Raw genomic sequence first — 288,358 nt, 5'->3', positions numbered from 1 at the left:
TCAAATTAAGCACTAGTGGGGCTGAGTATCTACAGGGAATGCCTATGGCTAAATGTACTGTTGTATGTGTGTCACAATGACAGCACTGTAAATAAAACCACAGTAAGCCTTGTCCAACCTGTACGCAAATACCACTGAAATGTATATCCTCGTTATGTCTGGCATTAGCCAAGAGCTTCTGATTCTATTAAAGTTATATGTAGGGGGGCTGGTGCTGCCGGACTTCTTGGGTACTACAGGGCCGCTCAACTGCGGGTGTTGACCGAATGGTCCCTCAAAGCCTCTGAGAAAAATTGGCTCCTTATAGATCGGCAGATAACAGGCAGGACCATATGGGACCTTTTGTGAAAACAGAAACGAGACAGGCTGCTTAATGCCTACCTTAGCACCCCCACGACCACCACTCTTCAGGTGTGGGACAACCTCACCAAAACATTGCTTCTGACGACTTTTCCATCCCCCTAGACCCCCATCCACTTCAACCCGGATTTCCCCCCGGCTTTCCAGGAGGGACCTTTTGCTGTTTGGCGGGCAGGAGGCTGCCTCATGATATCCGATCTTTACAAAAGGGGAGAATTACTCACTTTTGCGGAATGTGCACGGATGCTTAAGCTGCTACCTACAGAAGAATATCACTATCTGCAGATTAAACATTGGGTGCTGTAACCTCAGGTGCGGCTGGCTGCAACCAGAGACCTGCTCCCAATCGAGAAATTTGCACAATCAAGTACAACAACTAAGGGGTGCATTTCCTTCCTATATTCCTTCATTCTGGCGGTAAGTCCCCAGTCGGCCCCGCGACACCGAAAATTCTGGGACACTATTTTTACCACCCCCATAGGGAAAAAACGATGGGGATTCCTTTATAAGGACATTGCCAAATATAACCGCTCTATGTTTTTAAGAGAAGCTCATTATTAAATCATGTATGATTGGTATCTCCACCCCCAGAAATTGCATAAAATATTCCCTAACTCTTCAGGCAGATGTTGGAGGGGCTGCGGGCTGCTAGGGGACTTTCGCCACATCTGGTGGGGCTGCCCCGCTATACGACCATTCTGTAAGGAGATATTGTCCCAAATTAAATCGATTCTGGGCTACCCAATCCCGGACACCATGAACCACAACCTCCTGAGGATACGAGACCCAAATCTGAAATATCAAACGCAGGGAGATCGCTCCATTATGTGGCTATGCCTGGGTGCCGCCAAAATGGCAGTAACTGCAGCATGGAAGAAGTCGGAGGCCCCCTCCTTTACTCAATGGCATGCTAGATTGTGGCAGGCACTAGCCCTGGAACGAATGACAGATATAGTGGATGACACAAGGAAGGGGTTTGACTACATCTGGTCTCCATTGGCGGGATATCTGTCAGAGGGGTTGCCCCTGTTTGAGTGTGGTCCCAGATTAAGAGCCCTCCACCTCTTTCAAATATAATAGACCAGGGATCTTCTCCAACTCACTGTGTAATGAGGCCTCCTTAAGCCCTGCATTGTTCCTTCTGACCACTCCCAAGACTTGGCAAGATCTGTAATACAATTACCATGATACGATTGTTTTGTTCATGTATTATCTTATTCTAAAGTTTGTTGTTTGCTGAAGGTGCACGAGCTCTAAACATAATCTTGTCCCAAAACAACGCAAGCTCTGTTTGGGTAGCTTTGCTAAGCCAGGATGAACATAGTAGGGACACTAATGGAAGGAATTAAGTCATACTGAGACCTTGTGAACAAGCTGTATTTTCTTTGTGATTTCTGCAATTCTTGGCCTGCGAATTGTTCTTGGTGCAACTACAGTTATTTTGTGGCTGTTTAAAACCAATAAAAAGGTTTTGAAATTTAAAGATATGTATAAAGTACTTAACTATAAGGCCTTTCGCCCAGCAGCTTCATCCAGTACTGTTGCTGTGTCATTCACACTTTTCTTCTGCCCACTACAGCGTACAGCAAGGGGCAGTGGGTCAGCCCAGTTCAGCCATTGGCTAACTTCACTGTGGGTGGTGGCTTATCATTGTTTCAAAATGGAGCAGATCCACACAAAAGTAATCCTCTTCAGTTTCAGTAACAACTATGACAATGTGTGATTTTTTTAGACAAGATTATTTTTGTTTTTAGACCTGTGTGTTTTCTTAATTGGCAAGGGCCCGGCTGCTCCCCCAACAATAAAGTTTTACAAAAACCATGATAAAATGAAATTGGCATTGACAAAGCCAAACGGCTGTCAGCCAATGACAGACTTGCTAGTTTTGACAATTTTTGTGGCCTATAAATCGTAATTCAACACATTTAGCACTATCTACCTTAAGAATCGTTTTTACCTATTAAAATGTATTAAAATGTATTACAAAAAATATCCACTTCACTGGAAGTGCAGTATAAAACCCTGACCTTAAGAACCCAGTATTTTCCATAAATAAACAGAAAATCCAGGGGTGGCTGGTAGTAATTGGAGTGAGGGGCGTTGCCCTGCCATTTATGTGGGAGCAGGCAGGAGCATAAGGGGCATGCCAGTCAGATGCTCAACACAGAGCTAAATCGTGATGAAAAACAGCGTTCCAGTATTAATTGAAGATCAGGGGTTATATGCACACGTGCTGGGCCGGGCGTATGGTGTGACTCGTCCTCGAGGCAGAAGCCAGCATTATGATGTCAGGGTGGTAGGCGTGGCAATTTTTAGTTTGGCTTCATGTGTTCGCCCTAGGGCGTTGGCTGATATGGCCCAAGGCGTGGTTAGGAACACAGAGTGACAGGCAGTTTGAAAAGGCTGGGCAAAGCAGGCCAGTGATCGAGAGGAGTGGGTGGCATACACTGAACAGGAGCAGACTCCAACTACCAAATGGTTTAGCTGCTGAGAGGGCAGGCTAGGGGAGGAGACCTGCAGCTTTGTCTATGCGAACTCAGCATGTGTGTTAGGCTGGACTGGTCAGAGTGCTCGAGACACTTGTGCATACTATTGTCCTCCCGTTTGCATAAATATGTGCCCTTTATTTGTATTGAGACAGGGCCTTGAAGTCATGCCCTTGCTTCTGAATGGTGTACCCAATCGCTTTACATTGATAGCCCATCCCCAGTCTCTCTCTCCCAATGAACAGGCCGTGGGAAGCGCCAGAAAGTCGGTTCTTCATTGCTTGGAGCTTCTGTCCACCACAAACCCAACGCTCTCAATCCACCCCAAATGCGGATGAATTTTGAAACATTGGGGTGTACGTGTATAGTCTTTGGTAGTGGTTGTGGAACTCACTGACAAATATCTAATGTCTTTTTTATCTCTCCGATTGTGTTTTTAATGAATATTTTGTGTAATTGCTGTGTTTGAAACCTTTTCTTAGATAAAATGCTTTTAACCTTGTAGTACTATTTTAATAAAATCTACAGATCGGTACATCAATTGTAAGTTTCTGTGCCAACACTTAGACCACTGGTATTCTATGGTGACGCCCTTGACTGAATGTGGAAGAATGGTTGGATGTTAATGTTAACATGTTAATGTTAAAAATGTCTTGTAGAGCGCACGTTCACCAAGCGGTTTCATGGCGCTATAGAAAAGGAAGGCATAAGTCGTTACCCAGGAGAACTTCAGTTGTAGGCTTGCTCAAACAACCAGGTTTTAAGGGATTTTCTGAATTTCATAAGATCAGCACAGGCTCAGATTTCCAAGGGAAAGGAGTTTCAAAGTCTGGGGGCGAGGACAGCAAATCTGCAGCCTCCAAGGCACTTCCGCCTAAATGAGGGGGTGAAAAGGAGTGAGAGGTGGGCTGAGCGTAAGTTGCGGGAGGGAATGTGCCTAAGTATCAGGTTATTGATGAATTTTGGGCTTTTGCCGTGCAGAGATTTAAAGATCAGGCATCCGGTTTTAAAGATACAGCGTTGGGGGATGGGGAGCCAGTGTAGTTTCCGTAACAGGGGAGTGGCTGGTAGCCATCTGGGTTGTCGTAGGATCAGTCTGGCCGCATGGTTCTGAACCAACTGTAACCGCTTTTGCAGGTAGAGAGGCATGCCCAGATAGATGGCATTGGCATAGCCCAGGTGTGACAGAATGGTAGCTATCACAACCTGGGTCAGGGCTTCCTGACAGTATGAATGATAGTTGTGTCTGTGATAGAATACTGTGTAATTTAAAAAAACCTTTTTGTAGCATTCCCAGAGGACGCTCATTTTAAGAATTTCTGTTTGAACCCTAGTCCTTTGGGTGTTAAAGGGTCCCTCTGTTTTTCTAAGAAGGCTTCTGCTGCCTGCCATTCTGAGCCCCAGGCCCTGGTGACTTCATTGGAGGCTCCTCCGTTAAGGCAGAGGAACGCTGCCCCACTGCTTTCCGAGTAGTGAATGAAGAAAAATACAATGATAATAAAACATGTAACCATTTTATTTTTCCTTGCTTTGCCCGGTGTGCCAATTCAAGGGTGGGGCAGGCCATCCTGATTAACACTGGGAGTCTGGTAGGGGGAGTGCTACGCACTGCTACAAGTGCGCATGTCTGTTTGGCCTGCTGTCTTAGGCTGGCCAAACAGACATACACACTTATGTTTTTCCAACCCAGCTGTATTGCACAGCCGGGTGGAGAAACAGCACAGACTCCCTGTGCCTGAGCAAGCATCACACCAGTCTGCTTAGGCCAATCTCCACACTGCTCTCATGCTAGGTATACCATGAGAGTAGCGTCTCAATTAGTTGGGGAGTCTGTGATGTGTCTCAGGGACTGCTGGGAGCAGGGAGCAGAGGAGCACTGAGGCGCAAGGCGGCTGGCAGCATCAGGTAAGTCTTTTGTTTAATTATTTTTAACCCCACGCGCTTCCCTCCTGCCCTCCACTTTTTATTTGTATCGGCCGCCACTGGATTACTTACTGGCTGAGCTCAGCCAGCATGCAGAACTGACACTGCAGCAACTTCGACTCCGGAGCGGTGCCTTGGATGTCAGGTGAGAAGTCCCTTTATAATCCTGTGGCACCACCCCTGGCCACAGTTAGAAACGGAGTAGGACTAGACCTAAGGAACTGTTGAAAAAAAAAACTTTTTACTTAGCGAGCGTACATTAAGATTTGTAGCATAAAAGCCAGAGTTAGACTGGCTGCTCATGGATCCCTTGCTCGAAAAGGCTGTTTTACTGGTATATAAAAAGATAATGAACAACTCCCTGGACCCCTTAACGGCTCTTAGGGAGGCCTGGACAAGAAACTTAGAAACGTTAGACGATGATGACTGGACAGAGGCGATACAGAGTCCCAGGAAGGTGGCGATCAGGGCGCGATTCCAGTTGATACAGTTGCGTACTGCATAGATCATACACCTCAAAGGTGCTTCTGCACTGGATTGGGCACAGTGATACTGACCAGTATAGCCGGGACTGTGGGCAAGAGGGCACCTTCTTTCATATACTATGGTCCTGCCCTAAGGTACAACAGTTCTGGAAGGAAGCCATACATGTCATGTCAGAAGTAATTGAGCAAGAAGTTCCATGTGAGGCCAAATGATATATTCTTTGTGTGACGGGCAAGGTAACTTGGCCAAAATACTCCAAGATATGGCTTACGACAGCGAGCAAAGTTGCTAAACGCAACATAGCAAAGGAGTGGGGGCGAGCCAACCACCGAGTGTGATGAAATGGCAGGAAGATCTGGACTGCAGCTGTAACGCCGAAAATGTATTGTTCCAGGGGAGGGGCTACCCAAAGAAATTAGACAAAATATGGGGAGGCTGGATACAATACAGAGGACTTTAACTGTTGGCTAGCAAGCTGTGTGCAGGAGAAACAGGGGAGACTATCAATCAATCAATCATTTGTAAAGTGCACTACATACCCGCGAGGATCTCAAGGCGCTGGGGGGGCCGCCACTGATCAAACAGCCAGGTCTTCAGCATCCTCCTGAAGGTCAGCAGGTCTTGGGTCTGTCGTAGGCTCAATGGGAGGGTATTCCATGTCTTGGCGGTAAGGTGGGAGAAGGATCTCCCGCCGGTGATTGTTCTCCGGATGTGCGGGATGGTGGCGAGTGAGAGGTCGGCGTAGCGTAGCTGGCAGTTGGGGATGTAGAAGGAGAGCTGTCTGTTGAGGTAGGCTGGGCCGGTCTTGTGGAGTGCCTTGTGTGCATGGATGAGGAGCTTGAAAGATGTCCTCTTGCTGACAGGGAGCCAGTGCAGGTCCCTCAGGTAGAGGGTGATGTGGCCGTGGTGTGGTACGTCGAGGATCAGTCGTGCCGAGGCGTTTTGGATGCATTGTAGTCATTTGATGAGCTAGTGGGTGGAGCAGTGTGCGACCATTTTGTTTAGTTATTTAGTGGCTCCCTGAGCCCCGACAGCCGACGGGCTGTAGGTTACGCACCTGCGTTGCTACGAGAGGTACCAGACCTGATATGATTTTAGCAGCCTACACATGCAACCCCACACTCTTCCTACTCCCTGCTGACGAGCGGCAACTACCGCGAAACACGTGTCCAGGGATGGCTAACGCTACTCTGACTTGCACGCACCACTGAGCATAGGCGTACCCGCCGACGCTGACTACAGGGACCACAGTTCTTCGGGGTAACACGCTAGTGGGTGGAGCAGTGTGCGACCATTTTGTTTAGTTATTTAGTGGCTCCCTGAGCCCCGACAGCCGACGGGCTGTAGGTTACGCACCTGCGTTGCTACGAGAGGTACCAGACCTGATATGATTTTAGCAGCCTACACATGCAACCCCACACTCTTCCTACTCCCTGCTGACGAGCGGCAACTACCGCGAAACACGTGTCCAGGGATGGCTAACGCTACTCTGACTTGCACGCACCACTGAGCATAGGCGTACCCGCCGACGCTGACTACAGGGACCACAGTTCTTCGGGGTAACACGCTAGTGGGTGGAGCAGTGTGCGACCATTTTGTTTAGTTATTTAGTGGCTCCCTGAGCCCCGACAGCCGACGGGCTGTAGGTTACGCACCTGCGTTGCTACGAGAGGTACCAGACCTGATATGATTTTAGCAGCCTACACATGCAACCCCACACTCTTCCTACTCCCTGCTGACGAGCGGCAACTACCGCGAAACACGTGTCCAGGGATGGCTAACGCTACTCTGACTTGCACGCACCACTGAGCATAGGCGTACCCGCCGACGCTGACTACAGGGACCACAGTTCTTCGGGGTAACACGCTAGTGGGTGGAGCAGTGTGCGACCATTTTGTTTAGTCATTTGATGAGCTTGGTTGGGGCTCCCGCATAAAGGGCGTTTCCGTAGTCGAGTCTGCTGCTGACGAGGGCTGGGTGACTGTCTTTCTTGTATCTGTCGGGATCCATCTATAGATCTTGCGGAGCATAGGGAGGGTGTTGAAGCAGGAGGAGGAGACGGCGTTGACCTGCTTGGTCATTGAGAGCGTTGAGTCGAGGATGATTCCCAGGTTGCGTGCGTGGTCGGTGGGTGTCAGGGCTGCTCCCAGTGCCGTCGGCCACCAGGAGTCGTCCCAGGCTGAAGGGTTGGAGCCGAGTAGGAGGACCTCCGTCTTGTCCGAGTTCAGCTTCAGATGGCTGGTCTTCATCCAGTCGGCGACGGCCTTCATTCCTTCATGGAGGTTGGCTTTGGCGGTGATAGGGTCCTTGGTGAGGGAGAGGATCAGTTGAGTGTCGTCGGCGTAGGAGAATATGTTGAGGTTGTGCTGTCAGGTGACGTGTGCGTGTACTGTGCCATACTGAAATGTACTAGACTTTGCCTTTGCCATAAAGATCTGGCATTGTATGCAATAAGATGTAACAAAGTGAACTTTGTAATGATACAAATGTACGGAATGTATTTGTTGACTGTCATGCTGCCAGGTTTTGTTTACTTAATAAACAGATTTACAAAAAAAAAGCCAGAGTTGCTGACTTTGGCACTGGGACGCTAGGTTTAAGACTTTGCGACGGCTCAACACCCTGTGATTCTGGGCAAATCACTTAATCTCCCTGTGCCTAAAAACAAAACAAAATTAATGTAACCTGGTACTCATATAAAGCACTCCAATACCTTCGCTGAGCAATACAAAACTGAAAAAAATATATTTTCAAGAGCAGCTGCCCATGCCTAAGTCATTCCCAAGTGTTTAAAACATTTCGATGTTAGATGTAATTATTCAGTCAACTAAACGAACATACTGAAATATAAACTGGATTTGTGACATCTGCAGTACCTTATCAATTGCAGGCTGCTTATCAAGAAGTGCTATGTGTGTTTGGGCTTAGTGTTTCATTGATTTATTAAAATCATGGGCTACAAGTCTCAGAATGCAAAATGCACCAAACTAGGAATGCCTTGCAGAGTAAAGGTGTCTTAGGCTGACCAAACAGACATGCGCAGTTAGGTTTCTGCAACCCAGCTGTATAGCACAGCCAGGTTGGAGAAACAGCACAGACTCCGTGTGCCTGAGCGGAGCGTCAAACCAGCCTGCTCAGGCCAATCCCTGTGCTTCTCTCGTAGCATGAGAGCAGCATGGGGATTGCACAGGGAGTCTTTTATGCTGTCCCAGTGTCTGCTGGGACTAGGAAGAACACCAAGGTGCGACGTGGCCGGCAGCTTCAGGTAAGGCTTGTTTTTTAAAATTATTAAAGCCCCCTGGCTTTATTAATCCTCCCAACGCCCCACACTCACCACTTCTTGTTTGTGTGGGCCGCCACTGAATGGATCTCTGCACTAAATAGACAGATCTGTACTTATCAGATTAGTCCTGTACCGACCAAGTGAGGGCAGGAGCCTCTGCTTTACTGCTCTACGCCGACTATAAATCTGACCTGAACTGGAAAGACTCTGCTAAGCATGGATGGAGCTCTGGATTCATCGAGGTGTCACATGAGTAATGAGGAAATGTGGCTTAACGGCCAGAGTTGACGACTTTGGATCCGTGGAACCTGCTTCTAGTCCTGGCATTGGCCACCATCCTTTGATTCTGGGCAAATCTTTTAATCTCCCAGCTCCCAAACAACATGAATCTGAACTTGTGTGATGTAATCTGGTGCGCTTGTTGAGCACTCTAATGTCCTTGGGCCATTTGTTTGGTATGTAAAACTGCAAAAAAAAGAGTAAGGAGCTGTGGTGTTGAGCAGGATGTCTGCTGAAGTTCAAAGAGCTCTATAATGAGACACGGAAATACTGCATTTTTGCAAACCAAGTAAATTGTTATTATGACAGTGGTATCTTTTGGCTTATTTCTAATGATGAAACTTGTGCTGTAATATGCACAATTTGAACTCCTGTTTTTCAGACTTTTGTAGCAAATTTTCTTGAAATCGTCTGTGCTATAAAAGGTACCATGTGAATCGAATGTTTTATAAGTTCTTGCCGGGGGAGGCCCCACTCGTGAATACTACTCTTTTAATTTGGTTTTCTTGTTGTGCCTGCCGTTTCCTACAACTTGGATCTCAACTTTTGGCCTCGCCACTGCAAGAATCCTTGAGCCAACACTGAGAAAAGTCACAAAAAAATATGAACTTTGCTAACAACATAGCAAAAGTTCGCTAACACTTAAGAAGCATGACGACGGTGTGAGTATTTTGTGTTCCCAAAGTGCAATGTACCCTCTAGTTAATTTTTAGAAGTACAGTAGATAATGCAAATGATACAATGAAAGTGTTTATTTAAAGTTTGTGATGCTCCTTTCGGTACTAAAATCATTCGGCCTCAGACTAAGTTTCCTTGCTAGCTGCTTGTGTCTGCGATGTTTCTAGTAAATGTAAATTGTCATCTGTGGTTAGAAACATTTAAATGTATATATACGCGCATGAAAGGAAAATATGCCTTTTCGTGCATCGCATGCATGCCAACATACGGATTCAGACAGGAGACTCTCGGTTTTTAAAGCCAAAAGGCTTTATTTTAGCTGTCTCCCGCCTAAAATTGCATTTCCTTCATTTTACGTCAATAGGGAAAATGGGGGCTCCTGGGGGTGGCAATCGCAGATTGTCCACCCCCGGGTTGCTTCGGGCAATGGTATGCCCAGACAGGTGGCGCACGCTTCCTGAGTGGATCCGTGGCAGCGCGAGCGTTGTGGTGACGTCATAACCGTCACGCACAGCTGCTGAGGGGCTCTGAGGTAGGAGGTCGCGTTTTGGTCCACCCTCCCTCCCTATGTACACATGAGTTTTTATAATTGTTCTGCATACGTGTATATATATATATATATATGTAAAAAAATAAAATAAAATAAAAAAACCTTTGGGTGGTTGTCGCTTGGCCAGGTGGCAGACTTGGAGGAGAGCAAGACAGAAGGGTTGGGGGCATCAGGAATAGTTTCGGACAGAGGGAAGCAAGGGAGCGAGGTTGGAGGCAAGGGGTAGGCAGGAGAGGTAGTAGATAGGGGTTTGGGGAGGAGGTTTAGGTCGAACAAAGTTAGGGGAAGTTGGTTGTTGGGGAAATTTTGTAGGGGTGGGGGGGGTGATAGTTCGGAATATGTATTTTGTGATATTGTTATTTATTTGCCACCTGTCCAATAAAGCGGCCTTTTACCCCACTTATTGGCTTAGGGTCATTATTATTGCCCGATGAAGTTTTCCGATTATTACTTTTTCAAAATCGTCCACTTCGTAGTTTCAAAATGATAAGTTTAAAAATGTTGGCATATATGTCCATGAGATGCCTCAGAAGTTCCTGGAGAGTCCAGTCCATCCATGGCATGTTGAGGAAGCTTCAATATCAAAGTATGCGGTAAGTAAAGATTTTAAAAAATGGCCCGGAAACATAACACTTTTCCGCTAACATTTGTTATGTTGTGGACGTCACGAGTTCGACGGGGCAACCCTACTTCCGAATCCCATACCGACGAGGTCTATAAATTGAGCACCATTTGTATAGAATAATAGTAATATCTGTTATTTTACGGCGCTTAGAAACTGTTAATGCGCTTCATCTAAAAAATGTTTTTTTTTAAATGGCAAATGCCTGAGATGTTAACTCCAGAATGGCGTTTGGTCCCCTCTGGGTAGCGAACCGCCACGTCTGCCATGTGCTCGTGTGTTGTAAATAACTTTGCGTGCCCGTGGGACGCTGTGCCTGCCAGCTTCGCCTCCCCTGCCCTGGGAGCGCGCGCGGGCCTGATTAGGCGCCATGTGCCTCCTTGTTATCCCGCTCGGTCTGCTCCTCTTCACGCTGAGCGGCGCGTGGAACATGCTCTCCCCACAGATAATACTTATTGTGGCCAAATAGGCTTAGATGGGTCTCCTTGGTAACTGCGAATCGTGCGCCGGGAGGAGGCGAGCTGGGGCTGCACCGGAGGACTAGATTTAGCCTCGCCTCGCCCTGCCTTCGCTGACTAGAGGCCCAAGGGGAGAAGAGGCAACAAGTAAGTGCGCGCTGCTCGTCAGGGCCCTTTTCGCCGGAGAGCTGACTGGGCCCAGCTGGCGGCTCTGTGCCCCGCAGGCGGCGGAGAGGCAGAGGCGCACACGTGTATCCAGCGGAGGCAGGTGCGCCGGTCTCTGACCAAGACACCAACAGCCTCCCTCCCTGCAGCAGGGGGTGTCTGCACAGCCCAGGTGACGGGGAGCGGCTCCGGAACACCAGTAAGTCTTGTAATATTGTCTGCAAAGCGCCACCTTCCTCTCGTTCTCTTCAAAACGCGAAACGAAAACTTTGCTCCTAGTTTTGAGAGGAAACGTTTCGAGGCGGCTGTTGTACATACTTTGATGCGGAATGGCATGCGGGGATTCAAGTCCATACGTGTTTGTTCTTCGTGTCTGTTGCCGGCGCTTTTTCTTACCAGAGTTATAGCTTTATTTTGTCAGTCATGCTGTGGTACACAAAAAGAGCTAAAAGTGACCTCCCATACTGGGTAGAAATTTCAGTTGCTGTTTGAAAATGGTCATTTGTGGCGTATGCGTGTTCTGTCAGAGTATGTATTTGTTGAACACAAAAGGAGAAATTATACCAGTTAAATAAAGATGCATTTGGGCACTGGTCAGCTTCAACTGAAATCAACTGCAATTTTAGGTAGCCAATAAGTCGCATTTCAAGCAATTGAATTCAGTTAAAATTCTTTTAGGTAGTTAAGTGACATTTCCTCACTTCTATCTTTGTTCTCTTATATTCAGGGGTATATTTCGCAACGTTTTGCATGGGCACTCGCAAGGCATAGTGCAATTTCAAAATGTAAATCCTATTCACTACACACTAAATAGGAATTGTTATGTCTGTCGATGTATTTGGACTATGACATGTCTAGGATGTTATAACCCAATTTGAAAGTACCGATGCAGGTTTTTGAAAATTATATGTGACAGGAAACTGAGAAAAAGAAAAGCGCGTGGGAGAGAAGGGCTTGTAGCGCTGTGAAGCCAGCCGCAGACGTGTCTATAGAGTTGCACAAGCACCAATGGGCACTCAGTGCTGAATTTAGAAAACTTAACTTTTCCAACAGTTTGTGCGATGGGCACAGCATCTCTTTTGCACAGAGGTAGTCCATCCCATGTTAAACCACGTCCCACCTTACGTGACCACGCAATCAAAACAGTATATTTATAAAACTCAAAATATGGTTTTTTTTAGACGACTTTAAGTGAGTACTGGAGTGTGTTGATGAACCCTTGTGGCTTGTGGAAACCTAGTGCGGGGACACTCCGAATGGAGTAACCATGCGCCTTATAAAACTCATAACATAACATTTACCTGCATTGAGAAAGTAGATTTAACAGTAGATTCACTGATGAGGGATGTTCAGCAAATAGATCTACTGGTGCAGACTAAATGAAAATACATGATTTTGTCGATGAACCTGATGATCCCACAGATCCACAAGACCAGAGCCGGAGGAAGCTCCTTCTCCCACCCCGCCGCCAATACCTGGAACACCCTTCCTCTCCACTTCAGGTAATCCCCGTCGCTGACTCAATTCAGGTAGGATCTCAAGACCTGGCTCTTCAACTGAACCCCTGCGCCCAAACGGATCAGAAGTCCCCCGTCTCCCCCTCCCAGTTCCTTGACACCTTCATGGATGATGAGTTGCACTATATAAACCCCTGATTGATTGATTGATGCCTCGTCCCCACCTCTGCTTTTTCATTATCTGGTTCCTGTACCAGGACTCTAGACGTCCACCCATCTGCTGCTTGGTCTTTGGCAACTGTTTGTCTTACCTTTGAATCTCGGGACTTATTTACAAGCCTGTGCTTCAGTTTTAATATGGGAAAAAGTGCATACTGGCAGTGCTAGGGGCTTGTAAAGAAGTCCCCTAGGTTTTTGGCAATGTATAAAGGTCATTGCATATTGCCTAGACCTGGATGGTCCTTCCTACACCCTTTTCTTCTACACTGGCGCACTTATGTCCTCAGTCCAGGAGCATGTCTGTGGCCTTCACCTATGAGAACCAAAACTGCATATCTAGGTCACATCACCCCCCCACCCACCATACTAGAGCGGTCGACCTCAAAGCTGGGGTACTGGGTTCGAGAGTCTGCTGGGACGCTCTACATCCTATGATTCTGGGCAAATCACTTAATCTCCCCATGCCTAACACAATTAATGTGCCCAACAGTAATGCAACTGGTGCACATTTAAAGTGCCCTGATACCTTCTGGTCGAGTTCGTGCTGTACAATACTCCCCCCTAACAAAAACAAGCATTTGCAATGCAATAGGTCTCGAATTAACAAGAGTTTAAGCTATTGGCAATGCAATCGCCTAAATTCTCGTAAATGAGAGACATATTGCATTGCAAATATTAGTTTATTTACTAGCGCCCGTGCGGCGCTTTCACATTCAGGAAGGCTGCGCCCTTTTCTTTAGACAAGCTGCGTCTAAAGAAAGGGGCGTGTCTGACATTAAAGTGAAACTGCAGCATGGGGGCTTTGACAAAAAAAAGGATTTGTTTGTCAAGTTGACAAACAGATGGTTTTCATTTGGTAAAAGCACCAATGCTGCACTTTCACTTAAATATCGGCAACTTACCTATAGCGGTTTGTGTAAAGAAAGGCGCGCAGCCTTCATGCATGTGAAAGCGCCGCATGGGCGCTAGTAAACAAAACAAATAGGAAAGCGCGGCTGCTAAATGTGGACTGCGCTGCTAAAATAAATAAATAATAAACCGTGTCCGCTATAGTTAAAGGGGACCGTCATTAGTAAAAATTAAAATAAAAGCGAGCGGCGTGCTGCATGGTAGTGGGTGGAATAGGGGAAGAGCGTTAAATAAAATAGTGCTCACCGACTTATATAGCAGACCATGTAACACCTGCCGTAAAAGGTCCAGTCGTTATGGGAGGTAACAAATGCAGACAAGGTGGTACCAAGGAGGGACTAAAAAGCCTAATAACGACTGGGAGGCCAGCGTTTTGGAAGGACAATGGCACAAGCCAAATAAAAATATGGGCGGAGAGTGGGCGGGGCTTCAAAGCCATACTCTACTACTGCATGCCTCGCAGCAGTGCATGCGTTGCCCAGGCTCGACCTAAAAACATGTGCCATCAGACACACCATGGGGCAATTCACAAAAGCATTTATGAGTGGGAAGCACTTAAACAGGAGCACACTCTTACACACCTTTGTGAATCAGCCCTGAAACGCTTAACTTCTACCAGTAAAAGGGTAAAGCGGGCACAGTTCTTCCTCTTTGCACTAATTATATTTAAATATAACTCCAATATTGTCAGTGTATTCCAATTCTAGATATTTTATGGCCAGTGCACAGAGGCATATAAGCGTATGTAAAAGAGTACTACAGAAATACTCCTTTACATGCTCTTACATGGCTTTGTGAATCGGGTCGGACATTTCTTTCTCGTAGCTCTGAGAACAAGAGCTACTAAAAGTAGGCGCTACACAGTCAGTGTGCGCTTCATTTGATTACACAGTCAGTGTGCGCTTCATTTGATCTGTTCTCATAATACAGGCAATGCACGGCCACCGAGGTGTCTATCTTTGCAAAGGGGAGCCCAGGATTTGTGTCTAATGTCACCAGGGCCTCGTGGTGAAGAGGCGACCGATCATTGGTGGTGAATGGCCCTGAAAAGGCCCTGTCATGGCTAGGCAGTTTCCAGATACATAGGTCGCGTCACCGTCTTCCAGGAACTGAGGAACGTCTGGTAATGGGATTTAGCAAATGATGAAATTAAAGCCAAACAGAAGCGGGCCATTGCACTGTAAGTCACAGAGACACATTTTACAGAGTGCTTGTAATCCTGTTTAAGGCTAAGAGGATTGGAGTGGTCATGTATTTGGCTATTATGGATTAGTACCGTTCTCAGTGTGCTTTGTCTGGGAAACATGCTGTATGTTCACTGCTGTTCCATCCTTCGTCCCGCTAATAATATCCTTGCGCACAGCCATATGTACCTCTTTAATACAAATAGGCGCACATTTACTATTATTTCACGCAACGTGGTGCAGCAAGGGAAAATTTACTTAATTCCCAAAATAGTGTAAACCTAGATAAACAGTTGTGGCTCTCCTGAAAATACCGCTTTATTAAGAAAGAGGCCTGGATGCACTTCAAGTCCATCCAAGGAGCTTTTAGTTTAATTTCCAGCTTTTAGGTCTGGTTTACTAGACTGGACATGTGCTGTCTGCTCTGACAAGCTTTATTAGCTTACAGTGGGCATAGAGCCTGTCTATTGCTTACCACTGGTGGGCTCCATTGTTACTCTAATTTTTTCCTCTTATTCGTTAGTGTGTGTGAGCTTTCCTTCCTTATTTTGTGTTTTACCTCTGGATCACTGATGCATTCTTTGTGTCCTTCCACTCCTCCTTGTTCATGTCCTTTATTTTTCTTACTGTTTAAATACTCTATGTTTTCCTGTTGTCTCCATTTTGTAATTCGTCGTCGCGCTCACTGGTGTTGCTCTTTCACTACCTGTGTGATTAAAAAAAAATACACTGCACCCTGCCCTGTGCCCTTTTTAGGGCCTACCTTCGGAGTGACATATGTTTTAAAAAGCAAGGTTTATGCCTGGCAAAAGGTTTAATTTGCCAGGTCGAATTGGCAGTTTAAAACTGCACACAGGCTGCAATATCAGGCCGGAGACATGTTTAAAAGGACTACTTAATTGGGTGGCACAATGAGTGCTGCATCCCCCCTGTAGCATTTAATTTACAGGTCCTGGGTACATGTAGTACATATACTAGAGACTTATAGGTAAATTAAATAGGCCAATCAGGTCTAAGCCATCGGCACCATGTTTTAAGGAGGGCGCACAAGCTCTTAGTTTTAAAGTGCACAGAGTCCTAATGCCAACAAGCACAGAATTCAGAAAACAGGAGAGGTGAAGGGAAACGTGTGGGGGTGACCCTGCATAGAGAGCCAAGTCCAACAGTAAAGGAAATGGAAGCCTTATCAAAGGGAGGAAGTGCGATCTGGGAAACACCATTCACTCATGTAGCACAAGATTATCCTAATCTCTTATTACAGCACCCACCAAGCTACAGTAGCCCCCACAGGGAGAGCCAACTTGGTTGTGCTGAGTGCCCTACCCTACAGTAGTGATAGAGGGTCAGCATTGAAAAGGTAAATGTACAGTAAATATGTTTAAACATTCATAACTCACCAGCCACCATTGCAAATTATGGGGGTGGGGGACAGCTCCCCAGTTTGCATGTACAACCCCCCAGTTTACCTCTCTTGAATGTTGATCAGTTTGTTTTTTTGCCTGATGTTTCTGTTGCACAAACATCAGGTGTTGTGTTTGCTTTACGAAAAGTTGCCTCAGTGCATAACTGAGGACAATATGTCTTTATTCTCCGCAAGCGGAATGTGAAATAAGGAACCAGTAAAACGTCGTTTTCGCCCTTCTCCCGCCAAGATATTACACACTGAGCTCTCAGAAGCTGGAATACCAATAATTTAAAGAAACAAGCCCTTTATTTAATCCCCATTTTGAAGTATGCTTGGATAGGCAGGGTCACTTGTGATGATTTACCAATTATTTTGGCCAATTCTAGTTTACAATGCTGGCTTCCAAGTGGATCCCTCACTACGGGACATCTGTGTCCTGTTTGAGAAGCACTGCGGCCTGAGAGCTACGGTGGAAGTGATCAGTGGCGAGGTGTGTAAGGTTCTGCTCTGTGCTTCCTCAGTAATGAACTAGTTACCTACCAGTAATTCTCCTTACTCTGAGTCCAAATCTTCCTCTCCACAGTCCTAAAATCCCACCTGGGCCGGAGTGCAAACCAAAAGCACCCTGGCGAAAATGCTCATACTAGCCCTGCTCCGCTACTCCCTACTCTCTCATCTCTCCCTTTTCTCTCTCTCTCTCTCTTTCTCTCTCTTAAATCCCTCCTTCTGTGTTTGTTGTAATTACTAGGAAAAGCTGGAAAAAGTGAAAGAATCACCAGCAGTGGCCCTCTGCCCCATAGCTCCAAAGGATCCACCCCGATGGGGAAATGCCCAGTAGAAACAAGCATTGGCATCGCCAGTAGGTCTCGCCTTTGGGAGCTTATGTGTTTAGCCAGAACGTTTGGCTATGTTGTAGAGCATTGTGGTTGCTGTGCATTATGTTGAAAAGTTATAATAAAAAGTGTTAAGCATTTTTGTTACCTTTATACAAACGAAGACGACATTATATACAACTGAAAAACCTGATTAAAAAAAGATTTTAACATAAAAAATGTCTTCTAGTTTTTTTGCACTTGCACTGCTGGCAACTTCTTCCGGCCTGTTCTCATGCTTGTTTGTTTTATTTTTTTTTGTTATGGGGGAGCCGGACATAAATAGCAGGGTATTGGAGGTTGGAAAACAGAAAATTAATTTGAATACGAGCAGCGGACGGACACTAGGGGATAATCCACAGATGCCAGATTCCAAGGACAGACTGACGTGATGCTTAGGTGGTGCGCTGATGCAAAATGGTGCTGGTGAATGATGTTTGGTGCTCAGGTGGGGACACTATATGGTGTGGATTGGAGGTACGTTGCGGAGTGTGGAGTTGAAATATGTTCTTTAGTGTGTAATTATGTGGTATGTATTGGAAATGTGTGGAGTTGGATTGTGTGGCCTGGAACTGTGGTGTTGAGCGAAATTATGTTTAGTGAAATTGTGTCATGGTGTGAAGTGCATTTATGTTGATTGGTGGTATGTGGTATAGAGTGCATTTATGTGGAGTGTATTTATGTTGCATTGAGTAAAGAGTAATTATGTGGCGTGAAATTATGTGGTACTGAGTGGTATGTGGAGTGTATTTATGTTGCATTGAGTAGAGTGTAATTATGTGGCGTGTAACTATGTCATACTGAGTGGTATTGTGTGGAGTGTATTTATGTTGCTTTGAGTAGGGTGTAATTATGTGGCATCTAATTATGTGCCACAGTGGGATTATGTGAAGTGTATTTATGTTGCATTGAATAGAGTGTAATTATGTGACATGTAACTATGTGGTACTGAGTGGTATTATGTTGAGTCTATTTATGTTGCATTAAGTAGAGTGTGATTATGTGGCTCTGAGTGGTATTCTATGGAGTGTATTTATGTTGCATTGAGTAGAGTGTTATTATGTGGCGTGTAATTATGTGGCACTGAGTGGTAATATGTGGAGCGTATTTATGTTGCATTGAGTAGAGTGTAATTATGTGGCTTGTAATTATGTGGTACTGAGTGGTATGTGGGGTGTATTTGTTACATTGAGTAGAGTGTAATTATGTGGTGTGTAATTATGTGGTACTGAGTGGTATGTGGAATGTATTTATGTTGCATTGAGTAGAGTGTAATTATGTGGCGTGTAACTATGTCACACTGAGTGGTATTATGTGGAGTGTATTTATGTTGCATTGAGTAGAGTGTAATTATGTGGCACTGAGTGGTATTATGGGGAGTGTATGTTGTATTCAGTAGAGTGTAATTATGTGGCACTGAGTGGTATTATTTGGAGTGTATGTTGCATTGAGTGCAGTATAATTATGTAGCATAGAATTATGTGGCACTGAGTGGTATTGTGTGGAGTGTATGTTGCATTCAGTAGAGTGTAATTATGTGGCCTGTAATTATGTGGCACTGAGTGGTATTATTTGGAGTGTATGTTGCATTGAATGCAGTGTAATTATGTAGCATATAATTATGTGGCACTGAGTGGTATTGTGTGGAGTGTATGTTGCATTCAGTAGAGTGTAATTATGTGGCACTGAGTGGTATTTGGAGTGTATGTTGCATTGAGTGCAGTATAATTATGTAGCATATAATTATGTGACACTGTGGTATTATGTGGAGTGTATTTATGTTGCATTGAGTAGACTGTATGTGGCGTGTAATTATATTGCACTGAGTGGTATTATGTGGAGTATATTTATGTTGCATTGAATTGAGTTTAATTATGTGATGTGTAATTATGTGGTACTGAGTGGTATTATGTGGAGTGTATTTATGTTGCATTGAGCAGAGTGTAATTATGTGGCTTGTAATTATGTTGCACTGAGTGGTATTATGGTAAGTGTATGTTGTATTCAGTAGTGTAATTATGTGGCGCGTAATTATGTGGCATTGAGTGGTCTTATGTGGAGTGTATGTTGCATTGAGTGCAGTGTAATTATGTAGCAAATAATTATGTGGCCCTGAGTGGTATTGTGTGGAGTGTATGTTGCATTCAGTAGAGTGTATTTATGTGGCGGGTAATTATGTGGCACTGAGTGGTATTATTTGGAGTGTATGTTGCATTGAGTGCAGTATATTTATGTGGCACTGAGTGGTATTGTGTGGAGTGTATGTTGCATTCAGTAGAGTGTAATTATGTGGTGTGTAATTATGTGGCACTGAGTGGAATTATTTGGAGTGTATGTTGCATTGAGTGTAGTGTAATTATGTAGCCTATAATTATGTCGCACTGAGTGGTATTGTGTGGAGGGTATGTTGCATTCAGTAGAGTGTAATTATGTGGTGTGTAATTATGTGGCACTGAGTGGTATTTGGAGTGTATTTTGCATTGAGTGCAGTGTAATTATGCAGCATATAATTATGTGGCACTGAGGCAGAATGAGGCAGAGTGGGGAATTCTGTTACACAGCTGATCCCGTGTACAGAGCCTGGGGCACAATAAGGTGGAATGAGGCACCGTAAGGAACAGTGAGGCAGAGTGGGGGATGCTGTTACACAGCTGAACCCGGGTACCTGGTCTCTGGGATGTCAGTCTTGCGAGGACGATTGCTCCATATGGACCTAGTCAAAGATGCAACATACCAAAATGTCTCTCATGGTAAAATATAGTCCACATCAATATTTGTGTATACATTATGTAACGTGTAGGCACGCGTGGCCACATTATTTAGTATGCTAAAAAACAAACAAATGCGCTCACATTGTTGCTAATTAGGAGCAGCCTGCTCCTAATGAAAGCGGGCGCCTGCTGTGAAGGAAAAGTAACCGGAGACTGGAATGCAGCCTGCCCTCCATCTGGCACACTGCGCGCCGCCGCTGATAGTTAAAAATAGATGGCACACGGCCGCGCTGCTGCTCACTCCCGAGCACCCTAGGCATAGGAAAGAGAAGGCGGGACATGTACCCGCATTGGCCCAATTGCATGCTGTCTTTCTTAGAAGACGTATGCAAAAGCCAATAGCGGGAGATAAAAAAAAAAAGCACCGGCACGAGCGTGTGTTTCGAGTTTAAAGCCTCGCAGAGCAACGCATGCGCGCTGGCTCAGGCGAGACCTAAAAAGGGGCAATTCGGTACAGGATCTGACAAGAGCTGGGAACGTTTGTTAACATCAGCAAGTGATCATTTGAATAACTCTATCTACTTTTTGGGGGTGTTTCCCAACAAGTTAATGTGAATACTTTGCTGTGTTTGTGATTTTACTTATTTAATAAAAAATCTGTCTGGCACTGGGGTGGAGTACACTTAGCTAGAACTGTGGCAAGACAAAAGACGGGCGAGGAGGCCACGAGTGTCTCTGCCATCCTGAGTTTCCTGCAAGATAAGAGTCCTGGGGCCAGATATACGATCCTTTTCTGCGGTCGCGAACGGGGAATCGGATCGTTTACGACTGCAAAATAGGTCTGCCCCATGTACAAACCATATTTTGCTTGTCGGTAACCTATTACCGACTCGTATAAAATAGGGTTTGCGACTCGCTATTAGGTAGGGGCGTGTAAAGGGCATCCCTTCCTAATAGCGACTCACACTTCAATGTACACTTGTTTTGCGACCGCAATAGCGGACGCAAAACACTCGCAGTTTACCGCCTACTTCAAGTAGGTAGTAAGCCACTCGCTAACGGGAAGAGGTGTCCCCAGTGGACCCCTTCCCCTTTGTGACTGGATGTGAATTTTTTTTTTAAGAGCAGGCAGTGATCCCATATACCACTGCCGGCTCTTAAAAAATGAAACAGAAACGTTTCACTTTTTCTTGCAATTTTTAAAAGCATTCCGTTTTCCTTTAAGGAAAATGGGCTGCATTAAAAAAAAACCTGCTGTATTTAAAAGCAGTCACAGACATGGTGGTCTGCTGACCCCAGCAGGACACCATTATTGGGAGTGCTAGCGATTCTCAGTGGGGTCGCAAATTGCACCTGCCTCATGAATATTAATGAGGCATACAATTTGCGACCCCATTAGGAATAGCAATTACATTTGCGAGTTGCAAAACAACGCAGTATGCGACACGCAAATTGTAAGGGTCATACATCTAGCCCTTGGTGCTGTAGCTTCTGCTCACTGAGATCCTAAGGCCCTGGTGCTCACATTCCAGTTGCACAAACTGCTTGAAGAAAATCATTGGGACATCCACCTCTGCTAACATGGCCTCTGATTGGCTGAAAGAACTGTGAGCAGCAGCAAATTGGCTGTGAGGCTCCTCTCTGTCCAAGGCAGCAATTTCTAGGCTCCCCTGGATCACAGTCTTCGCATGTGGGGCAATTACATGCCTGGTTCTTAAAAGAGGTAGCGAATGGGAAAGTAATTGGCAAATGTAGTAGACTTTTGCCTACATTGGTAGGGTTAACTGATATGAGCAGCAACATTACAAAAGTGTCCTTTTTTAGACACCACTTGGAAAGCTTTTGTATCGAAAGGAGGATCGGATTTTCTTTTCTGCATTTGTTGTACGAACACTGGATCTCCTCTCTTAAAGATGATGTTCTTTGCATATCATCTTTTGTCAATATGCACTTTCATCTTTTGTTTCTTAACCAAGTCCTTCTCATGAGTTGCCACCTCTTCTTTCTTTCTCTGATTGGTTCATTGAGGTAAGTTGTTATTCATTGCTCCCTTGAACATCAAAGTCGCAGGACTTTTACCTGTGGTCGAGTGGGATGTTGAACGATAAGCTTTCAAGGTAGAATTCAGTACAATTTTCAAATTGATCTTCTCAAGAGGGGCACGGTGGACTGTTTTCTTTAGCGTACTCATTAAACGCTTAACAAGTCTGCTGGCTTGTAGCCACAGACGTGTGCTCTTTTGATGCTTTATTTTTAAATGGTCCAAGAAATTACTGAAAAGTCTACTGCCTATTGAAAGGCGGGCCATTGTCAGGCTTCACTATGGCTGGTACACCCCATGGTGCCAAGATGCCATTTAGTCTTTCAATGACTCGTTCTTGAGTTTTAGATGAAAGATCTTCAATTAGTGGAAATCGTGAGTTTTCATCCATAATCATCAATAGATGATGTCCATTGTCAAGTGGACCAAAAAAGTCAATAGCTGTTATCACGCATGCATGCTTCGGGAGTTCTGACATATTCAAGGTGTGGTGAATAGTGTTTGTAGAAAGTCATTTGCGTAAATGACAGGCCTTTAATTCCTTTTTAACCTTATCATCAAGGTAAGGAAACCGAACTCCATCTCGAAGAGCTCGTTTTTTGGCAACAATCCCATGATGTCCTCCATGGGCTACATCAATTATTCTCTTTCTCAGACTCTCCAGAATTAGGATTCTCGACCCTCGTAATATAACTCCTTCCTGAGTTAAGGACAATTTATCCTTTACATTTTTCTACTTTTGATATTCACTATAGCTGGTGAGCGGTCGAGTGTGTTGTTTCCATGACTGATTTGTAATTATGTCCTTCAGCTTTAACATGTCACTGTCATGGCTCGTGGCAGTGATAATTTGGGCTAATGAAATGGCAGCTGGTGTGTTTGATATTACAATGAAGTTGATATAGGCCTCAGCTGTCTTTGATGGAGTACCATGACCATGTGTAGGCACTCTGGAAAAGTAATCAGCAAGGTTCTGATCCTTCCCTGGATGGTGCACAATGGTATAATCATACTCTTGTAACCGTAGTCCCCATAGTTCAATGCAAGGAGGTATTTTGGCCTTTGGATTTTCAAATATAGTCAGTAAAGCGTGAAGATCAGTTACCATCGCAAAAGGTTTTTCGTACAGGAGTACATGGAAATGTTCACAAACTTCTACCACAGCTAAATTTTCTTTCTCGGGTTGTGAGTAAGCACGTTCTGTTTGGGACAAACGTCTACTTGCATATGCCACAAAATACCTACGAGCATTCGGGTGTCTACTGTGCAGTGCAAGAAGGATAGTGCCTAACCCGACTGGGCTAGCATCAACAACAATCTCTTTATAATGCTTCAGATTGAAATATGCCATTTCAGTAGCGTTTTCAAGGGCTTGTTAATTTTCATTAAGCTTTTTTCACCTTCATTTGACATATGAAATGAAACATTCTTCCTCATCAAATCTCTCAACGGAGTGCTTATAGTTTCAAAGTCTTGCATGTATATGAAACAGTAACGGGCCATGCCAAAAAATGAGCTTACCATGGACACATCTTGCGAGGGTCAGCATTTGACTTTAGCAGGATCTGGTGTCATACCCCCATCAGAAAAGATATGGCCAAAGAGTTTTAACTTTGTCTTATGGAACCCACACATGTCTGTATTCAAAGTCAAACCTGCTTCGGCAAGTAAATTGCATACTTTTGTAAGAAATGTATTGTATTCTTTTTGTGTAGCTCTGAAAACCAGTATGTCATGACTTTGATTAAACAAATTCATGACAGGCTGTATGATATGCTGAATGACCTCTGGAAACAGTTCTGCAGCGGCACACTATCGAAAGAGACCAACATGTGTAGAAAAGTTTGTAATGCACCTGCAATATTCTTCAAGTTCTAACTGATGATAACCTTTATTGAATCAAGAAGAGAGAAAACCTTCGCACCATGTAATTGCGTTATAATGTCAGCAATGTGTGGACCTGGACATCGTTCTTGTTCAATTGCCTTGTTAGCTTGCCACATGTCAACGCATATGCGTGCTTCTCCTTCACTTACCTTTTTGGTCACTACTACTATGGGAGAAACCTATGTCGCTGGGCCAGTGGAATGTTCAATAATATGCTTATGTAATGATTTATGTTTTTTTTCAACAGCTTCTTACAAATTACAAGCAATGTGTCTATGTCTGTGAATAGGACAGACATCCTCATTAATATGCAACTTCACTTTCATACTCTTAAGTTTTCCCAAACCAGGAAATAACATGGGGAACTGATTATTTTGTGGTGAGCATTCATACTGTACGTCACTAAAATGTGTCCTATATCAGCAGCTGTGCTAAAACTGAGTAGACAGGAACTGGATGCGTTGCCTTGAAGCACATGGATGGGTGCTGGTACCTTCATTTTCTTGTGTTTAATTGTTGCTACAAATGAACCTTGACTTTTTAAGGGAGTTGAGGTAGCCCATGTATACACTTTGATTTTCTATGTCATAAGTTGCAGTAATGGAAATAATTCATGGTATTTCTCCTCAGGCATAATGTTTATTGATGCAACACGTCGAAGGGTATCTAACAACCATTTACATTCAGTGTAATTTTAGGACAATGCTTGAATGATATGGCACAATCATTTAATTCATTCTCACTTGACATTGATACAGAGGAACTGTTTGACGATGATCTAGATGACGGCTGAGAGGCGCTGTAATGCTTGCTATTTTACATTTTAGGGCAGTGATGCGGATCACCACAGTGAAATGCATCAGTCTAACGCCCGATGCGTGGTACTTGGCAGGGCTGCACTTTCTAATTGTAACGGTATCATGCACTTTGTAGTTATCAGTAACTGCTCTTTGAAAGCCTGATTGTATCTGACTTAAGCGTTCAAGTTCCGGATTACATGTGACAGTATATTGCGTAGCAGTGCGGTACCTTTACATATGAAATGACCAGGAGGTTCTTGGTCATCAATATGAACATTTCTTTGCAATGCTTTAGTAATTTTTAATTTCTTTACCGCGGCTGGAGTGGCTCTGTGACTCCACATGCGTTAAGAGTCGGTTCCTCACTTTGCAACACACGTGGCATGCACAAGCAGTTTGCTTGGACCACGGCAAACACTCTGGGAGAGTACTGTCGATCTTCGGGTTACTTATCACCTAACTCGTCGCCAGTTGTAGCATCCTCCCCAGCTTGGGTACCCACAAAGGACTTTGCCACACACGGAGCTTAGTAATACACGTCTGCATGTAACCACAGACTCAACATTCTAAACCAGCCGTCAGTGCATTCCGCTCTAACATTTATGTCACAGTTCTGCGGAGTCCATCTGGAGCCAAAAGGGTTCCATTATTTCTAATTTGCAAGATGCTACAGTAATTATAAGAAAAGAAGAAACTCACACTTTCACATGCAACAAGACACCTCCCTACCTACCACGAGCAGTAACATCACAACCACACTGAAAAGGATAAATAGAGGAGACAACGAAAGGCGTAAAGAAATCCATGCTACACGACAAGCACAAGAGCAACTAACCAACACCAGCTCCTGTCCAACCCACCCACGGGCAATTCAAAAACATGCAACTCTGTTTCTGGAAAGGGACAGTGTAGAGTAGAGACCCATTCCACCAGCCACATGCACACCACAGAAACACAGCACAGATACCCTTCCAGCTAGGCACTGCACAGCAATGCAAGCCACTAGCAGTAATGTACATGAATCACAACTCCTGCTCTAAATCGTACAGTGACAACTAATTACACATCACCCAACAGCAAACAGAAACTCCTCTTGTAACCAGGCATAGGGAGCCCACAGCAGAACTGCTGTCACGGGGGCTGATGTCTTCGCAGAGGGACATCTTGTGCGTGAGATGCAATACAGTATCGGTTTACTTTTGGTGCTCACCTATGCCTACGCACTTGTATGTGACGTTAACCAAGTCCTAAATACCAGCGTTATGTGCACATATTCACATTTCCGCCCACACACATCACACTTATGCAGGTGCTGAGAGTTTGAGAATCCAAACTTTACATGTATCCGTTTGCAAGGTTTCAGATTTTCTCACTAAATATTGCTTGGGAGGGGAGTGGCCCTCGTCTGTTTCTTTGCTCTATAAAGAAGAAAACAGATCTTCTGAGGTTGTGTAGAGGCAATTAAATTTGACGTCTGTTCTGCTGAAACTTATACCCTTAAGCAAGTGCCTTCACAGAGTTTCTTGTGAGATCTCTGATACAAATGTTATATTTCCCCTGTGTACTGTTGATGATAGTCTTTCGGCATGCACACTATGAACTGAATAGTTGCAAGGTGCATCCAGATAGAAGCATCATTTGAAATGACTGCTTGCTTGTTGCCTTTAAGGTTTTACTGTCGGAAGGATAGTAGTTCTCTTTCTTTTTTAAGTTGACATTAAAATTTGATATCTCTTTCGGCATTGCCGCCTTCTGTGATCAGAATATAAAATTCAGTGCTTGTTGGGTTTGGGTACGTCGAGGGTATGAAAGGTGGGAGGAGTTGAGTGCTCAAAGTTCGTGTAGTGGAACGGGTAGTTTTACATGCTAGGGGAGGAGAGATAAAGGGGCCGATTACGATCCGGGTTGGAAGGGCACCGAACACGATCCAGCCGGAAAAACTACGACCCGTACGTGTGTTTTCCGGCCGACTCGTACAGCTGTACGAGCGAGCAAGTACGATGCGAGCTACGTGAGATTCACCGACCGAGTCGTTTCCGGGTCCGAACCGCTCCGTACGTCTCGGTCAGAAGCTAACCGTGGCGTGCAAGGGATGCGATTTACAACCGAGCCAGTACGATGCACGCGTCAGACAGCCTGTGTGAGCCGTAGTGTCCGGCTCGCAAAAGCTCCCGGAGTCGGAATTCGGGGGTCCCTGTCGGACCCCCTAACACCCGCAGCCCTACGACTCAGACATAGGGGGAGACCTATGGGTCTCCCCAACACAGGCATGAAGGGTGCGGATGGCACCGACGCGTACCCACTGTAGGGGGTGCACTTGTTCGAGACGTACCCATTCAGTCAATGGGAGCGCATGTACGTGTCGTACAACTGGCTCCCATTGACTTCTATGGGAGTCCGACCGAACCGAGTCCGACAGCATACATGCGCATCGTACTGTAGGGGTCCGGCTCGGTCGGAAAACACTCCGGATCCGACTCGGTCGGAGTGGTTTCCGGCCCGGATCGGAATCGGCCCCAGAGTAGTAAGAAAAATCCAAATTCAGCTGCATGTGTAGGAATTCTACGAAGTCTGGTACGTCTATTGTCTTTAAGGCTCACTTTGCGAACCTGCCCGGAAGGAGGCTGCTTAAGGCAAGTATGGGTCCTCATTTGAGCAGGATATTGTCTTTCCGTGCCTCCCAGAGATGTAGATCACTAATTTCATTGACATAGCAGGGTTGGGTGATTATCTGTCTTATTTCTGTAATGATCTACCCTGGTTCAGGTTGTGTCATTCATCTTTAGATGCAGATTCGTCTATGTGGTGGCTCAGAGCGACTATGCATCCCCCAGGAACCAGGTTGTATTTTCCATGGCCTCAGGCTGACTTACAAGTAGCTAAAATGTTATAGTTGCAGACGTCCAGATTCCAGATCAGTAGGTTGTGGTCCAAAATTTAGAAGACCTCCTGGTTTCAAAGTTGACAGCTGAGGGGCTTATGTATGATAGGCTTGCATCGTCGAAGCTGTACTTATTTTGGACACTCTGGTAGTGCAAGTCTTTCAATCATATCTATGAGGATACGCAAAGCCACTCTGCTTGGCTTTGCATGGCCTCATATATATGGAGTAATACAAAGCAGCCCAAGTCGATGCTCTACTTTACTGTGCGCCAGGGAAGTGTTCCATGGGCATTGCAGTGAGTTTTCCCACTCAACACCCATCGATTTTGATGCAGCCCCAGATTGACTTGATCACGTAAACGTGGGGCAGCACCAAAACATTACGCTTCCCCAGAGTAGGCGTAATGAAGAGAAATATCTTTATTTCTCCTGGTTTTTTCCTCATGCTGCAGCAGACATGGAAAGAGGAAAATGCCCCTCAGGATTCTTTTTGTCCAGGAAGGTTTCCCTTCTTGCGCAAATACAATATTGCATGCAACGCAGAAACTCTTGCACCATGGTGCAAGGGTTGGTGAGCAGTCAAATCGACCTACACTAATATCGTAGGGACAGAATATCGATGTCAAGAATATTGACTTTAAGGTAAGTAATATCTTTTTTTTAAATTTTTTTAATTTTTTTTTATTAGCATTTTAATTGTATACAATCTAATACAACCATAACATTTCGGTCACAGTACAACAGCATCCATCATCCATTCTTGCTGTACCATTCCTAATCAGAGGCCCCCCACGCCCACCGCCCCTTAACGCATGTAATAACGAGGTCAATTCACTTGATGCAGTTGCAAATATTGGGTTAGGTACGTCCAGTAGTCTCTTGGTTTCGACCTGGCAGGAAGTTCTTCTTCATAGGTCTTTAGGGTATCTCTACAGTACGTTAAATCTGCAAGCCCCTCTTTAGGTTTCGGGATCTTCCTGTCATTCCAGCAGAGCGAGACCCTCCTTTTGGCCATGAGCAACGCTATCACACAGAATCTACGCTTTAAGGCCCTAACCCCGGGTAGTAGGCCCAGCAAACAGGTTTTGACCTCACAGCACACCTCACCACCCACCATAGCCCCCAGCAGCTGCGTCACTTGTACCCAGTATTCCCGAATTGCCCCGCAGGACCACGCCAGATGAACGAAGTCCGCCCCCTCTGCACCACAGCGGCCACATCTAGAATCCTCCCGCAGCCCATATCTGTGTAGCCTGGCCGGCGTGTAATACGTCTGGTGTAGGTACTTGAAATGAAGGATGCGGAGATTGCCATTGGGCGTTACCATGCCAGTTAATGTACAGGCAGTAGCCCATTCATCCTCTGTTAGTGGTGTATCTAAGCAGCTATTCCACTTCTCCATAGAGGCGTTTGTATTTGCCGCTATGTCAGCTTGAATTTTCGTATACAGGGTAGATACCAAATGTTTGGCCGCGGGTGTGGTGATTAGCCACTGTAGAGCGGTCAATTCCGGTGGTTCCGCCTGATACGTTGGGTACAGCTGTTTCACAGCTTTTTGTAGCCTGTGATAGTTGAATCGGAACAGTACAGTCATATTACTAATGAATGTCAAGTGGCCAAGCGTTTTGAAAGTCCCATCGTCGTACAGATCCCCCAGCGTGTCGATGCCAACCTGGCGCAGCAATTCCAACCCCACCGCCTCCTGAGTGACTGTAATTTCCGGATGCCATTGGAGCCGGAGCGCCAGGGCATATAGCGGTAGTTTATTAGCTTTCCTGCCCATAATATGCCATGCTTTGTTCGTGGCATCTATTGTGTTAATGTCTTTCTTGTGTAAGGGAGGCCTGCGATGAGTTATAACCGCTTCTAGCGGGATTGGCAGAGCGTCCCCTTCTTCGATTGCAGTATGGGTGAGGAATGGGACTTTGTGGTACCAAAAATGCGCATATTGCGCTTGCGCACAAAGGTAGTAGAGTAAAAATTCGGGAACTCCGAACCCTCCCCGGCTGTAAGGCAGTGTAAGCGTCCGCATCTCAACCCTAGCCGTCTTTCCCACCCATATGAGCCGGAGTACCATCGAGGTAATACGTCGAAAAACCTCTGCTGGAGGGTGGATGGGGATGTTATTGAAGAGGTATAGTAGCTTAGGCAACACTACCATTTTGACAATGGCAATGCGATCCGCCAGAGACAGTGGCAATTGAATCCATCTCCTCACTTTCTCCTCCAAGGCATCAATTGCCCTCCCATAGTTAGTCCGGATCACGATTTCTGGGTCTCTGTGGTACCACACACCCAAATATTTTATCGGGTCAGTCTTCCACTCCAGAGGGTAGTCCACGGGGTGCGGCTGCGTGCTGTCCGTCAAAGGAATAATCATGGACTTGGCCCAGTTTATAGTAACACCGGAGTGGCGCGCAAATTTAATATATTCCCTCAATAACGGGTTCAAGTTGTCCCTTGGGTCCCTCACATATAGCAACATATCGTCGGCATACAATGATATGTGCAACGGCCGTTGCGGAAATTGCAGAGCCGAGTAATGATGCCCCTGCCGGATTTTGCACGCTAGTGGCTCTAGCGCCAGTGCGAACAGGAGAGGGGACAGAGGGCACCCCTGCCTGGTCCCCCTCCGAATGTCGATGGACTCTGATATATAGTTATTCACCCGAACCCGCGCCACTGGCGCGTCATATCATAATTGTATCCACTGGAGGAACATGGGTGGAAAGCCCATCCTCCGCAGCACCGTATTCAGATATGTCCACTCCAACGAATCAAAGGCCTTGGCCGCGTCCAAGAAGACCGCCGCAGCCTTTGTCGCGGGTGTTAGATAGTGCGAGAGCGCGAACAGTGTCCGGGTATTATGCGCAGTGGAGCGCGATGGTATGAACCCAGATTGATCGGACAAGATCAGGTTGGGCATTAAAGGGTTCAGTCGGGCAGCAAGCAGTTTGGCCAGGATCTTATTGTCCACGTTTATAAGGGACAAGGGTCTGTACGAATCACAGAGCTCCGGATCTTTTTGCGGTTTGAGCAGCGCCAATAATAATGCTTCCCGTAGGGTTGGTGGCAGGCTCTGCTGCTCGTGGGCATTGCCATACATCTCCACCAGACGAGGGGCTAGCTGGTCCACAAAGGGCTTATAAAATTCGCATGTGAACCCATGGGCCTGGGGCCTTACCATTCGGCAGCGATCTAATCACCTCCGTGACCTCTTCTACCGTGATAGGCAGAGATAGATATTCCCGGTGCGTATCCGACAGCCACGCTATCGCCACATCATCCAAATACTCCACAATTTCGACCGAAGTGGCCGTGGGCCTAGAGGCATACATCGCTCCATATGTGGCCACGAACTCGCTCAATATTGCCTGCTCGCCATACTTCCTCTCTTCCTGCTGATTTCGAATCATCTGAATGTTCTGTGGGGCGCGTCCTTCACATATGCTAGCCGCCAGGTGTCTGCCCGGTCTACCACCCTCCCCATAGGCCCTCGCTACCTGTCTCTTCGCTGTATATTTAATTTCATCTTCCGCGAAGCTTTGGAACTCGGAAAGTGTATTTCTAATATCCCCTAGTATTTGAACGTTTTGTGTTTTCTCATAGTCCCGTTCTAAATTTCGCAGTTTTTCCTCCCTCATCTAGAGCTGTTGCCGTATGTCTTTGAGGATACCAGCGTTTGTGCTAATACAGACGCCGCGAATTGTGGCTTTAAAAGCCTCCCAGAGCACGCCCGGATCTTTTGTAGTAGGCGCATTGTGGTCAAAATACTCCTGCACTGCCTGCCCAATGGTGTCGACATATAAGGGATCTAGTAGTGCTTTAGCGTTAAATCTCCAACTGAAGGGAGGTGACGTATAGTTCGGGAGTTCCAGGGAAAGGAGCACCGGGCTGTGATCCGACAGCGTTCTAGGCAGATGTCGAACCTCCCGTGTCCATAAGGCAATATCCCCAGTCACCAACCAGTAATCTATGCGGGACCAGCTACCATGTGCCGCAGATGCATGCGTGGCTTCTCTTCCCTCTGGATGTCTACGTCTCCAAATATCCGTAAGTCCCCTGTCCACCATTATGTCCTGTAGGACAGTGCGCGTTTGTGAGGTTCCGTTGTCGCTCCAGATCTATCTACGTCATCACAAAGCGCAATATTGAAATCTCCTCCCCAAATCACGTGGGAGGTTTGCAGATCTCGCAGTTTACCCCACAGTGAGTGGTAGAACTGCGGGTCATCCACATTTGGCCCATATACATTCACAACAGCCAGCCTCTGTCCCCGCAGGAGACCTGATAGAATGACAAATGGCCCCATGTCATCTGCCTCAACCGCGTCTATCGCATATTTTAGTCCCTTTCTAACCAGTATCAATACCCCCCGTGCATAGGATGAGTACGAAGAGTGATGTACCGACTCAGCCCACCTCCGTGAGTCTCCTGTATGAGTGCAATGTCGACGTGTAGCCTGTCCAAGTATGCCAGTGTCTGCCTAATTTTCTTGGGGTTACCGAGCCCCCGCACATTCCACGTGAGCAGTCGGAGGCACCCAGCCCCTAACCTTTTCTCAGCCATGTCCCAGTAATGATATTATTGCACTATTCAACCCCGCAGTTAGTGAGCGCGCCCCAGTGATTATCTAGGCATGGAAGGACCCCAGTGTTCCTCCCCAGTAGTACTTGGATTTCAGCGATGCGTCTCATGCACAGTGACCAACATAACTGCTTCCCAACCCCGTCCCACCTCCCCCCACCCACTTCAGCACCCCAACCATGCCAAAGACACACCCCACAGTTGAAAACAAACATAAAATGAACTGAGTTCGGGGATCACCCGCTTCGGGGGACCGCCTAGAGCACACTTCTCCATTCAACTCAATGGATGTGGACGGGGACAGAATATGATTTTGAGCCTAAAAGGCCCCATAGCTGTGCAAGCATCATCACATCCTATACCAGGGCCTGTAGTGACCACATTATCTATCCATGCCGGCCAACCCGCGGCACCACCCTCCCGCTGTTAGATGGACAGTAATCCAACCCCCAGCCAACGAGCATCTATCCCTCCCGGTGCTGTCACTTGTACCAGGGCCCCAGCCTCAGCCATCAGAGCCCAGTCCTCCAACGACCCAGCTAGCCCGTTATCTCCCCTTCCCACGGGCTTCATGTGATCACACAACAGAGAGCATCAATGTTTACCAATAGGTGGGCCCCATCTTGTTATAGCATTACCTCCTCGGCAGTCTGTAATCAAAAAGCTACCTTAGTCCCACCAGGGCTTGAACATCATTAGAGTTACCAGTTATCAGCAGGGTGTGGGCGCGGGCAACCCAGTTCGTGGCGCTCTCACGTACAGTCTCCGACAGTCCAAAGAGGCCACCGCTGTCCGTGCCGACCCATATTGGCCTCCGCGTCGGGTTGCAGAACCGCCTCATGATGGGCAGCGCAGCCACCACCCCCAGAGCAGCTCTCCTCTTCAAGCTACTAGTCGGTGTCAGCAGCCTGGTCGTTTCTCTGCCTCTCTTTGCGCTTGGCTCCAATTTTTTTGACGAGGTCCTGTGCCGCCTGAGGCGTGTGACACAGCGTTGCACGGCCCCCATGCGTTATACGAAGCCTGGCGGGATAGAGCATGGCGTAGTCGATACCGAGGTCGCGCAGTTTCTTCTTGACTGGATTGAACTCCTTCCGCGCTAGCTGGACTGTGACCGTGAAGTCCGGATAGAATTCCAGAGTATTACCCTGGTGTGTGATCTGCCGTTTTTCTCGCGCTAATCTGAGGATGACATCGCGGTCCCTATAGTTTAGGACTCTGGCAACTATAGGACGCGGGGGCGCCCCAGGTTTCGGCCTCGGGGCCAGCGACCGATGCGCTCTTTCAATCAGGAACATCAGGGAGAGGTGCTCCGTGCCAAGAACGCTGCGAAACAGCTCCTCGACGTACGTTTCCATCCGGCCAGTGTTGGTGGACTCCGGAACCCCCGTGATTCTCACGTTATTGCGCCGCGATCGCGCCTCCAAATCCTCCGCCTTGTTTTTTAGCGCCTCCAGCAGTCGCTCGGTCTCCGCACACTTTTTGGCCGTGGCTTGCGAGACATCCTCCACCGCTCCAATGCGGGTCTCCACCTCCGTCAGCCGCTCGCCGTGTCCATCCAGCTTGGCCGCCATGTTGTCGACGCGCAGCGTGATGTTGTCCAGTTTGCCATGGACGTCCTGCAGGCTTTGCTGGATGGCCTTCAGCACTCCCTCCATACCTGGGGGTGTCGTCTCTCCAGCGTCCATGTCAGTGTCCGACAACGCCGCAGCGCCCTTGGTCTGACGTTTGGTTTCAAATGGGAGTTTGGTTTGCGTCTTTTCCGGTTTCCCCATCTCGCGGCCTTCCACCTTCAGTCACCCGGCTTTCAAATCTACCAGGTGGAAGCGGCGCACCCGCAGATGTAGTGAGCCCCAGTCCAGCAGGGTACCAGTCTCAAAGGCCCTCTCAGCTCCCCAGACGATCGCGTCCACACCACCGCACCTCACACTGCCCGCACCCCTCCGATCCCGCCCAGCCTCGATGGCAGCCAGACCACGCAGTGCCTCCCCCGCCTGGTCGGTGATCAATGGAGTCAGGGCGCAAGTGTGCAGCATGGTTCGCAATGTCCGGCAGCCCAGTCGTCCTCCGGCCTCCGCATGCGGCTCGGGGAGGGGGCAAGGAGCAATCCGCTAGGTGCAGGTAGGGGCGGCTGTCATCTCACGTGCCCCAGGCCAACGCGAAGCCCTCCAGGTTCTCCCGTGCAGTGATGGCCGATAAGGCCGGCGGTCCCAGGACAGCACACCCAGCAGTTGCGCTAGGCCGCAGTTGTCTCGTCAGCGCCTCAGCGCGAAGCCAGTGTCATCCGAGCGAGCAATGTCACAGCAGCCACAGGATCAGCTCTCACCCTCATCTCAGGCAGGCGGGCAGCGCGCAGCGGCCTCCAGAGCCGATCCCGCATCGTCCTCGGACTCCATCGCCGTCCCCACAGCGGGGCGCCCTCACCCGGCCGCAGCAGCCACAACGCGTCGCTCCACACTCCGGGTCACACACTACCACAGAGCCCCCAGAGCACCAGCGCGAGTTCAACTTGTGGAGGCAGCAGTCAATGCAGAAGTCTCAATCCCCAGAGGCAGTCCGCATCCGAGGTCATAGCGGCTCCCGACATCAGCGCGCCTCCGTCCTCCTGGGCGCCGCCATCTTGCCAGCCGTTAGTTGCGCCCGCGGCGGGATGCTCAACGCCGCATTGCCGGGGCTACCGGGCCGCTCGAACGATCCCCGCACTTGCCACGGGTGGACGCCGATATCCGATCACTGAGGCATCAATTTCGAGCGGCGGCGCCTCTCGGATCACGCCTGTTGCGCCATTAGTTCTCCCCGTCCGGCGGAGCTGTCTCAGGAGGCAGCCATTCCGCTGTGCGTCCTCTAGCGCCCCCAAGTAATATCTTTTTTTATATTGAAGTAAGTAATATCGAAGTTAGTAATATCGAAGTAAGTAATATCGTTAGCAAAAATATTGTTGTCAATAATATCGATATTTATATTAGTGTTATGTATTTTAGTATGTATTTTATATGTATGTTTAACATTTTTTGTAATGTATTTTTATTATTTTTAATTTAATGTATTAAATGTTAAGGAATTAGTAATTTTTTTAAGTATATTTTGCGTTTTAGTATCAGAGCGGGTTGTGGGTTTATAGGGGAATAGGATGGGAAGTAAATTAATTATAATTAATTAATTAATATGTTTTTATTTATTGTTATTGACTATTAATTTATTGATAATTATTAATTGGTAATTAATTTTTATTAATTTATTAATTGATAATTAAATTAATTATGTAAATGTTTATGTGTAGTGGGTTGTGGGTTTATAGGGGAATAGGCTAGGAAGTGATTTAATTATAATCAATAATTGAATATTTGTTTATTTGCTATTGATAATTATTTTATCGTTAATTATTAATTGGTAATTAATGTTTATTAATTGATTAATTTATAATATTAATTATAAATAATTTATTTTTATTATTTATTGTTATTGTTAATTAATCTATTTTTAATTTATTAATTGGTAATTAATTTGTATTAATTGATTAATTGACAATTACATTGTTTGTATTTTTTATGTGTAGCGTGTTGTGTGTTTATGGTGGAATAGGGTGGGAAGTAATTTAATGTTATTTAAGTAAATATTAATTTTATTGGTATTTATTATTAATTTTTTTGTTAATTAGTTTGTAATATGTTATTTATTTTACCAAAATTATTTAATTAATAAGTATGTTAATTTAACCCTTACGCTATCCAACACTTTCCCTACTGTTGCACTCCCTGGAGTGGGAATCGTAATTTTTACCCCTAGGCTATCCGACACTTTCCCTGCTGTTGCACTCACTGGAGTGGGAATAGTAATTTTAACCCCTACGCTATCCAACACTTTCCCTACTGTTGCACTCACTGGAGTGGGAATAGTAATTTTAACCCTGACGCTATCCAACACGTTCCCTATTGTTGCACTCACTGGAGTGGGAATAGTAACTTTTACCCCTACGCTATCCAACACTTTCCCTACTGTTGCACTCCTTGGAGTGGGAATAGTAATTTTAACCCCTACGCTATCCAACACTTTCCTTACTGTTGCACTCACTGGAGTGGGAATAGTAATTTTTACCCCTACGCTATCCAAAACTTTCCCTACTGTTGCACTCCCTGGAGTGGGAATAGTAATTTTTACCCCTACGTTATCCAACATTTTCCCTACTCTTGCACTGTTTGGAGTTGGCTTAGTAATTTTATTACCTCCGCTATCTAATATTTTTTGTATTATTTTAGTTAATGTAGTATATAATTAATATTAAAAAGCTTAAAAATATATATTTTTTAAATGTGTTATATATATTTATTTAATTTTTATTTATACTATTGTTTTATGTGTATAGATGTATTTATAATCTATATGATATATTTTTTATAAGTTATTACAATAATTATTACAAATTATTAGTACGTATATATTATATATTATATGTATATGTTTAAGGTGCACAAACACCTGCTATACATGTGTGCACTATGCACGCACGCCTCTCTTAAGTTGTATATATCACCACATATATGCCTCACCCTCCCTCATTTCCACTTTTTGACTTTATTCAGTGGTGGTTAGCCCAGCATTTATGCATTTTTATTATTCATTTAGGCTCTGTAGTGGTACTCCGCGCGCAGATCGGCTTTACTGGTTTTCACTGAGATCCTCTGCAAACCCGGTAGCTAACGGGGACTTCTGCATGTCAACACATTAGGCTGATATGAATTAATATCACACGTGTGACTGCATTTCCCTGTCTCGCATAAGCACACCCCTTCAGAACCTGGAACGCACGGCCGTGTTTTAAATGGGTTTAAGGGCGAAGGCTAACTTACCTGCTTGTATATGCGGGTATTCACTCAGTTTGTCTCTCATGAGAAACGCGATTTGTTTTACGTATTTCACGAATGCTGCCAAATCGCAACAGCAGAGAGTACACACAGTTAAGACAGTTCAATTAGCATACAACAAAGTCTGTTTACTATGTCAATACATGAGGACCATGCTGTGATGTCATTTCACCTGTCAGCAGTAAAGCAGCGCTACAGTAAAAGTTACCACATGATGTAAATTGCCTAGTCACTCGAAACAACATAGAAAAAACACTACCACTGTCACATGTATATAATGCGCCATTTCTTATCAGCGCGCTATGTGAACAAGGCCGCATGTCTGGCGGCCGAAACGCGTCATTTGGACCTATGATGTGTGAAAAAAACAACACATTAATATGACTAGGGCTAGGGTTAGGCCTTTAATTGGAAGTAGCGATTAGGGCTTCTGGTGTGATTGGTTGCTGGACTAGGTGTGGGACTAAGAGTAGGGTTAGACTTTCTATTGGAAGTGGGGACTAGGGCTTCCTGTGCCATTGGTTGCTTGGACTAGGGTTGAGACTACTGGTAGGGCTAGGGCCTCTATTGGACATAGAGATCAGGATTTTTTAAACTGATTGGGTGCTTAGACTAGGGCTACGATTGGCTGTAAGGTCCTGGTCTCCTATTGGCTCTAGATTTTAGGGATAGTGTTAGGGTTAGGGTTCCCATTGGCTGAAGGGGTCGACAAGGCTTAGGGCGTCTCAGCCCGAGCGTCTCAGCTAAGGGTGGAGAGGACAAGGGTGAGTGCCTGTTTGAGCCTGTTCGAGCTTTGTTGGGACTAGGGCCAGGAATACCCGCCCTATGTATTTGTCCCTCTGTATATAAGCATTTATTTTCACTATAAATATGTGCCTATCTTTGTTTATTGCTTTGTATAAACATGTACAACAATTATGTTGTTATACAAACAAAAAAAATCATCTTTGGTCTACATGTACTTGCTTGCTTCCATTGTGCATCTATGTACCTCCATGTACTTGGATTTGTGTGTCTGTTACTTTTCTCCTGAAAAAGCATATCCAATGCACTACCCTATTTTTCATCCTGTACCTCTATCAATATCTTTAATCTGCATATACTTACCTCCTTTATGCATCTATATACTTTCAATGTACTTATGGATCTATACATTTACCACTTTCTTCTAATTTAGCATTTCCAATGCACTACCCTATTACTCAGCCCATACTTCTCTCAATATATCTTCTAGCCCAACTTTCTGACTCATCTCAAACTTCTTTCTACTACTCTTTCCAATTTACTACCCTATCTCTCACCCTATACATCTATCAGTATATCCTCTACACCCACTCTCTCATTTATCCCAAACCCCATACCACTACTTTGTTTCCCAAAATAACCCTTTCTTGACTCTTTCCTACTCTATCCCTCCTTGCATCATCTGACACCTCTTTTACTATACCGATCCCCCAAAACAAACCTTTCTAAACTCTTCCCTCTGACTCTTCTCCTCCAAAAACCCGTTTTACTCATCCAAAAGCCTCCTCCTACTGTTATGACCTAAAAAAAGAAATCCTTCACTCTTCTATCCCTCCACTATCCTTTTCAATCAAAATAACAGACTAACATGTTCACTTCTCTAATTCCATATTCCACTATACTAATTCACAACTAATCCTTTGTGGGTTTCCAGAGTAGCGAGCTACTCGTCAAAAAAAGCGCTTCAACACCCCATCAGGGGTTAGAAGCGCTATATAAATACAAGCCTTCTTTCCTCTTCTATCCCTCTGCTATCCTTCCGAATCCAAATAACTGACTGACATATCCACCACTTAAAATGTAATTGCATGTTTCACTATACTAATTCAACACTAATCCTCTATGGGTCCCGGAGTAGCGTGCTACCTGCCGAAAAAGTGCTTTGACGCCTCGTCCGGGGTAGTAAGCACTATACAAATGCAATTACAATACAATACAATGTTGTGTTGAACTAGGACTTAGATAGGTATCACAATAGTCTGGCGATAAGCAATCCTAAAATTGGAAAACATTGAGGGACTCGGGTTAAACTATGGGTTGCAAGATACGTGGAGGATGTGAGGAGGAAAAGGGGGTATACTTTTCATAGTAAAAAATACAGTTGTGACTCGTCGATAGACATTTTTCTGGTGGAGAGTGCACTTACGGGCAAAATAAGTGATGTTAGACATTTGTTGGCTCATTGTTCTGATCACTCAGCTATTCTGATAGTATGGCAGTGTATGGAAGGCCATTTCAATCGGTGATGGATGGTAGATAGGTCTTTACTGCAAGACGAGGAGGTACAGGCGGTATAGTCAGGGCTGGATTAACCATTAAGCAAAATAGGCACCTGCTTAGGGCATCAAGGGAAGGCTGGCACCACAGAAATGTTCAATTGCCAGATTTACCATGGACCGTATGGTGCAAAACTGCAAATGGTGCAGCTGAACCTATAAATAAAGTGTAAGAATACAAAATAAACATTATTTTCCATCTTACTGTAAGTTTTATTTCATTTCGAAAAAAATAAAATTTTATTTTATGGTTGAGTTTGAGTTTGAAAGTATTTTTAGAGCGCACGTATACCAGCGGTTTCTTGGCGCTATAGCTAACGGGGACTGAGGTTATAAGCAGGGAGGGTAGAGGGAGCATTTATTCAAAGGACTTTGTGAATAAGTGGGTTTTTAGGCATTTGCGGAATTGTGAGTAGAGGGAGATGGAGCGAAGTTCAAGGGGAAGGGAATTCCAGAGGGTGGGGGCAAGGATGGCAAATTTGGATCCCCCCAGCTTCTTTCTCCGGAAGCGTGGGATGGTAAGGAGGAACTGGGAGGAGGAACGTAGAGCCCTAGTGGGGACGTATGAAACAATCTCAGAGGAGATGAAGGCTGGCGCCAAACCCGATCGGGCCAGAAAAGTGATAGATGCGAGCTTGAATTGAATTCTAGCTCGCACAGGGAGCCAGTGAAGTGATTTCAGAAGTGGGGTAGAATGGTGAAATTTAGGGAGATTGAAAACCAGGCGAGCCGCCTGGTTTTGTATCTGTTGTAGGCGACGCAGACTGTATGCAGGGATACCGGCATACAGGGCGTTCCCATAGTCCAGGCGGGACACCACCATGGCCAAGATGATAAGTTTGAGGGCAGAGAAAGTGAAGAAGTACGCAGTGAGAGGAAGGAGGAAGATACCACAGAGCTAACCTGGGAGTGAAGGGTGAGTTGAGAATTAAGTTTTATGCCTAAAGTTTTAACTGAGGAAGAGGGAACAGGAGAAGAACCAAGAGAGGGGGGCCAAAAAAGAGGGGACCAGGGACTGGATGAACCACCCGTCAACACCAGCTCGGTTTTATCAGGGTTGAGTTTAAGGTGGTTGTGGTTCATCCAGTCCCTGATATGAAGCATGACAGTTTGGAAATTAAGAACAGCAGAGGGAGAAGAAAGATTGAAGACCAGCTGGAGGTCATCCGCATAGTTAAATACGGCGACCTCCATCTGTTGAAGAGAAAAAATCAGAGGGGCAATGTACAAATTAAACAAGAGGGGAGAGAGAGAGGAACCTTGGGGGACCCTGCACTGAACTTTCCGGATGTCCGCTGTAAAGTCACCCAGGCGGACAGCCTGGGTGCGGTTGCTCAGGAAGGAGGATAACCAGACCAGGGCAGTCCCCCCGATCCCCGGCCGCCCTGACACGGGAAAGTAAGATGTTATAATCCACCGTATCGAAGGCGGCTGAGAGATCGAGGAGCACAAGGGCCTGGTGCTGATTGGTGTCCATGCCCTCCCTGAGGGTGTCTAGAACCGACATGACAACGGACTCCGTAGAGTGTGCGGGGCGGAAGCCAGCTTGGCGGGGGGCAAGGGCTCCGTACTTCACCACAAAGGAACTCAGAGCGCAGGTGACATGGCGCTCGAGCACCTTAGCCAGAAATGGCAGAAGGGAGATGGGGCGGAAATTGGCTGGGACAGAAGGATCTGCCCCAGGTTTTTTCAGAATGGGCACAATTACAGCAGATTTCAGGGAGCTGGGAACTATGCCTTGAGAAAGGGAGTTGTTGAGGAGGTGAAGGGGAGGGTCTGGGCAAGAAACAAAGATGTGACGGAGGATGTGGGCAGGACAGGGGTTGAGCGGGGAGACAGATTTGATCAAAGGCACCAGGGAGGTCAGACTTTCCCGAGTGATAGGAGGAAAGGTGGTCAGTGCGCCTTTGGGGGGAGGACATTGAGGATCAACAAAAGATGGGGAAGGAAGAGGGATGTTGGCCTTGATGGTGGCAATTTTGTGAATGAAATAATTATTGAGAGAAAGGCAGAGATCTTCGGACGGGGCTGGTTTTAGAGTAGTTCTGTCCGAGAACGCCAGGTTATGGACGATGGTAAATATCTCCTTGGACTGGTTCTCTGCTGCTAAAATCTTGGAGGAGAAATAAGATGTTTTAGCCTCCAAGATGCCTTTTTTGTACTGGCTCAGGATGTTGGTGTATTCCAGTTTCAAAGTGGGGCAATAGTTTCTCCTCCAGGCCCGCTCCGCGCGGCGAACTGTTAGTTTGGTGGTTTTAAGCTCTTTATTAAACCACCGATTGGCGTCTTTGTCGCGTTTGGAGGTAATGCGCTTGAGCGGGGCAACGGAGTCGCGGCTATGGGAGAGCCACTGATCTATGGCATCAACCTGGGAGGCGGTGGTAAGGCCCTGAAGAGAGGGAAGAGAGCAGGTGAGGAGGGAGGAGAGATTCTCAAGGTTGACACGGCCCCATGGTCGGACCCAGGTGTTTTTGGGCCGAGGGGGCTTAGCTGGAGGGAGAATAGGAAGGAGAAAGGAAATCAGGTGATGGTCAGACCAAGGGCAAGGGGAAATAGAAAGTGATTCCACAGGGCAGTTCAGGGACCAGATCTGGTCAAGCCGATGACCTTTAATATGAGTAGGGGAGTGAACATGAGATATAAAGTTGAGGGAGTGAAGGGTTTCGGAAAATTCCTTTGATGACGGACATTCGGCGGAATCAGAGGGCCAGAAATTAAAATCGCCAAGGAGCAAGATGGAGGAATTGTTGACTGTAATGGTGGCCAGGACCTCCAAAAAGTCAGGGAGAAACTGTAGGGGGGACTGGGGGGGACGGTAGGTGAGAAAGCAGGTTAGGGGGGGAGAGGTGGAGACTGTGCGGATCACCAGAAATTCGGTGGTGGCAATAGTAGGTAGGGATAGAATTTGAAAGGGGAGATCGGTACGTGCGATGACCGCCACGCCGCCCCCGGCTCTGCCTGAAGAACGATCCGCCCTAAGGGCATAGTGGGAGGCCGGTAAGGTGGATAGGAGGGCAGGGAGGGAGTCGTCGCAGAACCAGGTCTCGGTTAAGAAGAGGAGATCAGGAGCATGAAGGTCCAGCAGGACCGAAAGTTCGTGCGCGTGGGCAACAGCAGACCGGGTATTGAGGTAGAGGGCAGTGAAGTTTTTAGGGATTGGTGAAGGAACTGATTCACAAATCGTGAGAGAAGTATCGACTGTGGGAAAACGGCGAGAAAGGGGGGTGGGGGGAGTTATGCCAAGAGCCGAGATGCGGGAGTTTGTTGTGGCCGAGATGGGCCAGGGGCCCTGGTAGCTACGAAGTAGATCCGGGGTGTAGGTGATAGGTAGGGCAGAGTGAGGCGCCCCTAGTCCCGGCCAGTCGCGGACGGGCGCAGACGGGCTTGCCTTAGGCGCGCCTTTGGCGCGCAATCGACGCGCCCGCTGCGCTTCCTACCGAGACACATGATTTATGGCAGCAGGACAAGAAGTTGGAGGGGGCGTGGCCAACCGAGGGGGCGTGTCTGGTTAACACGCCGCGCCCTCGAGAATGGCTGCCAAAGAAGGGAGTCGTTGCAGCGTGTAGCGCTGTTCAAGAAGCCAGAAAGTGCAGGTAGGAGGGGGGGTAATCAAAACACAGTATCACAAACAAATTTTAAAAGTTTTTAAGAATCAGCGTTTTCCTCGCTCCCGGCTTTCCGCCTCAGGAGTCCTATCGTTAGTGCGACGTCTGCCGTCGGCGCGCACTATTTATGTGATCTGGCGAGGGGGCGTGTCTGGTTAACGCGCCGCGCCCTCGAGAATGGCTGCCAAAGAAGGGAGTCGTTGCAGCGTGTAGCGCTGTTCAAGAAGCCAGAAAGTGCAGGTAGGAGGGGGGGTAATCAAAACACAGTATCACAAACAAATTTTAAAAGTTTTTAAGAATCAGCGTTTTCCTCGCTCCCGGCTTTCCGCCTCAGGAGTCCTATCGTTAGTGCGACGTCTGCCGTCGGCGCGCACTATTTATGTGATCTGGCGAGGGGGCGTGGCCAACCGAGGGGGCGTGTCTGGTTAACGCGCCGCGCCCTCGAGAATGGCTGCCAAAGAAGGGAGTCGTTGCAGCGTGTAGCGCTGTTCAAGATGCCAGAAAGTGCAGGTAGGAGGGGGGGGGTAATCAAAACACAGTATCACAAACAAATTTTAAAAGTTTTTAAGAATCAGCGTTTTCCTCGCTCCCGGCTTTCCGCCTCAGGAGTCCTATCGTTAGTTTGATATTGTTTGTATTTTGAATTAGATATATATGGGTGCTCCAAAATCTTTTACGTGCTTAGGGACTTTAAAGGTCTTAATTCAGGCCTGGGTTTTGGCCAGAGAAACTAAATAAATTTTTGGACTGAATGAGGAATCTGCCAGTATGGAGGTGGTGCGGGATACATACAAGGCGTTTATTAGAGGAGGTTCTTTGAGACCTGGGATGTCATAAAAGTAAAGCAAGAAGAGTAGAAGCTAGCAAGCTAGAGAGGGCTGTCTCGAGCACTGAGAAGAAGTTAAGTGAAACCACACAAGAAATATATCTGGACGTACAGTGGTGGTGGAGAGGCGGGTGCTATGAAAGAGTTATTTGAAAAGAGAGGTAGAGAGCGGTGTTATGCAAGCAATTTAAGACATTTTGAATTTGGAAAGAAGTGTGGAAAGGTACTTGCATGCAAAGCAAGGGCAGACAGGGCAAGGGGTGCTATTGAATAGCTGTATATTAATTATGAGGGAAATGTATGCATTATTGAAAGGAGATAGAAGTGGTCTGTAGTGCATTTCAAATCATATACTTAGAAGAGACACTAGTTGAAACCCACGATTTTAGAGAATGGTTAGCAGAACGGAAACTTTTGAACTTCTCTGATACAGGAATGAGCTGGTTGCAAGGGGAGATCACATATGAAGATTTTCGGTCTCAAATAAATAAGTCTAGTAGTGGGAAGGCAGCTGGGCCAGATGGTATACCCTTTGAGGTTTATAAAATAACAAAGGGGGTGGTAGTTCCGATATGGAGACAGCTGTTTAATGACATTTATTTAGAGTGAGGGACCAAGCCAGTGTCCTAGGATGAGGCAACAATCTCATTAATTCTGAAGCCGAATAAGGATAGAAGGGCAGGGGAGTTATACTGGCCTATTTCCCTTCTTAATAGCCACTATAATGTTTATGCATGGATCTCGTCTTCCAGATTGGGTGCAATAATTAGTTGGGTAATACATTCTGACCTGAAGGGGCTTCATACCAGGCAGGCACGGTGGCGTAACATTAGCCCCCGCAGCCCCGCGGTGTAGGGGGCCCGAGCTCCACACGCCCCCCTCAGCACAGCACACTGGGTCTGGGACGAAAGTGGTAGGTGGTGGGTCAAGGGGGGAGGCACCCAATGTACTTTGCAGGGGATTCCCTTCAAGTTTCGTTACGCCACTGGGTCGACAACTGCATGATTTAACTCACTTACTAATTGCCTCTATAGATCGAGCTACAGCAAATGCTAGCTTGCTTGCAGTCATACTAATTGACGCTGATAAGGTGTTTGACAGAATGAATTGGATATACCTGTGCGAGGTGATGAGAGCTAAGACTTTCACCCAGTTATTTATAAAGGGAATTCAGCAGCTATACAAGGTCCCTTATGCTAGCATTTTGGTGAATAGCAGTCTTACTAAGGGGCATATTATCAAGGACGGCGTTAAAAATTATCGCCGGTTTAGCGGCAGAAAACTGCCGCTAAACCGGCGATAATGAGCTTGATAATATGCCCTATGGAATTCCAATAGAAGCACATGTTCTGGTGTGAACATGGGCTTCTATGGGAATTCTCCAGGGCATATTATCAAGCCCATTATCGCCGGTTAAGCGGCAGTTTTCTGCCGCTAAAGCGGCGATAATGTTAACGCCGTCCTTGATAATATGCCCCTAGGAAAATAGAGAACCACAGGGGTACATGTCATGGGTGCCCATTGTCCCCACTCCTATTTGATATCTACATTGAACCTTTGGCACAGCTATTTCAGGACAATGAGTATGTAGTTCCGTTTATGATCCAAGGTCAGAGAAATAAAATTGCTCTCTGTTCTGATGATATTATTATATATACAAGTGATTTAAACAAGACTCTCCCACGCACTACTCAGCAGAAACCTTTGATATACTATCAAGAAATTAAAAATGGAGATTATGACTGTTTATCCCAACCCCCCCTAGGCACGTCTAAAGGTCAGCTATTTAGGAATCGGGGTGGTCTCCACTCTGGAGGAAATTGCTAAAATTGATCTGGCTAGGATTTCTCAGGAGACAGATGCTCAATTAAATTTAAACAAATGGGAGCATCTACACAAAATGATATATGGTAGGGCCAATCTCGTGAAAGTGGTTATTATGCCTAAATTCATGTGTTTTTTTATTAGTATTCCTCTTTTATTTGTGAGGGATCTACTAGATAAGATCCAGGGGAGGTTAACATCCTTTATTTGGTCTTTGTAGAGCCCTAGATTGGTCTGGAGAAAATTAAGAAGGAGACTGGTGAAGGGAGAATTAGCGTTCCCCAATATACAGTTGTATTACTACGCATTTCACTTTTAGAATAGTAGATTGTTGTTGGCAGATGAGGATGACTCATGGAGACTATACATGTAGTGTTGGTTTAATTGGGAACTTAGGGAGGCAAGGCTGTCTGTATAGATTTGGTCACCCAAAATCTTTCAAAACAGTAAGGCTGACGGTTTTAAGGACTTTCCTAATAGTGTGGTGTAAGATATGGAAGATGAGGGAAATTGATTATTACTCAGATTTTGCGCCCACTTTGAAATTGCCAAGAACTCCTGCACCTTTCCAAGATAAAGTTAGCCTGCCATTGATTAGGGCTGGAGGAAAGAGGTGGGGGCAGCTGAGAGAGGATTCTGCCATTATATCGTGGAATGTAATCAGGGCACTGTCTGAGGGTGAGATATCTGATTTTAAGTACCGGCAGCTGAATTGATGGTGGAAGAGTCAATGCTGGGTAGGGATGGATCAATGGGAATTGCATGATCCAAATCTCCTCCCGAAAGAAGTTTCAGTCTGGTACTGGGAGCTGGTGAATACCAAGAATCTAACAACGGTGATACTGAAGCAAGCTAAAAGGAGAATCTGTCTACATCGGAGTATAATAATCTATGGCAAATATCACTGAACTTTCTTAACAGAATAGTAAGATCTACACCATTGAAAGAAACCACTTCTTCACCCAGCACAGAATCTACTGCACTCCGATCGAGTTTGCCCAAATGACCAAGGAAGGTGCTCCAAGTTGTCAGAAGTGTAGAGTTACCTGTGTTGATGGCATCCATATATTTGTGAGCTGCCTAGGTCTCCATAGTTATTGGAAGGCAGTAAGTGGTGTAATTTCACAGATTCTGGTGCAGTGTGGAGGTAAGACTTTATTTGATAATTTTTTTAACGGATCCTTAGCTTGAGATTGATGTGCCAATGTGTCATCGGCGCTTAGTATTTTATTTAGTGCTCATAGCCAGACGGGAAATCTGTATGTAATGGCTATCGGAGATGCCTCCCAAAGTTTAGAAAGGATTATTAACCGTGGATAAAGTTTGAAAGTTGAACAGAGAAAGCTGTCTCAACAGTAAAAAAACAAGAGACCTGTGGGAAGAGCATCTGAAATTGAGAGAGGAAACGTCCAATGATTAACCCCGGACAAGCAGGCTAATCCCAGGTTAGGTAAGGACCTATTTGGCATCCAGCAGAACTGTATTCAGATGAAATGAGAACCTCAAGACATCTCTTTTTCTGTTGGAGAATGAGGACAAAATAACTAACTAACTAACTAAATTAATAAATCTTGCTCCCCATTGAACCCCTTGCCTCTAGCAATTCTTCAGTTCACAAGACCTATCCCAGCCTTACTACATTATATAACATATTGCTTGCCATGGCAACAGTTCCTGGCTCCTGCAAGAAAGCGATGATTATACCACTTTTAAGAATCTACTACGAAACCTACTTTAATTTCAAACCTATTTCACTGCCCTTGCTGGCCAAGGTCCAAGTGCAGGCAGTGAATATGCAGTTTTCGGCATATCTTGAGAATAACAGTCTTTTGGACAGCTCCGAGTCGGGCTTTAGACCAGCACATGGTGCAGCGTCTGTCTAGCTAGTAGTGAAAGGCGACATTAGAGGCTGGTACCAGGGAGAAGCTTCTGCCCTGTTGTTATTGGACCTCTTGGAGGTGTTTGACATGGTATCCCTTGCAGTCTTACTACCCAGACTCATCAAGATTGGTACAGGAACTCACAAACTCACCATGGTCTGTAACTTGGGTGAAGATACTGTAAGGGTCAGGGCCCTAGGCCCTTAAACAGTATAAGTAATGACACAGACCCATGGTTAAATAGTCTGGAACTAGCCCAGGGCAGTGCGTCCGGCCTCTTTTATTTGCAGGGTCACCTGACCGGTGACACCTGTGATGGATGGGTGTGGGGTGAATGTTGAAGCCAGCACTCTAGAAGTGACTAGTGGAAACACTTAGGGCCTATTTACGGTGTCGGGCAGACTTAAGTCTGCCCAACTCCGTCTCGGTCTTGGGACTGACCTCCGGTAGGTGGTCCCGGCCGCGTAATTAGAATGTGACCTCCTCATTAGGATGTGACCGAACACTGTTCAGTCACATTCCTACATTTACCTATGGGAGTATGCATTACATTACGGCTGTAATGCATGCTCCCATAGGGAAATGAGTGGTGCTGTTCTTCCCTGCACCCCGTGGCAGGCACCAAAAGGTGCCTGTCATGGGGTGTAGGGATCAACAGGAGGGCACCATAGCTGCCGCCTCGGCCCACAACCGGAGGCTGTACACTCAAGGTAGACCCTGCTGGGGGCCCCTAAACACACTTTTAACATGGTTTCCATGTCGGACATGCCAGCATGGAAACCATGCCAGAAACTGCATCGTAATCCCAAGGGAGGAAAGGCCCGCCCTTTGGAATTACGAGCTAGTTCCGACTGGCCAAAGGGCTCCTTGAGCCCGTCGGAACCCAGCCGGAATGACCAGTCTGTTTCAATTCTGGCTGGCTGATTGAAACCGACAATGGAGGCCATCATAATCGGCCCCATAGTGTAGAAACACTAGACCGTGACCAGCCAGTCACTACAGATACCAGCTTCAATTGGTAAGTCAATGCTCTGTGTCTCCCCCTCCAGTCACGTCATCTCCCACTCCAGTTCCCGGCCATCCCAGAGTCAGGCCCTTAATCTCTTCCTTGACAATGCAGTAATTCTTCGATGCGCCATACCTGGGTATTAACCGTGCCTGCCTTCCGGTTTGTCCGGGACCACCTCTTCCTCACTAAAGGATATGCAGATTTAGCATTAAGTAATGCACTTTACGCACCGTTTGCCGTACTTCTTTTCATAGCACTCGCTTTAATGCGCTGTTTCCGTGCCTCTGGCAGATAGTGTTCAAGTGGCGTTTTTATTCCAGTTCTCTGAGATTCAACTCCACTTGAGCTCTGTCGTGCTTCAGCTGCAAAAAGAGCACTGACTTGAAAATAGCACACATTATCACCCTCTCCAGCCGAGAAAGGGGTGTACTGAAATGAAGGGAAAAGGCCATCAATTTTCCATAATTGCAAGGTAGAATGAACTGGGATTCCAGGGCCTTATTTCGGAGGAAGATGTAGCAATGTGTCTGAAATAAGCCTAAAGTAGTTTGCAGCAGTGCGCCTAGGGAGGAGGTGGTAGTATGTGAGTTATAGATAGGGTGCTGTACTCATGCATTGGGTATTACATATAAGGACGGATTATATACCGCCGGATGGTGTAATTTTTATGGTATTCGTCACACTTGGTATGCTGCATACTTTCCGTTGTTTGTGCTACAACGGAATTCCCTTTTTTTTTTTTAAAGAGTCTACTTTTTGCAAAGTATGGATTGCTAATATCTAATTTGCGGAAAGGGTCTTAATTTGGCATTTGTATGGCTATTTTTATGCCAAACACCAATATAACGAATTGTATAACAAAGTACGACCATTTTAACAATTGACACATTAAAGAGCCCCATTGTCAATGTTTTTTGAAGGATTGATGCTGCAGCGCAGATTATGCTCCACATAATCCATCACAAAAGGGAGCAAAACGGTACCCCTGCCGCTTGATTTTTGCAATCTGGCCCCAGTTTTGAGCTTTTTTGAGCTATTCGAAGAGTTTGTGCTTTGGCTTGCACATTTATTTTTTGTCTTGTGACACATTCTTTAGTTGTGCACATATGTATTAGTCTTTCCACCTTGCCTGGTAGTTCAAGCTGGACTGTACCCATTGTCGCAGGGTCAAGACTGATTTGCATATGGCTGGGTCCAAACTGGAATGGCATGGTGAGCAAAAAAACGATGGATTTATGCCCAGATGTCTGTACTGGGTGAACGTATGACATTGTTCTGCATTCTATCCATCAATTGTTCTTTTTGCAATTGTGTTCTTAGAGGTTCACCACCTGCATGCATGCCGAATAGTTTGTCTGAGGTTATTGTGAAGGACAAGGAGAAGAAGCGCAAAATGAATGCAGCCCCAGTGACAGATGAAGTTGGTGTATTTCAGGATATGGGTTGGTCTGAACAGATGGATACTTGCCATCGGAAATTCCTAGATGTTTTTGGTGACAAATTGGGGTGTTTGACTGACTATGCACACAAGATTGTATTGAAGGCTTATGCAACCCCAGTGATAAGTAAGATGCGAGGAGTTCCTTTTTCTACGAGGCAGGCAATGAAAGACGAAATAGATTGAAGAAGGAAGGCATTATTGAGGAAGTGGAAGCTTCGGAATGGGTTAAACCGGTGGTTTTGGTTTGCAAGGCTACTGGTGAGATTGGATTTTGTGTGGATTTGAGAGGATTGAATAAAGCGGTTATTGTGGATAAGTATCCCCTTCCCAACATAACAGGTATGTTGATATACGTGATCCAATAGAGTCTGCCTCTACACAGCCACCATCCATCTCCATTCTTAGAGAACTTACTGAAGCTAACATCGTCCTTTGGCACTGATATCTGGGGAACCCAGGAAAGGTTCCAAGATGGAAATGTCTATGGTCTTTCACATAGACCTTACAGTATTTTTCTGGAAGCTGCTGGTAATTAGAGAGGGGCGACAATGAGAGTCAGACGGCATGAATTGGGCTACTCAGAGAAGAATGACTCTTAATTAATCAAAGATGTAATGTCACATCCGTTAGTGTTTAAAAACGTGCTAACTTTTCTATCAACTCTGGTTAGGGAGTAACATTGGAAGACTGGTCCATGGACAGTTCGATTTAATTTAAGATACTAGTGAAATTGAACATGCAGAAAAGTATTTTTTCTTGGGGTTTGTCCAGCATCTGGTATATTTTCAGTAATGGTGCCTGTAAAAGTTTCTACCATAGGTTGTATTGAATCTCCAAGAGAAATCCAGGCAATGAAGTATTTGTCTCCACTTTGAACTCAGGCATGAATCACTGGAACAATTGATGTTGTTTTGTAATGGAAGTTAGTGGCAAAATCATATAAGGCCTATGGGGCCGATTCACAGAACTAATCTGAGATAAAATCCTAAACTTACTACTTTTGGTATTCACAGAAGGCATTTAGTAGTAGCAAAGTTAGGACTCTTAACTTTACTTCTACTTAACTGAGATAAAATCCTAAACTTACTACTTTTGGTATTCACAGAAGGCATTTAGTAGTAGTAAAGCTAGGACTCCTAACTTTACTACTACTAAACTGAGATAAAATCCTAAACTTACTATTTTTGGTATTTACAGAAGGCATTTAGTAGTAGTAAAGTTAGGACTCCTAACTTTACTACTACTAAACTGAGATAGGAGTTATCTCAGTTATAGGAGTTATCTCAGAATCGGACCCTATGAAATTAACATGTTATTGGTATTACAACTCACTAAGGAATCACAGCCTAAATTTCAGATGACATAGCAGCTATACACTTATCCAAGAAATTGTCAGTCTTTCCAGTCTCTGCTTTGCAGTCTTTGCATAGTAGTATCTGAGAGGCTATAAGAAACACTTCAGTCCAAAGTGTAGGACCAAATGGAAAACCTGCACCATAGAACAGTATATAGGACATAACATGTGCCTGAGTGGCAGAGTTAACCCTGAGGGCAAGATTTAATGGTGACCGCAGATCAAGAGGGTGTGAACTGGCGCTATTGTAGGGTGGGTTTGGCAAAAATTGTGAAACTCTTAAAAGGTCAAAGAAGGCAGTTGGTGTTTCAGGGGCATGGAGTATTAAGTTAAAAATAATAAAAATGTTTTTAGAAAAGAATTGTACAGCGTAACCTCTGAACAGAAGAATTTCTGAGTTTTTAAAAAAGTTTTCTTCAAAGAAGTCTTCCTCCCTAATTCCATCACCATACATTATTGCATTCAGTTTACATTGCACAAAATGGATGAGATTTTATAAACTATAGTATATCTCACAAGTGCACTTGTGAGATATAATTGCTTAGTGAAAAGAATCAAGAGGATCATAATGGAAGGAGTTCCGTTTGCAATTGTCAACAAAATTGAAGTGAATGAATAACTACAGGAGGAACTGTGGTCTTATTATTGCACACCACACTCCTCTACAGGACAACTCTTGAGCTGTCTTCAATTAAATTCCATGTATTTATTGTGTGTAATAAATTAAAATAATTGCATATACGTACTACCTCCCTTTTGTATTTTAACGCATCATCTTAAGTAAGAGTAAATAAACAAATAATTCTTAGGTGATCTGAGTTAACATGATTATTAAAATGTATGTCTTAACTAAAATATTTACTAAAGTTTGCTTACCAAATTGGTATGACAGATACAAGCATTCTTTGTTTTACACATCTGATTGGTTATGTAAGAGTCTTGATCCGTTTATCTTCATGGGACAATCATTTTGTGAATAAACAGTTTAGGACTGTGTTCCAGGGATCATAGCAATTAATTATTGCATGCCTACATGTATGGATGTTCTTCACATTAAAAGAGTTTCATAGTAGTTCCTTCTGACTCTTAATAAGAGGTTGACAGATTAGACCCAATGGATCAAGTCCTCTTTATCAGCCTTCACAACCTACAGGTTGCACTCTCCACTTCCTTTAGCCACAGAATGATCAAGTGAGGTTAGGTTCCTGAACCAAAGATTCATCAACATATTTTTTTTATTGAAAAAGAGTATCCTGCCTTCAGGCATGGTTGTGCTTTTAGAGACTTGTAATTATTTAAAAGCATCCACACGTTTCATTGTTTGGACAGGTTAGCCTCTGTCAGTGAGAGCTTTTTAATGACGGTGTTAAATGCTTTTTGGGAAGAAGCATGTGTGGCAGACATGTATCATAGGGGTCTTATCTGAAGGGAGTCCAGGAATCTTTTCAGGTACCACCTTGCTGGTTATTGTTCTGACCCAGTTACTATTTCAGTCCACAGTACCTGAATTAATGATTTTTAGGTCTCGGCTGGCGTTAGGAAAGCGCATGCGCTCCTCTCGCCATGACGAGGACCTTTTGGAATCGATACGGATTCCAAAACGTGCACGCGGATAGACAGAGACAGTAAATGTGCACGCGGGGATTGGATGCTGTACTGGCGGCGTGACACTCAGGGGACTTTTTTTTTTCGCCGCCAGTAAAGCATCCAGTCCCTCTGAACAGCTACATTCTCCTTTTGAAAAAAAATACTAGCAAACGCATTTGTTGGCAATAGGCTAAAATATTACTATTTTAGCAACCCGTTTTAAGGAAGTATTAATCATGTTCAGGTGAGAAATAGAAGCAAGCAACCTATGTTCTTATTACGCGTTGTGTGCTTATTAATAATTACAATCTTTTTTTATATAGAGGTCGTTGCCTCTGACTGTTTCCCAATATCTCATAATATGAAATCCTTCACTGATGTTATTCACGACTCCATGTTGCTGATTTGACATACTTTCAGAAAATATCCATGCTTTCCTGTATTGTGTATGATGTCCTTACATTCTAAGAAGTGTAAAGCGCTCCAATACCTTCGGGTCGAGTTTACGCTATATAAAATCTGCAAAAAAAAGGCGTGACTTCTGGCAGTCACTGCAACCTATACTACTTTGGGAGAGGGTCTGATGAATTGGAAGGTGACAACTCGCATTGAAGTCTGAGTTGGCCAAGTCAACTTTTAAGTCACTTTACAACATTCACATCCACAGTTCTGTTCACCTTCCAGTAACTGCAAAATGAAGTCAGCACCTTTCAATATCAGCTCAGCAGCAACTGAGTCATAATGACGCTCGCTTCAAGGAAGTCTGAGCACATTTCCCTTTCCGGGGACTCTGTGAGGAAAGAGAAGCACCAGTGTTTCTTCAGTACTCCTAGTCAGAGCGCTACCCCAGGTTCTACCCATCCTCTAATGTGGCACAGCTGCTGTAAAGACTCATCCGGAATGTAAACAAGCATCCGCCATTTTGGTTTTCCATCTCTGTGGCCCAAGCAGTCTCTTCCTTCATCACCGTCTTTACTGCCACGCATAACTGTGGGCAATGTGTGGTTCAGGCAGCAGTGACCTTCCGAGAAGGGCCCTGGCACTTAGTGTTTTACAAATTAAGCACTGGTTGCACTTGAGTGTTTGTGTTGCCGACAAACACCTCTCACCTGTTGTGTGCATTCCAGCTATGCTGCTGTCACCAATTGCTTCTGTAAAATGGTGAAAAGCGTGTATACATGCTGTATGCCCTAACATTGCTTATTTATGTGCTGCCACTATAGGGCTGGCCATTACAAAAATGGGGTGACCCAGTAAATTAAGGACCTGGGTGATATCTTGATACAAAAGACAATGGTCCTGAATTAATGATTCAAACAAAGTGGCAAAGGCACTTACATGAGTTAATTAATCTACTAAGTCATGAGCTGGAAAAAAAAAAAACAGTTATAGAAAGCTCACAGTGTTCAATCTAACATTTGAATATGAACCACAACATCCAAAATTGTAAATCACCAAATCTTTACTTCATTTGGACAATTCAATTACAATTTTTAATACAATGTTAAACTCAAGGTTGCTCCAGAGGGAACGTGCAATAGGTGCAAGTGCTAAGGAGTGAGTATAAGAAGAAAGGAGTAATAGAGCATAGTTGTGAGAGATATTCTTTGAATTCACAGTGGTGAACGGTTCATAATTCACCGTCACTGACAAAACCTGGTCACGTATACAATTTACAGCAATTCATGTTACATGATTATTTTGAGACAACTCAATTGTCTGGCACGAGAAAAATTGGCGTGTCCCAGGTAGGAGGGGGGGGGGGGGCGTCGACGTTTCGACCCGACTAGGGGGCCTGGAGGGAGATTTGAACCTCGCCCGTGCCAGACAATTGAGTTGTCTCAAAATAATCATGTAACATGAATTGCTGTAAATTGTATACGTGACCAGGTTTTGTCAGTGACGGTGAATTATGAACCGTTCACCACTGTGAATTCAAAGAATATCTCTCACAACTATGCTCTATTACTCCTTTCTTCTTATACTCACTCCTTAGCACTTGCACCTATTGCACGTTCCCTCTGGAGCAACCTTGAGTTTAACATTGTATTAAAAATTGTAATTGAATTGTCCAAATGAAGTAAAGATTTGGTGATTTACAATTTTGGATGTTGTGGTTCATATTTAAATGTTAGATTGAACACTGTGAGCTTTCTATAACTGTTTTTTTTTTTCCAGCTCATGACTTAGTAGATTAATTAACTCATGTAAGTGCCTTTGCCACTTTGTTTGAATCATTAATTCAGGACCATTGTCTTTTGCCACTATAGGGCTGACTCTTGTAAAGCTCTTAGAAACCAGGTTGTGTGAAGTTCATGGAATATAAGGGAATGAATGTCTCCAATTTGAACCACCGGCGAGGTAGGCTTTAACCCTGATGGTTTCTCTGGTCTCAAACATGCGCACGCGAAGCCCGTTCCTTGCCACTGCATTCACTTTGCTCCACTGTGTACTTGTAGAACAGGCGTAACCCCTACTTCCACGTCCTACCTACTTGACGTTCGAGTAGTTGTGAGGAGGCTGGTACTCTCAGATGCAGTTCAGTAATCCACCCCGTGCCTGCGGCCAGGCGGACGTTGACTCCACCGACACGATTTCTGTTTTCAGCAGGTGCACCAGAGAAATTAAGAATGCAGGCTTTCTTCTCCGTGTCCCAAAATGCACTTAAAGGAGCTTTGACCTAGATCAAAAAAAGAGGTATTTCATCACAGAAAGCTTTGGAAGGCAGGATACAGAACCTGCAATTGTTATCACTTGCTGCTCTCATTGTGCTTACTTTGGCTGTACCCAACTATTGAGCTAGCCTGAAGGATCTGTGCTTTGTTTGACATTGCACTGAGCTCTGCAGGGGCCCAGCCCCAGTTGGTGACAGCTGACAACTGCTGATAACGCCCCCCCACACCTCTGACGCGCTCTCACCTAGCTGTTTAGAAAGCAGTCTTCTTCACAGCATATCAATAGTGCAGCTTGAGCTTATAATCGATTGTATTGATGGGGGCGATCGATTGTAAACTTATTTACTACATGCAGTCTTCTGGTGGTCCTTGTGTTGTGACGTGGCCGGCTTGTCCAAGGGTGCTTTTTGCATCCTGTGCGTGCACCAGTAGGCATGTTGTGTGTGCCGCCTCCACACCCTCATCTGTGTGCTCGCACAACATGGCATTGTTGTGTTTATCACACATTTGTCTTATTACTGGTATTTGACAGCCGACGTTCATGGATATCCAACTCAATGGTCATTATTTTATCACCTAGAAAGGGTAACAAGCATTAAAAATGCAACAGGTCTCGCCTTTTATTAATTTAAAGCCATTTGCTTTGCTATACAATACCATTAGCAAAGCAAATGGCTTTAACTTAATCAAAGGCGAGACCTATTGCATTTTTAATGCTTGTTCATTGTGGCTTTCAATTTGTAGCCTACTTCAGGTCTCTTCGACCTGACCACTGTGCACTATCACGAATGCTGCTGCAATGTTATCTTTAAAAAATCCACAATATTCAACAAAGCTTTAAACAATAATTTCTGTTTGACAATGACGCTAACGATTTAGGGGCATATCGGCGAGGCGATAGAATTATCGCCGCTTTTGCGGCCGTTTTCGGACGAAAAGCGGCGATAATTTTATCGCCTAGTTAGCAAGCTCACGCTAACGCGTGAAAACTTACGTTAGCGTAGGAATTCCTAACGCCCAGCTTTGCATCTCTAATGAGATGCAAAGTGGGCGTTCCTGACATGACAGGAGAAATGTCGCTAAGCGACATTTCTCCTATCATCAAGCCCCACGCTATGAAGCATAGCGGCAAGAAAAGTAGCGTTAACCCCTGTTATCGCTACTTTAGTTACGCCTGCTTCAGGACTGACTTAGCCATGATATCCTATGGAAGGTGGATATCATGGCTAAGTTTGTGAGTCCCTATCAGCAAGGTAACGCCACACTACGTGAGATTATCGCTGGGTTTCCAGCGATAATCTCACGTTGGGCAGTTAGCATGAGGATTTTTATCGCTTTTGAGATTAGCGTTGCTAATAGCACGCTATCTCAGCGATAAAAATCCACGCTAGCCGGCGATAATTATCCTGGCGCTAAGTGCGCTTAGCGATAATTATCGCCGGTTGTTGCTGATATGCCCCTTACTTCTTTGCACGGATAGTGTTTGATACATCATTCATTTAACTTTTGGGTATTTTTCAGATTGAAGCCCCCGAAGAAGGGCGAATAGCCCGAAATGCATTGGGCAATGTACAAACTACTGAAATATTGATTAGTAATATGTTGTTAGTTCAGTATGAATGTGTAAATATCTGAACATTAAATTAATCATTGAACCATGATTTTGAAATCTTTTGAATAATTTTGTGTTCAAATGAAGTGAAAACATTGTTTAAAGTTTTGTTGAATATTGTGGATTTTTTAAGATAACATTGCAGCAGCATTCGTGATAGTGCACAGTGGTCAGATCGAAGAGACCTGAAGTAGGGTGTATTATTTAGGCGTGTCTAGGCAGCACGTATCCCTCTGTAGCACGCTTAATGATAAAATACAAAAATAAGTTTAGTTAACCAATAGTTAACCACCGATTTAATAGTGTGTTTCAATTTGTAGAAGCATTTTACAAAGGCACCCAGCCTAGCTATTGTTTGTTTGGTTAAACTAAACTCATGGCGTATCTGAGCAGGAGATGCATGTCTTAGCACAGAAAGGTTGGAAATTATGGCATCTAACATTGTTGCATCTCTTCCTCGCACTGCTTCGCTGCCGTATGTTAGAGTTGGAAGCAGTTTTGTGGATATTACTTTCAAAATCAGGGAGATAGCAGGTCCCATTAGAGTTTTAAGTAACATTTGAAATGCTACCACCAGGGAGAGGCCTTTGGCTCTTAGCTGATGTTTCTGCTGTAGAGAGGAGCCTCTTGAATCAATAATCACTCTGAGATACCTGTACTCATTGACGTTCACAATTTCAATTCCTTTGAGATGCCATTTGTGGGTTCTATTTGTTTTATTAGTAACCACCACCACCTCAGTTTTTGCTAGGTTAATATCCATATCATTTTTGATGAGTACTTGGCTAAGCTCTCAATAAACCTTTGCAGACCCGCTTTAATTTGGTTTGCCAAAATAACGTTGTCTGCATAGAGCAAGCTAGATAGTAGACAACCACTGAGTTTTGAGGGTGACCGTTTATGAAATTCAGATTGACAGGCAAATTGGCAACAAAAAAAAAGTGATAAAAAATGTGAGATGCCAAAACACACCCCAGTTTCAGAGTTTCAGGCCTGATTGAGAGTAAATCTTCCTGGAAACATGAGCTTCATTGTCAGTCTTACAGCATGTAGATAGCTCTGTGAAGGGGATATTGTATTTCGCACTACTCCAGTTTCCCTATAACAGTTTGCACCGGACACAGTCAAAGAAATACACAAAGCATAAATGTAGAGGTGTCCGCTTTTTTAGGTGTAGCTCAATCATTAATGAAAGTGCTAAGATGTTAGTTGAGGTGCCTGTACCACTGCAGAATTCGGTTTGGTTTATTGGAATTATTTAGTTTTTGTTTGCCCAGTTTGTTAGATCTTTATTCAGCAAGGAAGCAAACTATTTGACTTTGTTGTCAAGGAGTGCTATGATTCCATAACTTACTGGGGCCGACATATCGTCGCATTTAAAAATTGAGTTAATAATAGAGCACTTCCAATCATCTGAAATCTCCCACTGGAGCGCATTGTCAAAAACATGTGCAAATGTCACCACCCAAAATGAAGGGTAAATAGCCCGTGGGATCCTGTTCGGGCCAGGCAACACATCACAGCGTCCTTTCTCCATAACCTTCATGATTTGAGTAGTTGAATAGGAGATAAATCCTTTATTACGTAAACCTGATCGCTGCGAAGTAGTGTCCACCACATGTGGTGTCAAATCGTCAGATTTGTGTTTGGAACTGTCTCTAGGGTTGACAGACTTTTTGTCTGCTACTGTTGATTTCATTGTTCTTGAGGGCAAGCTGAAATGAACTTTCCGGAACGATACCCAAGTCATTCTTAGTCATGAAATATAAGTACGAATCAATGAATCAAAAATTTCCTGATTGTTTTCGTTCATTAAAACCACAAATATATACATATATATATATCTATTTTTTTAATTAGAAATGCGATCTAAAATAAGATAAGAGTGAAAGTGCAACTGTGCATAGTAACGTGTAGACTCACATTTCTATTATAAGTTACGATTAAAGGAGAAAAAAGATAAAACAGAGTACACATTAAATTAAAAGAAACTATACTCCCACTATCCCCCCTGTCGGTCAATCTTCTAAATTACTGATGTTAATCATTCCACCTCCAGGACTATGACAAGCCATTATGTAGAGGTGCATCAGATGGCAGCCATGGTCAGACTATAACCAGTTTGCAATTAAGTTGTGGGTCGTCAGGTTTGAGGCTCGCTATTATAGCTTCACTGCACTATCAAATTCCTTATCCCTTAAAAGCCTTTTTCAATAATAGATCGAAGAGTATGCAAGTTAGGACAGATGCAGACTAGGTTGATGAAGTCCTCCTTTTTAGCTTTACAAAATCTGCATTCTGTGGGGTGCTGTAGTCCCAAGGTTTTACCAGGGGCAGCTCTTCCGCAATGGCAGAGGAGTGTCGCCCCACTGGTCACAGTCAGTCACAGAAAAATAAAATGATAATATAAACATAATATCTTTTTATTTTTCTTTGACTGGCTCTGGCTGGCATGCCTGTGTAAGGTGGGCTGGGCCATGAAAGGGAGGAGTGATGTGCACTGAGAAGTGTGCATGTAAGATAGGCCGGCCGTCTTTGGCTAGCCAAACAGACATGCACACTTCTGTTTCTCGAACCCAGCTGTGTTCACAGCCGGGTCGGAGAAAAGCTGCAGGCTTCCAGGCACTGTCTTAGCGGCAGACCAGGTCGCTCAGACCAATACTGGCACTGCTCTCATTGCATGAGAGCAGCATCTGGATTGGTTGGGAGCATTTGCTTTCCGGTGACTGTGAGAGAGAAGCAAGGAGGCGGCCGTCGGCGTTGGCAGCAGGAAGAGGTAATTGTTATATTTTTATTATGAATATTTTTTCTCCCATCACCCTCCCCCCACCACCCCACTTGTGTTTTGCAGCAGCCGCTGCTGAGTTTTACAGCTTTGTTTGTCGCCCTCTTAAAAATATCATATGACAGGTTCATGGCCCATAATTCAGTTAAGTCCAGCTGCTTGATGGAATTTTCTAAGTATTTATGATACACTGACTGGGTATGGTAACTTTGCAGGGCCGCCCATAGGGTGCTGTTTAGTGGGGCATCTTTTGTTTATTGTGAATCGACTTGGAAAGAAGAGGGTCAAAATCGTAAGTGAACGATGAAGTTACATACACTTGGACAAATTATAGTACATGAGATGTTGAAAAACAGATTTGATTAGCTGCCTATAATACACTTCACGTTTGAGCAACTTTTTCTGGAGAATTGTGCTGACAAATCCACTGATTTGTCACAGTTGTTTAAATGGTTTCATGATGAAGTGAACCCTAAATTGTGGAGGATACAGCTTACTGGTGTATTAGAAAATCGTTGTAATATTTCAGCAGTGCCTCTCCAGACCTAAGTACAAATTACTGTCAAATTTACCAGGTGTCCCAGCATTTTTCAAACCTTTTTCAGGTGAGGCCCTCCCTGAGCTACATCTACAGAAGTTCAGGTTCAATGGCTTTGCTTGCTCCAATTAAACACAGGTATTTATTCCCCACTACCTTAAAAATCCACCAGGCACCACTCTTCAGAAGGAAGCACAAAATCAAACCTTTCTTGAGCACCCAGGGCAAAAACCAAGAATGCACCATTATCATCTTCTTTAGGTAATGCCACTAGAAAGAAACAATGGAAGGTGGCATGACACTGGAAGAGCTTTCAGTAGTGGAGTAATGGAGAAGTCCTGTTGCCTGAGGACTGCAGTGCTGGTTAATAGAATATCCTAAACATGGAAACCTACACACCACACTACTGCTGCAACAGCACTCCAATTTCATTTGACTCTTCCTAAATAGCATGACTGTTGGAAGTGATCATGATAACAATGCTTGGAAAATAGCATCTTAAGCCATGTGCCGCCTTAAAATCACTCAGACACTGTATTTCTGTGTAGGGTAACAGCGTCATGGAAAACATTGACATGGGTCAACACAGAATATGAAGCCATGATGACTGCCATTAATGGTAGATGACAATAAAGACCTACGAGTCTGCAGAGCCAAGGACAACAGCCACCAAATAACCCACAACAAGGATCAGAATTACACAAGAAAGTTTTGAGAATTTAAAGGGTGAGAACACCATACCAAGGTAATTTTGCATCTACCACAGTGTGTGTGTTTGTATCGGATCTCTACCCTGCTGTCTCGTAAACTGTTCCTTTTTTGCAACCTCGTGCATCATTAGCCTGCTATAATACATGTCAGTGCTTTTTGGTACCTTGTCAAGGCCTGTAGGGGCTGTGTTAGTCTTTTGGGTCTTTCTAGCGCTTACAGGGTAACTGCATAGACCATTGCTAGCTAGGATATTTTGCATCATATAACAATAAATTCAAGGATTGCAAATGAAATAGAGAGACTTAAAAATAACTTTATAAATGAGCATGACACATCTTTCTATTTTTCAAGAAAAAACAAAGTGAGCAATGAAAATATTCTGTTAGGAAGCAGTCATAGGATTTATGACACAAGATCGCAAACAATTTTCAAGATCCCTTGATCCGAGCAACTTTGCAAAGGAAGATAATTTGTCAGATGATCTAACAAAAATGTTGTGATGGAGAAGTCTTTATGAATGGCATAGACGCATAGTTCTCTTTTTCGCAGGTAGAAAATTTCTATAATTTCTATTATGTTTAGTTATTTATGTAAAAGCTTTTATATAGCGTTTACAAGAAAAAGAGCACCACAGATCTATTTACAGCACAACAAAAATATGCAAGTATATGGTATTCTCATTTTGAGCAACTAGTGAAGCACAGAATATGAGTATCATTATCAGATTTTAAGTCCTAACTATATTCACAGATGAGCATGAACCGAAGATTACCACAGACAGAGGCTGATATATTCTATAGCATTAAAGCCCACTACCAAGGGCTATAATTGTTGTTAAAAGCCCTCTTCTTGAGTTATAGGCTCGAGCCACAGAAAATGTCTTATAATAAGAGGGATGCCCTTTAATAACTGGTATAACCTAAGGCAGAAAGGTTATGCGAACATTTAACCCACTAACGATGGAATACTGAGAAAAATAGAAACAGTAGAATGTGTGTGCAGTAGGCTTATACCATTATTAGACCAAAGCCAATTCATTATCTTCACTAGAGCTCCCAACATTCTAATGTTCTAATTAAGCATTATAGCCCCTGCAGAGGGCTATAACAGTTGTTACAGGCCCCAAAGAGCGAGGGTCTTTACCAACCATAATAGCCTGAGGTATAAAGGCTATAGTGCTATTAGAACATTCCAACCAAAGAGGGTAAATTGTTCTAAATTAACCCCTTCGCTGCCAGGCCTTTTCCCCCTCCTGTGCCACGCCCTTTTTTGGCTATTTGGGGTAGTGCGCGCTGAGGCCCCTGTAACTTTTTGACCACATAAGGTATCCACGCCAAATTTGCGTTCTTTTTTTCCAACATCATGGGGCTTCTGAAGGTACTCAGGGTTTGTGGATTCCCCTGGAGGGGTCACAGAAATGAGCCAAAATACAGCAAAATGTAGTTTTTTGGGGGGAAAATGGGAAAAACGGGCTGCAAATGAAAGCTTCTGGGTTTTTCCCTGCAAGTGTTATCAAAAAAAGGTTTGTGGGGCTGAAATCACAATTTTCCCAGCTTTTAGGGGATACCAGACTTTTGTCAGAAACCCAACATTTTTTACACAGTTTTGGCATTTTTCTGGGACATAGCCTATTTTTGCTATTTTTTGTGCTTTCGACCACCTTCCAGTTAATGGTAGAAATGGGTACAAAAGCAATAATGGATCCTGGAAAGCTATACATTTTAGAGAAGTAGACAAAATTCTGAATTCAGCAAGGGGTCATTTGTGTAGATCCATCAGGGTTTTTTTTATAGAAACTAACAGTTAAATATAGGATAAATTGAAAATTTGTTGAATAAAAAAGCCTTTTGTGTCAACGTTTTCACCTGTAACTTCTACTAATTATGACATCTATTTGAAAGTTACATCTGCTGGACATTACTGGTTGTGGGGATATATAGGACTTGTAGGTTCACCAAGAACCCAACGAACCCAGAGCCAAAAACTGAGCAGCAACTTGCAATGGTTTTTTATTATGTACCAGGTATATAGTAATTATTCTGTAAAAATGTGTACATGGAAAAATCGGTATGAAAGACACCTATGTATTTCTGAAATGGGAACAAAATATAGAGTTTAGAAACAGTAGATATTTGCACATTTCCGAAATTGGGAATACTCATACTAGCATGAGAATTATCAGTCATTTTTTAGAATGACTTCTTTTTTACACAATGTCTTTCATTTGGAAGGCAGAAATGCATCGAAAGTCAATAGGTAATAACAGTTCCTTTACAAATCTGAATTACCCTAAGTCTCTCGATAAAAACGGTACCTCACTTGTAGGGGTAGGCATAGTGCCCACGACAGGAAATGGCTCAAAACCCAACGTGAACACACCACATTTTCACAATGCAAAATTACCCTTTTTTAGCAAAGTGCCTAGCTGTAGTTTTTTAACCCTAGCTCTGGCGGCACCTAGGGAAACCTAACAAACCTATACATTTTTGAAAACTAGACACCCAGGGGAATCCAGGATGGGGTGACTTGACTGCCTCCCACCAGGTTCTGTTACCCAGAATCCCTTGCAAACCTAACAAATTGCCCAAAAAACACTTTTTCCCCACATTTATCTGGTGGAAAGTTCTGGAATCTGCGTGGATCCACAAATTTCTACCCACCCCCGCGTTCCCCAAAGTCTTCTGTGAAAAATGGTACCTCACTTGTGTGGGTCAGCCTAGTGCCCGCAACAGGAAACGGCGCAAAACGTAACATGGACACACCTCAATTTCGTAGCAAAAAATGACCCTTTTTTGGCAAAGTGCCTAGCTGTAGTTTTTGAACCATAGCTCTGCCGGCACCTAGGGAAACCTAGCAAATCTATACATTTTTGAAAACTAGACACCCAGGGGAATCCAGGATGGGGTGACTTGACTGCCTCCCACCATGTTCTGTTACCCAGAATCCCTTGCAAACCTCAAAAATTGCCAAAAAAACACATTTTCCCCATATGTCTGTGGTGGAAAGTTCTGTAATCTACTTGGATCCCCAAATTTCCACCCACCCAGTGTTCCCCAAAGTCTTCCGAGAAAAATGGTACCTCACTTGTGTGGGTCGGCCTAGTGCCCGCGACAGGAAACGGCGCAAAAAGCAACGTGGACACACCTCAATTTCACTGTGAAAAATGACCCTTTTTTGGCAAAGTTCCTAGCTGTAGTTTTTGAACCATAGCTCTGCCGGCACCTAGGGAAACCTAGCAAGCCTATACATTTTTGAAAACTAGACACCCAGGGGAATCTATGATGGGGTGACTTGACTGCCTCCCACCAGTTTCTGTTACCCAGAATCCCTTGCAAACCTAAAAGAAAACTAGACACCCGGGGGATTCCAGGGAGGTATGGCTTGCGTGGATCCCCCAACGTTTCCTTACCCAGAATGCCCTGCAAACCTCAAATTTAGCTGAAAAAATCCCCTTTTTCACACAGTTGTTGTGGAAAGTTGTGGCATCACCGGGCTAAAACAAATTTCCTACCACCCTAAAAACAATTGCGCAAAAAAATCCCTGGTGGATAGTGGGCTTTCTGCCCCTCTGGGGGGGGGGGGGGGGGGCAGAAAGGCTGTAATGGTGGCGGGGGGTGGGGGCATTGGCGTGCCCGTTTCGGGCAGCCCCCACCCTAAAAAAAACCTAAAAATGAATCCCTGGTATTTAGTGAGCTTTCTGCCCCACCGAAGGGGCAGATTAGGGGCCATTGCCCCATCTGCCCCCTGGGGGGGGGCAGAAAGACTGTAATAATTGGGGGGTGGGGTGGGGGCATGGGCCTGCCCATTTTGGGCAGCCCCCACCCCTATTTATTTTTTTTTTTTTAATTCCCTGGTGTCTAGTGGGATTTTTGCCCCCTGGGGGGGCAGATTGGGGGCTAATGCCCCCATCTGCCCCCCAGGGGGGCAAAAAGACTAAATTGCGCCAAAATAACCAGGAGGGAGCAAAGGCCCTTGCCCAAGGGGCCGCTCCCCGCTCGCTGGTGTCTAGTGGGTGGATCCCTGCTTGGGGATCGCCCTCCTGTGGCGATCCCCAAGCAGGGATCCACTGGGGAGGGGTACCATTGGAAATGGGAGATTCTGGAGATTCTCCCCTTTACAACGATACCTCTCCCGTCTTTCTACGTGCTCAGGGGGCTGAGATAGCCCCCTGAGCACGTAGAAAGTGAAACTGAAATGTGCGCGCCGATCGTCATTACAGGGGTGGGGGGGGCCTCAGGAGCTGGGGAAGCTCTTCCCCAGCTCCCGAGGCTATTTTTAAATAAAGGGAATCCCTCTGGTGCCCGCACCAGAGGGATTCCCCAGGGAATGCCTCATGACTAGCGCGACTGTGCTCCATGACGAGTCCAGCTCGTCATGGACACTGGAGGGGTTAAAAAGGTAGAAACAGAAAGAGAATCATTGGAATGTTGGCCAGGCGTTACTGACCCTGAGAGACCTCATTGTCTTCGATGGCACTCTCAACATTACATTGTTCTTATACCGAATACTATACAGTCTGGCTGCCCACCTTCACCTATGGGTTATCCTGTTTTGGTAAACACATTGATAACACTTTAATGTTGCTGCATTTAAAGTCCTCTACTTCTATAGACCCCTCCCCCTTTCACCAGTGAGTTGTATCTGGAGAAGCACATGTAATCAGAGGTATTCTGTTGAGCTCGTACGGCATTCCGCCACATCATATATCCCAGTGACACAATTATGCTCTGGTAATCAACTCAAATTTCTGAAACCTCAGGTCCAAAGATGCTAGTTTAGATGCCACTCTTCTGACCCATACCATTCTGTCAGGCACTTTCTAGGGCTTGAGACCTGATTGATACCTCTCTCTTTTTGAAAGAACCTAAAATAGAATTATTTATGAAATAACCCCCAGAACATACGACTGGTGTTAGATATAGTGTCAAATAAAGACAGTTAATAACTATTAAATGGTGAGCGAACGGGGAGAGAATGTGGCCTAACGGCTAGGGCAGTCGTCCTCGGAGCTGGGGAACGTGGTTCCAGTCTCGGCAGGAACGCTTCAACATTCAGTGATTCTGGGCAAATCACTTAATCTCCCCGTGCCTAACAAAACAAGCATTTGCAATGCAATAGGTCTCACAATTGCGAGTTTTTGAGCTATTGGCATTGTAAATCACAATGCCTTTTATTTATGTGTTTAAAAAACAACACATAAAAGGCATTGTCATTTACAATACCAATAGGTAAAAGTTTCTAAAATGCAAGACCTATTGCATAGCAAATGCTTGTTTCCTTATGTGACCTAGTATTCCATCTTCGTTGCGGATGCGTAAGATATGTTGTTTTGGGACACAGTCATTTTTAAGTCATGTTAGCACCACAAACTTTTATCTTATTTGACTTTGAGTGTTTTGCAAAGCGTCCTGTTAACGTTCAAACGACCAGAGAGCAAGATGCCTTCTGGAGACCAATTTGACAGGACGACTTGAATTCTCAACTGCCTAGCACAGGCTATGAGGTCCAGGTGTGGTTTTCATGCTGCCAGAATGGTCGCCGGAAGTTTGGGAGTGCCACAAACCTCAGAATCAGGGCCTCGGAACATCTAACACCCTCAGATATGTTAGACAACCAACCTGATGCGCCTTCCCACTTGAGTGACTCGTGAAAACTGAGGGGACCCATGCAGTGCTTGCCCTCAAACTAGAGTCTGTCCTTCCTTCCATACGTGGTGCATGCTGCTGTTCTGGAAAATAGTGCAATTTTCTAGAGGCACCTCGTTTAGTGCCACGTGGCATAATGTGAGTCAGACCATGTGAGCATGACATCTCTGTGTGAGACTAAGTCCTACCTGTTGCTAGTGATGCTTATTATGTTTATACTATGAGATTGAAGTGAGGAAAATGCACTTTTTACCATCCTGGTTAAATCAGGTTATTTATGGTAGTCTCTGTCTTTGCTGGCAGTGAAGCACATATTGTTGCAGTTTGGAAGAGAAGGGTGTTCCTCCGACTGTCCGAGGGTAATTCTACCACAGCGCTACCTTTCTTTCAATTTGAGGATGTCCAGAACAATACATTCCCACCAAATTAGGGCATTCCTATCAGAATAATATATCTGCATATCATCAGGACTTTTTAATTCAGGCCATGCCTTCCTTTTAATCCAAAGAAGCCAAGATCACAAACAATATTGCCTAGTCGAAAACTAGCATTAGATTGGGACGCTCGCTTCCTGTACAGGAAGAAAGGTTGTCGGGTTACACGCTCGCTATCCCGGACTTTCACGACACTGATTCGTTCCAAGTACACCGCTTGGAGTAACAGGTCTGGAAGGAAACACTTGAACTACTGAATCCAGAACTGGAACAGAGAGATGTCCATCCGGAAATGTTGTGAGCTGGGAGTGGCCCCACAGAGTAGGTACAGCGCCCCCCCCCCCCTCCCACCCCCATTTGGAGAACAGGCATCTGGTTTCACATACAGCAGTGCCACTGCACGCAGGACTCCACATCACACCCAGGGGGCTTAACACTCACGTCTGACTTGTTATAGGCATAATGTTTCTTATATTATATATCTTGAAGCAATGACAGTAGCAGCAAAATACCAGTCGAGCAGCACACTAAGCTAATCACAGCTTTTCACGTAGGTGTTTTTAAGCCACCCGGATAATTACAGTGGCCCCGTCCCTTGGAGAGACCCCACCCCCCCACCCGCCCTGTTTTTTCATCCCTCTTAAAGCCCTGGCTGGAGTATATTTATACTTGTTTTGTGACCTTTAGGGCTGCATTAACTTTAGAAATGTATTTTGTAAACAGCAATGGTGGGTGTGCGTTTCCTATCATTTCCATGGTTCCATCTACAACTACGCTGTATATTCAAGTGAGATAGAAAACGGTGGTCTGCATGGAAGTTCGAGAATAGCGTTTTGTAGTATATAGATAGTAGCACCAGTTCACGTTCTGTGGAATGCAGTCCCTATATTGCCCAAGTGGGAGGCTGGGATTAAAAACTCTCCTGGTTCCACAGTTTACAGCTAGTCCACATAACTGCAAATGTGGTAGCAACGATTCTCGTGGCAAAGCTAGCAATCTGCCCTTTCCAAGGAAAACAAAACTTAAGACTATTTCCTTCCATTTGGCGATCAAAGTTGTTTATTTTGTAAACGAGGCTCTCAAAATTTGCAGTAGTGTGCAGTCAAGACTTTCACCAGAAGACGGTAAAGTAATTAGAACTCGAATACAGCATGAATTATAACCGCAGTGGATAAAGAGAATATCGTGGGCTATTTCGTTTAGATGAAATGACTTAGAGAAGCGAAGGGTTAGGAAAACACACTCCAGAAAATACGCTGCACAACTCAACCCGAGTTTCTGAAGGAAACGCTTTCTGGCATCTCGGCACCCGCAAAGTGTCCTGCGAAGATGAGCAACCTATTCAGAGATGCCCAAGACGCACTGTGCGGCACTGCCCTTGATTGCCATGTGTAAGTCCGCATTGCGGTGACGTTCCACATAAATCACTCTAGTAACTCGGAAATCGCCTGAAGCACGGGTCTGTAGATTTCTGGAAACCTGTGGTGGTCCGAAGACTCTTGCAGGATTTTACTACCCAAAAGCATGTGAACTCTCACTCAGCCTGGCGGGGGGAGGAAATACTACAAGCAGCTGAACGAGCTACAGGCCACCATTCGCACGTGAAACGTAAACATTCGGACAACCATTACCTACGTACTTGAGTCGCACTGGTTCCGGTTCGCGCTCATACAAAAAAAAGCAAAAAACGTGCCTACCCACTAATTAAAGGACACTGGATAACGCCGCAAGTAAAAGATCCAGTCCAGATGGGTCGTCCCAAAAGGAGACAGGGCGGTAACAAAGGAGCCTCATTTTCAGTCCGAGGCTAGCGTTTACCATAAACGATGAGTCAGCCAATGAAAAATAGGGGCGTGGCTTCTACTCCACTTGAGAAATCTCCTGATTAAAATAATCCTCGTAGAGCTCGCAGCGCATGCGCGCTGCAACGCAGGTCTGCGAGACCTAAAAATGAACGTGTCCTTCTGTAATTTAACTAGTGCACATGTATCAGCAACTGACATCCATAACCACAAAGGGCCAACGCCGATCACAATGACCGTTGGCACAAGGAGTGCAGGTTAGAATCCTGTGAACATTCTATGGATGTTCCAAAGGGACGGGGTGAGGGAATAAACCAACTAAGGATACAGAATGAAAGATACAACACATCTCCTTCCCCAGGGGAAAAACAGAGAGGGAAAAACAAGAGTAAGATTAATACATAACATAGTCTCTATGCCATCTAGGTTTAGGGTGAACATTTCTCAAGTACTCTCTAGCGTTGGGAGTGATAATCTTGTTGTTAGCCTTGTTTTCTAAATTACAATTATTATCATGAATACCATCACTGTTATTTCGGACAACCGTGTCAACACCCCAATATTGTCCATCATTCAACTGTACAACATTTTTGAACACTTTGATTACCACCTTCTTGTCTGAGAACTTCGAACTTCCTGACACTACAGATCTAGGTAGTTTTATTCTTACTACATGTCCTTCTTCCCATGTTTTAGTAGGTTTTTGTACTCTACAATTGTACCTCTCCACATATTTCTTTTGATGCGTTTGTATATTCTCCATGACCTTATTCCTGTTAACCTCCTCTCTCCTGTCACCGACAAGCCACAGGGGGCTTAACTTGGTGCCTGGTTCCCTCCCTTTGAGGGACTTGAATGGTGATATTCCAGTGATGGAGTGAGGAGTGACAAGTTAGGACCAGATCTTCTCATCAAGTGCTTTTTCAACGTTGCTTCCACTGCATGCGTTAAGTTGAATGCAGTCCTTAATCATGCAATTGATGCGTTCTACCAAACCATTTGCCTTGGACAATATAAGGCCGTTGGTTGATGGTCAACAGAGAATTGGTGTAAAAATACTTTCAAGTGAAGATAAATTGGACACCATTGTCCGTAACTAAGGTTTGTGGTACACCTTCAGTACGGTAATCCACCAACGCAAGTATGAACCTTCCACTTAGTCCCTTTACATTTAAAGGTCCAATAATATCCATAGCTACCTTGTTTATGTTAGGCAGGGGATGCCTGTCGATCCATATGTTACTGTTTAACTCTCTCAAGTCAATACATAACCTAATATAATTTGTATTAGCCTTGGAAGTAATAACTATGGGTGCAACCCATTCCGCACACTCCACTGGTTCTATAACTCCCTGGTTTAATAATTTGTCTAATTCCTTCTTCAAAGGTTCTTTCATCATTAAGGGAATGTTCCTGCATTTATGTGCTACTGGTTTGGCTCCATCCTTCAACTTAATTTTGTGCTGATACTCCTTTAAACACCCAAGTTTGTCTGTGAAAACTTCAGGGAACTCTTCAAAGACTTCCATTCCACATACAGTTCTCTCTACAAGCATCACCGGAATTTACGCCGTTGGATCAAGTTTCATCCCTAAATCTCTCTGATGGGCCCATCCTAACAAATTTGCACCATTCCTTGCTATATAAACTTTGCCTATGTTACTCCTGTCTTTAAATGTAATCTTCATGGTGGCAACTCCTTCTAGAGGAATAGGATCCTTATGGTATCCTACAGGGACTACATCTGGTCTTTGGAGAGATAACTCCCCCTCCTTGAAATTAGTATGGTAAGTCTCACTATTTATAAACGTAAATGGTGAACATGAGTCAACATACATTTCTAGTTTGTGCCCATCCAACCCAATTTCACATTTAGGTAAGTCAACTTTGTATACATTGCAATTTTCTTTTACATCTACTTGCAACACATATTTGCTTTTGTAGTCTTTGTTGGTCTCTATTGCATTCACAGTTTTACATGACATATCCTTGCGAGCACGTGCAAAATTACCCTTACAATTGCAATTCCTGCACGTGGCTGTTCTCGCTAGACAGTTAACATTGTTAGCTAAATGCAAAATGCTACCACATCTGAAACATCTTAGTCTGTTCTCTGTAAACATTCTCTCCCTGTTGAACTCTTTTGTCGTTTCTTTCCTCTTTGTGCTTTTGACGGCACACACATTCTTTAATTCTTCGCTTACTTCATTTACACTATTATCTCCTGTAGTATTCATTTCTTTCATACATTCTGCAGTGTGTTCCACACTTTTAGCAATGTCCATTGCAGTTTTTAAATCTGGATTTCCGACTAACAATTTCCCTTGGATCTTTTTGTTATTGGTACAACGTACTAATTGATCACGTATCAAAGACTTAGTGAACTCATTAAATTCACATGTATTTGCAAGTCCCCTTAGACTGGCTATGTAATTTCCCACCTTTTTATTTTTCCCTTGAACTCTTCCAAAAAATGTATGTCTTTCTAGTACGACATTCATTTTATCCGCAAATTTGGAGTTCTAATTTCCTTATACTATAATCATACACATCTCCTCCTTCTCCTCCTGCTTCTTCTTCTTCCAAATCTGGAAGGCTGTCAAATATTTTCCTTCCTTCCGCACCCAAATTGTGTAATAAAATATGTTGTCTCCTAATCGCTGAGAAACCACTAACACCAGTGGTAAGATTCAAAGGTTTTCCTCCAATCTTTCCATGGTACTAGTGGCTCCCCTGCCTCGGACAGGAATGGTGTGGTTTGAATCATACTAGCCTCTGCCATACTCTAAAAATAATACTTGTACCAACAATATTCAAAATCTTTTCTCAATAAAGTATAATAGAATCACTGCTACAAATACGCACTTAAACAATAACAATAAAACCGTATTTCATAAATCTTGCGCACAGAAAACACTAATTTTCTATACTTCCACTTATATAACACTGTTTGATAATAGCTAAAATTCTACAACTTTATGGGCTGAATATATCTCCCAAAATAATTTTACACGGAATGCTGGTATCACTATTATGTAAAGTCTTTGAATAACAAGGTTACGTGTTATCTTACGATCTTCACTGGAGCACAAAAGTTCGTACTTCCACTTTAAGACTCCTCACATAACTTGTAGAAAACAGTCTTGAGTTCCGTTACACAGAGGCAGTCTATGTTCTTGTGCTAAAAATAGCTGTATACCTGAAAGAGTCTATTGACTTACTGCTGAATTTGAAAAAATGCGGTGCTACACATCAACTCCTTACACGGTTCTTCACTGCGCTCTCCTCAGTTAGTATTTTTGTCAATAGCTCCACACCACTGCAATTCAGGAAAATAACTATATTTTCACTGTCTCCCCAAACCGGAACAGCATGAGAGCCGGTAAACTTTCCTTCGGATTCTCCACGCATGTGCATAGAATAAACACTCTGTGAAACTTCTCATCACATTCCTTGTGCAGATGCGTTGAACATACATTCCGAACTGGATATGATCATTCCGTCACGGTTTCCTTCAGCTTCTTCATGCAGGTGGCCCGAAAACGCACCAGAAAACTTCTCCTCACATTACCTGCGCATGTGCCTCAGAAACACTCCGCTCTGGAAATGATCGTCCCGTCATGCACGTCCAAGAATGGACTGCAGAGCTCCTTCGCTTTCCTGGAACAACAAATCGACCTGATGCCTGTCCGAAGTGCCCACCCATGAATTGGCGAGATATTCGGCAACAATAAGGTAGGAAACTCTGCCGTTCAGCACAGAAATGTTTCTTGTAATCTTGGCTGGATGTTTAACTTTCTGCCCAGCGATGACCTCACAGCACCCTCTTGTCACTACCAGTACATTATCATTTATCCGTACCTCCTCACAGATAATTTTTTCCATATAAATCCTGTATTCCGTAACTTGTGGTAACTCACGGAGGGGATGTCAATACGTCGTCCTCCGCCCGACACTCGTCGCCAGTGAAATGAAGAAAAAATGCCGTTATGAAGAAACGTTTATTCAACATGTATCAGCAACTGACATCCATAACCACAAAGGGCCAACGTCGATCCCAATGACCGTTGGCACAAGGAGTACAGATTACAATCCTGTGAACATTCTATGGATGTCCTAAAGGGACGGGGTGAGGGAATAAACCAACTAAGGATACAGAATGAAAGATACAACAGTAAACTCTTACAGCACCCCTTGGAACACCAGTACAGCGTGACCTGCAGCAGGAATCATGGCCTCCTCGTGATCGCTGAGGTTGCAGCAACACATTCATAGATTCCAGTTTGTGGCCCGGTTTGCAGTGTGTGTGCTGCTAGTATGTGAAATTTGAGAAACAGGGTTTTAGCAACTGGGCGTATTATTGCTTACATCAGGTATCTGGAGGCAGCACCGTCAGTGTCTGGTTACGGGACTAAATTCTTCCCTTTCCCCATTCCGGCCAAATAGGGCATAGAAAGATATTTCTGCCACCCTCCTTTATTTTGTTGTAACCTCAGGTCCTCCTTGCTTCGGTGTCTGAAGTTAAGGTCCGATAAAGTCAAATGAAACTTCTTTTTGATCCCTTTAGCGTGTGAAGAGCACACACGAACCCCATGCCTTTCACTTCTCATGTAAGTCACCATAATTTCCCAATGGTCTAAGCTAGGGGTCTCTAACAGGTAGATTAGGAGTTGCTGGTAGCTCGCCTGTACCCTGGAGATAGCTCCCTGAAGGGCAGTCCAACATAATATGTACTTCAGGGGGTATAGCCACATTGAAGAAGGCTATGCTACATATCTCCGGTGGGAAACAGTGTTTACAATGCAGTTTTTACAACAAAGTACCATTACAACGTGGTTGTTACAACGACTGCGTTGTTAGTACGCAATACCTTTACATCGCAAGTCATTAGAACGACTTGCTGTTGGGGGCGGTAAAGTATTGGATATGAAATCCAACATCTTCCCTGCTGTTGCGCAAACTGGCGTAGGAATAGTAAATAATACTATTCCTAAGTCCAGCGTGTCCCCTACAGCAAGTCGTTGTAATGACTTGCGATGTAAAGGTATTGCGTACTAACAACGCGGTCGTTGTAACGACCGCGTTGTAATAGTACGCGTTGTAATAGCATGCGATGTAACATGATATATTCATCTCTGGCCTCTGTGAGTGTCAGCCAGCCAAGCCAATGTTAAGGCTGCACGCTTACACAACACAGACTCTGACAGCCTGCGTAACTTTACACATGACCACCGGTGTGCACTCTCAGTTTAGCAAATCAGTTAGCAACCCACATTCTGAGTTAAACAATGTGTGTTACAAAAACATGATGCTCTTGAAGTGTTTTACCCAAAATGAAAGAGCATATTTGATTGAAAGAGGTGTACTTTAAAAAAGTGGAATACTGATGTTTGAAAACCATATGATTGAAAAGCCAAAATATATTTAAGGCTGCTCTTTGATTTCTAATTCATGGTCCGTTTGGGGGATTTATAACAGGGGCGTGTGTAATGTGCGTAATTCCGTATAGCGTAATCATGCAGAATTACTTACGAATTCCACAAAATTGTGCTTCAATTAAGCAAGGAGAGTAATTCTGCATTTAGTGCTATTTCTTAGCGCAAAAATGCCTCCTTATTTAAAATGGAACAGTACAAAAGGGGGTGGTGATGGACGGAGCATCAGAACCAATCAAACACTCACACGCAGTCAACAGATCTGAGTTTGATCCATCACCGTTCTTTAGCCCACTCTGCCACCCCAGTTCAGACATGGCCATATGCAAATCAGTCTGACCCTGTGCCTCATGGGAACAGTCCAGCCCGAACTGCCAAGCCATGCCTTCCCTGGACCGGAAACAAGCTTCCTAGGACCGGTTTCAGAGTGGGCTAAAGAACGGTGATGGATCAAACCCAGATCTGTTGACTGCGTGTGAGTGTTTGATTGGTTCTGATGCTCCGTCCATCACCACCCCCTTTTGTACCGCTTTGTTCGCCATAAGTTGGCAGGGTATGCTCAGACGTGAGTCCCTTGCTCACTTTGCCACTGGATTCAAGCAAGCCTGGCTGAAGACGGCTGAAATGCCAGAAACCGGTCCTCGGAAGTTTGTTTCCGGTCCAGGGAAGGCATGGCTTGGCAGTTCGGGCTGGACTGTTCCCATGAGGCACAGGGTCAGACTGATTTGCATATGGCCATGTCTGAACTGGGGTGGCAGAGTGGGCTAAAGAACGGTGATGGATCAAACCCAGATCTGTTGACTGGGTGTGAGTGTTTGATTGGTTCTGATGCTCCGTCCATCACCACCCCCTTTTGTACCTCCTTATTTAAAATGGGCACGAGGATTCATTATGCGCTACGAAATAGTGCCGAATGCAATAGAATATGAATAGCAAGCACAAGCAACCGCTTGCACTCGCTAAATGTGCGCTTGGGGTAAGATTTTTCCCCATCTTACTACCAGCATTATGCACTATTTCCTTAGCACAAAATGCACATTTGCTTCCAAAATGGGCTTCAGTCTGCCTTTTGGGCTAAGTAACAGCACTAAATGCAGCAGAACACGAATAGTAAGCGGTCATGCTTGCTAAATGTGCTCTTGTGATAAGATTCCCACCCTCAAATTACTCTTAATTACACAAGGAGGAATAATTGCAGAATTATCGGTAATTCCTCAGGAAAAAGTAACACTGAATTGCTAAAATAACTCCCTTTACTCTGGCGTAATTGAAATTCTGTCCAGGCCTAATTTAAAGCTCTTACTATTTTCTTTCCGCCAGTGCGCGCTTGCTGCTGTGGCTATTTCATTAGTCATATGGAGAAATTTTATATTAATCTAGCTTTTTCCTGAAATTGCTATTGATATCTTCATCTGATACATTGAGGTGGTCGGTGATCTATCACAATATCAAGTTTTAAATATTGTCTTGTCAAAATTCTGCATCCGAATATTAACAACCACAACATCATGAAGGTGAATGCAGTTTTATTTACATTCTTAACTTTACATCTATTTGTCTTCAACATAGATCTATATCATAGCTCTGAGCTCACTGCATCCAATCCACACACACATATGCGCCCACAAATATCAATTTCCCAAGTCACCATAACCCCTTAAGCACCCTCAGGTACATCCTACCCAGCACCACATACAAGCCCCAGTCAAAGACTACATAGCACTTTATTCCCACACTTCCCCTCTGCAGTTTGTTTCTGTTATCAGTCAAAGCCTAAATATGCTGTTTATTATTAAAATGATACATTCTCGCCAACTAAAATCACTCAAACAACATTTATGTTTCATCCATTCAAGTAAAATGTACTCACTCTCTCCACAACCATCTAAATTGTGGGCAACGCATTTCTCTTTGCAGATAAGGGTGAATCCTGCTTTGTTGTCTACTTGTCATCAGGCTTGTCACTTATGATCATCAATTCTCATCAATATCCTTTCTGTAAAAGCATGGGTATCACCCAGACCATACGTTTTTGGTTTATGTCCTGCCTCTCATTTCTCTCACAGTCATAAATATCATCGCTTTAAAACCTTAGCAGCTACCACGTGGTTCCAGTATCTCTCCTACAATATTCAGCTTGTTATGGTACCACTTGGAACACACAATTCAATTATCCAAACAATATTCACCAACATGCCAGTGACATATAGCTCGCTCTAAAAGTCTTCAAAGTCAATCAATCAATCAGTTATTTGTTGAGCATGGCAAATCACCTGTGAGGGTCTCGAGGCCTGGGGGCTCTTTGCTGCTGCGTGGAGGTGGTTACTCAAACAGCCAGGTCTTTAGGTCTCATATCAATTTGTTGAAGTGATGGTGCAGTTGTGAGGTGCAGGGGGAGGTTGTTCCAGGCTCTGGCTGCCAGCTGCATGAAGGAGCATCCTCCGCTGTAGATTCGGCAGATGCATGGGGTGTCTGCGATGGAGAGGGAGGCTCATTGGAGGAGTCTGGATGGCTGGTGGAAGGTTAGGCATTTGTTGATGTATGCTGGTCCTTGGTTGTGCAGAGCCTTGTAGGCCTGGGTCAACATCTTGAAATACATCAATCATTCAACGAGTATTCCTTCATGATCCATACATGGATGTAAAACACAAACCTGATACTAACGCCAACCAAGGCGATTATTACTAGCTTGGCTGGATTCAGTGTAAAATGGGGGGATGTGATATTAAAGTAGGCCTGTATCATGAACGTCTGAACAGAGACCAATGCACTGAGTGCTATAAGAACCTGTTAATGTGTACCATAACGTGAACGACTGCAGAAATGATGCTTCATCAGTTTAGTTTCTCACCTTTATCCTGCCTCTTTCTGCTCATTTGTCATCTTTATTTTGCCTTTTTCTGGTAGTTTCTGACCTTTATGCAGCCTCTTTCTGCTCGTTTTGAACCTTTTTTGCATTTCTGCTCATTTCTGACTTTGATTCTGTCTCTTTCTGCTAATTTCTGACCTATATTTTGCCTCTGTCTGCTTGTTTCTGATCTGTTTTGCCTCTTCATGCTCATGCTGACCTTTATTCTGCCTGTTTCTGCTCATTTCTGACCTTTATTCCTCCTATTTCTGCTCATTTCTCTTTTTTAACTTGCCGCTTTCTGATCATTGCTGACCTTTATTCTGCCTTTTTCTGCTCATTCCTGACCTTTAATCTGCCTCTTTCTGCTTGTTTCTCACCTTTATCTTGGCCCTTTCTGCTCATTGCTGAGCTTTATTCTGCTGTTTCTCATTTATCATGCCTGTTTCTGCTCGTTGGTGACCTTAATTCAGCCTCTTTCTGCTTCCTTCTGTCCATTTCCCCAGGACCTCGGGGCGCGCCTTAAGGTTCCAGCAGTCCCGGCTGCCCCCTTTCTCCTCTGGGAGCTGGCATTGCTACTACATGCAGGGAGTTGCTGGAAATGCAGCACCCTCTGTGCAGGAGCAATACTTTCATCTCTTTCCCTCCCCGCATGTCTGCTAGCAGGAAAAGAAATGAAACCTCCACTTAATTTCTTGTATTTGGCCCTGGGGAGGAGGTGGAAACCCCGGGGTTGGGGTTCCCCCTTTTTAATGTTAATTGTAGCCCTGGGGAAGTGATGGTCCTTGGGGGGAGAGGAGGGTGGGGCGGAGGGGTCTGCGCGGACCTAGTGTTTAATGTACCAAAAACCCTGGGGAAGTGGTAGTCCTCATGGCTTGGGGTGGGTCTGCACGCCCCCCTATTAATTTTATATAAAGCTTCAGGTAGTGCGTAGTCCCCGGGGCCCAGGGGAGAGCCCCGCAGCCCCCTCGATTAAATTAAACATAAGTCCTGGGAAGGTGGTGGTTCCCAGGGCATAAAAATACCCATGGAGGACGGGCCACAGGCGCCCCCCCTCCTTTAATTTAATAAACTCGGCATGCCCCCAGTACCTGGCCCACTCGGGGCTTAATTAAAAACAAACTGGGAGACCGCACTTGTTTTTTTTATTTTAATTGTGCTGCGAATTTGAGGTAATATTTTTTCTTTTTTTAATGGGACCATGGCTTAGGGGTCTAAGTATTCCTACCCTGCCTCCTTTATTATTATTTTTTTTTTATTTTGTACTTTTTTGTTTTTGGTTTCTTGGGACTCGACTGAAGCAGAGTCCCAAGATGACTGCCAGCACTTCCTGGTTTAAGTGTTGGCAGCCAATCAGAGCTCTGCAGATCTCTGCACAAGCTTGTTATTATTTGCAAATTAGCAGTGATCGTAGATATACAAATTTGAATTTCCTTTAATATCTCACAAACTACTGAAAAGAGTTACACCAAATAACAAAAAGCATAATCTGCGGACTAAAGCTAGCTTTCTGTCATATTTCGTGTAATTCCGTTCAGCTGTTTGGGCTAAAGAGTCGTTGGGAATTAACAGGGGAAATGCACTTTTTTTGGCCCCCGCTTAACAAATCACCTTGAAACTTTCCATGCACAACTGTAATCACCGGCGCACATTTTTTGGAAAATTTTGCGAAGATTCGTCAAACTGTACCAAAGTTATAGGCAAGTAAAAAAAAGCGCTTTTCCTTTGGACTTTTGCGTCATTTTTAACATGGGAAAAGTGGCGGACAAAGTGGTGCAAGGGGCTTGTAAATCTGCCCCATGGTCCTATGGAAAACCGCCAGTAGGATGGATGGATATAAATATATTATTCCATGTGTGGCAATGGCCATTTTATTTTCCCACCGGCAGCCTAATCCAATATTGATGCATGTCTCAGCATGCAAAAGATTACGGTGTTCTTATGTCTCTATTGCTCTAGGGATCTGCAGAAGATGTCCCTTGCCTCCTGGTTTAGATGGAATGACTCATGGTTTAGATGGAATGACTCACAATGTCGAATTTCTCAGCGGAGCCCAGTGGATATGGTGATGGAGACCCTGATGATGGAACTGAACTGGCAAATTAAACAGGCAGAGAAGCAGCAGCGAGAAAGAGAAAATGAGTACCGCAAGATAAAGACAGGTGTGGACTACAGTTGGTTGGTCAGCTTTCCAAAGCACAGCTATGAGATCAATCCGGGGGAAAGGTTACAGCTGGAAGATATGTGTGCAAAGATTCATCCGTCTTATTGTGGACCTGTTATTCTCAGGTAAGGTGAGTGGTTTGGGGCAAGGTAATATATGCTTGCACTTTACGATTGAATAGCAAGAGGTCAATACTTCACTCTGTGCAAATGACTGACATTGTCTTGAGCAGGTCATCAGAAGGAGACTCAAACTTGGCTGGGAATAAGAATTACATCTTCACTCAAAAAGACCATGGTGGCTTGGAGGCCCTTTGCAGTGATCAAGATCTTTCAGATATACATAGAGTAGATGTAGATGAGTTTCTACTGTGGCCCAACTCGTGCAGTTGTGTCATCCGATACCACTGATTACAGAGAACAGAATACAAGGCTGGGAACGGTGTGCGCCGGACAGTTTTCTAAAACATTAGAACATTAATGATAGATCACCATATTACTGATTGTGTGTGTCAAATTGTTCTCTTAGGTAATTCACCAAAAGATCTCTTGCTAGTTTCCCAGGTCCAAGCTTTCTATTGATACATCAGTTTGTGTTGGTAGTTTTAGTTTATTAGCTTATTCAGCAAAGTAATATTGTTTTGGAACCTCCATGTATGGTCAGTTCTTCTTCAGAACATTCAGTTCAACTTTAAAAACACACCGGCAATGCGGAGGAGGAGGCAAAAGCATTGATGTGTACTACTGCTGAGCACTCGCACAACACGGCCAGAAGAACCCCAAAGGGACGAACCATTTCCCCTTAGGGTACCATCCAGCTCACCTTTTGACAGCTTAGCAGAGCCCAAAGCCTACTCTAAGTGAGCTGTTTTCTAGGGTAGAAATTTCACAATAATTCTAACATCAACATAGTTAAGCGACAAATAACTTGAAAGTGCAAACCAAAGTCTTTGAAAAAGAGTTAAAATATATTATCTAGAAACAATAAACATTAATAAGCTGGAAGGTAAGGGTCAAACGATTAAAAACTAAGCTTTTTTTGTCTCCAATAACGAGTAAAAGGCAGAAGTCTCAGAAAATCAAAGACATCCGAAAGGGACTTAAGACCGGACACAGGGCTCAGGTGGAGTTGACCCCTGAATCAATGTTGTCAGATAAAACCAAGGACCAATGATAGATTTTACCTTCAGATAAAGTCTTTCATCGGCAGCGCTGTTCAGGGGAGCTGAATGGGAATGCAGGCAGTATCCATTCAAAATACACCCACTTAGAATATGTGACGCAGGTGCACTCATTGCATACAGAAATTTTTAAACAAATGTTTTAGGCGAGAAAAAGTGTCTTAACAAGGATGATAGAGTGTGCAGGGTCGTTAGAGGCTTCTGGTGCATTCTTTTGGTTGTTTTCTCGTTGCACTGGACCATATGCCCTTGAAGCAGTCAATGCTGGGAAAAAGTATTTAAGCAACACTTCACAAACTCGCATTTCATTCACAGAAGCTCGAATTAATTATGCTTTTCAGTAATTGAATTCCTTTCAATCGACAGAGCACTTTACAAATTTGGCCAGACAGTATATTTTTCCAGACATGTACCGTTGGTTTAACTTGATTAAAATTATTCCTAAATGTAAAATTATTATCCAGATGCGGTTGAGTAGTAACAAGAGTGCTACACAGATGACTTTCTAGAGCTCTTCAGGACTAGGTCTAAGACAGCCTCTTAGAGATCAACACAGCGTTTAAAACATGTTTAAGCATTTCTAAAGTGCAAGAAATGTCAGGACTGTAGAGACTAAGGGCCTTATTACGAGTTTGCCGGTTGTCTGGACTGCTGTATCGGCAGTGGGGGACCAAGCGCGGTGAGCTTGGAAGTCTGACTGCCATATTACGAGTTGGGCAGATCTGCTTTGTGAAGACTCTCGCTGGACAGCAGAGACCGCCAGCTGACCATCTGGTTCACGTTTGGGGAAAGGCATAGGGGAGTTACACGGCCATTCGTATTACGAGTTGCCTGCTCCACGAGCAGACCGTGGTGGGCGTACTGCCTGCTTCAAGGTGGTGGTGACGAAGGATTTGGGGTGCATACTCACCCCTTTCTTGTTCTTCCAGGCAGATTCCGACGTGAATCCCTTTCTCCAGGTCCCCTCTTCACTACAGGATTTTCATACTGAGTATTACGACCCTGTTTGCGGTGATCTACAGGTGAGTCCTTTTCGTATCATATACCCATTGCCAGGACTGCCCACATATGGGCTGAACCCCGGTAATGAGTATATGGTATTTTTCCACATATATCATGTATATGTGTGCATCCGAATCATCTGTACTCGAAATGCACACACAGGCATCGATACATTTGGGGAAAAGTACTCACCACTGCTGCAAGATGACCGCCTCCACATTGCCGGCTCGTGGTCAACTCATAATGCGGCAGTCTTTGGACCGCCAGCACCAAGCAGGGGGGGCGGATGCGTTCCTACAGCAGTCGGAGTGTCAAACTTGTAATATGGCCCCAATTCTTCTATGTTGCAGATGACTCTGGCGGCACAGAGGTAGGCACTAACGGGCTGGAGTTAAAAGGTGAACCATTATAAACTAATGGTGTAACCCAGAAAACGTCAAGGGGACCTGGGTACAATGTAGTAAGAACTACAATTGGTCCTGATGTCCCTCTATGGAAGAACCACTGAGGACCTAACTCAGGAAATTAATTCACTAATGGGCAGATTTACAATAACTGGCTCATCCCTGCATATCAGCAGGGATGCGCCAGTTATTGTGCGTCACGGCTCCGCCACCATGGATGCGCCGCATTTACAATGCGGCGCACCATGGGGCAAAAACTGACAGATGTGGGACACATCTGTGCCGTAAAGGCAGCGCATTGCTGGAGTTGCATCGCAAGCGCGACGCAGCTCCAGCAAGGCTCTGGGGTGCCCTATCTTTACAATGCTGCGTCAATCCTTACGCCTGCTTCAAGCTGGCGCAGGGTTTTGACGCAGCATGGGCTCAAAAGTGACTGAGTGAAATCTTGTAGATTTCACTCAGCCACTTTTAGGAGGCGTTCCTGCGCCAGAACGCCCCACCCTGCACAGGAACGCCTACTTCTGGCGCAGGGATTTACAACGTGACGCATCTCCCCAGATGCGTCACGTTGTAAATACCTCGCAGCATGGCGCTTGTTTTGCGCCACCGCTGCGTCACAAAAGTGACGCAACGGCAGCGTAAAAGAGGCGCAAGGGGCTTGTAAATCTGCCCCTAAGTACTTAAGTCATTATTAACAATCATTTAAATATGAGAATAGATACTCTTTATGTGTACCCCAGAAAAGGAGACAATACAAATGAAAATCACAGGAAAAAAGTTTCCTTTTCAATTTATTTTACTCATACAAATAACATTCAATAACATATATGGAAAGATATCCATAAGCGGTTGCTCTAGTAAGAAGTGCTTGTGTGTTAAGTGAGTGAAGGAAAGGAAATTCAGACAATTCAGGCCATGTGATGGGAGACGCCTCCCATCACATAGCCTGAATTACACTATATCTTAGATCGGATTGGATGATGCATTTATAAATAGCAGCATCATTCTGACAAGCGGACCATGAATAATAGAAAATATTTGCTTCGTAGTCAGGCCTAAGAACACTGGTTTACTTTTCTCATAACCATGGTAACCAGTACTGTCTGTACAAAATCATGATACTGTGATTTACTAACTATTGTTTGTCTGAATTTCCTTTCCTTTACTCACTTCACACACGAGCACTTCTCCTTGCTCTTCTTACTAGAGCAACCACTTATGGATATCTTTCCATATATTTTAATGAATATGTTATTTGTATAAGTAAAATAAATTGAAGAGGAACCTTTTTTCCCCTGATTTTCATTTGTATTGTCTCCTTTTCTGGTGTATTCATGAAGAGTATCTACTCTCGTATTTAAATGATCGTTCATAAATGACTTATGTACTTAGTGAATTAATTTCATAAGTTAGGTCCTCTGTGGTTCTTCCATAGAGGGGCGTCAGGACCTATTGGAGTTAAAAGGTGGTCACATCCCAGCTGCAGAACCACATAGAAAACAACTGCCTCTGGGACTCCCCCACTAACATGACCAGTTCAATTAAACATGAAACAGAGTCCAAAGTACTCATATTTTATCAATTGCATTCTGAAAACAGCAAACAGAACATATTTAGCATGCTAATGGTTCTGAAGTTGTCTGCCACATTTGACATTGTAGACCATACAAGTCTTCTCCACAGACTACGATTAGTTGGACCTTGTCTTAGCGGAAGCTGTGAGTGGTTCACATGCTTCCTGGGCAACCACAAACAAATAGTAAGACTTGGCAACCTCATCTCTCCAACCAGCCCAATTGACTGTGAGATCCTGCAGGGCTTCCAAGTATCCCTTAATATTCAATATTTATATTCAATGTCTCATGGATATCTTCAGTGACCATCACCCCCACTTCCACTCTTATGCTGATGACACCCAAAGCTACATTAGGGTGTCTTAGCATGTGACACATTTATGGCCATAAACAATGACATTCAGGGAATTAAGAGTAGCCTCAAACTGAATGCTCAAAAAACGAAATTCTCTTTTTTGGTCCCTCAAGTCATCTTCACTCAAAGTGACACTACATGCCCCCTTATTCTTTGAGGAATGTTTCCCGATCAAAAGAACTTTGGGTGTCATCTTGGACATTTCCATCAGCCTCAACTCAAACACTGGAGCAGTAGTAAATGTCATATTTTATAAATGAAACTTCGATACATCATACAGAAAACCAAGCTACTGTGATAGCTAATTAACTTGTGCCTTGACTACTGCAGTGCCCTATATGTGGTCTCTCATCATACCAGATCAACAGACCGCAAAAAGTACCAAATGTGGCTGGTTGACCCTGATTCGGATTAGAAACAATGACAACCAGGGGCATTCCAGCTACAAAGCCTCCACTGGCTCCCTTTACAGAACCAAATCCAAAACAAGATCCTCTGCCTTATCTAGAAGTTATTTGAAGAAGCCGCTCCCATATACGTCCCAGGTAAGATAAACAACACTGACAAAGCCAATAGGCATGACCTTGGCAAGCTGGTGCAATTAGTTTTTTATTTTTATTGTAAAAATATGCTACATCTTACAACCTAAACATGGCAGCCATCAGCTTGCAATAAAAATGATACATTTTAAGTAACAATTAACCATCACACATAAGTTTAATATAACAGCCTAGGTCTTCCTAGCAGGCGGGTGTCGCAAAAAGGTGTTATTGGCTTTGAATTGTTTGAACTACTCTAACCGAACAATGTAGTTTAAATACAAAAAGATGACTAAAAAAGAATTAGAAATAAAAGAAAAACGTATCCGCAAAGAAAAGTATGTGACCCTCTTTTTAGGCGAGCGTGCATACGATCAGACAATCACTCACTGTGCTATAAAACCCAGAGCTGAAGTGGAGTTTAATCAAGCAAACATATCTTTACCGAGCATCATGTGTGTATATATACCAGGTTTATTTCCTCACTTTTTTGACACTAAACTATTAGAATCCACTGCCCCGGAGGGCCGAGTTCATCCTTTTACTGTGGGAAGAAGCAGTTGCAAATACTGACGCTTGAGCGCAAGCGTCCTCCGTCCCGCCCCACCGACCCCACCATTGATCTGGAAGCCATAGGGCATACGCTCTACACTACAATAATTATATACATATATAAGTTTAAATTTTTTACATTTTGCTATTAAAAAATAATTCCCCTTAGTTCTTCCCATTCATCCTCTCTCTGTCTCATCGCAAACCTTTCTGGCTACAATGAACTCCTGAACATCCTTCTCTAACTTTCATCCCTCCTTTTAGCCATGACACCCAACTAACAAGCAAACACAACCACTACTTACAAAAATCTTAGCACTTTCCTTTTTCAATTCCATTACTATCATCCTATCCCTACTCTGTACTCCCCTTTTTAAATCAATTCCTAGCATTCTATCCCTACTCCAAACTCTATTAAAAGCCTAACACAAATAATGCATAAGAAAACACAAAAACAGAAAAAACATTGTACTATCCTACTAACTACTAATATTGGGTTCCGGAGTAGTATGCTCCTTGCCAAAAAAGTACTTCAATGCCTCCTCAGGAGTTGTAAGCTCTACATAAATAAATTTAAAATTACAATTACAATTGCAGATAATTAATAAGGTACCTCCAAGAGTACATAGCAGATAAGGAAGAAGAGGGAATAGATGTTCCTCAGCACTGTAAAGACATACACAGCTACACTTTGCAAGCATGCAAAGAGATTGAAATATTGATTCTAGATTGGCTTCCAAAAGCATATGGAAGGGAAAGGAATATGTTTGGCTGTTGCCAAATCCCAAAGGCAATTTTAAAAGAGTGCAGGTTATTAAGCTTTGTATGCATTTTAAAAATCTTAAAGAAAAATATGTATAGTTTTCGAAGTTCAAAAAATGTTAAAATTTAAAGAAAATGTTCACTATTAAACTATGAACTTGTACGTCTCCAGATTCAGGCACCTGGTTACAGAGTACGACCCTGAAGTGCAGGAGGTCGCACCGCTCTTCCGCTCTGTGCTGCAGGAAGCCTTCGACAAAATGAAAGAGGAGGAAGAATCAAAGAAGCTGGCCAGTCAGTGGAACACAAAACGAACCTTGAGCCTGTCTTTAACAACATTTAAGTCACGGTCCAGGATTTACCCCTTCAGCAGTGACATCAAGACCATTTCTGAAGATGTGGAGCAAGGCTCAGAGCCAACCAGGAGAGTGTGGAGCATGCCGGAGTTCCAAACCCCTAAAGAGGACTGATATACTCTGTGAAGTTTCGCATTTAATTTTTTCACCTTTTTTTGTTTCTCTTTTTTCTATCTGAATTCAACTACTGAGACATTTTTTAACAGTGCAACTTGACTTACTCAAATGTATGACAATTAAAGCTCCTGTTTTTATCTCGGAGACAAACCTCAGCAATATAATATTCTCTAAACTTTATGTGGCCTGTTTTCCAGAGGAATGTTTTGTTACTGTGTAGGGAAAAATGCTTTATTGTGGGGTGTAACAACTTTAAGAGCACTAAAAAAGGAGTTGCAAGGATGTGGTTGTACGTCACTTTTCAAACAATACAAGATTTGAAGTAGTGACTTGTGTGGGCGCTTATGTAGTATTCTATCTTTGTGCTTTCCTTCCAGAGTCCGTAAAATGCGATATAACTTACAACATGCACACCTCAGGAGAAAAAAAAGACCCTGCTAAATCAGTCTTCGAAAAGTACAAGAGAAATTGAGCATCAACAACACTGCCATTCTTTCAAATAAAGTGACTTGATATCTCTTGAAAACCGAGGTCAACAATAGCTGAATAGAACGTTTTTTGTGGTAATCTCAGAAGTGCACTGACAAACTTCTAGATTTTTTTTTTTTAGAATAATGCAAATTGTTTTTTGTTTATCTAAACAGGGTTTGGTTTAGATTAATAATGAGAGCCTCTTAATTCATATCTATCAATTAAGTAATGACCAAAAAGACCTTTGATCTGTTAGGACGTGCAAACCATCAATACCAGCATCCACTGGAAGGGCAGAGGCAGTAGCTAACTAACTGACCTTCCCTTTGTAAGCACCAATTGCCCCTCCTGGTAGTCACCGTATGTAGGAGTTTCAAGAGATATCTGGATGACCACTTCATTGAACTTGATTGTGAACGATGTTTTGGATTTTACTAACTAGTGTCAACTTACAAATGGAAGTTGGAGCAAGGCACATGCATCAGCATTTATGGTCAGTCAATATTTTCATCAGTTGCAAAATGTACTCCGTATAATCATGGTAAAACAAAATAACATTTCCACAACATAACATACAAATATTAAATTAATTAATATATTATGGTGTGAGATACATTGTGAGAATTAAAAAAACAATCTATCCACTGTAGAAACAACAGAAATGCAAATGAAAACCCTTTTGTTTGGGAGGTTCTTAGGTTCAGGGCAAGTAAACTTGGAGTGCCTGGATACCGTTGGGGTTTGATGCTTTACAGATATTTTGACTTTGAACAAATGATTATCCACACACCATTACCTCTCCATCAAACTTGTATTCAGAGTTACAACCCACAGGTGCAAGTATGCACCACAAACGAAAGATTGGAAGTTGTTTTCTTCAATAGCACCACCCAAATTTCAGTGCCATCTCATACTCTATGTGTATGAGTGGTAAACATCTCAATGGAAATCAGTGCTGTGCTATCAATATATTGTGGGCAGGGAGAAGATTTTGTATGGTAGGGAAGGTTACCACATCTTCCCATGAGAATCACTACCCTATACTAAGGACCAAATCTACCAAACAGAAACAAATCTGTAAAGGCATATTTTCACGCCAGTGAGAAGAGGAAAGGTTTTTAAAGGACTTTCACCCACAATTTTCTGTGTGGCATGCTTCATCATAGAGCCCTCCCCTGGAGGAAACCCTGGCGGGCTCACCTCACTCATGGAGGGAAGACTTTGATGGCATTTTTTGGTAGGGATTTGCTGGAATCCTTCCGAAAGTTAAAAGGCTTGCAGGTAATCCCTATTCTGTTGATGGTTTTTAATCCTTAGGGTTACCTGAGGCAGGGCAAAACCAACTGGGTCACAACTGGAGTCAATTATTAACTCCTACATCTAGATGGTCATTATTAACTTGTGAATAAGATGCAGTTCTATTACACTGAACAGGGTAAAAAGGACAAAAAGCAATAGAACACATTTTAAACACTTGAGACCTAAATCACAAATGTATTTTGCTTTATCAGGAAAAACACAGATGTTTCGCATTTGATAAGCCTTCAAACGAATTTGCCATGCATAAAAATTGTTGAATACATGCTAATTACTCTCTATATATGCATCTCCTCTGTGCAATTCCTTAATCACAAAGAGGTGCGTGCTGATACACAGCTCCCACACACTGCCTATTCTATCAGTGTTCGGACCTGCTGCAGGACTGCTGCAGGTAGACATGCAGAAAAGGCACATCACAAGCATTCTCTGCCTGCATTGCATGCCCGCACACCAACGCTTTTACAAACTGGGAGCACTGGTGCACAGGATTGCATTCCCTCTCCTGGTTTAGGATTGAAATGTACAGCGTGTCATGCTGAATGGCTGTTTTGGCCTTTGCTAATGGTGGTGACATGCCAGAACTCTGCATTTCCATGCCCCTGAAGGGAATTCATTTGTTAGACTACGAGTGGAAGAGAAGGAGGCCCCCTGACATTAGCAGGGTCCAGTCTATCCAATCACTCACGTGGCTGCTGGAAGCACAAAAACAGTATGGCAGGGTGGAGATCATGCTGCTTTACATCTATGCAAAACCAAAGGGGATGATGGACGGAGTGTTGAACATTGCAAGCACTCACCCCAGTTAACTGATCTGGGTTTAATCCATCATCATTCTTTAGCTCACTCTGCCACCCCAGTTCCGACATGGCCATATGCAAATCAGTCTGACCCTGTGCCTCATGGCAACAGCCCAGACCGAACTGCCAAACCATGTCTTCCCTTGACCCGAAACAAGCATCCTGGGACCGGTTTCTGGCTAATCAGCCGTCATCAGCCAGCCTAACTTGAATCCAGTGGCAAAGTGAGCAAGGGACCCACGTCTGGGCATACCCTGCCAACTTAGAGCGAACAAAGCAAAACCAAAGGGGATGATGGACGGAGTGTTGAACATTGCAAGCACTCCGCCCCAGTCAACTGATCTGGGTTTAATCCATCATCATTCTTTAGCTCACTCCGCCACCCCAGTTCAGACATGGCCATATGCAAATCAGTCTGACCCTGTGCCTCATGGGAACAGTCCAGCCCGAACTGCCAAACCATGTATTCCCTGGACCGGAAACAAGCCTCCTGGGACTGGTTTCTGGCTAATCAGCCGTCATCAGCCAGGCTAGCTTGAATCCAGTGGCAAAGTGAGCAAGGGACCCACGTCTGGGCATACTCTGCCAACTTAGGGCGAGCAAAGCAAAACCAAAGGGGATGATAGACACAGTGTTGAACATTGCAAGCACTGGCTGAAGAGGGGTGAAACCCCCAAACCGGTCCTAGGATGCTTGTTTCCAGTCCAGGGAGGACCTGGCTTGGCAATTCGGGCTGGACTGTTCCCATGAGGCACAGGGTCAAGACTGATTTGTATATGGCTGGGTTCAAACTGGAATGGCATGGTGAGCAAAAAAGCGATGGATTTAGACCCAGATCTCTGTACTGGGGTGAATGTATGACATTGTTCTGCATTCTCTCCATCAACTGTTGTTTTTGCTTTATGTCTATGGTGGATGGGCTAGGAAAGAAAGCAAAGCAATTGTGCTGCCAGTCTGCCCTTTGCCCTGCGCGAATGTCTCTTTCTTGACCCAGGACATGCATGTAGAACGAATATAGCTATACATCTACAAGGAGCAAAATGCTCCTCCCAGAAATGTGACTATATTCTTGTGATTCGGGCCCCAACCAATTAAAGTTTGGAATAAATGGGCCATTGAACAACACCTATTGACTAGTATGCCCACTAAAAAGGATGTGCCTGAGTCACAGAAACAATCATAAGTCTCCAGTGCTTTGCTATTTTCACTTTACTTAATTCACATTAAGGAGCACATTTTGGGGCTTATTTATGAGAGCCATGCGTCAGTTTTGCACCACGTAATGTAGTACACACATGACACAGGGCTCTCATTTTGATTCACGAAGCCATGGCTTTGAGTGGCCTTATAAATCATGAGTAGGGCGAGAAAGCGCAAACCACTGTGTGTCCTCCTTACCCTGCGTCGAGTGGGCTTTACAGTGGGTTTTCTCATGCAAAACCCATGGAATTTGTCACTGACTCAGATTTACAAAGTGATGTAAACCTGAGAAAGCGCCAAATCCGTACGCCTCCCGGGTTGACGGCTAACAAGGAGAAATATGTTTAGTTCTCGTTTTTTCCTATATGTGTGCTACATTCTGCAGCACACATAGAAAGAGGAAAACGCTTCTTGGGATTGTTTTTGTACAGTAAGGTGCCCCTTCCTGCATTTAAACAAAATCCTGTCTGCAACAGAGTGCCCTTGCACCATGGTGCAAGGGTGCTTTCGTTGGTGCTACACTGCCAAAACAGTGACGGGAAACCCAATATACCCTTGGAGGCTTGGGCAAATAGACTAATGGTAGATAAAAAGTGCTTTCAAGGGATTTTATTAGCTACTCTCAGTCAAAAGTTGTACAAAAATAATCACTTGTGTGTTAAGCCCCAATTGGTAGCTAACCATTGAACAATCAATACATAAATGAGGTTATTAAAAACATACAAACACAGGAATATCCTTTTATCATAGGTACACAGTTTTTAATGTAAACAGAATTAAAAGGGTACATTCAAATACAACAAAACACCATGATAGAGGATATACAGAACGACCTGCAAATCATAGGTGTGAACATCTATTCCAAAGGAAAATGGAGAAGGAAATGGATCTGAGAAAGCAAAAAACTATTCCTAAAGAGCAACAAATGCTGGGGAAATAGATGTGTAATTCGACGTTTCGGTCTGTAGTGGCAGATTCGTCCGTCAGACCATCTTGAGGACATGAAGTTGATTGTTAAAAAAAGTCCCTTCATGAAGGTTCAATATTCAATTAGAACCAGACAAGTCAGAATTTAAAAACACCAAATCGGACTTACGAATGGGCTCCTATCGGTATATAGACTAACAAATAAAGCAATAGTCTAGATACAATTTAAATGTTAGGAAAGGTGCTACTCAGTGCACACTGTGACTATGCAGAAAGAACAGTAGTCTTTAACCGAGATGTATAGTTAAAAGACACCACCCTGTAGAATCAAATAGGTGATGTATGTGTCGTGGTATTACACGCATCACGCTTTCAGGAGTCAAACTGCAAAACAGCACCAGTGCAGGGAGAAAGCACAGGAATGCACTGTCTTGCTTAAATATGGTGCATTCCTGCCCTTTCAGTTTGGCGTAGGGCAGCACAGTAAGGTGTCTTGCTGCGCTGCCCAAAGCCAAAATCCCTTAAATAAGCCTCTTATTATCTTTTAATGTAACGTAGTGCAGCTACTAAAGTGGCTGCACTGCGTTGCACAATTTGGAGGAAGCAGCGTAGAGCTATAATTACTAAATATGGACTGATGCTGTCTTATCCTGCGCTGGTGCATAAACAGTGTTCCTAGCACCAAGCACATATGTTGGCAGCGGCAGCTCCTCCTCTAAGGCGGAAGAGCGTCACCCAACTGCATTTTGAGCCGTGGATAAAGGATAAATAAAATGATAATGACACTGTTATTATCATTTGATTTTCCTGGTTTACAGGTGGGAGCGGGGTTTGGCTGTGTCTCAGCCAGAAAGGGGAGGAGTGGTGAGCACTTAAGTTTGCATGACTGTTTGGCCGGCCAACTTGGGCCGGCCAAACAGTCATGCGCACTTTCTATGTTCCCAACCAGGCTGTAATACACAGCCTGGTGAGGAACATGCACAGGCTCCCACTGTATGTCTGAGTGCCGAACCACGGCGCACAGACCAATCACAACGCTGTGCAGCATTGTGATTGGCTAGGGGAGCCTGTTGTGCTTCCTGCCTCAAGCAGGAACAGAAGAGGACGGTGGAAAGCGGCGGTCCAGCAGTAAGGTAAGTATTATTTTACATTTATTTTTCTACCCTGCCCGACCTATGCTACTCGGTGGCAGCCGCCACTGTATTTTGGTACCATCGTTCAAAGGTGTGTGTGTGATGTCTAACATACATTTTGTAGTAGAAGGGCAGCCGTGCAGTACAAAGTCTTATGGCTAGACAAACTTTAAAACATTTCACACAGTGAATGTGTGCTGTATTGTGCAGTGCAAACATAATGTGTGAAATGTTAGAACTAAAAATATTTCTCCAACTTTGCTCCTGTCTCAAGAAAGAATAATTTTTTGATGCAAAGCCCAGTCTAATAAATTTAATAGAGAGAACTTTGAGTCAAAAGTCATAGATAGTCATGCTGGAATGCCCAACTACCAACCATGGATTGCCCCTTTGACACAAAATACTTCAAAGCAGTGCAAAACACTTTTTGTGCTTCAATAAGGACACTTTTCCAGTGCAAAAATATTTTGCACTGCAAAGTAAATACCCTATCAATACTTTCTGCCACTTTGCTTGACTTTGAAGTTACACAAAGTTTACAATAAATCTGTCCCCAAGTTTCTGATGTAAGCTTGTGAAATCTATGATTTTTTTGGATTTCCATGCACGTGTCTATTACCAGTAACCCTAAAGTGGCATGTTTCAGAGATGAGATGTGAAGAGGTAAGGGTTAGGGTATAGGATGACGGAATGTAGGCAAAATAGAATGTTATTGGATGAACTGCAGATACAGCTGGTAAGACAGTGAAAGGAGAAAGAAGAGTTGTGTGGTGGGACTGTGCATTAACTTGTTTACCACCTACTGTCCTCAATACAATGACAATGAGAGAAGTGATGGAAGTTCTGTATTTAAAGACTTATACTGATGCATAAGAACACCAACAACGCTCATATATAAACTGTGGGATCAAGATAGGGATGCAATTGATCTAGAGGCTTCAACAGGAAAATAAGTACATTGGTGCTGGTATGTGGCGAGTCTGGACTGGATAATCTTAGCAAATCTGCTTGTGGCAAAGTAACTAAAGACATCTATGTGGCAACGGACATTAAAAAGGTAAGCTCCTTTTTTGGCTGGCGTTGCAATTTCTATGTTCTCATTTGAAATAAGGTTACTATTACATGGGGTGCGTTTAAAAAATAATTACTTAGATGAACAAGTTAGTTACTTTCGGTAACGCCTTATTAGGAAGACTATCTAGCCACAGATTCATTACCTTTGAATATTTGACAGATGTCATTCAGCTCCACATTGGCATTTTCCGCGTTGTCCCTGGCAGGAGTGACATGCGAGGTGCCTATATAGGCGCCACTCCGTCGTGCTGACATCAGTTCCTATTCACGATTTTACACACCAGGAGCATGGAGACATGAGGAAGACTTACAACTGATGCACAAGTTACTACTTTTGTAACGGTGTATCTGTAAGAGACATTAGTTAGTGATAGATTACTTACATTAGAATATCCCCAGGCGTCAGACTGGATCCGGAAAGTTTTGCTAGCAGTACCCCTGAGCGTCAGTAAGTGGCGTTGTGTGGCTCCGCGTTCGTCGCTGGCGTCGTAAGCGCTGCGATGATGTCACGGAGACTACTTAGGCGAGACCCACGCGCGCTGACGTCAGTTCCGTACACGACTTTCCGCGCCAGGAACGCAGAGCCATGCAAGAAACTGACCACTTGGTGCATCTGAAAGAGACACGTTAGTGCTAGATTCCTTACCTTAGAATAGATACCCCAGCAATACCAACCCCGGTGATGGGTCTGCGAATAGATTACACCAGAAAGTCACGGAGAACAGAACGGCCAAAAAAAACCGTCTCTCCGGACTTGACTGTCAAAGCAGTAATGCTTGGTAAACGTGTGCAGCGAGGCCCACGTAGCTGCCTGACAAATGTCCTGCAAGGGGACACCGCGTCCCAAGGCAGTAGTGGCTGCCGTCGCCCTGGTGGAATGGGCACGCAGCCCCACTGGAGGCTCCTTCTTAGCCAACGAGTAACAGGCCTTGATGCAGAGAACGACCCACCGAGAGATGGCTTATGCACAGCCCGACCTCTTGGCGCCCACGTAGCCAACAAAGAGCTGGTCATCCCCCGGAACTGTCGTGTGCGCAACAGATAGAACGAGAGCGCATGTTTTGGGTCCAGACAGTGGAGCCTCTCTTCCTCTTTCGAAGGATGTGGAGGCGGAAAGAAGGTGGGCAAAGTGATGGTCTGCCCGATGTGGCAGGGCGTGACAACCTTTGGCAAGAAAGAAGGACGGGTCCTTAAAAGGGGCTCGAAGGGAGCGCACATCAGATAATCAGATATGTCAAGACAAGGTTTAAGTCCCATTGAGGCATTATGAAAGGTACGGGAGGAAACGTGTGCGTAATGCCTTTTAGGAAATGGTTAACAACCGGGGACTTAAAAAGAGAAGGCTGATCTGTAAGCCGTAAAAGGCGGAGATGGCTGAAAGATAACCTTTGATAGTGCCCAGAGCAGAGCCCTGCTGGGCCCAAGAAAGAAGGAACAGAAGGACTTCAGAAAGAGGGGCAGAAAGGGGATCCACAGCCTTAGCTGTGCACCATGCCACAAACTTGTTCCACCTGCAGGCGTATACCGTTTTAGTGGAGGGATGCTTGGCTGCCAGAATGACCTCACAGACTTCGGGAGGATGATCAAAAGCTGTCAACTGTCGCCGCTCAATCTCCACGCATGGAGGTGGAGGCTGGACAGGTTCGGGTGGAGGACCGTTCCCTGCTGCAAGATCCTCCTGAAGAGGCAGTCGGATTGGGGGATCGATCGCCATGCTGAGTAGCTCGGGATACCAGTATCTTTGTGCCCGATCCGGAGCCAAAAGGATGACTTGGGCCCGGTCTTCTTCAACACTCTGGGCAGAAGTGGTATAGGCGGAAAGGCGTACAATAGACCGCAACTCCACTCGCGACGAAAAGCGTCGCCTAGCGAGTGCCGCCTTGGAAATTCCAGCGCGCAGAACTGAAGACATTGCGCGTTCTCTTCGGTGGCGAATAGATCTAACCAAGGCTCTCCCCACTGCTGAAAGAGACCTTGCACTACATCCGAGCTCAGACGCCATTTGTGATCCATCAAGCACCGGCGGCTGAGTTCGTCCTCCCTGGCATTCAGAGAATCTGCCAGGTGTTGAACCATCAAGGTGATGCCTTGATGTTCCAGCCATGTCCAGAGGCGCATAGCCTCCTGACATAGGGTCCAGGACCCTACCCTGCCCTGTTTGTTGCAATACCACATGGCGGTGGTGGTGTCCGTGAACACCAGCACCACACTTCCCCGGACAGAGGGAAGGAATGCCTTCAGTGCAAGTCGGATCGCCCGAAGCTCCAACAGATTGATATGGAACCGGGCCTCTCCCGGAGACCAGAGGCCTCTGATCTCCGCCTCTCCCAAGTGGCCTCCCCATCCCAGGAGGGACGCATCCGTCACCACTGTGTGCTCCGGTTGGGGAAGGGAGAGGGATCTGCCATTGACACAATCGCAATTCGTTAGCCACCACTGCAATTGCCGTGCAGTGCCCTCCGAGATCTGGACATGATCGGACACAGGTTGCCCTGATGCTGCGCCCACTGGAACTTCAGGTCCCACTGCAGAGCCGCATATGCCATCAGGCATGTGTCACCAGCAAGATGCAGGAGGCCATCAGGCCCAGAAGCCAGAGGGTCATCCTGACTGAAACCCGGGACAGAGGCTGAAAGATCTGCATCATAGCCTGAATATCCCGGACTCGCTGCTCGGGAGGGTAAACCCGAAACAGCGTCGAATCCAGAACCGCTCCGATGAAGGGGAGCTTCTGAGAGGGACTCAGGAGTGACTTCGGCACGTTGATGGAGAACCCCAGCAAATGTAGGAGGTCGGCCGTAGTCTGAAGGCGGTTGACGACTGCCTGGGGCGAGCCCGCCTTCAACAACCAGTTGTCGAGGTAAGGGAAGACTGACACCCCTGACCTGCGCAGATGAGCCGCGACCACCGCCATCACTTTCGTGAACACCCGAGGGGCGCTGGTAAGGCCGAAGGGGAGCACAGTAAACTGAAAATGCTCCTGGCCCACCGTGAACCACAGGTAACGCCGGTGGGCCGGCAGGACGGGGATGTGAAAATATGCGTTCTGCAAGTCCAACGCTACCATCCAGTCTCCAGGGTCGAGGGCAGCCAGGACCTGAGCCAGAGTCAGCATTTTGAACTTCTCCTTCTGGTGGAAGCGATTGACGTTCCGGAGGTCCAAGATGGGGCACAAGCCCCCTTTGTCCTGCTTGGGGACCAGAAAGTAGTAGGAATAACAACCACTCCCTACTTCCGGCCCAAGAACGCACTCAATGGCCCCCTCCAATAGGGCCGTGACTTCCTGCTGGAGAAGTACCAAGTGATCCCTCGACATGCGGTGGCATGGCTAGAGGGGAGGACTGAAAGGGAAGGGAGTAATCCCTGTGGATGATCTGCAACACCCACTTGTCCAATGTGATATCGCGCCAGTGGGGGAGGTGGTGGCGGATCCGGCCACACACCGGCGTGGGGTGCACCACAAAGCACGGATTAGGAAGGTTTGGAGGTAGAAGCAGTGGGGGTGGAGGTGGACTGACCCCCGCGCTGATTCCCAGACCCGCCCCTGCGGAAGCCTCGTCCGCGCTGAGGCTGGTCCTGCACAGGCTTGCTGAAGTAACGTGCCTGGGCGCCTCTGCAGTGGCCACGAAAGGAACGAAAACCAGGAGTGGCGGGCTCTTTGCAGAAAGACCCAAGGACTTGGCTGTGGCTCACGAGTCCTTAAAACGCTTCAGTGCACTGTCGGCCTTATCGCCAAAATGGCGAGTGCGATCAAAGGGCATGTCCATGAGTGAGCTCTAGACATCGGGCGAAAACCCAGCAGACCGCAACCAGGCGTGGTGATGCAGCGTCACAGTCGTAGAAATCTCCCTACCCAGTGAGTCCGCGGTGTCCAAACCACACCGAATGGCGAACATAGCCGCATCTTTACCCTCAGCAACAGCTTGGGACAGCACAGCTAGGATCTCCTCAGGACACTGAGGCAACACCTGCGCAACTGTATTCCACACCGCGTGGGAATAGCGGCCTAATAAGCAGGCGGTGTTCACCGACCGCAGCCCCAAGCTGGCTGAAGAGAACAACCTCTTACCGAACTGCTACAGCTCCTTAGAGTCCTTATCCGGCGGGGCCGTGGGAAAAGCACTCTGCAACATCGAGGCGTGGATGACCAGGCTCTCAGGCATAGGATGAGTGGTCAGAAACCTGGGGTCGCCAGGCGCCAGGCGATGACGCCTGGCGACATTCTTATCCACGGGCCCCTGTGGCTGGCCGCGACCAAGTGCCCAACAAGACGTCAGTGAGGGCGTTGCTAAAGGGGAGCAGGCGCTCAAATGAAGTGGACGCCGTCTGGAGCATCTCAGTGAGGAGATTAGTTTTGTGGGCCACCGTAGGAAGATCAAGGTTGAGGACCTCAGCCACCTGACGGAGCACCATCGTGTAGGAGGCGGCCTAGGGTCAGGTGAAAGTCTCGCTGGAGCCATGAGCTGTCCTAACCACTCTAATCCATAAGGCTAGATCAATTACTCACCACCTCAATGGTAGGCGGGGGAGAGGCAAATCCCGGGTCAGAAGAGACGTCTAGGTCGCCGGTGTCCTCCAAGTCGTCCACCCAATCCTGCTCGGAGTCACACTGACGGGCAAGAGGGTCCTCGGACCCCTCCCAGTAGTCCTCCATCTCTGTTGCATGGGGGAACAGACTGCGGCGGCAGAGCTGTAGCCGGAGAAGGAACATATGGCGTCGGGAACGTCCCAATGCGGATCCAAGGTAGGAACAAAATGGTCCTGAAACCGGGGCAAGGGCAGGACAAACGGCACCGACTGCGGCACCGGAGACCGGAGCCAACAGCGCTGGACCTTGTGGCGCCGGGGCCGGAGCCAATAGCGCAGGAGCCATCAGCGCAAGATCCTGTGGCGCCAAAGCTGGATCCGCCGGTGGCCCCACAGGATCCGGACACATGACCGCGGGGCCCGAAGGCGCGCCGGTGGGAGAACGAGGCCTAAAAAGGCGGTCCATAGTAGCAAGAAATTCTTGCACCTGTTCGGGAGTCGCCAGCGGACCCGGGTAAGGCGGGTAGGCCGCGGGACTCCCAGGCTCAAAAGGAGCCGCATGGCAGAAACCCTGTCCCCCTCATCCACATCCGAGGACCGAAGGGGGGACGTCGGAGAGCGAACCTGTGTCTTCGACTTCTTGTTATGTCGCCGCTTACCCGAATCCGAGGGCGAAGACTTGGAGCCCGAGGAGCAATGACTGCGGCCCCGCAAGCGTTCTCTGGAACGGTCTCTGAACCTGGAACGATGCTGGGACGAGTGCCGGACCTCCAGCAGCTTCCGCCACCGACATATTGCGACGGCAGGCCCCACAAGACTTGAATCCAGTCATCCCTACGTGCACCCAGGAGAAAAGGAGACAAAGTCTCAAAAAGGGTAGTCAAAAAGTGACTAAGGTACGTACTCTAACCGGATCTGTGCTTGCTGGCACGGAAAAAGAAAGAACTGACGCCAGCACGTATGGGTGGCGCATAAGTAGTCTCCGTGACGCCAGCGATGGATGCGGATCCGCACAACGCCACCTACTGACGCGCAGGGGTACTGCTAGCAAAACTTTCTGGATCCAGTCTGACGCCTGGGGCTATTCTGAGGTAAGGAATCTATCACTAACGTGTCTCTTTCAGATGTGAATTTCTATGGCCCTTTGAAAGGTGTTCAATCAGTTCGCAGAGCTGGAAAGCTAGGAAGCTCAGCAAGGAACCTGCAGCTAGATAGAGTCTCTAAAAGATAAGGCGTTACCAAACGTAAGTAACTTGTTCATCTGACAGAGACTTCTAGCTGCAGATTCTTTACCTTAGGATAAATACCCAAGCAATACCTTGCTGGAATTAGGTCTGCAAAACAGATTTAAATCAGAAAGTCCTGCAGGACCAAACAGGCAGTGTGCTAGTCATGACAGACCTGACAGTCTAGGCAGTAGTACTTGGTAAACGAGTGCAAAGATGCCCACATTGCTGCCTGACAGATGTCCTAGACAGAAACTTCAGGAGCTCCATGAGTAGTTCTAGCTTTGACTACTGCGGAATGAGCATGCAAGCCCTCAGGGGGTTGCTTCTTGGCCAATGTGTAGCAGATCTTTATGCAGAGCACTACCCATCTGGAGAAGGTCTTTTTCTGTACAGCCTTCCCTTCCATGGCCCCAGCGTACCCTACGAAGAGTTGATCATCCAGCCGGAACTCTCGTTTGCTATCAAGGTAGAACTGCTCTTTTTTGGGTTCAGAGGGTGAGTCTCTCCTCCTCTTTAGAAGGATGAGATGGAGCAAAGGTAGGCAAAGTGATGCTCTGGCCTACATGAAAGTGAGTCACAACCTTAGGAAGGAAGGAGGCACGTGTCTGGAGTAACAGCTTGTCCGGATAAAAGGCGGTATAAGTAGGGTGCACAGAGAGTTCTTGCAATCCACCGACCCTCCTGGCCAATGTGATAGCTAATGAAACAAGCATTGGCATAGCCAATAGGTCTCGCCTTTGGGACCTTATAAGTTTAGCCATGCAACAGTTGGTGTTGTTGCACCAAGGATATTGTGCTGCATAACTAAATACTTATAAGGCCCCAAAGGCGAGACCTATTGGCTATCCCAATGCTGGTCTATCTCTGCCTTTTGGAATGTCAAGGACTAGATTTGCAAGAAGTCTTCCCACGGTGTTTATATACAGATTAAATAATTGTGGGATTAATGCAAAGCTTAGGAGTTTTAAGTAAAATAGCTCCAGAGCCTGCACCCCTTGCAGCTATTTATAACCTGATATTGCAAAGAAGACTCTGCCTTTAATCCCTAAGAAGCAATGAAATAAGTACACTGGAGTTGGGTAATTGTTACATATGTTAACCCAGTGCGGAGACACCTAGGATGGTATTACTGTTGGAAAGCTCGAGTTAGTTTTGTTTACAAGCAGGAGCCGGAGAGTGACCACATCTCAGATCACACCCAGGATGGTGGTGGAGGAGGAGGTGAGAGCTGGGAAGAGGGTGTCAGCTTCTGAGATTGCAGGTCAGTTGGAATGAGAGGGCTGTGCTATCATGCACCCGCCATGCCCCCTGGCTGCTGACTCCACTTAGCTTTACTCCTGCTCCTCTCCTTCTACAGTCAAAAGAAAAGGAAGAAGGACTGCCACTTATGCCAGCGGACTAGACACCTTGGAGCCTCTGCTGCAGAGATCTGTGCACAATGCGATAGGGTTGGATCTCGTTTGACTGCTTTAGCCAGCAGTCCAAAAAAATAGGAGATGCTTTTACACAGCTGTTTCACGAGTGTTTTGTATAAATCTGCTTCTTATGAACAAGCGACATAAATCCCATCTCCCGCACTTACAAGAGATGAGTTTTTGTCAGGGAAATCTTTCCCTGCCCAGGAAGGGGGGCACCCAACAGGGGGAGGCAGAGACATGGTAGTAGGACTGACCAACAGTGTGAACGGTCGCCAAACAGCCTCACGTCATGCACCTCTAGTTTGCGCCCCACAAGTGGGAGGGAGAGATGGGGAAGTGGGAGGGAGAGGGGTAGTATGAGTGTGAGGCAGAGATAAGAGGGGAAGTGGGAGGGAGAGATGAGAGGGGCATTGGGAGTGTGAGGGAGAGATGATTGGGTTGGTGAAAGTGCGAGGGAGAGATGTATTTTATTGTAAACAAGCAATGACGTTACGAAAGAGAGCTAATATCCTCACCAAATGCACCAAGATGTACCATACTACCACAAATGAATGTGAAATGAAACCGGTGCTCGTATAAAGCACTCCAATAGGTACAGGTCGAAATTGTGCTGTACAAAACTCCTAAAAAAAGAATGTTACCATGCGTAATGAAACCGGTGGTTGTGTAAAGCGCTCCATAACACAGTGACTGCATCAGGCACACAGGAAGAATGTGACACAAACAATGCTACCTGCACCAGCTGCAGGCACACAGAAACAGCTGCAGCACTATCTGCATGGAGTAAATACGTAGTGAACAAGCATTGGCCGCGAAAAAAAAAACGCGTGTGGTGACGCGAGTTGTGCGCGCGTTACAGGAAAAAGTGCTGTGCACGTCACGCGCGCTTGTGCGCGTTCTAGCAAGCTGGTGGCCGGCAAGGTAGCGCTTTTTGAAGCAGCTACGAAATGTCTCGCCAGACCAGCGCATGCGCTGGCTCTAGCGAGACCTAAAAATCAGCCTTAATGCTAAGTAACCTGAGAGGGCAGTTGTGTACTGGCTCAAAGGACGTGCACATTAAAAAAATCAGGACCAGGTTTAAAACCCTATTGGGGCATGATGAATGGCCTAGAAGGAAACATGCTGGAGACCTTTAAGGAACCTAGTCCAAACGAGAGGCTTAAACAAAGAAGGTTGGTACGGCAACCACAGAAATGACTGAGAGGTAGCCCTTAACAGTGCCCAAACTTGCTGGGCCAAAGAAAGAACAGTTGTACACCATTCAAGTGAAGGCACCCCTGGCTGCTAGAGTAGCATGACAGACTTAAGGAGGAAGGTTGAAAGCTTTCAACTGTCACCACTCAATCTCCACACATGAAGGTAGAGGGTGCGCAAGTTCAAGTGCAGAACCATCCCCTGTTTCTGCAACAGAAGATCCTCTCAAAGAGGTAGCCTGACTGAAGTACATGCTCAATAGCTCCCAATACCAGACTTTCCATGGCCAATCCAGAACTGCAAGAATGATTTGGACTTTGAGAAAACTGGGCTGGAGTGGATTTGGCGGAAAGGCGTACAGAAGGCCAGAGTTCCACTCAAGACTAAGCATCTCTAAACGATAGCCGCCATGGAAATTTCAGCTCGCAGAACTCCTGTCATTGCCCGTTCTCAGCAGTGGCAAACAGATCTTACCAAGGCTCTCCCCATTCTTGAAAGAGACCTGTGCCACCTCCGTATGGAGATGCCATTTGTGATTCGCAAGGCATCGAAGGATTAGTTTGTCCGCCCTGGCTTTCAGAGATTCTGCCAAGTGTTGAACCATCAGTGAAATGCCCTGACGTTCATCTATATCAAGAGACACAGGACCTCTTGACAAATTGTCCACAACCAATCCAGCCCCGTTTGTTGCAATACCACATGGCAGTAATGTTGTCCGTGATCACCTGCACCAGCCTTCCCCTTATCATAGGAAGAAAGGCTTTCAATGTCATTCACCCCGAAGCTCCAACAGATTGATACTGAGTCCAGATTCCACCTGAGACCAGAGTCCTTTGATCTCCACCTCTCCCAGATGTCCGCTCCATCCCAGGAGTGACGCATCTGTCACTACAGTCAACTCTGGTTGGGGAAGGGAGAGGGGTATGCCACTCACCAAATCGCAGTTCGTTGGCCACCACTTAAGGTCTTTTCAGTTCCCTCCAAGACCATGTCGGAGAGATTCACCTGATGTTGTGCCCACTGGAACTCCAGCTCCACTGCAGAGCGTGCTTATGCCAACGAACATGTGCCACGAGGCCCAACAACCTCAGAGTCCGTCTCACTGAAATCCAGGATAGAGGCTAAAACACCGATATCATAGCCTGAATATCCTCGACTTGACACTCGGGAGATAGGCCCAAAACTGCACTGTGTCCAGAACAGGTCAGATGAAATGGAACTTCTGAGAGGGAGTCAGGTGTGACTTAAGTAGTTCAGATCACCAGTCTGGACGTGGGAGATGACTGCCTGGGGTGAGCCCGCCTTTTACATCCAATCGTCAAGGTAGGGGAAGACTGGAACCCCTGATCTCGGCAAATGCTCTGTTACCAGTGCCATCACCTTTGTGAACACCCGAGGGGCGCTGGTAGGCCAATGGGGAGCACAGCAAACTAAAAGTGCTCTTGGCCCATCTTGAACTACAGCTAACATCTGTGGGCAGGCAGGACGGGTATGTGGAAATATGCGTCCTACAAGTCCAACTCTACCATCCATTTTCCCGGTCCAGGGCAGACAGCACTCAACGTGAGCTTTTTGAATTTTTCCTGTCTCAGGAAGGGATTGAGAAGGTGCAGGTCTAGGATAGAATGGAGGCTTCTATCCTTTTTGGGCTCCAGAAAGTAGTGAGAATAGCAACCACGACCTACTTTTGATGCTGACACTCTCTCAATGGCTCCCTTGGCCACAAGATCCAATACTTTGTGACGGAGCAAGGAGAGGTGGTCCTCTGTCTGTCGGTTGTAAGTGGGTGGGGTGGGTGGAGATGTGGCCACAAAGGGGATGGAGTTGCCTCTTTGGACAATCTGTAAAACCCAACGGTTGGATGTTACTTACCTCGGGTGTTGCAAGTGATGGTGTATCTTGCCCCCACTGGGTACCCCTGATGGTAGGAGATCAAACTAAAAAGGTTTAGAGGCTGTGGTTCCTGGGTGTGGGATAGATTGGCCTGAGCTCTGGCTGCCTGTCCCACATGGTCTGTGGGAACCGCATCCTCAACCACAAAAAGGCTGGGAAGCGTGTTGGCCATGGTGGCTGGCAGGATATGAACGTGGCTGGAAACCCCTTATGTGGCCACGAAAGGGGCAGATGGCAGAGTGGGGTTAGTGAGGGGCCATGGAGAGGCCCCAAGAGGCCATAGCTGTGCTATTCTTAAAGCGATTTAGTGCTGAGCCTGCCATCTCCCCAAAAAAGGTGAGAGCCATCAAAGTGCATGTCCATGAATGAGGCTTGGACATCCCCTGAAAAGCCAGAGGTTCTCAGATCAGATGTGGCGCCTAAGAGCCACAGACTATGAAATAGCTCTACCCAGTGAGTCTATTGTGTCCAGTTCACATCATATGGTGCACTTTGCTACGTCTCTCCCATCAGCAATAGCTTGAGAGAGCATGGCTTAGGCCTCCTCCGAGACCATGGGCAACACTTGCGCAACCAAATCCCAGATCATATGGGTGTATCGGCCCAAGAGGCACACACTGTTCACTGACTCCAGTGCTAAGCTGGCAGAAGAGAACATCCTCTTCTCAAAGGTATCCAGCCTCTCTGAATTCCTATTTGGTAGAGTGGTAGCAAATACACCAGGGTTGACCCTATTGGTGGAGGCTTTGGCCACCAACATCTCCAGGTTGGGGTGCTGGGTATGGAACATGGGGTCCTCAGGAGTGGGGCAATGCCAGCAGGCAATTGTCCTATGCACAGTATTCCCTGTGCAGGGCTTGGAAGTTGGACCAGGCCCCAAGAAGGACTTCGGTAAGGGCTTCATCAAAAAGGAGTAAGGGTACAGATGGGCAACTCCAGGCTGAAGCACCTCTGTTAAGACATTTGTCTTAACTACCACTGAGGGCAACTGAAGTTTCAAAACCTCAGCCACCCTGCACACTACCTTAAGTGAATGAGGCCCTCTCCTCCGTAGCCACCGTAGGGGGAGAGACCAAGCCAATGTCCAGTGAATTGTCTAACCTACTGGCATCTGCCAGTTGCTCATACCAGTTGTCCTCCGTATCATCTAGAGATGATGGTATCCATAAGGGTCCCCAGATCCCTCCCATTTGTTTCCCGGGCCAGCTTAAAGTAAAAGGCACTCAATTCAATGCAGAGGGCATGGTTCGGTTGGCGCCAAAACCGACATCAGATGACACCCGCCCAGCTATGTGACCGAGTCAGGAATGACAATGGGGATGGTGCCGCTGTGGGGCATCGGTTGTGCCGGGAACTTTCATACTGGAGCGGGCCCGAGGAAGGTTACAGTCTAGCCTTTAGCGCCACTCTGAATCCAACACCGGGTCCGAGGGCAAACTCGCCAGTGGAGATCTACTGGGGCGCCTCCCAAATCCATGGGGCCCAAAGATGCTTCAGAGGGGTCGGAATATGAGGTGCATGGCCTCATAGAATTCTTTCAGTTGGGCGGGGCTTGCTCCAGCACTGGGAAAGTCAAGGAAGCATGGACTGGGCCCAGTCTCAGGCTTTGCCTGAACACGGGGCCTGGTGTGCTGACGTTACAGCTCCTCGTCCGCAGATTTAAATGGGCGTGGTGAAGTCAAAGACCTCTTCAACTTCTTGGACTTGTTCCGGAGGTGGGACTTACCCGATGATTTCAAATGAGACAATGACAGATGGGTGCGGCTCCACTAGCGGTCCCGTGTCCTTCTGCGCAACTGAGATCTTAAACGTCGTGGGGTTGTACGATGTCAGGCTGCGAGGAGCTTCAGGGAACACTCCTTCAGTGGCTCTTTGTGCATGGCACAGCAGTCCTTATAGGTCTTGGAGTTGTGACCCCACTCCAAGCACCACAGATAAACCAAGTGTTTGTCTATAACCGACATTTTCCTGTGACAGGCACCACATGGTTTGAAACCAATAAGTTTCTTTGGGGCTATCCTGTCACACCTGGAGAGAAACCTCTTGACAAAAGTTCAACAAAAAACACAGTGAAAAAGTGACTGAGAATAGCTCTTTTTGGATCAGTGCTATCTTGTACGGAAAGGAAACCACTGAAATCAGCACGCAGGGGTGGCGCCTATATAGGCACCGCACACGTCACTTCTGGTGCGGCTGTCGCTGCCGATCTGAACGCTACCTACAGGGACGCAGGGGTACTGCTCAAAAACGTTGGGATCCAGCATGATGCTTGGGGAATATTCCAAGGGTAAGGAATCGGAGGTTAGAAGTCTATCAGATACTTACGGGCAAACAAATAAGTGACAACAGCAGTCAAGAGGCGCAGTGGTCAATATTGAATGAGAAGATGACCACTGGGTGTGGCTCCATGAGCAGTCCTGCACAACCAGGATCTTGAACGTTGTGGGGTCGTCCGACATCAGGCGGCGAGGAGCTGGAGTGCAAACTCCCTCAGTGCCTTCGAGTGCCATGACGCAGCAGTCCTCATAGGCCTTGGAGTGATGGCCCCTCTCTGACCATCACAGACAAACCAAGTGTGGGTCTGTCATTGACATATGCCTGTGACAAGCCCCATGTGGTTTGAAACCACTATGTTTCTTTGGGGATATCCTGTCACACCAAGAGAAAAATCTCTTGAATAAAGTTCTACAAAAAGTCAAGAAAATAAGCGACTGAAGGTAGCTCTTCAAGGATCAGCACCAACTGTCATAGAAAGTTAAGAACTGATATCAGCAAGCTGGGGTAGTGCCTATATAGGCACAGTGCATATCACTTACGGCGCGGACGCAGACACTGTCAACACAAACTATGCCACCCATTGGCACTCAGGGGTACTGCTTTAAAAACTTCCGGATCCTGTCGGACTGTCTGACGCCTGGGAAATATTCGAAGGGAAGGAATGTGTGCCTAGAAGTTTTTATCAGATACGTACTGGCAAACAAATAAGTGACAACAGCAGTCAAGAGGCACAGTGATCAGTATTGAAGTGAAACCAATTGTATTCCGAGGGCTATAACGTTAGGCCCTGTACCCAAGTTATAGGCCTGAGCCACGGACCAGGTGTGGGTTTTTAACAACTGGTGTAGCCTAGGAAGAAGGGCTATAATGCTCTTACAGCATTTTAACCACTGGGGCAGAATATTCTAAAAATTAAGAGGGAAACAGAAAGGCAAAGATTGGAATGCTGGAGCTAAAGGTCTGCACTGGTCATTATTGACCCTAAGCCAGTCCATTGTCTTCAATAGAGCTCTCAACATTCCAGTTTTCTAATATTTATGGATAAAATGTTCAACTTGAAAATTGCTTCAACAGCTATTCTGTATAAAAACTGGTGGAAGCAAAGAAGGCATAAAAAATTCTGCTCAGCTCAGCTTTTCAAAAATTGTAGTGCCTTGAATGTTTCAAGCAGAAGCAGTCAAATACCTTCATTTAGAAGCAAGGGCGCTCTTTCTAGTTGAAAATCCTCAGAAAACAAATACATCTTTGAAAAGAAGATGCGATCATGCTAAGACAAGGTAGATTTAGCATTTATAGTATACTGCTACACTTTACCAACACCAAGCTTCTCACTGAAGTTCAGAAAGGTGTGCGCTGGCAGACAAGCTTTTTTATGGTCTGGCATTATGTGAGTACCACTAGAGAGGGGATTTGTCTCGGCCCACTTTGGGAGCCAGGAGTACACGTTTTGATTGGGCAGAAGTTGTGTGCTTCCACAAAAAAAGTACTTTTCCTCCACCAACTGTGATCATTTTCTTTATTTACCCAGCTGTCTGAGCTTGAACTTTCAGGGGCACACACATTACATTGTAATGCTGTAAAAGTGTATTAGAAAACTAGATAGTTTATGGTATTTCTCTTTCTCTGGCAACAGCACAAATAAGAGGAGGGCAGTCAATAACCTACATGGATTATTAGGTCTGGCGTGAGGGTGCAATTGTCACCTGACCTTTTAACCTACCCCAATATTATGTTACAGTTCTTTGCTTCCACACAAATACATATGCTATTTACTTGTAATGCTTCACTATATCATACAACATTCCATTAAAACCAGACCTATTGGCATTGCCAATGCTCGTCTGTTCAGGCTGCACAGCAATGGAACTCCCTTCCCCCTCCGCTGCGCTCTATTGCCGATCTAATGGCTTTTAGAGAATTACTTATACCTGGCTTTGCACTCTGTATATTATTGTGGTCCTCAGGCTGCAATCTGTTTAGCATGTTGTCAGTGCCAGGACACCTTTACAGTAACAGATGCGCTTTATAAACAAATAATAATATTAATAATTATCTGCGTCTGTAAACTGCCTGGCAGATACAGAATTAATCTGCAAGCAAACTGTGCTCAAAACTAGGCATATTTTCTAAATGAAGGATGTGGGTGCACTGTTGCTTTCATTTTCACTGAGGTTTTGTCTGTGAAGGCTTTACTCAGAGGAAGATTTTAGTGTAGCCAGAATCTGCAGATTGCCTGTGATGACATCACAGAATGCGGCGGCTGGAGGGAACTGAAAGCTGCAGTGAGACAGTTGGAGTAGAAAGAAACATCTGGAATGGCTTAGAAACCTGGGGGAGCTGTGGTTTCAGGTTATAGATTTGTATTAGACAACTACCTAAGGCCCCTTTCATGAATGCCTAAAGGGAAAATGTGAATGAGGCAAGGGTCAACACTTGTGCATTATGGGTTTCCTTTCACAAATTATGTCTCAGGTGTTCACTGTGATATTTACAGAGAACCGATCCAAGCTCTTAAGTTTGATTCCATTTTGAATGAAATAATACATAGCATGTTCATTTGGGAAGACGATGCCTTTAGGGTGAGAGAGGGCATTTCAGACAAAGATTCAAATAGATAAAGTGCCAAATTAACATCCCACAAAGAACTGTATTTAGAAGGAAGAATACTAACCAAATTAGTTTTAGCAATCTGCAGATCAAAGCATATTCGCCCACCAGTATGTCACTGATCAATCTGTGATTGCGGGAGGTAGCCAATCTTTACCTATTATTGGGACTGTACAACTTACTACCTTTGACCAAGTATGTCAAGAAATTTACAATGCTTGACACATCTAATGAAATGGGGTTAGAACCTGATTCTAGGCACTAGATGAACCATAATTACCAGATGGATTTGTACATTTTGTACATCCTATTGGTACCAGACACCCAGGAATTGTTGATGTGTTGGATAGAACCTGCGAAAGTCTAGAACTGACCAGTTTTATTACAAAACAATCAAGTTGCAAAACAAAGATTGCCAGAACTGATAGCATTATAGAGAAGACTTGTAGGGTTGAGGAAGAGGTACAGATAAAATGACAGAAGATCTAGGAACCATATTTGAGAATTCCAAAATGGGACATCACAGTTTTCTGTATCCTCCATAGTTTGTCATATTATCTGAGAATCTTTAGGAATGGAAGAGAGGCATAATGATGATCTGCAAACCAAAATTGGAGAAACACATCCATGGCAAGGGTAGCTGGATCTAGTATCCACCTCAAAATATTTAGAAGTCGCCACTGAAACATTAGGCAAATGGGTTTATTGAGATTAAATATCAGACTGATAGAAGAGTCTGAAAAACCAGGATGAGGCGCTGGCAGATGCTATAACTTCTGAGATCACAGCAATATCAGTCTGCAACTATTGAATATACTTGCAATGTATTCCACACTCACTGACACAAATTTGAAGGCAAAAATCCCAAATTGTTCGGCCAGAATTCTTAAGTCTGTGCCGCTCACATCCTCTTGATCTACATATTTTACTAGAGAGGTTAACCATTCATTGAAAAAAATGGACAATAGGCACAGAGTTTTGTGAATAGCAAAGAAGCCTGCAAGTTGCTTTACCTGTACATAGAAGACTCGCACATCGACCATGGTTTTTAGTTGAGCACCAGCTGCACCAAAACATGCAGCAAGACATACTTGCATTCGATTCTAATAGAAGATCTTGTATGAAATTGAAAATAGTTCTAGGATTCAAAACTTTTAACAACCTGGAGGATTCTTCTTTGGTTTCAATGTGTGTCAAGCTCAAATCTGAATAAAATAGCTTCTTTAAAGGCTGATGATGCAGGACAATTGTCTGAGAGATATATGGGTGAAAGTAAACCGAGAGAACAATTTCTTTCTTTCTGAAAGGAATCTTTGATTCTGGCCAGTGAAGGGAGCATGCAACTAAGTTGATTTGAATACTTAAAAATGTGACAGTCTGAAATGGAGAGAGAAAAGACAGTTCCTGGTTGATTATAAACTCTATACTTTCTAGATGGAGATGGACATCTAAAAAAGTGATTTGTCTTGAGAGATGAAAAGGGTGTCTTGTAGAGGTTTTAAGAGTTTAGCGATACACCAAGAAGCAAGGGAGGGGCCAAAAGGAATAAAAGTTAATTGGTACACCTGATCCTGCCATGAAAGTGGTCTAAAGTGCTTGGGAATCAAACATATGACACATGTCAATTCATCACTTTGATATCCAGTTTTACAAGCACATCTGTCCATGTAGAACTAATTAAATTAAATTGCGAAGACTGATTACTGTTTTTGTTTTTTTGTCGCCCAAGAATATGTGGTGCGAGTGTGGTCTTGCCACCCCACCTTTGAGTTCTTGAATTTCTTGATGAACGAGTTAAGTATCCGTGCAAGAAAGGGAACAAGCATTTGCAATGCAATAGGTCTCGCATTTACGCGAGTTTGAGCTATTGGCATTGTAAATGACAATGCCTTTTATTTAGGTTTTGGTTTTTAAAGCATAAAAAAGGCATTGTCATTTACAATGCCAATAGCTTAAACTTGTGTAAATGTGAGACATATTGCATTGCAAATGCTTGTTTTCTGTTTTTGTTGCACGCTTTTCATTGGCAGGGGAGGAGGCCCACTACACATTATAGGTCTACACATGCCCCCCGACACACATGCAGTCTCTACCCATGCCCCCGGACATGCATGCAGTCTCCACACATGCCCCAGATACACATGCAGTCTCTACACATGCCCCCCTGACAAATAGGCAGTCTCTACACATGCCCCCCGACACACATGCAGTCTCTACACATGCCCCCTCTTGCTTTGAACATGCTTTTCATCTCACGCTCCACACGGTCAGTGGAGTAACATACAGTGATGGTGTTCCATGCAGAATGCGAAGAGGGCCCCCCTAGTATCCCATATTGCACAGGTAATCATTAGCCTTGGCTGAATGAGGCCCCCCTGAAGAGTTTGGAGGCCCAGGAGGGCTCTGCCCTTCCCTGCACTTGGTACACTTTAGTCCCTTACACACCTCTACACATGCTCCTCACAACTGCTGCCTCTGCAGGTGTCCCACACACCTGCTCACGCTATCTCTATACACACCCCAAGCACATCTACCTACACTGCCTCTACTCATGCTACTCTCTCCTTATTGGAGTGACATCACCTCTCAATTTTTCCTTACAGACTCCGTGTTATGGTAAAGCATGTTCACGTTCATCTGTCACAGATACAAGGGCACAAACATGAAGTCAGTTCAGTTCATCTTTATTTCGATGGTTAAAAATCATCATAAAAATCCATATTATATAAAAAACAGAACACATAATTTTTACATTTCTGATATAGATTAACATAAAAGCAACCACCAAACAAGCTGGTACAATTCATATAATAAAGCTGTAGTATTACATACATAGTTGCTTAGTCTCTTGTGTTCCTTAATCTTACTACTACTTTTAAAAAGCTTATTACTGAACATAAAGTGTGCATATCATTTGCTCTTTGGAGGAACAGTAATGCGGATTTAGCATGACGAAATTTTCCATTTCTTAAAATGTCAACCAAGAACATGCGCCGAGGGGTACAATAAAATGGACACAATAATACAAAATGAAGGGTGTCCTGCGGAGACTTATTGTCGCAGCCGCAGTCACCCTTCTGCTCAATAGTTACAGTAAAACCAGATGGATAAGATAAAATATTAGGTAACAAATTGAGCCTAAAACGACACATTAAAAACATGTCCTGCTGGTTATACATCAGAAATAAGTAGGGTTCCATGCCCTCCCTATTTTTAACCAGACAATGAGCTGCTACTGAACGTTTTAATGTTAATGCTTTGGTTGCTCTAACCATTTCCAATTTTTCCAGCAGCAGTTTTTTAATTTGTGGTTTGCTGGTCCTGGAGATTGTACATGGCTTACTAAAGAGGGTGTGCTGGTCTATAGCCTCTAATGTTGTTTTAACATATTTCAGCCATGGGATTTGCATCCCCTTATCCCTTTGCAAACAGTCCGTAACAATTTCTCTGCTTAGTTCCGCCTCAGGATTGGCCCAAATACTGAGCCAAGCCATGACCGGCCCAATCTTCACCTGGTCAGTGATATATGGGATCCCAAGTTCTGAATGTGCAATTTCCGCTGGAATAGACTGTGGGATCTTTAGGATTCTGCGGAGAAATGTATTTTCCTCTTGCTGTAAATGTTTAGCATCCCTAAAGCCCCACACCTCGGCTCCATACAATGCCTTAGCGGTACTTATTGAGCTATATAGGCTCATTATTTGTTCAGGGGACCAACGTCCCAACCTATGAGCAAAATTTAATATTGCACCATTTGAGGAGACCAATTTAGTGCAATGTTCCTCAATCAGTGAATCAAACTGGATCTTGCCGTCAAATAAAAGGCCTAAATAGGGAAAGGTACTTACAGTGCCCATTATGTGGGTCCCTATTTTAAACACAGATTTCTTAGTGAGCTTTTTGCCTGCAACCATCGCAAATGATTTGCTCAAATTCACTGACAGGTCTAAATTGTCCATGAATTTTACAAATCCATTGATGAGTGATTGGAGACTTCGTGGGGTTCGTGCAAGCAGGACCGCGTCATCCGCGTACAGAAGTACCGGAATTTGACGCTTCCCTACTTTGGGGCAATCTACAGTCTGAGCACTAAGGCTTGTCTCTAAATCATTGATATACAATGAGAACAAAAAGGGAGCAAGAATACACCCCTGCCTTACTCCACTTGTACATGGGAATGAGTCAGTTCGCCCCCCATCCGTGCTAAAGCGAACCCCGGCTGTAGTATTTCAATGCAACTCTCTCAAAAGGTTTATAAGGCCCGGGTCTATTCCCAAATTATTCATCATTGCCCACAATTTGTTCCTGTTCACATTATCAAAGGCCGCCGCCAGATCCATAAAACCCATGTGAATGGGGCTGTTGCTTGCTTTAGTGTACTTAGCAACCAGTAAATATAGATTTAGACATTGGTCACTAGTCGATTTTCCCGCTCTGAACCCATACTGTGTATCGGCTATTGTGTGATGCTCTTCAGTCCAGGTCATAAGACGATTCAAAACCACCCGCCCAAGTATTTTGGCTGATACATCAATCAGCGATATCGGTCTATAGCATTGAGGGTTGTCCCTATTCCCTTTCTTAAAGATAGGGACAATTAATGCGGTGGACCAAGATCTCGGGAGTCCTGATTTAATGGCCGCATTTAACACCCTCGTTAAAATTGGCGCCCACAGGTCGATGTTACTTCGGTATAAGTCTGGGGGAGTGCCATCGGGCCCTGGAGCTTTATTCGGTGTCAACCCTTGAATTGCCTTCATGATCTCGGTTAGTGTGAAGTCTATTTCCAAACTCCTTATGTCATCCCAACCCCCTTCTTGTTTTGTGTCTTTAGAGTGGTTATAAAGACCCTCAAAATTAGTCACCCATTGCTGAGGGAGGATATTTGAACTAAGAACCGGCGCACTTCTATCCTGGAAACAGGGCCTATTAATAATCCTCCAAAATTCTGTAAAATCTCTGTTTTCTCCTGCTTCTCTTAGATCAGCCCAGACTTCTGCTTGCAGGGTAGCCTTTCTTTCTTTTATCTTAATTTTGTAAATTTGTCTATACTTGGCCACTTCAGTCTTATCCCTAGGGTTAGCTTTGAGGCTTGATTTTAGGTTTCTTAATGCTCGGGAACAGTTAGTATCAAACCATCTTGGCTGTGTGCCTAATTTTCTAGGACCTTTTGCTTCTAATAGTTTTTCGGCCAATTTTGTCAATTCTCCAAAGGCCACAACTAAGTCAACTCCCCCTATCTTAAGATCTAAACAGTCTTCAACACACTTTTTACCCTTTACAAGCAGTGTGGTATAAAATTCCTGGGCATTGATTTTTGCCCACCTTAAACGCCTCCCCTGGTCGGTTGGCCGTAGAGTAATATCCACTTGTTTGTTCATTTCTAGGTGGCCCTTATAGAATAAATCTGTAACCAAGGGATTGTGATCACTAAAGGTACTCCATTTGGTACTAACCTCTGTGATCCAATGTTTTGCAAAGGGAGATATCAGTATATAATCTTTAATAGAGGAGCATCCTCTTCCTTTAAAAGTTGGCACAAGAGTGCCCTCTGCGCCTGGGACTACCAAATCAATAGTGTGTACTAATGTATGAGTACCAATTAATTTAGTTAATGTTGTGCCCTCAGTGCTGTGCTCAAAGTGTGGCCCCTTCGTGACCGGGCAGAGATCCCAGTCTGCAGTTACCGGTAACAAATTTGGGCAGAGATGACAATTTAAATCTCCCATTAGTAACACAAATGGTTCTCCCCCCCCCTTTCCTTAGATCGGCTTCTTGGTTCAGTCTAGCATCTAATTCCTGCAGAGCAGCATTCCTACCGTTTAAAGAGCCTGAGTTATAAATATTAAATAACTGTACTCTCAGCCCTTGTCCTTGGAATGTTACTGCTTGAAGGGTGTGTGATGTCCAAGATGGCAAAATCCATTTTCCCTTAAGGTTAATATCCACATACAGTATTAACCCTCCCCTTGCCCTTCCTGCCCTGGTCTCCTGGGCTGGGACAAAAAAACACTTATAGCCCTCCAAATGATAAAGATCGGACTTAACCGCCCAGGTCTCCTGTAGAGCTAATATATGAAAGCCACATAGTTGATTCCTCCAATCTACATTTTCAAATTTTCCAGCTAGGCCTGCTATGTTCCAGGAGGCTATATTCACCCTTCCCCCCCCCCCCCCCAACGCCCTCACCACATTTAGACCCTGGGCATTTGGCCTAACTACATCCCTCCTCATTGTCGTGGGCTCCTGTTTCTCCCCGTCCTGCTTTAACGGGGTAACTTCCAGCCCATTCAGCTTATGACTTCCCCGAGATGGTAGTTCGCTAATATCTGTGGACATCCTTCTTTCCATCCCCTCCTGGTGTACCTCTAATTTGGGTAGTCAAACATGAAGTCATCTCCCGGTCAGAGCGGCGCATCTGAGAAGCAGAAGGAAGCGCTGCTGCAAGCAGTCATGGGAGCCTCTGCCCGCCCGCAGCTGTGCGCCCCACACTGCCCTCCACCCCTCGGTTCGCCCTGCCCCAGGATTTACCTGCACACTGTGATCAGGTTCTTCCGCACCACCGTCGCATTCCTGCTGATTCTCTTCTTATGGGAGAAGCTGAGGCTCAGGGAAGCCATCTCGGACCGCAGCCTTTGTTTCTGCCGCTGGTGCGCTGCCTCCTCCAGGCTAGTGGAAGGACGTGCTCAGCCCCGCAGCCCATTCATGCACCGGTACTCGCCTTCCGTGCCTCTGGTGCGCACCTGGTACCTCAGCGGTGAGAGGCAATGGCTAGCATAAGGCGGGGTGCAGTGGTTCAATGGTGTTTGCAGGGTTGGAGAAGGCACAGACATCGGGCGTGGGGAGGGAGAAGGCACGGACAATGGGAGGGAGGGTGGGGGGCTTAAACAAGCCACGACAACGTTAGTGAGAGGGGAGGATGGAGAACATGGATAATGGGAGGGGGCGGGATCAAAGGGATCGCGGACAACAGGAGGGGGGCGGGAGAATGGAGAACACAGACAGCAGTAGGGGGGTGGGAACAAAGTAATCACAACACGAAACTAAAACAAGTGATTTCAATGACTACAGCTTCTCCAACCCCAACATCTACCAAACCGCAGCCTCAGTCATGTCTTGGATCTCCAGTACTTTAATGCCGGTCACACCGACAACACGCACTCATTTTGCATAAAGTGTAACTTGAGAAAAGGGGCGTTTGTTTATGCAATAACAAGTAGTCATTTCTCTGAAGTATTTACATTTTAAAAAATGAATTAATTTACAAACACGCACACATGCTACTTTGAAAACAAACAGGGCGCTGATGGAAAAACACATTTACAATACTCTTGTGAACATGTATGGGTTGTATGCTTTCAATTGAAATACAACCAGCCAAGAGAATCTTTGATGCGATAAATGGTTCGGACTCGGACTTGCAGGCTGCCGTTGGAGGAGCCTGCTCAGGGGGCCCTTACTGAGCACCAGTGGGTGCAGCAGGTTCCGGCGCCCATGGCTAACCGGGACTCGGATATGCTACCCGGCAGTGCTGAGATGTGTGTGGCCGCCATAAAAACACAGCAGGTCACTGAGAGGCCGTAGGCCATATGGTGGATTCACATCGTGGCTGTCCTACATACACACTCCGTGGCAGCCTGGGGGGAGGGGGGAGTGGTGGAGGAGCAAGAAGAGGAGCGACGATAACTAGCGTGAGGTGCCGTGCTTGAAAGAACGCGCGGCACCTATGTATATCAAACACATGTGAATGGCAGTGTCAAACAAATCTTCATCATAATGAATGAAGAATACCAAAGAAAAAAAGCATTTGAAATGCAAGAAGAGGAGCAGTGAAAACGTACTTTTCAGAGATGCGCGTGATAATGAGCGTAAGGTGTCATGCAGCCTGGGGAGTGCGGGGGGGTGGGGGATGGAGGAGCAAGGAGAGGAGCGGTGATAATGAGCGTGGGGTGTTGTGCTGAAATAAAGCGCAGCACCTATGTATATGAAACACTGCTTGACTGTGAGTAAAGCAGCGCCAGCGGAAAGCGAAGCATCTATGTATATGAAACACTGCTTGACTGTGAGTAAAGCAGCGCCAGCGGGTGCCATGGTTAAAAAAAAAAAAGCGCACGCCATGACGTATTTGCTCGGCTTTCCTGCTAAAAGGTTTCTTGTCTTTATGGGGCCATGTGTTTGGCCCCATAAAGATAAGAAACCTTTTGCGACCAACGCAAAGCAAGCGAGTCCGTCCAAATGGGACGGCTTGGAAAGCCAAGCAAATACGTCATGGACACCTCTTTTCCAATGGCTGGCCACCGTTTAGCATAAACGGTGACGCCAGCCAATGGAAAAGAGGGGCGGGGGTTAATGCCCCTTACAGAAAATACCTGTTGACACTAAATCTCGCCAGCGAGACAGCGCATGCGCGCAGCTACGCCAGGCGAGACCTAAAAAAGTAGGGGAAAAAATCCTAATGGGATTGTCGCAGAGCCCCATGTGAAAACCAGAAGGGGTTTGAATTACTCTTAGATCTGTGGATACTCAAAAATAAATGTTTGAGAAATAGATCAATACACCCTCTAATTAATGAGTGAATCACTGGAACACATACAGTTGGTAAAGGCAACTTTTGATGGACACTTGTTAACGTATTGATGAAAACGTGTTTTCCATTAGGGAAAGACTGTTGGTCTAGTATATCGGTATCTGACTTATCCTAGGTCTGAGTTTTGAAAATCAACATGTAGAATGGCACCTGCATCTGCCGGTCCAGGTAAAAACCAGAGGACCAAAGGCTTTCTTTAAAGAAGGCCACGCTTTGCCTACTGACGTAAAAGCGCTGAAATATTTGGAGATTTCCTGAATCTTATTATCCTCAACCAAAAGAATATGAGCTACAAAGCAGTTTTTTGAGGATACTATGACAACCATTGTAAGATCAATTTAATCAAAAGGCCATAGTGGCACTCTTGCGATATGGCTAAATAGGCAACTGAATTCAGTTCAACAGTTCTGAAGGCTCAATGGTCATATTAAATTTTTGGGCTTGTTCAGCCATCTCAAAACATTTCATGACTGGACCTATTGCGTCTAATAGTTTATCCTGACAAAATGCCCACCCCTTTTTTTAGTATCCTTTCTATACTTGGTAAAGAAGGTACTCCATTTTAGATTTATGACAGACATTGTTGGGACCTTCAACTGTTAAAAAATAAAGCAGGAATGAGACGTTTAATAAGAGGCTCTAGTCTTCCACTAAAAGCTATAACACCACAAACCTGGGGTCTATGTCATACTTGAATTTAACACGGTGTGATACCTCTAGTGAGAGTCTTCACTCAGAGCAGACGTTATTCACAAAAAGCTCAAAGTGCAGTCATGCTTTGAAGGACGCATGCAGGACAGGATATGAAGCAGAACCTCAGGTTGAGATTTGGTTTTGTAGTATGAATTTTAAACTTGAATTAAAGACAGTTTTACAGTTACCAAACATCTTGGAATCTTCAAGAGAGTTTCTTCATGCTTGATTGAGGAAAAGGACCCACAACTGGAAAGCATCCTGCACAGGAACAATTTATTCTTCACATATAAAATTATAGATCGGTAACAGTAAAAAACAAGAACGTTTTTCACCACAGGGTTTGGAGTGATATCAAATAGACGAAAGCAGAGCTCAAGTTGTCAATAATGTTACTGAGAACCCTAGGTGAAAAACATCCTTGTATTTACTGTTACCCACCTATGTTATATTGATACAGAAAGCCCTACCACACAAAGTACCACATCAATGGACAGAGAAGGAGGACAGATATGTGTATGCGAAAACCCGTAAATTTCCCCGTGGGGATGGCTTCTCAAATGAATTTTATAAAACTGGTAGAGATATACTAGTAGGGATGTTGTAAAAAATATTTAAAAAAGCCAAAATAAATGTCGATTTATGCCACATTTCTAACAAGCCTATAAGAACGCTCAGTCCAAAGGAATGCGAAGGATATTCCAAGTGTAGCGGCTATAGCAACATATCATTGCTCAAAACTAATGTAAAAATCCTTTTGCGGCAAGACTTAGTAAATGAATTTCATCCGTGGTCCATGAGTTCCACTTGGAGTTTGTACCAGGTCGCTCATTGCACTACCGTACGTGAATACTATTCTACTTACTTTGTGAAATATGCAATATCCCACAGGCAGCCATAGTAGTTCCCCTTAATGCCTAAAAGACATTTCATTGGGTTGAATAGAGCTAGTTATATGGGCTGGTATACGGAAAAATGTATTTCAAAAGTCATTTGGCTCCATAACAGAACTACTGCACAGGGTAACTACTGCAGTGGCTTTATCACTGACCCTGTCCCAATCACTCGCAAAATGAGACAGGCCTGCCCTCTCTCCACTCCTCTTTCCTCTGGATCTAGAGCCTTTATGGGCTCCAATAAAACAATCCCCCCGGATTAAAGGAATGGATACGCAGTGTGGCCAAGTAAAATAATTTTTATATGCAGACGATATTCTAATGACATTCACTAATCTTCATCAATCACTACGTGCTCTGATGTCTAATATTGACTTCTTAGCCATATTGGGCTATAAAATTTACTGGGGAAAGTCCAAAGCCCTGCCAAAGCCCCTCTGCCCCAAAGAGACAGATTAGGTCAATACGATATATGCCAGGTCCCTAAACTTAAAATATCTGGCTTCCTGCAAAATTAGGGCCTAAAACAGACATTGGAAGATAACCTTATTACCTTAACAACCAAAACATTACACGTTTGACACAACTAGAACTTTCAATATGGGGCAGATTACAAGCCCTCAAAATGATGATTGCGACCAGATACAATAATATTTTTGGGACACTTCCACTATTTATACACTTTCCAATCCAGGCTCATCTAGATAAGGACAATACATTCTTTTTTTGTGTGTACTCAAATGACCAAGACTTCAACACTGATATCTACATGTGCAAGCAACATCAGGAGTCTATACATATCTCACATGTGTACTTAATACTCAGTAGAGATGCTGTGCCAATGAGTGTACTTAACTTACACACATCAAACACCCATAATTTTGATCTTATTGGGAAGAACTGAATTCAACAGCAGACTGGTTGTTCCTCTAATACATAAAAGAGTCATCTCTTGCCATAAGCACCAACCCAATGATATGAACCAGATGTGAAAAGTGGAAGTGCGCATACAGAGAAAAGGGGCCAGACTCCCTAGTACACGATTTTGCACCCCTGTGGCATAATACGGTCATACAAAGGTTCTTGCATACATAGGGAATGCTGGGAGCAGCCCGGGACCACACCACTAAACCACATTGTCACTGTCAATAGACTAAAAAATTAACAATGAACTGCGTAAATAAATCTCAATTTCAGAATCGATCTCCTGGCAATACCTATAACTAACACACTGAATACAGGGCAGATTAGGAGAGCAAACAGCTGAGATAACTGAATTGCCAATTGTGAACTATATCAGAACATGAGGGACTACTTGCGAGTAATAACAGGCCTATATAATGTCATAATAAACCGACTATTCTCATTACAAGAATTAGCAATCTCTCAATAGTACTTTCAAACATCACTCCAAAAGGAATACACAGTCAGACTGGACAGAGCTAATGGAAAACCATGATAAATATCTCAAGGAGGCACACTCAAAGTTTCTTTACATCAAAGTACATCATAACTGGTACTGGACCCTTAAAGCATACAAACGAGCACATTTACCACATCCCAACCGCTAGCATGAGGAGCAAGACCTCTAACTTCCTGGTCAGGATACTGCTCTCCCCTTGCACAGCTCTGTCCTAGTGCCTCTACCCCCAGCGCTGCCTGGACTTGCAGGTAGGTGTTCGAGGCCCTCCTCCAGCCGCAGGCTCCTGCCTGCGCCTCATCCCTGGTTGTCTAGTGGAAGAGCCTGCTCTTCTGCTGGGCCGCTCTCTCTACCGTTTTCTGTATTTCTTTTTCTGTTCTCTTATCTGTGTTTTCTCTTGTGCTCTGCCTTATTTGTTCCTCTTTTCTGTCTTTTTTCACTTGCCTGTTTTCTCTTTGCCTTTTCACTTTCCCTTCTGCCGTTTTCCTTCCTGCAGCTGCTGCCCCCGAGGCCCCTCCCCCGCATGTTCCCATTCGCGCCATACAGCTGCTCTCCCGCCCCACGACTTCTACTCGATGGCGACCGCTGCGCGACAGGGTAAGCAAGACCACTGACCTCCTGGTCAGGATACTGCTCTCCCCTCGTGCAGCTCCGTCCTAGTGCCTCTGCCCCCAGCGCTGCCTGGACTTGCAGGTAGGTGTTCAAGGCCCTCCTCCACCCGCAGGCTCCTGCCTGCGCCTCATCCCTGACCGTCCAGTGGAAGAGCCTGCTCTTCTGCAGGGCCGCTCTCTCTACTGGTTTCTGAATTTCTTTTTCTGTTTTCTTATCTGTGTTTTGTATGCTTTCTCTTGTGCTCTGCCTTGTTTGTTCCTCCTTTTTGTCTTTTTTCACTTGCCTGTTTTCTCTTTGCCTTTTCACTATCCCTTCTGCCGTTTTCCTTTCCGCCGCTGCTGTCCCCACAACCCCTCCCTCCCACGTGCTCCCACTCCCCAGCTGCTCTCCCTCCCCGACCCCTACTTAATGGCGGCCGCTACAACTGGCGCACCAAAGGCAAGCCCGTCTGCGCCCGTCCGTGACCGGCACCAGGAACCCTCGTCCTCCGACCTCCCATCGCTATGACTCAGCAACCCTCCACGCACTCAACCCCGGAAGAAACCACAACCGCCAGCTGTCGACGCCGAACACCACCCAAGGCCAGTTCTGCCGAAACTGTAGCACCTTCACTCGCCTCTGGACCCTACAGCTACCACTAACCCACCAGAAACCAGCAAACCCGAACCCCTGAGCTGCCTCCTCCTCAAAGTACGCTCCCTACACAGACACGCAGTAGAAATCTGGGTCCTCCTCAACACCCTATCGCCCGACGTCGCCTTCCTCATAGAGAACTGCACCAACGCCAGCTCCGCACCCGACTTCGCAACCGCCATCCCCGACGGGTACAAGATCAAGAGGAAGGACCATCCCAACCACACTGGAGGTGGACTCACCATCGTACACAAAAACTCCCTCCAACTCACTACAGCCAACCCGAATGACTCCTCGTTCCCCATGGAACACCTCTATTTCCAGATCCAGATCTACCCCAGAACGACTCTACGCGGCACACTCGCCTACAGACCTCCCAGACCGCGTGCCACATTCACTGCGTTCACCACTACCATCACAGACCTCATCGCACCCCACGCCCTTGCATCCACGGAATACGTACTTCTCAGAGACCTGAATTACTACCTCCAGAAACCTCAGCGACCCAAACTCCACCACCCACCTGAACAACCTCACCAACATCGGACTGAAACAGCTCGTCACCAGCCCCACCCATAAGGTAGGACACACCCTCGACCCCATCTTCGCAGGAGGAAACAACATTTGCTTTAGCCACACCACGCAAGCCCTCTGAACGGACCACCACTGCGTCCACTTCTCCTTCTCTGAACCAACCGCACACAAGCCTACACCAGGCCCTCCGCGCAGGAACTGGAGCAAGATCACCGAAGAGCACCTCAACTCCGACCTCAACCGCGTTCCTCTACCCACCACTACCGACCCAAACTCAGGGTCCAACAAACACCACTGGTGGATCATTGACTGTGCGAGCACACTCGACCCCCTCAAGAACTCCAACAGACAACGCACCACGAAAGCCACCTGGTTTACAACCGACCTCCGAAAATCCAAGCGCACGTGCCGATGACTCGAGAAAGCTTAGAGGAACGGCAAAACCCTGCACCGCCTACAAGACTGCCATGACAGAACACCACCAACCCATCAGAACCACCAAAAAGAATTTCATCCAGAACAGAATTCTCTCCAACTCCCGCAACTCTAAGGAACTCTTCAGCATCATACAAGAATTCACCAAACCCCCCAGCGTATCCTTCGATGTCCCCCCCCCTTCTCCCAGGACCTCTGAAACAAACTCAGCTCCTACTTCCATCACAAGAGCAGGACTCTATAAGACAACTTCGACGAACAGAACCAAGGTACCGACACTAGACCCACAACCGGCAACGCCACCCAGCCTACAATCACCACCTGGACCCCTGTCACCACAGAAGACATTGCTAAGACCATGAGAAGCATACACTCAGGAGCCCCCACCGACCCTTGCCCGCCGCACATCTTCCACAGAGCACCCGCTATAGCACCCGAACTACGACGTACCATCAACTGCACCCTCGATACAGGCACATTCCCAGACGACTGGAAAAACGCAGAAGTCAAGCCCCTCCTCAAGAAGCCCTCTCAGACCCGATGGACCTCAAGAACTACAGACACATCTCTCCCCTCTCCTTCGCAGCCAAAGTCACAGAGAAGATCATCAACAACCAGCCCACGAACTTCATAGAATCCAACTCGATCCTCAACACTTCCGAATCCAGATTCCGCAGCAACCACAGCACTGAGACCACCCTCCGCGCCGCCACGGACGACATCCGCACCTCCTCGACCAAGGCCATACAGCTGCCCTCATCCTACTAGACCTCTCAGCAGTCTTCGACACCGTCTCCCACCGCACACTAACTGCCAGACTCCACAACGCCGGCATACAGGGAACTGCCCTAGACTGGATCCGCTCCTTCCTCACAGGCCGAACTCAAAGAATCAGACTCCCGCCCTTCCTCTCCGAACCCACAGAGATCATCTGCGGAGTACCTCACTCAGCCCCCCTGGCCGAAAATCCCACACATCCGCAGAGCGGGAGGAAGAGTCTTCTCCTACATCGCAGCCAAGGCCTGGAACAAACTCCCCCCTCAGCATCTGACAAACCCCCACACTGCAAGCCTCAAGACCTGGCTCTTCGGATGAGACGGAGCTGATCAAACCCCCTTTCCCCCCCCCCCCCCCCAGCACCTTGTGACCCTCACGGGTGAGTAGTGTGCTTCACAAATCCCTGATTGATTGATTGAGCATTGTAGATACCCATATCTGGCCTGTAGTATGTTCAATACAATACAATCCATATTTAAAGCACACAGATGCCTTCAAAGAGGTGTCCCAGTGCTGGCTGTAAAAGTCTGAAATCAGTGTTACAAGCCGCCCAGCCAGACTCAAATGCCCTCCAGACAAGAGTCAAAGAGCAAAGTTTTTTAGATTCTTTCTAAAAGCAATTTCTGAGGGACTAGTACGCAGACTGAGAGCAACAGCGTTCCACAACTTAGAGGCAAGGAAAACAAAAGATTTTCCACCTCTGCTAGCGTTGCGAATCCGAGGCAGTTGAAAAAGTTTAAGATTGTTAGATCTCAGTAATCTAACTTGAAAGCAAGGCTTGAATCTCTTCCTTGAGTAAAGGGGTAATTTTTGTTCAAATGCCTTAAAGGCAAAAGTCAATGCTTTAAATTGGATCCGCTTGGTAACAGGTAACTAGTAAACTTGGCGTAAATAAGAAGCCACCGGGACCCATAGCGGAATCTTCAGGATTAGACGAGTGTTGGAGTTTTGAATCGTCTGAAGTAGCTGAATTGGCATGACATGTACTATGGCAATGCACAGCCCTGAATAGATATTGACCTGAAATCTGTAATGGAAATATCAAACAATTTATCAAGGCCAATACATGCATTAGACTCATGTCTAAAACACAATATCAGGGACATGACAAACTTGACAACCCATGAACACATAAGGTGAGCCACTACAATTGTAGCAGCAAAACTGTGTATCCTACGCCATTGGCAGTTCTCCCTCAACAATGGCATATTGATGATTTCCCAAAATGTTTTGAAATCATTTGCTGCAAATGGCCTTACTTAGATCATCACATGATTTATTCCTTAGAGTTGCTTTACACTCATGTGTTGCTTTTTTGTATTGTACTCTACATGCTACTTCCTCTTTACAATAAAGTTATCCTTTTTAAAAGGACATTGAAGATTCCTGTAAGCTGTTGTGCAAGGATCATCAAACCATTGGCTACCAATACTGCCCCCCCAGGCACTATTGTCTTGCAGATAAACTATAAAATCACTATACTCACATCTAACTAGGTTCATAGTAAATTTTCTTGGGTCAATCTGACACTAATTTATTCTCCTATCCCTGTCCTTGGACCTTCCAATAAGAATTTACAATGACACCACCAATATCATTATAACAAAAAAAGTAACGTTTAAGGGGTTATAGTCACTGTAAGTGCTATCTAGAATCTTTAAATCTTGGATAGATTTAGAAGGATCCCCTGTAACAAAAATGTAATCAATAGTCCCATTAAACATGGGTATAGACTAACCACTAAGCCAACTGAACACAGCTACATTTCTCATGTTGAAGCTTAAAACACAATTCTGTAAAGCTGCCACATGTTGATTTGCTTTAGGATGAATACATATTCCCAGTGTAAGAGTTAGCCTCTGGTACGGTAGTCTGCTTAGTGCCTAATCTGATATTAAAATCACCAGCTATTATGAAGAGGACCATTGTTTTACTATGAGATCTTTAATCCTTAACAAGTCTCTCAATGCACACAAATAGCAAATCAAGATTTCTGGAGTTGTCAAGGTATCTTATCATTACAAAAATTCACCAAGTTACTCTTAAAATTGTGTGTTAAATTAGTTGTTATAGCCTGGCTACCAAATGAATTAGTGTTGTGAACCCCAACCGTACATTACAAGGATAGAGACACCCACATTAACAGACCCTACTTGGTTCTATTTAGGCTGAGGGGTAGCTGGAATGGAGTACATGGTAAACTCATCCTACAATTATGTCCAATTATTTAACGAACAAGACTAAGTCTTCAATATCCAGCTTAGATAAGATACCAGAAATGTTCCATGAAATAATGTTAATCCCGGATTTTCATCCCAGATACATAAGATGTGCCTTACCTTTTCGCTTGGATTGTAGGTGCTAATTAGTTTTGGATTAAAGTCCAACAGTCAATCATTTTCTGCCAGCGAGTTCAGGACAGAAAATATGTTTTTGGTGAAAACAGAAATGGCATGGTCTTGGATGATATAGGCATGAGTAACATTAACATAGTGCTTAGCTACAGGACTTATACATGAATGAAACAACCTTAATTACACTGCCAGAGTCCCCACTGGGTAGGATGCTAAACAAGTAAGCTCGCCTTACTGTAATTATATCTTTGAATGTAATGTGCCAGTGATCAACATGCTTTTGCAACCAACGTAGCGTTTTTTTTTTAGATGCTCATGATCTTCCTTTTGACTGTCTTTTAATGCAGGGACTAATTGAGCACCAAGACCAAATGTAAGGATTGAGGCGGTAACCGTACAATTGGCAGATTATCACTTTTCTTTTTCTCAATTGGGGAGAAGGTAAATTAGATACTTCTTTTTTTTTTTTTTTTTTTACACTTTAGCTCCTTCTCCCTGTACTTGAGGCACATTACCCTCCTATGAATAAAAATTATCTATGAATGAGGATTGATCCCTTCTTACGTTTGATGAGTCAAAATGCTATTGCTACCCAGACTGACCTCTGCAATTATGCCTTCTGATGCAGTATTACACAATGAGCCAGAGATTCACTTGTCTAGAGTGCAATCAATTGAAGCCAGTCTTTCATTAATTTATTACTAATTAGTTCAAAACGTTTTTTATACCACAAGTTCAGTAATAAAGACCAAGTAATAGCTTGTGAACATTTCAGTGCTGATGGGTATGGTAGGGGGCAATATATCAGATTCAAGTTATTTGTGTACCATGGGTTCCACAAGGAGTTTCTTATGTTCTAAACCGCAATTCTCATCTATTAGGTCAGCTTCAGGGTAAACTCTGGAATAGGAAGTTGATTCAGATAACATTCCCTTAATTTCACATATTTTTAATTCAGTTTGCTCCATCTCAGAATTATCTGTATCCCCACTCTGGCCTGTACCAAAAAGGTTATCCAGTGAAAATTGGCTCTTCTTACCATTTAGAGTGCTTTGGAGGGTAAGGGAAGCTTTCCTCTCCCCATTCTGCGAGTACCCAGGGTCTAAAGAAGGGGCCCAGCACGGCATCTTCTTAGTCTGGAATAATAATAATAATAATCCACATTTGTAAAGCGCGAACAATTACCCGTAAGGGTTGCTAGGCGCTGGGGGCCGCCGGGAAGATTAAGCAAGCTATTGCCCAGAGTCACATGGTGCTGGGCTAATCTGCCGCCGGTGCCGGGGATCGAACCGTGATCCCCAGATTCCGGAGTCAGTCGCCCTGGCCGCGGCACCACACCTCTTCCCATGAATGGTGCTGCTGTTTGCATGGACTTGCCTAGGCGCATTCTGCGCAGCAGAAGTAATGCAGTATATTTGAAGGTCAGAGTCGGGATGTGGCCAGGAGCTAAGAGTGTTGATCAATGTAGTTCGAACTTTGATCAACATGGTCACATAGTGCTTAACAATGCCTTCCCTTCTCCTCAGCAACCGATTAGGTGTCCCTTGCAGAGGGAGTGAGGCAGAATATTTGCAGTCCCGAGCCAGGGGTCATGCCAGGAGCTAGCAACTTTGGTCAACATAGACTCAGCATGCTTTATAGCGCCTTCCCTCTTCCTCCTGAGCAACTGATAAGGCAACCTTACTGTTTAGTGTGGTTTTCACACCGTCCTTATACGGACGCTTTTCTACTTTCTTGGTCAGCTTACTGTTGGTTCTGCCTGACGTTCATCAGTTACCTTGTATACCAGTCAATTGCTGGTACTCTTTTGGCTTCTGTTTCTTTTTTAATCCAACAAAAGGTCTGATGTGGCCTGAGAATTTCAGTAGGTCTGAGAGCAAATCACTCCAACATGATATAGTGAACCTCACCAAAAAGTCAAATGTAAACAATAGTTGTGCACAAAGGTCTTTGTCTCGTTTTGATTTTCATTCTGCATATTCTTACTTTAGAGCTTTAGTATCCATTTCCTGTCACACAGTTACTAAATTGGGGAACTGATAAATATGTCAATCAAACATTGCAACTTGTGGCGGTTGGTTTCTATCAAATTGATAAACAAAATTACATGCTAAAAAATAACTGAGTTACGAGGGTATAATTCAACAGGTTCCCTTTCTTCCAGTGGAAGGGGGTGACTCTTCCTGGAATATATAGGGACATTCTCCTGTTGAGATACCTTAGTGATTGGGATAAAATTTGAACCCAGACTCATTCGTCATCTCCAATTCTTTGAACAATTGATACCCCATAGTTGATTTATTTCCTCAGTTAGTTGTAATAATGTTGCAGAGGGTTCACAAACTTCATTAAAATCACCAGGTATCAAAAAAATGTAATTCAGATTTTCTGAAACCTGATAGTTAATGAAATCCAAAATAATTTTTGGATACTTCAAGTTCCATGTTTTGTCTAGAGGAATACATAATTAGCAGATAATTAGCTTCAGCTAGCTGGTAGTCATCTGAAGGCATATTTCTAGTATTTGAGTATAATCTGATTTAATGTTGACATGAGATACATGAAAATTCCAGAGTGATGAAATAATACTAAGTAAATTTCCTGACAAATGACCTTTCTCTGCGACTGAACTCATCGGAAAAGCCTGACGACAAATAAGGCAGGATTGGTAAATTGAGCGTCTATAAGTAATTTTATATTTTCTGAAGCCTCGGCAGATGTAATAAGGCAGATGCAATTTATAATCAAGGCCGCTGAAATTATGAAGCAATGGATGCACAAATTATGTAGCAGAATTGACAAAATTATGTGGCAAGAAAAGCAAAGTATGCAACCGAATACAGCACAATCTGTCACATCAATATTAAGTTATTTTTTTGTCATTTCATCATCTATTATTACTGTCTTGGCAAAGTTGTACATCATTTGTGCCAGTTTAATATGTTGATTACAGCAATCAGCAACTGAAAGCTCAGTGAACCTTTACAAAGGGTCTTCCATTGTGCAGAACCGTTTGTTGAAAATTCTTTTAAGTAGCTTTTGATCTGTTTGTGATAGAAACATCCTCTTTTGTGAAATCTGCAAATTATTTGGCAGATGTTTGATTATTTGGCAAACGCAGTAAATTCATAATCATTCGTAAAGTACCGTCACCATAGATTCAGATAATTCAGTGGCCCTGCTTTTGTTATAACAAGCACAGCAGGAGTATTTGTAGCATGAAGGCTCACCATAAGTGGTATCTTGAATCCTATTGGGAGGTAGCAGATATGTAATGTTGCCTAGCTCACCTTTTCGACCTCAGAAGGATGAGAATAGGAATGAACCTGCTATGATTTTAAACTATCACCGTGGGGTCAAACCCAAGCCAGCACCTTGGATACACTGAGCTACCAAACCTGCAACACAGCAACTGTGATCAGGCAACCATACATACCTCTAAATGTTGCTTACCAACAAAAGCAAAGTCTAAACACACACCGAATTTGCAAAAGGATCATGGGCTAATTTGTATAAAACTGGTAAACATGGTTTACTAAGGAATTTATTTAGAATAAAAAATACAAGAATTTTTAAGTAAATATTTTTACACCTATATTTGAGTGTTGGATTATTTTGAAAAATCTAAATAAAGACCCAACTAATTAATGCTTTTAACCAAAGTTGAAAACGGATGCAAAATAAAGGGCCAAAAAAACAATTTCATCTACATTTCTGTGGAAAGTCAGACATAAAAGAAACAGAACATAAGCTAACTTATCTCATTTGTTTTTAACATTGTGTATGCAAGAAACAGGTTCCTTAAAAATCAGTAGACTTGGTCTTCAGTTCCGTAACATATAAAAGCACAAATGCAGGTATCATTGTACAAAACTCTTTTTCCAATAAAGATATGCCTCATGTACCTTTCCCGAGACCCCAGATAAGAGTGCTAACGGCAAGCCTTACATTTCATACAGCATCTTCATTTACATGTATATTTATTGTATAATGTTGAGATGGTAAGGACCTCACAGCAGTCTTCATTGGAGAAGTAGCCAGGGTATCAGGGGTTCTTCCAGACCCTAAGATTGCCAATGCATCGGCCAACGCAGACATCTGTGGACAAGCGCTCACGTCTCCCCAACATTGCTTATTTTCCATGCCCACCTCACTGAGAGATTAACAGCGGCTTCACTTCATTGTTAAACTTCCTTCACAAGGAAGAGTTTAGGAAATCCAGGAGCTGAGCTCGGTTTCTGTCCCTCTGCAGAGATTATTGAAAAACGAAAGAAACATTACAATCGTGTATTTCTCCTACATACATTTTAATCTTGTTGAAACACTTCAAATCGACAACCAGTGCAGAAAACGTGTTCATATCAACAAGTCTGCATGGACACGAGAAATGCTTGAAAACAAAACATTCTGAATTTGTACAGAATCACCCCATGATAAACCATCCGCCTGCTCAATACTGCACCCGGCGATGTCAGTACCAGCTTTCAGTGCAGTGTGATCTGGAGTCAAATTGTAGTAAGTACACACAACCCAAATACACAATGAAACGATAATGCAGCCTAACACACTAACATACCTAGTGCCCCTGCATATGCACACAGAATAATGTCTGTGATCAATAAAAGATCAGGAACGCTGGAATACTTCTTAAAGCAAAAGAACACACAACAGCAACGTTGTTATTAGAATACTGCAATAGTACAACTAACTCACACTGATGACGTCACAACATTGTAATTCAAGGTTTGCCAGTTTCTTGACAAAACGGAGGCACTTTGTATCCAGATCATAAACCTACTGGACAAGAACACTGAAAACACATTGAAATAAAAACACACGGTGTCCCTCTACATACAGTGTGTCATTAACATGCAAAGCAAAGGGACAATGTCTTGGAGGGGAAAATGAACATAAATCTATCTCCCAATTTAGTCTTAGCTGATGCTGTTCCCATACAGCAGGGATACTTCAAGATATGGGGACCCCACAAGCTCTCATGTAGAAGTTCCACTCTCGGGGAGGACAAAGCTCAGTGAGGAGTAGTGTGAGACTACAGTTTGAACCACAGCAACAAATGCAAGCACTGGCAGAAGGTGACTGCTTTTAACTACAAGTCTCTCGCTATCCTGCAAACCGAAAAGTGGACCTCCAGCAAAGTACAAGGTTTATGAAGAACACAATAATAAACAATGGCAGGAGTGAGGCAATGTGTACACCAGGCAAAGTCATCCCTCAGCTCACCTAAACAGCCATCTTTCTGTCTCTAGTGTGTGGTACAGAGGGCCTTAATGCATGTGTATCAAAATAGAAAAAGATTAAATAAGGCATCATCTGAGTGCCATTCAAACTAGTCAGATGTAGAAGAAGAAGAAGTATTACTCTTTAAAAAAAAAAAGGATCCATAATAGATTAATTTGGACTCTGGTAAAAATGGAAAAACCTAAACCATCTTGAATCAGATTTCTTTTGGGAACGCCACAATGAGGTAGGCAGTAAGCACGTTGTGCAATATCACATAGTTCGGAGTGAAATGTTCGATAAAAAAAAAAAACTGTGGATGAAAGGAGAGGGATTAATGTAATAAGGAGCTCAAATGCGATGCCAAGAAAATGGAAGAGGAAAAAAAAATATTAGATTGGTGGATTAATGACCTTTTCAAACTCGCAATTCTGACAACCATGTCTCAGACCCAGGGGACTGGCTCTCAATTAACTAACTTGAACCATCTAAAACATTTCGATTTGTATTTTGAATACATTTTCTGCATGGGATTTACCTCTTTGTCCTCTTTAGTCTTCTTTATTTTCATCTTGATTTTCTTTCCTGTAATCATACTGTAGTTCTCATCTTTCTTTTTCTCCCTGAGAAACTACAACACAATCAAAACAACAAGAACTTAGGAAGAGAGTGCGTGTCTTACTGTAACATACTCACAATGGCTAGCAGGTGTTGCCCATATTTGCTGGCGCCAGAGTTTCTATTACCAGAAACCGATGACAGAAAACAACCACTGGCGTGATTGGTCTTTGGTTTAACAGCGAGCTGTTTTGCCTATAAATGAGCAAGAGTCTGGTCGCCTCCATTGGAGCTCATCTGACCGAAATCAATGTGGGCTGTGTAGGTAACACATAAGGTGAGAAAAGTATGAAAGTTACTTCTTAGCCTGCCTAAGATGTACTTTGAACAGAACAAATACATTTAGCATAAAAATAGAGTCTGACAAGTGTGGACCCTTGCGCCCAATCTCTTTAGAGTCTTTAGACAGTGTATGTAAGCTCTTCACGATTAATCACAATATCAATGTACCTTCCCATATGACTGAACAACAAGCATGTCCAAGATTAGTGTATTCTGGGGACTCACTACAAAAGATTCCAAGTTGGTTGGACTCCCATCACATTTGGCTCTTTACATTCCACCACCACAACCTTTTCGTGGACAAGTAAACTGCAGCCAAAGTCTGAGTGTTTTGTTAAATGATAAAGCAATCTTTCAGTACCTGTGCAAAACATTGGCATACAAGGCCATGGCTGATGGCTATCCTATGGTTTAAAGCTGAGCCCTGAAAATTTAATTCAACCATCACACTGCATAATCGAAATTATGCAGGCAGAATAACTACAAGAACTACAGCGCTGGAGAAATTTTTTGATCACACCACAGATTTGTATTCAATTTGGATTGTATAAATCTACCTCAAAGCAGGAATGTTATGCTTTCAAACTATTACAATTCCTTTCAAATACCAGATTTAGTCTATCACTGTCTAACATCAGACCATCAAATCACTGGAATGCCAACCTTTCTAAGCTTAACTTAGGAGTCAGTTCTTTTGCTTCCCTGACTTTCTTATCTTCTTGGAGACTGGCATTGGTTCTCACCAATCCTGAAAATGGATATATGACTTAAAGACATCCAATTTGAAAATAATGCCCGTTTACGACTTGGCATGCGTCTTGTGAAGCCATATCTATTCAGAATATAGATCGATAATAGCATAAACTTTATACCTGATCAAGAATTCCTGTTGATAGTTTCTGGACCGCATTTCCATAGTTCTCCCTAAATACCTGTGTGGGGCCTGTATGTACCGGTCGGATGACCATTGTAGTGGGAACTCTGTGCGTATTTGTGTCATGGTAGGAGTAAGAGGGAACACAATCAATGTGTTCCAATTGATGCACAGTCCCGATAGCCCTCCAAACCAGGCCACCTCTCTCGGTACCGGGGGCAGGTTTCTGTCCGGGTCACGGACATATAGTAATGTGTCATCAGCATATGCTGACATTAGTCTGTAGCCAGGGAAAAGTATGCCTCTATGCCCATGATATTCCCTTAAGGCGCAAGCCAGGGGCACTGCCAATAGCATAGAAGAGTGGCAAAAGCGGGCACCCCTGTCTGGCACCTCTAGAGATCTCGACTGGAGTAGTCACTATGTTCCCTACTTGTACTATGGCAGTAGGTCCGTTGTATAGGATGTCTATTAACTTAAGGTATACCCCTCCCACCCCTATTCTGTGGAGAACAGCCATTAAGGAAGCCCACCCTACAGAGTCAAAAGCTTTCTAAGTGTCTAAAAACACTGCCGTGGCCTTCACCCCCGGATTTATGTATTGAATAGTATCAAAGAGTGTTCGAAGATTGTGCGTTAACGTTCTGCCAGGAACAAATCCCACCTGTTCCGCACCCATGACACCTGGAAGCAAGAGGGCCAGTCTGTTGGCCAGGACTGATTATATTTTAGGGTCTACATTTAGCAGGGACAGAGGTCTGTACGAGGCACATCTATCTGAATCCTTACCTGGTTTGAGTAGGGTAACTAGCAAAGACTCGCACATTGTAGGTGGCATGATACCCATCTCTGCTATTTCTTTATACAGAGTAATTAAGTGTGGGATAAGGAGATTCTGGAAAATCTTATAGAAGCTACAGTTAAGCTGTCTCTTCCCGGAGCCTTCCCTGCCTGCATCCCAGCTAGCGCCGCCCTGATTACAGAGGGATCTAGCTAGATGTTCTCTGTGCTCAGTAGTGAGGCAGGTCATCTCTATGTGCTCCAAATACTCCATTGTGGAGGCTTCATGGTAGGGAATAACTCTGTGTAGTAGCGTTGGAATCTAGCTGCTTTTCGCTCAGTGTCCATAACTAAAAGCCCCTCTTCATCTAATATGCTTGTGGTGCTGATTGCTCTCTAATAGGCCAGAGTAGTGTTGCTAAGGTGGAGCCGGGGCGCTCTCCTTCTCCGTACGATCTGGCGATAGAGTATTTACCGGGATGTTTGATCTCGTCATTCGCCATATCATGGTATTCGGCTAGTTTAGTCTTAATTTCCCCCCACACCTTGGCATCCCCTGTGCGTTTATGTCATGACTCCAAATCGGCTAATCCCTTTCCAGACCTCAGGACTCCCACATGTGTGGAGAGCGCTACTCCTCCTATATATACTTTAAATGTTTCCTAAACTGTAGCAAAGTTGAAGACCGATCCTATGTTACATGCAAAGGATTCTTTTATTGCCTGACTCATCTCTGTTTCAAAGACCGGGTCCAGTAGCGATTAGGGAGGGAAGCGACAAGTAAATGGGGCTATCCAGCAGGGTTGGGCCTTAGATCCATGAGAACTGGGGAGTGGTCCGAAAAAGTGCGTGGGAGCGGCCTACACTTTCCTACCCGGGACACTAAACTGTTGGCTATGAGCCAATAATCTATGCAAATGTATGTGTCATATGCAGATGAATAATGCATGAATCCCTCTTCGTTTGGATGCTGGTGTCTCCATATGTCTGCCAGCCCTGAGTTGTCTGCAATATCCAGTATAGCCCTAGCAGCGGCTGATATACATCTAGGGGGTCCCCCCGACCTGTCCAGTTCTGGGTTCAATATACAATTAAAGTCCCATCCCCATATCTGTGGGGTGTTGTCACTCTGTATTAATCTGGCATTAATGTTGTGGTAAAATCGCGTGTCATCATTGTTGGGCCCATACACTCCTACCAACTCGGCTACTAGGTCATCTTTGCAGCACGTGGTTATCACATATCTACCTCCCACGTTTACTTGTATTCCGGTCAGGTGTACCCCAGCTTAGTTATCCACCCAGATAAGTACCCCTAGAGCATGCAATGTGAATCCTGCAGTGTAATAGTGCCCTGCATCCTTTGCCTGGTCAACATCTCATTCTCTTGCAGAAAGTGTGCTTCCTGTTGAATTGCAACATCTACCTTGTGGCGTTTGAAATAGGCAACGACTTTCCTAAGTTTCCTATGGTTGTTAAGCCCGTGCACATTCCAAGTAAGCAGACGTAGGAATGGCCGCCGGCGTATTGCTCTGGCAAAACTGCAACTGCCCCTTGACCAAAGTGGGCTAGCGGCCCCATCATTTGAGGCGTATTTCTTGGCAGCCCAGTTGCAGTGGGTGTCTCGCTGGACGACGGGTCGGGCACAGAGGGAGCTGATCACTACGACAGGGCACATCCAAACCCTTTCTATTCACCGCATGTTGTTTCCAGGGGCAGCGCCGCTGCCGACTAAGCCCCTCCAAGTGTTGACTGCGCGCGCCTGTCTGGCACGTATTCATCGTATGAATCGGGCTGCGCCCTTGTACTCCCCACTTCTGCCACTGATAGGGTTCTCCAAGGGCCAGGTACATTACACAGAGAGATTGCTGCCAATATGGACGGATCACGCCGTGACGGAGGTGGGGGCGTTGTTTTTTGAGGGACAATTGCAGACTTTTGACGCACTTGTCGACGACTTCGAACTTCCCAGGGGACAGTTCCTACTGCATAGACAGCTCCTCATAGACTGCCGCAGGCAGAGGCGCGCGATTGACATGGAACCCCCCACGCATCCGGTTATCCATGCGATCCTACAGATGGGGCCTGGGCGCCATACCTCACTCCCAAAAAATTACAGAAATATTTCCCTGACAGCTCGTTTGCTTGCCCCAGATGCCTGGAGCCCACTGCCTCTTTCATACACATGTTCTGGGATTGTCCGACGCTTCACAGTTACTGGCACGCGATCCACACCGCCCTCCGCACGGTCACGGGGCTGCAGGACCTATATACCTGGGAGGCTAGCGCCCTGGGCATCCACAAACCTCACAAGCACATGAAAGTAGAGAGGCGGTTTACTTCCTTGGTGCTCCTCCTGGCCAAACGGTGCATCACCATGCACTGGAAGACACCGGAGGGGCCCCCCCTAGCGGCATGGGTGGGCGCAGTCAAAAAGTGGGGTAAGGCAGAGGAAGAGCTACTCCGAACGGAGGAAGCCCAGGGACTTCGCAAACACCCGATTTCCCTGCCCTGGGCAATGCTACTGCATTCCTTCGCGCAAGAAACGATAACGGTGGCAGGACCACGAACGATTGGTCCCCCCGGGGCCCCCATGGCCCATGAGCCCACCCAGGGAGACGTACAGGGGGCCCAGACGCCCAGCGGGTCATAATTGCGGACTGCGACTGTTCCTCCATTACGCCCTCGCATGGGCAGTAATCAGCGCTCCCGCCTCCCTTCTCCCCACTCGCCCCCGCGTAACCCCAACAATATACCTTGCAATTGTATAGCTCTCAGGCGCAAGACTAGTACTGCTCATCATCCGTGACACAGTGCACCCCCAGTTTATATATCCCCAGATTGTTTATGGTTAACCTGTGGCTACAATTCCATAGCCCATATGATAAAATACAAAGGGAATAGGCACACCCCGCAGCCCCTGCAAGGCGCAGCGACCACCACACAAGCTGGTTGGGTATACTTAGGCATAGGCCCCAGGAGACTGTTCTCAGCTCATAGACAGAGTGGGGGCCCACATACCCTAGGCTTACACGCTCAGAAGTCCACACAGGGCGCGATTGAGTGCTCTTGCTTGCATGTCTATATCAATCGCTTTACCAGATGTGTTGTTGTATGTACTATTATATAAATGCCAATAAAAAAAGGTTTTTAAAAAGAAAAAAAGCAGACGTAGGAATGGCGTTTGTGTTTTCCTGTTCACCCTGGTTACTTGCGTCTATGGTGGTCTCTTTGATGGTGCTATCATGCTGCTCTATGTAACATGTCCCATTTTCACTTTTTCCGAACCAGTGCCACACATAAACAGTTCCCAATTCTCCCCCTAGCATGCTAATTGCCCCCCAACTTGGCATAGCAAAATACATTCCCTCGCCCTCCCAACAAAGTGACCCCACCCTTAAACAACCCCATAACAACCCAAACCCTGTAGTCCCATGTTGTGGTGCACACATAGGGGTGGATGTTGCCTGCTAGGCGAGTCCCTGTTACCTCAGGTCCAACCGCTTGACTGTTCCACAGTATAGCCTCGCCCGCAACTCAAAGGTCCGGGTGGGAAGGCCAATAGTGAGTCAATAGATAGTAATCCCCTCGCTTGACCATGTGTCTCGTGGCATTCTCCTGAATCACTACATTCTGTCTCTGGTGGTGTGATATGGCCCACGATGGAACCACGGGTTGCACTGGATGACGATAATTTTACTTTGGGGAAAACAATTATGTTCTGGGTCTTAGGTATGCAGGTCACCCTGCTGCCAGAACAGTCTTACCTACACATATTGAGTCCGGTGCTGGATCTGCGGCTTCCCCACTCTGGCCCCACATCAAAGATACGTCTCTGATTCCTAAATCACACCCCGTCCCATATCTCAACACCCTCATCATTCGGGGCTGGAGCGGCTCCTCATCTCTCAGTTGGAGCAGTTGTTTATCCGACCCCATCCTCCAGAACGTCTTCTGACCCACCTGAGTTCCCGTGTGGCAAGCTCTTTCTGCTTCCTGTACCTCCTCGCAGTTTGAAGAAATGCAGGACTTGTTTTGGCTCTGTGATGAAGTGTGCTTTACGCTCACCCATGACAAGGAGTTTTGCTGGGTACAGCATATTGTATTCCAACTGTAACTCTCGTAGTCTCTTTTTAACTGGGGTAAATGATCGTCTCGCTTCTTGTACTTGTTGGGTAAAGTACGGATATAAGGAGAGCTCCATTCCCTCGTATGGCAGTGTTTTGAGCTCTCGTGCCTTGCGGAGCGCTGCATCTTGGTCTCGATAATTGAGACGGCTGGTTATAATTGGGCGAGGGTTGGCTCCAGGTGCCAGTCTAGGGGCCAACGAGCGGTGCGCACGGTCCACGACAAAGATATTTGAGAACGTGTCTCTACCTAGGATGGTGGTCAAGAGCTTCTAAATAAATAGTTTTCATGTTTTCTATGCGTGTTGTCTCTGCTACTCCAATAATACGCAAGTTGTTCCTCCGGGAGCATACTTCCGAATCTTCAGCTTTAGCTTTCAGCAATTGAAGTGCCTTGTCCATCTTTTTTTGTTCTGCGGAATCAAATGCTAGGACATCTTAAGCATCTGACTCTCGCCTCTCGACGGCGTCTAATCTTTCAGTGTGTTAATCAAGTCTCTCCATCTTTCTATCCATCCGAAATGTCAACACGTCGATCTTGCCATTTTTGTGAGGCTGCGCTGCATAGCGGAGAGTATCTGTTTGAGATCAGGATCTATCACCTGATCTGCAGAGTCTGTGCATCGGTCTGGTTTGCCCTGGGGGTTTTGCGTGCCATGAATTGGAGCTTTATCTGCACTCTGTCTGGTTTCCCCATGTTGGGGCTGTGGGGTTAGCCTTTGGCTCTGTTTGATTTCTGGGGATATTCCTGTTCCTTTAAGCGCAGTCGCTCTGTATAGTGCCTCCTTAAGTGCTCTTATGGGAGATGCAACAAACCCCCGAGAGCGCTATATGCTGCCTTTATGATGAGGTGGGTCGCCCCGTGCCGCTAATATGTCCATGTTCCCCTTGGAGGCCGCTCCTTCCCCTCTTCTGACCGGAGATGGTAGCAGTAACGCTGCCTGGTGTGGAGGCGCCACTCGTAGCTGCAAGGATTCTGGAATTACGATGCCAGGTGACTCTGGTGTGGGCCTCTCCCTCCTATCCTCAGCTACCGCTGCTGGATTGTTGCCTCTTCCGGGGCTATTGGCTGGCTCAGGCCGTGTGTTCACCCCACGATGCTGTTGCCCACAGCGTGTGCTCCCCGCTGCACCGCGATGTATGGCGGTCGCAATGTCCGCTGGTAATCCCCCGGTGTGGCTGTCAGCTAAGTCCCTGTGTCTCTGCAATCACACTCACCGCTCGCGTCTGCCTGTGTCAATGGAGGGGCCCGCCGACTCGCACAATGTCCACGAGTCAGATAGTTCTGGCTGGGTCGCGGTGGCCCAGCCCTGCAGGGCTCACTACGATTCCTCAGTTCGCCGTGCCTTTCGCAATCCGGCTGCTGTCTGCAATGGTGCGGTCGGCTACATCGCAGGTGCCACTTTGTTCGCACTGGCTCTGGATCGGGATTGTTTTTGGCTCCTACGAGCCAGGTCTGCCGAACTGGGTGTCTGTTCCTGGATCGTGGCTCCTTCTGACACCTTATGCCTTCACTGTTTATTCAGTTACAGGCTACGGGCGCAGGATTCCTTCAGGATTAACGGTCAGGCCACCAGAGCACTAGGCTGGTGCGGCCACCTTGGAGCCAGACAAGCTCTGCCCCCAAAAAGGGTCAGTTTTCACTGGAAAAATGTGATGTGTCCATGTTGCATTTTGAGGCCGTTTCCTGTTGCTGGCACTAGGCCTATCCACATAAGTGAGGTACCATTTTTATGGGGATACCTGGGGGAATGCTGGGTTGGTAGAAGTTTGTTGATCCCCTTAGATTCCAGAATTCCATCACAGAAATGTGAGGAAAATTTTATTTTTTTTGTTTTACAATGTTTGAGGTTTGCAAGGGATTCTGGGTAACAGAACCTGGTGAGATCCACACAAGTTGCCCCATCCTGGATTTCCCTGGATGTCTAGCTTTCAGAAATGTACAGGTTTGCTAAGTTTCCCTAGGTGCCAGCTGCGCTAGGGCCCAAAGTCCACAGCTAGGCATATTGCAAAAAAAGGTCAGTGCCTACCGGGCTTTCTGCCGCCCGGAGGGTGGTGGGGCAGAAAGACTGTGGCTATTTTTTTGTGGGGTGGGGATATTGGCATGCCCATTGAGGGCAGCCCCCACCCCTGAACTTTGAAAAAAAAGAATCCCTGGTGCCTAGTGGGCTTTCTGCCCCTCCTTGGGGGCAGATAAGGGGCTATTGCCCCCATCTGCTTCCTAAGGGAGGGAGAAAGACTGAGGAATTCTTTTTGGGGGTGGGGGCATTGGCAGACCCATTCTCGGCAACCCCCACCACTAGGTATAAACAAAAACACCTAATCCCTGGTGCCTAGTGGGCTCCCCCCCCCCCCCTCAGCGGGGCAGGTCAGAAGCTATTGCCCCCATCTGCCTCCTGGGGGGGGGGGTGGGGGGGGGGGGTCAGAAAGACTTTTGCTTTTTTGGGGGAGGTGGGGAAGGGTGGGCTCAACCCCTGACCTAAAAGAAAAATAATCCCTGGAGTCTAGAGTGCTTTCTGCCCCCCCCCCCCACGGGGCATAGAAAGACTGATTATGCCAATTTTTTCATGGGGGAGCAAAGGCGCTTGCCCAAGGGGCTGCTCCCCCTTCCCTTGTGCCTAGTGGGTGGATCCCTGCTTGGGGATCACCCTCCAGGAGCAATCCCTAAACAGGGATCCACTAGGGAAGGAAACCATTGGAACGGGGGGATTCTCCCCTTACCAACGATACTTCTCGCATGTAATTGGGTGCTTGGGGGCTGAAAAAATGAAATTGAAACTAATTTCAGTTCCATTTTCAATGTAATGACATCAGCACACCATGCGCCGGATCATCATTACATTGAAAAAAAGGATAAGCCTCAGGAGGTTGGGGAAGCTCTGACCCACCTCTTAAGGCAAAAATAAAAAAAGGAAATCCCTCTTATGTCTTCAGCAGAGTGATTTTGTGCGCCTCTACACATGACAAAATGGTTCCGTCAGGAGCACTGGTGCTCATGAAGGAAGCATTCCGGCATGAGCACCGAAGGGGTTAAACTGAGTTGAACACAGAGCAAAGTGTTTTCAAAATAAGCAAAGGTAACCAGCGAACAATAGTCATCGGACTATAAACTGTTCTTTTGGACCCCAAGTAGTCTGAACATTATGCTACGACCAAGGTTACAACTGAGTAGGCAAAAGGTCAATGCAGATTACATAATGAAGTATGACTAACGTACGCTGCTTAAATTAGTTAATTTTTTAAAATTTTGAAAATAAATTTTTCTGTATTCTCTACTAACGAGAAATATGCTTTTCAGAATACAATGACAATGCATTTCTCACTTTGTGACATGAATCTGTAAAGTGAACAGTATATTCTGAAGATTACTATTTAACAAGTTTTCAAGCATACACCTAAAATATTAATATGACAAATGAGCTAATATATAAAAACAGGTTCAGCAGCATCAGTCTATTTTCGTTATAAATTTCATACAAAACAACTGTATGTTTACCATCGTTGAATTGCACTGATTTATTTATACTTCTCATACCATATTAATATTTTAATTTGACAAAGGTCTGTTTGGAACCAAAATGCATTACTAGGTCCCTTTTCCATGAATTAAGGTATTATAGAATAATATCCCCCTGTGCTGAAGTCTTTGTGACTTTAAACTCAAAAAGTCATTTGTGGAGACTTAATTGGCGGCTGGAGCGTGAGGCACACCAAGCATATATCATCATCATCATAACTTTATCATCAATCGCAAAGATCTTAAAAAGTACATTACAAATATATTTATTCCAACAGTCTTGTGTATTGCTTCTTCTGGTGCCATCACCCTCAGCTTGTTCAACATATCATGGGACTACTAGCTGGTTGACTACTTTTTTGCAACTATCTTCCATTTAAAAATGAATTTCCTATCTCACTTTGCAATGCCTGGTGCAGGGAAGCTACCCCATCTTGTTTTAATGACCTATTTGCTTCTATGTTTAGGGTGACAGGAATAAAGAAAGAGGTAACCTGTACTTTCACATCCTTCAAGGTCACTGGGTGGCCAATCCCCATATAAACATGGGCTAGGACAGGACTATTTTGCGCAAAGTCAGGCCATATACATCACTCACGAAACATTTATAACAGTGGCTGCAGGCAGGCATGTAGGTAATAGAAAAGGAGACCATATCATTGGTAACCTTCAATGAAATTGGCAATCAGAGGGCTGTGTATTAGCTTCAAGACATTTTGTAAATTGACATAGTACCTCTGTTATTAATCATCATTCATCTCAATAGCATTTCAGATTACATTCCAGTAACAATTCAACAGTCAGGTGATCCTGGTACTGAATTGCATAAAGAACAACTGTAAAGTTGCCCCTAAGTTTTTGGTACTTTTCAGTCAGAGGCGCATTGTGAAAAGATCTCTCAAAGACATTCGTTGAATCACGAATTCTTTTTTTTTTTGTGTGCAAATCTATTAAAAAATTCTTTTCTCAAGTACTTTTTATCACGGTCACTTTTCCATCTTCTATGGCAGTTTGCAAGCAAAGAAAAACATGTCAATGTTGGGGCTCGGTAAGTAACGTAGCAGAACACAATAGGGTTCGTTAGCAAGGACTTCTTGTTAATATGTGTGATTCTTGGGCTCCATTAAACCTTTCATAGCCAAGGTGTTTGTGCACCACTAAGCCACAGGTTTTTAACTAAGCAAACCTGCATTAGGTTTCTCAAGCATAGGTACCTCTTGTGTCCCTTTGTGCACACATACAAACAGTATATTTTATTTTCAGGGCTATGAATTCGTGCAAACCCTGCATTAATATCTCACTGAAATCAGAAGATGCAATGTAATACGTTGATACTTAAATTTTTCAACAAATATATTTTGATGCATTTCAAAAATGGACAATCATAAACCCTAGAACAATGGTTCTTCGCCATTTCACTGCTGTGGACCCTCACTTAATCATTATTAGAACTCGGGGACCCCCACAGAATCATTATTGAATTTTTAATTTAATACAATCTACGCTTGAGGGACTGATTAACATATTTTGAATGTCAATGGATATGCATACTGCATGTGTCTACATAGGAAAGAAACTGAATACCTTCGATATCTGCACAGGTTTTGATTTCGTTTTCTTTTTCTTTTTTTCTTTCTTTTTCTTCAGCTTATTCTGTTTTTTTCTTACCTGAATAATAACCATAGACATTTGTTAAACAAAGCCACACATATGGAAGGTTTTTAAGATGAAAGGACACATATTAACATTTTCCTTTCACCGATTAATGATGTTAGTACTCTTGACATTCGGTTTAAATATTAGAAGGATTCCAGTTAAATGTTAGATCACATTCATTCTTGCTTATTAAGCTCACATTCTCACCGTAGTGGCTTGATAGCAAGTAAAAACACTAATTCTTTAGTGGGGTAATGACTGCCTTAGATTTGTTTTTAGCCCTGTATTTTATTTTCTTGTACAAATCTGATTCTAATTCTCCTGTTCTTTGTTTGACCCTGTTAGCTTTAGAAAACCAACACATTTGATTGTTCTTGGACGTATTTCCTAGTTCATTTGTTTTGTGTTTCTCACTTAACTTCAACAACATTGTACTCAAACCGGTAGATGAGACGCATGGGAAGCTACGGAGCTCCAGTTCTCTTTTAGACCTTTGCTTCATATTTATTTTGCAAGCTAACTTATTACTCCGAATTCTGAGCACTTTCCATTGCTAACAAACAATGTGGTCTCGCACTGCCCTGCCCGGAAGTTACTGCATACTTTAACTCTTATTTTTTGCACCCCTAAAATGGGTGAGCTGTAACAAACCGGCCCCCTTTGCCCCTGACCAAGCACCTTTTAGGCAGATTTTTCTTAATCTAAGCATGCACATTAGCTTACACTGGCCACATGATACCTTCAGAGTGGCTCTCTTGGCTTTCCCTTACTCCTTGAATGAAATGTTAACTGACATCTTAACTAAACCAGGTCTTGAGTGGACCACATGCATCCTGGATATAATTATCCCACATAACAGTTTGGGAACATTATCTACGTCTCTCTGCTCTACCAACATTTAAAAAAAAAAAGATGTGAAACTAAACTGTATAAACTTTAAGCAACAATTTTGTGCAGATTATTCTCTTGAAAAAAAGCTTTATGCAGCAAAAGACTCATTGTTTATAAGAAACTAGTTAGAGCTACAGGTTCTTCCTACTATACAACTCAAATCTCAAAGCTGAGTAATTACTCATAACAGCTTTTTTCAAAACTCTTCCCAACAACTCTGTGGTTGTCTTACTTGTTGTTTTCCTCACAAAATTTACATTTGTAACCCGCTCTTCTCTTTATGTTCACTGGATTCTACCGAGTCTCCGTTCCTTTCACCCTAATGCTTCAACTCGTTTTGATTTTGTTCTTCTGCCTTTGGATAAGATAAAACAAGTTTTTCCTCTAATATATCAGAATTATGCTTGGACCCATGTCCTGCTCAATTTTTGCAGCCTGGTCTTGATGTTCTCTTTTTACTGATAAGAGATATGAAATAGATATATTTTTGATAGCATGGCTCCATCTAACGGGAAACGGGCAATGGTTGCGCCTCAATTTAAAAAATCCACAGCTGAATCTACAGTTCTAAGCAATTTCAGGCATCGTCACAATTTTCTTTGCCCATAAAGACCCTCAAGAGCAATTGTCAGCTATTTACTTTGATGGAATTTTAAATGCCATTCTTGACATGGGCTTACGACTTTTTCATTGGTCAGCCCTTGTTTCAATACTGGATGATCCATGTTTGGTAGCAGATTACAGAGGCTGTGCGGGTCTGTTTTTACTAGACCTTCCTATTGCCTTTAATATGGTCTTATACATCTTGCCCAGCGTCTCCATTAGGTGGAAGTTTGTGAAATCTTCTCAGCTGGACTTCACCTACTGGAAAGGCTGATGAAGTATGTTCTTTCTCTGGCACACTTCATCCACTGATCTGGATTCACTCTTATGTCGACGATATTTAGATACCAATAAGACTTAATGACTGTATTTTCATCACCTATGACAAATTCCAGCAACGTCTGCTGACATTACGTTCTTGGATGAACCAAAATTCCTTTAAACTAAATACACAAATTATACATTCTTGTGGTCAGCAGCAAGAATAATTCAATTTCTTGGTCTGGTTTCTGGTGGCCCTCCCACTTAGACACTGCCCCACCTCAGTTTACTCGGTTTGCAATCAGGGTTTTATTTTGATTGTAATCTTTCTATACATTCCCAGATCAAGAAAATCTCTTCTGTCTGTTTAGTTATACCCTGCTTATATGTAAATTCATCACAGTGATTTGGTTGATCCTTGGCTACAGCAATTCTTTATACTTACCTCTACCTTCCTATTCGCTTGCATATTTGTTGTGGATTCAACATGCTATTGTTCATCTGCTTTTTAACCTTTTCTCTAATTGACACATCTCATCCAATATGCATTCTCGCATTGGCTCCCTTTTCCAAGGCGACTGTTCTATAAATTTCTTTGCTCTGTGCACTGAGCTTAACATGAGGCTAGCATTCTTACCTACAGTCCAAATGTATCAGTCATTACAGTCCAGAAAATCTATTCCTCCGAGTCAGCAAGACTTATAACTTCAAAGTCAAAATCTTTATTCAGATTTTATACAAATACGTAAAAGAAGAGTAAAACAGCTTAAAAGTCACAAAATATATCCACATACATTGGTTTAAACAACACCAATTATTCAGTGCAAAGGATCACAATACAGGTATCCACATTAAAATAGTTAAAAGACTGAGACCAAACCATTCAGATTCAGTGCAGTCGTTGTACAAAAAACGAAGTAAATACTGCAATATAATTACATACTCCTCTAGTACAAATTTAAGAGTCTCCTTCTAGTAAACGCAGATTTGATTTAAAAGAAAAATCACTCCACACACACACACACAAAATAAGGTTCAAAGGTGCAAGAGGAGAAAATCAAGATCTCCTGTGCATAAACAACCCTGAATGTTCAGAGATTACATTTAATTGACTTACTCTATGAGGTGCTATCAATCATTAGGCATCTCAATTTCCAGTGCAACTGTCTTTGTAACGCAGGCAATCTAAATGTCTCAATAATTTATGTCTTCGTATGGCCTTCTTTATGTAAGCAAGAATTATAACTATTGCATCTGTTCACCTTACCTGGATGTGTGGATGTTATTCATCTCATTTGGTCGCAAGGTATTAGAACTCTCTTTCACTTGGTTAATGCTGCGTGAAAGATCACTTTGTTCAGTAAATATCTGAAAACTGGCTTTTTCTCAGTTTCCTTTTTAGTTTCTTCACTGTGTTTACACTTCCACTGATCTTAGCACCAGGACACCCTTTTGACTAACCATGCATTCCTACAAACCCTATTTCATTATCATCGTGATTTGTTGAGGCTAAAGTTATGCAGCAAGACAGCAGTGTATGCAGGGATGTGGCAGGCAGGTGCTAAGTAAATAACAATTCATATCAAACTCAAAGTGGAGTGAAATGCTCTGTGTGCACGTAGTCCACAATGCCTAGAAACATAAATCAAAAGCCCACCATGGGAGGAAAGTGTGGTAGTGTATGAATATACCTACGGTGGATTATGATACAGAAGATATTTTACAGACAGGTACATTAGATACAACTTAGGGGAACCTTGATCCTCAAACATCAATTGCTCACCAATAATATTGGTTGTGATGTCTTTCATCAATAGATATGTTAGTCTTACACTTAGTTATCCAAGCGAATGAGTACACATAGAACAAGAAAAGACAAGCCTAAAAGATGTATCATATTTAGGAACAGCTTATAAACATAAATAGTATTATATAACCAAACATAAAACCATTAAGCAGTATTTGAGCGAGATGGGTTTCAGGTAACGATCAATTGATGAGACATTACTGGGATAGTTAGTGGAACCTCCAAATCCTCCTTCATTAAGGAGCTAAATACCAGAGGTGTGGAAATTTATAAAATATCTACTTGTCCATGGGACGAGTTGCTTCATAAATCTACTTATCCTGTACACAAATCCACTTGTCCCTTTGGTGCCACATAGTGCAGCAAAGAATTATGTCAGCAATCTAATGTTTTAAGATTTTGGATAATAGCCCCTCTGATAATGCCAGGGTTTGAATATAGCAGGGTTTGAAGAATAGCAATTCACTAATTTTTCCACCTTTCCACAGACCTACATACTGAGGCTGGAAGTAGCGGTAAGCAATAGTTTCAAGGTCGGAATGCCGTTCTGAGTCTGTGCAAACCTACTAATTTGTAGGGTTTTCTTACCAGCTCTTCTCTAATATTTTTCTATACTGATAAAGGTTGGAAATTTACTCCTGACAAGGAACTTCCTCCAGGGTTGAAAAAAAGGGGTTGGAGGAAAACTGAACTTGTAAACACTCAGCAGATTTTTAAATGAGCAAATCTACACATGCAGATTTGATCGTGCTAAAATGCAGTTCACCAATATTTTTTAGGAGCACCATTTCCTAGCTTACTTCTGTAAATTCTTATAAATTCATGAAAGCCACAAGATTTCAGTAATGCTAGGACATTTCCCATTGGGTGTACTTTTGTGATCATCTTTAAGAATTGTGCCTCTAATCTGGTCAGGTGTTAACAAAGACCTTTAGTTTTTATTAAAATTCTGTCTCTCACTATCTATATATTGGCTGACTTTACAGTGACGGCATTCTGTTCTTTTACAAGGAGCATGCCGGTACACAAAGTCGTTTTGTTCAATCCATGGGACTACTATGGCAAAGTGTGCTTTTTGAGACCAAAATATATTTGTGCTTTTTACTAATGTTTGTTATAATGGTGAGGGCCTGGCAGCTCCCACAACAATAAAGTTTTACAAAAAACTATGCCAAAACAAGAAACGCATTAAAAAACTAAAGTGCTGACCAACAATGACAGATCAATTGGCTTAGCCGGTAAACAGCCATTACAACGAAAATTTTACCACGAATACCATTACCCAGTATTCCAACACAACGCGTCTACCATTACACCGCAATTCGATTACAACGCATGCCAATATAATGCATGTGCATTTACCACGCATGCTTTTACAACAAAATTCGTTGTAAAGGCATGAATGGTAAAGGCATATGTATTTTACATGTTAGTATAAGGTAAGTATAGGGTTTGGGGTGGGTTTGGCTTTTGAGGTATAGGTTTTGGGGTGCCAAGGTTAATTTTAGGGTTCAGGGTGGGTTTGGGTTTTAGGGTGCTGGGGTATTTTTAGGGTTGAGTTCGGGTTTGGGGGTGCCCAGGGTAATATTAGGGCTCAGGGGTTGTTTGGGTTTTGGGGTGCCAAGGGAAATTATGGGTTCAGGGTTTGTTTGGGTTTTGGGGTGTAGGGGTATTTTTCAGGTTCAGGGTGAGTTTGGGTTTTGGGGTGGCCAGGGTAATTTTTGTGTTTAGGGGGTTTTGGGGTGCTGGGGTATTGTTAGGGTTCAGAGTGGGTTTGGGCGTGCCTAGGGTAGTTTTAGGGTTCAGGGTTTGTTTGGGTTTTGGGGTGCCCATGGTAATTTTAGGGATAAGGGTGGGTTTGGGTTTTTGGGGTGTTGGGGTATTTTTAGGGTTCAGGTTGGGTTTGGGTTTTCGGGTGCAGGGGTATTTTTAGGGTTCAGGGTGGGTTTGGGTTTTGAGGTGCATTAGTGTGTAGGGTGGTTTTGAGGTGCTGGGGTATTTTTAAGATTCAGGGTGGGTTTGGGTTTTGGGATGCCCAGAGTAATTTAGGATTCAGGGTTTGTTTGGGTTTTGGGGTGCCCAGGGTAATTTTAGGGATAAGGGTGGGTTTGGGTTTTGAGGTGTAGGATTATTTTTAGGGTTCAGGCTGGGTTTGGGGTGCAGGGATATGTTTAGGGTTCAGGGTGGGTTTGGGGTGCCCAGGGTAATTTTAGGGTTCAGGGTGGGTTTGGGTTTTGGGGTGCAGGGGGCATTTTTAGGGTTCAGGGTGGGTTTGGGTTTTGGGGTGCCCAGGGTAATTTTAGGGTTCAGGGTGGGGTTAGGTTTTAGGGTGCAGGGAGAATTTTTAGGGTTCAGGGTGGGTTTGGGTTTTGGGGTGCCCAGGGTAATTTTAGAGTTGAGGGTTTGTTTGGGTTTAGGGGTGCCCAGAGTATTTTAGGGTACAAGGCTTGTTTGGGTTTTGGGGTGTAGGGGTATTTTTAGGTTTCAGGGAGAGTTTGGGTTTTGGGGTGCCAAGGGTAATTTTAGAGAGAAGAGTGGGTTTGGGGTGTAGGTGTATTTTTAGGGTTCAGGCTGGGTTTGGGTTTTGGAGTGCAGGGGAATTTTTAGAATATAGTTTTAAACCCAACAGCATGTATATGGTTGTAAAAACATTAATAAAAGATTAAAACAAGGATAAAACCTAATACTGTGCAAAAAAAGCCCCCACCAAACTTTCTGAAAAGAGAAAGAAAAACAGTACTTGTGTGAATCGATGCAAAGGTACAGTACAATCAAAGTAAGAGCAATTCATTCATAATACTTGATTTAAGTTAATTTAGAAGGTAACTATGAAACTGCTAAAAAGAAAGTTGGATGGGGCTACAGCTAAAAAAAATATAAAATCGACTATAAAGAAAAAAGTGAAAAAGAAGAAGAGAAAATTTGCCAACCCCACATGCTAGCATTGCTTGCACCATTTAAGTAATTTGCGTCTAACTGTCGTAACATTAGCAGACGTTGGAAACAGTCATAGTTGGGCTTTTCAATAGCCCGACGAGGGTTTTTTTCCAAAGAAAAAGGAATAAGGATAAAAGTAAACATGCCAACAAATCATACATTATCTGAATAACAACATTTCACAACATATTTAGAGGGCTGCCATCTAGGAGCAATCAAGATAACCATTACATTACTGACTGTGGGACCATATATTGTATAAATAACGACTTGGTGATTCACCAGGGTAGAACTCGGGCTCACGTGGGTGTTGGGGGCTAGTTTCATGGTATTGGGTGTCGGAACAAGAAGGGGCAGGGGTACTACTATATCAGGCCTTCTCCATGAGGTGACGTCTAATGGAATGCGATTGTTATCTGCCACCGTCCTGCCCCCTGCCGCCCGGGACCTCTGGCTTGTACACCATGTGGCAGCTAGCGGAGTGTCGTCCCCCTCCCCGTTTACTTCATTGCCGAAGGCTGTAAGTATGGTGTCCCAGTGCTGCGCTATGGGATATTTACGGAGCCCCGCCGTTTCCTCCCTGTGCAGTGCTGTCCTCTCTGCCTGCGCCCATATCTTAAGTGATCTTTTCCAGCTGATCATCTCTGGGGGGGGGGGGTCTGCCTGTTTCCACTGTTTTGAAAATTAAGCGTTTGGCAGCTATTAATCCCAGGTCTCTGAATCGTGATGTAACTTCTTGGACCTGACATAGACCCACAAGATGCAAATTTCCTATGTGGGCGGCAAGGATGTGTCAGTACAGAGCGCTAAGGCAGCAGCAACTTCTCGCCAGTAAATTTGAAGGGTGGTGCAAAACCACAGCATGTGGAGCAGATCCGCGTCGAGCTGCCGACAGCGTGGGCATTCAGCTGTGGCAATGTTAAAATATCTGTTTATTTTCTCAGGGGAGAGATACACCCTTTGTATTATGTATGTTTGTATTAACTTGAATTAAGAGTTTCTTGGTATATAGGTAGCGCCAGCTAAGATGGTGGTCCATTACTTGTCTGTATTGCATGGCGTCTAATGATCCACATTTTCCCCAAGAATTTTGCCACTGCACAGACTATCAGTGGCCAGGATCCGTTTTTAGAATTCGAAATGCTTCTTGGTGGGACTGAGTTCCCATCAGTCTACATACAGGTACAGCCAATTAAATCTTGTTGTAGTGTATAGTGAACACACAAAGAGGTTTAACAGTTTCAGATGTCCCGGGGCAGCCAGGGCAGTGCTGTGCACCCCCGGAGAATCGTTGCCATGCAGCTGTAAAAGAATTTAAAGGGAGGCAACCAAATCTGAACTGTATATAGAGCTTTGTCTTGTGGAACAGAAATTACTTCCATATACTGTTCATACACATCTATCCACTTAAATTCCATAAATTCTGATGTCAAACAACCCATGGAAGGCTGGGAAATAGTTTGGTAGACCACCCTGTTCCAATAGTGGGATTTGACGACATCTCTACTGGGTAGAAGGCTAGGATCAGTAATGTCCAACAAGTTACCCAGACCTATGGCAGAGAGCAATGCTTTAACTTTGGTAAACCAGCCTATTTTTCTGAATCGATCTAGTTTACAAAGGTCTTCATAGGATGTGGCGTAATGACTAGGCTTAGGCGTTTGATTTAGTCACAGCCAAAAGAGGAGGGGGCGAAGCCTGGCTTTATCCACAATAGTGGTCCTACCCATATCCAGTCTCAGGGGGACAAGCGGGGTACTCTGGGGAAGAGAGCATAAGGATCTTAAAAACTTGTTTTCAGTCTGTAGAAGGCCCTCAAGATTGTCGAAGCCCCAGATTTCGGCCCCATACAGAGCAGATGTTACTACTTTCTGATCATAAATCTGCAATGGCGCTGCTATTGGCCTAGATTGGGAGGTCCTGTGCTTATTCAACAGTGCCCCAGATGTTTTCTTCTGCTGCAGGTTCCTTTTAATAATGTGGTACTTCCACTCAATTTTCTCTGAAAGTCACCCCAGGTAATCAAAAGTAAACACTTTCTACAAAGGAATCCCTCCCAGAATCAGTTTACCTTTAAACGATTTATGAGGGTTCATTGTCAGGAGCTTGGTTTTTGAGGTATTAACCTCCAGTCCTCTCTGATTGCAAAAGGCCATAAAGCGGTCTAGGAGAAGTTGAAGGCCACTAGGGGTCTTGGAGACTACTAATGTGTCATTCGCAAATAGTAAAGTTGAGACTTTTCCTCCCCTTTGTGTAGATGCGTCAGCTGGAACTACCTCCAGGTGCTTCACCACCCCATTTATAAAAAGTGAAAACAGGGTGGGAGCCAGGACACACCCTTGCCGGACCCCCCTGACAACATTAATTTGCTCAGTCAATTGCCCCTGATGCCCCTCGTGTACCCTTGCATAAGTGTCTTCATGCAGCCAGACTACCAGTGCATGAAGCTTAGAAGGTAACCCCAGATCTTGCAGTACCTGCCATAGCTTGGCTCTAGGGATAAAATCGAAGGTCGACTTTAAATCAATAAAAGCTATATAAAAACTAGCTTGCTCAATGTTCACTGTTTTCCATGACAGTAAGGCAAATCTGAAAACTGGGTCAATAGTACTGGCTTTTCTCCTAAACCCAGCATGGTATAGGGGTTAGATGTTGTTTTCCTCCATCCAATCAGTAATCTTGGACAAAAGAGCGCGGGCGAAGATCTTCTGGGTGCCATTGATTAAACTGATCGGCCTATAGTTGGAAGGCAGTGCACAATCACCCTTTTTTAAAACCGGAAATACTTCTGCTCCCTTCCAGGGCAGTGGTATTGGTGCCCCGGCAGCAATTCCATTAGAAAGTACCCAAATATATTTGGACCAATTGGTGATATCATCATGAGAGATGTCTACAGGTACGCCATCAGGTCCGGGGGCTATGTTTTTGGCTGTCAATGTTATACTTTGTGTAATTTTGGTGATTGAGAACAGCTCACTAAATTGATTGCTAGAATATTCACTTAGAGAATCCTTGCTGACCAATTCTGTTGACCCAGTGTAAACAGCAGAGAAGTGGTCAATCCAGGCAGCCACATAGATGTTACTATCAGGCAACCTCGGTCTGTCGGCCTCTCCCCTTGTAACCAGCAACAAAAGAGTTGGGAATCTTTTTTCTGGCAGGCATCACAAATTTGTCCCTAGCGATTTTCAGCCCAGTCTGTTGGACTACCTTATAAGTCTTTCTGGCATCTCTTATTTCTGGTACATTGTTTGTTCTAAGTGCGACAGCTAGGGCAGCCCTCAGTTTCTTACAATCTTCGTTAAACCAGGAAGATTGTGTCAATTAGACTGTCTTTTGCATTCCTTCCGGCTTGGTATTGTGAATATCGAAGATATCTGCTCAGAAAGAGATGTATGCCTATCTGTTAACTTTAAAAGTCCTTCCCATTGGTTATCCAAGTTATCAAAATTTCTGATCGCTTTGTGTAATAATTCCTTTATTGCATTGCATTTGGAGATATCTATTGCAACCCGGGCTCACTTCATTCTCCTATTATCGTTTGAGGGGCAAATCATTTTTTGTTAATAACATGGTGCTGGATGGGCTACGACGTCTTATCCGAGGTGACATCATGTCGAGCTCGAGCGGGTTGTGGTCACTATGGATTGTCGTTCCAACTAGCATATCCATCACTCCGGCCCATAATCTAACCTCAATCAGGAAATAGTCAATGCAACTCTTGTTCACAGTTCTATTGTATGTATTTGCCCCTGTCCTATCGGACTTAGTACGTCCATTGGTTGCTCTTAAGCCATGCTCGAGAGTAATCGCTTGAAGTTGCAAAGCTGGTCTCGTCCATTTTTTTTATTGGCGGTATATCAAGTGACGGAATAGACAACAGCTCATCTACCGGATTAGTATTAGTTAGGACTTCAGATTCGAGCGGTTCATAAGTCGCATTAAAATCTCCAGCTATTATTAAAGGTATAGATGACTCTTTTTTCTCAAGACAATCTTCCAACGCTTGGAGTGTTGAACTACAACCCGCTTTAGTACCTCGAGCATAAACATTCAATATGGCCACATATTTGCCATTTAAATATATATATATATATTCACTTAAAAAACCATAGGTTTCACACGTTATAGTTAGCTGGACATTTCACTCGTGAAAAACCATTGAAATTCCCCCGTTATAGTTAGTGCAGACAACTATAACTCACGCGACCGCAATCCTCTGCTGATGACGTCAGATATTACATCACTGATGACATATGTGTCTTTCTGAAAAAAAATATTTGTAATATATGTATAGCTAAAAATTAATGGAAGAAGACGTGGGTAAATAAGTGTCTAAATACAGTATTAGCATCAGCAGAGGATTGCGGTCGCGTGAGTTATAGTTGCCTGCACTAACTATAACGGGGGAATTTCAATGGTTTTTCACGAGTGAAATGTCCAGCTAACTATAACATGTGTGAAACCTATGGTTTTTTTAAGTGAATTTGCAAGGTTTTTTAAATGCTAATTCCTAACTATAACGCGTGTGAAACCTATGGTTTTTTCAGTGAATTTGTACGGTTTTTTAAATGCTACCTTTTTTATTTATTTATTTTAAGGTTTTTCACCGTTCGCGCACCGCGCGCCCACGTTACGCAGTTCACGGAATTTTTCAGTTTCTACCGTACGCGCAAGCTACGCGCACTCCGCGATTTTTCGTAAAAAAAATTAAAAAAATTTGGCCCTTGGGGTCCTTGTGGGACCCCCTGACAAAGGCTGGGGGTCAGGAACTGTCCACCCTGCCCCCTTTTCACGTTCTCCACCTTTGTTTTTCACCCCCTCAGACTGCGAGAGAGAAAATGGCGGCCGACACTTCCTGGTTTCGACAGATTCGAATGTTTACTAAGATCTAACAACCAATCAGAATCGCGCTCGCGCGCGGCAGCGTGCGCGTACGGTAAGTTTTACCGTACGCGCACGGAGCGCGTTTATAGATATATATATATGCTTTTAAATGCTATTTTCTCAGGAAATACTGAACAGATTTACACCAGACCTGCAAAAGGCACATCCCTTACCTGAGGACTACCTCTCTGCCAAATTTCAAGTAATTCTGTTCAGCTGTTCGGGCTGTAGCTTGGACTAAAGGTCCTATGGAAAAATGCATGGGGAAAACGCGTTTTGGGACCCCCCCCTTTTTCTCAGCCCCCGCTTGACGAATCCCCCCGAGACTTTCAGGGAAGGAGCGGAGCACCCCACCTATTTTGAAAATTTCGCGAGGATTCGTAAATCGGCGCCAAAGTTATTCAAAATAGAATGTTGCGGATTTCCTATGGAAACACGATCCTAACTATAACTATCTACTAGCGACCGCCAGTAGATAATATATATACACATACTTACTGTTAGACCTGTCAGCCCTTTGGGTGGTCCCTCCTCATCATTATATATTTTGTCCCACTTTTGCCTCAAACCCTGTTATAATTTTTCCTTTTTGGGAACCACCAGACTTTTTAGTGTTGATGCAGGGTCAGGGAGCCATTTTCCCTACCCCTGGAACTTCTGTCTGAGGGCCTGAGACACAAAATGGAGGCCACCTGTGACATCACCAGAACCCACTGGAGGTTTCCAGAATATTCTAGAACCCTGTGACAGAGGGAGGCAGTTTAGAATGTTGGGAGGCCATCTCAGAGTGGCAGTTGGCATCTGACTAGAGAGGAGAGAGGACCAGTTCAGAAGGTGGTCGGAGTAAGGCAGCAGGGGTGGAAACCAGTGCTTGGAGTGGGGTCCAGAAACCCACCCTTGATGCTAGTCCCTACTGACCAAGCCCAGCCTAGAGCCTGTGTGGGACCAAGACCAGAAAAACCAGCTTAAGGACCTAAATATTGTGAAGAGGCCTTAAAGAAGAAGACCAGCAAGCTCCTGACCTGTTTAGCGGTGTCCTCCGGGAGTCCTGACGTCGAGAAGCCTGGAGACCTGAGGCCTGAGGTGGAGAAGAGACGCTGACAGAAAGCAGACGTCGTACCCGGAGCCGTCAGAGGTCGAGAGAGGACGCCAACGGAGGTCGTGGAGAGGCACCGGAGGTCGAGTAAGGAGTCACTTGAGGTCGAGGTGAAGCGCGCCGTAGGTCGGGAGTGGAGGTCGCACTCCGGAGACGCCGGAGATCGAGGTGAAGCGCGCCGTAGGTCGGGAGTGGAGGTCGCACTCCGGAGACGCCGGAGATCGAGGTGAAGTGCGCCGGAGGTCGGGAGTGGAGATCGCACTCCGGAGACGCCGGAATCTGAGGTGAAGCGCGCCGGAAGTCGGGAGTGGAGGTCGCACTCCGGAGACACCCGGAAGCGGGGAGACCGTGACCCTGCGACGCCGGAAGGCGACATCGATCCGGAGCAGCCCAGCGACATCGAGCCGAGGCCGCCCAGCGACATCGATCCGGAACAGCCCAGCGACATCGAGCCGAGGCCGCCCAGCGACATCGATCCGGAACAGCCCAGCGACATCGATCCGAAGCCGCCCAGCGACACCGAACCGGAGCCGCCCAGCGACATCGAGCCGGAGCCGCCTCACGACGTCGACCCGGCGCCGAGCGGAGCCGATCATCATGAAAAGGGCAGTAAGTGGTAGAAAGGGCATCTGAGGCCCTGTGGAGCCCTAAAAGACCATTCTAGGGGCTAGAGGGGTGTTAGAACCAGCCTGGGAGTGCCAGGGGGTGAACTGAGACTGGTGCAGTGACCTCTGTGAGGGGTTGTGTATTTTGGGAGAGCCAGATCCCTAGGTTACCCTTATTCTACCTCAGTTCAGGCCCGGCCTTGACCAATCTAGGTGGGACACCCCCCATGTCATCCAAATGACCACAAGCTGTACTTGGGCATAGTAAAACCAAACTACCTCAGGAAAGTGATGTGAACTGTAATTGTCATTAATTGTGTTATTTAAGTTATTGAAGGTGCTTTATGTATTGACTGTATTTATTGTCTGACTGTATTTATTCCTGCATTGTATTTATTGTCTGACAGTATTTATTAGCCATTTGTATTTATTGCACCCCTATTTATTCCTTGCTTATTGATGACCTGATCCTATTTAATGAAACCCCACTGTGGTATTATTTATTTGACCTGCCCTTTTAAAGGAGAATCTTATGGTACTGTATTTATTTTATGAACCCTGCAACTAAGAGAAAATAAGATAAAGACAAACTACTTTCTTTCATAATTTTTACGGTGTAGTGTCATTTTTGGAACGGATGAACGCATGGTTATTGTGAGGGTGTGACGTACGCTTAACACGGTGCCTGACCCCCAACCGCTCGAGCCAAGCTACCATTGTGCTGGGAACCTGGTGACTGCTAACCCGGTTGCCCGGTTTCCAACACTTACCTTAACCACTTTTACAAAGTATATGCCATTACCACGCATGCCTTTGCGTTGTAATGGTATGCGTGGTAAAGGCATATGCGATGTAAAAGTATGCGTTGTGATAGAAACGCGTTGTAACAGTACTTGCGTTGTTACAAATGCGTTGTGATGTATGCGTGGTGTTGACATGCGGGGTAACATCATATATGTGGTTTTGCCAATGCTTGTTTATTTTCATGTTTCCCATAATCTTGTTTAAACTGGTTACACTAATTTTCCATTATGAATATTTTTGTAAATAGTAGCATGCATTAACACAATATACTAAATGATGGTTCAAAGAAATAGTAACTAAAATTTCACAGCAGTTTAGCAAAATGTTTTTTTCCTAGTTGCATTTTTCTGTGAAAATATTTTTTTTTTTGCTGTTCACAAGATTTTAATGAAATATATTTCATCATATGTAAACAAAATACAAAAAAAAAACAGAATTAGAAGGAATAAATACAATGCAGTGATAAGGAAATATAACGTATCAGTTTGCATCCAAATATGATATAACAATAAGGTGCCGATTCCGATCAGTTAAAAATAATTACCGTACGACTCGTATCGGTATTTTTAAACGTACGAATCGTACAAGTCCCGTACAAACGGCAAAGTACGATTCGTACGTGAAAAATACATACGAATCGCTTCGGGAAAAGTCTACGAGACGTCCCCAGACAGTTTTACATACAAATTGTAAAACTGAAGTCCGAGCGCGCAAGTGTGATCCGTACCGCCCGTCCGAAAAACACAAGCGCATGGAAAAGGCCCAGTACGGAGCGAACTTTGTACGACCCCTACCCCGAGTACACTTGTGCCCGGGGTACGAGTTGTACGGCCCCCCCAGCCTCCCCCCGCCCCCGTATGTCCGCACCGTACCCCCCGTATGTACGGACCGTACCCCCCACTCCCCGTATGTACAGACCGTACCCCCCGTATGTCTGCACCGTACCCCCCCGTATGTACGGACCGTACCCCCCACCCCCCGTATGTACAGACCGTACCCCCCGTATGTCCGCACCGTACCCCAGGCGTACCCCAATCCTCGCGTATTACGCGAGGATTGGGGTACGCCTGGGGTACGGTGCGGACATACGTGGGTGGGGTGGTACGGTGCGGATAAACGGGTGGTACGGTCCGTACATACGGGGGGTGGGGGGTACGGTGTGGACATACGGGGGTACGGTCCGTACATACGGGGGTGGGGGGTACGGTCCGTACATACGGGGAGTGGCGGGTACGGTGCGGACATATGCACCGTACAGGGGTGGGCGGAATTTGCGAAATCCACTTTCGCAAATTATCGCGAAAATGTTTAAAATTATCGCAAACAAGCGGAAATATCGCGAAGATGCGGAATTTTTTTTCCGGTATGTTCGCGAGATTTTCTGCAAGGTTGCGGGTCGCCAACTTACCCATGTGGTTGCTCGCGGGCGCGGCCATCTTGTTTTGAGTTGTCTCGCGGTGCATGATCGCGAGAAGAAAGACGTGATCGCGCGACGCATGACGTCACTGCGGGCGCGAACTGTCGTGAGACAGCGCAAATGGCTAAAAACAATCCAACATCTCATGGAGAACGCGACCGGATCAAGAAAACTTGTCGGCGAACGCAGGGATTCAGGTAAGGCGATCGCGCGCGAGAATGTATTATTTTACAGCGCGAGCAAGAAACAAATTATCCCCAAGCTGCGGAAAGCGGAAATTTTGACATTTTCGCGCTCTCCGCGTACCGCGAAAATGTCAAATTATCGCAATTTCCGCGAACGGAACAAAATTTTCGCCCAGGCCTAGTACATACGCACTGTTGGCCTATGTACGGTGCGTACCCCAACAGCACGTATGTATGCACCGTACATATGCAATGTTGGGGTACGCACCGTACATGATGACACGTACGATGTGGGTGATGGCGTGTACTTCGCGTACCGGGCCCCCTTTTCGTCATGCATCGCAGCGTACTTAGCTTTTCCAGCACTTTTTGGCTCCCGTAAAAATATAGCCGTGCGGAGTGCTGTAGGTACGAATCGTACTTGCTGGTCCGTAAAACGCTGCCTGACTCCGTGCGGACGTCGCGTATGCGCTGTCCAGGGTCAGAATTGTATGTATTTTTTAGCCGTACGGTGTTTTTTGACGATTCGTACGGAAATGGTATTTCTGTACGAATCGTACTTGCTGGTTTGTAAGGTGGAATTCCCGGGTACGAGTCGTACGGAGAAAACGCTCCGTACGACCATTCGTACCCGGGTTTTACAGGATCGGAATCGGCACCTAAATGTCAAATAGAAAAGAAGAAAAAACAAAAGAAGCTACATTGAAGGTATACGGGCAAATGAGAGCTGTAATACTTATTTTAAATTGAGGAACAAGCAGTAATACATGAAACCAAACTAGACCACATATTAGAACTGGGAGAAGATGGTTCAGTATGAGTGTGTAAGAATGAGGGGTGTCCACGTCTTAAAATTATAATCCATTCTCACCAAGCTTTGACTAAAAGCAACTTTTTATCTTTCCAATTGGAAGTTATAGATTTCAGGGTAGTAGAAATGAGGAAGTCGAAATGTTTGCAATCCGTAGGAGATAATACAGGTTTAAGGGGAAAAGACTTAAAAAGTAGGATGAATGATAATGGTGTTTTGATATTAAAAATCTGAGTTATAATATTCCATGCGTCAGACCAAAATTCAAAAACAACAGGGCATTTGTATAGTAAATGTTGTAAATCTCTAGTTGTGGTATTACAATGCCAACAAATCGGGGTGTCTAAGAGTTTAGCATTAAATAGTTTATCTGGAGTCCAAAAGCATTGGTGTAATATATAAATATAGTTTGTATGAGGGTAGGGGGAGATAAAGAGGTGGTATTAGATCTGCAGATATCCTTCCATGCTATACATGAAAAGGGGATATTTATGTATGATGACCATTTCTGAGTAAAATGCATAAAGGAGGAGGATATAGGGGTAGAAATCTTCTTATATACTTTAGAGGATATGTGTCCTGCATGACTAAACATGTTAATACAAAAATCTGTATTAGAAAGTTGGGTCATAGATAGTATTTGAGGATATGCATTAAGAAGTGTATTACATAGCAGCATATATTTAGGCAGTTCAGACAGAGGTAATTTATATTTGGCTTTAAGATCTTCAAAAGTATAAAACATATCTCCATGACATATATCAGCAACAAAGAAAACACTAGCAACAATTCACAAATTCCAAAAAGAAATAGTTTTATGGTACCGGAGTTTGTGATAAAACCAAGGAGAAACTTTCTTGGTAGATGTAATGGTTACAGAGAATTTTTCATCAAATGATAAATGGGCAGTCTTAGAAGTTGCAATAATGGGTGATTTTTAACCTACTGATCTATTAGACATGGTAAGGAATGCAGATAATGGATACATAGCCAGTATATTCCTCTCCAGTGAGCCACTTAGGAGATTTAGAAGGAGAGGGATTATGGAACAACAGTGAACATTGTGCTAAAAGAAATGATACATCGTATATTTTAAAATCCTGAAGACCAACTCCTCCTTCACATTTAGGCATTTGCAGAGTCTTGATACTAATGTGTGCAGGCTTATTGTTCCATATAAATTTAGTAAATAATTTATAAAGGTTTACAAAAAAAGTGGAAGGAAAAGAAAGGGGTTACATGGACAGCAAATAAAGGATTTGCGGCGTTAGACATTTTAATTGCCTCAATACGTCCCCACCAATTTAAATGAAGATTTGACCATCTATCTAGTTTCTCTTTAGTACTGGCTAATAATGTAGAACAATTGGTTTCAACTGTACTTTTAATTGAATTGGTAAAGGTTATGCCTAGACATTTGAGTGTTTTTGGAGACCAAAGTATATTAGTATTTGCCAACATTGTAAAATTACAAAAAGCATTTAATGGAACAAACTCGGTCTTGTTAATGTTCAATAAGTATCCAGAGACTGCAGCTTAACTAGAAATAATATTAAGAATAACAGGTAGGGAGACAAGAGGACCATTGACATACAATAACAGATCATCAGCATAAGCAGAAACTTTAATAGAAGTATTCTTCAAAGCCACACCGGTAGATTTGTCACTAATGCAGAGGGAACACAAAAGGGGTTCTATGGCAATAAGAAATAACAGGACAGTGGGCAACCCTGTTGCGTGCCTTTATATAAACGGAATGGGGATGAAGTAACACCGTTAACATAAATAGAGGCTGAGGGCCCAGAGTATAATGTTTTAGTCATCTTAAGAAATGTTATTGCAAACTGAAAATTTTCCAGTGTATTGAATAGAAATTGCCAGTTTAACTTATCAAATGCCTTCTCTGCATCTAAGGCCAATACTCCAACTGCACAATTGACATCTTTAGCAAGGGACAAGGCATGGCAAAGCAAGCGAGCATTATGAGCAGACATCCTACCCTTCATAAAGCCTGTCTGATCAGGCTGAATAATTGAGGGGAGGAGGGGTGACAATTTATTTGCTAAAATGTTGGCATATATTTTACAATCCTGATTAATTAGGGATATGAGACGATAGTTAGAAACCATAGTAGGATCCTTTTTTTGCTTAGGGAAGACAATGATTGTGGCGTCATTAAAGGAGCCACCCATAAGGGAAGTGTGTTGAAACTCCGAAAAATAATGAAAGTAGGATAGGAGATAGTTGGTCTTCAAAACATTTGTAAAATTCAGCCGGAATACCATCTGGACCAGGTGTCTTTTTGGAGTTTAATGCACTAATAGCTGTAATCATTTCTTCAATATCAATAGGTTTTTCTAAAGCTAGTCTATCAGAGTTAGAAATTTGAGGTAATTGACAAGTGTTAAGGAAATCAACAATTACTTTATTTTGCAGGGCACGAGGAGCAGAAGGATAAAAACTCTTTCAAACTTTCTTCAGTATTTGTCATTAATGTACTGATACTTGTTTTGACGATAAGGATCTTCATTTTATCACGTTTAATGCGTATATAGTTAGCTAACAGTCTGCCAGATTTGTTTGAGTTAAAATAAAAATTCGCTTTTTCTTTCAAGATAAGTAATCCTGCTCTTTTACTAAGCATACAATTGTATTCATATCTATATTTTTGAAGTTGGCACTTATATTGTGGATCTCGAAATGAAATGAAGTCTTTCCAAGGCTGCGATGTGTTTTTTTAATTTGGAAAGATGGGTATAAAATGATTTATTGTCATGGGCCAAAATAGAGATTGTAACTCCTCAAATGTAGGCTTTAAAGGCATCCCAGTGGACAATTTTAGAGGTATCACATTGATTATTATGCAAAAAATACTCACTAATGGCAGAGGCAGATTTTTTAGAATTAGTTGAATTAAGCACTATATCAGAGTTAATTCTCCATCGTTTATGGGGACTCTGAGGATCTGAGAGAAGTAAGGAAAAAGATATTAGGGCATTATCGGAAATTGTAATAGGGTGAATAACCGATTAATTAATCATATGAGATCGGTTTCGTGAAGTCAATAGGTAGTCAATCCTAGAAAAGGAGGAAAAAGCATTAGAATAAAAAGTAAAATCTTTATCAGTAGGATGTTCTAGTCTCCAAAAATCAACCAATTTAGTAATAGAGAGCAATGAATTTAAAGCAAAAAAGGATTTGATAATGGACGAGTTACCTAATTTTAATATTTCAGTAGGAACATATGACCAAAAAGAAGGGTCATCTGATATAGGGGCATATATATTGACAAGGTTTAAAATATGTTTGTGAACTTTGACTTGAGCATAAACAAACCTACCCTCTAGGTTGTGGTGGTGAGACATTAGCTGTATTTGTGATTTATGGGAAAAAATATATCGCCACCATTTTTACGTTTTGCAGCAGGAGAGGAAACCATACTTCTCACCCATCCCTTAGACATAGTATTTAACATTTTATCATCCACATGTGTTTCTTGTAATAAACAAATATCAACATTAAACTTCTCCAAATATTCTAAAATTTTACGTATTTTAACAGGCTGCCTCAGCCCCTTAACATTAAAAGAAACAACAACTAACTTATGTGGTGTGGCCATAACCAGTTGTAATAGAGAGAAGATGGATAGAAAAAAAAGAGGGAAGACAGAGTAGTCTAAATAAAAAAGACAAAACAAGACAGACAACACATAACGAGGTCAATCTCCAGGACCTCATATCAAGTACAGCAGTAGAGACGGAGGTAAAAAAGAAGAGTAGCAACCTTGTGTACACCTGCTATAATAAACAAAGTAACATCCTTTAATAAGAGGAGAAATACATTAGTCTGCAGATCCAGAAGGTTGAGGGTCCATGAGAAGAGGGTCATGCTGGTCCAGAAACAATAATAATCTGAAGGTGAAGAGAAAGACTTGGAGACATCATTCTTCCAGATGCGCATAACAGAAGGGTCGAAGAGGCCATATTTATATCCAGCTTCACGGAGACGCGGTCTCAGTTCAGAAAACTGACGTCTGATTTGAACGGTCTCTTTTGCAAAGTCTTGATGTATAAACACTTTGTTTCCTTCCATCAAAAGAGATGGGATCTCTCGTGCAGCTTTCCTTATAAGAAGTAGGTGATGATGCCTCAGAACTTTAAATATGATTTGTCGCGGTTTAACCTGGTGGGGTTTTCGAATAGAGGGGATTCTATGAGCTATATCAATTTCAAACCCGTCTGAAAATTTGATGTTTAAAAGCTTGGGTAATACATTTTCTAAGAAAAGATGACAACTTTGTCCTTCAACTCCTTCAGGAACATTAAATATGCATGAATTGTACTTCCTATTCCTGTTTTCCAAATCAAGTAAAGAGTGCTGAAAAGAGGTAACCTGAGGGACAAGTGGAGCCATATTTGTAACAGCTCTAGTATTGTCACAAATTGTAATCTCGTTGTCTGCAACTTTCACAGATAGGGAGGCAATGTCTCTCTGAATATTTTTAATATCCGAGGATATGGTGTCAGTATTTGTATGAATAGCTTGAAATTGCTCCAATATTTTTGATAATGAGGTATCTTATGAGTCCATAGCTTTACACTTTTCAGGAGGCAGAGAAACAGCTTGCTGTCTATGCTAAATAAGAGGACAAGATTGAGTTCTATAAATTAAGCATTTTGGCTGTAAAAAGGAAAAACAATATTTCAGTAAAAATATAAACAAATATACCGCGCAATCAGGACTGGGACAGGTCTCTGTGCCTCAAAACATCATAGGAGATGGTACAGAAATTTGGTATAATTTCTACTGACTTTGCATCCACTACAACAAGTTGTTAAAGTTGGGAAAGAGACTGAATGACAACGCATTTTAGAGATGGCTTCCAGAATACCATTGATGTGGAGATGAAACATGTACCAATGCTGTCAAATAGAGACATTACTGTTAACCAAACAAAGTAAGAATGAAGGGCAATCACAGGCTAAATGCTGACAGTAGACAAAGACAACATTAAGGTAGTAAGATTAAATTAATGTCTCAGCAAAAAAGCAAAAATGAAAAATAACGTGGGAATAGTTTGATAATACAAAGCTTGAGGAGAACAGCTGTAATCATGTAAATTATGCACTCTTCAGCTAGGAATAGCCATCAATGAAGTGCCTTTACTGTGATATAATGTTTGCACTACAAACACATTGTAATATTAAAGTGGGGAATTGTTTTCATAAAAAAGGAGAAAGATATAGTGCTTTTATGATGTAGAGGTGCTCTCCTAAGATAACAGGAATGCATCCATCTCCAGATATTTAAAAATACATCACCAAACACAGTTAGCAGACAATTATGAACTTGGACAAACATTATTCATCTTCAGACTTTACTGCAAGAGTTCATTTAAAGGTTGTTCAAAATGCGCAAAAGTCAATTTCTTCATCCAATGCATGTTAATGACCAGTCAAGGAAAAGTAAAGATAAGATTAAATTGTTTACAACTTAATGGAGTACGGTGAATGCTATATGAAATAACAAGAGCCAGTGAACGAAGAGAAAAGTAATATCAAAGAGAACTGCACAAATGTGCATTTCAGCAAACACAATGTAATCTAGGTTACACCCAGTAAATTTGAGTGTAGAAACAACAAGCCTCTTGTGATCAAGGTTCCCTGATTTCCGTTTTTACAGTTTGTTTTACAGATAAAGACAGAAAACAATGTGGGTTTTTTTGTCTGAATTATTATAAGTGGATAAATACAGAATAATGTGCTCCATTTTAGTGACTCTCAGTACTGTCTTTCATGAATTTTAGCCCAACAGCTGAGCAGATGGACAGCATGGGAAATTTAAAAAACAGGATGAAATTTCTTTAAATAATGGCATATGTCAAGATATATTTGTGGTATAATGCTAAAATTCAGTGGATGTATTGTTACGTAATATTTGGCAGCTTAAATAGCTAAATCATGACAGACATCAAAGTATAAGTGTGTGTCTGTCAGTTAAATAAATATGGAAATGTACTGTTTTACAACTTCATTATACACAAAATAAATATGGATAAATGCAGATAAAATGGCCAAAAAATAAATATGGATAAATACAGACGGAAATGTTACAAAAATAAATACCATAAAACTGGGAGTCTTAATTGTGATTGAGCAGAGGATATCCTACCGTTCTGCACAAAATAAAGCTGGGCCCAAGGTGAGGACTAAATGTAGGTCACATATTTATTAATATGAAAACCCATAGAATTTAAGAAGGCATGCTTTCTTTTTCACATCATGGGTTGGTAATTTCTTATTGTATCTGTTACTAAAAGAAGGCTGTAGTGACCTTAACTGCCTAAGCTGGTGCATGTACATTACTAATCGTACTGATGATAGTAAAACTGCTATAGGTAATGTTGTCAATGCTTCTCTACAGCATTAACTCTACTTATTTCGATGTCACTCATATGTATGATTTATTGACAGTAACTAGTCAGATTAATTTAGAGGCTAGCACCTTTACATTTAAAATGTATTGGATAGAGCTGTCCTAGTACTGACAAGATATTACAGGAGGTTTACTAGGGGATTTGTCACCGCTATAGCACCCCTCACAGATCAAACTTCTAAAAAGCAGCCTAAAGAGGTCACAGGGGCTGAGGAGTGTCAAAAGGCCTTTAGACACCTTGAAGGAGGAGCTGTGCACTGCACCTGCACCTGATTTCAGCAAGGAGTTTGTTTTCCAAACAGACACTTCAGAACACTCTAATGGGGCTCTGTTATCACCGCAAAATGATAAGAGATCAACCAATCACCTCTGTCAGCAGGCCAATACTCGCTAGGGAGCAACATTGGAGTATCCAAAAAAGAGAAGCCTTTGCTGTGGTTTGGTCACTGAAGAAGCTGAGATCTACCAGTGTGGTGATGTGAGTTGCTTTTGCAACTGTCCGCATCCCTAGATGTAGAGCCCCAAAAGCAAATTGATGCAACCAGTGTGCGGATTCCTAGACTTGGAATCCTATGAATGGATAAAGTTTGATTACATAGCAGGAAGGATGGGAGTGTCAGTGAAGAATCTTTGGAAAGATAGAGTCTCTACCTGAAAGAGAGTTACCGAAGGTAGGTAACTTGGTCTTCTGATAGAGACTTGTAGCCGCAGACTTCTCACCTTTTTGAATACATACCAAAGCAAAAACCATACGGTGAAGGGTTTGTGAACAGACTTAAACCAGAAAGTCCTGCAGGACCAAGCAGTCAAAATACCCTTCTTGGCGACCCGAATGTCCAGGCAATAGTGCTTCATGAACGTATGGAGGGTCGCCACGTACCCGCCTGACAAATGTCTAGGAGAGGAACTCTGTATGCTAACTCAGTGGTAGCAGCCTTGGCACTGTTAGAATGAACAAGCAGACCTTTGCGAGACTGCTTTTTGGCCAGTGCGTAGCAGATGTAAACATAAAGCATCATCCAGCTGGAGATGGTTATCTTCTGCAATACCTTGCCGTTCTTTTGTCAAGCGAACCCCACGAAGAGCGGATTATTCACTCGGTGGTCTTTGGTACGATCTATGTAGAAGCTCAGTGCTCTCTTGTGGGCAAGATGGAGTTACTCCTACTCCTTAGAGGGATGAGTGGGAGCACAGAATACCAGCAGGGTGATGGTTTGACTGACTTGCAATGGCATCACAACATTCAGCAGGAAGGATGTCAGAATCCATAGAATCAGATTGTCTGGAAAGAAGGTACAATGGATTAACACAAAAAGAGTGATGCTCACTCGGATGCTATGCAGAGGTGATGGTGATGAGGAACAAAGTCTCAATAGTAAGGTGCCGAAAAGGACAGCTGTGGAGCGACTCGAACATAGTGTATATCAGATAAGTCAGGACCACATCAAGGTTCTATTGGGGCATTACATTGGGGAGGAGGGACATGTTTTGCAGCCCTTTCAAAAATCGTATCACAACAGGTGGCTTAAACAAGGGCTGGTCTGGCAACTGTAAGAAGGCCGAAAGATAACCCTTAACGGTGCCCAAAGCAAACCCTTGCCAGTAAATAGACATCACAACAAGAGAACGTCCGATAACTTGGCCTGGAGGGGATCAATCTGGCAAGTGCCACACAAATGCCACTTTGCCCAATCCAGAGCCATGATGACTTGGTCACGGTCATTCCTGATCTTCTTGAGAACTTGAGGAGGGGTGGTATTGGAGGAAAAGCATACAAGAGTCCCAAGTTCCACTCGAGGCAGAACGCGTCTCTGAGAGAGAGATGCCATGGAAATTTCAATGTGTAGAGAAGTGCTGAAATTGTGTGTTCTCTGTGGTGGCAAACAGATAGAGCCAAGGATATCCCCATTTGCGGAAGAGACCTTAGCCACCTCATGGTGCAACTGTCATTAATGGTCCGCTAGGTGCCGACGGATGATTTCGCCTGCCCTGGCAATCTAGGATCCTGGCATGCGGTTCTCCACCAGGAATATCCCTTGGAGGTTTAGCCATTTCCAGAGGCGCAAGGCCTCCTGGCAAAGGGTCCATGACCTAACCCATCCTGTTTACTGCTGCACCAAATGGCAGAGGGGTTGTCTGTGCGCACCTGTTTGAGCTTCCGCTTGATGGACGGATGGAAAGCTTTCAATGTCAAGTGAATGGCCCTCAGCTCCAAAGGTTGGGGTGGAGCCAAGACTTCGCCAGAGACCAGAAGTCTCTGGTCTCCATCTCTCCTAGATGTCTGCCCCAACCAAAAAGCAATGCATTGGGCACCACTGTCAGATCTGGGTGGGGAAGGAAGAAGGGTCTGCTGCTGACCCAATCATGGTCCAGCAATCACCACTCCGAAATCTGAACGTGGTCGTCTGAGAGGCCTCCTTGCTATTGTGCCCACTGGAACTTCAGATCCCAATGCAGAGCCTGTATATACCACCCGGTGTGCTTGACCAGCAGGATGCAAGAGGCCTTCAGTCCCAACATCCTCAGAGTTGACCTCACTGAAATCCAGGACCAACTCTAAAAGAGCATGATCTTTGCCTGAATGTCCTGGACTCTCTTCCTGGAGGAAGGGTAAAAAACCATGTCAAAAATGTCTCTATCTAAGTGAAGTGTCTGAGAAGGAGTCAGGTGTGACTTCTGCCCATTGATAGTAAACCCCAAAGATGACAGGATGTTTCCCTTGTCCGGAGGTGGTTGACTATTGCCTGAGACAAGCCCGTCTCCAGCAGCCAGTTGTCAGGGTAGGAGAAGACTGGAACCCTTGACCTCCATCACTGTCATGAGCACACTAGCGGTGCTGGTGAGATCAAAGGGGAGCACAGCGAACTGAAAATGCTCCTGTCACACAAGGAAAAGCAGCTACCGCCAACAGGGTGCAGGATGGATAGATAGAAATAGGCATCCTGCAGGTCCAATGCCCCCATCCAGTGTCCAGGGTAAACAAGACCTGTGCCAGGGTGAGCATTTTGAATTTCTCCTGCCGTAGGGAGGAATTGAGAGGGCAATGTTCCTTCTTGGGCAACAGAAAGTAGTGGGAATAATAACTGCCTACTTCTGGTGCTGGCACCCTCTCAACAACCCCTTTCACCAAAAGGGCTTACACTTCCTGCTACAAAATGGAGAGATGGCTCTCCATCAGTCACTGGGGGGATGGTGGAAGATTTTACGGGGAAGAACAATCCGTAGGACACGCCTGTCCAAAGTGATTGCCTGCCAACTCGAGAAGAATCGGTGGATTCTGCCTCCCACAAGGTGGCTATGTTTCTGTAAATGAACACTTCAGAGATTTGACTGGTGAGTTAGCGGGGGAGTGGAGATGATGGGATAGGATGGAGGGCACGGTGACCTTGGCTGCTGTATAGTAAAATCAGCCTTGTCCAAGAACAGTCTCATCAAAGGACATGTCCTTCAAGAAGGACTGGACACTGCCGAAGAGCACAGTTGATCGCAGCCAAGCATGAAGGCAAAAGGCAACACTGATGCCTATGGTGTGCCCAATGGAATCTGTGATGTTCAAGCCACAACATTTCATGAACTTGGCTGCATCACGACCCTCATGAATCAATTTAGAGAGAACAGGGCGAAGGTATTCGGGCACTGCAGGGAGGACTTGTGCCACCGAATGACAAAGAGTGTGAGAGAAGCCTCCCACCAAACAGCTGACATTAACAGAGCAAAGAGTCAAGCTAGTAGAGGAAAAACACATTCGCTGAATATTTTCACTCAATTTTGTTGCCTATCAGGGGAGTGGTAAGAAATGTGTTGGGATTAGAGCACATTTGCACCACTAGCTTTTCTTGTGACAGGCCTCGAAAAACCCTAAGAATGTTACAAGACCTGCAGGTCGAGTAACTTGAATAATCTTCTCAACCTAACTGTAATGCATTTGACCAGTAAACCGGTCTCAAATTGTGTGATCCTAGGCAAAAAAAATATATTTTATGGAGCCACCTTTTACTTTATTATCACATATGAGAAAGCACCTTCAAATATGCAAGTTTAGTATATCTGTGGTACAAAAAACTCTTTTGTTTTGATTGAATAGACCAAACATTTGCTCCATGTAGAATATAAATCTGGCCCACATATAAGGTACACATGACCCATGACTTGCCTCTTAGTTTACTCATAGCATTGCCATCACGGCGGGACTGGAATATTTCTCAGTTTAAGTAAAAAAATTCACTTTTAATAGATATATTACTAAGCATGTTTTGATAGTTTACTGTCATTTAAAGACAGCATGTTTCCCATTGAAATCGCCACAAACTTTCCCACTAACCTGCAGTTTTACTGATAAAACAATAGCACAAACAATGTTTGGACATTGGGGTTCAGCAATAATATTTATCATTTGCACATCACCTAGTAAAGTTGTTTTCATCATATAAAAGCTTTTTTTCATCACACAAAATTACAAAGATTTGCTTTGATAAAATATATTTTGAAATGTGTGTGCAGTTCACTAATTAGCTATTTAAATGCTGTGTTAGGAAAAAAGCCTTATATCTTACAGCCTTTAATTTCACACACCTTTCAGACAATTCACTTTAAAAAATCCTCTAATATCCCAGTAAGAGAAAGAAAAGTGAATGTAAGAAAACAAACTAACTTTTGACCTCTGTCTCTGAATGCAGAGCAAATGTGACAAGATAAAATCAAGATTTAAAGGCATCTTTACTGCTCATACAATTTGTGGTTGAACAGAACACGTTGTTAGTCAGCTCACCAGAACGGGCCAAGAGGCCCAAAAATAACCCGCCCGGATGAAATCTGACTCACCACAACTAGTGGGTGAGTAGATTTCTCGAGTCCTGGGTGAGGAATGCTGCGAAAGAAAGGCTGGGTCGCTTAGAGCAGGGCGATGGCACCTAGCAATCAAGCACGATGAAGACTGGCCTCTGAAGCGGCTCAGTCAATGCTGGGAACGGGACCAAGATCAAACATTGGGCGCTGAGCTTGACTTGGAATGGCCCCGGCAAGATAACGTTTTGCGTCAGTCACTTCCCTATTGGCTTTCGGGTTCACTGACGTGCAGTTACTGCAGCCTTGGAGTTGTGGCCCAACTCCAGGCACCACAGACACACTAGATGGGCATCCGTTCGACCTGTCATTTTTGCGGGTGACATCCCTTGCACACTAAAGACATTTTTGAAGTAATGTCTCAAAGAGACATGAAGAGAACTCCAGATCTGCATCTAGAGGCATAGAAAGAGAGGAACTGACATCAGCACCCAAGAGTGACGCCTATTTAAGCTCTGCATGTCCTTTCTGGAGTGGAAAGGCTAGGCTTCACCTCCTGGCATGCAGAGGTACTGCTGAAAAGTATCCGGATCCAATTTGACACCTGAGGAATATTCAAGAGATGAGGAATCTGTGGCTATAAGTCTCTATCCGAAAAACACTTTTTGACCAGAGAAAACCTTCCTTTTAAATATTAACTAGTCAGCTCTATGAAGGTCCAGTAGCTCACAATGCAGGGTACATTGCATTTTAAAGTGGGGCATGTAGAAATTTAAAGTTAACATGCCCTTACAGGCACTAGCACCCAAAAGCTATTCTCAATGTAGAAAGTCTGGATGACCCATAGAGAATCACACAGAAACAATATACATTTTACTATCTCAGGCTACGGGCCAACTAGAAACATATTTATTAGAAGTCCAACTCAAGGGTCAAGTTGGATTTTTCATGAATATTCAGGAAAATGAATGTTTAGGAAGTTACCCTATCTCTGCCTGAAGCTCCTGGGGGCTAATCTGCATTAGCCGCCAACTGTCACCCACCTGGTGAATAGCCCTGATCAGGTGTGAAAGTTTCTGCCAGTGCAGAGAAAAAGGCTGAGGTGTAGGGATTTTATTTGTTCCCTTGGCAGGAAGACCAGTTGGGAAGTGCCCAGGTACTTACTTTACTTCAATGCAGCCTCCCCGTTCACACACAGATAAAGCTCACACCTGCACAGGCCCTTCCTTTTCTCCTATCAGACAGAAAACATGCACCAAACCCAGTGGTGGTGTGCGCTACCCCTAGAACTGGCTTGGAGTGACCAAGGAGGAGGGGACTGCTCATTACCATGGCAATACCTCTGGGTGGGCTTCCAGGCTCTGCACAAGGGTTTCCCCCATCTTGGATTTAATAAGTAAGGGGCATTGTGGGACTGTCTGCAGTAAGGCACACAGGAATTACAGCTAAAGTGGGTAGGTAACCCCTGGAGACATTTTCCCTATAAGGGAGGGATCAGGAGATAAGCCCCCCCACCAAAGCTAGTGCCAGGTGTAAATGTTGCTTGTTGCATCACCTGACACCCTTCTCTGAACACTACTGTAGAAGAACAGAAGAAGGCCCTTTGAGGAGATCTGTTACCACTTGTACCCAGTACAGAAAAGTGATTGACCCCAAAGGTCAGTTGGCAGATATCCTGTTTAAGCTAGATGGCCACAACAACCTGCAACAGGTCTGTTCCTGAAGTGCCCAGCTGGCCAGTATTATCTGAAGCTGATGTGAACCCTGCTGGAGGCCTCTGCGAGAGTGAGCCTTAATACCCAAGTGATGTTCCTGAGGATAGTCTGCTGCCTTGCCCTGCTGAAGAATTCTGACTTCCAGAAAAAAAAAATACCAAGATAAAACCTGAGACCAGATCGAACCGGGTTGTTGTTTCCAACAAGTTCTACATTAGGTCCTAGACTACCGTAACTACTGACTACAATTGGTGCTTTGTACTTTCAGTGCTTTTTCACTAAAAATATTAGAAATTCATATCTCCCGTTACCCTTATTAGATTTTTGTCATTGTGGTGTCTTGCAAATTATAGTGGGTTTTTTTTGTGTTTTGTTTTCGACTGTTTAACTGTTTTGGAACTCCTAAATGCTTTACATATTTTCTTTATTTAAGTCTGTGCCATAGAGATCAGGTGTTGAGCTCTGGTTTAAATTATCAAAACCTTTAACCAGACCTAACAAGATATTTAGCTTATTACTTTTGGTAGACACAATCCACCCAAAATAATAATTCATTTTCTCACAGCTGCAATGCCATTACAATCTGTGCACATCATGTAACATAGTCTTCCAGTTCAGGGAGGTCCTGGCCTGGCAGTTCAGTCTGACTGTTGACATTGTATCAGGATCAAAACTGAATTGCACATGGCTGGCTCCAAAATAAGGTGGCATGGAGTGAAGAAAAAAAACGATGGACTGGGATGCGGTAGTAAGTAATGACCAGTGGCTGAGATTAATTTAAGCATTCTTTCCATCACTTTTTTGTATATCTTAGTGTGTCCTCCTAAGCAGGACGGGTATGCCCAGAAATGAGCCCCATGTACACAGAGTAGAGCTATACTTGGCTGATGAGACCCAATTACAGCAAAACCCCTGGATTGCTTGTGTTCTGATTCAGGAAGGACCTGGCCTGGAAGTTCGATCTGGACTGTTCCCATTGGAGCTGGGTCAAGACTGATCGGACTTGCATATTGCTGGGCCCAAACTGAGGTGGCATGGTGTGCAAAATAACGATAGCCTGGGATGCGGACACAAGTAATTACCAGTGGCTGATATTAATGAAAGCATTCCATACATCGCTTTTTTACATACTTTAGCGAGACTAGGTGAAGGTATCCCTGATGTGCTGAGGCAGGTTGTTTGTAACTTCGGGAGGGAGGTAGGAAAAGGCATGGCTACCGGATCTGGTTCTGCATATGCGGCCGATGTGTACAAGTAAGACTACCCTAACCATCACAGACTTAACCACCACCACTTTCACCACCCTCACCCTACCACCTCCACAACCCTAACCACAACCACCCTACCACCACCACCTTCAACACCCTACCCAGTTACCACCCTACACAGTACCACCCTACCCAACACCACCACCACCACCCAACCATAACTACAACCACCCTAACCACCACCACACCATTCTAACCACCATCACCCTCTCCCCACCCTAAACATCGCCACCACCCCACCACTCAAACCACCAACATCCTAACTACGACCATCATAACCAACCTAACACCACCCTGCTACAAACACCACCCTGTCTCTACCACCCTTCTATCACCCTAAGCACCATTACCCTATCAACCATCTACCACCAACGTAACCCCAACCACCATCCTACACTAACCATCACCACCCTGACTACCGCCACACTAACTAACCTAACACCACCCTACCACTCCCATCACCCTATTGTCACCACCATACCCTTACCACCAACCCATGCCCCCACTAATCCTCACCCCCATCAGTCCCCTTCCACCACCTTCTGCCACTACCACCCACTTTCCACCACTCGAAGCTCCCACCACCGTACCCTAATCATCACCCTACCGTAACCACCACATCACCCTTACCCCCACCTTCACCATCCTCACTATCACCACTGCCACCCCAACAACCACCACCTCCTTAGAAGAAATTTGTACTCAACCACCCCACAGTGTAAGACGGAGAGCCTCTTTGTGGTACATCCACTCCTGAGTCTGTCAAGATAAATTAAAAAGAAGCTTCTTGTTGAATATGTGCACTCAAGAACGTGCTTATAGCTAAAAGAAATACCCATGAGCTGGTTTAAAAACCAAATATTTGCAGGGGACGGAGGAAGTTGTTCTTCATGCATTAGAGCCATGATTAGGCACAATCTGCATACATACTTAAATAAACAAATAACAAGAATGTCTAACACCTGGAAAATGAATATTTGATGCCCTAAAATCAAACCTTAGGTACTGTGCAAAACCTGGTAAAGCCTGGAAAAATACTTACTGTACTGAGGAAATATTTTTTAGAAACACAAGATGTGATAGACTATCGATCCAAGAACAATTTTAATTGGTTTTATAACTGCATTCACACCAGCTAATTTACATTGCAACACAAGAGGACTTTGCACATATATATGTGGTCCATCTTACAGCTGTTAAACTCTCCTTCTATTTGCTTTTTCCTTGTATGTTTTCCGATGGGGGTTTTAAAACATGAATGATTGTGGCACTGAAAGTTTGTATGTTGTTTTTAATGATGTCTTTTATGATTTTACCTATAAAATCGAATAAAGATTATGACTGACTGACCTTACCTTTTTGTTATGCTTCTCTTTTTTCTTCTTTTTCGATTTAACTTTGGAAGAATCTGAAAAATACAAAATGGTAAAATGTATCATTGCTGCAGATATTGGAAGAATAAATTACAGAGCAAACCTATTGAAGGAGCTTTTATTCTGCAAAAATGTTATAAAGCAGATGTCACTTTGTCTTTTATATATCACGTTTTGCAAAGGCCCTTACAACGGACATTTTCATATACAAATATTAGTTTCTTACATAGGAGCCCTTGTTAGAATCAAAGCAGAGCACTGAGCACTTTGTCCTCAATGGGACCACAGTCACCAGCAATTTTTGCGCCAGGAGGCGCCTACGCATATCGGCAACGCCAGGTGGCGCTTAAGAGCGGCTGCGAGCTCCCGAAGCGCGGGATCCCTTGTTAGTAGCGGAGCGGAGCACTGAGTCCTCAACGGGACCACAGTCACCAGCAATCTTAGCGCCAGCAGGTGCCTACGCATATCGGCCACGCCAGGTGGCGCTTAAGAGCGGCTGCGAGCTCCCGCAGCGCTGGATGTATGCGGGTTTGCCGTGGCAAAGCCCGGGCCAAAGGCGGGCTCGTCCACGGCCGTCGTAGCCCGGAGTAGGCTGGGCTGGGCCACCCCTCGGACACTGATTCTACAGAATTGGAAGGGGCATCTTCTAGCTTTCCAGGTACTGTAGTCTCATGTTATGTTATCCCACTGAATAAGCCCTACCGCTTTTATATTCAATCTGTTCCCATCTTGGCATTTACTTTACGGTCATTTGAATCTGGAATGAATAAGCGCAAGGGAGTAGCGGGTACTTTGGACGCCTTCCTTACCAGGTCTGAATCAATGCTTTGGACCCAGTCCTTACCCAGACACGCTCTTCATTAGGCTAATTAACTTCAGAGGGTGCCTTGCAGCCACCTTTATCTGTCCCTGCCTCGGACCTGCCACAGCCTCCCCCCCTACAATCTCTGGATATAACCATAACGGACATTTAAACAGGGCCCTGTACTGCTACAAGGGCTCGGACTTCCAAAGCTCATACTGAGGACATTACTAGTGAATTACAGGCTAAGAGAAGAAGGGGTGCGAGTACACTGAAAATCAAACAGCAAAAAACAACAGCAAAAAGGGCCGCGACATCTTAGACCTAAAGGTACTGGAGATTCAGAACAAGGGATAAGTCACCCCATAACCAGCCAGCAGCAATCTACGCTGCCATCCTTGTCTGATGGGGAGGACTTTTGGAATAGGATGGAGAACATTATCACAGTTTTACTAGCCCCTATCCAACTTAAACTTTCAGAAATTGAAGTGAGGCTATTTAAGCTAGAGGGTTTGGGTGAACTGGTCAGGCCACATATACCACACGAGAGGGCGGTGGAGAGGGTCTCACTCCCCTCAGCGTTGGCTGGCGGAGATACTTCTTGCAAACCCCCTTACCCACTTCAAGCTGAACTTGAACATCTTAAGGATATAGGCACTCTTTCCCCTGTTCCTCACCACCAGTCTCAACTCCCCATTCTCCAGAGGATTGTGAATTGCCCAAATCGGACTGAACAGAGATGCTCATGGTCTAATCCATCACATGTTACCATGAGCAAGCCTCCTAGTACTTTGCATGTACCTAATTTAGAGGAGGGAAATGTTGGTATTGTACAGGAGAGGGCCAACAGCATGGGGGAGGTTCATGACCGGCTTCAAACCCTGCACCTACCATCCTCAGCGGCTCCATTGGTACTGGTCCTTGGGAAGGTCCCCCCTTGAGGACGAATCAAAGTGAAAACACAACTCAGCTTATTGACAAATCTCTTCGCAGGCTGTCTTTTCATAGTTCTCCTGTGAGGGGCTATGGTTAGCTGACCATATCATCATGTCAAGGAGGGTAAGGTGGGTGGGGATGGCCCCAAAATCATTAGAGGGGGATTGTGTGGTGATTAATTTGAACAACCAAACAATACTGGGATCTCTTTTTTACCAACTCCATAGAGTCCCTCCCAAGGGTACTCAGATTCTCCCTCTCCCTCTCGGCTATTTCTACCCCCTTCGCTTAGGATGGTACCGAATGCTCAGTTGTTGTTTAGGGGGGTTAATATAAATCCGACCCCAGTGGCCCACTGCTTACAAACCGATTTGCACCCCTCTTGGGAATGGATTCCTGTGATTGCCTGCCTTCTTCTCCACCCCAAGAGCACCTATTAGTAAATACACAACCCAAAATTGGCAAAATACCTAGGATTTCCAAACGGGAGAAGGGGCAGTTAAATTCATTCCTTCTGGCAACCTGGAACGGGGCGGGTATAGCAAATAAATTGGGTAATGATCAATGGGTAAAAATCTGGCAGGAATCGGATTTAATTTCTTTTCAGGAAACCTGGGCTACTGATCCCATTTTTGTTAACGGGTTTTGTTCCTTTCAATCGAAGGCAGTTCAAACCCAAGCAGGGAGGGCAAAGTGGGGTTTGTTAACTCTGATCCTGAATACATCGGAACTGAAAGTAAAACAGTTTATAGAAAATAACCCTCTCTTCCATGTTCTTATTATTGATTTGCCACTTCAAGGGCCCTGGCTTTTGATTAATTTTTATAATAATAATTTTGGGCCCAATATTCATTCAGCTGTGGACGAGGTGGATAAAGAACTGGAAGTTATTTTGAAAACCCAAAAACTAAAGGTTCCGATAACCATCATCTGGTCGGGGGATTTTAATATCCATCCCTGTAAATACAGCTTAGAAAGGATATGTGCTATGACTGATCTTGGGGGAAATTCATTACATCATTTCACCCACAGTGTTTATGGTAACAGCCTAAACCATGTACTCTCGGCTAGGGACTTGGTGATTGTAAGTAACTACTCCTCTTCCAATGAAACCCTAACTAAAACCTTTCAGCGCCTAGATCATAAATCAACCATAAACTTCTTTTTAAGTTCAACCCAGTTAAATGATAGTTGTATCAATGCGGATGCCCTTTTCACAGCATTTAGCGATCATGCTATTTTAACCTGTGAATTCCGCTCTGCCCGCAGAGAAGCACCTAGACATCACGAAATAGCTCCACTTATAATCACTAGAAGAAATGGTTATCAACTGAAGTGGGCTCAAACTGAGAGTCCTAATATCCTTAAGGAAACGGTTAGCAATGCCCTACCTGGTATAGAAGTCTGTTTGGATCCGAATGGTTCCCCTAGTGCAATATTATCTGGCTTTGCTAACCTACTGGATAACATAAAACTTTCTTTAACTCGGTATAAGCCTGATAGACCCAGAATGGCTAGTGGCTGGTTTGATTCCCCTTGCTCAAAAACAAGAAAGGCCCTAGTAACAGCTCTAAAGTTACAACCTAGGGACGTATTATTAAGTGCCTCACTACGTGGGGATAAAAAGGTAGCAAAAAAAGCTAGGGAGAGGGTAAGGAGGGAGGAAATATGGACCAGTCTAGAGGCAGTGTCAGTCTCAGGGAATAGTAAAGAGTTTTGGGCAATAATTAATGCGCCCTATTTTAAAACAAAAGGTGATCCCACCATAGACTCACATATACCTGAAGACGACTGGGTGGCTCATTATTCAAGTATTTTCTCAATTATCCTTCTGACCTCACGTCCCACATTGTAAGACCTATGAATCCCCAACTAAGCTTAGTATTCACTATGGCAGAGGTTAAATTGGGATTAGAGGCCCTGCAGCAAGGGGAAAGCACCAGGCGCGGACGGGGTTCCAATTGACTTTTTACCAACGGACCCCGATCTCGGTGTCCCTTTGCTGACAAATGTTTTTAACAAGATAGCATCACTGGGTCCCCTGCCATCATGGACAACGAGCCCAATAGTTCCAATTTAAAAAAAAGGAGATAAGGGAAACCCAAAAAACTATAGACCTATCTCCCTTATTGATACAACCGCTAAACTGATGGGTCGTCTCCTTCTGTCCAGGCTCGAATCTTGGGAGTATGGTTTTCAACAGGGCAAGGCCACTGTGGATCAGTGTCTGAACCTTGCTCTTATTACGGTCAAATATGTGAGGGTTAAGGGTGGGAAACTATATTCAGCCTTTATGGATTTAACGGCACTGTTCGACTGCGTTGCCCACTCGAAACTCTGGGAAATCATGTTAGAGATGGGAGTTGATCAGCCTCTAATTGATTTTATTCGGCGACTCTATTCAGATGCTTCTGCTTCCGTTCGATATGGGAGAAATGGAGAAAGGACCCGCTCTTTTAAGATCTTAAGAGGGGTCCGGCAAGGTTGCGTCCTTGCACCATTTTTATTTTCTATTTATACAAATGGTGTGGAGGATGCGCTGGGGGGAGTGTCTTTGGATATCCCCATATGTAACTCCCATCGGCTCCCTATCTTTGCATTTGCTGATGATGCCGTACTCCTGTCTAGAACTGGGGTGGGGCTCCAGCGGTTGATAACAGCATATGCGGCTTGCTGGACCTAAAGGTCAACGAATCAAAGACATTCATTTTAATTGCAGGGGCAGGGAAAAAAGATAAAGTACCGCAGATTTATATGGACTCTAAGAAAATTGAAGTGGTTAATACCTTTTCCTATTTAGGAATCCTCTTCGATAAGAATCAGTCTTGGACACAGCAGGTGGAAGGCAGAGCATCGATGATGAATAGGAGCTTAGTGGCACTAAAAACATTTACTAGGCGGCTGGGTGCCAGACCCCTGGGCACCTTAAAAAAGATCTATCAGGCCAAAACAGTGTCGGCTGTGACATACGGGGCAGGTGTATGGGGCATGGCTCCGACTGTATTGTTACAGTTAGCCGAAAAAAAAATTGAAATCTTTGATCTCTCCCCCCCACCCAGTCATACTGGAATTATATTTCTCACATCGAATTAGAGGTCCCATATATCACTGACGAAATTCGTCTGGCTCTGCTTAAGCTGTGGTTATCGATTTGGCGTAGGGACATAGTCCCCCTGAATCAAGGGATCATTACTGACCTCCTTAAACTAGAGAACCATAGCAGAAGCGGTTGGCTACGATATGTATAGGAGGAATTCACAGCCTTAGGCTTGTCGAATCTTTTCAGGGCCCCAATGACATGCTGGGCCTTTTCTAAGAGGAGGTTGGCTGAGATTTTTAAGGCGAAGGCCCAATATGTCCGCAGAGAGAAGAACTTTGGTGCGCAGATGGTGCGGATGTATCATCTAACTCCCCCAGTTGAGGAGGGTGAGATTCATATCTAGCAGAGGTCCCACTATCACACCATAAGTTTATTCTAACGAGATTCCGCTTAAATCTGATTCCATTAATGCTGGGGTACCCAACCAGAAGTTTCAGTCACTCTGACTTATCAACATGCCCTTGCGACCCCAAGTCGACACAGAATGATCTGCACTTGTTATTCTTTTGTAGTTTGTATGCCCAAGAACGAAAGTATTTTATTGTACCAATCTTAATTTTAGCCAATCCCGAGTTGCACTGTAAAATCGCTTCCGAATACATTTATTTGTTTTACAGTAGCATCTTTCCTTTGGGCATGTATGAGGAAAAGGAAATATGCGCCTTAATATCAGGAGAATCTGTTTACTGTATATTAACTTTATGGAATTTACTTGCAATCCTGATTAAGGGGGGGCTTGCTCATATGGAAGAATTGTGATTGGTCATATTTTAATTGTTTTATGGCCGATTTTATGTACTTTAATGATCTGTATACAAGAGATAGAATAAAGTTTAGAAATTAAATGAAATGAATTATTTTAATTCCACAAATATCTACCTTTTAAACAATTTCAAGGTGGTATGCTGGCACAGATTCTGCAGCCTCTCTAACCACGGAATTGTTTATTTCAAAACATAGATAACAAACATACCAGGCTTGTCATATGTTAACAAAGAAACATACAGTACATCTTGAACATTCTTCTGTACTTACATTCTGACATTTGGTATGTTGGGACACACCCAGAACATAGATATTCAAATTGCATCTCCGTTTAGCCGATCAGGATGGGCTTTTAAGTAGATGGTCAATGATTCCCAAAGGTTTGCAGGCTTGGAAGCCGATGGCAGCTCTTCTGCATATAATAGAACATTATCTCTACAGTATATCAAGTCCATTACACAGCGTTCAACTGTGGGAGACTTTTTACTGTCCCAGTGCATTGAAATTCTTCTCTTTGCAATTAGCAATGCTAGAGCAGCAAATTTCTTCTTGATTTCTTCTTGATGGATTTCAAGTGCTTCAAAAAACCCAATAAACAGTCTCATTGAGCATTCCATGTTACAGTTCAACATGTCCCCTAATAGTTGCACTACACATTCCCAATATATACTGACTTTATCACAGTACCATGCAAGGTGCACGAAATCTGCATCGTCTACCCCACATCTGCGACATTTGGCTTCTTCTCGTAAACCATATTTCTGCAGCTTAAGTGGTGTGTGGTATGCTTGATGTATGTACTTATAGTGTATGATACGTAAGTTGCCGTTGGGAGTCAGCATTTCCGTTAATGCACAACAAGATTGCCAGTTTTCTACTTCTAGTGGGGTGTCCAACACTGCATTCCACCTCTCATGCGCTTTGTCTGACCCTCTGACTAGTTCAGCCTGCGTTACTACATGGGTGTTTTCAGAGTTTGTTATTATCATTTGTAACGGTGCTAGAGTGGGTGGCTCATTTGGGTAGGTTGGATATAAAAAGAAAAATTCATTATAATAGCGTCTGGTTACTAACGTATGACAGATCATCAGAATTGAGAAATACACCATTGTTATATAAATCTCCCACTACCACTAAGTCCATACTGCCTTTATCTTGCATTACGGAAAGTGATGGATGTTGATTCAGTGGCATACTTGGTGCATATAATGGCCACTTATTGGCCATGCGGCCCATTCGCTGCAATGCGGAGGACGTTGTTTGCATTGTATTAATTTCACTTTTGGATATGTGGGATCTATGGTGTGACAGTATGTTGCTAAGTGGGATGGGATTGGCATCACCATCCTTTACCGGCAGGTGTGGCATATTGCGTACCAGGTGGTACCAATAGTGTGCATATTGTGCCTGTGCACATAGGTAATAAGTTCGCTGCTGTGAAACCCCTGTGTATGTATGGTAGGGTCAGTGTTTGTAATCCTATGCGCACCTGCTTCCCTGCCCGTATTATCTGGTAAGGTTCGAGTTTAATCTCTTGAAGACTGGGGCTGGTGGGGTTATAGGATGTTAGTGAATAAGTACCGAAATTTGAGTAGGATTACCATCTTTATGAGAGATTTTCTATCTGCCAGAAATAATGGTAGTCTAATCCATCTATTGACTTGCGTTTCAAGTTTATCTATTGCTGCCACGTAGTTGGCCCTTAATACCGTATCTGGATCTCTATATATCCATATTCCTAAATATTTAATTGGTTCCTCCTGCCAGGCTAGAGTGAATTCCATGTGATGTTGCTTTGTAATCTCTACATATAATGAGATACCTAAGGGGCGTAAATGAAACTTCAGCGCTGTGTTTGCATGTTGTTGTTTTATTTTGCATGCTAGAGGTTCAAGTGCAATGGAAAACAATAAGGGAGATAATGGACATCCTTGTCGTGTCCCTCTCTGTATATGTATGACGTCCGATACGTGCCTGTTTACCTTAATACATGCTATTGATTTTGTGTAGAGGAGTTTGATCCAGTTTAATAGGATAGCTGGTAGGCCTATTCTTTGCAATATCACAAATAAATATGTCCACTCTACTGAATCAAATGCTTTAGCTGCATCAGTAGCACAGCCATGGCCTCTAGCATGGGGTTTAGTTGGTACAGGAGGGCAAATACGGTGCGTATATTATGTGCTTTTGATGTCGTTGGTATAAAACCAGATTGATCAGGCAACACAACGGCTTGCATGAGTGGTTGCAAACTAGCAGCTAGAATTTTGGCTAGAATTTTTGCATCTTTATTGATTAAGGATAGCGGCCTATATGATTAGCTTTGTTCCGGGTCTTTGTCTGGTTTTAATAATGCCACTATTAACACTTTGCGTAGCTTTGGTGGGAGGATCTGCAGATTATAAGCATCCTGTGAAGCCATCAGGGCCAGGAGTTTTGCCATTAGGTAAGGCTTTTATGGCATCTAGTATTTCTTCAACTGTAATTGGTTGTGCCAAGTATTTCCGTTGGCTGTCCTATAACCATGCAAGCGCTAGGTCTGCTAAATAATCCGTAATTTCTTGCACGTCCGCTGTATTACATGTCGCATATAATTTGCCATATGTCTCCACAAATGTCCCCAGTATGCCTTTAGTGTCGTAATGTGTTATTCCATTTGGGTCTACAATTTGTAGGATAGTCTGCTGTTTATGTACAACCCGTATTTTTTATGCTAAGATGCGACCTGGCCTGCCGCCTTCACCCATCACTCTGGCTGTGTGACGTCGCGTCAGGTATTTCAGTTCAGTGTCAGCCAAGTTTTTGCAGTTGGTTAGTTCTTCTCTAATGTTTCCCAAGATGTCTGCTTTGTGTGTGCATTCATATTCTGCTTCTAATTTCTTAATGGTGTTTTCGCACTTCGTTAATTGTGTGCGTATACCTTTTAATATCTCTGCATTAGTACTGATACATATCCCTCTTAATGTTGCCTTGAACGCTTCCCATAGCACACTCGCACTTTCTACTGAGTTTTTGTTTAAGTAAAATAAAGTCTTCCACTGCGTTCCTGATAGTTTTGTTATATATTGGATCTCATAGGGCTTTAGTGTTAAACCTCCATACATATGGTGGCGGGACGTAAGTCGGGATATTCAGAGTCAGGAGGACTCGTTTGTGATCTGAAAGTGTTTTTGGGAGATGCGTAACCTCACGCATCCATGTGCTCACTATATCTGCTAATAGTCAAGTCTAGACCAGCTCCATTGCACTGAAGATGTGTGGGTGCTTTCTTGAGTGTGTGGATTTCGCATTTGCCATACATCATACATATTAAATTCCGACATTACAGTTAGTATGGCTGCGGCTGCTTGTTTATGGTGCTCTATTGTTGCGTGTGATCTATCTTGGGACGCATCCAATGCAACGTTCAAATCTCCTCCCCATATCAATTCAATTTCTGGTAGCTACCACAGTTTTCTCCATATGGATACATAAAATTTAGGGTCGTCTACATTCGGACCATATGTGTTAACGAGTCCTATCTGCGAGCCTCTTAATATGCCAGTAATTATCACGTATCGTCTTTGAGTATCTGTTATTATTTGTTCTACTGTGAAATATACCCCTTTTTTATTAGGATCATAACCCCCCTGGCATATGAGGAGTATGAAGATGTGATTGTTAGCTCCGCTCATCGTTTCCCTATCCCGTCTGCTTTCTGTTGGGTTAGATGTGTCTCTTGAAGCAGGGCTATTCCTATTTGATGTCTCTCTAGATACTATATTACTTGCCTAATCTTTCTGGGATTGTTGAGCCGTCTGACGTTCCAGGTGAGTAAAAATATTGGTGATGCGTTATTACTATTACTCAGTAGTCCAGTTGTGTTGTTTAGACCTAGCGAATGTTATATTCGTATCCGTATATTCTGTAAGTAACTTTCGTCTGCTGATAGGGCGATGTAAGCTTTGTATATGTGCGAGTACTTTTTCAACCACAATATCATGACGTGCCTGATAAAAAACATACAACCCGTAATTCCCCCACCCACTTTAGCATCCCAAACATGCCAAAGACATACCCACAACTGAACTATCAACATCTTAACTTTGTTGGGGAATACCCGTTAGGGACATTTAGATACCTGCCCTACCATCCGCCTGGTGGATGTGGTCAGAATACCATAGTAACTATGGAGATCTTATGATACGAGAGGCATCCTATTTCAGCACAACCATATTACACATGTTAATATACATGTCATGAGTTACATAATTCCAATACATAACTTCGCAACGTGAGGTGTAACATACTGCTACGTCCTGCACTTCCCATATTTGGGTGGTTAACTAGGAGGTGTGGTGAGTTGTGTGACTACAGAGTATCATATTGAGTAATCACATGGTTCATGGGTGATTTTAGAACAAAACCTTTGAACATATTAGACAGAACTTTTTGTTTTGGGATCCTTACCAAGCGGGACATAGTTCCATATATCACAATATACTACGACATGGGGTGCATCCGCACAAATAGATATATCCCTTCTCCTAGGACCTTGAGTGTGTAGGTGAGGGAGATCTTCTGGAGTTTGTTTCTCCGCACTTACTTAATAAAATCCTGAGCCACCTTCGGTGTTGTCAGAATCTTTGTTTTGCCCTCATACACAACACGCAGTCTTGCAGGATATAGCAGTGCATAGGTGATTTCAATTTCACGCAGTTTCTTCTTTATAGGAGCAAATTCCTCGCACGTCATTTGGACTGAGATCGTGAAGTCTGGAAAAAACGATACCTCGCATCCGTTGTAGTTGATCCGCTGCTTCTCCCTTGCCAGTTGTAATGCAGTATCACTGTCTCTGTAGTTTAAAATTCTGGCCACGATAGGCCTTGGTGGGACACCTGGTGGTTGCCTTGGGGCAAGAGACCTATGCGCTCTCTCTACTATGAGCATGGGAGAGACGTTTTCTGCGCCAAATATTTATTTTAACATCTTTTCGATGTAATCCTCAAGGCGGCCTGTGTTGGTACTGTCTAGGATTCCCATGATACGCAGATTGTTTCCTCAAGATCTCGCCTCTAGGTCTTCATTCTTCCCTTTTTTTTCTCTAGGACTTTTTCCATATCACTGCATTTTCGTGCTGTCGCATTGGATTCATCTTCGACCAAGGAGACTCATTTGCTCCACATTGTCTAGGCGCTCACCTTGTTTGTCCAGCTTGGCAGCCATATTGTCTATTCGGATCATTAGTGTATCAATGTTTCCGTCTATGGTTTGTAGGCTTTGGGAAATAGCTGCTAGTGCGGCCTCCATGTTTGCTTTACTAGCTTGCTCCGTCTCTGGTTCGTTGTCAGCATTTGCCCCAGTGAGTCTGGGGGTCCTTCGGGATCCGAAGGATAATTTTATTTGCTGTTTGTCGGTTTTGCCCATGCTCGCCAGTTTATGGAACTTCAACAAGGCCTGCAATTGGATTTCGCAATCTGGGGCCTCTATATTATGTGCTTTACCCACTTTAGTGCCTCCCCACGTTCTGTGACGTACCATGTAACTCTGGCCCAAGTGCCTAGTACAACAGGTGTGCTCTTAAGTATGCGTTGTTGACTTTGTAGTGCACTAGTGTGCCTATGTTTTATTTAGTAAATCCATTGACTCATTGTAAACTTGATAGCTCCTCCAACGTCCCCAGTAGGGGAATGTCGCACATGGCTGTTGCTGTGATATGTTGCGCCGTGTTCGCTATTTAAGGACAATATTCAGATAAGTGCATGTACTGCGGATTGGTTAGTGCACACAACTTTGTCACTCTCCTACCTCACGACCGGGCAGCATTCTCTGAGGGCTGTCGGCTCCAGCTCCACATTACACATTGATCGACTGTGACCCACATTCCATTCCCACTCAACAGCGATTTGGTCTGTCTTTTACTGCTACTTCCACAAGTAAAGGCCCTTAAGTGTGGATTTATGTTTTATGTGTTCGTTGATTATATTTGCGGAGTAGCTACTTTATCATACTTTGATCATGGCCCTTCAGCATGCAGCCACAGACATTAACAGATAAATCAGCGCTCTCTTGCGAAAGCAAGTATCTTGTAGTTTTATTCCTTGTGACAGTATTGCCCGCATAGGTTATGTGAAAATCGTGGCATGGGCCCCAGTATCATCGCATCACTCGTCGGGTACATATGACCCCTTTCCTCCACATATGCGTGTCAAAATCTGTCTATGGTTAGATCCTCTCTACTCGGCACCGCATAATATTGTTAGCTGAATGCAGTTTGTTAAGCAAAGGGTGCTGTCTCCCCTTATGTTTTCAGCATCTATTTAAGAGTGCCTCCATCAAAGAAGCGTTCCATTACACCTCCGCATGGGCAATCACACGCACATAGATCCCAGGGTTTCCCCACGCAGGTGTCAGCGTTTATCAGCAGTATCGGCGCCCCTGGCGGGGTTGTATAGTACACCGCTGAGGAATCTGCCATCTATGTCGCGCGTCACTTGCCTGCATTATCGACGTGCAGTCAGGGGTTGTCCTGCCCTTCTCCCTTTCTCTACACAGTAGCGAAGGATAGGACAGCGGCTCAGTATTGAGAAATCCTCGCCGTTCTGTGTTGTCTACTTCCGTAGGATGGTTGCTGCCTTGCTGCTCGCCGCCATTTTGTTTCCTGGGCAGCAGCATATTTCACCGCTTACATACGGCGTTACTCACTCCTGTCAACAACAATGGACTGTGCATGCGTTCCGATTGTGGAATCTATTTTTGTCATGCATAGATGCCTCTCACATCGGCATATATTTAATAGATGATCATTCCGGCCGGCAGAGCAGCACTATTGTGCGGCCATCTTGCAGTGGGATCTCTAGCACTCCCCATCACGGAATTGTTAGTACCAATATTAATACCAAAATATTAGTAGAGTGTGCATTTACCCATAAAGGTATCTTGGTGTGAATATTGGTAGACAATAAGAAGAGCTGATGGTTGTGGACAGAAAAGAAGGACAGAAGAGAGGGACAGAAAACTTTACTAAAAATAAGCAATCCTTTATTGATTTGCAGAACTCAAATGGTTGTCTAATACGTCCAAGGTGCTTTAGCTAACCATTTAATTGGCTAAGGGTGAAAAGGAACAACTTCTGATCCTTTTAATCCGGAAGTGTGGAGGACCAAGACCACAAAGGGCAACAGTCTGCTGAGCGTGAAACAAGACGGCAAGTATGAAGCCCCAAAAGAATAAAAGGCTGAATGTATCGTACAGAGGGACTGGAAGACTAAGCACCACACCTCATTAAGTGAAATAATCAAAGGAGAAATGTTTACAAAGGAAGGGAAAAATAAGTCATGCAGCAGCATTCTAAGTGTGTTGCAGACAATCCAAAAGGTAATTAGGTAACCTGAGGTAAAGTAAACTGCTACAGTCCAGGAGGGAAAGGATTACCACCTCAACAACTGATTGATGGCAGCCAAAGGAAGAAAAGGAAGAACTTTTTTTAGCAGGTGTATACACAAGCAGGCAGATGGGATTTTGCATTGCTGAAAAGTAAGTGAGACTTACTGGTCAATGGGAAAAGCAAGATTCCTCACAATTGGCGCTGGAGGAGAAGCAGGACTCGGGTTAGGCCATAAGACTCTGAATCATGGAGAGGGCTGTTTATCCACAAAGAGTGAACTCAGTCTTATATGTGTTTAATTTCAATGAACTGACACTCACCTAGGGCACACTGCATTGCAAAACTCGAAGTTCTTTCATGCTTCAAATAATTGGACATCAAAACAGATTTGGAGTGTCATCAGTCTATGACATTAAAGAGTACCCGAAGGACCTGATAAGACTGGCAAGACGCAGAACATATATGTTGAAGAGAGTAGGACTGAGAGATAGCTCCCGAGGGATATGCCAGAAATACAGTCAAAAGCTGCAGAGGGGTCCCCGAGGATGAAGGAGACACAGCTGCAATGATCCACCAAGATTCGGAGGTCATTCAGAATGAAAACCACAGCAGAATGCCTACTGTGAGGCTTGAAAGGCTGAACGAATTGGCTCAAGAATATGATTTAATTAACGGTAACAGTGGGTTAGGTTGAATATTGTTTAATGATGATGGGTCCACAGTGAGTTTTTTTTCAGTTTTTCAGTACAAGGACAACCATGGCCTATCTCCAACTAGATATAACTATGAGGTAGCCAGATGTAGTAGACAGCTCCTGCTGTTTTATGAGCTCAATAGAAAGTGGAGAACATTCTAAAGAGCTGTGAAGAACCGGCATTAGAAGAAGAGTAAAATCAGTTGATTTAGTGCACAAAAATCTGGTGGCATATTATTACAAATAAGAGAGAACTTGCTGAAGAAAACAGATACAGTCACAGAAACACTGTAAAGAAGCAAAGAACAAATTACAATACAAAGAATGAACAAGAGACTCATGAACTTTAAAAAATGAATTAGAGAGCTTAACGCTTCTAATAAATGGCACAAGATGAGCACACCAATTTCTAGTAGAACACAGCACAATTACAGAACACATGACCCACATCACTTAGCCTCTCTATCATAAAGCACGGAGATTCATGGTGGGTGGAACTCATTAAATGTACAAAGACTTTCCACTGAGACTCGACTCTGCCCCATTGACTTCTCGAAGTATCTTTTTGTCGAATGAAAGTATCCATTTCTGCTCCTAACTCGGCGAATGGCAAATTACTGTTATATCTGCATCAGAAACAAAATACTTCAGCAAATTCATATAGAGTCTATGTCAATTGGGCTCTATCTTTCATATGAAAACCTACTGTAGTTCCAACAAAAACATACAAGTTTTCAGTGAAGTCCAGGCTATGAGAAAAAGCAGGTCAGTCCCACCCCAGAGGATTTTGTCAGAGAAACAAATGATTTCATATTTTGAGGACAGAAACAAAACAACCTTATAGTTGTAGAACTGTCAAGGCTTGATGGACTCATACAAGTAGGTGGTTGCATTTGCTAGACTTCGTTTGTTGGTGAACTGGATGGACAAATTTGGAACCAAGTCTCCATTTTGGGGAAACATCATTTTGAGGGAACATGCATGGTGTTGTACAAATGCACAGTTTTCTGGGCAATTCATGAGGTTAGGAATTATTTGAAGAATTCAGCTGACCGCATCAACGGTGCATCCCGCAATGTCAAGAACTATACATATCAACAACGAGCTTCTTAATGTTGAATGTTTGAGCGCTCAATATGAACTTAACATTGGAACATTGGAGGCAAAGACATTGATGTTGGTGTTAAGTGCACCGAAGTCTACAGTAATGCCATTAATGATGTAACTACTTTTCCTTCTGACCTCGGGAAGGTTCAAATTCCATCTTAGACAGCACTGAGACCTCTCTTGACCTCAGGAGGCACTGGACCATTCCCTCTCTCAGGGAATTCTATATATATCAGTCAAGGTTCAGGACGGTGCCAGAGGGGTAACCAAAGCTAGGGATGTCAAAACTATTCAAATCAGCTCCGCAACAGTGCGAGGGAGTTTAGTGAGTGTGCCTGATCTTTTCTGGTGGGTTGGAGGGCTACTCTCTTTCACAGAAAATACACTGGCTAAGAGCTTTAAAGTCAGGATGACAGCCCATCAAGGATTAAAAATAGTCCCCAGCTTGCATGCAAAGGCTCAGAATGCTGAATAGGCCTGTCTGGTCCTGGATCTGGACATCACTTGAAACAAAAGACAATCCTCCACTGTGTGTAATCCAGCAAGTGAAAAATATGACATTTTAAAAATATCTTGGATATACACTTTTGTTTTTTAAACTCTTTTTATTAACTTTGCTTAAAAGACCATACAATTAAAGAACCACATATGCATGTACATCATTAGCTTGCTTCATCACATTAATGTCCCCCAAGAGGGGTATGAAGCTTTCTACCCACTGGGACCCAAAGGGAAATAAACCCACACAGCCCTCGCCATCCAGAACCGGATTTAGAGAGACCAAACTTACTTTACTATTGGGTGGAACTACTGCAGAGGTCCCACACCCCCATAGTTATTCTATATTTGCGCCAAGGTGCCCATGTCTTCTCACACTCCTTGACACCCCCCCCTGCTTTTGTATACCGTCTCCTCAGCTCGCTGGCACCAGTCTAGGTCCCTCTCCCATTCCTTCAAAGACAGTGGTTGGGGAGCCCCCCATCTCCTTCGATGTTTCTCTCTGCGATCCCCGCCACTAGGGCCAGCCTGAGACTGACGTGCCTGGGACGGTCTGTCTCACCCCTAATTGTTAAGAGGTGCCATCTAGCATGCATTGGGACCTCCACTCCTGGCACCCTGGACATCAGTGTCGTGACCCTCCGCCAGAATAGGGCGACTTCCTGCCACTCCCATATGATGCGGAAGAAGAAACCATCTCGCTCGCATCCTCTAGCGCAAAGCGCTGTTTGTGCCCTACCCCATTTGTGTAGAAGTGTGCTGGGATAGTAGGAGCGATGCAGTATTTTGAACTGAACCAGCCTGAATCTTGTGCGGATTGCGATTTCTCTGGGGCTCTGCAGTGCCTCAATCCAATCTTCATCTTTGATGTTCCCTAGGTCGTCGACTCATGCAGCTCATAGGGCCGTCAGGGGGCCTGGTATATTATTTATCCGTTTGTGGTATATCGTGGTGGTTGCCTTTTCGGGGATGCGGTCAATTAACAGTCTGTCTTCCAAAGGGGAGTGGTCAGGAATACGTGTGCCCCCGCAGGGCATGTGTCTGCCTCAAATAAGGATATCTTTGCATCGGGATCAAGCTATATTCCTGTTGTACATCTTCGAAGGGCAGGGGGGGCAGCTCCTCCACACATTTAATGCCTATCGTCTGCCAGCCTCAGAAGCCTTTTAATGAGGCTACCTCCCCCAGTAGGTCCCCAACCCACACAGGTGTCCGACTGGTTAGCTTCCCCCGCCATCCCAGAAACCTGTTCGCTTCACGTCAACACGCCACCACTGTCGCGGTATGTTATGTACAAAATTGAAGGAGTGATTTTAAAGAAAACAGTCAGCACCTCTGAGTTTGCAAATGTAAGTCGCAATACGTCTTCTGGCGTTCTCAATGCAAACACTGCCATCCACAATGAATTTCTAGTACTGAATTGAAGTACTGTCAGGCGCGGGGTCCACCTCCTGTCTCTCAGAGTTTTGCTCTTTCATGCTCAGTGTGCGAGTTCTGCCGCATTTTCTGCCTCGGCCGGCAAGTTGAAATGTAGGATTTCTTTTCAGCAATGATTTTAAGTTTGGTTGGAAATGACATCATATATTTCACATTTTGCTAACGAAGGGCCCTTTTTACCGCATTGAAGGTGCGTCTTTGGCGCTGAACCTGGAGCGTGAATTCGGGGGAATCGGATGGTGGCATTTTCATGTTGCAAGTCCCCGTGCTGGCCTGCCGTCTGTAGAATGGTGTCTCTGTCTCTAAAGTTCAATATACAAGCTATAATCGTGTGAGGGGCCCCCACGGGTGGGGCCGAGCACCCAGCGCACAGTGTGCTCTTTCTACCGGGAAGAAGGTGGACAGGCGTTGAGGCTTCTGTTTATTCAGGGTCAAATCTTCGCGGAAGTTTCCATCGATGGTCCCTTCATTCCCTCCGGCACACCTACCACCCGAATGTTGTTCCTTTGGGCTCTGCCCTCCTGGTCTTCAAGTCTAGCCAGGATTTCAGATTGGTTTTTGGTCAACACCGACACCTGCTCTTCCAGACGTTTTGTTTTGGACTGTAGGCCACCAATGCCTGCCTCTGCCGTGGACATCTTTTCTGACATTTTCCAGGTCTGCCCTGAGTAGATGGACTTCCTCAATTACTGAGTCCAATTTTGGTTCTAGAGTTCCCCAGCAGTTCTCCGATTGCCGTCATATCGTCTCTTAAGGGGGGGGTGGGGGGGGGGGTCATGGGTCTGGACATCCAACTCGGACGGAAGCACTCCCCCATCAAGACCTCCTCTCGGCCCATCGCCACTGTGTACTTGATGATGTGGTTGGCCTGGCAAGGTCCCACACGTTTGGTTTGACCCATGACTGTTGTCTATCGGCCTGGCGTTGCTCCCACAGGTGGGCCCAGACTCTGCGCTACACTATTGTACCAGAGGAAACAGGGTATCTCTGGGACTACTGGTTATATTTGCCCCTGTTGACCTCACCTTCTGGCAAGTTCTATTCAAGGCAGCAGATAGGCTCCACTGTTCCACCTGCTTTAAATGGCTGGGCGTCTTGTTCACCGGCCCCCGGGCGATGCCAGCAGGTGGGGGCATGCTCGTGGCACCCTCATCAGGGCTGCCTATGTGCATCACTGAGCCGGAGTCCACCGGCTCTCTCACTGTTAACCTCCTGAGCCTCCCTGTCGCCCGATCGCCCAGGAGCCGGGCTCGGTCCCACCAAATACGGCCGCAGGCTCCCTAGCAGCTGGGCCACTTACTCCTTCTCTCGGCGGGCCCGTGGGCCTCATCCTTCGTGGCGTGCTGCCTTAGCTTCCCAGCCCGAGCTGAAGCTAAATAAGGCTGTGGTATTGCCCACAGGAATTTCACACACGATGCTAGGACCACACAACAGGCGCCGGCCTCTGTGCCTGCCTGTAGTGCTGGGGGGGCTTCGCCTTTGGCCCCGTCACAAGCTCCTCTTCTCGCTCTGCATTCAATCACCCCTCCAACATGCTAAGGCCCGAGGGGCAAGGCAGATCACCAAATCCTCACTCACGCGGCCCGCAACTTCCAGATCTACGCCAGCGTGCACTGCTCCATCCTGTTTTCGGATGCGGGCATTCACCGACAGCTGCCTCCGCTCAGCAGAACTTTGTTAAGTCGTCAGGGCGGTCACTACGTACTTGGCCACCCCCCTGCCACTGGTGCTCTGACAAGCGACGGATGATGACGGATTTAATGGGGTTACAAGCTGGTGACTAGAGCAGCTCGATCAGTTAGCGGCCATCTTTGCTGGCTGCTAGCCACCCTTGGATATACACTTGAGGCTTACCTCAAGTGAGGAAGACCTTACAGATTTTGGGAAGAAGCACTGGGTCTTATAACACTGGAAACCACAGGACTACCTCTACAAAACTAAAGCAAGCAGTACATTTATAGCACCTGTGGTTTCTTTGAACTCCTCTTTGCCTTGTCTATGTGGCTGAGCTTTCTTTAAATGGTTTCAACTAATGATACAAAAAAGACTGAACTAAACTGAAGACTACTGACTGAGGGCATGAAGGTCCTTTACCAATTAAGTATTGCCACAAAACGACCAATAAAAAATGGTGAAGGTACTGGGGCTGAGGTAAAAACACAGCAATACACATCGAAATCACTTTAAAAACAATGGAAAATTAAGGGGCACGCTTATTTTCTTATTCAGAAGTTAAAATGAGTACATATCCTACTGGAGATATCACATTTTAAGTAGCAAATTTGTAGAACCCAGGGTATAGGGATCTATTTCCTCAGAGGCATAACAAGGAAGCCACTGATTTGGGGATTTCATGGTTCTGTGTAGAATCTTAAAGACACAGTTTTGTATGTTCACAAAAACATGTATATCTGGAAATTCTCTTTTTATTTTACAATTTCACTATTTAAAAATGAGGCAGCACTGTTGATTAAACTCCAAAGACTCTCTCTCAAAAGTGTTTTTCCATTTGCCCATCTAAAGAAAGAAGAAAAGATATGGAGCCTTTATTACAAAATTGCATTCATATTTAATAAAATTATCAGCAAAGACCCAAAGCTAAAGAATTACTATTTTAGGGCCTAATAATTATTTTAGTCCAAACGTTTAAAGAAAGTGTATAAATGACTTCCACCTCCTTGCGGTTGAGAATGCGATACGTGTGGTAGGTGGAGTGTTGCATAGCATTCTAACCAGAAAGGATCCTCCCCATGGTCAGCTTCACAGTTTTTAACCAATGCACTACTAGCTACAGGAAGCCATAGTTCTTGTGACTGAGACATCATCTTCTACTTTTTCTGACTTGGTATGATTTTTTTTGCAGAACCGCTCAACAATCTTCTCTCTACGACGCAGGGGATCTTCTTGCTATGAGATGTTTATTGATCATTGAAAATGTCAAGTTTGACAGCCTTTAAACGTGAAGTCTCGATGTAAAATGTCTCACTGTTGCAGAACTCAAAAGCAGTTTAAAGGAAGAAATTGTTGACTAATCGTTCTAGACTACTGAGCTATTATTTTAAATGTATCAAAAATACAAAAAAAAAAGGTAGCAACATCCATAAAACAATGTTTTATGTAGTGTTGTTTATCCCACACTGAATTGCAGATGGGAGAGGATACCAAAAGTACAACGCCTTAAGATTGTCAGCCCCATAACAGAGCCTCATATAAATAAACTCACTCGATTTCATGTCCTGAAAAGTGGCCGGCAATTCACAGTTACCAAGACATGGACAAATCTGGTGCTGATGAGAGGGTCTTCAGCAAGTACAGAAAAAGTGAGACACTGAGTTCAATGACAACATATTGTGACTAGGGAGAAGATACAACAAACCAAACCGTGCTCCAACCATAAAAACTGATCAGAGTTATGTTTGAACAAGGACACAAACAACATTTAATACCATGACGGAAAGTAAGCTATGTGATGACTTAACCTCTTCCATGCTCATGACGTCTCCCGGCCGTCATGAGTCATGATGGGCGTGTGCGGACAACGGCCGGGAGACGTCATGACCACGCCCGTGATCGGAATGTCAGCACTGCGGGAGCGCTGCGGCGGAATTTGCGCCGCAGCGAAGAGGTTAAAATGTATTTGATAAGACAGCAGTCTAAGAGTCTGAATTATTCAAACACTGGCTATTTGTTCCACTTGCAGACCATAAACAATTTTATCCAAACCTAATTTGGACCTGTTGAGGATAGTTGTAAGCAGTTTTGTTCTTACTGAGGACACCATACATTTTATCAATAACTCCCTAATGCACAGAACAATCTCCCAATTTAAGATAAAGACCTTCAAATGTACTCTACAAGCTTAAAGAGTATTAAAACAAAAGGCAAAAACAGAGGATAAACACATTTTTAGTAAACTATACAATACAATGAAATGTATTGTTTAGGTCGAGCCTGGGCAGCGCATGCGCTGCTCTGTGAGCCATGCTGTATTGAAGTATGTACTTGAAGCCCCGCCCACCCTCCGCCCATATTTCTCATTGGCTTGTATCATTGTCCTTTGTAAATGCTGGAATCTGAATCGCTATTAGGCTTGTTAGTCCCTCTTTAGTACCGTCTTGGCTTCATTTGTAACCTCCCATGAGGACTGGCCCTTTTACTTCGGTTGTAACAAGGTACGTCTGTTTTTAGTCTGTAAGCACTATTTTCTTTCATGAGTTTCTCTTACTGCAGGAGATTAGGAGGGTCTCTTGTGCGCAGTTGTGACCACCGGCTTGTTTATTTAACTTGTAGCAAACAGGGAGCTCTTCAGGGGCCATGGGAGACAGAAGGGGGCAACTGAGCAATGCCGTCAAGCATTTGGAATGCAATAGGTCTCACATTTGCGAGATTTTAAGCCATTGGCATTGTAAATGACAATGCCTTTTATTTATGTTATAAAAAACAAAAACGTTATAAAAGGCATTGTCATTTACAATGCCAATAGCTTAAAGTTGAGTTAATACGAGACCTATTGCATTGCAGAGGCTTGTTATTATCATGCCACAAAAACCAGATGACAATCTTGTTGACGTTATCCACATTACAAGGCAACGTAGGGAACTTTACACTCCAACCACGATCTATTACAAGGGAAAGATCCACTTAAAGGGAAGTATATCATCATTACAGTGGTGCGAAAGGTAGTCACCTTTTCAAGAGAGCAATAAAGAAAGGTACAAAAAAATCCATATTTTAGCAACTAATCAATCGAATTGACAGAAATGCTTATCAAGTAATGTAGTGATGCCTAGTTAATCTTTAGTACTGGATATTGTGAGGGTACAGGGTACAAGACGAACATTAAAGAAAATGCGCTTGAATGAACTTTTACTAAGTGGAATAAAGCGGAGGACACTTGGCAGATAACATGTCCTAACTAATGCTATTTCAAAACAATGAAAAACCTTAGCTTACCTTTTCCAAATAAATGTGCAAAGGTGAAAGGTCAGAACATATTGTTCAAAAGCCCTAACAAGAATGCAAACAGAACAAGAGGAACAATTATTGTAGAAACAAGAATGAAGAATGGAACAGGAAACAACTACGGGCCTCACTGAGGGTTTGATATAAGGAAGAAACACTATGAACTGGCAGTCCTCCAGCCCCACCAACTCGCATTTCCCTCATTTTATATGGAGTCGTGGGATCCTCTGGGTTACCATCAGCTAGGCCTGAGCGGTAAATTCCTTTCCACTCGTGGAATTTGGGTAATTCCGCGTTCAGCGGAGAACGCAGAATTGCCCAAAATTCTGCGTTTCGCGACTTCGCGGAATTGCTCGCTTATTCGCGTTCTTAAAATGCATGTTCACGAGATATTTCCCCCCCGAGCACGCAAACCGCGTTCGCGAACAGGAAAAAAGCATCGCGAACAAGCAATTCCGCGTGCTCGCGGAGATTTTTTAACGTTTCGCGTAGCGCGACTACGCAAATTCCACCCACCCCTACCGTCAGCTTGAAGAAAACTCAGAATGACCCCCACATGCGGGGAAAAAATTAGCTGTGAATCTGGGTCACTTTTATTTTGGTCAAAGATAGCAACTTCCTGATTTGGGAGTTTGCTTTGTGTAGAAAAAAAAGATTCTGTGCAGGTGCTTTAAGGCATCAACCCCGCTCAGCCATATCAGAGTGCTCTGAAGGGAGCACCAGTGGTGGCAGTTAGCTTTACACCATAGAGATAGCACCAATCAGGTGGGAAATGTCTAAATGGACGGAAAGGGATATCAGTCATCCCAAACAAAGTCAACGCATTCAAGTACATCACATTTTTACCAAGGCAAACTGTTACATTGCAATTAAATGTACCTTAATGAAAAGAACATGGGAGTAGAGTGGAGTGAGCACCCAGGAACTTCAGAGGAGTGGCAGTGTTCAGGGATGGGAGAAGAGGGTATTGGAGGGCAGAGGACGAACTTGCAGATATTGGTTAGTTTAGATGAGGCACTTTTAGCCATTATTGAATGGCAGTCATGTACACAGGTTGGCAGGGACAGTCTTTGAGAACCCTTAGGTAGTGGTACTGTCACGTCATTGAAAGCGAATTGCATACGACTGTAGTGAAGGCGCTGCTCATACTTGAGGAGGCAGGCAGGGCTGATTTGCAGCAGCCGGGAGTTTTAGAATAGGCATGAGTGCCGCCTCCAAGTAGGCCAGAGAGGCGTTCAGCCGGCAGGGTGACCTGTTCATCCCCCAAAAAGAAGCAAAAGCGAGGGACGGTTTTGGCAGCAACGCAAATGGTCTTGCTGAAGAGAGTGCACGGGGACGGCCCTGGGGGGGGGTAAATTAACAGCTGAGCTACAGGCACGGCAACAGCCCGGGTCGGTGCAAGGTGCCTGCAGCGCCATGATTTCATTTGCAAAATACACAAAATTGATGGACGGGATGCAGAACAAATGAAAACATTCACCCCCCCAGTCAAGAGATCTGGGTTAAATCCATCATTCTATTGCTCACCATGCCACCCCAGTTTAGACCTGGCCATATGCAAATCAGTCTTGACCCTGTGCCTCATGGGAACAGTCCAGCCCGAACTGCCAAGCCAGGTCCTCCTTGGACCGGAAACAAGCATCCTAGGACCGGTTTCGGGGTTTCACCCCTCTTCAGCCAGGATAACTTGATTCCAGTGGCACAGTGAGCCCAGGACCCACGTCTGGGCATACCTGGCGCACTTTGGGCGAGAAAGCAAAAGACACAAAATTGATGGACGGAATGCAGAACAAATCAAAACATTCACCCCCAGTCAAGAGATCTGGGTTAAATCCATCATTCTTTTGCTCACCATGCCACCCCAGTTTAGACCTGGCCATATGCAAATCAGTCTTGACCCTGTGCCTCATGGGAACAGTTCAGCCCAAACTGCCAAGCCAGGTCCTCCCTGGACCGGAAACAAGCATCCTAGGACCGGTTTCGGGGTTTCACCCCTCTTCAGCCAGGATAGCTTGGTTCCAGTGGCACAGGGTATGCACAGACATGGGTACCGTGCTCTCCATGCCACTGGAATCAAGCTATCCTGAATGAAGAGGGGTGAAACCCCGAAACCGGTCCTAGGATGCTTGTTTCCGGTCCAGGGAGGACCTGGCTTGGCAGTTTGGGCTGAACTGTTCCCATGAGGCACAGGGTCAAGACTGATTTGCATATGGCTGGGTTCAAACTGGAACGGCATGGTGAGCAAAAAAACGATGGATTTAGGCCCAGATCTCTGTACTGGGGTGAATGTATGACATAGTTCTGCATTCTGTCCATCAACTGTTGTTTTTGCATGATCTCATTTGCGGCGCCACCAGCAAAACTGCCAACACGGAGGGGCACCTTCCTCAAAACTCCCCGCTCCAGCAGCAGGATGTGACGTCCCCCCTGACTGTGCCCGGCATTCTAGTCATTGGATCATGACGTCAGGCGATCGGTCAGACAGAGCCGCGCCGCGGGGGAATGATCACAATAATAAATCATGATACATTTGAAGTACTAGTGCAGTTGGGCGAGTTGTGAGGCTGCCAGTAGTTCCTGACCTCACAGCGCACGCATTGCACAACACTGGGGGCCAGCGCGTTGTAGCTGCCACACTTTGTACTTTTAGAGTCAGAGCAGTTATGCGTGCGAATGCATTTTAGTGCGGTAATGCGGATTACCACACTGAAATTTGCTCGTGTCATGCCGGACGCGTGGTACTTGGCAGGACTGCCATCAGGGCTGAATTGCCCTGCCACGCAGGTGGCGCAGGAGAGAAGAGGCAGCACAAGACAGGCGCCCCCTTGCCAAGCAGCATGTGCGAAGGGGGCAAGTGTGCGAGGCAGGGTCCTGCGAACTTGCAAGCAGTTCAGGGGGCCTAGGGGCACGGGGTGCAGGAGTGGCTGAGGCAAGTGGGCCCGCTGAGTGGAGAGGTTACCCGCTGGGCCTAGGCGGCAGCTACGAGGGCGCTGCTTCTCCAGAAATTTGAGCAAATGGACGGGGCCATTGAGGGAGCCACCGCAGCCTAGCCGGCGGTTCCTGGCTTTGAAGGTAGAAGCGTGATGGGCACGGGGCCACACTGTGAACAGCAAGTGGCACTCTTGAGGGGCACAGGATGTGCAGGGCCACCAACAATACAGGCCTGCCACTGGACTTGTCAAGTCCGTGCAGGCAGCCACCCGTGCAGGCAGTGGCCACATCAGCAAACAGGAAGCTTCTCACAGAAGCAGGGAGACTACACAATGCAGCACCCTTCACGCTACCCCCCCCCCCACACTGGGTGCCTATGCAGGGTCAAGGTGAGAGTCGTCAGTTGTATAGAGGACGGTGGGGCGGGGAGACAGATGTATACTTTAGGCACGGGCAGGTGCCAGGGTGGGGGTCAGGGAAGGGGAAGAGCCAGGTATCTAAGGGCTTATGTGGGCACCACGGAGAGTAGGAACTACAAAGCCACCCAGATTGAGAAAGGCAGGAGGGATGAAGGGAGCAAGGAGTCCAGAGGACAATGGGCATGGGTGCTGGAAGACCCCCATGGCTGCAGCGGAGGTACAGACAGGGACAGTGTAGTACCAACCAGGTAGGGCAGGTAGGTGTGACAGTCATCACCTGGTCCGCAGCAAGGGCGAAGTCAGGAGGGTTTAGTGCGACCCCACAGCCTCGGCCTGAAGACAGAACTTGTGTCAATGTGACCAGTTCTAGAACAGCAAAGGACAGAGTGTAGCAATAGCAGGGATCGGCTCCTGCGGCTGCAGCCCAGGACCAGGATTCATGCCAGATGATTTGCGATGTGCAATCTAAAGATGGTGGTGTGGTTGATGGGGAGGTACTCAGCATGAGTGGAGAGGGGTGTGAAGATGTGAATAGGAGTTACCTTTGGCCTTTGAGAATGATACATTGGAAGAAGGGAAGACTGATTGGTGCAATGTTGGAACAATATTGGTGGAAGGCGCCTAATGATTTGCGTCATGGGCATGAGTTGACTAACAGGAGTGAGAAGCTTGGTGATTTACAGAAAGTGGTATCAAGATCAATGGGCACGCAGGCGAGGTCCATACAAATGGAGGCGAGGCTGGCAGCAGGACAGACGGCTTTAGTGGGGTGGAGGCACAGGATAAGTGCAGAGTACGTGAAATTTGCTTATCACTGGGTTTGTACGTGGAAAACCAAGTAGTATGCACAGATTCAGAGGCAGTGAAAAGGGACAGGGAGGTTGAGGCACGTCAGGCCATGGAGGAAAAGGACGGAGAGGGAGAGCATAGAGAAGAAACAGACAAAAAGGAGAGCAAGGAAGTACAGCGTATAAAACTCCCATACATGGGTATTACAAAGCCACTGAGGGCACACCTCATGTTGGCGACAAAGTGGCATATATGGAAAGGGGAATATATTGAGATATTTAAGCTATTGCACAGAGAAATAAGGGCGAAGTAATGTTCTAAGGAAGAGGAATATGATCTTTCAAAACCGCTTAAGGTGCTTGTAAACAACGAGAATGGGATGGTGGCATTTTTGATTTACTCCAGTGTTTATTGCAAAAAATTCCCTGAATGGTGTGTTGCATTCTTTAAGAATATAAATGTGATGAGGAAAGTGCAAATAACATTTGGTGGATGAGCCTGGGTGTGTTATGATGAGGAGGTCTTAGCCAGGTTGGCGGAAAATGCTGACGGGGTTTGGGGACAGCTCGATAAGGAGCATTTCTTGCAGACGATGACACAAGAGAGACCCGCACAGTCTACTTACACAGTGAATGGGTGGCCAGTGATATACAGGTCATTTGGGGATGTCCCAGCCAGCGCTGGGAGCAAATGGGGGTGGGGGAAGGACAGGCAGGAAAAGAGCCGCTTGTTGGTCCTATAACCGAGGATCGTGCCTGCAGGAATACTGTAAATTCCGCCACAAATGTTCCAAGTTTGGGGAGAAGCATATGATCACCCAATGTGGCCCGAAAGATAGGTTTTGGGACTCAGGGTAATGCAAGGGGCAGTGCCAGAGTGACGGGGGCAGAACCCTTCGGGAAAAAACATATACACCAGTTAAAGTGGACATGTTACGACAAGGTTGGAGAGGTTTGGGACACAGCGAGAAAAGGAGCTACTGTTGGACAGTTTTGAGCATGGCTTTAAGTTGTAGTATGAGAGGCCATGGAAAAAGAGATGGCAGAGAATTTGAGGTCAATTAGAGGACACAAAGCCTTGCTATGGTAAGAGCTGTTGAAGAAAGTCCAGGAGGGAAGTATAGAGGGACCGTTTGAGGATAGGCCTCTGGACAATTTGATTGTGTCACCAACTGATGGTTTCCAGGAGAGAACTGGGTAAGTTTTGTTTGAATGTCAAAAATAAAAGAGAGGGGTCCCACTACACCAAGGGGAACAGGACACCAAATCAAGACACTATGTCAAATAAACAAGACCCCCTTGGGTATCTTATGTAGCATACATCCGTTCATTCACATTCACTCACAAGAGCCAGGTATTAGCACCAATAGGAGTCCGGAAAGATAATGTATATAGAATAATCAGTGTATTTATTTTATATCATAAAAACATTAAAAAAACATTAAAAACAATTTATCACAAAATCCATGAGGGAGACAAAAAGATTTTAAGGGAAGTACACAAGCAGCGATGTCTTATAGTATAAATCTCTCACAGGCACTCAAAGATGCATAGCTCAAAAACCGATAAGTTCATAAATGCATATTTCATAAATATGTCAAGTTTCTTTTCCAATTATATCCAGAGATATTGCCTGTGCCTTTGTGAACCTGATACTTTCTCGATGTTCAGAATCGTTGTGTAAGTCCTTCCCAAAAAGTCTGTACAAAAAAGCGACGCGTTTCGGTGGTATCTTATGATTCCCCACCTTCTTCAGGCTAGCACAAATGCTTGTAACACAACTCCCACAAAAGACTATATCTAGTTGGGGGTGTGCCAGAGACTTCAGATTGTCACTTCTTCATCAGTAACATCTTTCAACCACAGAGTATATCGTATTATTTTGCTTTCAATAATGGGGGGTAATCTCCTCCCTTGTGAGATCCTTCAAGGTGGCACCTGTGTTGCACTCGATAAAAAGTTGTAGAAACGTGCCTTGCCGCAATGGTTGCACTGACTGCTAAGGTCCAAGTTATATACCCCACAGAGGCTATGGGACTCCTTCTGTCACAAGCTTAGGTCCAAGAGAAACGCCGTATTTGATTAATGGTCCACTTGGAATGCTGGTTGTCGGGACTAAAAAGCCTCACGACCTGCCTCTAATCTCCGTCCGATGCTTCGAAACGCGTCGCATTTTTGTACAGACTTTTTGGGAAGGACTTACACAACGATTCTGAACATTGAGAAAGTATCAGGTTCACAAAGGCACAGGCAATATCTCTGGATATAATTGGAAAAGAAACTTGACATATTTATGAAATATGCATTTATGAACTTATCGGTTTTTGAGCTATGCATCTTTGAGTGCCTGTGAGAGATTTATACTATAAGACATCGCTGCTTGTGTACTTCCCTTAAAATCTTTTTGTCTCCCTCATGGATTTTGTGATAAATTGTTTTTAATGTTTTTTTAATGTTTTTATGATATAAAATAAATACACTGATTATTCTATATACATTATCTTTCCGGACTCCTATTGGTGCTAATATCTGGCTCTTGTGAGTGAATGTGAATGAACGGATGTATGCTACATAAGATACCCAAGGGGGTCTTGTTTATTTGACATAGTGTCTAAGTTTTGTTTGATCCAACACCTGTCCTGGCCTAAAGGCATGTCAGTAAATTATTCCATTATGGAGGAATGTAGTAGGGTCCACTATGCTTCAGAAGACTTGGCCATAGGAGTGGGAAGTGATTCCTTCGATCAATGCTGGGCAACCTGTAACTGCTACCACAGCTACCGCTGATTCCGACCGCTGTGTACCGCCTCTCCTCGCCGGACCCGCTTCGCGGGTCCTGCTTCGCGGAAACACAGCGGCTGCAACACTTCAAAGGGCTTCTTCCGACCGGCAGGGCTGCGAGGGTAGAGCGGGACTCCACGGACCAGGAGTCCCCGCGCGCCCGTTACCAGCTGGGCTCCTCTCCCTGCCGGCCCCGCCCCCTTGGGGTCCTTAGATCTCCCATAAAGTAAAGGTAACATTCCCGCTGCGCGGGAGCGCGCGGGAGGGCGCCGGGAGAAGCCCGGGACAAGGGCGGGACCGTCTGTGGCCGTCCGGGGTCGGACGAGGTTGGGTTGGGCTTAGAGCCTTGGTTCTCTGTACATTTTATCATCTTGTTACACCGTATACTACATTTTGCGTTATATTGTGGCACCATTATTAATTTCCAATTATGGCCCTAAGATCGGGCAAACAGCGCCTAGTGCATATTCAAACCTCTAAGGGTGTTGTCTCAGGCCCCCTCGATGCTTTTATCACCCGAGCCACAGGGATACTAGAAAAAGAAATTGAACTAGTTGAGCACAGATTGTCCCTGGACTTAGTTACTGGGAAACGCTCATCTATTGGTGCCCTGGCCCGTGTTAAAAGCCCTTTAACTAATGCTGTATTTAATTGTATCTCTACTTCAGAGACCGAAGTGATAGTTCATGTAGATGGGGACGGAGATCCAACATCCACGTCCAATGATAACATGGAACTGAAATCTGATAATAACCTGACCTGTTTAGAAGCGGACAGTCAAAATACGGAGGACGATGAGAGTAGCTTGTCCAGAACCCCACAATTATACGCTCCCACCTTATCCAGTATGCCCGTTTTTCCTCCAGTAATTACCAATCACGTTACTAATCAGGTTCCACGGAAAAGAAAGCATGCTTCAAGCTCAAAGGGAGAAAATGTACAAAAACAACCTAAAATAGATCATGTTAATAGTCCCTCTCATTCCCAGACCATACAAGAACCCCCAATAGTGTACTGTCCTTCATTGGTCCACTCAGGGTCTTCTAATCCTTGCCCAACATGTTTTAGTAGTGACGATGTCCTGTTGGCAAAAATGGAAGCAATGATTAAAACCTTATTGCTTCCGGTCTTAGAAAGTACCAGGATAATGTCCGCTAAAATAGATGTCCTGGAAGCAGCGATCAACATTAATATGGACCTCTTGCAAAACTTAACGACTACTAGTTTCAAGACAAGGGGCCCAAACCCCATAGGGGGTGCTAACCAAAAAGGGGGGTCAACCACAACTATCCCCGTAGGGACATCTTCTACCATTATTAATAAAAAACCACTAATAGGAGCAAAAACTACAGCTGCCACATTGACTACTGCAAGTAGAGCCCCTACTAAAGAAACACCAAAGGCTAAACGCCCAGTGGCAACTAACAACACGCAGGGGAAAAAACCTCCAGCAAATGGTGCAGTAAACCAACCTAATAACACTCCAGCACAGACATCTTTAATGGGTAGGGAGAGGAAAACCACTCTCCAAGATAGGAATCCGAGGACAGATAACAGAAATTCACGACACCCACCCAGAGTAAACTTACCTCCTGAAGCGTCACAATATACTATCGTTCTAACTGGAGTGGCCCCCCTAAGAGAGGGTATTAAAGAATCACAAGGGGATCTGCGGAATAAGGTCATCTTCTGGCTAAACAAACATCGCCCTCTCCCCCCGTCATCTCCCACCGAAATCCTCTATGTAAGGAGAGTAGAATGGGTAGGTAAGGGCGAAAAAGATCTGGAGGGTGACTGTATTTTAATTTCATTTAGAGACCCCTGGGTGGTGGAAAGAATCCAAAGGAAAGCTAGATTTGCCCATTTGGGTGATGTACAGACCTTACACCTTGGTTACTTTTACCCCCACACGTACCCAATTAATCAAATGGGCCTCAATCATTGGAAACTCAAAGGGGGAATGCCCCGGGAGCCCACAATCCATCACCCCCAATACTACCCTCCTCTCTTCAATCATTTCGAGGCACTGTCAGATCTAGAATGGGTTGACTGACTATGTGCACCGACCCAGTCACCGAACACAGCTATAGGGAAGGGGGAGGGAGCGCACATCCCATTTAACCCTACCTCGGAATTAGTAAAGGAGCAACAGTCCCTTTTCCATAACAACAATAGTATGTTGAGGGGGCAAAGTGAGGAAGAGGCTTCCACTTCCAATATAGATGTGACCAGTCTAACAAATGACATCTTACCGAGCTCCCATTCCCCTCCCATTGTTAGCAATAACCACGTAGAGGTAAATTCTTTAATTTCACATATGGTATCTTGGAATGTTGCCGGAGTCAAGACCCGCATGATTTCTGAGGATTGGTTGGTCTTTATAGGTAAACATGAGGTTGTCCTCCTGCAAGAAACATGGGCCACATCTCCGTCTTACATGGTTGGATTCACAAATTTTTTCAAACCAGCTATAAAAGGTACTAAAGGGCGGGCGTCAGGGGGACTGACCATTTGGGTAAAACAGGCCTGGTGTTTTTCAGTTTCTGAACTGTATGTGGATAATCCCGACATATTGGCTATAAGGCTGAGGGAAGTAGGGGGGCAGGAAATGCTTATTATTAACATATACTCTAGAGGCCTCCCTGGCGGCCGTTGCCCCAAGCTGATAGGCGCCCTAGATACATTACTAATGGGTTGGAATAAAGGCTCATTTATTATAATAGCGGGTGATATTAATTGCACAATTGAACCACTGTACTTGCCGGAAGACAATTGGGGGTTTGAAGAAGATGCGACCTGGAAAATCCCCGAACTTTCCAACAAATTACCAGTTAAAGCAACGGAGGCTGACCTGAATTGGACTGCTTTTTGCCTCACTTGGGGATTAAGGGCCGCAAACGGACGCACCAAATCGGACATTGGAGCCAATCCCACTTTTGACAATGGTGCGAGGAAAAGTCGTATTGACTACATCCTCATAAAAATGGAATATTGGAGCCTAATTGTCGATATGGAAATTGTAATGCGTCCGGAAAGTGACCATAACCCATTGTCCCTGAAAGTCAAAATGTATGGCATGAAAAGACTAGCGGAACCAGATCCAAGGGGGCAAGGGGTTGTAACCGTATCAAATGACCGGAGGAGATTGAAATGGTCAATCATATCAAATGATGCAATGATACAGGCCAACATTGAAAATGTGGTGACTAATGCTTTAAACAAAGTGAGGTCTGCTGTTGTTGAGAGGGGTCAGGGTGATTTAGATAAGATCATGGGCATTCATGACAAATGCTTCTCTGAGCTTAAAACTATTCTCTCAAAACCATGTAAGTCTAACAACGGGCACCAGAATGCTCCAAGAGCAAAATGGTATAATAGAGAGTGTAGAGAGGCGCATAGTCACCTAATAGAGAAAGTTAAAACCAGAGACCTAAGTGCAGTAAAAGAGGCCAGACAAAGGTATAAAAGAGTTCAATGGGAGGCAAAGAGGGAATGGGAAGATGATTTTTGGGCAGACCTTTTGGACGCTAGCAAATCCAACAACCAGACCAAATTCTGGGATATTGTTAAATGCGGAAAAGACGGTGAATTCCGTACCCCGTCTAACAACGTATCTCCGGAAGTCTGGATAAATCATTACTCCTCCCAATTTTGCACAGTAGTTGTTGACCCTACGTCTGCATCTAATCTGCTACCGGCAATACCCCCTGGCAACGTGACTATGTCCTTTACAGAAGCGGAAACGGAGCTTGCATTAGGCCTAATCAAGAGAGGGAAAGCCCCTGGGTTAGATCAAATTCCAGCAGACCTATTTAAGCTAAACTTAGGCCTTTGGGTACCCTATTTAACTAGCATATTTAACACTATAGCGAGAGGTGCCCATATACCCAAGACTTGGAAGGGGGCAGAGATCCTCCCTATACACAAAAAGGGTGATAGATCGAACCCAGGGAACTATCGCCCTATCAGCCTAATTGACTGCTTTCAGAAAGTTTTTGCCCGTATGATCCTGGCGAGGGTCCAAGGGTGGATTGAACTAGAAGGAATACTGTCCCCGCTACAGGCGGGCTTTAGATCTGGTATAAATACCATTGACCAGGTTCTGAGGTTCTGCATGATCTTTTGGAAGGTCGTTATACTGGGGGGTGGCACCATCTTCGCTGCTTTCATAGACTTGAAATCAGCTTTTGATTTGGTGCCGAGGGGAAAATTATGGCAGGTACTAAGGGACCTAGGAATGCCGGGAGAATTGGTGGAGATGATTATTAGACTACACGAAGATAACTTTGCCAGGGTAAGATGGGGGTTACAAGGGCAATATACTGACTCATTTCCGGTTTCACGGGGAGTCCGTCAGGGGTGCGTTCTCGCCCCCACCCTCTTCTTACTCTTTATAGATCAGGTAGTGAAATTCTTCGGGTCTACTAATACTGACGCACCGTCCTTGGCGGGGACTAAATTCCCAATGTTGATCTTTGCGGACGACACCCTCCTCCTTTCAAAGACTAGGGGAGGCTTACAGTTGGCTTTAAATCACTTTGAGGAATATTGTAAACAGAATGACCTTCAGATAAATGTGGGGAAAACCAAGTTTATGGTTTTCTCCAGGAAAAAACCTATACGTAGTAGTGTACAACTTAACAGGGTTAACCTGGAACAAGTTGATACGATGACGTACCTGGGGGTCACCCTGGATTGCCGACTGTCTTGGAAACCACAAATAGAGACCCAACAGCTAAAACTTGCCCAACTGACTGGTTGTCTTTTGCGTGAGCAAAAGAAATCAATCACTAAAAGGGTTGTCCCCGCCCTACAAATCTATGATGTTAAAATTAATGCTGCGACACTTTATGGGGCAGAGTTATGGGGTTTTATGGACCTCTCGAGTTTGTATAGGATACAGTGTAGGTTTCTTCGTAATCTGGTAGGGCTGCCCCAATCAACCCCACAGATCCCACTTTGCCACGACATGGGTTGCCTTCCAATATCGGACATGGCAAGATACAGAGTAGTGTCCACTTGGAGGCGCATATGGACTTCGGAGGATTTGGCTCTCTTTGCTAAGGAGCTAACCGAGGTAAAGGCTATGTGGGGATCGGAGCGAATCCCATGGCTTCGCTCGGTGAAAAGGAGCCTGCATGACATGGGCTTGAGCCATCTGTGGGTCTCGCCAGGTACGAACAACTTTCCCTCGAAAAAGGAATTTAAGGGTTTATTCTGGGCCTCAACTCGCCTTCCCTTGGCACATGCCTCCAGTTCTGAAAACTTGACGGGGCGTTTTTTAAGTTTTAAATTGGATCCAGCCCGGGAGGCATACTGGGACCTTATCTCCAGGTCAATGGATAAAAAACTATACCACCAATTCCGAGTGGGCTCACTACCCCTAAATTCCTTTACCTCATCTTGGGGCAATAGCTCCACCAACCCTTGCAGTCGTTGCCCCGGATGTAAGGAAACTGAGGGTCACTTTTTGTTCGCCTGTCCTCAATACAGAGAACCCCGCTTAAAATGGTTAAAACCCATTTTTAAACGCATGACATGTAAAAAATCCTCGGACGCTATTTGGGCTCTAAAAACAAATACCTCTGATTTTATCGTGATATGCTTGGCTAAGTACTTAGGCTGGGCATGGGCAATCAGAGCTAGAAGGAACTTAACTGCCTCTTGATCATAAAGTGCAATGTGCATAGTGTTTACCTGTATATGTCTAATCAACTTTTATGATCAGCTACATCCAATGTCTTGTTTCGTTTCAAAAACGGTTTAATAACTTTTTAATTGTGGTTTTTAGACTGATTGTATATTTGATAAACATATTGACTTTATCTTTCTAGTATGATTTTGTATAATGTGGAGACTTTGAAACTGTTTTTAAATACTTGTCTAAATTGTCTTTTATGATTTTATTATCGAAATAAAGACATTAAAAATCTGAAATCTGATAACATGGCACATTAATTGGACGACTTTTTCCTAATAGGCACAGCAGATACAGAGGAATGTGCTGACTTATTGGCCCAATTTCAGGACTTCATTCACGATGATGTGGGTGTGCCGCGGGCACAGGAAAAGACAGGGGGCCCGGTGAAAGCAATCACTTTTTTGGGAATTGATTTGGACTCTGGGCGTGTGGAAGTCATTCTTCCCGCAGATAAGAAGTTGAAGTTACTGGAGCTGTTGCACACAATTTGTCAAAACCCATGTCAAGGACATTCAGGTTCTTTTAGGGCATCTCAATTGTGCTTTGCTTGCTGTGCAGGGAGGACATTTTGCAGGCATTTGGGAATGGCTCTGGCTGGAACTGCGTTGCAGCCTCACAGAGTGCGTTTGAAGGCAGGGGTGAAGGAGTATTTAAGTGTGTGGCAGACATTTTTGAGAGACTTTAACAGGATTCCTATGGCAGAGATGGGAGAGCAGGTGGAGTGCACATTGGAGCTTTTCTCAGATGCTGCAGGTGGGCACGGTTTTGGCATTTTTTGCAAGGCCAGTGGTTACTCTAAGAGTGGCCAGAGGATTGGATTAGAAGGTTAACAATTATAACCTACTTTCATATTTTTTTTTGGAGGGGTGGTGGTGTGCCTATGGGGGGACAGCATTTTGCAAACAAATCTGTCAAGTTAATGCTGATAACTTGGCTGTGGTGAATATAGTCAACAAGCAGTCGGCGAGGGATCCCAAAGTTTGGCAGCTGCTGCGTGTTTTCGTACTTGAATGCCTGAGATCTAATGTGATTTATAAAGCACAACACATTGCGGGAGTTGACAATGAAATTGCTGATGCTCTCTCTTGTTCTCAGTAGATGAGGTTCCGCGGGCTTGTACAATGGGCAGAAGAGACAAAAACGGAGATGTAATTTCACTTGTGGTTGGTGGGAGAGTGCATGTGATTCAGCTTATCATTGGTTCCCTGTCAGTCTATGTGGTGGGTTTATGGCGTGGCATAAGTAGAGTTCTTGACCTCGAGCATAGCAGTCAGAAGAGAGGTTGTAGTAAACTACAATATGGAACTGATTGAGAGAGATGTCAGCGGTCACAACAGTTGGTAAGCTAGCGGGTGTAGCTTTTTACAGGAAGTTAATCTGGAGTTATGAACCGTCATTAGGGGAAATGGGGAAGAGGACTGTGGAAGGATGGGAAAGAGAAAGCGGCAGCAGGAGCAAGGTGAGGCGTCCACTGATGTTCCGCATTTTGAAGGGGGTCGATACTTCCGCTGGTGTGCAAGCATGACCCTGAGAGTTTGCTGTTCTCCTTGTTGATGAGTGGTTGTTTGGGTGGCTTTCAGGTGGCTGAAGTAGTGGGGTCCTGAGGAAGAGAAGGTATTAGGTGGGAGGATGTCCGTGTGTGTGGTATGACAGATCTGGTTACCCAAGTCAAAAACTGATCACTTAGGGAGAGGTGTTTGTGTTTCTTTGTAAGCATATCCAGACAACCTTATTTGCATATGGGCATGGTGGAGGAGGCTGTAGGTGCACAGTACAGGTTTGGGGTACGTTTTTTGGCATGCAACCGGAACTAGGTTCTCAGCGTTGCAGGTGCTGGATGTGTTGAGGAAGGCTTTGAAGGGAGTAGGTTTGCCGGAGCAGGAATTTAGGGCCCATTCTTTTCATATTGCGATGGCTATGGAAGCGGAGTTAAGGCGGTGGGCGGTGGGAATTTGCGTAATTTCGCGTTCCGCGGAGAACGCGAAATTGCTCAAAAGTCTGCTTTCCGTGATTTCGCGAAATTTTTTGCTTGTTCGCGTTCTCAAAATGCGTGTTCGCGAAATATTTCTCCCCGAGCATGCAAACAGCGATTGTGAACAGGAAAAAAGCATCACGAACAAGCAATTCCGCGTGTTAAGCGGAATTTCTGCGTGTTCGCGGAGATTTTTTACCGTTTCGCGGAGATTTGCTTAACGCAATTACGCAAATTCCGCCCACCCTAATCTGCTGCCGAGGTTTACATCGAGCCCTAGATCTCTTAATGGGTCTCTCAATGGGAAGTTATGAGCTGGCCAGACAATCAGAATGCTCATTTTACAGGCTACTGGTACAGGCCTGTCAAGTGTCAACCCCCTGTCCTTGGCGTGCTGAGGGCAGACCCTTCACCTCAACATCCTCAGGCTAACGGCAGATAGGGATCGCCGTAGGAGCTGCTTTAGGAAGAAGAGCGCTAATAGAATGACTGCATTTACTTCCAGGACTGTAACATCTGCTAATTATCTCCCCATGCTATGCACCCATGGCTGCGGCTGGGCACATAACTGGAAGCGGAGTTAAGGCGGTGGGCAGGTGCAGACATCAGGAGTTTGGGGAGGTGGAGGTCAGATCATTACCAGAGATACGCAAGGCTGGGATGGACTTTGGAGTGAATTACGATAATTTTGTTTCAGGTAGTGTTGCAGGTTCTGGGTGCGAGCAGAGAGGTGTGGATTTGTGGGCTCTCTTTTGTCAAGTGGGCATTGTGCCATGTGAAAACCTGGAAAGGTGGAAAACAGCTGGGGGACAAAAATACAAAAGACACACAGATGATGGATGGAATTCAGAGTAAATCAAACATTCACCCCCAGTTAAGAGATATGGTTAAATCCATCGTTCTTTTGCTCACCATGCCACCCAGTTTAGACCCAGCCATATGCAAATCGGTCTTGACCCTGTTCCTCATGGGAACAGTCCAGCCCGAACTGCCAAGTCAGGTCCTCCCTGGTCCGGAAACAAGCATCCTGGGACCGGTTTCGGAGCATCACCCCTCATCAGCCAGGCTCGCTTGAATCCAGTGGAGCCCGGGACCCATGTCTTGGCATACCCAGCGCACTTAGGGAGCGAAAGCAAAAGACACACAAACTCTCTTTGATCAAAGGATGCCCATGCCCGGACATGTTGGTGATCCATTTAGGTGAAAATGACTTAGTAAAGTTAAAAGGATTATCTCTTTTGAAGTGCAATAAAGAAGTTTTGAAGAAGTTAAAAAGGATGTGGTCTGGTACGTCAATTGTGGAGACAGAGTTATGGAGGGAATGGAGAGGGGCAGTAAATCCTGCAACTATTGCCAGGGCACGGAGAAAAGGGAACATAGAAATGAGTAGATATTGTAAGAGCGAGGGAATAGTTTTCTTGAAACACATGGACATTAAATATGAAAGTGGTGTGCTTTATTTTCTGGGATGATGGAGTGCATTTTTCTGTGTTTGGGATTGAATTGTATTTGCTGCAGTTGAGGAGAGTTATGTCGGATTTGTTGCGTTAGTATTCAAGAATCAGCTAAGTGATGAGGAATGCTGGAAAGTGGACAGAAAAACTAACCTTTTCTGGTAGCGGTTTGTTGAAAAAGTTTTTTCAGTTATCCAAGGAAGGTTGCTTATGTTGTGACCCAGTCGAGGATGTGGGGAGGAGGAGTTGTGGGCGGGGGTGGTGTAAAGCAACAAGAAGGTAACAGTTTCCATTTTGCGTGTGTGTTTAAGTACACACACACACACATATATATATATATATATATATATATATATAACCACACACACAAAAACATTTATACTTACCTTAAAAAGAGTAACCATGCGTGGAAAAGGCATGCGTGGTAACAGCATATGCGTGGCAAAATATTCCGTGGTAATAGCTGTGTGGTAAAGGCAATGCGTGCTAATTCCCGCATTGTAGAGGCAGCTTCCCTGTAAATGTGTGCCTAAAGTAAACGTTCTTTTATAGAATTGCTACTTTCTTTGTGCCTAATTTAATCAAAACACACAAGATGGCAGTGTTGAGCTGAATTCCTGACATAGAAAGCAGAGCTTACTGATTCGGAAACCAACAGATTCCAAGGATAAAACGTTGGCATCGAGAAACTGTGCTGCAGAACTTGGTGGCATTTTAAATCAGCTCCTCTTCAAAAGAAATGGATATTCACATGCAGGCCAGTCAAATTCTACTAAACTAGCAATGAAACGAGTTTCGGAATTAAAGCTAAAACAGATCTCTATTTCAGCGCCCTTTAGTTCCCCGACTCGTCTCATTTTGTAGTTTGGTAAGATTTCACTGGCCTGTAGGTGAAGTGAACATTCTTTTTTTTTTTAAACGGAACCGAATTTAAATTCCACTAAGTTCTGCAACAGTTTCTTAATGCGAACATTTTATCTTTAGAGATTGCAGCCTTTTTGCAAGTTTATTTTTAGGAAAGACAGGGCAAAAAGACATACAGCGCTAATACATATCTTGTAGTTTGCATGCAGCTTTTTGATGACAGTTAATAGCTCACTATGCTATATTAGAATTTGAACATATAAACTGTAACAAAGGATCCCTAGGACTCAAGCAATAACCCACTGACCTATTTACATTATATATACTTTGTGATCTGCATGGTACACATTCTTTGCAATAGGCACATTAACCCACTGCACTACCTTAGGATGAGTTAAACCTTCCACTAGACAAACCTACCACTCGCTCCAGCTTCAACATTAATCACTGGAATGATCTTGACGTTTTTATTGATGGCTAAAAATTGCTGGAAACATGGAACGCAGCTGCAGGTGCTTTTAAAACGAAAATATGCTTGCAAACAGGGCCCCCCCAACCCAAGTCAGCGCCGGTGCGGTGGCACCGATCGCACCGCCTAGATCCGGCCCTTTAGTAAACTCTACTTACTTCTACGGACATTAACTTAACTCAGCACTGCCATCTACTGTATTTTAATGTAATTAGGCACATTTAATTCTACAAAAGAACGCTTAGGCACTAATTTTCTTCCGATCATTTTCACTTTGTCTATCGCATCTTCATTTACAACCCAGGCAAAGTAAATGCATGCGTGGTAAATGGCTATGCCATTACAAAAGGCTTGTAAATGTAAGTCTATATTCTAAATGATTTGTTGTAAAGGTAATATACAGAGGGAAAATACGGCCACTAAAGGGATGGAGGTCAAATCTTCCGCCCCTCTGGTGGATCTGCTGTAGGCCTGGGCGGTAAATTCCGTTCCACTCGCGGAATTTGCGTAATTTCGCGTTCCGCGGAGAACGCGAAATTGCTCAAAAGTCTGCTTTCCGTGATTTCGCGAAATTTTTTGCTTGTTCGCGTTCTCAAAATGCGTGTTCGCGAAATATTTCTCCCCGAGCATGCAAACAGCGATTGTGAACAGGAAAAAAGCATCACGAACAAGCAATTCCGCGTGTTAAGCGGAATTTCTGCGTGTTCGCGGAGATTTTTTACCGTTTCGCGGAGATTTGCTTAACGCAATTACGCAAATTCCGCCCACCCTAATCTGCTGCCGAGGTTTACATCGAGCCCTAGATCTCTTAATGGGTCTCTCAATGGGAAGTTATGAGCTGGCCAGACAATCAGAATGCTCATTTTACAGGCTACTGGTACAGGCCTGTCAAGTGTCAACCCCCTGTCCTTGGCGTGCTGAGGGCAGACCCTTCACCTCAACATCCTCAGGCTAACGGCAGATAGGGATCGCCGTAGGAGCTGCTTTAGGAAGAAGAGCGCTAATAGAATGACTGCATTTACTTCCAGGACTGTAACATCTGCTAATTATCTCCCCATGCTATGCACCCATGGCTGCGGCTGGGCGCATAACTGTAAGGAGGTTATTAATAACTGCTACTGCCCGCAGGTATGGGCAATAATGCTTCATTATGACCCTGGGATGTGGAGGGCTCCCCTGCAGATGTTAGGGTAGCCGAGGGCCAATAACGAGGCACAGGTCTTCTGCTCAACATGCAAGCAGCTAGCTTCCTGTTTCAATCGGTCTCATTTAGACTATTCCACCTCTCCGACCCAGGCCTAAAACTCGGTTCAATAGACTTTAAAGGCTGCTACAGCCCTCATGGAAGGGCTATAATGATATAGTAAGCTCCCAGAAGCATTCAACATAGTGTAGAGTAACTCGGTAAGTGTCAGGTGGGCACCTAATGGACTTAACATGTTCAAGTATTTTGTTACTACAGTATTTGATAAAGTGGATTGCAGATGTATTCTATGTTGCTGGTTTCTTTAGAGAAAGTAACTAATATTGAAACAAATATACAGTTGTTATCGAAATAATCCACCTTTCTATAACGTTGCTGTATCCTTCACCTGCTGCTAAACATGAAACGTTTTAACAGAAGCAGATCATTTACCTGCATTGCTTGAAGTGCTCGATGACGAGGAAGATCTCGAAGAGGAGGAGGATGAAGAGTGAGAGGAGGAGGATGAAGAGTGAGAGGAAGACGACGAGGAGGTACTAGAGGACGATGTTGAAGAAACAGAAGAAGATCTGCTCCGACTTCGCTTTCGCTTTCTCTTTGTTCTCCCTAAAGCAAATGAAATGTTTGTTTTGAATGGCAAAAGGAAAATCCTAAAAAACAGCCAAAGTTAAAAGTCTCTCCATGCAAAGATCAGTTTCTTACAGACTACAATTTGGTTTCTAAATGTCACTCACTTCATACAACCACACTGCCGAAATGGCTACGAGAGCATTTTTTAAAAATGGTACTTCCCACGAACAACTCCCTGCCATACAGAGTGCTGTAATTGCTTTAAAGAGCCCTGAAAGTCCTATCAGTGTAGTGCCATGTTCATCCAGAAGGACTTCTTGCGTGGCTTATCTAAGGCTCCAAAACAAAAAAGAAAGAGACCGGATACACAGATAGTTCCAGTACTTACAAAAACATGTTATCTAAATTCTTCATTTCGAAATGACATGGCAAATGTTGCAAGGTGGAATATTATGTGGTATGGCACAGAGATGATCCTCGGTTTCAACAACAATAATCCTTAGCTCAGTCCTGGTAGTGTGGCAAAAAGCAATCAGGCATTATTGGAGGAACATGTGTTAAGTATTTTACAGTACCATTATGGTGTATAAGTAATTGTGACAACACAAAAGAAATCCAACGCCAATTTTGATAAAAATAGAGCTTATTTTTATAGATTTAAAGACACCAAAATGAACTTTGTTTCATACATACAACTGGAGTTGTATATTTTTGAACTGTTCAAAAATAAATTAAGTAAATCTTTCAAACTGGTACCATTGAAATATATAGAGGAAACACAGGTGACACGCGGTCACTTGCAGGGTGATGTGAAATCCTACAATCTGAAGCTCTTGTTTTAGAATCTGAATCTCTTGTTTTTTAATTAAGCTGTGCTTCATCCATGCTCATTTTTGACCTGTTTTTCAGCCTGGCTCTATCCATGTCATCACAACTGTATAAACATTAGGTAACTAATCCAAATTGAGACATTGAAGGCTGCGTAAACATGCAAAGTTAGCAAAAGAACAGCCGATGTCTGCACTGTGGATTTGGTGTGTATTTTAAACAATGATAAAGCCTTAGACAAAGTTTGTTCAAATAAGCCTAGCTTGTTATGCAGCTTCAAGACGCGACAGTTGCACAAGGCACCAAGGTTGTTGATTCTTACCGATGGTCTCATTTGTGTGATCTTCCCAAAGCTCTATTTACCTATGGGCGTTCCTAGTCTGTGATTTTCCCTATATAAACTAATGTAACCATCGTTCAGTGTGCTGTCTCCTTGGGTATCACTATGGTACACATTGGATGGAGACCCATTCTGAATGCTTAAATAAATTACCTATGATTTGACTTCGCTCCATTGTCAATTCCTCCTTACTTGATAAGAACCCGTGGCGAAGTGGTGATCCCTGCACCAGCAGGTTATTAATCTGCTCCACAGTGAGTTCAAATGAACCCTTTTGTGGATAAGGTCATGCAGGTTCCTAGACCAAGTTCCAATAGTCATTACTCCATTACTTTGCCTAGGGAGTCTGGGTGCAGAGGTGACTTGGCTGTCCTTGGTACTGAACGGGATCTGCAGGAGCTGTCAAACTTGCAGCATTTGACAAAACCACACTAAGACCCAGATTCAATAGCTGGATTTCTTCGAACTTGCTCAGCAGCTCTGGGTGTAGAGTTAGCTGTCAGCTGTCAATCACCAAGGCAGGTCGCGCCAATAATGCTTTACCACACGCTCGACGACTCCAACTTCAGGATGCAGGAACACAGTAGCGGGGCATTCCCAATGTCAGTCGCTGTGAGTTGCTCTAGGGCTAGAGATGTCACTCAAGGGGTCGATCACCCGACTGGCTATCACCAAGCCTTGGCTGCGGCAAATGTAGTCCAAGGTTACTTTGCAGCTGGAGGTCAACAGGAGCGGAGTAGCGGCTTGAAACTTGGTGACAGTTTAGCTACCACTTCGGGACTGCAGGACACCCCTTCTCTTTAGGTTCACTCTTGACAGGCCCTGCGGGTCGCAATTCTTGTCACCACAGCACGCCGATTTTCCTGCACCTTGCAGGGGACTGGTCCACCAATCCAAGGGCGTATGCTTTGGTTTCTGGCATCCACTGGAGTCCCTCTTGCTGGGAGCAATGAGCTTCTGCCACGGACACATCCACATCAAACACTCGGTTCCAGTATATGGTCTCTTCATGGCACTTAAGTGTCCTCTCCTTGTGCTGCTGCCTCTTCTCTGATTCAAAGTCAGAACTGAGGTTCTGGTGTCAGGAGTGCCCCTTAAATTCTTGTTCATGGGGTGTTACGAGTGTGATGGACAGTGGCCAATGGACTAGTTATCCCTGTGGCTAACCCACCCCTAGGGTGACAACCTTCTGTGCGTGTACGTCACCTTTCTACCCAGAATACTCTATTTCAGGGTCTTCCAACATGGCAGAACCTTTCCTTGGCTGTACAGGCCTTCTAGCCCACCCTAAAGGTGTGGCCAGCCTTTTGGAGATGTACGCCTTTTGGAGGTGTAGGTCTCCTGGATAACTAATTTTCCCATCTGTCGGGCTGGACAAGGCGGGAATGGCTTTGCCCTCGAGTGAATGGAAAGTAAATCTGCACATCAAGAGCGGTGAAGCCTTTGAGGCTCCCTGTCTTGATTTTATAAACACTAGCCATCCTGGGAAAGAGGAGGTGTGACCTCCTTCCTGCCCAGGCCTTTGTCCCCGTCCTGGGGAAGTGCTTGCATATCCCACCAGGAGGACAGACTCTTGTGCTGGTGGCAAACGGATCGGGAAGCCCGCTAAGTCACTGGAGTACTAAACCTTAGGTAGGCCGTGCATGCCAGCTAAACCTCGACATAAGAGTCCTGTTGAGGTGAAAAAGCACGGTGTTTGACACGAAACATGACACAATCTGGTCGTTCCATAATGGAGCTGCCTATCTCGAGTTTTCACTTATAGTAAAATCTTACTTTACAGCGTTACTGTAGGGATGTATATGTATGTACACATATTGCTCACCTTTAATCTAATGCACTCTACCTCCTGGGCTTAGGAGGAGAACCTTAAGATATACTTACTTACATTAAGGCAGTGGTGTGGCTCTGCAGCACATGGTGTGTGCAATGTCACTCTCAAGCCGACAGGCTGCTCGGGCAGGGCTGCAATGGCAGACCTGCAGACATACTTTTACTTGGGTCACAAAGGGTGGCACTATATTGTGCTGCAGCCCTGGTGTGGGAACCACAGGTACCATATACCTTGCCAATTGAGTGTAGCAAGTTACTTTTTTGGGAAAGAACCCTGGCACTGGGGCCTGGTTAGCAGGTCTCAGTACACTATTAGAGTCAAAAGCCAGCATCTAGCAGTTCTAATTGGGGTAAAATGCAGGGGGCATCTGCAAAGAAGCCCAGTGTCAACCACATGTTCATCCAGAAGGACCTCTTGCGTGGCTTAGCTGTGGTTCCAGAACAAAAAGAAAGAGAATGGATACACCAATAGTTCTAATACTTATAAAAATATGTTATCTAAATTCTTTATTTTAAAAAGTGTGTACAGAGGTAAAACAAGCATTGAAAATGCGATAGGTCTCGCATTTATTTGAGTTAGAGTTTTTGGCGCTGTAAATGGGAATGTGTTTTACCTATGTGTTATGGAGTTGTATGTATGTGGTGTGTAGTGGAATTATGCGTGTTGTATTGGGATAGTTAGTTGTGGAGCAGTATGAACCATAAGTAAGGAGAGTGAGGAGAAGAGCAGCAGGAGGTACAAGCAAGAAGAGCAAGGAGATAAGTAGTGAGAGGCACAAGGAAGGAGAATGGGGAGGAGAACAGCGTGAGGCAATAGGTTGGAGAGGGAGGGGAGAAGACCAGCATGAGGCACAATGACGGCGAGTGAGGAGAAGAGCACCAGGAGGTACAAGGATGCAGAATGATAAGAGCAGCAGGAGGAACAAGGATGGAAAGTGAGGAGAAGAGCAGCGTGAGGCACAAGGATAAAGAGCGAGGAGAAGAGCACCATGAGGTTTGAGGATGGACATGGAGGAGGAAAAGAGTAGCATGAGGCAAAAGGAAGGAGAGTGATGAGAAGATGAGCCGGAGGTACAAAGAAGGAGAGTGTGGTGAAGTATAGACATTCCAGTGATGTAATGCTGGAATATAGTTAACATGAGATCACCACAATATCTCCCTTCTATACACTAAAATAATGCAAACAATTAATAGAGCAAAACATAACGTAAATACAGCAGTCAATTAAATACAAACAATGTAAGTGTGGAAAAATAAAAGAATTTCAATCACGAAATCTCAACAGTTTAACAATGTTCATCTATTATTCTTTCGTTCGGATAAAGGATGAACAGAACGTTTGGACTCTGAGACATCTGCGTCAGAAGAAGAAGAAGAAGAAGAAGGAGAAGATGATGAAAAAGGAACGGCACGAGCACGTAGAAACTAATTAGATGGAGCGAAAGATCATGAGGAGGAACATCATGAGAATGCACCTTCACAACTCTTCCCTTGTTCTACCATTCGTTCCTGATGGTTCTCACTGCATTCCTGGTCACAACCTCAATTCTGACAAGTGGTTTAAATTTTGACATCCCCTTAAGGACATGACTGGGATCTTTCACCCGAATCCAATCTCCTATATACAAGTCTCTCTCTTTGGACTTCACTCTGTGCAAAGTGTCATAGTGATTCTTCATTTTAGCCTGAAACGTTTCCACATTAGGTCTCACAACTTTGTCCACATTTAACATATGTACATTTTTGTTCTGACACTCCTTGAAGCAGGAGGGCGTCCTCGTAGAATTTCAAATGGTGAGAGACCAGAAACAGCATTGAGACATGACCTATGCGACCACAGCATTTCTTCAAAAGCTTTGGACACATCTACCTTGTTTTGAATTGCCCACTGTATACACTCTGCCAGTGTTCGGTTAATTTTTTCTACCAGGCCGTTTGCCAGAGGGTGATATAATGCGACACATTTATGTTTAATTGCATTAGTCGAGAACACTTTTAATTTCTTTAGAAATAAATTGAACACCATTGTCAAATACAATTTCTTTTGGAAAACCTTCTCTCAAAAATACATTTTTTTTAAAAACTTTATAACACTAAAAGTGTTTTCCTCGTCAACAAATTTTACTTCCCACCATTTACTATAGTAGTCAACGACTACAATAGCGAATTTGAACTTTCGAGGAAGAACACTAAAAGGACCAATTAAATCTATGGCAAGTTTGGACCACACAAAATCGTGTAATTTTACAGGTTGAAGGGGAACAGCTTCAGTTTTGAGACCTTTATCACGACTGGCACAAATAACACATGCTCGAACACTTGCAATGATGGCAGAATCCATCCCAGGCCACCAATAACTGTCTCTGATTTTTCTTTTGGTTATGGTTTGTCCTAGATGTCCTTCATGACCATACACAATGATCCTATCTCTCAAAGAGACAGGTGGAATAAATGTGTCTCCCCTTACCAACATTCCATTTTCTTCTATTGACAATTCATCTGAAATTTTATGGTAAGGTTGTAAGTTCTGGGGTAACACTTTTTCTTTTGGCCACCCATTCATTACATACTCTCTTACTCTACTCAACATCCTTTGTAGATTCCGACATCCACTCTTGTTCTGTAAACGTAGTGTCATGGCAAACATCAATACAGGCGATTAAGCATTCTTTGTCATTTTCATCATTATTTTCTGGATACTCAATAAAGCTTAAAGGTGAACGAGAGAAGTAATCTGCCGTTACATTCTTACCGCCTAGGATGTATTTAACTACAAAATTGTATGGTAGAAGTTTTGAACTTAGCCTTGCTATTCTTGGTGTGTGGCCTTTAAAGTACATCCACTCAAGATGCTGACTAACGGTTTGTGGTCAGTCTTTAGAACAAATTTCCTTCCCCAAACAAAACATTTAAATCTTTCGACTGCCCAACAGCATGCCAAAAGTTCTTTTTCTATAACAGAGAAAACGTTTTCATTAGACCTCAAAGACCTAGAAGCAAAACCAATGGTCACTTCAATTTGCCCTTTCATCTGTGTAATAGTGGCACCCAACCAGTCATTACTTGCATCTACTGTGATGATACATTGTTGTGTAGGATCAAAAGGTGCAAGAACACCTGCTGAAATAATTTCTTTTTTTAGATTCTCAAATTCTTCTTGACAATTTTTCTTCCATGTAAAACTTTTCTCTCTTTTCAATAATTCTCTTAACCCAACAGTTTTAGCAGAGAAGTTTTGAATGAATTTTGAATAAAATTCGCAAATCCCTAAAAATGAAGACACATTCTCCTTGCTCTTGGGTGTCGGAGATTTGACTATGCATCGACTAAACCAGGTCTAGGTTCAACTCGCTTCTCAGAGATTACGTGGCCTAAATACTCAATAGTATTTTTTGCAAATTCACACTTACCACGATTTGCAACAACCCCAAATTTTTTTAACCTCTCCAAGACTGCACACATGTTTATCATTAATGGACAGATTTTCCCCTGCTATTAAGATATCATCCTGGAACGTTACCACACCTTCAATTCCTTCTAATACATTCTCTAACACACGCTGAAAAACTGCTGCTGCCGACGCAAGACCGAAAGGCATCCTTTTGAATTGATAGGTGCCCAAAGGGGAAACAAAAGCAGTTAAATGTCGTGACGATTCCTCAAGTACAACCTGATGATAGGCAGATGCTAAGTCAATCTTTGAAAAAAACTTAGCAACCGAGAATGTACTTATGATGTCATCTATTCTAGGTAGAGGGTGGGAATCAATCCAGATAACTTTATTAAGACTTAAGTCCACACACACTCTCAGTTGGCCGTTCTTCTTCCTGGCGATAACGAATGGACTTAACCATAAAGATGACCTGATGGGTTCTATCACACCCTCATCACACATTCTAAGGATATTTGCTAAGTCTTCACGCACACTGAAAGGCACATTCCTCAACTTATGTTTCACAGGTGTAACATCGTCTCTTACTTTAATGTTGTGCTTGAAACCTCTAATTTTACCTAGTTTGTCATGAAATACCGTAGGAAAATTCTCAATCCATTTAGTACTGCTTTCAACCTTTTCAAATGAGTCTTTGTTTTCCTCACACTCAGTTACTAAAGAGACTTGAACGTCTGTGCCAGGTCTGAGGGTCATCCCCAAAAAACCTTGGTGATACCATCCAAGTATGTTTAGCCCTTTCTTGGCAACATACACTTTTCCAAAAATGGTGCGATTTTTAAACTTGAGTTGGCATTCAAAATATCCAGACAAGTCTATTTTCCTACCATCATATGTTACTGGATACCTGTCTGGAGGAAATAACTAGTCTTCCCCAGACTTCAGCAAACAATTCATCGGTCACCATTGTCATTCTTGCCCCAGAATCAATAAGGAGTCTTACATTTTTCCCATCTACTTCAATTTCTGCGTAAGGATCTACACAGTCAGATTCATCATCTTGTACAACTACAATCATATCTCTCATTCCCCTTACACAACTTTCTTCTTCATCTGAACTGTTACATAGGTCCCCTTCTGGAACCAAATTGATCTTGTCTTTGGGTGACTGGCAAACGTTTGCAAAATGCCCAATCTTGTTACACAATTTACATTTCACATTTTTTGCAGGGCAAGGACGACCATTGGGTCCATGATTGGAATACCCGCACCTAAAACAAATATTTTTCTGTGAGAAAAACCCACCTTTATGTGCTTTCTTTTTGGGATATTTTTTTCATTAACAACAGACACACAACTAGTGTCTTTACGAGTAAGTTATTTTAGTGCTTTACGTGACACTTCAATTCCTGTTACTATGTCAATTGTTTCTACTAAATTTGGATTTCTCATGGTGAGTTTTTCTTGTTCTCTCCTATCCCAGCAACGTACTACTTTCTGATCACGTATAAGTTGATCTGTAAAGTTTTCAAATTCACATTCTGCTGCTAACATACGTAACACAGCAACATAAGTGTCTATAGACTCATCCTTTAAGTGTTCTCTAGTAAAGAACTTGTGTCTATTAACAATCAAACTCGGTTGTACATCAAACTGGTACTCTAATTTTTTAACAGCTAATTCAAATTCATCTAAATCTTCTTGATCATGAGGAATGGGATAGGGTGGCAGATGTTCATAAATAGATTGACCTTCGAAGCCTAAATTGTGTTCTAATAAAAACCTTTTACGTTCTGGTCAATACCTGTTTCCACCGATGGCTCCTAAATACTTCGTAAAAGCTCTGTACCAATTTCTCCAAGGTACAGGAGGATCTCCAGGAGTTTGAAGAAATGGAGGGGGGGGGGGAATTAACATTCTGCATGCTGGCCATGACACTTCCTATGTTAACATATATAAATAATTAATTACCAAAACTCGATGAATCCAACAAGAGTGTGAATGTGTCAAAAGTAGAAATTAGTTAATTTGAAAGAAAACAAATATATATATATGTGAATACTTGCTAATATATATATATATGTTTAGTTGCAATTGAATTGTTACTTCTTTTAACGTGTGCATCTCACGGATATGCATTGAAAAATTGTAGCTTTTCCCTATGAATCAATTTTCACTGCGTGTGCACATCACGGATGTGCAAAGGAGGTTTGTAAACCAGTGTCCTGTTACTTGGGTCTGCGTGTGCACATCACGGATGTGCTTTGAAAATGAATTTTCCTTGAATCATTTATTTTGAGTTCAGACTGTACATGTTTATTTCTTAACTTCTGTAAACACTTGTGTAGGTATTTTGACAAAATGAAAGTCAACTTTCTGATCTTGCCTTTAGTATAATAGTCAGCGTTCTAGTTGTTCAAAATATTCTTTTGGAAAGACACCACTTCCTGTAGTCCTTCTTCAAATAGAATATCACTTTTCCTGTTTTTTACCATGAGGAGTGAAGACAGCGTAATTGACAGGAAAACAGTTGGAACTCACTAGAAGTAAGTTACTGCTTCGCGCTTACTTAAATGAATGATCTCCCTTGTGTTTGAAGTTTTTACTTCGCGCTCCACTAGATACAAGCGCAGCAGACTTAGTTTGGTTTTATTTCATTAAGATAACGTTGTGTGTGGCGCTAGGCTTCACGCGCACACACACAGCGGGCTTTTCCATTCAATGTTAACCTCGCGCTTGTGTCTTGATGTGTAATGAGGGTTTTGTTTATTTTAGAACTTCTGTTCACAGACAATTACAGCCTTGCGCTTTCCTTAGCGCGCACAGTAGGATGTGTTTAAAAGACAATTACAGCCTCGCGCTTTCCTTCGCGCGCACAGTAGGATGTGTTTAGTTTTGAAATGTCAGCTGCTTAGTTTGAATCTAAATATCGGCCTCGAGCTAAATCAATTTCACAAGCTCACCGCAGACTGTTTCCTTTATGCAGAACTTCCTTTAAATGCAGATTACAATCTCACGTTTTAATTAACTTTTTCGGCGCACAGCTGTATAACTGTTTAACTTTCATACAATCTGATACTCGCACGCAGAATATGTCTCCTTTAACACAGAGTTTAGTTTAAATGTTAATTGGTTCCTTTGCGCTCGATCACAGATAAAAGTTGTTAACTCAGAACTATCGCGCTTATCTTTAATCGTGTTAATCCAATTATGTCAGTTAAAGGAGACTAAGTTTGCGAACAAAATGCAACGTTAAAATGCCATATACACTTTGCTGACTTGTCCATTGAATCAATTAAGCAAGACTGTGATTTTGTAGTTTTTAGAGAACACAGCTCGTGTCTTTTGAACGCAGCACAGCGTGATGCAGCGCGATGACTAATTATCTTTAAATGAATAGTACAGCCATCCTTAAAATATTTCAATTTCTGATACTATCAGTCCAGCGCTAAATCCTAGCATTCAAATGAAGGTATACAGTCCTGTTTCTTCTTTCTGGTTGCAAAGTTTTCCTCATGAGAATGTATTCTTCTCACTTCTTGAATTGAAGACAGCGTGTCTTGATGCGTGGATCATTTGCTGTGGCTAAATCGTCGCCAAATTGTGGTGAAGTATAATGTAATAAAGGTCAGCAGACAGGAATACTTCACGTAGTGTATTTATTAGCCACAGCTCCAGCAGTTCCCAAGTAACTGACTTACAAGGAACCTCTCAACTAAGAAATCACATAGGACATTCTACATTCCAGTGATGTAATGCTGGAATATAGTTAACATGAGATCACTTCAGAGAGTGAGGCAAAGAACCACGTGAAGCACAAGCAAGGAGAGTGAGGAGAAGAACAGCAGGTGGTACAAGGAAGGAGAGTGAGGAGAAGAGCAGCAGGAGGCACAAGGAAGGATAGTGAGGACGACAGTAGCGTATGGCACAAGGAAGGAGAGTGAGGAGGAGAGTAGCGTGAGGCACAAGGAAGGAGATTGAGGCAGAGAACAGCAGCGTGAGGTGGGGTGGTGTTAATTGTTCCAGATAAGAACGAGAATGGCTTAATAATAATGCAGACGAGTGAGTAGGGAAGAAGGCATTGGCACACAAGAAAGAAACTCAGCTGGTGCTAAAAACGAGATGCTAAATGTGGGTAGGGATTATGAAACAGTAAGCAGAAGTTAGAAGAGGAGGAGGGGGCAAGTAAGCAAAACTAAAACCGGAGTAGAGCAGCTAGTGCAACGGAAGAGGAACTGCAAACATACATTGGTGGCACTGAGGCACACAGTTCTATTGTTATTGTAGTAATGTCTGTAATTGACTAAACAGGGAAAATATACTTAGACTGGGGCAGAACACACAGAAAGGCACCTAAATAAAAGTACTTCCTATCGGCGAATAAGATAACAAAAAATTTGCTAAGTTATTTTACAAACCCACATTCGTTTTAAAGAATAAGGGTGTGTGAGTACGTCAACTGAATCCTGTGGCAGGGGTCTGGACAGTGGGGTGGTTAATAAAGCAAAAAAAATGAACATTTTAAGGCACAGAAAACATTTTAAAGTCAGAAACACAAACAGAAAGTCCCACAAGTGGAAGAACAAATAAACCGAAATTATGTGTAAATTTCCATACATTATGATGGGCTGGAAACCGTTCGTTTCATTTTGGGCATTGCAGTGGCGCCAAGGATAATGGTGCAGGCTGCCACCTCCCAGGTGATATCTGGTCTATAAACTCAAGCTTCCCTATTACCCCTACCACCTCTCACAGCTGTGCGAGGGGCTTGTGGGGGTGGAGCAGTAAATATTGTGCTAATACCTTTAATTGTGGATGCTTAGTTGTGAAAGCTTTAGCAGGGCTGGACATTTTTCTCTACATTAAATGCAACCTAGGCCAATTAAAAACCACCTAATTCCTGGGAAATGGCTGAGTGCGGTGGACCAGGGAATGCATTACCAAGGCCTGGACGTCTATTATTAATAGAGCTAGCGTGGAGAAGTATGCAGGCCGGACTCATTAACCTTACCATTTGGTAGAGTGGAACGGCTTTTCTGGCCTCCATCAATGGACTCTCCTCATTACATTTTGCGACCTAAGGCTCTTTTGATGACGTAGGGCAAGGAAGGGGTGGGTATAAATTCATACATACATTCCAGCAAAATGTCATAACAATGGATTGGAAAACACAATGGAGCCTACTTTCTAAACATGGGGGGACGGTAGGGATGGGCGGAAGCTTTAAAATAATATGGAATTTCGGTAACTGATTTGGAAAACGCATTATTAATGCCGTCCATTTTTTAAAAGTCTTGCGGCATATATAAACATAATTTTACAACCGGAGGCAAGCTCGAGCAAGGGCAAACTGTATTTCTAGTGCACAAGAGCTAATGAAGTTCTGCCCGAGGGTACAGTAAAACGAAAAACAAATGTGTGCAGTTCTGGCTGATTAGCAAGTGATGTCGGGGAGGGGAGTGGGGGGGCAACAGTGTGAAAATAACAGACTATAAAAATGGAAAAAAGTGGAACTTGCTTATTTGGTTTGTAAGTAAAAATACAACTGGTGTCCAGCAGCGTGACATTTATCAAACCATCTGTTCCCGTGCAAGGCAAGCGGCCTCTATCTCTTCATCTCCCCGGAACAGCGCCAAAGGATATGCAGAGTCTAGATAACAAGCCCTCTGTTGAAAAGGAAGATGCTAAGCGAACCTGCCCCTCGATGTCATTCACAGCAACAGCCTGTGTGTTGGTGAAATTAACCATTTCGCTCGTGGATGCCATTTAACCACATCTTTTTTCAACTCATCACAACCTTGAGTGGGGTCATTGAGGCTTGTTGATCCTACGCTACCCTCTGGCAACTTGGAAAGAGGCGGGATGCATTTTGCATTGGCATCCTTACTAATTGCAAAACAGCTTCAGGCAGCAAAGGGCTAAAACCCAAAGCGCCCAGGCTGCAGTCAGTTACTGAGGCTGTCCATGTCATCTCAGGAGAGTGGCTTTACGCAGCCCGGGCTGATAAGAGACAAGCCCTGAAAAGCCTGCAACTTCTGGCACATGCGCAGTGGCAGGGTCTGGTTAATTCGTGCTTGGGTAAGACGATAATAAATAATCCAAATTTCTTGCTTCCGATCACAGAGGCAGATAACAATTTATAGTTAAGAAGAAAGGGGCATATGCATCAACATTAGCATTTGCGATTCCTTATTAGCGAAAAATAAGGAATCGCTAATAAGGAATAGCAAAAGGCTATGCATGTAGGAATCGCTATTCAAATAGCGATTCCTTAACTTTCCTTAATTGCTACTAGCAAATAGCGAGTAGCAATTAAGGAATGCCGTCCCAATCATTCCTATGGGCCTCCAGGCCCATAGGAATGAATCGGAGATTGCATGAGCAAATAGCGAGTACCAGTAGGTTCTCGCTAATTGCTCATGCAATTTCAAGGGTGCAAGGGTGTCAAAATGACACCCTATAGCACCCCTGAAAATGATATGTGCACATATGTTGCACACACACATGCTCTAAGGGCATGTGTGTGCGCAACATGAAACTTTGAAAAATGCACAAAAGTGCATTTTTCAAAGTTTTTGCAAATTACCATGCAGTTCATCTTCATGGTAATTTGCTCCCCCTATTAGCGGAATCGCTAATTTTTTAACTTTGATGCATTGCATTTAAGGAATCTCACTTTGGGATTCCTTAAATGCAATCGCTATTTAAGGAATCGGTATTTAAGGAATCCCTATTTAAGGAATCGGTATTTAAGGAATCCCTATTTAAAGAATCGCTATTTAAGGATTCCTTAAATAGCGATTTCTGCTTTTGGGTTGATGCATTGGGATTGGGTATTTTTAACTAAATACCGGGAGCTATTAGCGAATCGGTATTTTACCGACTGGATTTTGGGTTGATGCATGAGGCTGAAAGTGATTATAAAGTATGTCGCAAAGCGGTTTTTACATCAGAAGAAGCGGGCAAGTGCCTTACTTTTATAAACATTGCGCCCACTTCATGGATTAAATAAACATTAAACCAAGTGGCTGGAAAGCATTGAAGGAGGATGTATCTGAAGAAAATAAAGACACACGGAGAAAATGAAACCAGCAGCGCACCTATTTTAGCAGCTGGGGAGTAGTGTGGTGCTACGCGGAGCAAAAGAATCCAGCAGCACACCTATTTTAGCAGCTGGGGAGTAGTGTGGTGCTACGCGGAGTAAATGAAACCAGCAGCGCACCTATTTTAGCAGCTGGGGAGCAGTGTGGTGCTATTGGTGCACCAAATTACAGAGAACGAATAGTTTACCTGTCGGTGTAGTTTTGCAGCTTGAAGATCTTTCTGGATTCACTATGCTGTGCATTATTCCGCGATCTGGTGGTTGGGTCCGGATTCGTAGTCTTTCTTTTCGACGTCCCACCATTTGGTGTACCTCTCATGACGTCGGCGTGCTTCCTGCGGAAGTCCCACCTTTGGGGCGCCGGGTTCTTTTTTCCCTTCCTCTCTCTCTTTTTTTTTTTTTTTTTTAACCCTAGGCGTTAAGTAATTTCCTTATATATATATCCTTTCAGTATTATCTTGTTATCTCAGTCTTTGTCCTTCCACTCTTTTTCTCCTGCCTCATCTTCCTGGTGGAGGTGGGTGGATTCGCTAGTGAATCCAGAAAGATCTTCAAGCTGCAAAACTACACCGACAGGTAAGAAACTATTCGTTTTGCAGCGTGAATCTTTCTGGATTCACTATGCTGTGCATAGATTTTGTAGCGGTTTGTTATCTCTGTGGCGGCTGGGTGGAAGATGAGCGTTGGTCGTTGAATATATGTTGGAGCACCTTCTGTCCTACTTGTGCTTCCTTGTTCATCTGTATATCCACGCAGTAGTGCTTGGTGAACGTGTGCACCGAAGCCCATGTTGCCGCCAGGCATATGTCTGGAATGGGTGTATTTGCCAGAAAGGCAATTGTTGCTCCCTTCTTCCTTGTGGAGTGGGCCCGTGGCCCCTCAAATAGTTCTTGCCAGCCTGTTTGTGGCAGAATTGTGTTGTTAGTGCAATCCATTGTGCGATGGTGCTTTTTGTCACTGGTCTACCCAGGAAACTCGTTGCGAAGGACACAAAAAACTGCTTGGTTTTCCTGTGTTCTTTGGTCCTCTCAATGTAGTGCATCACCGCCCTTCTAGTGTCTAGAGTGTGCAGTGCCCTCTCTGCGCTTGTTGCTGGGTTCTGAAAGAAACTTGGTATTTGAATTGTTTGATTTATATGGAATGCTGACACCACCTTTGGCATGAAGTGTGGGTCCGTTCTCATTACGACTCAGTCCTTGTGTATCTGGATGTAGGGCTCTTGCAGCGTTAGCGCTTGCAGCTCGCTTACTCTGCGCAGTGAGGTTATTGCCACCAGAAAGGCTGTCTTCATTGTTAGCATTTGAAGGGAGGCCTTGTGAATGGGCTAAAAGGGCACCTTCATAAGTTCCGCCAGGACTATGTTGAGGTTCCATGCCGGAGGCGGCATCCTCTTTGGTGGCGCTATTCTTTTTGCCCCTTCCAGGAATCTCTTTACTACCCGTGACGTAAAGAAGCTTCCTCCTGTCTCACCTCGTGTGTAAGCTACGATCGCCGCTAGGAGGACCCTCAGCGAGCATGAGCATAGTTTCGCCTTTAGAAGGTGTGTGAGGTATCTAAGCACCGTTGACTCCTTTGTCAATTTATTTTGCAGTTTATTTTTGCTGCACCACATTGTGAACCTTTTCCACTTTTCCCCATAACATTTTCGTGTTGTTGGTCTCCTTGCCTCCCGCAGCACTCGCATAGTGCTTGGAGGTAGTTTAAGGTGTGCGAACTCTATGTCTTCAGGAGCCAAGCTGCCAGTCCTAGGCTCTCTGGCTCTGGGTGTAGAACCTCTCCGTTCTGCATGGAGAGCAAGTCCTTTCTTTTTGTGAATTTGTGTGGAGGTCTCTGTGCCATCTCCACTATTTGTGAGTACCATGTCTGTCTTGCCCACTGTGGTGCCACCAGGATCATTGTCATGTTGCTGGTCTTGCACTTGTTGAGTACCCTGTGTATCAGTGGTATTGGTGGAAAAGCGTATGCAAATGTCCTTGACCAACTTATCCATAGGGCATTCCCCTGGGATTGTTTTTCTGGTTGTCTGGATGCGAAGTTTCGGCATTTTGCATTCAGGTGTGTTGCAAACAGGTCTATTGTTTCCTGTCCATTGAGCTCCCACTCGTGGGATGCCGAGGTCTGCCTGCTGAGCCAATCGGCTTCCACATTGTCCTTCCCTGGTAGGTGTATCGCCAGCAGGTCTATTTTGAGTGAGATGGCCCATCTCCAAATCTCTTGTGCCAGAGTGGAAAGGGGGAACGATTGGGTTCCTCCCTGCTTGTTGATGTAGAACATTGTGGTAGTATTATCCGTCTGTATCAACACTTTTTGGTTGTATAGCTGCCTCTGGAAGGCCTTCAGGGCTAGCAGTACGGTCTTCAATTCCAGGTAGTTGATGTGGCTGACCGCATCTGCTGGAGTCCACAGACCCCTCACTCTGAGCTTGTTCATGTGCGCACCCCATCCAATCTGGGATGCGTCTGTGGTAATGGTCACAGTTGGGCTCGGTGGTGTCAAGGGCTTTCCTATAGTTATGTTCTCCCTGTTCCACCATGCTATTTCCTCTTGCACTGCGTGCGTAACAGCCACTAGATCCTCCCAACTTCCGTTTGCTTGTGACCATTGTTGTTGCAGCCATTCCTGGAATGGTCTCATGTGAAGCCGTACATTGGGGACTAGGTGGATGCATGACGCCATCATCCCCATGATCTTGCTCGCTGTTCTCACTGTCAGAGCTTGCCCCTTCTGGTAGAGGCGCGTCTCCTTCAGTAGGGCTATTGTTCTCTTCTCGCTGGGCATCACCGATCAGTCTCTGGTGTTGATCTGTGCCCCCAGGAATATCTTCACCTGCTCTGGGTTCATTGATGATTTCCCCCAGTGTATTGAGAACCCCAGGTTCATTAGTGTCCTTGTGACCCGCTGTGCGTGTTCCTCGCATTTTTCGCGCAAACTTGCTTTTATTAGCCAGTCGAGGTAAGGGTACACATGAATCCCTTCCCTTCGCAGGTACGCTGCATTTTGTGAAAACCCTTGGTGCGGACTTCAGCCCGAATGCCAGGGTTGTGAATTGGTAGTGATCCTTGTTGATTGTGAACCTTAACAGTTTTTTGTGCTGCCTGTTCATTGGGATGTGCAGGTAGGCGTCCTTGAGATCCACTGTGGACATGAAGTCCCCGTCTCCCATCTGCGGGAGTAGTTCTTGTAGGGACGTCATTTTGAATTTTTGCGTCCTTACGTACTTGTTTAGGAACCGTAGATCCAGGATGGGTCTTAGTGTTTCGTCCACCTTTGGTACCAGGAAGTAGTTTGAGTACACTCCTTTGTTCCTCTCCTTGAAAGGTACTGGTTCTACGGCCTCCTTTTGGAGCAGCTGTAGTGCCTCCTCTGCGAGTTGTGCTAGCTCCTGTCTCGAGTGCTCGTGGCCATTTGGTTTGTGTACCCCCTCCATTTTGTTCCTTTTGTGCTCCACCCTCGGAGGTATATTGTGGGTGAGCCATCTTCTTCGTGCAAAGTCACTTTGAGGTGGGTTGGTCTCCCCCTCTTCTTTGTCCTCGTCCGTTCCCCCTACCGCGAAAGGACTGGCCTCTAGGCTGGTACTGTCAGTTTTGTTTCTGCTGCCCCTGTTGGCCGTGGCTCTCGCCTTGCTGGCCTTGCTGGAAACTTTGGTGAGACGTTCCCGGCTGGTTACCTCCCCTTCCGAAAGGTCTCCGAGTCGGGGTACCTCTTCGCATCCCCCTGAATTGCAGGGCCCCCATGGACCTTGCCGTCTCATTCTCTTTCTTGAGTTGGGTGAGCTTCTCATCCACCGGCGCCCCGAACAGTGTCTCTCCGTTGAAAGGGGTATTCAGTATATTATTCTGGACCTCTTGTTTGAATCCTGAAATTCTGAGCCAGGCCTGCCTCCTTTCAGTGATTCCTATCGCCATCAGTCTGCTTGAAGTGTCTGCCCCGTCTAATGCCGTCTTAAGGCATGAGTTAGCTATATTCTTCCCCTCTTCCACTAGATGGGAAGCCCTCTGTTGGTATTGTTCGGGAAGATGTTTGATTAGGTCCCCCATCTCGTCCCAATGTTGGTACTGGTGCCTGTTCAGTAGCGCATTTGAGTTCGCCATGCGCCAGTGCATTGCGGCGTTCCTCTCTATTTTCCTTCCAGTGAGGTCCATCCTTCTGCTCTCCTTGTCAGGGGGTGGCCCCGAGGTCGCTGGGACATTGGCCCTTTTTCTGGCCGTGGATGCAATAATGGAGTCAGCAGTGACAGATCCCTTGATATATAGCGGGTCCTGTGAGGAGTGTTTGTATTTCTTTTCTGTTCTGGGCATGATGGATCGGCCTGTTGCTGGGTCCTTGAACGCCTCTTTCTCATGGTGCATCACACTTTGGAGCATGGGGAGGAACTGGCTCCTAGTTTGGATGGGTAGCAGTGTTTCGAGTAGAAAATCTGCCTTCGGTTTCTCTTCCTCTAGTTTCACGCCAAAAGCTGCAGCTGCGCTTTTGACGACCATGTTGTACGCCCCAATATCGACGCGGCCTTGACTTTCGAAGTCAAACGCCCCACCTCGTGGGTCTGTTTCGACGAACCTTGTTTTTCGGCGGCCTTCGGCACCTGGGAGTCCTTCTCGAAGGATCCGCTGGGCCTTTCGTCCTTGGATCCACTCGCGGTCGTCAAAATTTTCGGCGCCGGTGTTCCTTTCGAGGACTTTGACTCTGGTTTTTTCGAGTCAGTGTCTGGTTTTCGGGGCCCTTTCGGGGTTTTTGTGCTCGACGTCTCTCCTACCTTGTCAGACGTTTTCTTATCGGTCTCTGCGACCGTGAAGTCATCAGGTCCCTCGGCGATGTTGTCTTCATCGTCGGTGGAGAGGGCCAGGTCATACAGAGACGGGGCCTTACCCTTGCCTTCCATGTTGAAGTTGGCTCTTCTCTGCCTCTCTCTCACCCGGAGGGTCTTCGGCGTGAAGGCGGAGCAGGCGTTGCAGTCCCTGCTTTCGTGGTCGATAGGCAGGCAAAGGTTGCAGACCTGATGTTGGTCCTTCTGCGCGTATTTGTGGTGGCAGTTACGGCAGGATTTAAACTGTGTTTTGTCCATTCCTGCGCTCAGAGACCCTGAGTGCGCATTCTCTGTTGGATGTCGAAGATTTCGATGTTCTCTTCCTTCTTCGTCGTCCCGGCTCTATGTTCTTCCTCCCTGAGGTTTCGCTTAATTTTCTCATCGATGAAACTCGTGCTCTTATTCTTTCTTCGTTCAAACTCTGGAGCTTCTCGTTGACGATCCAGACCCAACAGCGGAAAAAAGAATCTGAAGATGGCGTCCCAAAGGTGGGACTTCCGCAGGAAGCACGCCGAAGACACGAGAGGTACACCAAATGGTGGGACGTCGACGCCCACCTGGGCTATAAAAAAAAAAAAAGAAAGACTACGAATCCGGACCCAACCACCAGATCGCGGAATAATGCACAGCATAGTGAATCCAGAAAGATTCACGCTGCAAAAGTCAATGCACCCTTTACCAGCTTAAACTGTTTGTGAGTTGCATGGAGAAGCTGCGGGGGACAGCACCGAAGCCGAACAGCGGTTTTGAGGACGGATGAAGAGGGCAAGTGTCTTACCTGGTGTCCAGCAGAGTGACATTTATCAAACCATCTGTTCCCCTGCAAGGCAAGCAGCCTCTATCTCTTCATCTCCCCGGAACAGCGCCAAAGAAAATGCAGTCTAGATAACAAGGCACTTGTTAAACAAAGTGATGTCCGCCATTACATGAAAGCACAGCATGGCGCTTGTTAAACAGGGCGCTTGGTAAACAAGGAAGCAGTGAGGGCGGGGAGGGGGTGAGTCCAGGACTGTGTTCGGTGGCCGGGATGTGCGCGCATGTTTAAAAGAATAAATTACGCTGTTTAAGCTTAAGGATACTGAAGTTAGGCCATGCTGCTTCCGGAATGAACGTAAGTTACACATGGCATGAAGAGCCAATAATGAGGCTGATAAACAAAATGCACAAATTAACAAATCGCAAGCCACGAGAAAGTAACAAGCAATGGGCGGAGTTTCAACACCCATATGGATTACTAGATGTCTCAGAGAGACAGCGCATGCGCGCTGCCTAGCGAGACCTAAAAATATTGACTTTGAAGAATTATCTGATGATCCTGGCAACTGCAAATGTTTGATAACATCAATGCAGAAGGTTAACTTTCAAATGTTTTGCAAGTTTAGACTATTTGTTGAGAAATAAGGGTCACACATTCTCAGCGGTCAGAGGTGGACACACGAGCTACATGAGCATAGAAGAATTTTCCTATTAGAGAGAGACTTGGCGTCCACAACGGAAAGTGGTTTATAATCTCGGACTCTGACCACATTTTTCACTGCAGTTGAAGCAAAAAGTAAGGATACCCTGTTATAGTTATGATGAGAGATCTCAAATCATTTCTAATTCAGTAAAGGGATAGCCAGCCCCGGCCTAGAACAGTTTATCATGGCCAACTTCCAGAACAACGATAGGGTATTTTGCCACAACACTCAGATATTATTGGCAAAGTAATGGCTATTCAATTTCCCATGCAGTGTAACACATTTCTTAATACTTATATAGTACATAATATTGGGCTTATAATACCTTGGGACATTGCTTACTAAACAATTTTACTCATACTACAAGGGGCCGGCCTGCTTAGCTCTAAAATGGGACATGTAACCTCTAACACCATATTTGCAGGCTTGTTTTCCAGTTGAGAATGACATGAACCCACACTACAAGAGAGTGAACAGTCCCTAGTGACTTATGGCTTTATAGTCTGAATCTTGTTAGCTACAAGAACACTATTCAGTACAATAAAAGCAAAATCCCAGAGTCACATTAATAATGCATGTTTGTACCGTGACTGCATTTCACACTCCCGTGTAGCACTGATGCACCAAGCCATGTCAGGTGGGGCAGAAAGGAAGTCAAAGAGAGGGCAGAAGCAGGCAGGTTTCGCCTTTATGAGTAAAGACTGCATCTGCCACTTTTTTTGGCCACAAAGGTTTGCCCATTTGTCTGCATGGTGGATTTGCGTATATTTGCGAATTCAACCTCAAAAATATTTTTTTGTTTTATACAATCTAGGCACATGCAGACTAGAAAACAGTTTTTGTGAATCTGATATTGAAAAATAAAACATAATATTCCTTTAAATTCATGGAGTTCATAACAACTACACTTGTCTTACTTTGTCTATATGTCAGGTCATGTGTATTACAATTTGATTATCTATCTGGCCACACCCCGCATCCCTATTCGAAGCAGAACATTCCTAAAGGCCAGACCATAAGCTTGGCCGCCCCACAAAAAAAGAAAAACAGTTCGAAATGCCTGCAAACCTTACTACAAGCATATAGTTTCATTGTGCCTTTTCAGCTGATGTAAAGTCATTGAGAGCAGAAACATCACTTTAGCATGTTCTGCAAATTACAACAAAAACATTAATCTGAAAAATATTAAATGTACCTACCCTAAGCTCAACTTATAAACTATTTAAAACATTAGATCATAGCATGTTATACCTTCAATATTTCATCTCAAGCCCTGATTCTAAAACATATTTTAGCATCCAAACATGAAAGATTTTGATCTATGTTAGGGTTAAGTTAGAATTTTTGTACAGTGTTATATTCACGAATGAGGTGACCACTATCATTGACAAATTGAAATATACCTCGGACAGCAACTCAACTCAGAACCTGTTGGTTGCAAATACATGGGTTTTAAGGGAACCATCAAAAAGCAAAACCATCTCTAGTTTTCAGCAATCTGGCAGGTGTGTATTACCCAACTGAAAAATACAGTCAGGGTGTTCAGTGACTGGAGAAGCTCATATTAATTTCAGTAAGTGTGATGAAGCAAATATCGGTAGAACAAAGAGTCCCAAGAAGATTTAATTAAAAATGTTTAGGCAGGGCCCACATCATGGATAGCCTATTAAACTATATCTAGTGTTCCATATGCAATGGATCTGTTGACTGGCCCACGGAGCATGGCACGGAGGAATACATGCCCAGTGGTTCCAAATTATGAAGGCCCCTGCAACCAGAGGTCAAAAGTTATAACAGGTTCTGATTCAGTGGTGCGGAGAGGATACTATTAGTGAAGCCCTGGATCACAGTGTTTCATTCTTGTTGGCTTCGATTCAGGAAAAGGAAATATCTAAAATTATTCTGCGGAACCAAAGATGGAAAGAGCCACATTTTACCCATATATAGTTTGTGGGGATATGAACCGATTAACATTAAAAATTACTTATAGATTCTGATTTCTGGAGACGGGTAATCAGACATCATCTAGGCCAGTAGGGCGGATTGCAGGGCAGACCTGCTGTGTCTCTCATCAAACTGATGCATGTTTAGCACAGATTTAATTTCAACTAAATATATCACAAAGTTGACCCCTTCTGATGGGTTTCATTGCAGGTACCAGTGTAGGGATTTCGTCTCTTCTGGCTTATAATGATGTATTTTATAAAACAATTGCGTTGGTTCTTATTACTGTTCACATCGATCTATGTTTATCTATATGTCACTTTCCTTATCCAATGTAAGATTTCATGATTAAAGCATAGCTAGTCAAAAATGCCATACACTCTGCCTCAAGCATTAATTAATTAGAGTGGTCAAAAAGGTAAAAATTATAAATGAAAAACTATAAACAGCCCGGTGAACAAAGCATGAATGCCAGACAATATCAAAGTGGCGTGAATACACCAAAGAAAATATTAGGACAGGTTGTGTTGGGCAATGGTGAGGGGGGGAGGCCAATTCTGTAGTTAATTCAATCCACACTCAAACCCCTAACAAAAATGTATTTCTGATCACTAAAAGGTAATAGATGTTACAATTGGCAAATACACTGTACAATAATCTTAGATTCACCAACCACTTGTGATATCTTCCTCTTCTTGCGATGCTGTGGATATTCGTTTGCATTTCTCAGCACATCTGCCTTCCATACCTACAAAAAAAATGGAATAAAAATAAAAAAGCAATAGACCAGTTTCTAATAATAAACTGTACAGTGGGGATAAATAATGGAATACTGCAGATCTTGTATTTGTCCAACTTTGGATATTGCACAGATTCATGTGCTTGAGTTATTCCATGTTGCCCTAATTGGCGCTACTCGCTACTCAGTAACAAAACTAATGGAATTTAAAACTCATTCTAGCATTGTGGGTATTGTAGCCTATCTACCTTGTTATGTGATCCGAAGACGTGGAAAGGCGCTTAAAGGTCCCCTCTCTACAAAGGCCTCCATAGCTCTTCCCTGGAGATTTTTAGATAACTTGGACTCCGGTGAGATGCATTTCTTTTATATCTTTTCTTCACAGGGTTTGTGAAATCCATTTCCACTGACAGAGATGAATATTTCAATTTTTCCTTGTTTTGGAGGGTTGTCCCCAGGAAACTGTCTAATGTTGCAAAATTGTCAATGCTTCAAGATAGCCCCAGATTTGCAGGAACATGTTAAGTAGATGAGGAACCTGTACAACACATGAAGTGAAGCATCCACCTTTTTATAGCAAATGAAAGCATCTGGAATCACTGCATGTTCAGGAGAATGATCAAACTCTTTACCTCGAGAAGCTAAACAACTCTTCTGAAAACACCTCTTCCCCTCCGGCCTTTGGTTTTCTGCTGAATATCTTGGAGTGCCTCTGCTATAGTGCATACATCCAAGCTGTCAACAACTTCACCAACAACTACCTCACTGACCATCCACCTCATCAAAAAAGAACATAAAACCTGCAGTAACTTAATCACCTATGGGGCTATTTTTAGCAGTCTCAGTATTGATGGTAAAAAGCTCATAATCTATGACAACAGACAGTCTCAGAAAGGGGTAATCATCAACTGTCACATTGCCACATCAATGGCTCCCTCATGGACAACTTCATCACCAATGACATCCTCATCAAAATAGTCACTATCAACAACTACTCAAGAATTTCCACATTAGCTATTAGGTCACAGCCTTAGATAAAGTAAACCTCTCTTTGGTGCTGCCTGTACAGGTTGAAGAAGATACCGCCTACACCCAAACAAGTATGGAGGAGTTAGAGGAGGGCAGTTCTTAAGTAATGAAGGCTCATAAGAGGAGCTTGATGCACAGTACCTAAATGTTCAATTTGTTTCAATGGATGAAGAAACACACAAGGAGGACATTTACCGACAAAGGTATATAGAAACTACCCCCTCTTTTACTGAGCACCAAATTAGTCCTATTGACAAAAATAACTGATGCTTTTCCACTAGGCAGAAAAAATGGCCACTCTACTCTTCCCGTTCAAAATCACAGCATGCCCTGGTGATACCCATGAAGCGGGTTCCATCCAACTTCCTAGATACGGAAGCATATGATGGAGGCTCACTGTGCCAGATTTGGTAGCCTGAATTGTATAACCTCAATTATTCATATTGACAGCTCTGCAACGCAGCTTATGTCATCTCATGCACTGGACACAACGGGCAAAGTACTTTGTCAGCCTGTACTGCCAACAATACGTCCATTTCTCTCCAGGGCTGAGGGGGATGACTCAGAGGGGGGATGACTCAGATGAAGAGGTTGCTAGCTTTCATGACCATAAGGACCTCACATCTATGGAGGAATGAACACATCTACTATAAGCAGATAATTATATTTATGTAACCCTTGCAAGATCAAGATTCGAAAGACTACCATTCAGGTTATAGCAAAACATGCCACAGCCTCACCTAAAAAGCACAGAATAAATTTGAGTTATGGAATAAAAAATTTGCTTTTCAACTTCAGAGACAAATTCCATATGTTTATCAAAGCAATTCCAAAATTGGGTCATGCCTGGTAAGAGAGCCTGTTGCGGATGAAGAACCCAGCAACTATCTTCTACAATGATGCACAAAAGAATTACAAGGCCGCCTAAAAACCTCCCACTTACCATTTGCATCACATAATAAACACCGATTCAGTTATAATGGAGCCTGCCCACCGCAGGTCTAGAAAACCAGTTTCAACAGTCAACTGATCCTCTAATAAGGCAGAAAGGAGAATGGGCACTATTTACAAATGGGGACATTTTCATGGCACCTAACATTAAAACAGCTAATGCTATAGCTACCCTCAGCCGCTATGACAGACTGTGGAATGATAGTTCCCAAATCATTGAAAAGCTCCCAGGCAATCAGAAAGAGTAAAACACCATCCTATAAGGTGAAGACATAACATCAACATCAATTACTGACACATTCACAAATGCTGCAAATGCAATTATCAGGCAGATAGCAAACAGGGTCATCTTCAGATGATATGACTGGCCCAGGGAGCTTTTTTTTCCTTAGGGCTATCTCACTTCTGCTGGAGTCCTACACCTGTGGGTACGAGAGCTCTGATTGGCTGCCAGCACATACAGGTAATTCATTTCTCTTAAGCAGGAGCACAAGAAGCATATGTATTTAGTGATATATACAGCATACTCTTACCGATTGTGCGTTTTACATGTTATCACATATTCACAGATGAAAATACACTGCGCATCAAAGAGACATAGGGGTCGCCACAAAAAATACAAACTATAAATGATATGCAGCCAAACTTAGAGCAGATCTTATAAAACTTAAAAAGACACTGGACTTATGGTTTTCCCACCAGATAAAAGTTTCATTTTTTCCCGAAATTTCTATTCACATTTTATTGACAAAAATGTCATTTCATGTACTTAATACAAAACAACTAAAACAGAACTAATAAGTTATCAAATCTTCTATTACAATGATTTAATAAAAATACACAATATTAGAAACCCTCTTGGTAGGCTGAGGGGAGAAAGAGGCCAATATTCTTACATGAATTACGGCTACTATACTACTGTTTCAGAGACTTTACAGAGAAAATTCAAAGTCATCCAAAAAAGTTATACTTATCCCACCTTTGCGACTTACTGTGGGAGCGGTGGTGGGTGACGAAAGGCCAATAAGTGAACAATACAGTTAAAAGAATAAAGAATGTAATGTTAAAAAAAACTTACATTAAGGGAGCTTGTACTGTTTAATAGCCACCAGCAAATTGAAAAATAAATGAAAAAAGGAATGATGATAAAAATAGGATTATCAGTTTCCAATAAAAGTTGATCCAAGGAATCTTCACTACAAGCTCCTCTGCAATTCAATGCAAGCGTACAGGATAAAGAAGCTTGACACTTTGGAGGTCCAACCGCCCAAACGCCACGTCCGCAGCCGCAAGTAGACCACAGCAATGGCAGTCTTCAGACCGCCATATTAAGAGTCTACCACGGTGCAGGACGTGTGGCTGCAGAGATCTTTCAGCGGTGGTGACTATTTTTCCATATGTATCGATGCCTGTGTGAACATTTTGACTGCATGTGTGTCGAATGCACACAAATGCATGATACAGGTGGAAAAATATCACCTACCTATTGCCGGAGTCTAGCCCATATGTAGGCTGTGCGGGCAATGGGTATGTGGCACAAAAAGGACTCGCTTGTATATCGCCGCAAACAGTGTCATAATCCTCGGGGTGAAGATGCTGTTGTGAAAGGGTGACCTGAAGAAAGTTTCCGCCAACTTGAAGCTAGAGGTCCCACCGCCACAGTCGGCTCGGCAGAAAGCCAACTCGTAATATGGACGGTGGGAAAACTTCTCTGCACCTCCCTATGGCAACTGCTATTCTCCGACCGCGACCCCGTCGGTCTGCTGACAGTGTCAGCGGTTCAGGCGCAGTCTTTGCAATAGCAATCCACCCAACTTGTAATATGGTGGTCAGACTGCTGAGCTTGCTACGGTCGGACCGCAACCCGAGGGTACAGCCGTTCACGGGCCGCCAAACTTGTGAAAAGGCCCTAAATATCTATGAACTTGGGGAAAAGTGCAAATAGCAAGCTAGAGATGGTGGTCAGGATCCCTTAACAAAGCAACCCCGGAGATTGGCCTTTCTTCTGAAGCAAAATGTGGGTAGGGGTTTAGATGTTAGGGCTTTTTCCAACAAGGCTGCATAAATTGCTTGAGTTGTGTTGGTGAAAAGAATTAAGCTGGAAAAGCTCTAGTTGTTGGAAGGTGGAGGGCATCTTGAAAGCTTGTACATAAAAAGAAGACTTCAGATGCTTTGGACGCTTTCTCTCAGCCAGTTTACCTTTTGATAGAGTTATACAACATTTCTATTCCTAAAAGACATGGCATGCAGGGTTACACTAAGCAAGGCTCCAATGGCTCAGAAAGGCCTTTAAGGGAGATTATGGTGGGGATGTTTGCAGAAATTTAATAAACTTGGAAAAGGGTGCAATGCTGCTAAAAGCATGGGGAATGATCTGTTCACTGGATCGATATCAGCACTGCACCCTAGTCCTCAGAATGTTTCAAAGGTTTCAGAAGTACAGAAAATTCATTTTACAGAATTCACAAACTGGCAGTTTAGCATATACTATGTTTCCTGTAAATCAGACAGGAAACGTCTTGCATAAGTGTCTCCTTACTCCTGTATACAGGCACAGAGCTCGGATGAACTGAGATCTCAGGCATCTAGGAGTAACTTCTGCAGTCTCTGAGCCCACTACTGTCTTTAGCCTTTCCAAATGACACAGCTATTTAGGCATGGAGAACCACAGTAATCAGGCAGAAATACCCCACAAGTCTAAAGTGTTGGATGAGAAATTAGCTATTCCAACTATGGTAGACAGAGTAAAAAAGGGACAATGGCACACAGGTGTACAGATGTTCTTTCTATTAAGAATCAGTAAAGACTTTAAAATACAGATCGACTACAGAGTCAGTGGGCATAAACAAAAGCTATATAGTATGGAAATTATGTATTGGGATGACTGTGTCTACAGTGATAGGTTATGGTAAGCGGTCTCTCAACTAACCTACATTGCATCTCACTACAGAAGTGACTTCATGTAACTATGCAAGAATTGGTATGCCTCACCATACAACTTACAGGCTACTTCATATAAATCTCAAAACTGGATGACTGCAATTTGTTTAGTGTTAAACTGCCCAATGCCGGTTTTCTCAGTCCGTAACTTGAGTGTCATATTAGATTCCAACATGACTTCCCAGGCTCAAATTGCATCAGTTAAGTTCTGTTTTTACCAGTTTAGGATTTTGATGAGAATTTTTCCTGTCTCAGCTCTCTCCCTCAAAACTGCTGTGCTCAATGCCTACAAACAATCCAGTTTTGAGATTTTAAGAAATTCATCTATCTAGGTCAGCCAAAAAAACACATGCTGTCCCCCTAGCGTATCCAAATTGCTATCATGAGAATTTTATTGAATTTGAAAAAGATAGTCTGATAGTAGAAAGCAACACCACTCGTTTCCTTTCCCAAAGCAAATCCAATTTACTCTCAGATCAGTGAACAAATTAGAATTAGTTACTCCAAACTACAAATCTGAGAAATGGGGCCAGAGAGCCTTTTCCATTATTGGCCCTCAACATTGAAACCACTTTCCACTCACCTTAAGAGTCAGAGCAACTGAAAATGTGTGCGTTTTCCCCAATAGCCAATATAATTAAAATGGATAATGGAAATTTCTGCCTGCGCCTAAAGACCAGTGGTTCTTAACCTGTGGTCCGAGGATCACTGGGGGTCCACGAGGCCTACTCAGGGGGTCCGCAAATGTTTTACAAAATTGTATAATATTACAATGAATCGATTAAAATAAAGTATATACAAATAAAGAAGCAGAATTGAACATTCACATTTTTTTTGCATATTTGATTGTGCATTACACAAAATATTTCAATATTTGAGCATGCGTTTGGTGTATACTTATTGTTGTATTTTTTAAAGTCCACATCATAGAAATTGCATAGGCCAGGGTCCTCGGCTTCAAATAATGACTCATTGGGAGGCCCATGGATTCCAGTAAGGATTTAGTGGGGGTCCACAGAAGCCAAAAGTTTGAGAACTACTGCTCTAGGCACTTAGAAATAAATAAAGAAATTCCCAAATGGTAGAGGCCTTGTCTGAGTGAAAGAGGTATATAGTTGGTCTTCGCTCTTGTATTATCAAAGGGAACTGCATATCCCGGCAAGGCAGACTGAGGTAGCTCCACTCTGAGTTTGGAATCAACACGGCTGCCTAATCCAAATAAAGATGAATGCTCATACTTAGCACAAATAAGGTATAACATTTTACTGCCAGTAAAGGTCCATTAGCATACGAATACGGCTCTTCAGATCAATCCCACAGGATAATACATACTAGAGATGAGGGTTTAATTTACAATTACATATTTAAATGTAGAATTTATCAGAGCTGTCACTGTTAAAGGATTAGCACATGGCCATGGTGCAGAACATAGAACACGGCTACAAAATGATTACAACAAACATGCAAACTCCAAGTAGATCCACATTTTAACAGTTTAGTTTTATTCAATTTAGATTCTTAGAAGGCACTCTGCCACTAGAAGTGCCCTAGCGTTAAGAACCAATAACTAGAGAAGATGATATTTAAGAAGAATAGACTTGATAAACAGGTTTTAAGAGCTCTCTTAAAAAAGAGGTGATGCGTGATCTTAAGGCTAAAGGTAGACCGTTCCACAGCTTCTCTTCCAAGAAACCGAAGCAACGGCCTACCAAATGGCTTCTTTACAACATTGCTGGTACTTATAGCAGCATTTGCTCCTCAGAATACAAGCTACATGATTTGTAAAGGTTCAATTTATTTTGTTATGCTGGCCGTATATGAGAGGTAATATGCTTTATGAATGGGGCACAGACACTTGAAGTGAATTCTTTCGTCCATGACTACCAAGTGAAGATTTCTAAGTGCATCAGGCACATAGTCAAATTTGTTAATTGCAGACCAGGCAGGCTGGTGCATTCTGTACCCTTTGGAATTTAAGTAGTAAGTCCGTGGTGAGACATAGATAAAGAATATTGCAATAATCAAGTTGACGACAAGCAAAGGGAAACACAATATACAAAAGTGCTAGTTCTAGCAGCTGCATAGTGTAGCAGCTTGAATGGCAAAGTTTATTGATAGAGAGGCATAGTGACAATTCAGAGTATATTAGAATACCCATAGACTTTGCTTACATTGTGGGAGATGATGGAAGTGTCATACTGAAGGGCTAAAATTATTCATCTCAAAGTTCTTTATTTTGTCTATAAGAATGAACCCTGTTTTATTGACATTCAGCTTTAAGAATTTGTACTCCATCCAATGACATACGGCTAACAAATATTAATGGAGCATCTCTAAGGATGAACGGGTACCTGGGCATTGTCTACATAAGAGAGCCTTGCAACCATGAGAGTGAATTAGATTTATCAAGGGGCATTTGTACACATTTAAAAGCAAAGGGGTTAGGGAAGGACCCAGCCGTACACATATTGTTAATGGGAAATCTTGAGAGTAAATGTTTTCCATTTGAAGTGTTGTGTTCTTCTGTACAGAAATTAAGTAAACCACAGAACATAGGTTATGTCATATTATTGTGTGATTTGGATAGGCATAGCAAAGGCTTCTGATGTTCTAATAAAAGTATAACACTGTGATTTTGTTCACCTCTCTATGCAGCCTAACACCCTCTCCCTTTTCCCCATAGCCCATCAATTCTCCTATTACTTTCCTTCTGTGGTTATTGTGAGGAATTGTATTACTACAGGTGTAGGAATAAGAAAGAAAACTTTTTATTCACCAGGGATAACATCCCACATGTAAAACTGATCTTGGCCTATTCGTAGGTTTTCACATTTCATTAATTTACTGGCTGACTTGCGTAGGAACAATGTGTTGTTTTCTTCTCTTAAAAATGTTTAGAATATGCTGTTAAATGTTGTATAATAATATTGTTAAGAAAGAAAAGGTTGTTAAAATACTCTTTAGTCAGATGGCTCACTAGCTGTTGCGATCCCATCTCAAAGTTGGTGACTGACATTATTTCAACAGAAACAACGAAAGGACAAATTCAGTCCCTATTTCACAACATAAGAGTTTTAGATACAACAGACATTATAGGAAAACGATTTTCAATGAATTAAAAGTACAGTTAATTACCTTTAGAATGGTTTGTTCTGACAACTATATTTGACATGACTATTTTCTGGTTTAAGAGGCAATCCATACAGCTGTAGAGTCTGCAAACAATGAAGACTTCAAGAAAGACGTCTAAAACACATGGATCAAGTAGAACAGAATATTAAAATGTTAATCAAAACAGAGGCCGATTGTACCCACCTGTGATTAGAAAGGCCCATTACCAGCTTGTCAGGTCAATTTGTCACAACCCTTTGCACTTTCAACCTGAGATGGCAAAGTGAAGAACTCAGAATTACATGACCAAAGATACACCAAATAAGTCAGAGTGATCCAGTACAATTTGATGGTGAATAGAAAACATAAATGTGGTGGTGTTGTCCACATAAGGTAGCACTTTCACATCTGTGTTGGGATAAACAGGGACAACAAGCAGACTGTAACTATCAGCAACTGAAACCAAATTGTGGCTATGTGCCCGAGCAATTCTGTTCCAAGCAGCGTATGTTGTACATGCATTTCATTTTATATGGATGCGCTTACTAATGTCTGGCTTTTTTTTCTGAAAAAAAGGGTTTTGTGTTATTAGTTACCTGATCATATATCGCCAGAGGTTAAACCCATAAGTGTTGATCCCACTAAAATGATACAATCAAAACAGAGATGACGTTTGGAAAGGGTAAACTCTGCAGTGATTTAAAGGAATTACTGAATGGCATCAAACAGGGACACCCTATTTTTGGGCAGATCTCGGAGAGGGTAACATTTTAGGACATGTCTTTGACATGTTTTCTCTTACCCCTTCATTCTTCAGGAAAAAAAAAAGAACTCTGACCCATCTTTACAATTTTGTTTTAATTATGTCTCTCTCACTAATCACACGTTTGTGTTTTTGATATGTTGGAGAGGCTATTATTGAAAAAATATTAAATCATGATTTATAAAGCATTATAGTGAATTTTGAATGACTATCAGCTTTCACCTATTGTATACTTAAAAATTATGGTGCCCAGGTTCAAAGCAAACATTGAGGAAATCCACTGACTAACTGTGGATATTTTGCACACAAGACCACTTCACGGTCTGCGTTTGCATCTTAAAAATTCCTTCCGAATGATATCCCTGCTCTGAATCTTTTCCAAGGGCTTAAAGGTTCTTCATTCTTTAAACAGAGGTTAAAGTATACCAGTATACTTTCTCTACTGGTATCAAAAACACAAATTAATTGAACATCCATAGCTAAAGATATCAAGCGGTTGTCTATGGAGTAATCAAAGTAGTTGTATATTTATTTTAACAAATAAAGCTAGAACAATTACAATATGTCTAGGAAATGTGTGCATGGGCAGATTTTTATTGAATGATGGGCAAGTAAATCACATTGCTATGATTATTCAAATTTAACAATGGCAGACAAGTGAACATGTTGGAAGGTCAAGAGATACTTCAAGATGTGTGTGTACTCAAATATGCTCGATTATATCAATAGGCTATATTGTCCATTTTTTTTTCAATTGGTGTCATAGAAATTACACATATGAATTAAGAAGGTGTCTCGTAAGGTTAATATTATAAGAAAACAAACATCACAAGATCAGGGGGAAAGCATATAATGAAAGAAAAAACAGATAGAGAGTGAAGGGCAACAGATTAGTAAAAGCCAGATCATTTTATGCAATTAAACAAATTATTCACTGCAAAAGGTTTCTTGATCGACTAAGGTAGGATATTACAAACATGCATCCGTATTATAGATATATCCAACTTTTAGCATTATTGATCTGAAATAAAACGCAAAAAAATCATATTTTGATGAGAACAGTGAACAGTAAAATATTTAGTTACTAAAAACCTTGTATGATTTGAGAACTGTATCCGAATTTACAAAGAACTCCGCTTCTAAGGAAAGCATTTTGTTCAGAGAAAATGGTGATGCATGGGTCATCACAAATATAAGTTAGTTTATTAATCTACAAAAGCCATTAAAACTATGGAGGAAGACATTTTAGGAACTCAACTGCTCATAATGGTATATCATAATTTAACCAAACACAAGGAGATGATGGACGGAGCGCTGAAACTTTTCAGACACTCACAGATCTGGGTTAAATTCATCATCATTCTTTAGCTCACTTCGCCACCTCAATTCAGACCCAGCTCTATGCAAATCAGTCTTGACCCTGTGCCTCATGGGAACAGTCCAGCCCGAACTACCAAGCCAGGTCTTCCCTGAACCAGAAACAAGCATCCTGGGACCGGTTTCAGGGTAACACCCTTTATCAGCCAGGCTAGCTTGAATCCAGTGGCAAAGTGAGCAAGAGACCCAGGTCTGGGCATACACTGCCAACTTAGGTCAAACAAAGCAAACACAAGGAGATGATGGACGGAGTGCTGAATCTTTTCAGACACTCACCCCCAGTCACAGATCTGGGTTGAATCCATCATCATTCTTTAGCTCACTTCGTCACCTCAGTTCAGACCCAGCTATATGCAAATCAGTCTTGACCCTGTGCCTCATGGGAACAGTCCAGCCCGAACTGCCAAGCCAGGCCTTCCCTGAACCAGAAGCAAGCATCCTGGGACCGGTTTCTGGGTAACACCCTTCATCACCCAGGCTAGCTTGAATCCAGTGGCAAAGTGAGCAAAGAACCCACGTCTGGGCATACCCTGCCAACTTAGGGCGAACAAAGCAAACACAAGGCGATGATGGACGGAGCGCTGAAACTTTTCAGACACTCACCCTAACTCACAGATCTGGGTTGAATCCATCATCATTCTTTAGCTCACTTCGCCACCTCAGTTCAGACCCAGCTATATAGAAATCAGTCTTGACCCTGTGCCTCATGGGAACAGTCCAGCCCGAAATGCCAAGCCGGGTCTTCCCTGAACATGAAACAAGCATCCTGGGACAGGTTTCTGGGTAACACCCTTCATCAGCCAGGCTAGCTTGAATTCAGTGACAAAGTGAGCAAGGGACCCACATCTGGGCATACCCTGCCAACTTAGGGCGAACAAAGCAAACACAAGGAGATGATGGACGGAGCGCTGAAACTTTTCAGACACTCACCCCCAATCACAGATCAGGGTTGAATCCATCATCATTCTTTCGCTCACTTCGCCACCTCAGTTCAGCCCCACCTATATGCAAATCAGTCTTGACCCTGTGCCTCATGGGAACAGTCCAGCCCGAACTGCCAATAATTTAAGGCATAACATATGCAAAGAGAAGTGGGAGTATCCAGCACTGCAACAAAGGAGGGTGATAGACCTAAAATATTATAATCCCATATTCTGATACTGTTGTTGGCATTCATCATCTCCGTTCGATGCTGCCCCTTGGTAAGGTGATACAATATTTATGTGAGTATGCATTTTTATGAAGTGCACACGAACAAGGGCATAAAACATGGCGAAGTTCTGCTTCAACGTTACACAGAACACACAACATTTTAAACACTACTATAGCCAACAGAAATCCAAACAAGTTAGAAAAAAGCCAAGAACAGAATAGTAAAGCTAAGTTATGCACTGGCGAGAAGTTAATGCTATAAAGGAGATCATATGGAAATAATTGGCTGAAGGAGGGGGGCAGATGCATTCCTCTCAGTTTGGATTTGGACTGGAACATAGCACTGTGCCCACACTGTTAGGTGCCATGGATCGAATCTACAAGTCGACTATCCAATCGAATACGCGGCGTACAGAACAAACGCGCCTCTCAGCGGCATCAAAACAAGGTAACTCACCACCTTTCTCTCGCATACAATGCCGGTCGCTCTTCTCATTCTGTGTTCCTTCAGATGTTACAACTACTTTCTCGCTTCATTCCCAGCTTCCAAGTGAGGACCACTCGCCAAATATAAACATTTCCCTTCCATCTTCCATACCGACAACTGGATGAACAAAGTAAGCCATTCTTCGAATATAATTATAGAACCTTGATTGACACTCGAATGGATGTGATTACACCTCTTATCTTACTCTTTTCTATCCAGGTCTTCCACCTCGTCTCCTTCTAAACCAAGGTAACTTTATTGCAACACACAGTAACAATCGAACTTAAAAACTACAAGGGGTTTCCCTTCGGCATTGACACATGCTTTTCCTCCTTTATTTCACAGGTCCTGATGAGAGACCCTGTCAACTAAGGGTCTCGAAACGCGTAGACCTTGTATTAAGACCACAAGAACCAACAAACCCTTTAAAATAAGAACCATTTATAGATTTGTTTTTCTGCAAATTCTAGTTCTATGGTCTAAACAGAAAAGTCTGTAAAACATGTTGTTTTTATTTTCACTTTTTGATTCACAAGCCTGTGCGTCTGTATGATTGGACAGGAGTGTTTGGTATGCAAGAATAGTATGTTATTAATGAATGATCAATAAGTGTGGTGTAATTCTTTTGTACTTGTTTGTGCAATTTAACTTTTTTCTTGTTCTATGAAAAATTGATTCAGCCATAGGAAGGTCTAAAATTCCTAAAAAGAACATTATTAAAAAATTGATTAAATTCAAGTAAAAAACAAGTTTCCGACACATTTTGTTCCACTTCCAAATGTGTCCTCCTAAATAGAACGGAGTTTGAATACTCAGCGCAGTATCAGCAGTATTTTTGTTCAATCTAATAGAGGCTCAGCTCTACTGCCTCCAGCCTACCTCCAGTATTGGTCACAATTATCTTAGCAGAAGTTCTTCTGCGAGAGGTTACTCTGTGAAAAATTTCACAGCTTTATTTCTTTTATTAGTTACTTCCTTCCTTCCTTAACTTTTATATCAACTTTTATATCTACTTTCTATTCACTTTTCCGTGCACACTTAGCTTGCGTGAAAGGATGACTGAAAGCGACACGTTTGCATACAGTGAGGAACATATTAAAAACCTTTTGGATGCCCCCCCCCCCTTTTTGCTTCAGCTTCACTTAGCATAACAGCGCAACATCAGAATGAATCAGATGAACTATTAAGATTAAAAAAGAAACAAATCCGGACAGATTTGCATGGACACTTTTTGCTACAACATCTTAAAACCGGAACGATTCCTGGCGGACTTCAAATCAAAAATATCCCGGTCATCTTCACAGAAGATTCAATTTATAAAAAAGGATATAGCCAAATAGAGACTAAATGTAGCAGAGACCTGATGGTCCTGACAGTGGAAACAGCCCAGCGTATCTCCAAAAAACAATTGGAAGAAATTGGAATTCTAGAATCACAAATCAAGTCAAATCAGACAATCACAGATTCGAAAACACTACTCGACAAGGTCGAGAAGGAAATTCTTGAATTCAAGGACTATACAGTGAATCAAAAAACATATAATTTTGAAAAAGACAAACGGAATTTCTCTTTGTCAAATGTCTATCCATACTTACAAACAGATTTCTATTCACAACCAGAATCTCGTAGATATTTATCAACATATCAAGGCCGATCCTCAAAAAATTACATTACTTTTTCTGAGACTTCCTCTTCATCGAGTGGCAGCGAAGGAGAAGTAGAAGACAGATATAAAAACAGCAACCAACGAGGCAACCTCCAACGACCACAACAACAACAAACTCCTTTTTTAGGAAGAGGCCAACAACGGTCAAGAGGACGAGTACGTTTCAACACACAACCATGGGAGATGACAACCAGACGTCAGAATTACAAAAATTAGACCCATCACTAGTATTCAATCTATCTAAGCGACCACTTACCCAAGACGAACAAAGTATATTGGAGAAAGGACTCTCCTTTGTCCCTGCCAAACATACGGATTTTATAAGACTAAAAATGGAGGCAATAGAATTCTGCAGAAAAATAAGACTAAACCTTTTTTTCGCTTAATCCATCCCCAGAGATTCAAAATGACACTGGGCTAAAGAAAGAATCTTCTTTTTGCCCACCAGCCAACAAAATCCCTAAAGAAGTAGTTATTTTCGAAAAAACATTACTTTCAGCCATAACAGAAATGGAAAACAATAGAAGATGGGTCAAATTCAATACAACTAAAACTCAAACAGAAGCCCTGTCCAGACTACAAAAAGACACCTCTGTAGTAATCAAACAGGCTGATAAAGGTGGTTCAATTGTCATTCTAGACAAAGAAGACTATATAAGAGAGGTAACTAGGCAGTTGGACGACATCCAGTGTTACAGAAAAATAAACAAAGATCCAACCCTTGAACTTCAGAATATTCTATTCCCGATCCTTTCTGATGGTTTAGAAAAAGGTTTCCTTTCAAAAAAAGAATTTGAATTTTTACAAAACAAAAATCCAAGGATACCTTAGTTCTACGATCTCCCAAAGATTCATAAAAGCGAAACGTCACCACCAGGCAGACCAATCATCTCCGGCTGCGACTCCTTGTTGGAACCTATTTCAAAATTTGTCGACTACTTTTTAAAACCCTTTATTACAGAGGTACCATCTTTTTTAGCAGACACAACTGACTTTATCAACAAATTGACATCTATTAATTTCTTCCCTGACCATCATCTAGTAACACTCGATGTAGTGTCGTTATATACACAAATACCTCAGGATGAAGGCCTTGTGGTAATTCAATCATACCTTGAAACGAGACAAAACCCCAAAGTTCCGACTGAATTCATTATGAAACTAGCTAGTTTCGCACTTAAAAAGAATTATTTCAATTTCAACGGACAATTTTATTTCCAAGTCAAAGGAGTGGCTATGGGATGTCCATTTGCACCAGAATTGGTGGTACTCTTCATGGCCAAATATGAAGAAAAGTTCATCTACAACGATAATCCCTTTACTCAGTACATCAGTAAATTGACCCGATACATAGATGACGTGTTTTTGACTTGGACTGGGTCTCTGGAGAACCTAAAAAATTTCCATGATTGGCTAAACAATCGAACTGTGGACATCAAATTCACCATAAATCATTCTCAGACTAAAATCGCTTTTCTGGATGTAGAAATCTACCCCTCTGACAATGGTTTGGCCACCACTCTGTTCAAAAAGGCAACCGACCAGAACAAGACTCTTCATTTCTCAAGCTACCACCCGAGAAACCTACGCGAAAATTTGCCCTTCGGCCAATTTTTACATATACGACGAAACTGTCAATTCAAAGATGAAAACATGTTTCATGCCACCACACTATTTGAAAATCTGAAAAAAAGAGGATACTCTAAGAAACTCCTAAAAAGATCAATAAAAAGAGCCTGGTGGACCCCAAGGGAAGATTTATTAAGAAAGAAAGAGAGGCAACCACTCCAAAGGACCGTCTGTGTCTCGACATTTTGTCCCAACTCAAATCTATTGAAAAAATGCATTATACAAAACTGGCATTTGATCAAAAATCTTGATGCTTCCTTCCATCAAAATCCCCTGTTCGCTTTCAAAAAAGACCGCAACATTGCCAACAAAATCATCAGAGCAGCAATGCCGCAAAATAAACCTATGACTGTACGGCAGAGGTCTTCAAACTGTGGGGCGCGACCCCCAGGGGGGTCCTGGAGTCCTAGGAAGGGGGTCGCAGATTCCCCAGCTTCACTTGTCCCTGTAAAAAGACAGCCGTCCTGGAACGGCTAATTGAGATCGTTATCAGCTGCCTGCCTGAATGAAAGGCAAATGCGCTGGTAATCTGAAAGTGTAAAGGATGCTTGGGAGCAGTTCTGGCTCTTTGTGAAGACAAAGATGTGTGGTTTTTTTTTAGTTGAAGTGCAAAGAGTTAACTACTGAGCTGGGAAGTTCTTACTTTTAATTTTAACTGCATGTACACAGCCCTTAGTGCCCCTAAAGAGGTGTTGAAGGGACAGTTTTGTAGAAAACAGAAAACTGCATTACATATGCTCTGGTATTATTAAAACCTACATTTTGAAAGCACCATTTTATTGTAAAACTATTCACACGTTTTTCAGCATTGTATCTTACCTTGTGTGTAATGCAAGTATAAAAAATGTACTTACATATACACAGTGCTTTCCGTCACAGGCTGTGACTTCATAGCACTAAAAATACACATCACTATTCTCCACTGCACCAATCAAGATTTAATTATGTGGTTCTCTGGTTACACACAGACCGCTGCAGTGCATTAACTAATAGATGTTTCATAATGTACTACAGTGCATTTCCCACTGAGCAATAACTTATTTTATTTATTTTTCATTTACACTGCCCATTATTGTTATGTAGATACCTAAAGGTGAAAGACCTAAAAAACGTACAGAATATTTTGGGCTTATTTATGAGAAGCTTGCATTGCCAGAGCATCCCTTTTTTTGATGCTCCGGTGGCGCAACCATCTCAACCATATCTATGAGGCAGTGCAAAGTCACCCTGCATGGCTTTGAATTGCCTCATAGATATGGAGTAATCAGTAAGACATAACAGCGCAAGTCACTGCGTTGCCTTACTCTGCGTCAAGGAGGTGTTCCATGGGCTTTGTGTGGGGTTCCCACGCAAAGCCCATGGACTTTGATGCTGCCCCATATTTATAAAATCATGTAAGCCTGGGGCAGCTCAAAAAACGGATGCATCTATAGTGGAGGCATAACGAGGAGAAATGTTTTAATTTCTCCTCGTTTTTTCTCTTTCCATGTGTGCTGCATTCTGCAGCTCTCATAAAAATAGGAAAACGCCCCTCAGGATTGTTTTAGTGAAGGAAGGTGCCTCTTCCTGTACAAAAACAATTCTGCCTTCGTTGGTGCTAGGTCGCAATTTGGGAAGGGAAAAGGACTGGATAGCACCGTATTTCATAATTACAGTGTATTCTTGCCCTTTCACATTGGCAATGGGCAGCGCCGCAAGAAGACTTGCAGCGCTGTCCTACGCCAATTCCTCATAAATAAGGCTCTTTGTTTTTAGCTACACCTTTGGCTACATCCCTACACTCAATTACCTTTGGTTTGCTAAACACGGTTTAATACAATTTCCCCACCCTAAAAATATTTGCTGTGGTAATTGGGGGCTGTTAGAAATGGGGTCTCTAGTTGGCAATGGTTTGCACCTTTGCTCAAGTAGGGACCCTTCCTTCTAGTCAGGGTAAGAGGGATACACTACTGAAATAACTCCTGCTCACCCCCCTGGTAGCTTGGCACAAGCAGTCAGGCTTATTTCAGAGGCAGTGTGTAAAGTATTTGCACATAACCAACAGCGATACTCTGAAAACACTACAAAAGGACACCACACCACACCAGTTTAGAAAAATATCCAATTCTTTATATATTCAAAACAAGACTAAAACGATAAAAATCCAACATACAGTACTTAAAAACATGCACTTTGCGGGGCGCTGGCGTCAGTCGGTTGGTCCAAACTGCAGTGTGGGATGGGGCAGTGTGTCGCAAAACTTAACGAGCAGTGCCCCCAAGCCGCGGTGCCGTCACGGTTGTAGAAGTCAGTGACGGCGTCGGTGACTCAGGGCAGCGAAGTGAATCGAGGCGGTGCGGAGTGCAGTACCCACAGGTCACGGTGGAAGCAACAGCTCGTTGAGCGTCATCAGTGAGACCAGGGTTGTGGTGCAAGATGCAGCGGTACCCTCTGCAGTGCCTTGAGGGCATGGAGCCAGCGGCAGAGTCAGTGATGGAGTTCGTTGCTTTCCCCCCTCTGTTGCAACTGAAACCACGGTTCCAGAGGTGGTACCCAGAGGTCAGTGAAGACTTTGTGGTCCCTGAGACTTCAGAACAGGAGGCAACAAGTAAAGAAAGTTCAGTCCAGTCCTTTCACTGCCCAAGGCAGAAGCAGCAACTGCAGGCCAAACCAAGAAAGCAACAACGCAGCAAAGTTGCAGTACTCCTCTTGGCAGTTCTTCCAGCTCTTCTTGGCAGGTTCCGTTATTACAGCGAGTTCTACAGTTCTAGGGTCTGGACCCCAATAGTTATACTCCGTTTCTCTTTGTGCTTTTGGGCAGAGAGTGCCTGTGCCCAGCCCAAACCAGTTCCATCCTCTCTGGCCCAGCTTCCTGGCAGGAGGTGGAGACAGCATTGTCCAAGGCAGACCAGGCCCAATATGGTGCAAGATAATCTTCTCCCACTACTATAAATACAGCCCAGGTCTATTCAGCTCAGCCTTGACTCATCCAGGAAAAGATGGACACACCTTGACCTCCCCAGTAGCTGTCTGATGAGAATGCACATCCCCAGCCCCTATCACTCCAAAGCTAGACAGTCAATCCACAAACCCAGCAGAGGCACACAGGATGGCTAAGCAAGGAAATGCCTACTTTCTAAAAGTGGTAATTTCAAACACAGAACATAAAAATCATCTTTACTAAAAGATACATTTTTATATTCTGAGTTCAGGCATGCTAAACCCCATTTCTCTATCTTGTCCCAATGGGAAGATATGCCCAATAAGATGTTAAAAGTAAACTCCCATTATCCTATGAGACAGATAGCCTTTCCATAGTGAAAAATGAAACACACTGTAATTCACTAACAGGACATGTCACATACACCAGTACATGCCATACCCTTAATATACACGGCACCCTGCCCACAGGGGTACCTTGGGCCTACCTTAGGGGTGACGTACATGTAAGAAAAGTGAAGATTAGGGCTTGGTAAGTGGGTGCACTTGCCACGTCGACATGGCAGTTACAAACTACGCAGACACTGCAGTGGCAGGTCTGATAACCCTTTTCAGGGCTCCATGGGCGAGTGGCAGAATCAGTACTGCAGGCCCACCAGCAGCATTTGAGTTACATGCCCTGGAACCCTCAGTGCACTTTACTAGGGACTTACTAGTAAGTCAAACATGCCAATCATGGAAACACCAATCCATAATACAATTTATAATATGAGCACTTGCACTTTAACACTGAACAGCAGTGAGAAAGTGCAGAGACACTGAACCAGCAAAAACAGAGTCAAAACTAGGTCAGAAAGGAAAAAAACAGGGGAAACATGCCAAAAGATGGCAGGTATAATAGGGGCATTTATAGTTATCGATAGATGTTGATGATGAGGAGAACCAGTTTCAAGAAAATATTGTCCGATGGGGTCCTTACACCTAAGAAGGTTTGACAAGGGGGTCTCGACATCAAAAAGTTTGAAGACCACTGCTGTACGGGATTTTGTAGGATTACAACCAATTCAAGGCCACCATAGATGTGGCACATGCATTTTCTGCGATTCTACAATCGAAGGAGACCTCTTCGAACACAATTCCATTTTTTGGAAACACGAAGCATTCACCAATTGCAAAAGCAAATCAGTAGTGTACGCAATCCGTTGCCCTTGTAAACTCCTATACATAGGTAAAACAAGCCAAGAAATCAGAACCAGGGTGTCCCAACACAAATCCCGGATTAATAAAAATGTGTTAACTGCTCCACTAGTCAACCATTGGAGAAATAAAAATCATCAAATTGAAGATCTAAAATGGACAGTCATTGCTAAAGTAGTCCGAGACGCTAGAGGTGGCGATGTAGAACACAAACTCTCTAGGACAGAAGCTATGCTTATTCTCAAATTCAATACTGCTACTCAGGGTCTTAATGAATTATCTGAACTCTACAATCTAAATTAGAAGACGAGTATAATCCATCAGAGATAACCACGAGACCACAACTCACACACCTAGATCACTCCAAAACTTGGTCTGCTTAGCTAGTGAAACGGTAATCATATAAACATCAATGCGGGTCCTTATAAATAGTTGAGCGCTCTCGTTTTATTAATACACATAACACCTCTTAAACTAAATTACAACATCGGATAAACCGTTTGTTCAGCACGAGAATAGCATCCACCTCTGAATACATGAAGCAAGCAAACTACTGTATTCCACGGTAGAAAAAAGTCTTTTTTCCATGTCTAAACATTAAGCTCCAATTAAAAGACAACCCTGCACGCTGACGTACCACACGTCAATACGAGTGAGACAGGAAGCGCCGACGAAACGGACCGAAAAAACGCAGGTTTGCCCTGCGACTAGTTGTATCCATGAATTAATTCAAGGCCATCATTTTGCCAGCTAATTCGAATTCTCATTCTCTGCAGTCTCGTGGAGAATCTACAAGTCGACTATCCAATCGAATACGCGGCGTACAGAACAAACGCGCCTCTCAGCGGCATCAAAACAAGGTAACTCACCACCTTTCTCTCGCATACAATGCCGGTCGCTCTTCTCATTCTGTGTTCCTTCAGATGTTACAACTACTTTCCCGCTTCATTCCCAGCTTCCAAGTGTGGACCACTCGCCAAATATAAACATTTCCCTTCCATCTTCCATACCGACAACTGGATGAACAAAGTAAGCCATTCTTCGAATATAATTATAGAACCTTGATTGACACTCGAATGGATGCGATTACACCTCTTATCTTACTCTTTTCTATCCAGGTCTTCCACCTCGTCTCCTTCTAAACCAAGGTAACTTTATTGCAACACACAGTAACAATCGAACTTAAAAACTACAAGGGGTTTCCCTTCGGCATTGACACATGCTTTTCCTCCTTTATTTCACAGGTCCTGATGAGACCCTGTCAACTAAGGGTCTCGAAACGCGTAGACCTTGTATTAAGACCACAAGAACCAACAAACCCTTTAAAATAAGAACCATTTATAGATTTGTTTTTCTGCAAATTCTAGTTCTATGGTCTAAACAGAAAAGTCTGTAAAACATGTTGTTTTTATTTTCACTTTTTGATTCACAAGCCTGTGCGTCTATATGATTGGACATGAGTGTTTGGTATGCAAGAATAGTATGTTAGTAATGAATGATCAATCAGTGTAGTGTAATTCTTTTGTACTTGTTTGTGCAATTTAACTTTTTTCTTGTTCTATGAAAAATTGATTCAGCCATAGGAAGGTCTAAAATTCCTAAAAAGAACATTATTAAAACATTTTGATTAAATTCAAGTAAAAAACAAGTTTCCGACACATTTTGTTCCACTTCCAAATGTGTCCTCCTAAATAGAACAGAGTTTGAATACTCAGCGCAGTATCAGCAGTATTTTTGTTCAATCCATGGAACACCTGAAGCAGGAGCTCGCCTCCTGCCTCAGGTGTTCCTTGACACCTAACATACCATGGCCTTTATTTTCTTAGATTTAAGTGCCACCTTTGACACCATTTATCATCGGGTGTTTCACAAACAATTTGCAAATGTTGAAATTCAAGGCGCAGCTCTCACCTGGTTCCAATCCATCCTGAAAGAACGCTCTTTTCCGGTTATCACTCAAGCCTATGAATACTCGGTGCGCTGGCTAACACATGGAGTCCCTCAAGTCACCTCATGGAGTCCTACATTGTTAAATATCTATTCCGGGATTGTCGATTTATTCCTACGCTGATGACGCACGCAATTATCATATCCTTAACTTCAAAAGCTTGCAGCACTAACTCCAATTTAGTACACTTTTTAAAGTATGTGGCATGTTGGATAAGGCTCTATTGTTCAAAACTTAACGTAAGACAGATGTGTAGATTTTGGGTAAGTGTCACTACGGAGTCCTCATTGCTAGCCTGAGGAATTAGGCAAATGTCCTAACCCTAAGCAGGCGATTAAGGATATGGGTTATTTCTTGGAAAACAAGCTAACCATGGAGCAGCAAATCACTAAGTTTGCTGCTTGCCGTTTCAGCCTGCTAAGATGTTTGAGAAATATACTGTGACTCTTACTTTTAGAGTCCCAAAATACTATTATCCAGGCCCTGGTAATCTGCTACATTTGGGTGCCACAAACGCCTGAATAAAGCGACTGCAAACTGTTCAGAATGCTGCAGAACATTTGCTTTGCCATATTCCTGGCAGTGCCTTAGTTTGGCAATATCCTCATTGCCTGCACTGGCTTCCAATAACAAAATGCATTAAATGTCAATCCGTATGCTATGTTTATAATGCTTGAACTAGGCACGAGGGGTCGTAATCACCATTTTGATGACTCACGTACCGGCAGTCACTTACACGGGAGGCTGGAATGTCAAGGGGACTCGAGGGAGCCCGAGGAATATATTTTAGCGGACACTCCATTTTCATTACCGCGTCTTTGCCCTGAACAGTGGTTCCTTCTCCACGAAAAAGCAACAGGGAGCAGTGCTCTCTGGGAATTGCAGTGCTATTCGAACCACTCTGGTTGAAAAGGACATGTGATTTGGAGGTCGGAACTGATTACCCAATCTGGGACAAGCAGGATACTTCATAAGACGTGGGTGGAGACTTACAGTGATGGCAGTAGCATCTGAGGAAGGCAAGTTGTGCCGAAATGCATTATGCTGTGCTGTTTCCAATTAAAGGCTTCCATACGGATTCCTCGAGTGGCCTCTTTCCTTTCTTTGCCGGAGAGGTGGTTTTTGATATATATATATATATATATATATATATCATAATAGTTAATTACTATGCAATATTACATATACTACAGTAAATGGGCATTTCAGTGGTGCAGTACATCAACAGTCTGGGATGAGGGGGACCAAGAGTTTCTGGCATTTCTGCTTGGTCAACAAGATTTCAGTGATGGCAGAATACCTCCCAGGGACTGCCGACAAAATAACAGCCTGGTATTAACAGCACTCACAAGATATGACTTTAAGGAAACTAAACCCAAGGATACTCAAGAAAATAGAGAACAGGTGGGACCCTTTCACAATCTGTTTGCCTTGAGATTGGACCCTCAAGTGCACAGGTACTTCGGTTGGAGGCAGGACCCACAGACTACGGACACTTTCCTTCAGGACTGAAGCCGAGAGATGGGGTATGCATTTCCCACATTTGCAATGATCATAAGATTATCAGTATCGCTGTAAAACAAAAGCAACCCAAATGTCCATGCGAACTTGGGTATTTAAACAAACCCTAACAATAGATCACATGGAACTCATTCAAAGTAATTATCAATAGTACAGCTACATAACTAAATTCCAGATGCAACACAATATATGCCTGCAGAGTTTCAGTCATGTAAGTCAATGAATTTTGATTGTAAGAGTAGGTCAGGAGACAAAGGGCAAATGTGATACTCTGGTATTTAGTTGTGATGGAACCTTCGTGGGACTCTTCAATTCATTTTCCCAGTTTCTAGAACTTCTTCTGAATCCCCTAGGAGACGCACACCGCCTTGAGAAGTCCAGTAAACTATGTCTCATGGCATGGAGGATTACAGAGCACGAGGGAAAGTCCTTAGAAATTCACAAGAAGCAGAACAAATTCCGTCAAAGGCCTAGGCAGACGAATGGCTAAACGATGTAGTTGAGATGTATGGACTGGTGTTCGGAGAGGGATGTGGATCCTGTGGGATCCGACATTGTGCAATTATTACATTTATGTTGGCATTACCCAGAGCGGAATGGCATATATATCAGTGAATACTTACAGATCTACCATTTTGGCAGGGTATATCTCACAGAAGGGTCTTCAGTTGGAGAACACCCATTAGTGACTAAATTGATGAGGAGAATACAGCTTTTGCTTCCCAGAACCTAGATAGTCATCTGTTTAGGATGTGAATAAGGTCCTAAATATGTTCCTGTCTTGGAGAAATAAGTATCTCACCAGAAAGGAACTAACAGGTAAGCTAGCCGTGTTTAATCTCTTGAAAGAGAGTTTCAAATTTCAGGGCTCTAGACATTATAGGAATCTTATTTACCCTTTGTGGAATTAACTCTCATCTGCAAGAACTAAATGCAAATCTAAGGTGATTTCTTAGCTTGGCTTTTAATGATACACCAAAATTGCGTGTAGTTAGGTTTATCTAGGTCTATGTGCACAAGATGAATGGATTTTACCCCCTGCACCCCAGGAACAACAAAAATGAATCTCTATACGCAATGCTTTTAAGGTGTTCTCCTCTCCCACTATAGCAAGATGGGTCAGGTAAGAGGCAGGCATTGATACCTCCATCTTTAGAGCACTCTGCCTCTAAAGCAATAGCCTCAACAGATTTTTCAATGCAGGCTCGCCTAGAAGATATACCGAATGCAGTACATTGGTCCACAGATTCTACTTTTAAAAAGCTTCACTTTAAACCAGTAATGAACATGGTATCTTTGGTGGTGAGTAAGCTTTGTTTTGAGAAGCATAATACTCTCCACCAGTACCGGCATAGACTATATAATTTCCTATATTTCTTAACTGAAAGTCTAAATTTTATTATTAACACGGAGGCGAGGATTATTCATTTGCAATGATCAGAAGTGAATGTATCCCACCCAGGTAGAGGTAAGGAACTAATAAATAACTGCTCTGTCACTGCGTATGGTGTAAATATTTTTATTGAATTGTTACTTGATGAGGTGTTATGTTTAAAGAAGTTCATTTCAAGTTTAATACTGTGCAGAAAATGTAATGGAAATTTTCGATTTTTCACAGCATGATGGGCAGACAAGCTGGATTTTATTAAAGACACGCAGGCTAAGATTATGCATATATCTTTTCTTTTTTTTATTGCATTTCAACAGAAGTCAATGAAAACAGCACACATTTCCGCCTCGCAGGGCGCATAACTCAAGAGGAAACAATACGAACACAGGCGTTAGATACCAGTCCTGTGCTAGGGTGTTTCTGTAATGCATATATCCTTTATTGTCAAGCTCACAGCAGCAACAATTGAAGAAATCTAAAACTTCAATAACATTCTAATAACTTATAAAAATCCATCAACATTTAGCATTCTACCTTCATTGTTGGAGTTACGAAAAACCAACCAGATAACTTCTAATACTTTAAATTTTCAAGTGCAGCCTTTTCTATACTGAGAAATAAAATTTAAATACAGTCGGTAATCTTTACTCCACCAGGGAAGGTTTTCAGTGGTGGGATAATCTTTGCCTCCGTGTCTTTTAATAAAATGCATATTTTCTGCCCATCAGGCTGTGAAAAATCAAAGTTTTATGGCATGACACGGAGGCTAACATTATGTACGCTTAAAGTTCATTTAACACATTATCAATAGAGCTTGTACTAGGTCTAAAGTAGCAGCTCTTCAACATTGTTTCATTGGGCCAATCCGCAGTTCTAAGGATATAGTGTAGGTTTCCCCCTAGGAAGAAAGCGTTGGATGCTGAGGCGCCCCTAAGGGAATGTACACCAAATATAGTAGTCTCTATACCTGCTTCCTTTATTACCTCTTTAACCCATCTGGCAAAAGTGGGGGATGACACTGCCTTATGAAGTAATCTATAGATTAATAGCATTTGATCTGTTTCTCCCCTCAGGGTCACAGTCTTCCTCTCATATTCCAGCAAGCATTTCACCACGCAATGTCTTTCATTGTGAGGGAAAAAAGGGTACAAATATAGGTTGACATTGTCTTGGTTTCTCTTTTTATGTAAAAGCAAACCCCTAGGGGTTGGTAGGCCCTACTGCTAATATTTAAGGCTTTCATGTCTGAGGTTCGTCTAAAAGATACCAGGCAGAGTAAAACTGTGAGTTTGTAGGATATTTGTTTTAGGGTTAAGTTTGAATTTTCACCCCAACCTTCTAGAACATCTCTTATGTCTCATAGAGCGGCATATTGCAGAAGGGGGTTTGGGACCCGCACACTTCGAATAATTGTTTGGGTTAGTAAGTTTTGTCCCACAGATACTCCTTCTAAAAAGGCAGTGGCCTGCTGCAATCATTGCACTATAAACATTGACTGAATAAGAGTCCTGAAGTGAATAATTTGGATAAGTAGTTTATTACATGCACTGAATTAGTTGAAACTGTATAGTTATTCAGTTGAAGACACCAACTAATTCATTTCTCCCAAGCCAGCCTATATGGTTTTCTTGTGCCAGGTGCCCATGATTCTGATATGTGTTTGAAAGCATCTGCCGAAAGGCATGCGATCTGCCACTGTCTCCTGAAATCTTCGAAGCCATCAGTGTCCGAAGATCTTGCTCTTCTAGAGAGTGTGGTTCTCTTTCTGGGACGGTTATTATTTCCTTGAAAAATGGGCCAATCTCCCTCCTACCTTTATATGGGTATGTGAAATGTCTGTGGTAATTCTTGCCTGCCGAAAAACCTCTGTGTCTCCTCTATCCTCTGAATCCTCTCCCACGAGCTCTTTGTTTCTGTGGGTAGATGGTGGAGTATGACACAAAACCTGGTTGGAATCTTTGGCCGCGTCCCATGTACGGTCTTGAAGAGCCACGGCCAGGGAACTGACCCTTTGTTATCCCGGCCATCCGAAAAACTCTGTCTCGGAATACTATTTTGATGGCCTTCTGGATCTTTTGGATTGAGCTGAATACCCCTACATATTTTGTCATGTCTCTAATGAAGTCATCTCCAAAAAGTAGCTCTTGAGCCGAAGCTCCTTCTTCTTTTGTGGCTAATTCTACTAGTTCCTGATCTATTTTGAGCAGGATGCTCTTCCTTCTCTTGTTTGAGCGGGCTGTGTTGGCATTGCCTAGGAGACAGATGGCCCTTTGCGCCCATTGACGTAATTCCTTTGGGTTAATTAGGGAGTCATCAAGGTATGCCCCTTCCACTTAACGAAGCAGGAGGGCATCGCACTGCAGCGCAGGTGGAGGGGGCAGGTGTTTAGCACAGCTTACTCCGCGTTTGCGAGGGGAGCTATGATATGGATCCGAGCGGGCACCCCCTTTCAGGTGGTGAGGCACATTATAGACCCGGAGGGCAGGTATGTAGCTGTTGGGGGCAAACTCAGGGGTAGGGACATAGTACTCTGTAGTCTGTATGCACCCAATCTGGACCAGGGACCCTACTTTACGAAATTGTCCGGGGAGCTAGCCAGCTACTTGACAGGCCCCATTGTGCTGGGAGGGGACTTCAACTCAATCGCAGACACCGAGCTGGACAGGTCACACCCTCCCCTGGGTACATCCCCAGTCCACAGGTTAGTGAAGCGTAGACTCGAGTGGCAGGGGAGGTGGGAGCTGACAGATGCCTGGAGAACGCAGCACCCAGAGACGAGGGATTACTCCTATTATTCCCCACTACACGACTTACATGTTAGGTTGGACGCTTTTTTGTGCTCTCCGACAGTGCTCCAAACTGTGGCACACGCGGAATACTTAACCCACACGATCTCTGATCACAACCCTTTATTAATGACCCTGGAGTGGATGGTTGAGACCCCGCGGGTCCCACTGTGGCAGCTGAGGCCGGACACCTTAGAGGACCCGCCTTTCCGAGCGGCCTTGCGGGAACGGATTGTACACTATTTTACTGAGAACGAGGGCTCCACGGCGGCCAGGGCACTAGAGTGGGACGCATTCAAGGTGGTGGTTAGAGGCCATTGTATCGGGAAGTACGCTGGCGTGCGCAAGACGCTGCTAGGAGATCTGGACAAGGCAGAAGGGACACTGCGCAAAGCGGAAATAGCGCGGCCGGGTCGTCCTGAGCTACAGGAAGCAGTGTGCGAGGCTAGAGAGCCGGTAGCGGTCGAAGTGGAGCGGCTCCGGAGCTTTGATTACAAAGCATTTATGGTGCGGGCGCACGCTGAGGGGGACAAGGCAGGCACACTATTGGCTTGGCTGGCCAATCCCACCAAGCGTAGCCAACCGATTCTGGCCATTAAGAGGAGGGGAGGGGGCACGGTCACTACTCAGGGGGACATATTGGACAGTTTTTGCTCCTACTACGGGACACTTTACGAAAGCGCGCTAGAAGGGCGGGGCGAAGAAGCGGAGGCCTTTCTGGAGGGGCTACAGCTGCCTCACATAGAGCGGGAGGAGGCGGAGGCACTGGGCAGCGAAATAGACCTAGTGGAAATCAAAGGGGCAGTGGCACGCATGGCGCGGAACAAGACCCCGGGCTTGGACGGATTGCCCATTGAATTTTATAGTCGGTACCTGGACCTGCTGGCTCCACGGCTTCAGGAGGTATATAGAGAGGCCAAGCATAGGGGGAGATTGCCGCGCTCCATGCGTGAGGCGCTGATGATCCCGCTGTTGAAGCCGGGCCGGGAGGGCTCGGACCTAGCGGCCTACAGGCCCTTGTCAATGTTGACAACGGACTATAAAATCCTAAGCACCATCTTAGCGAACAGGTTGCTACAGCATATGCCGCGGCTGATTCACGCAGACCAGTCGGGGTTTATCCCTGCACGAAATACCACCGCCAATATCCGCCGCCTGATCCGCTTGTTAGGGGATCCACTGGAGGGAGCCCGCGCGCCGCTCGTGCTGTCGGTCGATATAGAAAAGGCCTTTGATAGCCTGGAGTGGGACTACCTGTACAGAGTCATGCGTGGCTTTGGTCTCGGGGAGGGATACATAGGATGGACGAAGGTCCTTTATGCCTCGGCGAGGGCGAGAGTACGGATCGGCGCTCTTGTCTCTGACCAGTACCGGGTGGGCCGCGGCACCAGACAGGGGTGCGCGCTTTCCCCATTGCTGTTCGCGTTGGCAGTAGAGCCCCTCGCGATAGAGGCCAGGACAGGCCATTGCTACAGGGGGCTGGTCTACAGGGGGACTCCGCAATTCATTTCCCTCTATGCTGATGACCTGCTTATGTTCTTGGACGACGCGGCTGACGCTCTGACTGGCGCGCGGGGGCTTCTAGCGAAATTCGGCAAGTTCTCGGGACTGCAGGTCAACTGGTCCAAGACCTGCTTGTTCCCGTTGCGCCCTGGCGGCCCAAAGCCGGACGTCCACCCAGAGCTCAAGTGGGAGCCTCACTGCCTCAAATATTTAGGGGTCCATATATACCACTCCGCCCCCGATATACTGGAGGGAAATGTGGGTCGCTGTATAAGAGCGCTGAAGGGCAGTATGGCCTTTTGGGCCACTCTCCCACTCTCGGTGACGGGACGCGTCTCGTTATTGAAAATGGTCGCCTTGCCGCGCCTATTATATTACTTTCGCACGCTTCCGGTGTGGATACCGAGTCCGGTTTTCAGGCAGCTGCGCTCCTTGTTGGTATCGTTCCTTTGGGGTTCGGGTCGACGCAGGATTGCGTTGGCAACTCTGACCAGGCCGAAAGACGAGGGAGGCCTGGCAGTCCCGGACTTCGAATTCCATTACCTGGCGGCGCAGCTTCAGATCTTTACGCAAGAGGTAGCTAGAGTGTACCGGGGCCCGGAGCAGGACAGGGAGGGGGGCACTCCCCGCCATGTGCTGGCATATATTACACTGCAGCAGCGTCTGGTCCTTAGGGACTTGACTATGGAGGAACAGACATTCCGACAATGCTGGAATCGATCGCGGCGGGGGGGCGGCGCCCATATGCGCCGGAGATCCCGTTGGGTATGGTGACAGCGCTCCCGCACGGGGGAGATTGGTCGAGCCTACAAGTATGGGAGGAGGCGGGTCTCCAAGTGCTGGGCGATTTATACGAGGAGGGAGAATTGCTCCCTTATCAAGCGCTGCAGGAGCGGTTCGATCTTCCGCGGGGGGACTACCTGCTGCACGCGGCGGTCACTGGGGCGATGCGAGAGTACTGGGGGGAGGGGCTCCGCGAGCCTCCTACGTCTGCGGCGTGCCAATACGCTATGATGTCGGCGGGCACCCGCAAGGCTGTCACCTGTCTCTACTCCAGAATGCTGAGCGCAACATTACAACCGCTGACAGCCCTGAAAGACAAATGGGAAGAAGATCTACAAACAGAGATTCCCGATGCTACGTGGGCGGGCCTGGTTAGAAGGGCCAGAAAGAGTACGAGAAATGCCCGCTTCCAACTGATCCACTTCTATGTCCTCCACAGGGCTTACCTTACTCCGGGCAAAATTCGGACATATTTCGGGGCGGAGGAGGCGGCGTGCCCTAGGTGCGGCACGATTGGAGCGGAGCTCGGCCATATGCTATGGGATTGCCCCCACCTGAGTGATTATTGGAAGGCTGTGTGCGAGACGCTGACTGAGGTAACAGACAGGGAGTTGCACTGTAGTAAAGCAGTCTGCGTTCTGCACTGGTTCCCACACACTCCCAAGAACAAAACCACGAGTAAATTTATAGATATGGGCCTCTTCTTAGCAAAAAGGGAAGTGACGAGACTGTGGAAATCAAAGTCGGGCCCCACGCATAGGAGATGGCTTAAGGAGCTGCAGAGGTGGGCGGCGAGCGAAAGTACACTTAGGTACCAGCTAGCGAGCCGTAGGGAGGATGATAAGGCATTGGAGGCGGCCACAGCGTGGGAGGTGATGGTGCAGGCCCTGTGCAACAGTGAGACTGAAGACGGAGGGGTCCCATCGGACGGGGAGGGCAGCCCCCGGGCTACTCCAGTCGCACACACACAGTAGATAGGTAAACACGACACAAAAGTACCCAAATTCATCTATTCGAGCCTCCGCCAGGCGTCGATGAGAGCACTGTTGGGGTGGGGAGGGAGGGTGAGGGCACTTGGGGTTCGGATTAGGGGATGGGTTTTGTTGGGGAGGAAGGGGGGGGAGAAAACATTTCAAAGCAGAAAGTAGACGTCCTGGGAGTAAGTCAAAGTCATTAACCGCTGAGATCGTTCGGGGACACTGTCCATTCTGTTGACGCTGCCCGGCCTCCGGGATGTGGGCTAATAAGCTGTGTACGAAGATATCCTAGCCTGCCGGAGATCTGGCGCAGGGGATTGAGGCGCAGACCCGTAATGTATGTACAGTGATGATCCTGTGATTCTGCAATAAAAACGGTTTTAAAAAAAAAAAGAAAAAAAAAAATCAAGGTATGCCCCTTCCGCCATTTCGAACATTTTTGGGAGCGGTTCAATCAAATCAAGTAGGCATTCCTTGCATGACTTTAAGCACTTATCGATACCTCTCCTAGGGTCTTTTCCTCCTTTAGCTATAAACAACAATCACTACCTTTAGGTCTAGTTCAGGGGTTGAGGCAACCTTGTCTGATAAGGAAAGGTGTGGAGATTCAGATCTCAGGCGTGATCTGTAGTGCCCAAGACACCGTCCGATTCACCGCCAATGCATGAAGTTATAAGGTTGAGACGCTTTTGTATTTTTTAAGCCTTTTCGTTGTATTCTCCCCAGCGATCCTTTTCCTTAGGGCTTTATTTGCACAGTCTGCCCCTTCAGGGTGTCTTGAGCTAGCAGTTGGCGAGCCTCCTTGTGAAAGGGCCTCCAGTTTTTTAATAATCATGTAATCTAATGACCCAATTACTTTATTAATGGTTTTATTTATCAACCCTTCCATCCTATCCTCCATGCTTCTCACTGAGGGATCGAGGGACATGCTGGCAAGTAAATAGCTGTCCGTGCTGTTGGATTCTGTCTGACAAACTAGTTGTCAGTTGGTCTGACCACAACTGCCAGAATTCATTTGGTTTCCCAATCTATCTAAATAGCAGTTGTAGTCTTCTTAGTGTTATCTTCCCAAAGTTTTAAGATGGCTGGTGAGTGTCTCTCAGGGCCTTTCCTCTTTCTTAGCGCTTTCTTAGCGCTGTGCTGCATGTGGGGAAAGACCCTGAATAATTTCCTCGGGACCAGCGGGTAAGTTAATTTATTCTTATTATTCTATTTTTCATTGTTGAATCAGCAAGGCATGCAATGCGATCATTAGTATTCGCTGCCCTTGCTTATTGGTCTTGTTGTCTTACTTTGATCATTTACAAGGCCGGCAAGACGCGACGCGTTGCGTTGCTAAGTGCTCTCGTCGGCCTCGAGATGTTTGTATCTGTGAGCCGGTCTCTTGCTGAGTCCAGCTCACGTGATGATGCTGTGATAGGTCTCGTTGCCGTAGCAGCAGGACTGAACCTGTTTGTTAGGTCTCGCCTGACCCAGCGCATGCGCTGGTCTGGCGAGACTTATTGAGAGGGCTCCAAAAAGTGCTACCAGGCCAGCCTAGAGCTACAGTGCATGTGCGCGGGCGCGCGCGCCGCGCTTTGCCGTGATTACTTTCACTTTCGCGGCCGCATGGCCGCTTTGCATAGCCAATAGGTCTCGCTTTTGGGACCTTATAAGTATTTAGTTATGCAACTGTTGCATGGCTAAACACTTATAAGGTCCCAAAGGCGAGACCTATTGGCTATGCCAATGCTTGTTTTTTAAAGCTTGCGAGCTCAGACTCGAGGCCTGAAGGAAGAGCGAGGTCTGGCTCGGTAGAGGATCTGATGCGCTGTATTTAGTCAGTTTCGGCCTGAAGGGGCCAAAAGAAACCCCCGTGTGTCATTGGGTCCGGGAGTGCGAGGCACCCCCGGTCAGAGCTGACACATTTACACTAAGAATGAGCAAAAGGGAACAATCCACCCTCCCGTAGTTTACCTCCCAATAACCCACCGTAATCTAAGTGTTGGAATGTGAAATAATTGAAGGTTAGAGAGAGGTATTATAGGTAGGGGGTCAGGTAGGGTAGTAGCTCAGTCGCATAAATAAATAAATTCGCATATAATGTTAACAACAAGGAAGACTAAAGAAAGTGTACTTATCTGTGAGCAGCAGCAAAAAATAAGGGAGGATGCTACGTGTTGATGGATTTTATAAGTTATCAGAATGTTATTGCAGTGCTAGATTTCTTTAATTGTTGCTGCTGTGAGCTTGGCAATAAAGGAGATTCGCATAAAGTTAGCCTCTGTGCCATGCCATCAAATTTAAACCTGGTTGTATACCTAAATGTTGCTCATTAATGATTAAGATTAAGGTACATTGAAAGCGTTGGTCTTTGCGAAACAAAACATCTAAGCAAGAGCAATCTGGAGTATAGAAATGGCTTCTGTAGCTTAAGAGGACTATGAGCAATGTGATTAAATAATGATTTGGACTACTAGTTCCCTAGAGTTTTTGAGTAAGTTTTTTTTTAATGTTAGATGATGGCTAATGTAAAAAATAAAAAAATAAAGTGAAGAGAGATAAATCAAAATCCTCGCCTACATATAATTTTACATTCATACAACATGGCAATACTGTCATAGGATTATAGTTGCTAATTGCAGACAGTACCTTAGGGCCTTGAACAATGACAATACTGTCAGGGTCTCTCATCAACAAGTGTTGAATGTCAAAATACATATGATCCTCAGGTTTGTGAGTCATGCCACCTAACTTTCCAGGACTGGCTGGAATGACAGTCCTATCAAGCACTCTCACTGCCATCTTGCAGATATTAATTTAGAAATTATAAAAAATGGATATTCAAGTTGAAGTACTTCAGAAAATCACAACAAACACCAGTAGGTTTTCACAGTGAGTGGTCCAGGTATCAAATAAGAAATTAGCTTTGGATTTAAAATTTAACATGCAAACACCCCATAGTCTACATAAGATAGATCAAAAGGTTAGTCTTGGAATTCATTTGTAAAGGCACTAAAAGAAGGGTCCTTTGTGGGCGGATCACTTTACACAACAGGAAACTTCTACTGTGCCAGAGGGACCCAAAAATTAATACTTAATTAATATCACAACAATTATATATATATATATATATATATATATATATATATTTTTTTTTTTTTTTTTTTAAATGAAAAAAGATTTACTGTTTGTTTCGGAACACAAAAACAAAGAACACATTCAAAAAGCAGCAAACCATTAGTAGTCACCGTTACATTAAAATACTCAAAATTCATTCTGCTTACACACAGTTTCTCAGATGAAATTTATGAAACATCAATTATCTAGCCCCATATAAAAACAAGCATTTGCAATGCAATAGGTCTCGCAGTTACGCAAGTTTAAGCTATTGGCATTGTAAATGACAATGCCTTTTATTTATGTTTTTAAAACAAAAACAAAAATAAAAGGCATTGTTATTTGCAATGTCAATAGCTTAAGCTCGCGTAACTGCAAGACATATTGCATTGCAAATGCTAGTTTTTTATAGGTGCAATATATCCAAAGTGCAATACATACATAAAGACGCCTTTCAACACAGATGTTTAACTAATTTAGAAAGAAAACCTTGCGAGTCGATTTTAGGGAGGAGCTTGTTTTAAGGCATCAACATGTAAGAATATTAACGGTCTCACAGTAAAAATACAATAAAATTTCATGGAGCTACATGAAATTGTATAAAGGTCAGGTGCATGGCACAATTTGTCTATGCAGACACACGTGGGAAAGAGGAAGTGACACGAGTACAACCCAAACATTACCAGTATTCAACTATGAAATCAATGGTAAGACATAGCACACCAACAGTCAGCTAATAAGTAAGCAGCAGAAACAATGAAAAAATAATGAGAATGTAATCGATAATTTACAAAACAGGATTTCATTAAAAAAAAAAATGCTATGCCTTGTTTGCACTGAATGAGCAGGGAGATTTCATAAAAACATTTACTATGGATATGCAATTCCCTATTCCCACTAAACTGCTATGTATTTACAGATTTCTTAAATCAATAATGACACGGTGATCACAGCAAACACACAGAAAGGGGTTAAACTATTAAAAAGAGTAAAATCTACATAGTGGGTATCAATGGCTTGAGATTTTTCAAACACCCATGACCGATATTGTATTGACTTGAGTGCTGAAACAATTATAGCTACAGCACAAACAATCCATGCCTCTAGTACTGTACCTCAACTATTTTGAATATAAAACTCAGGTTTTACCTACCATAAGGGTGCGAGTGCTCCATCTTGAATTTCGTTTGATGGCACCAAATACAATGCGGATTTCTCCCTGAACAACAAAAATATTTTTATCCACCAACTACAGCGCCGTCTGGGATTCTGGCTGAGAGCGCGAAACTGAAAGCACGGTGGGAGCGCACGAGACGCCGTGAACGTGCACATCGGCTGTCCCGGCGTAAGCTGAGGATCGCCAGAGAAGACACGCCGTCTATCCGCACTGAGGCTCCGAGTTTCAATGGGAGGTTGAACTGTCCTTGAGCCTGGCACGCACCAAAACACGCTCCTACGACAGCACGGCCAGCGTGACGGCAGCGCCTGAGTCAAGAGGTACACGGAGCACCCCGTGAGCTCTGGGAAGACGTAACGGTAAGGAATGCGGGGGGTAGCTGTAATACAACAGCGCGTGGTTGAAGCTGCCAAGCGCTATCCACATGAGACTATGAGCGCCTCATGAGCGCCCCTGCCCTCTCTGCAAGGATTAGCAGCCCCAGCTCTCCGCCTCCAGCACAGAGTGCCGGACGGTAAGTAACTATCCCGCCACATAATGACACACAGAGCAGCACTTACTGTGATGTCCTGAGCCGCTCCCAAAGCAGGTCAGCCTCCTCCATCACGGGGCTCGGCAGCAGGGCGCGCCGGGATGGTTCACAGAGACCTGAGGCTGGGGGTCCCTTGCCCGGCGATGAAGTTCAGTGCCACGTGGGCTTAGGCTCCCTGGACCGAGTGAGGAGGCGTGGAGCTCGTGCTGCGTCTCAGCAGATCTGTAGAGGAAGGCACAGGAGCAGGCTGTGCTGAGGAGGCAGCAGGCACGATGAGTGCTGGCACGGGTGACACGCCTTAACAGCAGAGAGGCGAGCCTCGCTCGTGAAAGTGACAGCCTGGGGGAGCACGCAAAAGTGATTAGATCACCAGAGAGGAGACGCTGCGGGTGCACATCGGCTGTCTGAAAGAGACGCCGTGAGCGTGCACATGGGCTGTCCGGGTGCATGTGCACACGCAGTGCACATGTCCTGTCCTGCCACTTCAGCTAACGCCGCCGTACGCGTTCACAGCTGATATCTTTCAAGCGGGTGCACCTATCCTGTCCCGCATCGCAAAGCAAGTCGGCGACAATAGATCTCGCTAGCGAGCAGCTCCGCTGCGTCGCTAGGCGAGACCGAATGACAACCACTAAATAGAGGTGAGGAACTTAAAGCCAGAATCATCTAAATCAGGCTATGTGCTAATATCTTTGTGCATTCATTTTCATTTCTACACGCCATCTCCCAGTTTGAGGTCGGTTTGAATTGCAATCCATTCCATCATTATCCATTCATTTATACTCTTGTGCCATAGTTTATATACTGGGCCCCTATAATGTTTCAGTAGATTCATGTATCCATTTTTGCCAAAATTAGGCCTAATAACATCAGACTTGACTGCATGGGTTTCTTCTTTTGGAAAAGGTGTAGACCCAGCATACAATGTTTAATTTTCAACTTAACCATATTACCTACTACTATTTGTAGTACAGCTACTATCTTTTACTACATTTGTATGGTCCTGCATAACCAAGTTAATTGAGTAAATCTGCCCCATCTGATTTAAATCTGAGGCAATAAGGGGAAACAAGGGTGGTATATTTTTTACAACATTATATGAATCAGGTAAGTTATATGAAGATATTTAACGAGGGTGAGGTTACTATGTTACTCAATGCTTTCTGAACAAAATCTATTTTTCTGTTCCATTTATCATTCATAAGCAGAGTACCAAATCCACGTCACATTTCATACAATGAGGCCAGTCGGAAGCCCCCCATGGTTAATGCCAGTGTATCCAATAGGGTGCAGTCTAACAGTGAGCCATTCCCATTTTTGTATGTGTTGCCCTGGACAGTTTGGCTCAAAGAATGAAGTGCCCCACTCGCAGCCCCAGCTGCATCCTTGATTCTTCAAAGGTTTGTAAAGTTTCCCCCTCATTCAAGTTTCCCATTATTTTGTAGCATTATCAATCCATCTCTCCGCTTTAGCCTTAAGCTATACTTTGGGGAACTCTTAGGGTCCCCATAACAAGGCCAGGTTCACAAGAGTGTCTTCTTTAGGATTACTATTGACATCCAGATCCACAATAGTTACATGAGAGACTAAGTAAAAAGCTTGCAGCCCACCTTTATTGCGGCGAGAAACAAGAATCTGCAGTCCATGTCTTCAAATAGTATATTCTCCGTTCTGTGGATTTCAGTCAGCCATTCCAGAGGATGTTGTCACTGGGATGTCAAGGAGTAGTATTCCAAATCTGGCACCATTAGTCCTTTCAGTTTTCACCAAGGTCATACGACAATTTCAAAGTGCCCTGGGATGTGCCATAACCCATATAATGAATGTTATTATACTAGTTAGTTCTCTGAACATTTTCCTTAGCATCGGGCAGAACAATTGCCTTCAGAAACAAAACAGACACCTGGCGACACATTCTTTATTAAAGCTACTCTGCCCATCATGGAAAGTGACAATTTCAACCAGAATTCCACAAGTCTTGTGTCTGAGCTAGCAGGAAATCCAAGTTTCATTTGATTTTTTTTCTATAATGTAAAATTCATCAGTTTGCTATTGTAGTCTCAGATGAGTAAAGACACCCTTTCCATTGCGTGTCCACACCCTCAAAGACAACAATCTTGACTTAGACCTATTAGCATGCAGTTCATCTTCCAGTATTCATTTAAGAACTGTAGCATATGAGGACTAGATACAACAGAGTTTTTCACGTACACCACAGTGTAGCCAGCCTACAGTGACATCCCATGTAGGGTGGTACCTACCTTAATCCAATTTTACATCAACTCCATCTCCATCCTGACTGATTTTATCGCCAAACAGAACAGAACATGAGCAGAGACCACAGGCATCCCTGGTGGATGCACTGCTCCAGGATACAGCTATCAGAAGTGATGTTACTGGTTCTGACTTGTGCTAGAGATTGTGAATACAGAAGAGGTATCAACTGCAGGCGGAAAATTTAGCATTTTAAGCACTTGGAACATGAATTCCCATCCTATTATATTAAACACCTTCTCGTAGTCCAAGGAGGTTACTACACATTTTCTCTGTGTTATGTTTAGTACTTAGTGGAAACCTGATAGGGGTCTGTAAGGCTTGAAGTTCTCTGGGCCTTTTCCAGGTTTGGGATCACAGCAATTCAAGCATCTCTTGGAAACCAACCCCTGAAAGTATTCAATACAGACCTCTTGAAGCTTAAACGGTAGCCCTCCAGCATATGCCTAGCAAAACACCATAAGGATTTCTTCTGGGCAGAGAGAATTCCCACATTTCAAAGAGTTTGAGTTGTTTCATGAATAAAACCAATATATCTGCTGTCAGCACAAGGATATATTGTAGTGTGCCATATAAGTTAACAATGCACAAACATTTAGAGTAATCATGGACGTGCTAATTTGCACTGGTCATAACAATTAGATGTAAAACTTACATACAGTATTTTACAAACTTTACATCGAAACGTAGGTATGCATATGTACCGGCGCATAAGTAACAGATGAGGGGCACATCTCTCCAAATATAAATGAAAGAAAATACATCTGCTGTCAGCATAGTGATCAAGTAACTCTCCATAGAAGTTAACAATATGTAAACATTCAGGATAATAATGGTGCATTATAAACAATGGATACAAAAATCATGCTGCACAACAAACATCATGCTAGTTTTCACTGGTCATACTGATCAGATATAAAACTTACATACAGTTCTTTGGAAACTTTACATTGAAACATAAGTGTACATATTTAAGGAAGCATAAGACACAGATGATGTGCTAACCATTACTCAAAAGAGCCGCTTGTCTATTGATTTCTTCAAATTTGTTAAGGCAGTGATTCACTGTGTCCAAAGCATGTCACCATTTGCATTCCTTTGAACTTAGAATGGACGAAAAATTTCCACCCCTGGGATTGCGGATTAGCTTCTCAAGGACCCACCACCTTAGGCTATCAGCTTGGTGCTCCATGGCTTGGAAATGCTCAACCAAAGGTACTTATCCGACTGCAACGTTGGAGGATCCTTGCCTGTACCTTTTGACATGTCTGCCCAACGTACAATTTTCCACAGGGGCATTCAATTGCATAGACCACAACAGAGCTGTTGCAGTTTGTGTGGTGCCTCATTGTGTACTTATGGTTCAAGAGAGTAAAGTCTTTTATCTCCATTGTAAGTGTACAAGCTTTACGGTGTCTGTACTTCTAGTGTCCTAGCAATGGTGGTGAATTCAGTTGCGTTCTCATGGGGCACATGGGGTTCTTAGAAGAGAGCTAACAACATAGGCCCTAATTATGTCTGGCGGAAAGTCATCCGACAGCTCGTCAGTGGCTTTCTGCCTGACATCATAGGTTTCTGCCAGACTGCCATATTACGATACTGGCGATCAGGGGGGAAACCCGCAGGGGAATTCTGCTCTACTTCCAAAGGGCTCACAGAGTCCATCATGGCTGCAGGTGAAGTAGTAATCGCAAAATGACAGAGAAGGCAGCCTCGGCTCTGCTGTCGGGATTACGTTGTCGCTTTCCACCTGCCTATTCATGTGGTTTGCCTGCCATGAAAAGGCAGGCAGAAAGTGACTTTGTAGATCCCTAGCAGGGCCCCCTTCCTCCATGGCCCTCCACTATGGGGCCTGAGGGGAACCTACGCTGCTCCCTTAAACATTCCTGCACCTGCTGGGAAGAGATAGAAAAACAAGCCAGGCTAAAGAATTCAATTTTTACCATTTTATAAGAATCCCTCCTGGCCTTACAGCTCGAGGAGGCATGGCTCACAATCACCACATACCCCAGATTCAAAACCGCAGCGAACAACGTAACTAAACGGATCTCGTTGCTGAAGGACAAAACCACCTTTGCCAAGAAAAGTCACGCATGAGGAGTGATACAATCGTATCAGTCGCTGAAACCCCAAGCGTACTTATCAGAACACTTTCCACAGCACAATAAGCACTACCCGACGCTGCTGCGGCTGGGTTCTTCGCCCGACGAAAGAACTAACTCCGAAATGGAAATTTACCTGGCCGACCAAAGAATGCTGCCACTGCAGACAAGGAGAAGAGTCACTGCTACACCTTCTATGCATTTGCTCCTCATTACAAGAAATCTGAAAAACACTGCTCCGTGAGTTGAGGAAGGCACAAATAAGGACATGTAGAGGGGCAGTTATACAATGCCTCGGAGGCTTGTCAATTCAACTATCTTGTAGAGCTCTAACCTTCTGGAAAATGGCGATAAAATAACTGGACAAAAAAATACAAACAAACTATCTGTAGCAGTCCAGAACTGAACGGCCTGCTCAAATTTTCAAATAGCACAGCTATCTTTTATTTTATTGTTCGTAAATTTTTACAATAATATTTTATTGTACAATCTGATACTTTTTAAATCTAATCAGACAACTGTTCAAGTATTTGATTGTGTCATGTATTGTTAAGAATTCCTAACTTAATTTATAATGTACTATGGTGGTTCACATACCCTTTTATGATTTTTAATGAAATCAAAGTATTATGACATGAGTTATTTTGTGTTCAGTCATGTGATCAAAGTGCATTGGCTTTGTGTAGTTACTCAAGGTGAAGGGAGAAAATGGGTAAAGTGTTCAGACCCATTGCCTTATGCTGTGGGTGTCCGAAGAAAACTCTGAGTGACAGTTTTACAGACCTACAGAATACATGCCAAGGAAAGAGTGAGATCTGGAAAAAAATTATCAGAGGAATTCATTTTCCCCATAGACGAGCAATTGAATTGAAGGACATTTTAGAGTGGAGAAAGAACAAATAAAGCAATTTTTGGCTTTAAAAATCAGAAGTCTCCCGAATGAATCAGGCGTGCTGGCATGTATTCAATGGGTGAAGCCTATTGACCACAAGTCTGTCTTGGTGTTAATATCATGTATTATTTTTTTTACCAAAACATCAACCTCGAAAAGCTGTGAAATCTAGGATTGTATCCCTTCTAAAATATAAAACAGGAAACACGTGAAATCATTTAAAAGTATTTGAGAGTTGACTAAATGATTGTTTTGCCATGCTATAAAAGCATGCAGGGGGTTTTACACTAAGTTTTTTTCCTACCAGGGTTTGGCCCTTCAAGAATAACAAAATGTAAACAAATGACCGGCGTTTTTATGAGAAAGGTGATAGTTCCGACTGCAATAATGGGTACTATTTGAACTACAGTCCTCGATTGCGCTTTAGAAGAAATTTACCTGTGGGTTTAAGAGAAACTGTACACATTACACACCGCAAGCCACTCACCAGCGACACCAAGAATTTTCCTCAGTGGTTCGTTAACATTCCTATGAACGTCTGCCGTCGAGAATCACCGAAAGAAAGGGCACAGTTTAGACAGCGAGGCGCTTCCATCCTATCATTTGCGCGGAGACATATTCCATTAGTTGTGTAAAGGCGTAATAACACTGGATTCGTTGAGAATAATCCGGTCGTCGGATTGGCTAGGAGGACATCTCGTCATTCATTGGCATTTGAGTTTTGAGAAAGTAACGCGGCTAGTTATTGGTTGCGGTGTGAGCTTGCCTGCTGCGTATCGCTTTGAGGTTCCTTCTTCCATACGGTACCGAATTTGCTTTGTTTCACGTTGTTTGTCTGAGATCGCTGGGTCCCATAATATGAATTAGTCATTTTCCCGCTATTCTCAGCTTGCGACGTTTGACTGAAAAAATATACTGGTGATCGGTGTAAGTTCTGGTGCGTGCGCTCTTTTCCAAGGGCATATCAGAGAGGACGACTGATCCGCAGCCGAGAGCCACCCGGTTTGTACCTGTGTGACAAGCCCCTCACTCTCCACTGACACTTCGTCCACTCGCTGGAGCTCGGAAGCCTTTGCCTTCAGCTTTCGACTGTGTTTGTACAACTCAGTCCGATTCATCCACTGATCGCTGGGGTCTTTACGGCCCCTTAGGACGGTGAGTGAGTGTGCTCCCTCCTCCTCCCTCGGTTCTTTAAACAGGATACACTTACCCAGTGTTGTCAGTTTTTCAAAAGTCCGTTAATACGTATTGGATATCGATGAATGTTGTATTTTTTAAGAATTTCTGCTTATTTTTAGTTGACGCTTTTTAGGTCTCGCCTGACCCAGCGCTTGTGCAGGTCTGGCTAGACTTTAAGTAAGGGCTTCAAAAAAATGCTACCGAGACCACAGCTTGCAGTGCATGTGCGCGGGCGCGGGCTTGAGCAGAGGCGCCATATGGCGTGATTACTGCTGTGCGCCCACCACTCGCGCAAATGCACTGCAAGCTGTGGCCTGCGATAGCATTTTTCACGCAAACAAAACTGTTGCCTATGGAGTCCTTTCAACACCCAGCCAATACGCGTCTTTGCGTGTTTTTTTTTGTCTCAGTCCCCCGGCACAAGCAGGCATCCACTTCTGTCGTTTTTGCTGTTATCAGCCGTCCTGACAGAAGTGGATGCCTGCTTGTGCCCCTGGGGAACTGAGCAAAAACAAGCATGCATCCACTTCGTTTTGTTGCGATCAGCTTGTTTTACGTGGCATATTTACTTACACTTGTACTGCAACCCTTAACTTAATCTCACCACTACAGCCCCGCCCCTTGCTCTCACCTGTACAGCTTCTCACTATGCTCTCACCACTGCAGTCCCTCCCTGTTGCTCTCTCCACTGCAGCCCCTCTCCTCGCTCTAACCACTGCAGCCCCTCTCCTCGCTCTCACCTCTGTAGTCCTCCCCTTGCTCCCACTACTATAGCCCCTTCCCTTGCTCTCACCTCTGCAGCCCCCTCTGTTCTCCCCCCTGCTCTCACCTCTGCTGCCCCTTCTTGCTTTCACCACTGCAGCCCCAGCCATCGGATCACCACATCCACCGTCTCCTGTTCCTGCCGATGATGTATTTGCTGTTCGCCTTCTCACGTGATTGCATTAGCTTCACCACTGTGATCACAACCATAATTCGCTAACCTGCCTCCCCTCACTCTCCTCTCTGGCTTTCTCTTGCAACTTGTTGTAATGTTTACACTTGAATGTATGTCTTTCATTTAATCCTTCCTTTGTGTCCTTTCCTGGTAGCCTTCTAGAAGGATAGAATGTTCTATGCTCGTGGCTGGAACCTGGCGGGGTTTGAACTCGGCAGTTACGAGTTCGGTCAGCCGGGAGTTGGATGTTACTCACCATGTCTCTTCAATAAATCTACGCCTACCTTACCTGCAGTGCCTGCTGTCATTTCTACCGAAGTCAACTTACTTCACAACTCTTCTTTCTCCTTGTAACTCCCTTCTGTGCACGTCCCTAACCCTCTTTTTATTTTCACGTGATCTTCCCACTTCCTCGTGTCCTTTCACTCCTCTCACTTCGTCTCTCTCTAATCAGCAAAACCATTCTCGCCATCACAGTTTCTGTGCCCCTCCCGTTTAATGTCCGCCCTTCTCTTGGAGCGGCACATTCATATCCTGCGCAGAAACTTCATTAGCTCCACGGCTTCCAGAGAGAACAAGCATTTGCAATGCAATAGGTCTCGCATTTACGTAAGTTTGAGCTATTGGCATTGTAAATGACAATGCCTTTTTTTTATGGTTTGGTTTTTAAAACATAAATAAAAGGCATTGCCATTTCCAATGCCAATAGCTTAAACTTGCGTAAATGCGAGACCTATTGCATTGCAAATGCTTGTTCTTAGGTAGTGAAGGGATAACGTCTTGCCATGGCCTAGAGCTTTTTGCATGAAAGAACTTTATTTTTTGCCATTCTTTACATTTATTTATAACTCGTAATTATTTTTGGTTTACTTACTATTTAGAGCATTCCATCTTTCCCTTTTATGTAAAGATGAATGTAACATTAATGTAGCCTTTTGGTTCTCTTCAAATAATCCAGTACTTGTGTATATGTATGAGGTCAAATGAGGTGTTTCTGACCTCTTTTGAGATAACCACAAATTTCTGTTCCTCGGTGAGAGGTTACCGTAGAATTTTTTAACTGAGAACCATAAATGTATTTAATTGGCGTTTTATTGAAAATTGTTGTGACAATTTACTTAAACAACTGATAGCCATGAATGAAACAGCAACATGACAAAAAATCGTTTGGAATCAATCAATAGCGCGGCTAATCAACCAAGAGAATATTCGGGCGCTGTGCTGCAGGTATCAGTTGAAGAGCCAGGTCTTGAGTTCCTTCCTGAAGTGGGTCAGGGAGGGTGCGATGGGGAGGGCGTTCCAGGCTTCGGCGGAGAGGTGGGAAATGGAATGTCCTCCGAAACGGTAGCGGCAGATTCGTGGTATGAGGGGAGGATGATGTGCGCAGAGCGGAGATTCCTGGTCGGTTGCTGGAAATGCAGGAAGTGGTTCTTGTAGGCTGGTCCTTGGTCGTGGAGGGCTTTGTAGGCATGGGTCAGAAGTTTGAAATGGCATCTGTTCTGGACAGGGAGCCAGTGGAGGTCCTTCAGGTGCTGGGTGATTTTGTGCCCACATGGGCAGGTTGAGGATCAGTCTGTCTGCTGCGTTCTGGATCGCCGCGAGTCTTTGTATGTGTTTGGTGGTGGTGCCTGCATAGAGTGCGTTGCCGTAGTCTAGTTGGCTGGTGATGAGGGCCTGTGTCACTATTTTGCTGGTGCTGATAGACAGCCACCCAGTGGTGGCTAGTAGGCAACGGTGGCGGGGGGATGGTGGGTTGTGGCCGGGGGATGCGGGGGGGGGAGAGAAGAACGTAAAAAAAAAAAAGAAATAATTAAGAAAACATACCTGCTGGTCGTGTCACCTCAGCCGCCGCCTCTCCTTGTCAAGCAGGAAGCACCCAGACTCCCAGGTACCCTAAGCCAATGACAATGCAGCGTTGTGATTGGTTCCCCAAAGCCAATCACAATGCTGCATTGCAGCGTTGTGATTGGTCTGACCGCCGTGGTTCGGTGCTCAGACGGGACAGGAAGCCTGTGCATGTTCCCCACCAGGCTGTATAATGCAGCCTGGTAGAGAACATGCAAAGTGCGCATGAATGTTTGGCCGGTCCAAGACGGCCGGTCAAACATTCATGTGCACTTTGAGTGTGCTCAACACTCCTCCCTTTGCCCCTGCTCTGACCGGCATTGCCCCTCACCGCACCTAGGAACAGAAAAATAAATGATAATAATGTTTTGTCATCATTTGATTTTTCCTCTGCACTGCTCTTAAAGCAGTGTGGGGATGTTTCTTCACCTTAGCGGAGGATTCGCAACTGCAGCCACCCAAAGACTTTGTGAAGCATGCGGATTTTGGCTGAAGAAACGGCATTGATTTGACATTTCATGGAGAGTTCACTGTCCATGATTATTCCGAGGTTGTGGCCGTGGTCTGTTGGTGTGGGGTTTGGCCCGAGCTCCGCCATCCACCAGGAGTCGTCCCAGAGGGCGGTGTGTCTGCCAGAGATCAGAACTTCAGTTTTTTCCATGTTGCGCTTCAGGGTGTCTCTCATCCATGCTGAGACATTCTTCATAGAGTTGTGGAAGTTGGTCTTCGGCGAGGTGGGGGTAGTGAGAGCGAGAGGACAAGCTTTGTATCATCAGTGTAGGAGATGATGTTGATGTTGTGCAATCTGACAATGTCTGCAAGTGATGTCATGTATATGTTGAAGATGTTTGACTGAGGGTTGAGCTTTGGGGTACACAGCAGATGATGTGCTTGGGTTGCGAGGTGAAGTGAGGGAGGCAGACTCTCTGGGTGCATCCTGTGAGGAAGGAGGCCATCTATCTGAGCCATGAATGAAACGGCAACATGACAAAAAATAGGTTGGATTCAATCAATCAATAGTGTGCTAATCAACCAAGTGGGTATCCGGGCGCTATGCAGCAGGTATCTGTCAAAGAGCCAGGTCTTGAGTTCCTTCCTGAAGTGGGTCAGGGAGGGTGCGATGGGGAGGGCGTACCAGGCTTTGGCGGCGAGGTGGGAAAAGGGATGTCCTCCGAAAGGGTAGCGGTGGCTATGTGGTATGAGGGGAGGGCGAGGTGTGCGGAGCGGAGATTCCTGGTCAGCTGCTGGAAATGCAGGAAGTGGTTCTTGTAGGCTGGTCCTTGGTCGTGGAGGGCTTTGTATGCATGGGTCAGAAGTTTGAAATGGCATCTCTTCTGGACAGGGAGCCAGTGGAGGTCCTTCAGGTGCTGGGTGATTTGTGCCCACTGGGGCAGGTTGAGGATCAGTCTGGCTGCTGCGTTCTGGATCGCCTGGAGTTTTTGTATGAGTTTGGTGGTGGTGCCTGCATAGACCGTAGTCTAGTTGGCTGGTGATGAGGGCCTGTGTCACTGTTTTTCTGGTGCTGATAGACAGACACCCAGTGGTGGCTAGTAGGGAACAGTGGCGGAGGGATGGTGGGATGTGGGGGGGTTGAAAGTAAAAAAAAAACAGACATAATTAAGAAAACATACCTGCTGGTTGTGTCGCCCAAGCCGCCGCCTATTCTTGTCAAGCAGGAAGCACCCGCGCTCCAAGGCTCCTTAAGCCAATGACAATGCAGCATTGTGATTGGTTCCCTAAAGCCAATCACAATTCTGCATTGCAGCGTTGTGATTGGTCTGACCGCAGTGGTTCGGCGCTCAGACGGGAGAGGAAGCCTGTGCATGTTAGGAACATGCAAAGTGTGTGTGAATGTTTGGCCCGCCCAAGACGGCTGATCAAACATTCATGCGCACTTTGAGTGTGCTCAACACTCCTCCCCTGTCCCCTGCTCTGACCGGCATTGCCCCTCACCGCCCCTAGGAACGGAAAAATAAATGATAATAATGTTTCGTCAGCTTTTGATTTTTCCTCTGCACTGCTCTTAAAGCATTGTGGGGACGTTCCTCCGCCTTAGCGGAGGAGCCGCACCTGCAGCCACCCAAAGACTTTGTGGAGCATGGGGAATTTGTGAAAACAGGCTGAGGAAACGGCATTGATCTGACGTTTCATGGAGAGTTCGCTGTCCATGATTATTCTGAGGTTGCGGCCATGGTCTTTTGGTGTGGGGTTTGGCTCGAGCTGCGACATCCATCAGGAATCGTCCCAGATGGCGGTGTGTCTGCCGGAGATCAGACCTTCAGTTTTTTCCATGTTTAGCTTCAGGGTGTCTCTCATCCATGCTGAAACATTCTTCATAGAGTTTTGGAAGTTGGTTTTCTGCGAAGTGGGGGCAGTGAGAGCTGAGCACAAACTCTGTATCATCAGTGTAGGAGATGATGTTGATGTTGTGCGATCTGACAATGTCTGCGAGTGATGTCATGTAGATGTTGAAGAGAGTTGGACTGAGGGTTGAGCTTTGGGGTACACAGCAGATGATGTGCTTGGGTTGCGAGGTGAAGTGAGGGAGGCGGACTCTCTGGGTGCATCCTGTGAGGAAGGATGCCATCCATCTGAGCGCATAGTCTGTAATACCAATCTGGCATAGTGGATAGATGAGTGTGTGGTTGGAGATAGTGTTGAAAGCAGCGGAGAGGTCCAGGAGCATAAGGATTGCTGGTTCTCCTCTGTTGATTAGGATGCGGATGTCGTCTGTTGCGGCAATCAGGGCTGTGTTGGTGCTGTGGCTGGCTCTGAAGCCTGATTGGGATGAGTCCAGCAGGTTGTTTCTCTCCAGGTGTTCGTTGAGTTGGAGGCTGATGGCCTTCTCCGGGACTTTCGCAGGGAATGGGAGCATAGAGATGGGACTGTAGTTCCGAAGCTCGCTGGGGTCTGCCAAAGATTTTTTAAGGAGGGGTCTAAACCTCCACATGGTTCCATGCGTCAGGAAAGGTGGCTGTGGTTATAGAGGCGTTGAGGATCGTGGTGAGCTGGTGGCTGATCTTGTCTTTTCCAAGGATGAAGAGTCGATGGGGACATGAGTCGGTGGGTGATCCTGAGTGGATGGAGTTCATAGGAGTAGTTGTGTTTGGTGTGCTGAGTTATTTCTATTCGGTGAGCGGGTGGTTGTGGTCGGAGGGTTGGGGATTGAAGTTTCTACAAACGGTTGCTATCTTGTCGTGGAAGTGGTCGGCAAGAACGTTGCAAAGTTCCTGTGAGGAGGGGATCGAGTTTTCTGTGGCTGACGGGCAGGTGAACTCTCTGACGATGGTGAAGAATTCCTTGGTTTGGTTGGCGCTGGTCTCGTTCCGCTGCTCAGGGACTCCTTTTTTGTGGATTTGAGCTGGTGGTTGTAATAACAAACGTGGGCATTTTAGCCTTAGTGAGGGAACGAGGGTTGCTTATGTGAGTGTCTAGCTGCGTTTGGGAGAATGGTGTTGTTTACTGCATGCCCACCATTACTCAGGGAAGAAGGGTTTCTCTGGCTAGACTCCAGACGTGGAGCGCAACCGAGTGTCACTTTGGTTAGAATTTAGCAATTTGCTGGTGAACAAGCAGTGCTTTGGTGAGTCAGTCTCCCCTTAAGGACTGCAGGTGTTCTTTGGCTAAAACCCGGTTCTAGTAGGAAAACAAGCATTTGCAATGCCAAAGGTCTCGCATTTGCAAGAGTTTAAGTTATTGGCATTGTAAATGACAATGCTTTAATTTATCTGTTTTAAAAACTAACACATAAATAAAAGGCATTATCATTTACAATGCCAATAGATAAAACCCTCACAAATGCGTGACCTATTGCATTGAAAATGCTTGTTAGGAGCTGTGGTCCATACTGGTAATACAATTGAGAAAAACATGAGACAGTGGTGAGACCATGTTAACTCTAACGCGGAAGTAAATCTAACTAATTCTAGAGTGGCAAAGAAAATTATCAAACTCCTGCCCTGCTTTATGAGTGCGTGTAAAATTGAGGCAAGCAAGGTTCGAGAGCTTGATTTCTGTTGATTCTCATCCCCAGATGTTGAAATAAATCTTCCTCAATCTCTCGGTGACCCACCCATGTGCAGAAAACAATCCCTGTTTATTCACCTCTTCTTTCATCTAATGCTATCTCATCTACTACATCATCTTCTTAGCAATAAAACATCATCAGTGATCAACAAGTATTGTTTGTTCCTACAACTTCTGAACTATTGATCAAGCTTACAATTTCCTGTGATTATGTATGACCTAATTAAAAAAAAAATATTTATCTGTATGCCTATGCCTGCCTAAATAGTTAAGATAGCAACATGATAGCTATGTTCTTTGTGACTATAGAATTTTGAAATTGCCTTCGTAACGTGGTTTTTTTTCTTTTCAGTGACCTGGAACAAAATGTTTCTCACCACAGTGCTTCTTAAGAAAGGAATTCCTGGTAAACAGTGGATTGGCAAGTACAGACGACCGAGGCAAGTTACATGGCAGATGGAGCGTGCAATGATTAGAAGATTAGAAATTGAAGCAGAGAATGAATATTGGATTAGTCGGCCATATATGACCAAGGAGCAGGAGTTCGGACATGCTGCTGAACGTCGGCGTGATAGATGGGAGGCCTTTAAAGCAGCGAGGAGTCTAGCTACTTTTCCTCCACACAAATTTGTAGAAGATCATTTAAACCATTTAAAAATTAGTAAGAAGTGGACTGCTGCATAAATTACTTGAACATGTCTGGATTTCTTTGTGGTTCATAATAAAAGTTCGAAATACTTTGCATGTTTGCTTATATGACAAAATGGGAGAATAGCTTTTCGACACAATTGCTGCATTTTCTCATTTCAGTAGGATTATGTTTTGCTTGAACGCATGCACTAAAACAATCGGTTGTTTCTAACCAGTCTGCTGCATACAACATATAGAAGAATACAACAGAAGTGGCTTAGCTGACTGTGAAACTTAAACTTTGGAAAATATGAAACTCCATTGTGGGCCCTAAATGTGCTCACAGAGAACTGTTTTATTTATTTTTAATGCAAAGTATTTTCAAAAAACAGTTTTAGAAATTCATATCCTAGACATTCCTCATTTTTTTTAACAGTAAAATTTAGAACTGGATTAAAAAGCAATTGGCCTGTTCAGCTTTGCTTCAATTTCCACATTAAACAAGTAATGAAACAGGAAAAGATATACAAACACCCCTGGACAGCTGTAAATGTTTTCTGTACACTGAGCAAGGATTCCACCACACTAAGCATTTGACTGCTTTTAATTTCTTGCCTTATGAACTAGTTTCAAAACAGATTTTATGCTCTATTCAATACTTTTTGTTGTATACATTGGTTTGTGGCCTTTTATGGGAGGGTTTGTTAATTTCATTACTAACCCTTCCCCTCAACCTTTTCTTTGTACACATGCTCATTACCAAGGCTTTTAAAAAAAATACTTTTTGTGGAAGGGGAAAATTCTTGGAAATAATTATGCACTTTCCATGATTTGTCTTCCAGACAGTCACTTGTCAATACCATATTGATCAACACATAACTATGCAGGAGACTTATTAAGACCTTTAAGAAAATTACGTTTTTATAAGTTCCACCTGATAAATGCTATTCCATCACTGTACAATGTAGCCAACTGTTCTGTGAAAATGAAAAATAAAGTTTGGAGAAAAAACTATACAGGAGACTTAAAGAGGGTGGGAAAGCTATTAATACGTCTAAATGGAAGTGCTGATGATTTGTCTGCAGAGGCATACATTCCTGAGCACCTTTGTGTGCAAGACCTAATAGTTGACAAAATAAAGTCAAGAAACTTAGGAGCATCCAGTCTACCAAATGGAGTGTGCAAAGACTTTATCTGTACTGTCCACCAGCTGTCCTCGATATGTGTATGTATGTGGTATTTCTGTACTGCAAACCTAGTCAAAAGGCAGCGGGTCAAAGACAATTGTTAAGTCAATGAATGGTAGGAGAGATAGCTGGTTTGTGGACGTTTAATGCATTGTGATTAAATACAAGTGGAGGATGCTGGTCGTGATGGCTATGTAAATTATATATCTGGGTTTTAAGATTGTGCGGGATAGAATGGGGAGCCAAAGGAGTTAGATCAGGATGTGGGTGATGTGGTCATATGTCTTTAGGCTCTGGATGTGATGTGCTGCTGTGTGTATGATGCCCTTAAGGGGTGTCAGTATGGAGTTTGGAAGCCATGGAGCAAGGCATTACCACCATCCAGATGTGAGAGTACGAGAGCTTGAACATCAGTTCTTTAGTTGCTTTCTAGAAGGAACTATTTCTAAAGAAAGTACATGCAACCCTATTTGCTCTACACCCATTTCTAGAGAGAGGTGCCTGATCCAGCGAAAGACCAGGGACGAACACCTCACAATCAAATGAAAAATTCAATGGGCCTATACACACAATCCGATTTGCTGGCTGTTTTGCTGGGGGTCAAGTTTTGTAATTACACTTCAATCTTTTGTTTAGTTAACTCTCTTGCAGTCTCAAATTTATTTGAGAGATTTATTCAATGTCTAACTAAT

At 44.3% G+C, this 288,358-nt stretch overlaps 3 protein-coding genes across 10 annotated transcripts; 2 read left to right on the top strand and 1 right to left on the bottom strand.

Annotated features, from left to right (window-relative positions):
- The first annotated feature begins 11,008 nt into the window (after positions 1–11,008).
- Positions 11,009–86,600, top strand: RD3 (RD3 regulator of GUCY2D). 4 transcript variants are annotated; one of them, XM_085612852.1, is made up of 4 exons: positions 11,035–11,489; positions 61,089–61,266; positions 79,375–79,704; positions 86,120–86,600. In XM_085612852.1, the coding sequence occupies exons 3-4, from the start codon at positions 79,388–79,390 to the stop codon at positions 86,415–86,417; spliced, it is 615 nt and encodes a 204-aa protein (XP_085468978.1). In that variant the 5' UTR covers positions 11,035–11,489; positions 61,089–61,266; positions 79,375–79,387; the 3' UTR covers positions 86,418–86,600. The 4 variants fall into 4 exon arrangements, with proteins under 4 accessions (XP_085468980.1, XP_085468981.1, XP_085468978.1 ...); XM_085612853.1 differs by having other exon boundaries at positions 11,038–11,489; positions 61,089–61,285; XM_085612854.1 differs by lacking the exon at positions 61,089–61,266 and having other exon boundaries at positions 11,009–11,489.
- A 42,354-nt stretch (positions 86,601–128,954) lies between these two features.
- Positions 128,955–278,509, bottom strand: LOC146821801 (uncharacterized). 4 transcript variants are annotated; one of them, XM_085612847.1, is made up of 9 exons: positions 278,350–278,481; positions 245,893–245,958; positions 245,713–245,792; positions 237,592–237,666; positions 215,079–215,252; positions 174,379–174,431; positions 142,448–142,531; positions 131,205–131,297; positions 128,955–129,674 (listed from the first exon to the last, which is right to left on the bottom strand). In XM_085612847.1, exons 2-9 carry the CDS (start codon positions 245,910–245,912, stop codon positions 129,624–129,626), a joined length of 630 nt encoding a protein of 209 aa, XP_085468973.1. In that variant the 5' UTR covers positions 245,913–245,958; positions 278,350–278,481; the 3' UTR covers positions 128,955–129,623. The 4 variants fall into 4 exon arrangements, with proteins under 4 accessions (XP_085468973.1, XP_085468975.1, XP_085468971.1 ...); XM_085612849.1 differs by lacking the exon at positions 245,713–245,792 and having other exon boundaries at positions 278,350–278,430; XM_085612845.1 differs by lacking the exons at positions 245,893–245,958; positions 278,350–278,481 and adding an exon at positions 278,301–278,343 and having other exon boundaries at positions 245,713–245,823.
- Positions 278,510–278,549: 40 nt separating this feature from the next.
- On the top strand, positions 278,550–286,589 carry MRPL57 (mitochondrial ribosomal protein L57). 2 transcript variants are annotated; one of them, XM_085612851.1, is made up of 2 exons: positions 278,550–278,665; positions 286,202–286,589. In XM_085612851.1, the coding sequence occupies exon 2, from the start codon at positions 286,216–286,218 to the stop codon at positions 286,531–286,533; it is 318 nt and encodes a 105-aa protein (XP_085468977.1). In that variant the 5' UTR covers positions 278,550–278,665; positions 286,202–286,215; the 3' UTR covers positions 286,534–286,589. The 2 variants fall into 2 exon arrangements, with proteins under 2 accessions (XP_085468977.1, XP_085468976.1); XM_085612850.1 differs by lacking the exon at positions 278,550–278,665 and adding an exon at positions 278,878–279,017.
- The last annotated feature ends 1,769 nt before the right edge of the window (positions 286,590–288,358 follow it).

The sequence above is a fragment of the Triturus cristatus genome, chromosome 6 (assembly GCF_964204655.1).
Source record: "Triturus cristatus chromosome 6, aTriCri1.1, whole genome shotgun sequence".
In the NCBI taxonomy this organism is placed as follows: Eukaryota; Metazoa; Chordata; class Amphibia; order Caudata; family Salamandridae; genus Triturus; species Triturus cristatus.
This window is presented reverse-complemented; position numbering and strand designations above follow the sequence as displayed.

What these genes read in the sequence shown, in the direction of transcription:
- RD3 (XM_085612854.1), top strand. Translation starts at nt 79,388, where the DNA reads ATGTCCCTTGCCTCCTGGTTTAGATGGAATGACTCATGGTTTAGATGG. An exon ending in TGTGGACCTGTTATTCTCAG is followed by an intron (nt 79,705 to 86,119) that starts GTAAGGTGAGTG and finishes GTACGTCTCCAG; the next exon opens with ATTCAGGCACCTGGTTACAG.
- LOC146821801 (XM_085612845.1), bottom strand. Translation starts at nt 278,328, where the DNA reads ATGTGTACAGTTTCTCTTAAACCCACAG. An exon ending in AGTTTCTCTTAAACCCACAG is followed by an intron (nt 245,824 to 278,300) that starts GTAAATTTCTTC and finishes CATGTGTTTTAG; the next exon opens with ACGTCTTTCTTGAAGTCTTC. An exon ending in AGAGGAAGATATCACAAGTG is followed by an intron (nt 215,253 to 237,591) that starts GTTGGTGAATCT and finishes CATTTGCTTTAG; the next exon opens with GGAGAACAAAGAGAAAGCGA.
- MRPL57 (XM_085612851.1), top strand. Translation starts at nt 286,216, where the DNA reads ATGTTTCTCACCACAGTGCTTCTTAAGAAAGGAATTCCTGGTAAACAG.